Raw genomic sequence first — 209,254 nt, 5'->3', positions numbered from 1 at the left:
AAAAATGCAAATAAATTGGAAAAGGAAAAAAAGGAGTGTTGAGGAGGTACACTGCACTGGTCATACTCAAAAACGTTACACCAACATTTGAATGCAGATAGCAAAATACGTTAAATAAAAATTGCCAGAAGTCTCCAAAACAAATGCACTTCTGAGATTGGGCGAAAACAATGATCTACAAGACGATAAATCGACCAGGCCAAGTAAAATTTCAGTGAAAAGTAACATAAGCAATTACTGAGTAGCTTCTGATGTTTGCATTGACACTATCATGAAACAAAATCTTTCAAAAAAAAGTGTTCTGGCAAATTCTAATTTGACATATGTACTATCAATATCTATTCAATTTTTACAATTTTTTTCAAAATAAGGCCTACAAAGTCTGGCACAACATGATGTGGTTTAAACCCAATAATGTCCTTTATATCATTCGTACCTTGAAAGAGTGGTTCCACTCTTTTAGGGAGGGGTATTCACTTTTTTACTCCAGAGTGATTTTCACTCTTTTGGAGCGATTTCACTCTTTTAGGCTACACTCTAAATAAAACATGACTTAATGTTGAGTAAAAAGGGAACACATAGCTACAAAATGAGTGAATATAGCTCAATGCTGATTGTACTCAAATCAGTGAGTAAAAATGTAATCAATAATAGTTTTACTCAACATTGTTAGTACTTTTTACTGTATTTTTTATTTAGAATGTAGGCCTATATCAAAGGGTTTTTTTTACCATGAAACAAAATCAATTTTTTTTGGCAAATTCTAATTTGATACATGCATGTATAACCTATCAAATTCTGTCCAATTTTTCAAAAGCCAGCAAAGTCGAGCACAACAAAGTGTGTGGTTTAAACCATAACTGTTTTAAAATCATAGTGAAATTGGATAAGAAATGCTGTTGCAGAAATTGTGAAAACATGTTAGATCCTGGATCGAAACATGTTTCTTTCATGACATTTCGTTTTCAAAAAAATGATTAAGATTTTGTGTTGGAGTTTAATATTGAATTCATAATAACCGTGATAAGTTGACAGTGGCATAAAAAATGCATGTAGGCCTAATGATTCAAGTGCAAACTCCTGTTTTTTTGCAACAGATGTTTATATTGGTTTTACATTGATCGTATTCTATACTGAATTTTACAGTAGTGTACGTGTTGGAGCCGTTTTCCGAGCATTTTGATTAATATTAATATAAATTATGCGGAAGGAACAAACAATTTTTTTAAATTATTATTAAAGATGGGTGACCTGATCAACAGCCTCATCTAGTGGCGTAGATTTCTTTTTTTACATGGCGGGGGATTTTTTGAAAGATAGTAAATCCAGCACCAAAATTTGCACTTGGGGGCTAAAATAGCCAAATATTAGGTTAATTTGGTCAGAAACCCACATACAGGCGTCGGGGATGGGTTTTCTAGGGTCTGTGATTTGGACCATCCCCCTGGCAACCCGAGCTATTGGGATCGGATAACGACGTTTCATGCACAGTATTTTTGTGCGACATGAGAGCACATCATACACATCAAATTGCATTCTGAATACGAGGAATGTCCTTCTGATATAAAACTTTTTTTTTTCAAATTCGCGATACAAATTTTATGGCAAATTATTCCAAATTTATATTTTTGACATTAAGGCTCGGATAGCGACATTTTCACGTATTTTTGTGGGACCTGAGAGCATAGACATATCGAATTGCATTTTGAATACGGGGAATGTCCATCTAATGTCTTTTTTTTTAAATTCGCGATATAATACATTCTAATGGCAAATGATTGGTATTTTTGAAATTTAACAGTCCTCGAAGTAAATTGTATAAGTCTAATGATAATTGTACTTAAAGCCCGGGGGGGGGGGCCTCTCCCTGAGAAATGGTATACGGGGATGCTCAAAGGTTTTGAGGTGCATTTTCATCGTTTTTGGTATACCAATGGGGTGGTTTTGAAGTTGTTTCGGGTATATTAATGACCCCTTATTTCTGTGATGGTATTGAGATGGTCTGTTGTAAGTTTTTGGTTATATTGATGATATAATGATGGGTCACCATTACCATGATTACAGTAAAAATGGTATAGAGATGGGTTGGTTTACTGATAGAAGCGAGGTATAGTGATCGGGTGTTTTTTTGCCCTATGCAGGTATAGAGATGGTCAACATTCAGAAGTCTACTTTTAGCACCCCCGTACAAATATTTTCCAAGAGGCCCCCCCCCCCGGGACTTAAAGTGCATGTAGTCGGGATGAAAAGCCGTCCATCATTCATGTTGCGCCGAATTTGAGAGTTACACTGTTTAAATACCTTGGTGTAACCATCACAGATGATGCCAAATCAGTGAAGAAATCAGTGAAGGCGTGATAACTTTAAGGTTGGTCTGAACCCTGGAATTATGGAAACTTTCGGGCCTCATAACTGCTAAATTGTTGGTGTAAAGTATATATTTAAAAGGCAAAGACTTGATAAGTTCATCTGTGAGGTCAAATTTGGGCCAAAATGCTCATTTTTGGCCCAAAATCCCAAAAAACGGTTTTTTGGCCCACTTTTTTTTCGTTCAACGTACAAAAAATAATTCTTGGGCCAATTTTTTTTTTTTTTAGTAATTTTAAAAAACTAGACAAAAATATCTAGGGAGCGTTTTTTTATTTTTTTGAATTTTGACCAACTTCACCAAAAATATTTGAAATTTGGGCGAAAATCGGTCTTTTTATGATTTTTTTGAAAATTCAGCATTTTTTGACCATTTTTGGTGCAAATTTCTCGAAGTTGGTCGAAATTCAAAAAAATGAAAAAACGTTCCCTAGATATTTTTGTCTAGTTTTTAAAAATTAATTTAAAAAAACCGTTTTGGGGATTTTGGGCCAAAATGAGCATTTTGGCCCAAATTTGACCTCACAGATGAACTTATCAAGTCTTTGCCATTCTAAATATGTATACTTTTATATACTTTAGACCAACAATTTAGCAGTTATGAGGCCCGAAAGTTTCCATAATTCCAGGGTTCAGACCAACCTTAAAGACTGGACTGGATTGAACTAGTGGGATTGAACTTTAGTGTATCAAAATGATTGGTATCAATTCTGATCTTTATGGAAACCCCTGTCTCTTCCAAATACAAAATTGGGCACCCTCGAAATGTCCAGAATGTATATAGTGATTTGTTATACAATAATTTTTAATCTACAAATTATTTGGATCTTATTGTTGTTGTGTCAGACTCATCCATTATCAAAGAAAAATGATGATGGGTAGGTCTCAGCTACCAATCATTTTGATACAGATTGTACGATATAAAAGCTGAACTTTTTTTGTTCTACAAAGGACACTATTGGTTTTCAATGGGATTCTTTATAGAACCAAAACGTTTTGTAGCCAAGAAAAAGGTTCGTTATCGTTATAGAACCTTAATCTTGAAGAACCTTTAAGTCTAAGTAGAACAGAAAAAAGGTTCTTTATCCAAGAAAATTATTTTTAAGTATAGGCCTACCAACAAGGGTTAACGCTATACTTTTTACTTTTCTAAACTTTGTGATGAGCCCCTGAATTAACTGATTGGAACGTCCCTATAGGCCTATCTTTGAGGTTCTTATTATATAGGCCTTCCATATAATAATTTACATGAATAGAACCTTATCACTGCTAAGGGTTCTGCATACAGGACAAACAATTCCAAGTTGCATCTTTTTTTCTAAGAGTGTAACTTCTATATTTCCATCAGACCCGGGATCAGACCCCATCTTCAAGACCTTGCTCTTTGCAGCGCTGATTTCCATGCCACGTCGCCTTGCACTGTCATCTAGCCTTCTTGTGAGGTCACTTAGTTCTTCAGATTGTCCTGCCAAGAGGTCAATATCAGCGAATCGCAAGTTTCGCAAATATCGCAAATAGGCATAAGGACTTTCGAATTAATTAATTAATTAATTCAGGGACTCATCACAGAGTTAGCAAAAGTGAAAAGGAGTGCTAACCCTTTTTGGTACTAAAAACATTTTCTTTGCTAAAGAACCTTTTTATATGTCCTACTTAACCCTTTGAGTGTTCTTTTTTAATGAGCTTTATAATGGTTCCTTAAAAGTTCATCAAGTTTCCATTTTCTTTGCTAACTTAGATCTTTTTTTGGTTGTAGTAAAGAACTCCAAACAAATGGGGTTCTTTGTTCTAAGTTTTGAAGTTTTTTGATATTTTCTCCCTGAAGTCCCTACTTAGAACCCTGTTCTGTTAAAGGTTCTTCAAGCGTACGGTTCCACAATGAACCATTTTCTTTGCTAAAGAACTTTTTTGGTTCTAGTACAAAGAACCCCGGGTTCTCAAGTTGTTCTATAAAGTTTGAAAGGTTTTTCTTTGTTTTGTTTCTTGTTTTTTTGTTGTTGTTTTTTTCGTATTTTCTCCCTGAAGTTCCTGATCCACTGTAGTCTACAGTCTAGACCATGTAGACTGAAACGCAGATAAATTTAGCTTCCATGTATGTGGCCTGGATAGAACCTGACACACCAAAATAATGCTCCTTCGCCTCCGAGGAGAAAGATGGAAACGCAATAACCCCCTCTGATTATAAGATTTGTTGAGTAGCCCAAATGCATACTTATCCATTTTGAGGGCGCTATGATACTGGACTGGAAAATAATAATACTCTCATCCCTAACGGCACTGTTGCTTTTAGTGGGCATCGCTTTCTCATCGACATACAGTTTTGTTTTCCATTTAAATTGGGTATGATGTAGATAAGTGTCAACACAATCATGGCGTCCACCATATCGAATCCAAAAAGTCTACGACCGTCAAGTTTTACGGACGGAATAAACTCTGAAAAGGGGATCCGCTCACAGACGATTTTACCATGGGATAAATTTTCAAATTGGTTACATAGTATTTGTGTCGTAACCTTTGATTTGGAACTTGGACAAGCGCTAGAGGTAAGCAAAGTTGCCGTACTTTTGTCAGTCAACTCACAAAATAACAATGAATGATATTGTGATAAACACAATCATGACAATGAGCATTGTGTTATGTACAACATGACAATTGGCTGTTATTGGCACGCCATTGTACACAGGAAAACATTGGATTGGGGTGCTTAGAAGGAAGTCCCCAACCCTAATCCTAACACTAACCCTAACCATGACATCCTCTAGTCTAACCTTTAACCCTAACCCTAATCATAACCCGAACCCAAGCTAACTGGTAACCCTGGCCTAGGACTAGTGTAAACCTCCTTCTAAAATAAATGCCCTGATCCAGTGTTTACCTTGTACACAAGCTTCCAGAGTGAATGGCACTATCTTGTCCATGTTGAGCATACATGTACGTATGCAGCGTAAACATGGAACTGATGGGATTCTGATTGGCAGATGGCATTTAAAAAACAATATAAATAATGATTTATCTAGTAATATTTTAATAATTAATAGCTATTAATTGACTCACGTCATCACAATCAACACCTCATTTGACAATCGATCTGCGTAGCATCGCATCCTATCGTGGGACCTATTTCATGTATTTGGTTAGCCGAGGTAGTCACACCTCCGTCTACTACGATTTCCACTGGCCTTCTCCAGACGAAGGTCTGAGGCTCCTGAGCCTATCTGGTCCAGGGTACACAGTATCGAATTTTATTAACAAAATATCACTTCTTGCCGTTCCTCACATGAAGATAAGACTTAAACAAAACATATTTGGTGCATGTGTGAAAATTTTGGGTACGGTACATTTGAAGACTGGAAAATTACCAAATTTGTGACCATAGCAATCGTCACCATAACAAAAATTAATGTCTTACAGAGATAACACGGTGGCCATGGTAGTGAAGAAATTTCATTTTTTTGCTGTGAAATGCAGATTTAATGTCAAAGAAAAGAGATGCAGGAAGTCTTCATAGTGTTATTTTTAAGGATTAAATCACAAAACTGAACATGTGAGTATTTTTACGAATGCAGGGTGAACCGTTGAAACTGCGACATGAGTTCATGGTTCGGCTGCCTCCGTGTGCCCCGCTTTTTGCAATACTACGGAAGTCATGGCCCTATGGCAAGGAAGGAACCAATAGGGCCATGATGTGCTGGGCTAGTATTTGGTGACCTGATGACAGACACAGAAAACTCATTCAGCTTATTTGCAGAATCTGACTCAGATTCTGATGAGCTACCCGATGAAGATATTGATCCTGATCCTGGCCCTATCTCTTCTAGTCATGCACCTGCATCAAATCAGGGCAAACCAAACACAGCTCGTAAGCATCCCCAACACAAGTTTAAGCTCATGAAAAAAAAAAAAAAAATAGACATCAATTGTGCTGGACTAAAGGGTACAGGGAAAAGAAACCAACTTGCTTCTTTGATCAACCTTGAGCAACCTGATATTGCTATGGGAACTGAGTCCCATGACAGCTCCTTCAGTAGCGCTGATGTATTTCCTGCCAAATACAAAGTCCAACGCAAGGATAGAGATAGAAATAGTGGCGGAGTTTTTGTTGCGTACAAGGATGATATTGTTGCTAGTGAAGTGACCGGAGTTGGGAAGAAGTGTGAGCTATAAACCATGATGAAAGTCAAATCTGGGAAATCACCACTAGTTTACTTTGGAAGCTTCTACAGAGTTTCCAATAAAGACAACTCCAGCCTATTGTAAAGTCTTCATAGTGATCTTGAGAAGCTGGTCAAAGGTTGTACTATCCCTGGAATTATTCTCATGGGTGACTTTAACCTGCCATCAATTGATTGGGAAACCAACACAATCTCTCCAAATCCACAGTATGGCTACCTAGTTAATGAGACAATGCTTGATATGACAAATGACTACTTCTTGGATAAACTTGTGATGGAGTCTACATGAAATACTCTAGATCTGCTGCTTACCAACACGCCAGATAGCTTGTCCAGAGTTAGAGACCCATTCCAGGTATGAGTGATCATGAAGCTGTCACGGCCGATTGTAACATCAACATCACAAGGAATAAGAAAAACCCCAGAACCATCTACTTGCACAATAAAGCTGACAATGAGACCATGGAGAAATATCTTACCTCCTTCAGCACTGACTTCTGTGAGACTTGGAATCAAAAACTGCATCATCAGTCAGTTGGTCTTACTTCAAGCAAGCAGTGAGGAAAATAATGGATAAGAATGTGCCTACTAAGCGTCTCAAAGCTAATGGAGACCTTCCCTGGATGACATCTGAGATCAAACGACTGATGAAGTGGAGGAAGCGGCGGTACACCACCTTATAAGAAATATAAGACTAAGAATAACTGGGATAAGTGCACAAGGCTTCAAACCCTCATCAAGCAAAAGTTGCATGAAGCACATACGGATTACATCAATGGCATATTTGAAGATGCTGACAGTGGTTCCAAGAATCTTTGGAAGTATGTCAAGTCTTTGAAAAGAGATAGTATGGGAATAGCATCCTTGGTCTCCATGAATCAGGTCGTCACTTCTGCTAATTAGAGAAAGCTGAAGTCCTGTCCAGACAGTATAGCTCAGTCTTCACCATGGAAGATACTTCTTCTATACCATCAAAAGGTCCGAGTCCATTTCCGACAATGCCTGACATCACCATTACTGTAGCTGGAGTTGAGCAGCTGTTTGCTTCTCAAAACCCTCGGAAAGCATCAGGACCAGACCAGGTGCCAACGAGAATCTTGAAGGAGCATGCTTCCATCCTTGCACCTGTATTGCAGATCATATTTCAACAATCTCTTGACACTGGTGATATTGGATTGGAGGCAAGCCAATGTAACTGCAGTCTTCAAGAAGGGTGATAGGACCCAGCCAGCCAACTATCTATCTGTCTCCCTAACTTGTGTTGCATGTAAGGTGTTAGAGCACATCATCTCCAGTAACATCAGAGCTCATCTAGATCAGCACAACATGCTGAATGAATTTCAGCATGGGTTTAGGAAACACCATAGTTGGGAAACTCAGCTGATAGTAATACTGGAGAATCGTAAGTAGTGGGATTGACCAGAAACAACAGATTGACTGCCTGATATTGGATTTCTCCGAGGCTTTCGATGTTGTAGCTCATAGAAGACTCACATACAAGTTAGGATTGTATGGTATACAAGGCACTACCAACACTTGGATTGAAAGCTGGTTAACATCTCGCATCCAGGCTGTTGTTGTTGATGGCGAGAAGTCAACGGATGCAACCATGGATTCCGGAGTACCCCAGAGTACTGTGTTAGGACCACTCCTCTTCTTATTGGACATCAATGATATTGCTGATAACATCTCATCCTCCTTCCGATTGTTTGCTGATGATGTCTGCTCTATCGACAAATAAACACCAAGAAGGATGATGCACTTCTTCAAAAGGATCTTGATATCTTGACACAGTGGTCCAATGATTGGCAGATGAAATTTAATCCTGCAAAGTGCTCCCTTCTTTGCATCACAAACAAGAGAAGACACATTGTCAAGTCAATCTACAATATGATGGGGACTGATCTACAACAAGTTGAACACCATCCCCATCCGTACCTGGGTGTGGGACTCTCATCAAAGCTAGACTGGGGTCCACACATAAATAACATCACAGGCAAAGCCTGGAAATCTCTCAACTTCCTATAATGCAACCTCCACAAATGTCCAGAGAATATCAAACAGCAGGCATAATACACTTCTCTAGTAAGACCAATCCTGGAGTATTCGTGTACAGCATGGGATCCCAATCACAAGGAGCACATTTCAGCCGTTGAATCAGTCCGGAAGAAATCGGCCCGCTTTGTGAAAGGGAATTATCAGCGGAAGGCCAGCGTTTCCGGCATGCTTCAGGAGTTGAATTGGCCTTCTCTTCAAGACAGAAGAACAGCAACACGTCTGACCATGCTGCACAAGATCAACTCAGGTGATCTTCCACTCTCCATCCCGAGAAGTTTATATCTGTTGATGATATTCCTGACAGAGCAGAAACCAGTAGCCAAAGACCAAACCAATACATCAACCATGGTGCCAGAACCATGACTCACAAGTATAGCTTCTACCACTGATATTCAAAAGTATCTCATTTTGGAAAATGGATCTCATTTTGAATTGTCTCAAATTGAATATATTTGAGAAGCAATTTGAGATCCAATATGAGATCCAATTTGAGTGACAAATTGAGATTTCCCACCCAATTAGGTTTTATTGGGTGCTAAGTTGCTAACGACTAGAGCTACTTAAAGAATTAGATAGAAATAGGTAGAAGATTATTATCCTCTTCAGCAATAGGATTATTGATTGGTTTAAATGCTATCAAATGAGAAACTTGTTGCACCAAATTGAGGTACATTGTACCTGTGAATACAACCTTCACACACATTTTACACTGTAACTCATAATACAATTTGCCGACTTTATGGCTCATTCGTAGTGTACGGACACATGTATCGGGTACATGGGCCATTTGTACCAGGCATTGATTTAAAGGGTCTATGCAGGCATGGGGTCCATACCAACTTAGCAAGTCAATGACATCATGATACATCAATCATAGACCCTAATGCGGCCCATACACAATCAAGTTGATTGATCAATATTGGGGGACCATGGATGCAGGACTGGATACAAAATAATATTCCTCTTCAATATTATTGAAGAGATTATGTTCATTTGTACAGTTCACAATGGTAGATTTTGTATCCATTCTTGTATCCGGGGTCTTTGATATTGATCAATGAAATTGATCATGTATGGGCAGCATAAAACACCAGGCAAGTCTATGCATCACTATACTTGAGACGATACAAAAAACAACTACCAAAGTTGTTACAATGCCAAATGTTACTGCACAGGCCATCAGCATCAATATGCTGTTTCCCAGTTTTATAGTTCATTTTTAACCATGTTTACATCTTTCTCTTCTTCTTTGTACAGTATTCATATCCAGGCCATGTCAAGCTTACAGAAAAGGAGGTATGTAATCATTAATGTCAGTGTTTTCCAGTAACATGGGAACAGTCTAGGTTTAAATTTCATCAAATAGTAACATGTATGCATGCCAAACACATGAACAATCAGCCTATTTTGGACACATCTCAGCCACTTTAGCCTCCACTAGCCCAACTATAGGGCCTTTTAACCGTTGTATTCACTACAAAACCAGTGACTGCTCTCAACCCAACACCCCCTCTCCCACCTGAGCCATCACTGGGTTTTAACGTTTCGCAGGGGTATGGCATGTCTGATTGAAACAATGTAGGGCTTACCTCCATGGCACAAACTGACTAACACAGACGTTTCACCAACATGAATAGAAGTCTTTCATTTTACTTTCATGATGTAAATGTTTTATAAGGGCTGGAAAATGGGAAGTTGTAGAATAATTAAAACACAACAAGTCAAGCAGAGCTACTGACTATAAATTTGGTAATAGAGCCAGGAATAAGCCTTGATAAACCTCCAGTTATAGTTTTTGATATACCCCCAGTTATGGGCCTTGAGATACCTCTGGATATGGGATTTGATATACCCCCAGTTATGGGCCTTAATTAATAAACCGGTATACCCCCAGTTACTTACCTTGATATACCTCCAGCCCATTTTGAAGCATTTTTGCCACATTTTACATAATGCTTTTTCCTGCTTTTTCAGTATTTGCCTTCAGGATTATACAGATAAGTGTGCTGAGGCTTGTGGATCAACGTCTAGGCGTTGTGCCTGTGCATAGCGCACTATAAATCACTGCGCTTATGTATCAGTATAGGACATACATGTAGTTCAGAAAATTACAATGCGTTAACATTGTTTCACGGTCATGGTGACATGTATAATTAAAGATGCCAATCACTGAATGGCTAATTATTTCATCTAAACTTGCTGTCTTTGTTTGTACCTGGGTACAATGGGTGGGTGGATGGAATTCATTTTGAATAGCCAAATTACATGTTTCTTACATTTTGTATCTTGTTTTCTTTCAGAAAATGAATATATGCTACTTGTCCTTTCCTGATTCAAATTCAGGTGAGCTTACATACTGTAGAAAGTAGAATTTTTCATCTGAATAAATGTTTGCATTTTGCAATATTTTTTTAATTTATTTTTAACCTAAAGGAGCTGTGATCCTAGCATCCTCTTTTTATGACATTTTTCGGTAGATATACACGAAAAAAAGCTTTTTCCCCAAAATTTCAGTTGATTCCGATTTTGTGTTTGTGAGTTATGCATGATTATGTGTATTACACTGCTCCATAGACAATGTGTTCATTGTGTTGTAATTTCCTTCTGGTATACCAGAACGAAATTTTACGTTATCTTTACAAAAACGAATTAATCTGCAAAAAATTCTTTGTACAATAAACATTATGTAGCCAGAGGTTTCCAGTAATATAAAAATCTCAACTTTTTTGAGAAAAGTGGGGGAATGATGCTGTGGATCACAAAATGCCCTTTAAAGTTGTTTTTACCATTATACACATTTTTAAACAGTTCTGCTTTTGAGCAGCTTATTTTAGAAGAGCAGGAAAAGTTTGAAAAATACTGTTACATGAATGCAAAAATTCTGCCTTCACAGTGCATCTTTGAACAATATTTTATTTGGATGTTATGTGTGGGCGGGTGGGTATTATACAGAATGTATTCCATGTTTGATTAATACAGATGGAGATTGAACATGGCATCATCTTGAGTAAAAGTAAATGTAATCACAGTTGTTTAAAATTCTCTTAGATGTGATGTGATGAAGCATAAACAGATACTTGTTGGGTAAAACTCAATTTGTTCATATTTCCTTTTCATTACTTTGGATCAGTTTCACACCCACATAGTATTGAAAGTTGTGGCACACTTAAATTTTTGTTGGTGGTTTTTAGTTTGATTTGTAAATATATTAGGTGGAAAGCCTTTTCTATACATGCCCGACCGAGCTCTTTAGCGTTTTGGGATTTTATAATTTTTTTGCGCTTTCAGGTGATGTAATTTTTTTGGTAAATGTGGATTTGTTTTGGACTACTACAATAAAATGCAAGTGCAGTGAATATAAATGTTGGTGATTTGTTAAGGCCTTTTTGCAACGTCCGTCCGTAGAAGGGTATTTTTGTGTGTGTTTTAAAGGGCTTAATTTAACCGCATGGCATGTGATCATACACTTTCTGTTTTTAATAAATCCAGATTTGCTGAGAATCTTTTCAAGATTCAAGGGAGACATGAATAAAATTACAAATAATGCTGCAATATTTATTCACAGAGTAATTACAGTTGCAGATGAGAGTGAATTTGTGGAACATTGTAATTTGAATCAAACAAAGTATTTAATATCAGGGTTTTAATTTTTAACGTATTGTAATATCATATATGCAAAGAACTGTTACATTAGTCAGAAATAGCACTTAATTGCTGCTTTCTCTCATACATTCCTCATGAATGTTCAGAATTAATGTGCTTTTGTTTTTATTGCGTAGGCATAATCCTTTTTAAAATGCAGACATTTGTTTCTTTTGAAGTGATCTTGAAATGTTACCTGCCGCAGTATATTTGAGCAAAGTACCGTAATACAGAGAAGTATAACATAACTTATTGAAGGCCTCCAAATGGAAGATAAATTGCTGAGTACATTGCCCAAATAAAAGGTGGAGTGAACTTGTTGAGAGATAGTATAAGCTGATTTTGGCATGACTTTGGATGAGTAGGCCTCTGTGGGGTGTGTCAATGTTATGTTAAATTGCTCTTGCAGAAAAGAAGACATTTTAGTAAAACTATACAATTGTCTGCTTGTCACACTCTGTGTAATATGTGTTGGTTTATTGCAGATAAAACTAATTTAATACATGTTGAGATGAGAAAAGTTTTTTTAAAGACAATTTAAAGTGTAGGCTTACATAATTAAAACTAAAAAGGCAAGTCTAACATATAAATTATTTACACTTTGTAAATGGAAATAAGAAATATCAGATCCTTAAAACACAAATCCAGCATTTTGCATGGTTTTGGGGATGTTGGATTCATAATTTTAGAATGTCATTCATTTGACAAGCAGCACATCCATTTATTTTATGTAACAGCACCAAAGGAAAGTGGAAGCATTTAGCAACCATGTGTAAAAAGTAAGTATCAGGGTAAATTAACAATTTCATCAGCCCACCCTTACCACTCATATAAGGTTGGTTGTCAGCAGTTGTATGTAAGCATAGCATGAATAAACTGTTATTGTCACTCTATTCTGACACTATATGCAGTTAAAATTGCAATGAAAGGTATAATCCTGCAATTCTGCATTTTCGGCCATTTTAGTATACATGACCCCTTTTCCCAGGCCAGTTTTGGTATATATGGAAGCATCATTTTCTAACTTTTCCAAAAAACAGCTTCATTGAGCCTTCCGGTTTGCCAAAGACTTTTGGGGAAATTACTTTTGGTATAGTCATAGGTCCATGCACTATTCTCAGCTGCACATCCCTACTCAAACCAAACTTGAATTACCCCTGATTTATTGTGCTTTTTTTTTTTGAAGTTGAAAATAAATTTGCTTTTATTTTTTCACTGAAACCAATTTTAGAATAAAATATCATCAATGTTTACAATCGGTAAATGCCCCTTTAATTAGCCAAACAGAGTCTATATTGTTCATCTTGCCAGATCAGCTTTATTATTAACACACACTTTATTTTCTCTGGATTTGTGTGCTTGAAATTAATTAACAACATGACATAGTACAGTGTGTCGTGCACTGTGTAATGGGCAGTGCGTTAACATCGTCTGACTGCAATACAGAGATGGATAAGCGTAAATAGCAGTCTGCGACAATTTGTTTGGTAAGGAAATGTGGGCATGTGGCAATTCCCTTGAGTCAAATTTAGCACCTTCGTGTACAGTTATTGATGGTAACAAGCTAATTAGGTTCAACCATCCAGCGATGACATTATACCGCCTTCATGTTTGCAATTTTGGGCTCGTTACATTAAGAGAAACAATCTTAGAAATGTCAATATTTAACCATACTTCCCTAAAATTGGCATAATTTTCCTGAATTGATGCAGTATTTTACATAATCACCTTCACAAAATAGCAGAGGTATTTCCTGTCAATTTGGACATTTTCTGTGGGTCATTTTTTAATCCTGAAAACAATGAAGACTATATTAACCCTAACTCCCTTTCTGTTTTTGCCTAAGGGGAATGAAAGAAAGAAGGAAGAAAGAAGAGGAAAGTTGTTTTCTCTGCCCGGTTTTTAAATACCGACCCCCCCCCCTCGGGTGCGGAGGCCAACACATGGGATAGCACGCCACTTGTGTGGCCATTGTCTCACCAATGGTTTCATGCCTAGATGTGTAGTCTTACGGGATTGCATAATCGGATCACATGGGATGCATGGGCTTTCAGTCGCCTCTTGCTGAATTGTTTCCCCGATCTAGTAGCAGTCAGGGTTAGGACCACAGTTTACACCTCTGTCGTATCTGCAAGGCCTCTGGATCGGCATTAAGACCAGCTGTTCATAATTCTACTTCTTTCAGACCTTTTCCACAAATCTTCTTCTAAAATGTGCTCTAACGTACCATAACAAATAATGTAAAAACTTCTAAATATCAGCCCTCACATATAATTAGCTAACTGCAAGTTGAGTGGCCCAATTGGCACACTATTTTTAGGCATTCAAGTGCCTTTGCCTTTCAATGGGAAATAGAGCTACTCATATGAGCCATCTTCCTGTTCTTGTGACGTATCTGCTGTATCTTGGACAAGTAAAGAAATGGTGGTAATCCTGCGACTATCTTGCCTGTGCCCAACCATGCTCTAATAAAATGTACAACAAGGAGCCTATTGACAGTTGATGATTGTAATCTGTGTGACATGCTATTTTCATGCTTGAGTTTTCATCATGTAAAAAGTACACACTGGAAAATGTCAACAAACTCCACAAGTGCACATATTAAAAATGTTCACTTTTTTGTGAGTTTGAGCAGATAATATAAATAATTATTTTTTTATGCAATTTATTAAATAAATCATCTATCTCATTTGTTCAATCTATGAAGACCCTTGAAATTTGCATCTTGCGCAGATATTTGAAGGAGACTTTGAAGTAATGGTAATCACCATGAAGGAGGTCATGCCAATCAGGCATGTTGTACTAATCATCCACAGTGTCTGCATGCATCAGCCAGTAAGTAATTGCATTTTGCATAAGTACTGGATGTAAATAAAAATCAATCTTCCTTCTCTGTGACCCAATTAATTTCTTGTTCCTGTGATATATGATATAAATTCAGCTTCAAGACTAAATTAAAGGACTGCTGATCAAAACGACTTATGAAAATACCCCCTAAAATCCACTTTATGCACTTGTCCCTAGCAAGTGGAGTCTCATTTCAGCTTACAGGAAAATCTAGTTTTAGATTAGATAATGTCATCTACCCCAAAGTTAGCAGACAATGCCTTTGAAAAGATTGCAACTTGGAATTAAAAGCAATCTGAAAGTAACATCTCTGTTTGTTGATTGTGACAGCAGCTTAAATAGCTTGGGGTCCACCTTAATAATCCAACTCGGTTTCATTATAGACTTTAAAGGGCAGACATTTAAAAAGGAAAAGTAAAGCAAATCAATACAACCTTAAAGAGTAATGGACGCCATTATTTGCTTTGATATTACATTGCTATCTGATCGTATTGAATCTTAATTTGCCATCCTTTGAGATGAAAAATAAATTGGCATTTGTAAAGGACTATATTGAAATGATTCAGTTGTGTACAAAGTTTTAAAGCAATCCGGGATTTTGTTTCAACAAAAAGGAAAGATAGGAGATAAGTGTTTTATTTGGGGAAATAATGAAATCAACTGTAACTTGGTCTCATTTTAAAGAGACTACAAAAATTAACTTTACACAATGGATGCACTAGCAACATTGCACATCAGGACCATATCAGAATGATACAGAAGTCAGTTGACAAGACTTTGCAAATTTAGGTTTTTGTCAACAAAATGTACAGAGAAAAAAGAAATCAGACTAATTTTCCTCAAGTGAGACATGCAGAACAGAAGCAAGCAAGACAAGTAGAAGGCAGTTATCAATCAACTTGAAATTGATTGCATTTTAAAGAGTGTAAATTTAATGTGATATTGTCACCATCATCTTACATTTGAGGGACAGAATTTCAACATCAATTGATTCTTGCAACAATCCTTACATGCAATGAGTTCTGTGAATCAAAGATGATTCTCATAAATTCAAAATCCACACAGTAGATGATGTATGTGAGAATCCAATTGATTGATTCTCAGACTGTGATGAAATTCCTAACACTGCATTGGGCTATTCCAGAAATTAATGGCACCCCCTAAAGTTGACATGTAAGTTTGTACCATACATTTTTGGGAATTCCCAGACCAAAATCTTATCCCCAAAAAATGGGAATTCCCATTTTGACAATAAAATGATTAAAAAATTGTGAATTCCCAGTGTCCCTAAAGAAGACAGGCAAATTTTTGCCAAAATTTTTGGGAATTCCCAAGCCTAAAGTAAAAAGTTGCCCTTTTCATGAGAATTCCCATGTCTTCTTTAGCGTTGTGAAAACAAATGGTGAAAATTTTAGGAATCCCATGGCTTCTTTAGAGTGGGGGGGGGGGGGGTGCCTTTAATTTCAGGCTGGAATAGCCCATTATATCTCTGCACAGAAATAAGATGAGAGATTGTAAGCAGCATTCAAAATACTAATAAGGGTGTGGTTCACAGGTCTGTTACCAACAGACTCGCTGACAGGTGGTTGTACTCAAATATTTTTGGTAGGTTAGTGCCGCCACAGATCCTGGAAAGAAATCTGTGGTGCCACCCAGGAAAGCGATCAACGATATAAAATTAAGGCCTATAATAATTGGAAGATAAAAATGCTACATGCTAAATGGATGAATTATCTTCTGTATTATATAGGCCTGCCCTAAATGCTATCTTCAGTAGATAGCAAATAATCCAAAAACATCAAAATATGCCAAACAATTTGCCGAACTCACGTTCTGTTAAATGTTTCAGGACATAAAATGGGGTATCCAGAACTAAAGTGGGGCTTTGTGTTGGAAGTGCTTGGAGATCAAATTTGAAGCTAATGTTGGGGTATTTGGAGGAACATTTAGCCAAAGGTCTCTATCAAACATAATGAGCAGCTTGTCAGGCAAGCTCTTTCTTTTCCTTGATGCAAATACTGATGGGGGGAGATAAAGGAAATGCCTCGCATTTGTGTTTTATCTTTTCCTTTCATTTAAAGGTCTTTAAACAAACACCTATTGTTTTAAGAGAATGACCCTTGTCATTGGCATTTCTTCCACTAGTCATATTATTTTCAGCTTCTTGTCTTTCTGTAATTAATGTCCTACATGACATGTTGAACTTGCAGGGTTTGGTTTTTGCCGGCAAAAACCTGTTTTTGCCAGTTTTTGCCTGGTTTAAACCGGCAAAAATGGCACAAAATGGCAAAAACTCACATATAGTCACTCAAATATTAAAAAGTAACACAGAAAGCTCATAAACAGTAACACAAAACTTTTAATGAATCATTCAACATATTTTTTGTCTCATACTCCTTTTAACGAAAAAGTTTTGAATTTGATAAATGCCACATTTCGGTTAAATGCACTTGAGCAATGACATCGCATGCCTTTAAAATATGTTACTTATAATTATAAAATCTGGCCTTGTTACACTCAGGAAATTATTTTTGTAACTTTTAATAATTAGATTTGAGATGAAAAAAAACTGAACTATAAATCACTTTTTAAGTTTTTGCCATTTTTGCCGGCAAATACTGTTTTTGCCAAGCGGTTAAAACCATGGTTAAAACCGCAGGTTTTTCCTCCTGCGGCAAAAACCTGCGAACCCTGTGTTGAAGTGTTGCATTGTATTCAGTGAATCAATAAATTATGGTTAAATTTGTCACAATGTTCTTATTATTTGAAATTTTCTTATTTGAAATACCTATTAGTAATCTGATAACAAGAAATTTTGACATTTAAGCTAGTACAGTTTATGTGAATGTTAATACACACAGCCTTTCAGCAGTAATCCATTACTGTAACATCTAATGTGTATACAGTCTTATACTTCCTGTGTAAGAACCTGCCTCATCAAGTTCATCACATTCACAAATTCAGCGGCAGGAGTATGTGATGATAATAAAAAAGCATATTATAGATTTTGCTCTAAATATAACTTGGCTTCCTGTTGTAATTACTAAATCAAGCAAAACAGTAAACATGATTATAGAGCTTGTCTTAGCATCTCTAGATACAATACTCCATTCCATGTTGTAAAATGGATACACCAATGAGTTGGCATTATGTATGATTTCCAAGATATGGCCTGTGTTAATGGAAGAGGAAGATTTACACAGCAATCTCCAAATCTAATCTTTCTCATGAATAAAATAACACATTTCAACAAACAACATTGTGCAAGAAATAGGATAAAATTAGAATTCAAAGAACAAAATAACATCCAGGGTGGGTGGGGGAAAATAGTAAAATTGCTTTTTATTTAGACAGGTACATAGGTTAACATGATCAAAACACAGGAGCCTTGACTATTCTGTACACTATAAAATTAAAGCAATTCTCAATCAAAACTCTATGTTTAAGAAGTGAGTGCAGATTTGGCAGCCAACATGTAGTTGAAATGCTTTTTAAAATGTTGACACATGCACAGTTCTTCCTTTGAATTTAACAAAACTCACAATTTAGGCTAAAAATGATGTGATCTTGCACATTTAGGGATGCCTGTCATTATATTAAGTCCAATACTGTGTAAAACTTTAACATTGTAGACTCAGTACACCGGTCGATCTTACCGTTTCCGATGTTGATTAAGATACTTCTTGCATCGATCCCGAGATGCGGAAAAAACCAATAGTCGGTTTGTCCCACATAAATGAATAAATAACAAAAACCCCGATCCCCGGTGGACTCACCCAAAAGGTGACGCCACACCATATGATCGTCCCTTATCCTCCTTGGTCTCCGACTGACACAGACGTGCCTATCGATTGTTCATAGCACTGTGTATCAATTTCTCGACAAAGGCGAGATATATGGTTGTAGTTTCACACCTTAGGTAAAACCAAACCGGTATTGTTCGGCTGAGGATAGTTTTGACGGCATTTTCTGACGAAAAAGTGACAAAAAACGATCCAAAACTTAGCTACATATCGTGCCTCCGTTTGTATACGGGACACACGAGCAATTCAAAATGGCCGCTCGTTGACGCCATTCATTTTGTTTCCCACGTAAAACAACCATTGCAGCCTGTAAGTTACAATAGATGTTTGTACATACACATTGTATTTCATGTACGGTAGGTTATTGTTGCTATGTTAGGGTGATTACTCTATCGTTATGTCTTCATTACCGTCCAATAAAGACGAGTTAATCAGATATTCATACGGTGGGGATTGGTAGGGACCGTCTGACATTTTAGTAATAAAGTTAGCCAGTCCTTACTTTACCACTAACGTTAGCGACCAGCCTCCGTGCTCAGGTTTGCTTACTGGGCTTGAGTCGCGTGTGGGGGGGGGGGTAGTACCCCCCTCCCTTTTCTCCTCGCTTCGCCTCGGCCCTGTCGGGCTTGCCCTTCCCTGGTGACGGAGCGGGACCCACACCCGCTCTGTTTCACCCACAGGGAGTGCTCACGATCTTCTAGATGTCTTTCTTTTGCTTAGGACTCTCCGAGTTCCAGCTTGACGATTGGGATAGGATCCGTCCATCGCCATAAGACGAAGAAGAAATCTACCAAGGGCACTGGTAAGGTCGACACGGTGGATTCTGCTGTGACAGCCCCTATGGGTCATGGCAGGTCTGCTTAAGGGGCTCCGGTCCCCGGACAAGCAGGCGGTTCCTTCGGGACTGCTAAGCGTCCAAAGGCTCAGCAGCCAGCGAAAGCACTGACTATACGTCGGAGCAAAGTAGCAGGCAGCAGAGCGGTAACCACCAGCGAAAACCCTAGCGGGTTTTGCAGCAGGAGGATACCAGTCGACACGGTAGATTCTGCTGTGACAGCCCCTATGGGTCATGGCAGGTCTGCTTAAGGGGGCTCCGGTCCCCGGACAAGCAGGCGGTTCCTTCGGGGACTGCTAGTGCGTCCAAAGGCTCAGCAGCCAGCGAAAAGCACTGACTATACGCCGGAGCAAAGTAGCAGGCAGCAGAGCGGTAACCACCAGCGGAAACCCTAGCGGGTTTTGTAGCAGGAGGATACCAGCCCTCTAGCGAAAATCCTCACGGGTTTTAGCAGGAGGACACCCGCCTGTTGCAGGCATGTCTCACGGGCTCAAACAGCCACAGTAGTAGCCAGCGACGGGCAGCATGCAAGGGTACACCGGCTTGCCTGGGTTGAACCCCTAGCATGCATGGGTTCAGCCGAGACGATACCGCGGCTAACGCTGTGGGTGTAGTCTTAGCAGAACCAACTGGGGTTGTCACACGGCAGCGTTCCATGGCGGGACCGCCGAGTGATACCCTGGGCCCTAGAATAGCTGCTGGCTGTCCACAGGGACTGGCTGGCGATTATTCAGGGGTTGGGCTCGCAGTCTCTCACGGGACAGCGACCCAGGTGCATTCGGTGGCAGCTACAAAGACGGGCTACGGCTTGACTTCAGTGGTAGCCGCTATGCACCCGCCCATAGCTGCCGTGAGTGGTCCGCCACACACAGCGACCTTGGGCTAAGCTCTAGAGGGTACAGTGAGTAGCTTGAACAGCCTAGCTGATCAACAACCCACTTATGTCCTCGAGAGCCAGCGGAGCGTGGGTGATCCATTACCGTCAATGGGTCAATTACCTCTCTCTTGATCGATCACTGTCAAATCAACAGGGCATAGCTCCATTGATTGACGCTGCCTATTCAGGTGGCGAGGTGATTGATCGGGGTATGCACGCTCAGCTACCCGTGGTACTAGGCAAGCTCCCTCAGCCAAGGGACAGCCGGTATAGCGGGTACCCATACACACGGCTTGATCCTTGCGGGGAACGCAGTGAGGCATGGGTACAGTGGTACACAGCCGGGAGCCCTCACGGGCACCTACGCTAGTACGGCGCCGGTACCACGCCAGCACACAGCTTGATCCCCCAATAGGGAACGCAGTGTGGCGAGGGTACAGCGGTCCACAGCTGGGAACCCTCCCGGGTACCCACGCTGATACCGCACCGGTACCGCAGCACCCGCCTTCGTCGCCACAGTCTCTGTGGCAACAAGGGGGGGGGGGAGGCGGTGCTGGTACTGCAGTACCATGGGGTTACCCTGGTGGCGGATCCTTTCAGGGTCAGCTGCCGGCGGGGTATGCCCCGTGGTACCCGCCGCAGGGTGTTTCTTCCACGGCCTAGCACCGTGGCAAGTGTCGCCTAGCGATGGCCACGCAGTACCAACATCAGTTGTTGACCAGGCCAGCCGGCATGGGGCTAACCCAGATCTTGATCAGGGTAGGCCCGTGCTGCTAGCGCTTAGGACGACGGCTGCGAGAGCATGCGGACCCAGTGGTGCCATGGCGGATACCTCAGGGTCTTGCGGGAGTACTCCCTCTTCTGCTGGCAGGTAGTCGGCGAGCCACACAGTGGTTATGCCTTCTTACCCGCTTTCAGATGCCCGTCCTCAGTTACCGTCATCATCGGAGCATGATACGGATACTGTGGGCGAGGGAAAGGAGTCGGAAGCTGAGTCCGGTAGTGACATCACTACAGTCTCCTTCCCCGCTGCCCCGCGAGGGAGCAACAGCACTGATCTTCCTCCGGACACCCCCTAAGGGGGAGTCCATGGAGGAGGACCAGGGATCCTTTCAGTAGGATGCTCAGCTGCTGCTTCCTCACAGGGACGCCTGCACTCTCATTCCCGGCAAACCTCACGGGTAGATATCGTAGGGCTGTCGAGCTCAGTAGAGCTATGACGCCGCGTGCTTGCACGCTTCCTCTGCGATGTAACGCTGGAGGACCACGCAGGACCTACCTGAGGGGATCCGAGAGGGACCCAGATGTCGTCAAGCGTATCACGCCAGACAACATCTGAGCTCTTCCGCGAGGTGAGCCTATTAGCGGTGCTAACAGCTAGCCTCAACGAGAGCTCCATGGGCCTAGCCCATAGGGTGTCCACTCAGCGCCTGGGAGGGGCCTGCCACTCCAATCGCTCAACGCGATGGAAAGGCAGGGTCCTTTTTTCTCTTTGGATGCTTCTGCGCGACGGTGGAGGACCGTGCAAAGAAGCTACCAACGGGAGCACTCTGAAGAGGTCGGAAACTGCCCTTACCATGGGTAGGAGCTCCGACTTCAGCAGGCCGTGCACCACCAACAGTACCCGAGCCCACTACCTCTGCAGCACCCATTTCTGGGAGGCGCAAGGGTAGCACAGGAACAGCTGGCAAGCCCGAAGAAGAGCAAGCGCTCTTCCAAGGGAAGCTAGGCAGAGCATTCCTGGGGGCTCAGCGGTTTTTCCACAGGGGATCTCCCAGTGGACGACCGCTTATGGCTTTCACCCAGAGGTGGGAAACCATCTCTTTGAGCGCCTGGGTATGGTCAGTGGTGAGTGGGGGTTACAGACTGGCAACCCAGTCTCCCCACATTCATCTGCACATTTCAGAGGTCCACAGTAGTGCCGTCAGACGGCCCCCAGCGGCGGGCACTACTGACAGGGATCACACAGCTTCTCACGAAGCGGGCGATTGTCGGTCTACCCCCGTTCTCTGCTTTACGGGTGATCTTGGAGCCATTGGCTCCAAGGAAGACCGGCGACGGGAGCCCCATCCGGAACCGCAGGCTGTTGAACACGTTCTTCAGGCCCAAGAGGTTCAGAATGGGGACTCTCGCCTCGGTGCTAGCCTGCTCCATCAGGGGCATGGGAACAGCATCGCTAGATCTCTCGGACGCCTATCTGCATATGCCAATCGCCTCTCAAGATCGGAGGCATCTGCGCTTCTAGGTACAGGATCAAAATTACCAGTTTTGATACCGCCATCCGCCTGTCCATCTCTCCCAGGGTGTTTAACACTCTTGGTCAGAGCGGTGGCAGCGCACCTGAAGCACAGGGGTGTCAACATCAGTTGCTACCTGGACGTTTGGCTTATATACGGACGCACTCCACTGAAGACTACGGGTCTCATGGGGTTGATAGTCCGTAGGGTGCGGGACCCTGGATTTTTGATCAGCTCAAAAAGTCCAGCGTGGTCCCGGACGCGAGACACCACTATTTGTAGGGGCCCAGATCACCCTCACGGAGGGGTTCGCGGTGCTCTCACCCGAGCGGGTGACGACCATGGTGCGGTGTGCCTGACTCTTGGCCGAGTCTCGGGCAAAACCCGCTGTGGCATGGATGAAGGTGGTAGGCCTAATGGCCAGTATGGTAGACCTCGTACTGTACTGCCGCTTTCTACGTTAGGGCTTACCCAACTACACCTTCTAGCCTGCTTGCAGGCCCAGTCGTCACCCAATATCCCTCGCGGTTCCGTTGTCGGAGATCGCGCGAGAGGAACTCTGGTGGTGGACCCATCAGCCTAATTTGACCCAGGGTGTCAGGTTTCCTGCATCCCCGGTATGTCACGTAGTGACGACCATAGCGTCAAAACGGGGCTGGGGGGTCCACATCCACGGAGACTCCGTCTCGGGCCTATGGGGGCCATAGAGACAGAGTTTCACATCAACCTCCTCGCTTACGAGGAGGTGATCGTGGAATCACATACCGTTGTCCTGACGGATAACACAACCGTGGTAGCCTACCCCAACAGACAAGGGGACTCCGGGCCACCACGATTGAGCCGGCATGCACGACACCTGATAGGGTGGTGCAAGTTCAGGCAGATTACGATGAGAGCGATACACATCGCTGGCGCCACCAGCATCCTCGCGCACAATCTGTCACAAGGAAGGGTGTCGGGACCAGCAGAATGGTCCCTTGCTCCGCAGGTCGCTCAGACGATCTTCAAGGGGATGTACCACCCCTCGAAAGATCTGTTCGCATCTCATCGCAATCATCCACTGCTGGTGTACTGCTCAAGGGTCGCTGTCTTTTTTTTTTACTGCTACGGCGACCTCCGAGATCTACAGCTTCCCTGCAGTCCCTCCGATCTCAGGCTACGTCTGTATGGAGGGTGGTGGCCAAGATCGGGTGGGAAGACTGCATTGTCATTCTGCTAGCGGCAAGGCCGCTGGCACTCCCGAGTACCAGATCTACTCCGGATGCCCGGAGCGGAGGTACCCAGTCTATCACTAGAGCACCTGCAGTTAGCTGCATGGCCCTTACCAGGGAACACGCAGCGGAGGGATACTTTTCATCAGAAGCTGTTTTTCTCATCGCCGGGCTAGACGGAAGTCTACCCTCCGTGCACGTATAGCCAGAGTCTGGCTCCATACTACGCTTGGTGCAATGAGACAAATAGCTCTCCCGCTAGAGCCTCTGTGCTGCTAGTTCCGGAGTTTCTGACAGAAAAGTTCCAAGCAAGACTTCAGCGGGCCACTGGGGCCAGCTATAAGTCAGCTGTCCTCTCCATTCACCGAGGTTTGAGACGGGTCGACTATCATAGCCGATGGTTACCTTATTAGTCTCACGCTCGACGGTATGTTCAACGAGTGTCTACTAAAAGGAAAGTGATCCTCCTAAGGGATCCCAACACAGTCTTAGATTACTTTAAGGGTCACCCTTTTGACCTTCCGTCAAAAGCGACGCTTAAATACGTAACTCTCAAGATGGCTTTCCGGTTTGGCGTTGGCTTCGGGACGGCGGTGCTGAGTTGCACACGGTCTCGAGGTTAGCTTCCGTGTTCACAAACACTGGAGCGACACTGTTTCGGCGCTCTGTTCTCGTGACTACGAACGGGGCGCGGTGCATACCGACATTCGCCCCTCTCCAATCCCCAGGGTTGGGCAAGGTTGCTGAAGCCAAAGATAGGCTGGGGTGTCCGATAAGGCGCTGCAGCACTATTTCTTCCGAACCCACGCCTTGCGAGGGACTCACGACCGCATTCATCACCCTTACAGAGTTTTCGGTCCAGCCGCTGTCGCAATGGCTGGTCCAGGTGTTGGTGGGGTCCGGGGATCGCGAAGGTTTCAAGCGCCCCACGACCCACTCGACACGAGCTATCTCATCATCTTGGGTATACCGTTCGGTTGTCCCTTGAGGAGATCTAGCAGGCGGTGTCCCGGAAGCCACCCTCGCCCTTCTCTACGATACTTCCGTTTACGTTAGTAATCAGAGACGGGGCGGGAGGTTTACCGGGACATTGTTCGGGCGATCATAATACGGTGGTGTACGGGTACCAGGTTTTCAGACTATACAGAATACTCAGCATGGTAAGAACCAGTGTCGCTATTCTTAACCACCAAACTTATTAGTAAGGAGGTTTATGTCTGTGATCGCGTGGTCTTTTTTGTTTCCCGACCGTTGGGGAAAATATTTTCTGACCTCGCGAAAACCATCGTTACCGCTCCCGATCCCTGATCAGATGCTGACCAATCTTGTACCTCCATCCGCCGGTTACTTGCTAGATCGATCTTTCAGATGTTGATGCAAGAAGTATCTTAATCAACATCGGAAGCGGTAAGATCGACCGGTGTACTGAGTCTAGTCCCAAACAAAATGTTTGGTAGACTCATAACCGTGCGATCTTACCTTTCCGATGTTGATTATCCCGGACCCCGGCCACCCCCTCCAAGTTTGGTCCGGTAGGGGATCCCAAGTCGGATAAGGGCGATCATATGGTGTGGCGTCACCTTTTGGGTGAGTCCACCGGGGATCGGGGTTTTGTTATTTATTCATTTATGTGGGACAAAATGACTATTGGTTTTTTCCGCATCTAGGGATCGATGCAAGAAGTATCTTAATCAACATCGGAAAGGTAAGATCGCACCGGTTATGAGTCTACCAAACATTTTTGTTTGGGACTATTTTATGTGTTGCTTAAAATTTAAAATGTTCAAAGACAATTTCACAATTTTATGTAAACTACATTTTGCGTTCCAGTATGTCCAAGTTGTTGATGTTTATATCCAGCGAGTATGTATGTGTTGTTGTTGTTAAATACATTCATTTCAGAAAACCACTGAAGCAGGTGTGAATGTATTTTGTGTGTACCTACATTTGCAGTTGTTTTTTCCAGACAATTTGAGAATTAAAACGGTAGGCTGTGAACTGAAGAGGAGACAGCGGGCTTGAGTGTGTAATGCAATAGGCGAGGTGTGCAGGAAAGTAAATCAGCCTTGTCTAAATTGTTCAGCGGATTGATCTTTATTGAATAATTGTCTCTGGATGTTGCTGCTAGGAAATCTACCATCTCCAAATGTCAGCAATCTTGCACAGGTTTACTTTAATATGCATGGTAGCAAGCTAAATCTATATCACATTCATGATATGTTTGTTTTGTAACATAGATAAATTGAAGAAATAACAACTGATGAAATGAGAATATTTTATTAAGAATCTGTGTTTTATTCAGCTTGGAAGGTTCTTTGTGCTGATGAAATTTGATCAAGTTGAGCTTTGGTTGAATGTTATGCTTAGTTCTTTGCTCTACATTATTGAAATTTTAGTTTTTAGTTGGCATCTTTATGCAGATACAGGAGTGTGAATGGAGTGTGATTTAGTGTGTGAATGGAGCATTAGCTGGGAGGGAATGATGACATGACAGTTGGGATGCAGGTGTCGATGTCTTTGCCATAGCGACCTGTCCACAATCAGATAATTTTTATTATGGTTCTTCTTGTTCAGCGCTGCGTTCTTTATGTAGCAGCGCTATATATCACACACTTTAGCACGTATGTGTCGATGCGATACTCGTATGCGCGATTTGAACCAATCGGAGGTGCATAGCAACAACGGGACTGATCAATTCTAAGCCCTTTGTAGGATTTATTTTGATTAAAATTTGGCATACTTATGATTAATATATTTATTTGAATTAAAGTGTTTAAGAATGAGTAAAACAACTCGGCTGATGTCGCCTGTGTTGGATGAAGCGATAGATGCACGACAGCAGCTAAAAACAATATCTTTATTCTCTAATTAGAATCCACCAAGTAGAAGGATGTTAATTATATCACAATCACAATGATTCGCCAACATCACCACATGCGTACCTTGTTATTTACATAGTCAATAAATAAGAGCCAAGTAAAGTGATGTGGCTGAGATTATTTAATGCATAATACATTGCTGATGCATGGATTTCATATCCTGTCATTGAAGACCCACTTCCATAATTGGCACACATGTGTGACTAATGAGAAAGAATCATGACAGGACCTGTATGTGATTAGCCACCACACCTACAATCTTAGAAACATGTGCATTATTGTTGTATGATTTTGCTATCTACTGCAGATAGCAGTGAAGATTTACTTCCCACATATGTGGTAATTTTGATTGACCACTCTCGTTGCCCATACCAAATTAAAAGATGGTTGATAATTAGATAAATGCTAGAATTATTCTGTTTAAGAATTGCAGGATGATATTTTGTTATGTCTTACCCTAATGCAATTTACATTAGCTGAAATTTTGCAGAGTGAATGTGACTGTTCCCAAAAATATGTATGCACAACGTGCAATGTTTTTAAGTTTCATTCAAATTGTTTGACCTTTTTTCAGGAGTTGTGATCCAAAATGTGAAGCACATAACATCGCTTTTTTTTTTAAATGTTCAAACACTTTTAAGACCTAAATTAGAAATGCCCCTTCTTACCCCATGTTGGAATGCATAATATACTCATCAAATTATTATCATGATATTCTCCCCGCATTGATTTGTGGGGAATGGGGGAGGGGATAGGAACATTGAGGCAACACTATTATAGTCTTAGTTTCATGCGACTCTAATGGTACTTGCAGTATGGTAAGAAGAAGGTGCGAATTAGGACAATGTCAAATACATGTATTCTGAGATTGTAGTACCACTCACTCACCCCTACATTATAAGAGGTAGCTGAGCCTCTGACAAAGAATATAGTCACGAAGGGAACTGAATACACATGTACCACCTCAATAGATACTGTAGCCATATATAGATGTCTTTTACACAGGAAATGCCACCTGAGGTCACCACTTTAAAGTGCACTTCAGCAAGAAATTAAAGATTGTACCATGAGTGAATGAGAAAGAAGAAGCTATTAAGCATCTCACAAAGTCTGCAGGCATCTTGTCTTACAACAAAATCAATTTTTATTTATTTAAATATTTATGTTGACTTTTCAGTCAATTTGAGAGTTTGAGTGGAAATTCTGTAGACTGCTCTGTAAAGCAAGCACTTAAGTGATTTCCTATGCTAGATGTGATCATGCATAATACAGTAGAAATTCATTTTAAGCGCAAACTCTTTTAGCACAACGTTCTGATAACACAAACCGATTTTAAAGTCCCAAGCTTTAGATGATCATTTATACTCCAGATAACTTCTGGTAACAAACTAAAATAATCAGCCTGAGCAACTTTGTTAGTCTATAAACTCATATACATGTAGGATGATGTCAGATTGTCCAATTTTATCTCACATTTTTATATTCAAAATTCCATGGTATATATATCAAAACAATATCAATATATTGTCATAAAATATCTAGTTTTATTTCTGGTATTTCACTATCTTGGTTTCTACAGTGGTGGTGTGCAAGGGCATAGTCTCCATCTGCAAATTGTTTTTCTCTCATGTTATTCAGAGAATAAAGGTGTTGTTTTTAGCTGCTGTCTTGCATCTATTGTCTCATATAACACGGGCCGCTGACGGGCGACAACATATTTTAAGTTTTACGCCCAAGATAAGGATGTTGCCTGTGTTAAATGAGACGATAGATGCATGACAGCAGCTAAAAACAATACCTTTCTTCTTCTCATTCTAAACACTTCAATTCAAATAAGAATATTAGTCATAAGTATACCAAACTTTAATCAAATTAAATCCTACATTTTACAAGGAATTACCTAGAGCTTAGAATCGATCAGTCGTGTTGCTATGCACCTCCGATTGGTTCAGATAGCGTGTACGAGTATCACGTCGATGGGCATGCACTGAACCATTTTTTATCATGTCATATCACACGGCTAAAAACCAATAAGTGTTAAAGAATTTGAAATATTGTTTACATTATCAGACTTCCTGTTCTTCATCAGAGAATGACAGTCAATAATGCTATTTATGATGGAACTTGAATAAGACTTAAGCTCCATGTATACTCCACTTAATGTTTCATCGCAGCCACAAAGAAACTTAAGCCTGATTTGTACGACTTCCGTGAAGAAAATTCTAACCGCGCGATGAATTTCTTGCTATCGCCATGAGTTAAATTTTGTTCAACTTCTTCGCTTAGCTTTGCGATTTGGCCAAGCTGTGTGCTTCTGATTGGCTGTTATGGATGGGTTATCGATGACCTCTCAAATGTAGGAACTACAGGGCCTGTAGGAACGGGCTCTAGCGAAATTTCAAAATTTGCATCGCATGATGCTGAGATGGAAATGAAGTATACAATGGCCTTTAGCAAGCAAATTCTGTCACAGCAAAAATAATAATAAGAGTTACCTGTGTTGTGCTGATGGTTGCATAATGCAACTTTAGATGCAGTTCACTAGCAGCCAAGTTGATTGATCAACTCAGAATACATCATCTCAAGGCCATCTCTGGAGATCTATGCCGTACTTCCTCTACCACTAAAATAGATTGCAAGGTGCTGATTTCATAAACCTCCTGCTGTAATAACTGCCCATTCTTCTTCTTGCGTATGTCAGGAAGAAACAAGATATAAAAGCCAAAACAATAAATTTCATTAAATTTAAATTTCAAGCCCAGTACGCATCAACCAGTCCCTGGTGGCTTCGCCGACTTCAATCAGGCCGGAGATACCATTCGGTGGTCTATGGAGATGACAGGATGAGATGATGTGGTCGGCTGTTTGTTCCTCACTGCCCCTCTCGCATGCTGGGCTTTCCTTTAAGCCCCATTGGAACAGGTTGGCATTGAAGCGCCCAACTCCACTTCTCAGGCGGTTTAATTTTGTCCAAGCAGACCTGGGTAGGTTGAAGCCTGGGATGGTGTCTGTTGGGTCTGTGACAAAGCGCTGGAGTGGTGAGGAAGTCTGAAGCCATTGGTCTTTCCATGTCTTAGCTGTCCAGTCCTTGGCTGTCTGGTTAGGCTGTGTTGTCTTCATCAAGTCTATTGCTTGTTGAGCAAACGGCTTCCTAGATACCAATCTCCTGCTTTCACCCTCACTGTTCCTAGCTCTTGACAGGGTGTCGTGAAGGAGGTGTCTTGGTTCTTCAGACCGGAGTGCTATAGCTACGGAGGCTGCTTTCCTTCTGATGTCTGGTGGAGGGATTCCTGCTAGAACCGGAAGCTGTTCAGTTGGAGTTGGTCGCAGACATCCTGTCACAGCACGCATAGCTTCATTTAGACCTGTGTCTACCTGGTGAGTGTGGTAGCTCCTGCTCCAGACTGGTGCACAGTATTCTGCTGGTGCGTATACCAAGGCCAGGGTTGATGTTCTGAGGGTCTTGGCGCTTGCTCCCCAGCTGGTGCCGGCTAGGTGACGAATCAATGCACATCTTGCTGTGACCTTGTTCCTTAGGTTAACCAAGTGCTGCCGGTAGGTGAGGGCTCTGTCCAGTTTCACTCCTAGGTACGTGGGGCAAGCCTCGAAGTTCAGTCGCTTGGACTTGATGGTTACATTGAGTTCTCGGTTGGCTTCCCTGTTGTTCAGATGGAAGGCAGAGGAGACAGTCTTAGCAACACTCAGCTTGAGCCGCCATTGGTAGAGGTAAGTATCTAGGGTGTCCATGTTCAGGCTGAGCGCTCTCTCAATTGTGTTCCAAGAGTTGCCCGACTTCAGGATTGCCAGGTCATCTGCGTATCCATACTTCTTAGCAATGGTATTGGGCAGGTCATGGATGTAAATGTTGAATAAGAGAGGTGCTAGGACGGAGCCCTGTGGCACACCGTTCCTCAGACTGCGTGGTCTGCTAGCTTGGCCGTCACTGGTCTTAAGAATGAAGTTGCGGTTCGAGATTAGCTGCACGATGAAGGACACCATCCGCCTGTCTGGTATGAGCTTGAGGAGTTTGCATATCAGGCCTCTATGCCACACGGTGTCGTATGCTGCTGTCAGATCTACAAATACAGCACCAGCCTTCTGGTTCCCTTCAAAGCTGTCTTCGATGTCTTGGGTGAGGAGGGTGACCTGGTCCACTGTTGATCTGCCCTGACGAAAACCGCCTGCTCGTGAGGAAGCTGTGGGTCTACAATCGGGTTGATACGGCTATGGATCAGGCGCTCCAGTAGCTTGTAGGGGATGCAGAGTAGAGAGATTGGACGGTAGCTCTTAGGGTCATCCTTTGGCTTATTAGGTTTGGGCAGTGCGATGACAGTTGCCTTGCGCCAAATCTTTGGTATCTTGCATCGGTTCATACAGGATGACAGGAACTTGCATAGCCAGTTGGTTGCAGCAGTGCCAGCATGATGGAGGAATTCTGGGTGGATACTGTCTGGTCCAGGTGCCTTACCTGCTTTGAGTAGTTTCAAAGCATCTTCTACTTCCTGCATGGTGTAATCGCTGCATAGATCGGAGGTGGATGGCATCTTCCAAAGATCGGACACTTCCTTCTTAACCCGCCTGGAGTGATCACGGTCAGGGTTGGTGAAGCGGCCGTTGTTCACAAGTACGCTGGCGATGGCGTTCGCAGTTACTGGACACTTGCCCATGAAGACACTACATGTCATCTGCCTACACACCTAAATAAACCACAGAGGGAGATACTGTCTAGTCTGTACTTATATCAAATACAGTACCCAGTTATAGGGAGATTTATAGTCACCCAAAGATGGATCTTCATTTCCAGAATATTTACCCCAAATTTTAACCCATACCTTTTCAAGATTTTATAAATGTGTATATCACTTTATTATATACATGCACCTTTTCGTGAGTCCTTTCGTCCTGTGCTTTCAGTTTAAATTTTTTTTGAAGTGGCACTAAAATGGGCATGTTATAGTATACACTGGATCACCGTCGCAAAAAATAAAGGAGACAAGTGATACCACCCGGGAATTGAACCCAGGACCACAGATTTACAAGACCTGTACCTTGCACTTGGCCACAGGAGCTTCATGATTAGGCTGGTTGAATTCAAACTTATTTACAAGCGGTCACCATGTTGGGAATTTGTTGAAGGAAATCACCATCACAAAGCTTTAGGACCTACAAATTTGTTTAGTATGATTAGCCTGTATGTAACAAGAAATGTCTTTAAAAAAGACCTCATGACACAAGAAGGGATGGTGAGGTAATGGATATTTTAACCCTAACCATGCCAAATCTAACAAAGGAAAATTACTGCACATGCATGCATCCCAATCACCCCAAGTCATATGGTTTCATTGGCCTGGCCAGTGAATCACCCTTGGCTACCAGTCGGCAACTTCTTTTTTCATTTTTCTCCTTTTTCATTCATTCCTTCCTTTCTGATAGCCAAAACCACTTGGACGGTTTTTACCAAATCACCCACATGTGACATTATTCAGTGAACAAAAAATAATATGAAGATGTGACAAAAGCTATTTTTGCATAAATTGGATGATGACTGAAGAGGTACCATATCTTAGGAAAATTTTAATCCATGTTATCTAACATGTTTTCTACATATAACAAAAACTGCATTATTGTAATTTGTGATACATTCAGGGTAAATACCAATTATCAATGACATATATACATCAAACCTATCATAGCATTTTATACATGTGACAAAGATACAATTCTCGATATGTGTATTCATTGTCAATGTATTGTTACATCCCAGGTATTGTAAAACGCTTTACAATTTTGTTAATTAAACTCCTAAATCAGTTTCAAGTTTCAACAAAACAAGATAAGTTTCAAGTTTCAACAAAAGAAGAAGAAAATTACGGATTCTTAAATGACAGGAGCCTAACCACAGGTTCATATAGGTTTATTTATTTGAAGGAATTTATTAAAATGGTTGTGATGAGGGAAGAGCATTATTTCTTAGAAATGACAGACTGACCTTTAAAAGTCTTTGATCTAAATAAAAATTCCCTCTAAAAGGGAAAGCCAGCCTCGATGCAGAAGTGGTCTTGTAACAGGTTTGAGTGGAAACTTTATGGTAGTAGGCTGTGCTGAAATGTGTTTGAAAATTGTTTAGATTGGGGAAGGGTGATAGGCCTATATAAATTTTATTTATTGCACGGACTTTTAAATTAGTGGTTTATATACACATGTAGAATGTTGATGAAGAACACAAACAACGAACTTGTGAATTTTGATTTGAAATTTATTATCAGTTGTAACACATATGTATTGGTTGTCATAATTATTTACATAGTGGTAAGCTTAAGACTTAATTTACATGCTATAAAAAGCATTGGAACTGTAGTGGTGGAAAGTCTGATAATATAATGAAAGACGCATCATAAGATAAGTTCGATCTGATGTCCGGGAAAGATGTGCGTGCGTTTGATTGTTGATGATGCAGCCCTGTTTTGTTTCATTGGTGGAATTTCAGATGCGAACTTATCTTTTGATTTTTGTTGTTTCAGATGTTTTTAATACTACATTGTCCTTAAAGTTACAAAATAAAACAGATAACATTAAATAGTATGTGTAAAGTGCTTGTTCTAGAAAAGTACTTGAATTTTGTGTTGGATAACAAGAGTTATGTTCATTTAGTACACGAAATAAATAGGTTTGTCTGGTCTGTATTGTTAGAAGTTGATTAATTGATTGACTTAAGTATACTTTTGTGGAAGAAGTTAACTTTACACATATTTAGAGTACGTATTTCTATTAGCTAAAACTAAAAATAATACAGCATATAAGTATATTTTAAGTATACTTTTTGTGGAAGAAGTTAACTTTATACATATTTAGAGTACGTAGTTCTATTAGCTAAAACTAAAAATAATACAGCATATAAGTATATATTAATACTTTGGTAAATCAGATTACAGTTGAACGAGAATTATTGACTTGAAATGTTAAAAATATAATCAATATGATAAATGCGATTATCATTTGAATGTGATATCTTTGGAAGCTGAGGAGTAAAATTATAATACATTCGTAATAATAGGTTTACTTTTACAGTTCTTAAAATACATTATGAGAGGTAGCTTTGAATGGTATTTAAAACAATTTAATATTGCTGTTTTAGTCATGATTAATGAAAGACGATAATAAAATAAGTTCGATGTGATGTCAGGGAAAGAAGTGCGTATGATTGATTGTTGATTCTGCAGCTTTGTTTTGTTTCATTGGTGGAATTGCAGATGCTTAACTTATCTTTTGATCTTTGTCGTTTGAAGTGTTTTTAATACTTGTCCTTAAATTTACAAAATAAAACAGATAACATTAAATAGTATGTGTGAAGTGCTTCTTCCAGAAAAGTACTTGAATTTTGTGTTGGATAACAAGAGTTATGTTCATTTAGTACACTAAATAAATAGGTTTGTCTGGTTTGTATTGTTGGAAGTTGATTAATTGATTGACTTAAGTATACTTTTTTGTGGAAGAAGTTAACTTTACACATATTTAGAGTAACGTATTTCTATTAGCTAAAACTAAAAATAATACAGCATATAAGTATATTTTAAGTATACTTTTTGAGGAAGAAGTTAACTTTATACATATTTAGAGTAACGTATTTCTATCAGCTAATACTAAAAATAATACAGCATATAAGTATATATTAATACTTTGGTAAACCAGATTACAGTTGAACGTAGAATTATTGACTTGAAATGTTAAAATATAATCAATATGATAAATGCGATTATCATATTTTGTATTTGGTGATGAGCATTGTTGAATGTGATATCTTTGGAAGCTGAGGAGTAAAATTATAATACATTGGTAATAATAGGTTTACTTTTACAGTTTTTAAAATACTTTATGAGAGGTAGTTTTGAATGGTATTAAAAACAATATAATATTGTTGTTATAGTCATGATTAATGAAAGACGATAATAAGATAAGTTCGATCTGATGTCAGCAAAAGAAGTGCGTGCGATTGATTGTTGATTCTGCAGCTTTGTTTTGTTTCATTGGTGGAATTGCAGATGCGAACTTATCTTTTGATCTTTGTCGATTGAGATGTTTTTAATACTACAAGTTTGTCCTTAAAGTTACAAAATAAAACAGATAACATTAAATAGTATGTGTGAAGTGCTAATACTACACTAGTTTTGAATATTTACATAATCATGTTTTGAAGGAAATATTTGTTATGTGCATTTATATCCTTTATGTTATAAGTAGGTGACTTTGTTAAACCTGCTACAGATGTAGTGAGGTTGTGTAACAAAGTAGCAGTGACAATAAGTTATATGTATATGAATTTTGTTGAAGTGCCAAAAAAGTGAGTGGAATTTGTTACCTTTTGTTGTTACAATGAATATTTGTTTTGGCAATTTTTGGTCTGAGCATGACGTGTGCTGCCTTTTTTTATTTGACAATCGTCACTTCTACAGCACCACACAGCTGACATTATACATAAAAATATACCTTACATTTTGACAGTATAAACCAGTTTTGATTTCTTAAAAGTTTAACAAAAGTAAGATATATGCAAAAACAAATTTTGATGTATGTCATCAAAGTGTTAGCATTTGATTATACTAGTATTTGTTTCACAAAATTCACATGGCTTATGTTTGTTGTTATTCTACACCAAATGATCTTGTTAACAAGTTCATAGATAATACAGCAATTGTTTTGTATTATGTTCTGTAATGCTTGAAGAAATTGATATATAATTTACAATACTTTGAATAAATATAGAGGTATTGGCAGAACCGTATCAAGGTGTTTGGTACAAAAATAGAGAAGTCATTTAGTATATTTGATATATTATATTAACATCAATGGTCTAAAATGCTTTATACATTTGTCACATACATGAAATCACAGTATGTGCTTACATTTTAAATAGCTTAGATACATGGATCTACTGCCTTGTTACGTATTACACAATAGTGGGAGTAGTTGATCTCTGTACATACATAAGAAAATATTTCATATTCATGGGTAAAAAAGAATACAGAAACTGTAAAAGTGCAGCCATCTGGTACATCAACTTTGAATACCGATATTGTTGTTTATCAGGCAAACTCAACACGCACATGTGGTGAAACGTAAAACCTGTTTGTCTTTCTCACGTGAACTGTCAAACGAGACCTACTTCCAAGAAAAACAGCTTAATCGAATGACGTCGAAGGTTATCAAACCCAAACACATCGCTCAAAACACAATCAGTTCGCTAAGACTAAAATAGTACCATCGCTCACAATATAAAATAAACCCCTTCGTGCTTTTTGACCATCAAAACATCATAAAAGCACAATGATAATCAATATTACGATGACATTGGCATAGGGCCTACTGAAGTATTGGACGGCGAACTTGACATTCACGTGATAACACGTCAATATTAAACAACACGCGTACTAATATTAAAAAATTTTCGGTAATTCGCCAAAATTTCCAGAAGAAATTAAGGGAGTATACATGAATACTTTTGTAAGAGTTGGGAAAAACTTACCTCGGACAAAAACTTGCCTCGAACATCAATTTTTTTAAACCAACCATCAATTCGACGACGTCCAATAACAACAATGCTTACTATAAATTCTTCCCTAACACGTGTAATATTAAAATCTAAACCAAAATAAACAAAAACACCTTCGTACATAAAACATCGTCATTCAACTTTATGATTGTTCCTAATACGTCACAATCGCCATAGCTTCATCGTGCAAGGCTTTCACGTCATCATGGTCATTGGTGATATGCTGTATAACATGGACGATATCCTTACATTTAGGCATAAACGTATAATATTTAAGCCATAAATAATTCAAATATAACTTTGAAATACTCACTCGTTTTGCTCGTTGAAACGGCAAAACATACCTACTTTTCCTAACAAATCCAATTAAAATATTTAAAAAAATTAACCACAAAAAAAAAAAAAAAAAAATCATTCCAATACCACTAAAATATAATCTCTTGAGTAAACTGACCCCAAACCTGAAACAGATCCAGCCCCGAATGGGCTGGCGAAAAACAATTTTAGCAGCAATCTTGATAACAAGAAAATCATATAAATTACTCTACTCTGAAATATGAAGTTGCAAATTTATTAAATAGAAATTAGAAGTTGTTGACAGCTTTTTGAAGTAGATATTAATTTTGCATTCAAGTATTTAGTCATGTGAGATTAATTCTTGCAACTAAGCCCCATCTGTCTGTAATTAAACTGATAAATGTCAGAAGTTTATATCATTTAAATGATTTATTTTATATGTTATTTTCTTCACCTGGGTCTGTATACAATTAATAATGAGTTTGAAGTGCACATATTCTTCACTGCAAAATGACTAGATTTCATGAGTAATTTGTTTTATGTGTATGTTGGTGGAGAGTTATCAGGTGGCAATGATGTCATGAAATACAAAATGATTTTATCTTTGAGTGGTCATTGGATCTATCATTAATGTTGAAAAGGAAACTGTATTTGAATCTATGTCTTTTGCTGCAAAATATATCATAATCTGAATGCATTACCAAGTAAAGCATTTCAGTAAAGCTGCCTCATGTAAGTTTGGACATGCTTACACAACCTGCCATGAAAAAACTATTAGAGAACAAACTAAAGGATTGTTGAAGCCCTATAAATGTTACCATGGTAACCAGTTTTGTACCAAAATCTGTACCAAAACCAGAAGTGGAGCAGGATTACCTATTCATGTGTTTGAGAGTGTGCAAGGGGACTCCCATTTTCTTCAGAGTCAGAGGGGGTTCATGATATGTCAGTGACTGGAGTCAATTTTGTACCCCCCCCATCGTGGACTGAAAAATTTTGTGACCTCCTCTTGATTGTAACTAAAGATTGTGCACATATTTTGACTGTGAATGTAAAGAATCTGCATGTAGCACATGACAATTTTGATTGTCACAAGCCCTTAATAATTTTTTAACCCCCTATTATATTCATGACTCCCTTCCGAAGAAAATGACAGGCTCCTATAAGAAGTGTAATCAACAATGTTAACCTTTTCCCTTTAAAACTCAAGTAGTTGTTTTGTTCATAGGATTTTATATGGGCCTTTGGTAAGAGTAAATTAACTGGGTGCTGAACTGCTTCAGGATTTGTGCAAATTGGTTTGATTTATTGATAACAAAAGTCAGTGACATGCGGTAGCCATTGGAGTTGGAACTTTGTAGCATCCTCATATTAAGTTGTAGTGTTTAGTATAGAAATAGCTAGGAGGGAAATCTATGGCCGGATATTGTCAGGTAGAGGTAGACATACCCCAAGCATTTTATGATGGAAAACCAACTATCTAAACAGGAAGCTCCAGATATGTTATGACAAGATAGAAGTAAAATTATTTTGAGTTGACATGCAAATAGCATGTAGTAGTACAAACATAAAAGGTTGATAGGGACCCATGATGGTGGTGAGCATCCTTTATGCATGCAGCTCTTGAATTAGAAGTAGGCAATTGCATATTGATGTCAGTAGGTTGTCAAAATTCTACAACACCAAGTCAACACCTTGGAACTCAGGCAATTTGCCATAGTGATCTCTGCTTGAGGGTTATACTTTGATCAGCTTGTAATAGGCCGGAAATGTTAGGCTTTTACCACTACGCCGAAAAGTAGACCCACGTTAAGAATGATATTAGTTGACCTGTCTGGTCTATATTTTGTGTGTACAGAAGGTAGGCAAAATATAAAACTTGGATTAATATTCTGTGATGCTTCTGGCGAGATGTCACAAGACAATTTTCAAAATAGAATATTTTGATATTAATCCACGATGTTATAAGGCCTGCCGATTACGAGCTGATCAAAGTATAGTGTAGCTTCACATTCCATTTTACAAGTTGAACATAAAATGTAGAAAGGAATGAACATCCATTGCAGTTGATCATTTTTTTACATGTACATTATACTAATTATTTTTGCTTTTGTTGTTGTTTGTTGCAGGCTGCATGGGAGACACACAGTTTAACTTTCGCATCAGACAGTGCCAGAGCAGAACACAGTCTCACCATAGATCACAAACATATGATAAGAATAGTCCTAATATATTACAGGTAAATTGAAAGAAGGTAGCCATCTTTGTATTATCAAAGAATAATACCTGGTCAGAAGTCTTTTGGCTTGGAATGAGAGAGAGAGGTCCCAGGTGCAATTCCTGTTTACCCAGATACGTAAATTTCATCATTAACCTCTTCATGAGAAATCATACTGCATTTGAAAACAGGACATACTTGTAGTGCATAGACCTGTTCAGTGTAGCTGTGTAGCATGGTACCCCAAGGCTCAAAACAGCAGGACAAAATTGTCCAACATTTGTGGTACGCACATTCTAACAGGCCAGTTCAACACCAATCTGCACCTCAGTATGGGCCAAAATAGTGCTATTTTTGCCATTTACCTGCTGGCAGGTGCATTTGTCTCAATAAAGTCATTTTTAGAACAGGTCAGGAGGGCAGGTTTGCCATTTTGTCAGGCACACCCCTGACCAGAAGGAATAGTACCTGTACAGCAAAAGGCAAACTTCTCATTCTACAAAAATAATTCAAAATACACATTTTCAAAACAAGAAATGAAAATAGACATTTTCTGCAGACTATAAATACATTTTGATGGGATTTCTATGAAGCAAGTATAAGACATATCAGACAGTCTATTCCCAAGTAAGGAGAATCAGAAGCTTAAGTAAAAGAATATATAATATCCATGTTTCAGACAAGGACAGTCATAAAATATCGAGCTGCAGGTTTATGAAATACAGATTGATGATTAAGAAAAAAGCTGAGAGATTTGTCAAATGAAATGGGAGATTTCATCCAATTACATTTTAATTTTGAGAAAAAGGAACCTTGATGCAGTATGAGGTAGACGCAATATCATCCTCTGCCTGGAGAGAAAGCACACACGGTTAACTTATTCTGAATATTAAAGGATGATACACATGATTTGTGAGTAAGGCTATGTTAATATCTTGTGGAATCTATATATGGTTGTCTTCTAGGGGTGTTTGACCTGCAGGCCAGATACAGCCTGTCAATATTAAAAGGTTGTCTGCCATCATACTGTTGTGAATCTGTATTTTGTTCAAGTGAATATGAATTTTGATGAAGCAGAAGGGAAATCACTAACAAATCAATAAAGTAAACAAACTAAAAACAAACAAAGCAAAATGAAGGCTTTTTAATTTTTTCTTTTCTTGTGCCTCAATAATAAATAAATTACAAGTATTCACTCATACATGATATAGGATGTCGGGCTCAGAAACTGTCTTCGAAGTTCAATACTTGTCATATTAGTTCCAAGAAACTTCCTTTAATAAAGACACAAAAAGGGCATCCGTAGATTTCCTGTGAAAGCTGTATATAGTCACCACTAGTGGAATTCAATCATATAATTCAAACTGTCAGATATATGACAGATAACCTGAATGTAAACTCATAGTATTCCCAAGGAAAAACAGCTTCTAGGCAAAATAAGGTTTGCGTGTCTTCACAATGATAGGTTACCAGCATATTATACTTCCATCAGTACCAACCAAAGCATACCTAATAACATTAGACATTGATACAGACATCATACATGTATCAAGAACATCCAGAATACAGAAATATAACCTAAATGTAACCTATGCTTATGGCTGTAGATCTATAATATACGTACATTTGTGGGATTTCTTTGACAGGGCAGGTGATTTGAAACCAATGATTTCCTTATTTTGGGCACATATCAGACTTACTTAAGGGCTCTGTAACCCACTTTTGCACAGTATTTCTTGTGGGACCTGAAAGCACATCAAACACACCAAATTACATTCTGAATATGATGAATGTCCTCCTGATATCAAATAATTTTTTGAAATTTGCGATATAATCCAAATTTTATGCCAAATTATTAAAAATTGACATTTTGACAGTCCTCAAAGTAAACTTTATTAATCTAATGATAACTATCATATGAAAATTATGACCTTTCATATTGAAGATAAACATGAAGTTTCCCAAAAAGCTCCAAAAGACCTACACATTCATACACACCTTTAGACAGAATTTAGACTGTGGGTTCTTTTGAGGTTTTATATAATGTCCTTTGTTTCGTGTGTAAATTCCAAGGGTCTACGGGTGCAGGTGAATACGAGTAGGAGTGTGTTTACTTCATTACTGTCAATTGCTTTCATAGTCAAGAAGCTCCAAGTGGTACATGACTGTCCATGTTTGCCAGTGTTGACACAAATGTGGGGGTGTGCGTCTGCATTTGTATGTAATTTGAGCTTAGTTATTCTAGAATTGTAATAATTAATAGTTGACTTTCTCTTATTATCACCCCTTTCAGAGTGATGTAGCACACTTTTATGGCTTTGTATATTTCCGTCAAGTAAAAGATAAATCATCAAGAAGAGGTTACTTCCAAAAGGTAAGAAGTGCTATTGCAGATGTTCATTTCTCACATCCATCAGGGATTACTCACTGGTTTTGTGACATCTTGTACACTTAGCCAGGGAAGCAAAGAAAACAAATTATGTCTTTTTAAGGTATGTACATGTAGGAGTGTCTAGAAATAACATCATAAACTCACTGATTGGATGATAGAGTGTGCATGAAATAATCCTGATCCAATGTCTGCTGTGTCAAAGATGATGAGAGATTTGTTCAGAGTACAATTTTATGCAAACAAAATGTTATATTGCACAAAAGATTTTGTGACATTGTAGACAATGCAAATGTAACATATTTTTTAACTGTTTTGTGTTTCAGTCAGTAGTACTTCTTTCCAGACTACCATATATCACACTATTTAGCAACCTTGTCAGTATTATAGCCCCAGAATATTTTGATAATGGGGAGCCTACAATAGAAGCAGGTAAGCTTATGATGTATAACAACACTTTCACTAGCAAACAATTTGCATATTATCTGTAGAATTTATGAAACCATCAGCTGCATTTTAGCCATAATAATTTAATTCATCAACTCATACATATGAGCTTGTATCGTAGCAAGGTAAATACAACTGTTCAAGATAAATTTGAAAGGCAAATTTATGCAAACTTTATTGCATGCTATAACAGTTCATTGCTGTTTAAAAACGCTTATTGTTGGTATTGTTGTAGTTGTTTTGTTGTTGTTGTTGTTGTTGTTGTTGTTGTTGTTGTTGTTGTTGTTGTTGTTGTTGTTGTTGTTGTTGTTGTTGTAGTAGTAGTTACAAGCATGCCAGTTATGTATGAAGTACATGAGCAATGAGCATAGAGCTACGATTCTCACAGAACTTTTAGTTGTGTGCCCAACAAAACAACAAAAACAAACGTACATGTAGAGCCAAGTTTTGAAATCATCTAATCAATTACTCATGATGCAGTTAAAGCATTTAATTTAAAGATGCCAGGAGTATTAAAAGAAGTAGCGCACGAAATATGAGTTAAACAATATAATCTAACAGTTAAATGGAAGTTTATATATAGTCCTTATTTGCAGATTAGGTAATAAACAAATAACAGATGTTGGAGATAAAGTGATAAAGATAGCAGATTATGAGACATAATTTGAAACTCCTGAATTTGCCAGGTAGTTATGTGGTGTATGCCAACAACCTAAAGATGCACAATTTCAAAATGACATTATGAGATATGCTGAATATAGTAGCTAAGATGAAATATGAACTTACGCAGTAAAAATTACTTCTAACTACGTATGGAACCAGGTAAAAAACCCTAATTTTTCATCACATCACTTAGAAACATGGGAGTGAAGTATAAAGTATCAACCTGTAAAACTTTTATTTATTGAACACAGTGAAGGTAAAATTGAGCATATATTAGATACACCTTTGTATTATTGCAGCATGTCATGATATAGACCAGTGGCCCTATGATCCAGGTGAGGTATGGTGGGCATGTTGGAATGATATGATCAGTAATCGGTATAAGGGCTTGACTCAACACTGTACCAGCCCTACTTTAGAGCCTTTTTAACCACTAAAACCCAGTGACCACTCCACCAAAAAAAGTGGGTCACTAGGTTTTAGCAGTTCTCGAGGTTTTACATTTTTTTAGGAATTGCCAGGGTCAAAAGGCCCTATCTAGTACGGCTAACACTGTACAGCCTTGTCCTGTGCATGCTGCCATCATGAGCATGGAATGAAATCTTGTTTATCCACATTCACCTTAAATATTTTAAAGTGATGAGCGATAAAGTCTTCTACTAGCTTCTACTGTTTGCTTAGATGGTGGGGGTATTCTCCTGATGAGTAGTCCATTCCACTGGCTGAACTTTATTATATTGCACCCATTACAAAGTGACTGTATTATGAGTAAGGCAATGGTACCAAATTAGTTTGATCTTTCGATCAACCATTGATGCTTGGTCGATCCTTATTATTTACAAAATCAATTAATGAACTATTGTTAATTGTGATTATTACATATGAATCTGTGCATGTAATGACAAATTGACCAATACAAATTTACCATTTTTTCTCATTAATCAGTTGATAATTCATTAATTCCAAGCATCGAAGCAGCATCAACGGTCAATCCAAAGATCAAACCAATTTGGTTCTGGTGTCTAAGAACTTAATGACCAGTGGAACTACCATAAATGGAGTACATGGGCTCCTTTGCCTCAAGAGTAAATTTCACTTACAAATACAGAGCTCCCTACTCTGAAAATCCCAACAAGAAGTCTCTGCCCTTATTTGCTGGTGAAATTTTTACGGAACAACACTTTTATTTTGTGCCTAAAATTCTAGTTATGTCAAGGGAGCCCATATGCACCATTAGGCAAATTTTTATGGTATATCATGATAAAACTGTTGTTCAAAGGTGATTAGTAACTATTGAGAGGCTCAGTCAGGAAAGGATTCTTATTGGAAACTCACCTAATCTTCGGTACTCTTTGCTATCTATCAAGTTATACAGTTACTATAATTTTAAGGGGTATTACACCTCGATAAATTTGTGTCTTTTTGCATTTTTCAAAAACTAATAACATACTGGTAACAACAGTTATGTATTTTATAGAGGCAAGGAATCCAGTTACTATACTGGAATTTCAGCGACCCAAGACAAGCGGTTCGCTATTTATGATGAGAAATAAGGTACCGCTAGGATGTACCTCATTTCCTATCATATATACTGAACCACTTGTCTTTGGTCACTGAAATTTCAGTGTAGTAACTGGATTCCTTGCCCCAATAATATACATAACTTTTGTTACCAGTGTGTTATTACTTTTTGAGAAAAATGCAAAAATAGCCACAAATTTACCACAGGGGTGTAGTACCCCCTTAATAGAGCATAATGATAATATATTTGTGCGTCAAGGGCTTAACGTTGGATAGAAAGGAAGTTGTAGGTGAATATGTTTTGAAACACATCAAAACATGTTTATGTAAAGCTTCCTTCCTTTCCATTATGCATGTGTTTGATAGAGTAGCAGTGCTTCTGATTGTGAGCATAAGGGTCTATTATGGTATTCTTTTGGAATAAATAGCACTAGACATATTCAAGCCAAAAGTGGGAACTACTCACAATGGCTATAATGAAGACTTAATGTGACAGTGATGATAATGTAGACAAATAATAGTATATCAAAGATGCTGTATGGTTGATTATATTTAGACAGCATCACTGATATGTTCTTATATATTTATTAGTCTGTGTTTGCATCATGTGATATGTGTACTACTCTCAGGGGCTTGAGTGATGCATCCCTCTCTACCAACCCACTAAGCCCAGATTAAATCTGCTGTCTTTTATACCTGAGTGAAAACAGATCATAAATACTAAAGAAGGGTTCAAGGTAAAACAAGTTGTGGTCATTTCATATTGCATGACACATACTTCAGGATGTTGAATTGATACAAAATGGTTGCTTTGCATCAAGATAATTACTAATATGAGAAGCTTTGCCAGACCTTTTGAAAATTTGCAATACAAAAACTTGGGTATATAGTTTGGCATGCTGTGAAAAATGCTGATTTTCCTTTTTCAATTACACTGATGACATTTTCTTTGACACATACATAGGAAGGATAATGTTTTGAAAGAAGACATACTTGTTTATAATGAAATGTTATGATATAAACAGCTCACCATGTTTCTCAGAAGTATATATGATTTACCATACATTATTTTACTTCTGCACCCACTAAATAGAATTCTAGGGAAAACAACAAAATGGAATTCTAGGGAAAACAACAAAATGGAATTCTAGGGAAAACAACAAAATGGAATTCTAGGGAAAACAAAACCTACTTTTACATCTGATGAGGATGTTTTGTTTTTAAAAATATTAGAGTAAAAAAGGCTCTTTTTTGAAGTGGAAAAAGTCAAGGTGGTGGAGGATCAGGGTTGTCAATCAGTACATATCTTGTTTTGTTTGTATGTTTTAAATTGTTTCTCCATGTGGAGACACACACTTGTGTCCTGATGAGACCAGGCTCACACAAAATGATCAAGCCTAAAAAGCCTATTATAATAAGCATGCTGGCTTATGTAGAAAGAAAAGAGAAAAACCGATCAATTTGAAGTTGTGAACAACATTTACTTTCAATATATTTGAATGTATTCATGGTACATTGTGACATGTGTCACATAAAGTACTATGTTGTATCTATGAACCTATGTAATTGGTATGAAGCTTTTGTAGTCAAGCAGAGGATAAATAGAACCATATGCAACAGCATAGCCAGCGTTTTAGTGTGAGGAGACAAAGGCAAATTTTTGTCCCCATTTGTCAATTTTTGGTCATTTTAATGACACTTAAGTCTTTGCCCATTTTCATCCCTGAAAATTTCTGGGGGTGGGTGGGCACTTGCCCCGGCTACGCCACTGACCATATGTTTTGCCTACTATAACTGATGCTGTAATGTTTGTATATTTCAGCATGTCATGATATAGACCAATGGCCAGCACCAGTACCAGGGGAGACATTACATTTACCCATCATGGGATGTGTCTTACAACTTAGAATGCCACAGAGACAAGACAAACCAGGGTCTCCAGCCATCAAAAAAACATTTGAGGTAAGGAACAAAGGGCATACAACTGCAACTTTAACAAGTTAACAGTTGGTGTGTACCTGATGTAAGCGATGCAGCAAATTAATGTAAAATGTCCAATATTAGTAGCTTACTGCCAGTATTTGGTGTATCCTGTGTGTAAGAGAATACCAAACAAATCCCAACTCTAATCCTAACCCTAACCCTAATCCTACCCTAACCCTTACCTTAACCCTAACCCTAATTCCTAACCCTAACCCTAACTCTAATCCTATTAGTATTTCATGCTCTCTTACACTAAGGATAAACCCAGTATTGGGGATGATTGCATCTTTTAGAGTAGATCATACAATATATGCAGCAAATTAAAGTGCACTCATGTGTAGAAAATGATGGCAAAACATAGCTGGAAATCAAAAAATAATTACAATGGTATGCTTAAATGCATAGGTGTTCAACCAATTAGCATACATCCTATGTAATAATGCAGGGAGTTGCTTTTATGTGCAATGTATGGTTATTAACTTTTCTGATTGTATTAGTTTATTAATACTTTTGTCCATGTTTGTATGTTGTGTATATAGCCTACAGGGTCTCCCATGACAGTAGTGCCTTGTGTACATGATGTGGAGACATTCAGATGCCTTCAACCAGTCTTACCACATGTGCAGCTTCTATGGGAACTCATTCTAACAGGAGAGGTAATAGCTGATATCGAATATATCAATAATGTTGTTATCTGTAGTCAATCAATCTCTAGTATTAAATTAAATTAGAAATTGCAAAAAACAGTGGCATCAATGGAAATCACTGGGTTCGATTCCTGGGCAGGATCACTTTTTTATTTGTCTCCTTTACTATACTATTTGCAACAACGATGGTGAATAATTATGTTTATTATTAATTAGAATTGTTTCACTAGTATACATGTTAGTGGCCACTGAGGTCCAGTAAACAAGGATATTTGAGATGTCCAGTATTACCTTACAATGTTTCACTGTAATGTTTTATATCTTATGATTTTTCCCTATGCAGCCTTTGGTAGTAATGGCTCCCTCACCATCAATATGTTCCGATACAGTACATGCCTTAGTTAACATGATAAACCCACTAAGGTTCATGCCTGACTATAGGCCATATTTCACCATCCATGACAGTGAATTCAAGGAGTACACAACAAGAACACAAGCACCGTAAGTTAATGACCTAGTTATAAAACACTAAGCTGCAAGACATTAATGAATGAAGCAAACATTGTAAGAAAAAGTTAAGTTTTTTTGGCACTGTCAGGTGGATGACACTCCTATGCCTGTGCTCTACAAAAGTGTGCCGACAACATAATGCATACCTTGTGTATTAATGTGCGCTGACATTATCAATTTGGGCCCTGACATTTGATTATGTGGCGTTGATTATATATTTGATTTGAAGCAGAAAATTAGTGCTGTCATGCATAAGCTATGTGAAATTATGCATAATCCTGAACATACTTCATTTGACTTTTGACAAAACTTTCCGATTCAAATATAAAATATCATGAACTTAGATGTAAGACTTATCTGTCTTTATGTTATATACAACTATTGTAATTCATATGGACTCTCTTCCTAAATTACCCATTTGACTTATAATTTGAGCATAATCATATGCTATAATCAAGTCTGTCATAACAGCCAAGCAACTAATTTGCTAAATATTAATTATTAAGTGCAGAAACTTATAGTTCTGCCCTCTAACATTAACTCATATCGAATTATCATGTGACTGTTCTCAGGTTTAGCCATGGACTGGCAACTCCATATTACTTTTTTATGCTACTGATATTATTCTTTTCACGATAGTTTTGTGTTTATGTTTTATTTTTCAGACCCTCAGTAGTCCTAGGCGTAACAAATCCCTTCTTTGCCAAGACATTACAACATTGGCCCCATGTCATTAGGATAGGAGAAGTCAGTTCCAATGGTAGGTATTCATACACAGTCAATCACTCATCACATTCATCAACACAAAACAAGCATTTCATACTATCAGAGTGCATTTCACTCACACAGTGTAGCTTTAATGAAATAGGTAGTTCCATAAGTCTTTGCGAGTACACCTCAGATGTCATTTGATATCACGCCGATCTGTGCCGATGCGGACATCGTTTAGTGAACATTGTTACTGCGCATTGCAAGTTGATGTGACATCAAATGACGACATCTCAGTTGTACTCCCAAAGGCTTATGGGATTTACCGAAAAGGTCTATATAAAGAGTGATCATAACATGCTTGCCACTCTCTTCTGGTGTAACAAACATATATAAAAATACTACATCAGGTCTTTTGTTCTAACTTCATAATATTAATTTTCCTGGTGCAGCTTAAGAAACAAGACACATCATTTAGATCATCTCCACACAAAATAACCATGCTTAAATTATTATAGCAATTTTTTAAGTTGTCCAAGTCATAGATTTCACTGCATCTGTAACTGCAATGTTGTTTTAGTTTCCAGTGTATTCAACAATCACTTTAAGTAGTAACATTGCTTCATTACATTTTCATAAGTGGTGGCAGGTAATACAGCTAACACATTCTATCAATAGATTGATGCCTACCCAGTAGCAAGGATCAGTATTGAGCTATCACAAAATTCATCAAAAGAAAGAAACATGTGAATTTGCTTCATGATCATCACTTATTTATGCTAATTGTTTTGATGCCAAAATACGCTCAGGACAATATTCTTAACAGGCTTTTGTTCACTTATTCCATTGACTTGTAATGCACAAGAATCTGAAAGTTCCTAATTTCAAAAGATTTTTCTTGAAAAACACAGTTGCTCTGTGGATGTCAACTGATAAACAAATGGTGTGGAACAAAAGCCTGTAGAACTGTACAACTATTATACCTATCAAATACATTGCCACATTAACCCTGCCGTTTGAGTAGACCCATATTTGTCAGTTTTATTTCCTTTGCAGCATTAGTTTCCTTCCTATCACATTGCACTGAGTTCATTGAAATAATGTGCTTCATATGCATTATGTTGAAATATTATGGCTCCCGTTTTATTTTCCCTGCCTAGCATGTACCAATTACTCCTTATCACTGAACAGTTGAATCTAGCAAAAATGTTCAGTAATCCATAGCAAAATACACTAAAGCTAGCATCATTTCAGAATTTTTCCATATGCCATGTTTTTTTTATTTGCTTACAGACAAGTCCAATTCAAAAACCCTGAAGCCTAAGAAACCAGGAAGCCTCAAAACATTAGAATCTAAGCCAGGTATGTAGGCATGTACCCCTTCATCAGCCACTGACCACAGATAGATACAGGCTGATGGAGGTCAACAGCTAATTGGCAGGTGCATAATTTAGAGAGAATGAAATGCAAATTCACTGCATCCTAATCATCATGACTGTGTCATTGTCCTTGCCATCAATGTCTACACTTGCATTGTGCTTGCAATATTGAACATATATGCAATTCATGAGCCATCATTCAAAACTGTATCTCACTTCATGTACCATATACATGTCTTAAAGGATATAACTGAGTAAATTAGACCACTTTGAAGGAGCTGTTACCTGCACCCCTGGTCAGTTTGAGATGTCCGCTAATTGGCAAGGGGATGGTTGCCAGTTTAATCAAGACCTGTTGCATTGTACTGGTCAGTTTGAGATGTCCGCTAATTGGCAAGGGGATGGTTGCCAGTTTTATCAAGACCTGTTGCATTGTACTGGTCAGTTTGAGATGTCCGCTAATTGGCAAGGGGATGGTTGCCAGTTTGATCAAGACCTGTTGCATGGTACTGGTCAGTCTGAGATGTCAGCTAATTGGCAAGTGAAGGGTGCCACTATGATCAAAACCTGTTGCATGGTACTAGGATAAAAATGGGGTTATCAGTTGAAATCTCTTGAAAGTAGATTACTTTTAATCTGGAATGGTGAGAAAGAGAAAGGTTTGGAACTTCTGAGTACATTTTGAAAGTCATTCTCAAAATGTCAGACTTATGATTGTACATTAATTCTTAGTTACACAGCTAAACAATTATTTGATTGTTTTAGAAAATGTGGCCCAAATTATCTTTAAAAATAAAATTTTGCATGTGAGGATATTCATAATTAGACCTTTGCACCATCCATTCCTATAATTTATGTGATATACGTTAAAGTTCCAATGTTTGTTTTATCACAGCACTGCTTTTTTGTTTTTGCTTTATTCACATCCTGCAATATTATTTGTTTTCTTTGAACAGTATTAAAGGTGTTTTGAAGAATTCAATTAACTTCAATAATTTTATATTTTTCCTTATTTACTGGCATGTCACATAGCACACAATGAAAGCAAATGAAATTGGTGAACAAATTGTTTTCATGTATATAGCACTGAGTTACATTATGTATATATAAGAGCTTTGAATTGTTTGAATGTGGCAAATAGCAAATTTCTCCTGGAACATCACTCATAATTGAGCCCAGTATTTACACATATTTTACTTAGTGCTAAGGATGCAGCTTAAATGATGCAGACTAACTTCATCAATTAATTCCATATGTTTTGTAGTTTGGTTCGCTGTTCACTCAACCTAATTTTGAAGTACTCATATATGTGTGGAGATAAGGTAAACAGTATTTTTATGATGTTGTTGCATATCAATATTTTGAACATCAACAACCTGTATACACTGTATGAATAACATGATGAATCCATCAATGCATTTATGAGAGTTTGCTTTGTTTTTTCAGGTGTGTACACACAATACAAGCCTTTCCTTAGCAAAGATAAATCAATCATCAAGAGACTAGTAAAGGTAAGTAAATGTCATAAGAGTTTGTTTGTATGCTGGTCTGCTTGTTTCATCATTTGTATGTCTGGGTTTTTTTGTGTGTGTTCTAATTTATTTTACAGGAAATCATCATGTATTGGAACTGAAAATTTGCTCAATATAGCTTCAAATAGCTTCTTTTCTACCAGTGAATCCAGATCATCAACGGTTGATACCTGGTACTCTGCAAATTCCAACTGGTCCAATTTGTCTTGCATAAAATCAAATTTTTTGACATGGATGAGAAACTCGCTTCTACACGATTCTTTATCTAGGCAACTCCTGCATGTTTTAGCAGTTCATCATCATTCATGGGGAATGTGCCTATGATATAATCACACACTGAAATGAAGTACTTCCTTACTGGCGTAAAGAATTTTTCCACTAGAAGTGAACTCATGACTACATATTATGAAGGCTCTTATATCTTGACATAAATTTAATGTGCATCTGATCTTTGATTCTTTGGATCCTTATATACTGCTCCAAGAAAGTATCCTTACACTTGGAAAAAGTAATCACAATTTCAAAACTGAACTATATTGGGGTAACTTTGTTTTTTTAATAGATGCTATCTAATCACATTTTGACACCCCATTGAATCCAATGTGACTTCAAGAAGCAAAGTTACAAGCATTTGATTACACAAAGGTCCAGTTTTAAAGTGACACACTGGCCTATTCAAAACTCCACGGACTAGACATCTGGTTTGAGAGTGGTAAATGGCTAATTTGTGCATGCCTTTAATTTAAAACAAAAGGAACAAAAGAAAACTTAAACAAAAGAGCTGACAAATAAAATGCAAGTTTTGAAAAGTATAGAGAAGTAAAAACTGAAATAAATACTGCTTTAAATAAGGCTTCATTGAAGAAACTGTGAAGTCTCTTTGTTGCGCTTGTTGGAATCTTTTTGCGCCTTGTATAGGCCAATTTGTGACTTTTAAAACTGGACCTTCGTCTATTCAATTGCTTGTAACTTTACTTCTTGAGGTCATATTGGATTCAATGTGGTGTCATAATGTGCAGGATTAGATAGTGCATCTATTACAAAAACAAATTTACCCCAATATGGTTCAGTTTTTAAATTGTAATTATTTTTCCAAGTGTAAGGATACTTTCTTGGCGCAGTATAGTTACACTCCTTCAGCTGTGGTGAAGTATTGATGATCACTGGCTTCACAAATCTCAGCATAATCCCTTTGAGAAAACCATTCAATTTCTCATGTAACACCTGTACCATCGGTTCATCTTTTTGAAGTTCCAAATTATGATGGGTGCACAATAGGATGTCTGTTTCAGAAATAAACGTTTAAAAAGTTTATTGTAATCATCTGATAGTGTTGCATGAATTTCTTCAGCCTTTGTGGCTGCTTTACTGGCTGACTTTGGTTTGAGGCTGCTTTAGTAGTAGTCTTTAATTTTGAGGTTGCTTTACTGGTTGGCTTTGATTTTGAGGTTGATGTATTGGTTGGCTTTGGTGTCACACCTAGGTTTCATTATCATTGAGGTATAGGACTTTTTATTTTTTAGGAGAAGAGCAGGTAAGGCAACTACTTGATTATATTTCTACATGTTCATACTACATACTCTGAAAATTTTAGAAAATTTGCACGAGTCCGCTTTTTTTTTTAATCACATTTTGTTCCTAAAATGGGGTTATAAGCGCCCTCAACGGGCACTCTCTCCATAGGGTTACATGTAAAGACCAGTTATAAACAAATGGCCCTCAAACAAAACAGAGTCGTGCGAATATCCCCAAATGTTGCATATGATGTAGATTTAACATCTGGAATGTAATGCAAGTGATGTCGTTGCTGCTCTTCTAAATTCATTTTTAAAATGTCCGCACCAGACCAAGGTGAACGTCATCTTGGGGGAAACTATTTTCTTACATGTGGCTGGGACTGGAGCAGCAGTCTTCAGTTCAGCAGCAATCACACTTTTCTTCGTGCAGTTGTACATGTAGTGTTCTGCCTAGGGATAGTGTATGCTCCTACAACGCTACCCTAAAGGCAATGTAGATGCTCGCTTTTCTGCTGCTTGATGGAGATGGTGACAGGGGCAACCTAGAATAAAAACATTTGGATTCTCCTTCCTTACATATGATGCTATGCCCATCATCACCGATGCATTGTCTGCAGAAAAAACAGATGTAATCCTTCCAAGGAATTCTCTTTTATGGCGTTGTCTAAAAGTTTGAAGATATTTACACCTGTTGACCTTTCTTCTGTTGTAGCTATTTCAAGTAACACACCTACAACTTAATTCACATTTTCATCAAAGTACCGAACAATTGGATACAGCTGTTCTTCAGCACCCCTATCCAAACTGCCATCAGTTGACAAGGAAAAGAGTGTTTCTCTCAGTCTCTGTGTGATATCAGCTGAAAAAAGGCAAAACAATGAAGGCAAAACATTAGCTAATCATAGGTAACTAATTGAGGTAAAATAAGACTGAGGTATCACACTGGGAAATTAACATTGGACCAGGGTCACTTTTTTGTTTAATAAAATTCGCATCGTAGTTCTTTGATTTACTTTAACTCCAGTTCCCTATGTTCGATCATCACAAGAGTTGCAACACATAGAAGCACATGGTGTAAGGATTAAAAATAATTGATTTAAAGAAAGTTGAACAGAGCTTTGCCATGTGCGTGGCCTTTCAGAAAAGAACATGCACAAAATATGTCAACATATTCAGCAGGTTACATAATATATTTTCACTAACATTCAAAACCATACAAGTATACAAATATATTTTCATGGCAAGAGTTGATCATGTTGATAGTACTAACAAAGCAAGCCTGTTATTAATCTATCTAAAGTTGTACTGTAAATTTGTTAAAGGTACCAGTTATTTTGTTTGTATACCCTTCTTTTTTCTTTTCTTTTTTTTGATATGTCAATATATGTATGATATTAGGACGATCATAAAATACAATTTATTGCATCAATTTTGACACTCTGCTCATATTTTGTCTTTGTTTATAACAGGGTGTACAGACCAAGAGGCCACAGGAGGTGCAAGATGCCATGTTAAGAAGACATCTACTAGAGTTAACACAAAGTTTTATTATACCATTAGAAAGATATGTAGCTAGTCTCATGCCCTTGCAGAGAAATATCTCCCCATGGAAGGTAAATACTAACAAATTAATGGTATCTGTATTATGAGATAAAGCTTATCAAATGTGTGCTTATGTCAGCATACTTCTGTTATAAATATTTGTTTCAACCGATTCAATAAGAAAATGAGAAGAAATGTCAGTTGCAAAATTGCAAAATTTCACTGGTTTGCTGAATTTATCACATATTTATGAGACCCAATTGTTCTACCACAAGTGCTGTCAAATTACGCATAGCATATTATGTGTCCATGTATTTACAAAAAAATATTCTGATTGTGCTCTGGAAAATGAGGCAGACTAGTGTAGGTAGAGCATAACAATTATTTTATGCACTTCATGGAACTATTGCCCCTCAGTAATTTAGGACTAGACATGACTTTACAAGTTCAGTTGCCATTTCTGCTTCTCAAATTACTCCCAGATTGAGATGCAATCACTTTTTTCACATTATTGTAGCTGGCAATGTCTTACTATACTGCCAGTCACCGCCAGATTGGTAGTAGGTCCCTGTATGCGAGAGAGTATTCCAATTTTGACACCTTCATTATGCTGTGATTCCAAGGACGGAGTGCATGTTTCAAGGCTACGCAATCTAAAACATGTAATGAAATGAACTTGAAATGACAAGCAGCATAGATGTTACTTTGATATAATCAGTTGCAAGGTTTCATGAACCATAGCGTATACGCACCCGACGTCAAGCGTGTGCATAGGAAATTGTGGAAAATAATACCCGCTTGACGATTAGCAGTATAAGGAATTCTGCAAAAAAATTTAAAATACTTCCAACATAATATGTTCTGCTTTGACCATTGACCATGTTACTTGTATGTGTATAATAGTTATTCATATGGTTGGTCTATGTGAGAAAAAGACTAGCTGAAGGCTAAAAGGGAGTGAGGATAAAGATCAAAAAAGTGAACACCACTCCATAAAATCAAGTGAATATTATATTATCAGCCTTGTAACCAAGTGAAAAAGGTTTTTATCCATCTCAACTGCCTCATTGGCTATTATTCTCTAAATTTGTGTTTACAAATTGTTTTCCAGCACCCACCAAGGTTAAAGCCTTTTGAACCTGAAGAGTTCCTGAAGACATTAGAGCACTCTGGACCTCAGCTTACATCAGGCCTCAAGGGAGACTGGGTTGGTTTGTACAGGTATGGCGGCTGGTGTACTTATTCTTTACCATAAAACTTGCGGTGTGCCTGTTTATGGTCTATTGTTCATTTGTAACCCCATGTAACTTGGAATGCATTTTAAAAATTGGGATGCATAAAGAATGGCTATATATTTTTGGTCAGTTCATTAAAATCAAACAAACTTCAAAGATCAGTATGTGTTATTGCAGACAGACACACTTACACCAGCCTATGTAGGACCAATGTATCATGGTATTATTTCTAAATCTAATAAATCAAGCCTGCCCCTCAAAGAGTATCACTTGCGGATCTCTTAATTAAAAGTTAAGTAAGGGCCATGCAGAGAAGATATCTTACTCTCCCCACAATGCATTTCTTCCATTTCAATTTTCTGTACTGATTTGCTATCTAGTGCAACATGGGTCGATAGTGACAAAAAGTACCTCAATGAACAGAGCACATCCAGATCTTGCAAAATATGTTAATTTCTTGACTATCGACCCATGCTTAGCCAGTCTATTCTCAACATGAAAACAAAAGGAATCTGTTCAGAGTAATAAGAGTGTCATTTGCTGTAATAAGAGTGATTTATCATGTTGCAACGGATTCTGGGAAGGGTAAGATATCTTCTCTGAAAGGCATGCCCTGCCACATTCAGTTGTATCAATTGTTTGTGACATACGCTGTACAGGCACTAAACTTGTTATGCATGTAAGGTGTGGCTTCATATTGAAAAGGTAATGTGAAATGATGAAGTGTTATCCTTGATGTTCCACCCAACAATCAAAGAACAGAATTTATCTGTCTATGAAGAATCTTAGCTGAGTGGTTTGACTGAGTCAGACCTGAAAAAACTGATGTAAATAGTTTTACTCGTTGTGACAAGTTTGTTATGTGAAAGCTAAAATTTTGTTGCTTGCTCTTATTATATATTAAACAGTGGCCTAGTGGTACAGGTTCTGACTCATAATCGGAAGGTTGCGGGTTCGAACCCTGGTGGTGGTGGTGCTATCGTGTTGTTCCCTTAGGCAAGGCTATATTGTGTTGTTCCCTTAGGCAAGGATATTAACCTCTATTGTCTCTCTTCACCCAGATGTGTAAATGGGTACCTTCTTATGCTGGGAAGGTAACAGACTTGTTGTGCTGTAGGAGTGTCATACCCCCACACATTTACAGAGAAGTCTAGCACCAAGTCACTTCGAAAGAGAGATGGGCTTCAAATTATAAAACAGGCATGAACCTTTTCCCTTTTACTTCTTATTTACAGGCGATTCTTTCGCTCAGCCAACTTTGAAGGATGGTTTCGGCAACGGCAGCAGGAGGTGAATCACAAGCTGACAGCGTTGCACTTAGAAGCACTTTGCAATGCTGACTTACTTGAGTGGAGTCAGGACAAACAGGAGGTGGAGGTAGTTGATTTGGTGCTCAAACTCAGGGAGAAAATGGTACGTGAATTTGGGATACATCTGTTGCATGCTTGCCCTTGTTTAAAATGTAATAGTAAATGGCTGATTTTGGAAATATGTATGAATGTTATTTATTTTCGGTTTTAGACAAGAAAAATATATTTTAATTTGTTTCTTTATCCAAACCCTGATTGGTTTTTTTAATCATTATTGTGTTGCAAATTATGTAAAATCATTTTGTGTGTGTCTGCTTAATAGGTGCATTATCGCACCAGAGAAAACTGTTGGTGGGGACTCAACATGGTCCCAAAAAGTTCATAAGAACAGAAAAGACTACTGCAAAAGTGGGCCAAAATAAGGAAACAATTGTTATCACGCTAGTGAAACATGAATGACACTCTCCACATATGTATATATATTAAGTGTTGTTACATCTCTCACTTCTCACTGCAATAAAGTGTCCAGCTCACCTTGTATGTGTAAACCCAGTACTGTGTTTGTTTGCTTCATCATAGGCTAGAATTATGGAAGATGATATCCCAGTTGATGAAGACATGTTAGCACAGCTAAGTTCAACCATAAATAGCATCCTGTGCAGTCTGCCAGGCCACCTGCAAGCAATGTTTCAACAAGGTCCTCACTCACTCATCTTCCCTTTCAGTTATTTCTGCATGCTACACAAAACATCCATAACTGTGATATAGGCAGGAAAAGGCTTTAACTAAGTGCTACAAAGTTGTATAGTGATGCTGCAAATTTGATCATTTGAGGCTAGAAATCTCATCAGAAAGGACATGCCAGAGTAGAATCAGAATGGATTTTATTTATGAAAAGTTATATTTGAGATATTATTGTAATGGTAACATATTGTCATGTGACCTTGATTTGGAGACAGTTTATTTGTAATTTTGTTAAATTACACTTGCATAAGTAACAAACTGGTTCAACTTAACTCATTATTAAAGCAATTCTATTCTAAATTGGTTGTACTTTCTTATGTTTTGCCAAGATGAATTAAGAAAGCATCCTGCCTATGCCACAACTTTCACAGTTTCTCCAATCAATTCTATGATATTTTGAGGTTTTGCTAGAAGCTAATATCATAAGCTAATCAAAATTACAATGTGATGGTGAAGCATCAGACTAGAATCAAGATGCTCCATCAGCTTAAAATGCTTACCTAGTCTGCAAATTTATGTTCTCCAATCAATATATGCACTATAATAGGCCTATAAATAGTGACACTATCAGTGTACACACCTATGGAAATGACAGTAAGATGGATTTGGCTTGCAGATCAAGAAAGCCTTTCCAACCCTAATAATTACATTATCATCATTGCACTTTACAGAAATTTGTTGATAAGACACACCCTACAGAAATTGGTTAATAAGACACACCCTTGTAAACCATTTATTATCTGTGTAGTGCCATAATTAGCCTTTATCTAGAGTATGGGTAAACTGTTGGGACAATAAACAGTCTGTTCCTTGTCCAGGAAAATTTTAAGCTAGCTCGATTATTCCACGAGAACAGAAATATCCTCATCTTACTATTGCCTTGCACAATATTTTCTACAGATCACAGACAGGTTCCCTTATCATGCAATATTGGAAGCTCTACAACATCCACAGACTTGGGCTACATAGGGAACTACATGTACCTGCACATTGCATTTATCTTTCATATTACACCTATGAATGTTTTCCATTGTCACATCATGCATGTGTTGGTGATGAGGTTCTACGTAGAATTAACTAATGTTGAAAGTGCCACCATATCAAATCAGAACCTTGACATGTACTAAGATTGAGCCCTAATACTCACATTCACATTCAAGAAAAGTGTATGTGAACTCCTTGACTTCAACTGTTATTTCATCTTAAACCTGTATCTCCTAAAATGTTTGAGGCAATTATTTACAGGTGTAAATTATATTTCTACTATTTTTTTTTATATACCCTGGCCTGGTTTTGATGGATTGTTTATTTTTCAGACCATCCAATTTGGCCATTATTATTGTTAAGCTTAAGATTTGACATGCTACTTTTAGCATTCTCGGCAATTTCCTTGGATAAGTGACAGGGGACATTTGGTTGTCACAGTTTGCATGCTATTTGATGGTGTGAGGAGACATTTGATTTAAATAGCCACGTTTTTATCTCAACATGATGCATGCTTTTATGGTTCTAGTTCTCAGTATACATGTAGTAACAATTATCATACCATTATAAGCGTTGCTATGGATTATAAGATAGATCACAGGACACATTAGGTTGTTGTATATAATTTTATAGTTTTGCTAGAACAATGTTTTACTTGTGGGTATAAAAATAGAGCTTCAGAAAAAGTGAAACTGCTTCAGCTTAATTCAACCAAAATTTTACAATCTTGTATCCTGTTTACAGTGCAATACAAGAAAACCCTTTCTGCCCAATTTTATTTATCACATCTTGGAGCCATATTAGTGGTAATCACATTGAACTCTACCTAATCTTACAACAAGTTTCATCTTGGTCTTCCAGCATTAAAATTGTTTGGTGATTTTCTCTCTTTAGAATGAACTTGTAAGAAAACCGTGAAATTAACCACCATCTCTGTTACAATGTTTGTTTATTTCTATAGGTTAATATAGGAACAGATGGACTGCCAGTAAAGCCAGAAGTGATACAGAGACTGCGTACACACATAGAATCCATCATCAGCACATTACCTGAGGATTTACAGAGTGTGCTCAAGAGTCATTGATGTATGGGTTGTTATGGCAACCAGTTATATGGAAGCTTGCAGAAGTTAACATGGTTTTTCCATTTCAATGAAATCCATGCTGAAAGATGGAAATTTGAGCATTATTGTTCACTAACAACCACAATGACTTGATTGAACTCAAAAGGCAATTTCCAGTCTTCATTGAAACATAACATGAATAGTATGCCTTAGTGACTACTACGACAATTGCTTGTACAGAACAATGGCACATGTTTACCTTTTTAGCGTAAACAGAGAAGTGGAGTTCTGATTGGCTGATTGAATTACGTCATGGAAAAGCTTAAGAAACATCAACACCTCATTTGCTAACCAGCATGTGATCAAGACATAATTCTGTTCTGTTTGCCGGTGTTTGCCTTCTATGGTAGCAACTGTAGCACTGATATCCATATAGCTTTTAAACCACTCCTTTTATGGGATTGGCCGGCATTCTTGGATGTTGTTCTCGTTGCCAAAAGATGTTAACATGACATTTCACATTGGACTAAAATATGTATAGTTGTACCACAAATGTTACATTTCTATCAACACTTTTCCAAGAGACCTGCCATTTGATAGTCAACTTGTACAAAGGATTTTTACAAAGCAGCTGCTTTTATCTCGGAGAACTACTTAATAAACCGTAAGGTATATAAAATATATTACAAGGTAAAGCAAGCATCAAATAGAAGTATCATTCATTTTACTCTGAACAATTTTCAGTAGCATAACATTTGGGAAAGAAAGAAAAAATTAACTGGGGTTAATTTATTCTTCCATTTTTCTCATGCACAATGCATGAGTGTAATCAGCTATGTTTCTCACTGACAAGAGTGCAAGCCCAAGCTCTCCAAGGTATTCAGTAGATATCATGTTTGTGATATAATTATAAAAAGATTTGTTACTGTCAAAGTTAAAATTTGAAAATGTTCACCTACTTAATTACTTATGATTAGTCACCACATTATTTTACCCACATCTCTCAATTTGGTGATGTTGTTTCTTCACATCAAATGTAGGTCACTCATACAATCTGATTCATGTTCACTCCATGGAGGTTAGACTAGGAGAGATCAGACTCTGCCACATGTACCTTTTTTCTCATTGAGGCTTAAATAGTGTACCTCTACATTATTTTCCCCTGCACTTGCCAAAGTTTGTATGGAAGTGAGTGCATGTCTGTGATATGCATGTTATATGATACATTGATTATGTGTGCTGCATGTGCAAACCATGCCATCTATTTCCAGAGTAGCATACAGTCCATGCACACCTTGGTGGCATTCTGTTAATCACACAACCTTGCGGTGAAAGTTTCCAGATTCTTCCATGGACCAGAAGATTACTTGTATTGTCCACTGATTAACCCAGACTCAAGAAGAAATATCACTAACAAACTAATTTGACCTATTTTGGTCGTCATGCATGACAATCTAAAATGGTTTGATTTCCAGTGATTTGATTTTCACAGGGCTATATGGAGTCAGAGCTCTCCTAGTTCTACCGCTTGGGTCACACAGTATGATTGGCTCAGATGCAAGTGAAATCATTACATGGACCAAACAAGCGAATATCTGTCAGTACTTGATGAAAGATTTTAAGCAGCATATGATGAGCAGTGTTGAAGGAAGAATCTGATGTGATGCTAATAGGGTAGGACTATTATATTCTGGAATTGTTTCAATCATTTGTTGAGCATTTTGTTTGTTTCTGTCGTAAACAAGTCCTTCATTACATGTGATGAGAGGCTAAAGTCTGATTTACACCCCAAAATATTTGTTGCGCACCAAAAAGCATTCATTAGCATATTACAGTTACAAAATGGTGACATACTTGAATATTTGCAAGGTTTTTTTTATCATGAATGAAATGTCAGGATTATGGTATTTCACCTGTCTCAGTTTGTTGTAATGCTTTTTGTCACTTTTCAAATTTTGACATCCCAAAAAGTATGTGGTAAGGCGATGAAAAAAAACCCTGTTCTACGGGCGGACGGACCTGTCAAGTAGGGTCGGTTGGTCGGGTGTGTCTTTTTTTTTCTTTCTGAAGGCTAAAATTACCTAAATATCACCAAAATCTGAAAGAAAAAAAAGATTTGTTACAATCATATTTTCTAAAAATGTTCAGCAAATATGAATAAATTTTGCCCCCAAATGGCTGATTTTACATGATTTTAACTTAATTAAACAAAATTCTTCAAAACACAAATTCTGTGTCAGTCGGGCCTGTAGAACAGGGTTTTTGGGGTTTTTTTGCCACCTAAAGAATATTTTAATAACCTTACAGAGTATAAACTGGGCCTAACTGTGCTGTGGGATCTTAATGTTGCCAAAAAGGAAGCTTTGTTGTTATTTGTTCATAATTGCATATGACAACTTTTGCTTTTGGAGAAAAATCAAATTTGCCAAGTGTAAGTATGACTAAATGTGTAGAAATGCCAAGATTACAAGATGTAGGTCAGTGCATCACATCATGAACTCTTTGTTAAACAGTTGTGACAAATCCAGGTTTGAGTGACTTATTTGGCCCTTTAATTGGACATTGTTTTATGACCTTTTTGATATGCTGTAAAGGTGATTATTTTCACAAAAGTTTAGTTTGTGCAAATTTCACCAATCCAGCCACAACTGTGAAATTAAAGAAACATGGAATGTTCAATTATGCATTGTATGTATGAGGCAGGATTGAGTACCTGTGAAATTAATCAATCACTAAAATGTTCCTTTTGCTTCAAACAGTGAAAATATTTTTATGTGAAAATACTGGCTTATACAGTATGCCCACTTATTTATTGGTTTTAATAACTCTGAAGTGTTTAAATTTAAAACAACACTAAAATATATTTGTGAAAATTTGCTGTGGATTTGTGAAGCAATTCAGAGTTCACAATCTTAGAATGGCAGAATATCATACAACACTGAATTTATTACGAGTATGGATCAAATGAGGGGGGTGGTAATAGTTTTTTGAAAATTGTAAACTAATATTTGCTATTGATAATTTTGTACTATGTATAAGAACAACACTTTGACTTTGCTATACTACATGTAGATGTAATTATCTTTGAATATGATTGTATTATGAACCAGTGCTACGCAACTCTAAAAAAAGTTTGTAGAAGTTATTAAAATGATGGGCTCTGAATGCTACTCAGATGCTATGGATATAGGACAATGACAGGGGTACCAAGCCTGATCCAGAACTATAAGCTAATTTCAACAATTTGAATTATGTGCTTATTGGCAGCACATTACACAGGATGTCCCAGAAAATGCAGGCCCCAACAAATGTGTTGATTTTTTGACATGTGTTTTCAACAATGACTCAGTGTTTACATAATGTGAAAGGCACATGTTTGAGCTATCATTTGGAAATCAAATCAAATCAGAGCTCATTTAATAAAACATTTGGATCAGATACAGAGGGAAAACACAACAACAGAAATTTTCTTTTATAATGTATATTTTCTACCCAACTTCTAGCACTACCAAGGAAAGTAACTTCACAGAAGAAGAAGCAAGGTTATCAGTTTAATGAAGAGCTGTGTCACCAAAACTGAATTTCCATCAAACAGAGAAGATGACATCCACATTATGCAAACGCTGAATGACTGTTGAAAACACATATTAAGATAGCATTGCATTTGTCAAGGGCATTTTTAGACACCCTGTATATCCTGACTAAAAATGAATCAATCATGTCAAAGATATCAGAACTGAGGAACAGTGCCAAACATTTTGTTAAATTCTATAGACAACAATAAATATGGAGACTCCTTTATCTTGTGGAGTAATATTGTATTATTATATATATAATTATTTTTTCTGCATATTGTGAGACAACTAGTTTGCTGCAGGTGTTTTCAGTATATGTAATTAGTGTATCTCATTGTTTGTCACTTTGTGCCTGATATTTGTCAAATTGTCAAACATTCCTTGTCCTGCCATAGTTTGGTTTAATAAATACTTGAGTTACTAACTATGATGATCCATATGCAGGTCCATATGTGACATTGTAGTAGTGACAGCATTTTTGTCAAGTCTTTAAGTAGATGCACTCGTAGTTCACTGCATATTTGCAGCTAGGATTTCTAAAGTCAACTCATTTAGTATGAATAGTAGCTACTGGATCCTGTGCAAGTAACAAGGTTAGATGCCAGTATGTAGTCCCAATGTTTTTCCTGGCATTGCATTTTTGGTTGTTGACTCTTTGTCAAATGATAACCAGTGTGTATGTTGCAACAGAAAAATAACCCCAAATTGATCAAATTTCAAATTTGATGATAGGATAGATATTATTAGGAGTAGAACTATACAGCATAGATAAGATTGCTATATTTGCGTCCATCTCACACTGTCCATATTTTTCTCATCTCTTCTTTGAACAAATGCGTGAAAGCACAAATACTTATCAATGTATTGTGAAAATGTTGATCACTACTTTATCAATTGCTAACAAACCCTGTAAATCATTATAAGAAGTCATAATGAATGTTTTCATGAATACTTTTGTAGAATTATTTGTTTTGTCCTGTAATTTTATTTTTAATTCAGGTTATAAATCTTGCCAATTTAGTTCCAATTATGTTTATATGTAATATTTATCATTTACGTTTTATTATGTACAAATTATTTGTCAAAAGAGTAGTTAATTGTTTATCTTAACATTGATACAAAAACAACTTAGAACTTTCCTTGCCAGCAAGGGAAAAATTGTTTTTATGGACAATCATTGCAAGTGACAAGTGTTAGGAATAATATCAAGCGTTCAATCAAAAACTGATATATCCATTTTTCAATTTGAGATGTAGGCAATTATAACTTGTCAAATATAAAGAGCATGGTAAGAAAATATGTGCTGTTTTTGATCCTAGTTTTAAAAATATATGATGAGCTTTGTTTCAAACCCACTTACATCCACTTGAGCAATTTTAAGAAAACATCAAAAAATCATCAAAAAAATCTATGATATAAGGGGGTTTGCAACAAAAGCAGTTTTTGGCGGGATGCTAATCTTACCCAAGCATCACGCCCAAAACTGCTTTTGTTGTAGACCCCCTTATATTAGTGACTTTTTTGGTGATTTTGTGATGTTTCTCAAAAATGCTCAAGTGGATGTAAGGGGTTTTGAAACAAGTCTCTTCATATATTGGATTTTTAAAGCAGTGTGTCAGTTAACAGTTAGCTTTATTATAGGGCAGATGGTGGTGGCCTTAATGCAGAAAGTTTAAAAATGGCATTCATTGGTTTTTGCATCTGAACTCTTTCAGATAAAAACAACTTGAATAAAAATTCCATTGTTACAGGTAATACTATCATGAGATAAAATTTCAAGGTAAAATTTGATGTAAGCTGGATATAAAGTTTGTTTGGCTTATATAAGGTGGAAAAAATAACTCATAACACTGTGTATTGATATAGAATGGCGTGCACGCTGTTGGCCGCAGTGCTTACGCTAGTTGTGCGTTGCGTAATGTGTGACTAGTGCACGCTTATGTGAATTTATGCGAGCGTGTGTTGGGACTTTATTGACATGCACAGTAACAAAAACCAAATAATTTCCACCTTATAGGTGAGGTCTAACACAATGTAATTCTTTTAAGGTAGCACAGAAACATGTCCTTTTGACAACTTTTTAACATTCTATAAAAATATATTTTTTGTTCTAAAAATATCTGAAACTTAGAGGGGTTCGGTGAGAGAATTGACCTTGAACTTGTAGTTCTGTAGGGCATGTGATTCTTGCTTATGGCTGAAAAAGTACCAGATATCTTTTCCCAATATATCAATGTATAAGATCTGAAGAATTGCAAGATCTGCTGAGTTGAAAGTGCATTATATGAATTTCTTTTATAATAACAACCATGCATTGCTTTGCACACTGCCACTGTAATTTGGAAAAAAAAGCCCTACAGTTGGTCCTAAAAAGTGAGTTTTCATTTAGCAGCATCTTGGGAACCCTTTGCTCTGCCCTGTGCATTCATTCATATTCTCATATTATTGAATTTACACCAATAGGTTAAAAAAATCATTGTTACATACTCTGATATACTTAAGCCAAAGCCACAATCTTGGAAAAAAGTATGTGGAACACTTGGCACACTCTGTCAAAATTCTGTGCAGGATTTCTTATGATCATGGAAATGAAGTATATTGTGCCTGGGAACAAACATGACATCTACAACAATGATTTACCCTTCCCCTCTCCCCTCTCCCCATCAATCAGTGTTGGAACACATTGGGAAACCGCTGATGACATTGGCATTTCTCAACATTGAACGGGGGAGAGAGGGTGACAGTTTCCGTTTTTTACACGCAAGCGTTCCAAGACTTATTTCCAAGATTGCAGGTAATGTGGAATTGTGGTATATACAGGTCAGGACAACAACAATAAAGGCCTAAAACCTATTAAAGTCAAATAGGCAGTAAAGCAATTCATAACTATGCAACCAAGTATCTTGGACCTGTAGGCCCATTTTTAACATGCCATGTCCTTTATAATTTCACTTTGGCCCAAGTAATCAAATTGTGTCACAATTATTTCTTGTTGCAATACTGGGAACTCTCTTTGTGATGTTGTACATGTGTACTTATATTGTATTCTTAAATGGATGAATAATTGTATTTATTTTGGTATTGAATACCATGTGTATCAGATTAAATTTATGGGCATTTTGTGATTCTAGCATCCTCGTTTTAGAAAAAGATTATTTCAAAAATATCAGTTGATTCGAGAATTGAATTTGCGAGTTGCACATAATTGTTTATATTACAGTGCTCCAAAGAACTGAATCTACAAGAAAGGTTATGCACACAAACATTATGTTATCCTAAATTTTTGATGGTGTAACAATTTATAATAAGTTGATGAGGCTGTGGATCATGAAGTGCCCCTTTTAAGCCATAGTATTTATTTTGGGCATTTTGGCAGGCATACAATTGTTGTTCTTGTCCATTTTGTATTACCTCATTTCAAAGCATCTGTGTCAAAGCCCAACAAGTGTTGATTTGTCAATTTTGACCACATTGTACATTGATAGATTCTTGTCAATTGCATGGATATGTACCAAAATCTTGAATTAGTGAAATGTTTTTAAATTACAGATGTAAGTTTGGTTCAAACAAAGTAACTTTGTGCATAAAAAAAGAATAAAAATATATCTGAAATCTTTGTTTGTGATGAATTTTGCTGTGAACATTGTGAAAGCTACTACTATCATATTTTTGCTATTATTCAAAGTGTAAAAACCTAATTGAGAAAATAAGCTATGTATAATGTAAAAAGAGCATTTATATCATCAACAGTATGAATCTCTTATATCTTTTCCATATGAATCCATTTTTCAACCAGTCCAGTTTGCTATCCCATTTACATTTTCCTCACTCATACTGTGCAGCTTGTATGATGACACTGTGCCTCGATGCATACAAATAAAATATCCTATTTTGCAAAGTATGAGACTTGCTTGTTTACTTATTAGATGTTGAATTGGTGAGAAATGAGATATTATGGTGGCAAATAGTATTTACACAAAGCCTTGTTTAGGGCTAGACCCTTGACCCAACCCCTATGAAATATATTGACCCTCCCCATGCACCCCGGCCAGGAAAGCTGGTGAATGCTCTTCTGTCCGAAAGGAGCTTAGAAAAGGTGCTTCCACCAATGGCCATTAAATTTAGTAACTTAAGGTGGTACTACACCCCCTGATAAATGTTGTGAGTAATTTTGCATTTTTCTCAAATAATACACACTGGTAACAAAAGTTGTGTATATTATAGGGGCAAGGAATCCAATTACTTCACTGAAATGTCAGTGATTCAAGACAAGTGGTTCATCATATATGTTAAGAAATGAGCTACATTCTAGAGCTACCTCTTTTCTCATCATAAATAATGTACTGCTTGTTTTGAGTCACTGAAATTCCAGTGTAGTAAAGTTTCCTTACCCCTATAATATACATAACGTTTGTTACCAGTGTATTATATGTTTTGAGAAAAATGCAAAAATAGTCACAAATTTATCAAGGGGTGTAGTACCACCTTAAAGCTATGCTTTCCTTCCAATTTTAAATTTAAACGCTGAATGCTAGTTATAATTGTCATGAAGGGTTTCTGTCCATTTTCTGCTGACATAAGGTAAAGTGAAAGAAACCCTTCTGGTTATTTTTTCCGTTTAAAATCCAGTTCTGTAGGAGGACATAAAGTCATAATTCATGATAATTCTTTATGTGGAACTTTGCTCTGTTGACCTACAAACACATCAAATTTGGCTGAAATCGGACAAACTGTTTCCATAATACATCAAATTATATTTTCTTTGTATCTTATTGTTTTCATCTATAATCAATATAGTTAATGAGCTAAAAGACACATTCAGTGATCACAGCCCAAGTGCAAAAAAAATTGTTTATAAATTGCTTAAAGTGAAGGATAAGTCATTCAAATTGTCATTTGGTACTTTTGAAGTGACAAATTTGGCAAAAAATAAGAAAACAGCAGTACTAACCAAGTTGAAGCCCATCTTATTGTTTTCATCTATAATCAATATAGTTAATGAGCTAAAAGACACATTCAGTGATCACAGCCCAAGTGCAAAAAAAAATTGTTTATAAATTGCTTAAAAGTGAAGGATAAGTCATTCAAATTGTCATTTGGTACTTTTGAAGTGACAAATTTGGCAAAAAATAAGAAAACAGCAGTACTAACCAAGTTGAAGCCCCATTCAAATACATGTAGCTAATTTAGATACTGTCAGTATATCTTACAGATTCGTGTAAAATTCGCTTTCGGCTGAACCACTCACAGGATAAATGTTGGCACATCTATGACAATGACAAATGTACCAAAATCTGAATTTTGATGATTTTTTCGATCGTCCGGATGAGCAAATCACTGAATGGGGCTTTAATATGTAGGCCTAATTTTTGCCAATATTTTGCTAAAAGTCAATGCATAAATGGGCGGTTTCCCCCTCCCGCGAAAAAATCATGCACATGGAGCGGAAATGACAGTTTAGGGCCTATATATCAAGCTTTGGATCTCCATCATAGAATCCGTGGCATTTATCTTGTTTGTCACCTTTATTTGTCTCAATATTTGCTTGCAGATACCGCTATTAATAGGTCATGCTCCCCTCCGCTCTTTCATATTTCAATATAACCTCTCAAAAGACCTGTAGGCTTATAATACTTATTAATAGGCCTACGTATATAGGGGTTTTAGGGTTGTAAAATGACACAACCAGAACAATTGCTCCGTAAAAGGGGTTACCCTGCAATGATTAGGTATGCATGGCAGGGTCTTTTGAGAGGAGAAGTGTGAAAGCGATTGCTTCGACCGATGTCCGTATTAAACAAAATGGAAGTTGTTACCCTAAATAATGAAAGATTAAACTAAATGCTAACACGCACAAGTGACATGAATCATAAAGTTTCCACATAAACTTGACGAACTGATTCCGGTCCGGGGAATGTTCGCAGTCCTGCTAAGCTAACAACGGCTAAATTTATGGAAATTCATGACACAAATGTGCCAAAACTCAGTCAAATTCTTTGCGATGTGATTGATAGTCCGAGTCCAACCTGGTTTTTGTTTATTTGTTTGTTTGTTTTATTTCTTCTTTAACCTGGGACACTCAATCAGTTGAAAACACAATTGATCATCTGTTCTTCCTTGAGGCCCAACAGGGTTTCTGGCTCATACCTTCATCTGGTTCAGTTTATGAGCTTTAATAAATTAAGCTAAAAAGAAACTATACTAACCGGACCCGGGACAACTTTAACGTGACCTAAATTATAATTGTCTTGGGGAAATCCAGATCGGGAAGATGAGATATTGACGGATAAGATATCTGCCGGGAATGTCTATCAATGTCCGTATTTCGGTCAAGCGTATAGGGTACTGAATGGGGGAACTGAAGAGGGTATTTTTGCAGTGGACCCTATACTGTAACGCTGCAACTTGAAAATTAACGTTGCTGTCGGCAACGACGAGGCTGGCGATGAACTGATTTTTGACCAATGAAATGGATTGTTTTCCTTAAGTATAAGAAACCATCTCATTGGTTACCAGTTAAATTGCAGATCAGTTGAATCTCCTTCAATTGGGGTATCGCTGTGAAAGGTCAGCGTTGGCCTACGATCTTAGTCTCCAGGCTTGGCAATGTCATCTTCACTTAGCTCGATCCCTTATAGGACTCCCGGGATAGGACTAATTGATGTCTTTCAACAAAGAAATTGTGGAACACACATACTCCATTATCCATAAGCCTATATAGGTGATGGAATCATGTCAACATGGTCAATTGATCAGGCAGTTGGACAGATTCAAACCATTCGAGCTCATTCGGAAGCCACGGAACACAAGAAGATGTCAAAATGACTTCACCCTATATAGCCAGGTCAAGATACAGGATTAAGAAGGGATGTAACAAAAGGCTGATGCTAACTTCATTTATCGTCATCAATTCCAGGAAGACACGAGGGAGACGATCATCACGAAGGAAACATAAAGAATGGAGTAAATGATTGAAAAGTACTATCAAGTGTAAATACCAACATTGACAAGAAGGGCTGAACCCATAAGAAAACATAGGCCTAGGTGACTTTAGGCAATCATGTTTCATAAAACTGATGAGCGTAGAAAGATGAAGAAGTAATCTTGAGAAAGGAAGAATGAGATACAAGAAGGTTGGCAAACAGATGAAGAGAAACAGAAAAGAGTAATGAATTCATGGGCATATTGGTACAGATTTTGAATGGGGATGCCACTGCCAACTATTATGAAGAAAATGCCCGGCGACACAAAGAGTGAGTAGGCCTAATCATGGTAATATTGGATTGAGGAGAGGAATAAGAGGGAAGTCCATTCTAGGAGGTACCGGTACCCGAGGAATCGAAAAGGTTTGCAAATACAGAGTCAAACACGCCAATTTTTACACCATCTGCATAGGTTTTCTGAGATAGGATAAAGGAATGTGGTACAATTATTTATTTCTAATTTTTATTTAGTCATCGCCTGACGATTTAAAAAATGAACACGTCATAATTTTTGGGTTGTCAAACACACATCTACTATACAGTCTGCAAAATAATTAAGGTATCTGTTATTTTTACCCCTGTAGATCCTCAACAATGGCAGATATGTCATAATTAGAACCAGAAGCCAATAGCTGCATCTCTTAGCTCAGATTTAAGACCACATTTTGTAAAATTGGTCACGAAATAAGGAAGATGCAAATTCAAACCTTGCAGTTTTGCTCCATTACATGCTATAGAGGCGTGCTTTCCAGTGATGGAAGTGCAACTTTTGATTTCGTTACTTCCTTGGGTTTTAGACCGGGTTTTAGATCACGGTTTCTTCAATTCTCAACCAATTTCAACAAATGGGGTCTTAAATCAGAGCTAAACGGTACAGGTATTGGCTGCTGGTTTTTCGCAAATGCATAACTTTGAGAGGAGATTATGCATAGGCATATACCGGGGTTTTTTTAATAGAGAGAATGTATTTTGAGCTTCCAAAAAGGCTTTCTTAGGGAACAAACCAAAAGATCGACGACGTCCTTTAAACGTAACTGGTTTCGTTTCTCAGCCGACCCCCTCCCTCCCTGCCAGAAACGTAATAATAAAATGTTGAAAATGTTGACATAATAATAATAATGACACAATTTTTCAGACCAATGTTTTTGTACAAACGTAATCGAGTATTTTTACCCCCTCCCCCCTAAACGAAACCAGTTACGTTTATAGGACGTCATCGATCTTTTGGTTTGTTCCCTTAAAAGTTTGTATTTTACACTATGTTGCCCCATGATTTGGGTGAAATGGGCCCAACTGGGACAATGTGCGCGCATCATAGCGCGAAAATGTTTTTGTATTTTGGTCCATGATCGGGATGAATTTTGGTGCATGAAAACGGGTTCTTTGCCCCTTTTCTTTTCTTTTGCCTTCCCGATTTTCTCTTTCATTTTTTGTCAAAGGGTAGGCCTACACTTTTCTCTTTCATGTTTTGTCAGGGGTACTCTGCCCCCCCTGGTTAAGCCACTGCATGCAGGGCTACATGATGTCGTAAGTAGCTAGACATTCTGAAGAGGATTGGAGTTGACTGGGGAGACAGGAGATATGGATAAGCCAACGGTACTACATGGGACAACAAATGGCAAAGGTAAAAGTGGCCTACGGAGTTTCAAACCCAAGCGTAGTCATGGCAGGGAGAGGAGTGCGTCAAGGATGTCAACTGTCACCGGTGCTCTTCCCATTATCATGATTATGTGGAACAAGCAACACAGTTCAATTATATTGAGGTCAATTAAAATATTTGACATTAATTGTATTTTTGAAAGACCCCAGCTAGCTCATATAAAACAAGAACTCATCGGCTACAAAATACTGTTATCAACTTAAACAAGGTTCCATAATTAAGAAGCTATTTGCCTGTGTACCTCCTCCCTTTGTTATTAGGTTAAAAGAAAACGGAATGGTGTATGATCAGAGATTTTAGGATCTCTGGTCTAATGCAGCTAGGGCTATCCAATCAAGATCTGGGTCACTTGCCGAAGTGGGCGAAAATAATTCCTTGTTTTCAGACTTCGATCTTGGGGGTATGGTGTTCTACATGGAAGATCCGTGAAAAGATTGGATTTGTCATTTGTACTTGGGTAGATAAACGTGCATGCTCAAAACAGTCATACAAACTCGAATTTTTGAAGTCTAGATCAGTCTATACTTTTAAGAGTGTATCTCCACCATTCCATATCTTACCCTCCCATATTCACAATCCGGTGTTCGGTGGCAAATATTTTTAAATCGGTTTTCAAAATGAAACCCATGACACAAGAAGGGCAATGTTTCTTTCGACCACGATTCTAATATGCATCAGTTTCTTTCTCAGTGCCCGAGGGAACCCTATATGAATTGAATTCATGGCAGCTGACGTTTTGCCCGAGAGGGGTGTGCCTTGGGTGGGTTTGATACAGTCCCCCAAGAAACGAGTCACTAAGACAAAATGATGACCCAGTTTTGAGCATTGGGGACCGCAAATTGTTTGGTTAATATCACGGGTTTCCCGAGTTACGCAAACAAGTTTCCAACAACAATGGCAATCATACCGTAAATCTGTAAAATAAAATAAACGAATATTACGAGAAAAAGGACGATGACAGATATCAGCTCACGTCGGAAATGCTTGTCATGCGCCAATCTTGGCGCAGTACTTGAACTTCTGACACAACTGTCCGTGTGTACTGTACACTTGACTTTGATGTGTTCTTCATTTTCTTGTCTTTTGGTGCATCAGCAGGACCACTATGTCCTCCATTTCATCTCTCTCGTTACCCCCGTCTTTTCCCCACCTCTGTGGCCCCTCACTGTCCTCCAGTAAAACATGTAAAACGTCTTATCTCGACCATCCAGAAAAAAAACCCAGCACAACCAACTGCATCAGCATAGGCCTGTATAATTTTGAGAAATAGCACACAGTCGCCCGATTTTCGGAAAAGGCCGTCTATCGTTTCCTAAATTTGTGACGCGATTCCAATGAATGTCAAAATTTCCCTGTTTGAAAGAAAAATCTGGGTAAATATCACACCACGTCACCTTGACAACATGCCCACATTAAATTGATAATGAAAGGATCTATCACTGACAATCGTCACGTTGAATGTTGCTAACAATAATCATTATTGCCAGAACTCAACAGCATGACATACACCAGATCATAGTCCTCTGTTGAGACTTGCGTGTTTATAATAACTTCCTCTTCAATTTCCATGATATTTGTAAGATAATCAAATTCTGATCCATTAATCAGGTGCTTGTCTTCAGTAGTAGACAAATCGACGAGTTCTTTATTCTCATCATTCTTATCTTGTCCTCGAAAGTTACGGCTTGTCCGGGATCGCTTGGCCACGTTATCGTTCTTTCCCTAATTAACTTCACCAGAAATGGAGAAAAATATCTATATAAAAGTAGTTGCGTGTGCTACATTTCTTCTGAATTTGACCTGTCTTCATTGTCAAGAATCTTGGAGTTCGTTACCATCGATAGATTTTGATGCATACAATTACGAAGGTTATGGCTTTGGTGATTTATCCTGCTCGTCCTGTATCTGTATTCCGTCTATTGATATGAGAGAAATGGACATATTCTGCTTTGTGATTGATATTCCACATTGGTTTACGGATGACACCACAGTGTTTCATCTTCCAGGCCAATTTAAGTATCTGTCATTGTTTGAAACAAGGACAAATGTCGCAGTGGATCTTCCACCGTACGCTTTCCGACGTTTTAAAAACGACAGCTTGGACAAAGTACACTTTCATGGCGTGTCATTTGGAATCACAGATGAACGAGCTTTTCGTGAATTCCCGTTGAAATATTTATTGATAGACTCGATAACTATGATGCAAGGTGGGAACAGTTTCACGTCATTATTTACAGCCATAAATGCTTTGAAGCGAACTTTGATGGAGTTACACATTGTAGATATCCACACATTGAATGAGCTTACGCAGACTGTCGACTTGCCACCTATTGAAGATTTCACTGCTTTAACCACCTTGGTATTAGATAGGGTACCATTGAAAACAATAAAAGAAAATACATTCAACAACTTGCCATCATTAAAGCATTTATCATTAACTGGGTGTCCATTAGTATCTGTATCTTCAGATGCGTTTGTCAATGTTCCTGAATTGACTGTCCTGCAGATAGCGTCGAGTCAACTCACTCAACTACCTAGCTTTTTGTACAAGAAACACCTCGCAAACTTAGAGGTGTTGTCTCTTAAAGATTCTTTTATTGGCGACGTGGAAAACTTCGAATTTCTTGAAACATTCTCGACAAGTGGCATTCGTTTTCTTGACCTTCGTAAGAATGGTATCAAGGAAATTAGCCCGTATGCTGTGGCTAATCTAAATTCATCGTTGACGCGGAATTTAGAAGCGCTCTATTTATGGGACAACGAATTCCATTGCGACTGTGATCTTCTGCCATTTGTACAGTGGTTACAATCTGTCAATGTCAGGATAGACGTTAAATTCGAATCAAGTCTAACCAAGATTGAGGAAATATTTGCTCGAGATCCACATTGCATACCGGGGAAACTTTGTACAGATATCCACAAGGAAAGTCGTCTCCAAAACAGCATTCCACATTGCGCAAGTCCGCAAGATCAGGACGGAGTTTCCTTACTGTCAATGAAACAAATGAGCTGTAAACAAAATAAACCTCGGTTCAGTCAATTATCACATATGCAAAACAATGGTTTCAACTCTTTCCAGTTTCGTGCGGTTGTTATACTCAGTCTTGCTGCATTCTTGGTGTTCTCAATACTTCTTGCAATAATGGTCAAACCCGTCAAGTCTTGGAAACGTTTTGTCACTATTTTCAGAGGAAATTCATTTCAATTGGATGCGTACGTTTTCCATCATAACGTCAAATTCGTCACCGAGAAGCTCATCCCTCGTTTGGAGGAGCAACCAAAGAATTTGAAATTTACTGTGAAGATTTGTGATTTGCAAATAGGGACAGATTTAGCCAAATCAGATATGTTTCGGACAAGTCGCGTGGCGCTTTTCTTGATTGACAGTGAATTTGTGAATAGTGATAGATGTATGCTGCAGCTCAATGTTGCTTGCTCTCATCTTCTGGATGCTAATCGACAAGAAAATCAGAAACAAAATGGAATCATTCTTCTCTTTCTGGACAGTACTTCTCTAGCTGTTAAGCCGGAAACGCTCACGTGCCTTGGAAGTAAGCTTGAATGTCTTTCTTGGAATGAAGATATTGACGACGACAGTGTTGAGGAAGAGCGAAAATGCCGACAGTTTGAAGCGTTGTTGCATAAGATGACTGGTTCATATCAGAAAACCAAGGAAATCCATCATGTGCAAGTATAGCGTTTTAAACCAAATAGGATTTATTAATTCGGACCAAGTTTTTTTTTCTCTAGCTGTTAAGCCGGAAACGCTCACGTGTCTTGGAAGTAACCTTGAATGTCTTTCTTGGAATGAAGATATTGACGACGACAGTGTTGAGGAAGAGCGAAAATGGCGACAGTTTGAAGCGTTGTTGCATAAGATGACTGGTTCATATCAGAAAACCAAGGAAATCTATCATGTTCAAGTATAGCGTTTTAAACCAAATAGGATTTATTAATTGGGACCATGGTTTTTTTTTAGGCAGAAGGGTTAAACTAACTCGTTATTTGCAAGTCACGTCAATGAGGCAATGACGAAGAGCAACAACTGACATTTTTTAGATGAATGAATGTTTGATTTTTCTGCTGACAGGTTTGCGTGCGTCCAAATATCTATTATAATTAACCTCCTTGGCGAGGTCTGATAGCACAGGGAGAGCATTCCACATGTGGGCTATACTCAGCTGTAGATGGCACAAAAGATCTTCTGATGGCTTACAATGTTTCATCATAGCATCTCGATTCTGCAAGATCGATTAATTGCTGAAACACTGCAGAACACCTACGATGTATGAAACTTAAAATAAGTTAAATTAAATAAGAACGTTTTAGAACTGATGTTGCCGTTTTAGAGCTGATTTTGCCTAGGTTTCGAAATGTTAATGTTATAAAACTACCAATTTGGTAACATTTTAAGTTCACAGCATTTGAGTGTAGGCCTCCTTGTCATGCTTATTGCAACGTGACATGATTATAAAGCTAAACATTCGTGAAGTGTGTGATTTACTTCCAACTCCCCATTGATCGAAACATTTAGGCCTATACATTGCCTGATTTGTTATGTGCAGTATTCTTTTTGAAAAACGAAAACTCAACAACCAAATAAAATACATTATTATGTTTTAAGGGTTATTAGGAGTTAATAATGATAATATTGGATGGCTTATTTCGCATGATACCATAACATATCGGATTCGTCATACAAATATCGAACTCGCCGTTGGCTCGTCCGATATTTTTATGACTCATCCGATATGTTATGGTATCATGCTCAGCCATCCAATATTATATCATACTTGGTACTTACCATGTGAAGGTTTAATTTTTTTAATGCACATTAAAGATCCTTCTTCTGCCGAGGGGTTCAAATAAAGGTCTTTCACTTATTAGCCATGCAACATTGGCCTTGACAACGTAAGGAAACATGGCTTCAGGAAGTCATTTAGCAATTAGGTGCATTTAGTGTAAACCCTGGATATTACAGATGTGACACATGATAAGGCATCATAGAAAAAAACCCAAAAAAACCCAAAAAAAACCGTTTGGGTTTCACAGGATAGTAAGTGTCATGTTTGAAACAAAACAGAAGCCAACATTTGGAATATACCGTAAAACCTCGTCTACAACAAGTATATAGAGTGCTTCTGATGAAAGCTAAATTAAACCAGGTGCCATTATGGAGTTTGAGCAAATAAATTACAGATCCAAGCATTTACAAACAAGTATTATTTTAGGACCAATCTATTGTATTGCCATATTTACGCACGTATCGTATTAATTTAGCTTTCATATTCACATTTTTTAACTAAACTTTATCATGATCTATGCTCTTCACTTATTCAAAATAATCTCATTTTAGCCTGTTCAGATTTGAAAGTCACAGGATATTTTTTAATTTCTCTGTATCATATTAGCATAAATTTGTCTCAAATATGATGATGTAGGCAACTGAGATATTACACATGCCAACTTATTTGCGGACCTCTTGACAAAACCTTTTATGATTATCTTCTTAAGGGAACTGGAATGAACGTTTTGAGTGTTTTGACAGCATTTTTTGTGGGACATGAGAGTACATCAGAGCTATCAAATTGCATTCTGAATACGAAGAATGTCTTTCTGATATCAAATAATTTTCATTTTATGAAATTCACGATATAATACAAATTTTATGACAAATTATTAAACTTTGATATTTTTCACGTTTTGGAGATATTGAAGTCCTTTGATAAATTTAATGATATAGTCTTTAAGTTTATGTAGCTGGGAGGAAAAGCCGACGATCAATTGAAAATTTTGACCTTTCATATTGAAGATATGGATTTTTTCCCCAAAAGACCTAATTTTTTTTGGTGTTTTGGGAAAAATCCATATCTTCAATACGAAAGGTCAAAATTTTCAATTGATCGTCGGCTTTTCATCCCACCTACAAACACTTTAGGTAGAAATCATCAGATTTATAAAGTTTACTTCGAGTACTGTTAAATATCAAAAATATCCATTTTTAATGATTTGCCATAAAATGTGTATTACATTGTGAATTTCAAAAAATCTAAATTGTTTGATATCAGAAGGCCATTCTTCGTATTCAGAATGCATTTCGATATGTCTGATGTGCTCTAATGTCCCACAATAAATACTGTCCAAACGTTCATACCCCTTCCCTTAATTGAAGGATTTTGAAATTGCAAAGTGCACCTTATAGACAACTGACCAGGAAGCATGCAGAGTGTCGTGATAGATACTTTACTGCAGTGAAATATACCCTGCAAAGTTGTATCTCAAGGTGTTTATTAAAGTTACTAACCAAAATGAACTGCTCCTGAAATGAATAATACTTTGAAACAGGCTGGGTAATTATGTATTAAAGAGTTTTTTAATTTGTTAAAACCAATTAAGAAACTTTTTTCTTGCTGACAGTTTCGTTGGTGACCCACTGACCTTTTCAAAGCTTACTGTTATGATCCAACAGCTGATGACTAGTTGAAGTAACTTCTGCAATTCAAGTCATGTTCATGATCCACTGTTGGAGACTGCAAGTAAGACTAATATCACTACCGGAAGTGACAAAACTCCCTGCCAGTCATCAGCTGGATCATCACAATAACAGGCAGGTTTGAAAAAGTCAATGGTTCACTGACGAAACTGTCAGCAAGAAAATAGTAAGTTTCTTCAATTGGTTTTGACAAATTAAAAAAACATAAGGCTTAAAAAATCTGTCATGTCAGACAAAAATAAAACAATTCAGCAGTCCAACTTAAAGTACAAAAACTGTTAGGTGGTATATTTATTGCAAGTTTTCTTCATAATCTCACACAGTTAACCATGTCAAACCTTGTCTAACAGTTAGTTTGGATAACTTAATTATTATTAAAAAATAGCTAACTTAAACAAGACTTATTATTACAAAATGGAAGCCATTTGTGTGATAAATTTACACGATTCAAACGGTAATAAAATAAGCTTTGGGTTACTTTCTTGTACAAAATAAGCATGCTCAATTAGGACAATATTTGCAAGCATAGTGTAGACTTATACATCAAAGGATGCTTGTCAATCATGATACTAAACTAGTTAACACATGCCTGCTTATACAGTCCTACGTGAAACAAAGAATGCAGAAATGAACCAAACTGAACTCAACTGCCACAATAAAAGAATAAAATCTTAACAACTGGTTCAAACCACTAAAATTTGAGACAAAAATAGTTACTTACCATTAAAATGTATGTAATGTTCCTTGCAATATATGTGTGAATATGTAAATAAACTAACAAAAACTATGTTTGTGTTGAATAATGAATAATTTACGAATGACATTACTATAATGTCAAGAGGTGCTTTTTGAATTTTTGTTTGAAATGTGGTTAAGAGTCATAATGTGTAAATATCTTGCTTTTGCAGCATACACTGTATTCTAGAGCACCATAGTGGACTTGATTATCTCAACAGAAGGTTACATAAAGTGTATGGATTATCAATTTTAAAACCAAATGATTTCTACAAAATAAATAGACAATCTATCATAAATGATATAAAATGATGATAGAAAAGTTTCCCCAGTGAAAGTTGGATCTAGTCTATGTTTTGCATAATTTATAAAATGGTTAAATCTGTGTTTTCTTGAAACAATTGGTTTCTTACTTGAAAATGAAGTGGAACACATTGGATATCAAATAATTTGATTAAATTAAGATGCCTATCTAATTTAAAAGCTGACTTCAAGATAATTAAGACTTGCTATTATGAAATAAATTGTATTAATTATGTAAGTTGATATAGTTATCACACAATAACTAAGGAGGCATATTAGTGATGAGAGTGCTTAACCCTTCAATTGGCCAGTTCATTTCTATAATAATATGGAGCATGCATGTATGGTTCCACTTCAGCAGCTGTCCTCGAGAGTCAACCTCCAGTCAGTCCATCACAGGAACTAAGCACTATCAGCAGTAGCCTCATAAGCCATAATATGCTATCAGAAAGGAGTCATTTCATATATTGATAACGAGACAACTTGAATGGTTTCATCTGACCTCATGGGGTCATCTAGCCCAATAAATCTTGATCATCATCTTCAAGTTATCTTCACAAGATCAAATAAATCCTTTCTGACTGCACTTGACAAGGCTTTGCACATAAATAAATGAAAAACTACAACTTCCATAAAAAGACCCCTAATGTCATAATTTGTACAAGGATCCAACTTTACATACAAAAAGAAAAATCAAACTATTACAAAGACATCTACAAAATAAATGATAAAAGTGAGAAAAAAATGCACATACATTTACATGATGATTACCCCTACCTCTGTAAGGCAGCGGTAGCAGGTGTAGTACTGGGTGATTCCAGTTCAAATCCATACACCCTATGGAGGATGTGACCTTAATCCCCCACACAGGAAGTGTCATTTTCAAATAGGGTTGCCTGAATGGGTGACTCGATTTGATGTCTACACCCCCTGGTGAGAGATTAAGGTCATGTCTTTCATAAGGGGTGTATGGATTTCAACTGGAATAACCAATTATCATTTTGTTCTTGTCATTATCACAACTACAAAAACAAAATTGTTGAATACTACAGAAAGAATAGTTATGAGCACCAAAATACCATGAAAGTTGATTTTTTAAAAATTGTTCCAAACAATAAGTTTATTGTAAGAAAAAATGATAACTAAATATGATACAAAAACTACTGTGCACTCTGACTAATAAAAGCATTTCTTTGGTTGCTATTATGTGATTAACACACTAATGGAAAATGGTTGCAATCATAAAGTCACGGGTGCTACACTCCTATCATTGTTTGAACAAACAATGAAAGTGCTTTTGATTTTAGATAGCTTTCAAATGCAACAAATTGGCAGAAATTGGCAATTTCCTTATTAAAGAAAAGCTCAAAATCAGCATACGATGGCGCTGCCCAATTGCTGAACAAGGTCTACGTGTTACCTGAAGACAGTATAGTATAATGCAACAGTGTCATGCAGTTGATACATGACTTCACAGTTGCTCTCACCACCATTTTCCACCATTGTATCAAATTCTGCAAGGAAGTATTGGTTTTATTTGATACTAGTTCTATGTCAAATCTGATTAGCAGTGACAAATAATTACATGTGATATACAAAAATATTCTAGACCTATGTCTTTTTTTCCCTTAGATTCGCTAGTAACTTAAAAATAATTCTCATCACTTGAAAAAAATACTGACACAAAATCCCAATTGTTACCAATGAATAACTTAATCATAAGCATATCCATAATAAAATAGCTGTCATTCTAACAATGCCATATACAAAGCTTTTTTTTTACTATATCAAAAGCAAATCAACGTTGAATTTTGAATAGAATGTCGCAGGATGAGCACTGTAAAAAATAATGATTCTACACTGGTTATCACAGAACTTCAGCACATTTTGGCCATTGTAACATGCGCTCTGCATAAAGTTGGGTTGTGATTGAATTGTGGCGATCCATCAGCCAATTTGCTGAACAACATTACCCAGTTCTTCTTACTCAATAAGCATCATCAAGTGCCAAATTTCTTGGTAAACAGTGTAAAAATAGCTGTCCTTAACAATTACATCATAAATATAGAGAAAATATATGTATAAAATACCAATGGTGCACTTTTTTTTTCAATCACAAAAACATTTGTTGTTAGTAGTCTTACATTGTTGCTACACAATATGTTTCTTACTGTACATTAAAACAAGGACATGTTTATCTTTCCCCTTTTTTGGAATTAAAAATCAACAACACTGAGTACACACTGATGTTAGGCATGGCTAATGCAGATGGAACAATGAATCAACTCATTTGGCCTAACTTAAATGTGTGCACTCAATGTTTTATGTATTAATATGGGAAGTTACTCTACACAGCACATCTATTAAATCATTAAATATGGGACTTGCATAAAGTGTCAACCCAAGTTTACAATTTTGCCAAAAAAGCACATTTTGACAACCTTAAATTTGGCACATATCTAAAAAAGTCCTTTGCACAAATATATAAAGTGCACCAACTAGCAACGTTTTGTTAATATAATCAATCTTTAAAAATATTTAATCTTACGCTTTTTGTTGTCTTTTTCTCTTTTTTTCAGGGGAGGGGAAGAATTGGGATTGGAGGGAAGGTTAAAAATAAACTACAAAAATGTACATGTGTTTTCACAATATTTATACATGGTGACCACCTGGGAAAGAAGAACACAAATAAAGTGAGTTTTCATCAGTTTCAATAAATACAAGAGAGGGGTGGATGGATCAGCACATGGCCTTTGTTAGCAGAAATAAAGCTGCATATTGGAGCAGAGTGATAATATAAAAATACTTCAACATGATTAGCTACCAGGATGATTAAAAACACACACACCAAATAAAGATGACATTGAAATTTTGGTTTCCCCAAGTATACCACACCTAACCTGTAGGCATATTTGTTTATCACCAAGTTTAAGCAATTAACGAGTACTGTTTTGTTCCATCCAGCATGAACTAGTTACATTCATTGTGGAAGTTATATTAAATAATTGTTATTAACAATAGAAAAGGCAGTGTATGAAAGCATTATAAACCCTCACCACACCACCTCAAAAATGCAAATTTAAAGCTTTTTTTTTCTCTTGAAGTAATGGCATGCAATCAAATCGCTGTTGCTGATGGCATGATAGTTGTCTGTACTTTGTAACAACAATGACAAGGAATAGTCAAGTTTGTGTCCAACTTATCACAGTCAAGGAAGGGAGACAGAATGGGGACAGATCGAGGGTTTAAATCATCCATCAACTATGACTGATTGATTGATAGTCATTTGCATAATGTTACAATATTGAGTCACTGTTTGGGTGGAGCTTATTGGGCAATTGCCACTCTCTCAAAATTTGCAATTCATTCATCCTTAATCAATTATAACATTATACAGCTGAAAACCCAAATGACATGGAATTTCATTTCCCCCATTGATATCTCAAATTCAACAAACTGTTTAAGCTGACTACTTTCATATTATTCACAGTAAGGTTGGTATGATATAAGAAATATTATGCTTTCCAACAAGAGAGGGCAGTAGTATAATTACCTTTCATCTGTTCAACTTAATATGAAATATTATATCACTCATACATAAATTCTACGCAGGTCATCATTGGTTTAATTAGCATTTTGATATTTTGACCATCAACCTCCGTCGTTTGATAGTTTGTACCACCTAAACAACACTTGGGTAATGAGGCTCAGTGCTTTGATCAGGCAGAGTATGCATGTCGTGTACATACAGGGAATAGACTGCTCCTTAGTGTGAATATTACCTCATGACTAGCTTATTAAATTGCGGGTAAATTTGATTAAATAAAAAGCCACAGCAGAACTTGGTATTGTTATATAATAGAAAAATATTCTTTAAGTTATATAGAATTTATGTATGAGTAATATAAAGCAAATATTAACTGCCTTAAATTCTGCAATGGTCAAATTATAATTACTTGGTAAAAGGTTTATTGTTCCTGAAAATCCATCTTTCACCTTGTGATTATATTTCGACCATAAAATTCATAGAAAATGATCAGACTTAAACAAGATCTCCTTTGAAGAGCACATTTCTGCACAACCATCATAAGTGTCATTACATATGTATCACAAACACAGAAAAGCATTACCTGCTTATGTGACCATGGATATTTCAATGCTCATTGATTTTAATTTGAACTTGCTCCTGCTGCCCTCTAGTGATGAGGTAACTGCTATATACGTGTACATGCAACAATGTTCACCTCATCAGCCTTGCCAACTAGATAGGGGCTCATGTCATTGGTGGCAGTTAAAGCTGCCAATAAGCTGCTTGATAACAAAGTACACAATTAAAGTAATCCAGGAAATGATTTATTAAGCCGATTTACTATGATAATCCATGACAAACACATAGGCAGGTAAATGAACATTTCTCATGAAGATGACGCACCCATGTTGTACCAGGAACCAGGTACCAGGAACCCATATGAAATACCCCATTACATAAACACACAATTTCCTATTTTCCCAATACACAGAGAAATGTCTTTATATTGAATTACCAAGTATTACTGATGAATGAATCCATTATAACCACTGTCAAAGCCATGAGTCAATGCCCCATCATAAAATCTAGTGTTTCCACAATTTTTGACAAACAATGGAGATGTTTTTCACTTGATAGTTATGAAATAACTATCTCAGTTTACTAAGCTAAAAACATTTAGGTGAGTGTATCTATTTATGTTTCAAGCTACAGACTTAACAGTTGAAATATTAGGTTTCTCTCAGATAAGTTGTCATCATTATACATCTTGCTCACTACAGTGCTTGGTCCACGAATACTCAAATTCAAACAGTGAAATAACACAATTTCATTTGCAAAACTGATGTCTCTGGGTTATCCATATGACAGGCTTTAGTTTTATCCAATTCATGTTAAGTTAAATTAATGGAAATATTAATAGAAAGAAGATTAAATATTGTTCCAATTCAGCAAAATTCACACAGTTATTATTATAATAAGAAGGGGTAATTTTATGCCGCAGCAGAAACACTGGAGCTGACAGATTCAGATTGCGGAGGTTATGATTATTTATTATATATAAAAGGCCACAATGCTGTCAAGAATTTGAATATCCCAGTACCAATTTAATAAGCAAAGTGAAAACACTGATTATACTTGGGCATGCAAGAAACTCCAGGATTTTATACCAACTACCAGAGAAATACACACCAGTCTGTCACTGCATGGTAACAAGTGGTAGCTCCTCTAATGACAATGGAGCTACAGCTTTTTACCATACAGCAAACAATTTTTCCAAGAGACAAAAGCTTGCAGTAGCAGATGACCCACTACAGGTCACAATGTTTATTTCCTGTTATGGTAAAAGTAGATAATCTGCTGATACAATGTCAACAGATGCTATGTTTTACCATAACAAAAAGTGTTTAATGAAGCTTGCAGGAAACCCATTTGCAGAAGATGCATTTTTGCCAAGGCTGCCAGCTGAAAATCGCCAGGTGAGGTCGGCCCACTGGAGTGCTGTGGTGACCATGGTGATGGGTGGGGTTCAAAGGTCAAGAGGGCAAAGGTCGCATGCCCGTGGTGCTAAGTGTGACTATAATACCCCATGCAGTCCTTCTTGGTATATGAGGTCACTAAAAGAAAGGGGAAAGAAAAAGAAAAAATGCTAGGTCTAGTTCTAACTACTATTTACTAGGTTGTAGGTGTGTGTTGTGACTATAAATCTTGGATAACCTATGTATCTAAACAACTGAAACAGAGTGATTGACAAGGGTCAAAATTGGTAAAGGTGAAGGTGTCATCATTTTGTCAAGGATAGTAAATCAAATCATGCTATATCAACTCTTAATGTCTCATGCATGCTGATGATGTGGATCTTATCCACTAATCTGACAGGATAATCTTGCTATTCAGGGAAGCACAGCAAGATTACTTTGACCCTTGCCAATGTGACACAAGCTATGTAACTACTGTATACTATAAATATAATAAATGAAACAGGTCGGAAAATGATATTGTGTATGGATTGACTATGACTGCATGTGTAGAGGAGGAAGAGGTAGAAAATATTGAGTGGAACATCTAAAAGCATTGGAGAGTGTATGTTCATCAGCTGTCTATACGTCTAATGATACAGTGTAGAAGCAGTGGATATGTGATTTCTTGTATTCTTAGTTGTGTAGTGTTGATTGCTACCAGAGTTCCTCCGACAGTGTGTTTCATATCATAACCAAGTCTTAACATTTACAAAATGCATAGATGGAAGTTTACAATTACAGAAAGAATTATGACAATGTACAGAAAGATCAGTGGTCAATAACATATTGACCTTTTCAGTAAATCCCATAATTCCATGCGGTTAGACCCGAGATGTGACCATTTGATGTCACGTCGACGCGAACATTGTTTAGCAAACATCGTTACTGCGCATTCCAAGTCAGTGTGACGTCAAATGACGACATCTCCGGTCTAACTGAAAGGAATTATGGGATTTACCAAAAGGACAATTAAGACTAGAATGTAGTGACAGAGCTGATGTCCAGCTCGCATTAGTCCCTTGTTGTTCTTGACCACTAGCATGAGCAGTTAGTAAGATTGTGATAACAGTAGCACAGCACACAGTACAAGAACACTAAGTCAAATACAACATCTCTCATATTGCCCTCATACTAATGATTGGTAGATAATTATTTTATATTTCAAAGCTAAAATGTTGATGTTCAAAATTTAATTACCAACATCAGTTTCAAAAGCCCTATCATTTGACTCCACACTAATGTAGCCAATATTGTTTTAAACCTCTCATCATTTTGTACTGCTAAAAAGATATAAGCTAAACTTGAGTTAATTATGTTCCCTATTTTAAGCAATGGTCCGGTACAGTGCCACCTACCCCTTACCCAAACTAGAAGATCAAAACTTATCTTACAGCAGGGTTGTAATAAACAATTGTAAACCCTTCCTCATCCAATTCTATTGTCACCGGCCCATTGTTTAAATATATGTAACTTGATTATCTAGCACTGTAATGAATTGCATCAGACAAGACTCATGTCTAGTCATCATTTTCTACCTACTCATAAAACTTAGTGCCTTTTAAAATCAAAATCTGTAGAAGATCATTCTCACTTGTTTGTACGTTTGTCACATTTTTGGCACAGACTTGACATTTCAGTTCAAATTCAGTACTGATACTTCATCTAGTACAGCTGCTAAGCTGAATCATTGTGCACTTTGTGATAAAAGCATGAGGGTGTCCACACATGAAGTACACGGTCCAAAGTTTATTTTTAGATGTGGCGGTATTTCAGATTTGACCCCTAGTGACTTTAGAGGTCACAAATGGTCACACTTCGATAAAAATTTGAAAATGCTCCAATCTTGTCGACAGATACACCAAATTTCACAAATGTATAGTTTGTGCCATCTACACCCTATTATTACAGAGTTATTCTACAAAAACTTCATTTGGGAGTAAAAATGACACATTTAGGTTGTACAGGGGTAAAAATTTCAACTTGCACCGATTTTGACAAAAATTGTGGCAAATTGTTTGTTGTAAAGAATGCATTTTAGATGATAAGTACTATACTGTTTCTTGAATCTTATGTCAAGACATACAATTTGCTACAAATTTTACCAAAATTGAAGAAGTTGAAATTTTTACTCCTGTACAACCAAAAATGTGCTATTTTACCCAAAACTATATATTACTGAAATCCTTGTGATCAGATGAATAATTTGGTGTATCTGTCGACAAGATTTGAGTATTTTCGAATTTGTACCCCTGTATGACATTTTGTGATCTCTGGCGGTGACTAGGGGTCAAATCCAAAATGCCTCCACATCTTAAAATAAACTTTGGACAATGTACTCCATGTGTGGAAACTTCCATGCTTTTATCAATAAGTGCACAACTGTACTAAATTTGGGAGTTTAGCAGCTAAACTGAAGAAGTTGAGGTACAACCAATTGGGGTATATCGCCAATCATACTTTTATCAACATACCAACAAGCATTGCATCCATCTTGAAAAATTAAGAAATTATTCTTATTTATTAGTTCTTTTACATCGCATATTATCTACACAAATTGTGTTAAATAGCACAAATAACAATAAGACACTAACACAAGTTTAAATCAAAATAGGCACAAAAATAAAAGTGAGCAGGCTGATCATTTTGACAAAAATATTATATACACATATACATTCTAACTGAAGTATGATTAATTTATAAGTATATACAAATAAATATTATTTTATAAATTCATACAATAACATGCTGATCTTGATGATAATGAAGATGATATTCATGATGCACTTCTGACAAAAAACTACTGCTCCCAATATCAATCAAAGTTTCAATAATCAAAGTCTTTTTTTGGTTCCCTGCTGTTTTAAGATCCCACAACCACATAGCAACCATTTAGGTATTGGTCAATAGTTCCATAATTTTTTATTTCAGCACTAGTGAAAATGGACACATTATTTTGTTATAAAGTATGCACTATGTGTAATAGTTTTGTCATAGAAAGAGTGCTGAAAAAAAAATTACACATTAAGAATAAAATTTATTAAGAGATTTGCTCTCTGCCGTTAATGGATCTGAAGTTTTTTTGGCTCAAACATTTAGCATGTCTACTGTCAGATTGCTCAATGATAACAACTGGGAGCAAAGTTTTATTGTTTCAAAATTCAAATTACTGTTAATGATGTTATCAACATGTGTCTTAATCAAAGGCACAAAGACATACAAATTAAGCACACCAATTTACGCTCAACACACCCTCAAATGATCAGCCCTAACTAAGAAAAACACACAAGAAAATCAATAATACAGCTGTGACTGAGTTGTACACAAAATTTGTTAGTGATTAAAACATACAACATGTAGTGATAAAGACTGGAGCAAATGCTTTTCAGTAAGTAAAGAACAATTTAGGACAAACAAGACTAGCAATATAATTAGTGAGTTATTATGATTCTGCCATTAAAGGTTTCCATTTAAGACATGTTGTCATGGACTGAACAATGATCATTATTCACCTTTTTGGTAAATCTCATAAGCCTTTGTTAAACCCAAAGATGTACGCATCGGTGTGACATATATAGGGTTCAGTCACAAAGGCTTATGGAATTTACACAAAAGGTGAATGAGACAAGCATGGTGAGTGCTATCTTAAATGGAAACCTTTCTTAGCACCTGTGTTTAAATTCATTGAAAGGAACCTTTGAAATTGAATATACAAGCTGTATCAAAATGATTGGTACTTATCAGTTTTGATGGTTATTGAAAAGCCTGCTTCCAAATGCAACATTGGATCCTCTTGAAATTACCACAATTTATTGTTATATGACTGTTAATGACATAAATCAACAAATTATGCGGATCCTATATTGTATTTTGATGTGGCAGTCAAGTCCATAATCACTGAAAACTGATGGGTACCAATCATTTTATACAGCCTGTATTAAAAGGTAATTTAATTTCTACTCCAACCTGACTCGACTCAAATCCACTTTTATAAGCCTCTTCAATGAAAGTACACAACGGTGCAACAAACAGCAAAAAATGTTAACATTAAATTATGAAACATGTAAAAGAAATAGAAAAATATTATTTGGGCTCCACCTCTTTACACTTCCGATAATACTCTGCTTTTGTTTGAATCGATAGTAGTAGATCACCCATTTCTTTGTTGAGGGCTTCTATTTCATCTGACAGGTCGTTTAGCGTATTCTCGTTGATAACAAATTTGTCCTCCATACCTAATGATAAAGTGACATAGAATGATATATGCACATTGTTATTACAACCCATTTTCACATTTCAATTTGCTTGCAACAATTGCATCAGATTCTACTTTTCAGATAATTTTCAAGCAGGGTCCACTTCTTTACAATCTCGATAGTGTTTCGCCTTTCTTTGTATCGACAGTAGCAGTGTTTTCATCTCTTGGTTGAGGGCGTTTATCTCGTCCGACAGGTCATTTAGTGTGTTCTCGTTGGATACAAATTTCTCTTGCAAACCTAATGATAAAGTAACATAGAATGACAGTCAGATCATGGTTCAATATTCCTATATACCACAATATTGTCTTCAGCATATTAACACCTATAGGTCTTCCTCTCCAAAGTTCTTGGTGCAACATTATAACAACAAAATAGTTCTTACCCGTTTGACGAAACTTTAAAAACACATATAGAGTGTGATCGGAAATTAGGTAACATTTGGCCAAAAATTAAAATTGTTATAAATTTGTGCATTTTGTGCATAATAATTATCTCAAAACACCATATTTTACTAATCCAAAAGAAAAAGTAAAATTTTGCTGTACGTTCTGCGTAAACGGGGTCCGTAAAGTTTGGTCAACAAAATTACACTGTGAGGGACGGACATCACAGTACAAATTTAAAAATAAAGCTTTAAATAACAAGAAGAGTTCCTGTAGCTTATTTTGTTTTGCAAATTAACAACAATACATTTACTATCAATAATACTAATTTAGATGAATAAAAAATGTGTCCCTGGTAAGGAAGGGGGTCGTTGAAGTTGATATTATCAAATTTTGTCCGTCCCTCACAAAATTAATCGTAAAAAGTTTTTTCTTGTAAAAGTTCTTGAATAAATTACAATGACACATACCCCATCTATTGACATTGATGCCCAGGTATCCTGATATAAAGTTACAAAAATGAGAAACATTTCATTCCAGAGTTACATAACCTTAATTACAAAAGTGTGAGGGACGGACATGCTTTTTTACCAAATTGAATGAAAACCAGCATGTCCGTCCCTCACACCCAACTTGTCCGTCCCTCACAATCATTTGCTGATGGTATTTACACACACTAAAAATAATCAAAGCAATATTGTATTAGTTAAAATAATACTGTAAGAGGCCAAGGGACAGATTTTGAGGCAATTTGAAAAAATTCCATCAATTTCAAAATGGCGTCACATTTTGTCCGTCCCTCACACAGAAAATGTCCGTCCCTAACGTAAAGTTTATGTTCCGTTTAAAGAACCACTAGAAGTAAATTTCAGCAGTTTCTTGTATTGATATGGTAGAGACAACATTCAAATTACATATTATATGTTACAAGTGTAATTAAGACCAAAAGTTTCAATAGAAAAAAGAAAGATGTAACTATTGCCATGGTTTATCAAATCTATTGATTTCCGTCCCTCACAAGCCAAAATGCGACATTACGACAAAAGTACACGTAACACCTTGAATTCATTTGGCATAGATATTCACCTTATTAAGAGTCAAATATCCATTCAAGTTTAATTGAATGAAAATATTCCTTAACTTCTCAGTGCATCTATTTATCTATTGATTTCCGTCCCTCACGTGAGGGACGGATTCCGATCACACTCTATAATATTTTGAATTTGGTAGTATAAATAGTTCTTATTCCTTTTAAAAATAAAGTATGCCTTATAAATCCATAAACTCAATTTTTTATTCAAAATAAGTATGTATGATAAATCCAGAAACTTGAAAAAATATAGTAAGCATGATATTTCCACTCAGACTGTATAATAGCAATGCAGGTACTTACTTAGTTAACATTTCCTGATGTAACCTTAATCAATCAATGGCAATTGATAAATCAATCAATTAATCATTCATCAAATTGATATTCTTCTTCCAAAATTTCTTATAATGTCACATTCTAAGATACAATTAAACAGACTTTTGAAGATGCTCATCAGGAATGTTCATTATAATCCAAGACAGAATTAAAACTTTGCATCTGACATTACATATCAATCAAACTCGGACACGATTTGTTTATGACTTGTTATGATGATTGAATTTCTGAATACCATGGTAAAACATCATGCCCTATGGTAAATGTTACATCTTCAAACATCTGAAAAGTTAGGTCGTAGTAATGGGAAACTTTCTTTCCTGAAGGCACCATGTCAACAATTCCTAGAACAGTTGCTTTTTGCCTTGTAAAAGTACCGTAATTTTTCATAATTTTGTGAGATTCCTTTTCTTCAATGAAGGCACCAGATGAATCGGCCTTCCTTTTATACACTGCTAAACCAATCAAGGGTCATGGGAAACTATACCCCTAATGGCTTTTGTAATACTCAGTTAGATTATGGCTTCACATCTCCAGCCTGTCAACCTATCACTACTCATACATACCCTTCAACTCGTCTAATTTATTTTTGGCATCCTCTTCAAAGTCGATCACATCATCCCTGAGTTTCTCAGCCTTAGCACGGGCAGCTGATGCCTCTGCTGATCTGTTCATTAGTTGGTCAGATGTCTGGTTAAATTTCGCTAAGAGCTCTTCTGCAGCCTGAAATAATGATGAATTTATTACATAAACATTATTTGGTTTATAAAAACAAGTACATCAAATACCCCTTGGACCTTGATCCTAAATTATAAAAAATATATCTATATTTTTGGGTCATAACAGCCATTTCTAGTCCAACTTTTAATGAAATCAGGTAATACACTTATACTTCCGCATTCTAGACATTCATTCTTGGGATTCTCAACTCTTAAACCACCCAATCATTGTTCACCTGTTAACCTGATGACAGGCGGTCATGATCAAGTTAAAATAGCATACTTCATCATGGCCTAGCTAAACTATCACTTTATACATGAATTTAAAAGTTGACCCTGTGCACCATACCTGTTCAGCACCATCAGCCTCCTCTTCTGCCATATTTGCAAAGTCCCCTGCTTGTTTCACATTTTCTTTATTATCAGTAAACAATCTCTGTACATCATTCAGTTTGTCATCCATGCCATCAACCTTCTGCAGTGTTCCATTGGCTTTCTCCAAGGCAGCACTTGCTTCTGATTCAATCTATTGGTAAATTACAAAGCAACAAATTTAAATAAGTAGATAGATTTCTCGACAGGAATTCATAATAAGTTACAGTATTTCTATGAGTACACCCCATTGGTTATTGATGATGAAGTCATTGACACAAAGCTTGACCAATCATACAGGGACCAGCTGCACAGGGACTGTGATATCAGATGGCATATTTGTAGAAATACTTAGCAACAAAGTTAGTTGTCCATAAAGAGTTTTATTGCAGCTGTGAGACCTCACTTGGTTTCATAATTCAAGGTTGTAGTCATATGTGTTATTATGTCATGGAATAGCAGTAAACCAGTAAACAAAATAGGATTCTTTTTTGGCTAACAATGTATACAAATAGGCAAATTCCACAATTCACCCTAAATACGAAAGAAAATAGCTTTAACTCGTATATCAACTTTGGACTCCACATCAAAAAGTACTTAAATATGAGCAATCATAAAAGGTAGTGGTTTTCACCACTCCCTGTCCTATACTATGAAGTATATTGTTCTATATTGTCATATTGTCGAGTTATTGAATCACCCTTTTCACTAAGGCCTAAGAAAAATGGTTTGATTGGCGTAACATAAAAAAATATTAGGGAAGGTCAGTCGGCAATTTTTGTTGGTTTTTTATTTTTACACACATTTTAAGCTGTAAATTGCATAAATAATTTCAATTTAATATAAGGAAAAAAGTCTAGGGTCGGGCCTATTTTTAGGGTCGGTCGGGTTAAGCCAATCAAACAATTTTTTTAGGCCTAAGCCGACCCATTTAGTAGTTTATCACATTGGTTGGTGGATGGTGTGCCCCTTCATTACCTACCTGTACTAAGTCATCTTGTGTCTCTTCAATAGCCTCATTAGCTGCCTTGACTGCTTCATCAGCAGAGTCTTGAGCTGCTTCTGCCTCCTCCAATGCCTGAATCACATTTTCTGCTGAAGCCAACACTTCATCAGCAAACTCTCTGCAATGAAATAGTACATAATTCAAGCTTGACTCATGCAATGTTTACTGCTTTACATAATTGATCAAAATCAGCCTACTGGCCACCTGTGAGAAAAGCCCAATTTTAAGTCCCAAACATTAAATTTAACTTGTTCGAATTAGCCTACATGTACATATAAGGAGCAATTAACCATCCATTATCCCAAAAAGATGTCAATTATGTCCTTTAGAGCAGCAGTATAGTTATCAAATGAATATGTGAATATGACTATATAAACCAATTGTTTTCAACAATAATCTTACTATTATTAGAGAATATTTGGTTCAATTTTTGAGACCTCTTATTGTTTACATATGTTCTTAGCACAATACACTATGGCACAGAAATAATAAAGTAATAATAATTCTGTAATAAAGTATATACTTGGCTCTATCAGCTCTTTCTTTGAGTGCTAGTACAGCTTTTAGATCATCTGCTGTGTCATTCAAAATCTGGTCAATGTTCTCCAAGCTTGCTACAGTTTCCTCAATCTCTTTTGCCAGTTCTGAAAGAAAACATTTTTTTCTAAATTAGTACATTCTTCTTAATTATGTGTCTGAAGGAATTAAACAAGGGGGGGGGATGAATACTAACAGAAATCAAATATCTTGTAATGGGACAGTAACTCTTGGGATAGTAATGTACATGTAGTATTGTTTTTTCTACAGTGAGGTATGCATGTTACATTAAAAGAGCTAGGCAGTTTTATCTACATTAAAGCAGGTGCACCACACTTACAAAGCTAGGCAGGAAAGTGTCACAAAAAGTGGACCATTATGACACCCTAGTTGATAAAGAGAGCCTCTCTTCCTTATACAGAGAACGGTACTGCTAATTTCTTGCATTTACGGCCCTAGCTACTATGGGCTATTTGTGGGAAAGAGATAAGTAAGTGACCGCTTATAGGTTCGAATTTCAACCAGCCTAATCATGAAGCTCCTGGTTAAGGCACAGGTCTCGTAAACCTGAGGTCCTGGGTTCAATTCCCAGGCGGGATCACTTTTTCTACTTGTCTCCTTTATTATTTGCGACGGCGAAACTGGTAAAAAATCATGTTTATTTATATAATTCCCGTCGTCCATGCCACTGTTTTTCCGAATACTGCTAATGCTGTTTAAAGCATGGTTTGCAGGTTAGTGGTGAACGAGTGAAGAGGCATGATCAAATGTTTTTATCAAAAAATTAATACCTTTCAGCACTCTAGAATGGAAATATGTGGTAAACTTAGTCAAATACTGAGGAAAGTATGAAGTCTTTTATTTCAAAAGCATCCATGATTGTGCTTATTGCATGTAGCGAGTATCACAACACTCAGTTTCCTTACCTTGAATTTCCTCCTCTGATAGTGAAATTTCAATGGCCTTGGTAGCTGCTACAATTCTTTCAATATCACTTGACTAGCACTCTCCCCTGAGAGGAAATCAGTGATAGCATTGATCAAGTCAGTGAGATTGGTTTGGGCTCCTTCAGCTTCTAATTTGGCTTGCAGAGCAGCATCATAGGCCATCTGAGCTGCATCCAAGGCCTCACCGGTATCCTCTCGCACTCCTTGCATCTGTGGCACCAAGAAAGAAAAATCACTGGGTCAAATACTTGTGCATTGTTATGTCATGTTCAATTCTTTCATACTGAAATGTGATGCATGTGCGTGCATGCAGGCTTTTCATGTTCAATCCCAGCCTGCAACCATTCCTATATTGGACATCATTCGGAAAACTTGTATGATTCATAACCTTATGCAAGGCCTCTCTGCCTTATGATTATGTTAGACAAAAGAACTAACTTAATCACATTTGATTGTGTGTTCTAATGGAATTCACTTCATGAGCACATCAAATCCACCAAGGATGGTTTTAAAAAGGTACTTAAAACACACTTAATGTGTACTGCCTATACAAATAATTGGCTTTGTGTTTGTACATTAGGCCCCATATATTTAATTGTTTTAGTATTGTTTTCATCATTGTATATCCGGATGTTTTATAATTTTGTTTTTCTTTAATTACTTTTGTATTGCGCCTTGTTTTGATGGTGTGTGCAGGTTTTAAATCAAGTTAAGTGAAGTGAAGTGAAGTTAACCTGACAACAATCTGGAGAGATGATGTATGTCACATCCTGGTACTGAATGTGATGCAATCAAGGCAATCGAGTACTATGTTGAAAATTGAAATTTGATGTAGCCCACAAGGAAACTCATTTTGGTGGATTGCACACACGTCTACATACCTCAGTTAAGACACCATCAGCATCTGTTTCTTTTGTCTTGAGTAACTCATCAGCTTCTTTGGCTCTGTCAAGAGCTTGTTCAGCTATAGGTCTAGCTCCCATACATCCTAAACCACCACAGTAACCACATCCAGCTCCTCCACATGAACCACAGCTGTCTCCTGGTGCACCACACACCTGAACAAATCATAAACATAATAACATTATCCGTCTTAATGACTTCTATCAATTTTGAAATGCTAACACTTAAATATTTTAAAAATACATTATACTATAGCCAAAATAATAAATTCTCGATCATGAGAGCCCACTTGGGTACGCAGTTATTTGCGCCGAGCGTACTACGCAAAGACCTGCGCTTACGGCGCAAACACAGCTTTTGAGAATTGGCCAATCACAAGGTCGTTGCTAGGCAAGGTCAAGGTTCGGTCATGCGATCGTGTTATTCTATGAAAAGTACGCTGACGCAGAAGGTACATCCTCTCATGGTCGAGAATTTGTTATTTTGGCTATAATACAAATTCAATTCTATTTTAATAGTGGGGTTCTTAAGGATTAAAAGTTTAACATAACATTTTAAAAATAAGTATCAAGGCTTTCATGATGGGAATCCATAACAAGCAACAGAGTTCACTGTGAGATTGAAAAGGTTGTCCAGCTATCATCAAGTGCAACTCTGACTTCACCAGGATTGAGTATGTATTTTATACACAGACTGAGTTCCACTGAAGTCAATTATCATACAACACCATAAGATGATCTATTCTTAATTGATTCCATCGAAAATGGATAGAAATTAGAATCTGTCCCCTACACATTAGCATAACTGTGCATGTATAACTTTGTGAAAGTAGCTGCTTATCAGGTGCTATTATTTCTGTATAAAGGAAAGGACACCCACCTGCTCATTGAGTCCAGCCAATCTTGCTTCAAGTCCAGTCAGCTGATTATCAACATCTTCCAATCTTGTCTCATATTGCTGTTGCTCATTTGCAAGTTCACCTTCCTTTTGGGCAATAAGATCTTCTACTAGCTGCCTCACCTCAGCTGATTTGGCAATGGTGTCACCAGAGTCATCTACTCTGCCTTGAGCTACCTGAGATCGATTCTGGCTTTCCAAGATGCTCTTGAATGCACCTAGTAGATGAAAATACATATTGATGTTAAAAATACTTCTTGTTTCTTTCTCTGTAGATTTGCATGGTGAATTTCAGTTAGTTTTCTTTGTTTTGAAGCTAATTTTTACCAAATCTCTCTCTCTCTAAAGGAATCATAATTACTCTATTATTAATTTTATAGGAGATATTAAATGCAAGGAAAAAATGTTGGATTTAAGTAACAAGGATCTGGTGTTGAATATGTAAGGTAAAAAACAAAATCTCACTAAAAATATAATCTGCATGTCATCATATGTGAGAAAGTAAATTATTAATAGCATATCAAAATGGCCATTCATCCACACAAAACAATAACCTTACATTTATATGCAAGATTTACTTAACTTCAGCATTTTGTTTACTAACCTTCCACATTTGATGATTCAATATCAATACTCTGTGCTTTGAAGTTCTCTAAGTCTTCTTGCAAATCACGATGTTCACCTTCAAGGCTGTCTAACTCTCTGTTAGCACGGAATGTTCTCACCTGGGTCCTACCTAGGTCAGCATCAATGTCATCAAGTTGCTTGCTGTATTCATCTAGAAGAGCTCTGTTGGTGTAAATGCAATTCATTAATAGGTTTCAACTCTTCAGGTTGCATATTCTGACATTTTCCAAAAGCTGGATGACACAACATTTTCATGATACATGAAATAATAATGATAATGATAAATAATAGGGGCCTAATAACCATTTTTCCTGAAGCACATTATAAGAGCTCATAATACTGACAATCAATATTGGCCAAATGGGTTGACAACTTAAAATCTAATTGTGTCAATGTCAAAGCTGTAATTACCCACATATGCCACCTGTTCTATACATTAACCAACTCATAAATAGACAGGTCTTATAACATCATGGATTTATATAGAATAGTGTGCTTGTTGTTGAAAGTGGCACCTATGCCTGACTGGTGTACACTTTTGATAATTAATGCGAGCGTAATTTGGGACTTTATTGATGTGCATTTTCAACAAGCGACTACTTTCACCTATTACTAGTTGATGGGGATTTCCCATTATTACCTACTTACCTGATGCTATCATATTCTCCCATGAGGTCACTCACTTCCTCTTCAGTAACTGAAGGATCTTTAACTAGACCTTGTGCAATTTTTAGCTTTTCTTCCAACCGTTTGAACTCTTCATCATATGCAGCTGATGCACCAGTGTGCTTCAAGTTCTTAGCTTTGTCAATCAAGTAGTCTGTTTGGTCTGATGACAAAAGGGGAAAAACACCACTTTATCTGTTGAGTCTCTTTGTTCACATAGTTTATAATCACATAATTTGCTTCACATAATGATCTATTGGATGCAACATCATCGTTTCACATACAGTTTAATACCATGTTATACAATGTTACTTCACTTACTTGAAATAATTTTCCTCTACAGGGTATTTTTCATGAGGAAGACACTTGAAAGTTATACTTTTTTGTGTGAAATTAACATGTCACATGTCAGTCTTTCAAATAACAGTATTTAACATGGTATTAAACTGATAGCTCTGTATGTGAAAATGATTTTATTTAACATGGTATTTTAATGTAGCTATAAGTTTTAACTTATAGCTCTGTATGTGGGGAGACTGATGAGTTGAGGATTGACTTCTTTAACATCTCTATAATTGAAGACTGAATTAAAAAGAGTAGTTTGCGTCTGACGTCATGCAATTGGCTGCTGAAATGCTCAGTACAGCATTTTTAGTCTGGTTGACAAAACGTCATATGCAAACTAGTCTTTTTAATTCGGTCTTTAATTATAAGACATGTGTCCTCTGAAAAAAGTTCATAGTTGTTAATTAACCCAATAATGAATGAGATGCACATCATGCCATTCACTAAGACATTATGTACAGTGTTGCATCTATAATCAAATACTTACTCTGCAAGTCCATAAGAATAGCATCCCAATTGTCAAAACACTCTCCGCATGGTTCACAGTATGGTAGTTCTCCCCTGGTACCTCGAGCACACATATCACATCTTCTACCAGTAATACCCTGTCTGCATACACATTGGCCATCTCTCTCACATTGAAGGGTCTCAGAACCATCAGGGTCACAGTCACATTCTGAAAGAGTGTCATATAAAAATCATATTCAATTAATTCACATGAATCACAAGAAATATTGTACATATTCATGAAACATTCAAATAATAAATCAATGAGAACAGTCACAACAGTTACAAGTAACTTGAAATCATGTTACAGGTAACAATACATTTATCAATTTCAAGCATGAACCAAAGAATGAAAACTGTTCATTTTACCGCAATAAAAACACTTTCCCATCCATTCCTATGTATTTTGACAAATTTCCTGACAAATGTCAAGACTTCCAGGCATAATAAAGTTGCTGAATTCCCTAACCTTCCCATGCATACACAAATTTTACTTACACAGTTAGTTGACACTGAATTATGTTGATGCCACCCACACTAAGTAAAACAGTAAAAGGCTCTTTTTTTTCGCAAGCAAGGAGCCAAGTTCATACATCAATTACTGTTTAATAGGTGGCCGCACCAGGAATTATAACAACTCATCAGGGAAACTTCGTCAACATAAATATAAATATATCAAAAATAACTTTCTTCAGTATGTACAACTGATGGCTATGTACTTACGTTTGCATTCTACCAATGGGTCACCATAATGAAGAGCCTCACAGTCACAACATGTCCTACCACCAAACTTGGGACGGCACTGACACTGACCAGTAAACTGAAATATCAACAGATAGAATGGCATAAATTAGTTGCTGAACATGTGAATAATAACAAACTGCAAAGACGTACTATTTATTTTCCAAACATAATATAACTAGTTCAAAATTAGCAAACTGAGTGAGCAAGTAATGGTGAAAGATGAAGAATACAGTAATCAGCTAATTAATTAATATAATAAAGATATGAATAATAAAATCAAAACAACAAAAACAATACTTGAAAAACAGTACAAACATGATGATGAAAAAAAGGAAAGACAGCCCCATCTTTATAAGATATCTCAAATTGATCCCTGTTCATTCAGCCAAAACAAAAAATGAATAAACTGTAAAAATAAAGAGGCTAAAGGTTTCTTTACAAATGCATCTAACCATATTTAATATAATATTTTGATCAAGAAATGCTTCTAACCATGCTGATAAACACATCTACTGATTATACAATGGATAAAAACCCCAGCTTGGAAATACACGTATCTGCAGGTGCATTCTAGCCAATACGCAGCGCTACACCTCACCCTGCAAAGCCATCAATCTTATTCCTATTTCTGACAAGTTTCTTACCTCATTACATTGAGCTGATACAGCACCAAATGGACAACAACCACATGCCTCACATCCTGTTCCACTAGCCAGCTTCCAATGATTTACAGTACATTCATTACAGGTCTGTCCAATAACATTGGGTAGGCATGGACATTGGCCTGTGTTAGGGTCACATACACCACAGTTGTTGTACAGATCACATACCCTATTATCTGTACCCAGCAGGTTACAACCGCAAGCTATAAGAATCAACAAAAGAATAATGTTATTTTCCTTCTTTGATAAGGTTTTTTAAATATCATTTCTACCAATAGGACCTACAAGAAGAAGCCCCATCAGAGAGTTCTTCTGGGGTGAATCAGTGACAAGGTTATCTTTGAATTTGACTAGTGCTAATTGATGTTTTAATGTTATTGCATCAATTAGCATCTGTCAAATTCAGAGACAACTTTGTCACTGATTAATTTGATAACCAGGTAGGTTTGGTTCACCCAAGAAGAACTGCTCTGGCGGGGCTCCCGCTTTAAGTCCAGTTTTGTATTCAGTATTGGTGTCTAAATCTCCTGTTCCTGTTTATCCACTACAATAGGCTCCAGTATTCTCCTTGCTTCTTTTTATTCTTATATCCCTTCATTTTGTTGTTGTTGTCTTAGCAGTTTCACCTGCCTGGTTGTTAGACTGCTTGAACAGTGGCTTATTTTGAGATGAATAACTCCTGCTCATAACTTACATCTGCAACTCCTCTGCATGGCATCGCCATAATATCCTGGTTTACATTCTTCACAGTTGTACCCTCCTGTGTTATACAAGCATTGTAAACACCTGCCATTTCCAGCATCACAGTTGCCAGGAGAGGATGGATCTATGTTACCATTACAGTTACATAACTCACAGAAGCCATAAGGTACCGTTGGGTTGCCAAAGTAATTATTGTCGCAGCCATCACAGCGGATTCCTAGGATAAGATGACAATAATTCAATTATTTCACTTGTTTAAATTGATTCAGCATACTTAATGACAGGTTGTATCAAGTTTCATGTTGGAGGGCGCTACCCGGTCATTACGTCACATTGCAAGACTGCACGATGGGGGCATTCTGCTGACAAATGCTGTAGTAGCAACAGCTGAAAATTACAGAGTAGTATATTTGTATTGAGATCAAGATTTTAAGCTTTCTATATACTTAAGTATTGTTGTATAGCCAAGGCTGTATGTACCAAAGACAGACTGGGAGAGCTAGATTTCAAAAAAGCTTCCATTGTGGGAGGAGACTGCCAGAATTATACTGCTTGAGCTTAAGAATAAGCACATAAAGTACCAAACTATAATATTGAGACTTGTTTAGCAACAAACAATATTACTGAGCAATGATACAGATACTCCATCAGAAAAGAAATAAAAGATAGTCATGTAAATTTACGAACAGGTAATACTTTCAACATAAGAGGTCTACATTGGTAATCAAGACACTGCATATCTTAATGTGATTGAGGTGATCTGTAAGCATTGCAACTTACCTGTATAACCTGGCTGACAGTTACAGAATACAGTCTGTGTTGCAGTATCAAGTTGACATGTGTCAGCATATTGGAAGTTACTTCCTGCACCTCCTGGACACATACATGGTTCACATGGGAGGCCGCTGCTACCACTGACTGGATCAAGGGCTGGATCACCATAGAAACCATCCACACAACTGTAACAAAATTCAGCATTGTAAATTGTAGTTAATTCAATGATCAACTGAAATTAACAAAGGATACTATTATATACCTGATCAATTTAATGTTACTCTTGTGACATCACTCGCTCAAGGAAAGAGTACTATAGTTTTCAGCAGAGAACATCAGCGGTCTGCCAATTTGGAGCAGTTTATGGCGTATACGTAAGTGTGGTTCTGATTGGCTAATTGAATCATGTCGTCACATCAGCATCTCATTCGCTGGTCAAGCTGTGTAGCAACGTGTGACTTAGTTCTTTTTACACGATAATTAGACGGAGCAGACAAACACCGCTGAAGTAATTTGCTGAAAGGTATACATCTAAAGCCAGTCTCAAGCAAATATTACCATTGTGAAGCACAATCTGTTATTTATTGTTCATTTGTTGATTAGTAATTCTCCAAATATAGGATGAAGTACATGTTTATAATAACATACACTATAACAACATTTCTATAACTTTATGCTTACATATCACAATAGTCTCCACCTGTGAAATCACGACAATCAATGCAAATTCCTGTTTGAGAATGGCATCTTTCAGCATGTCCATTGCATCGGCATCTTCTGCAGTTGGGGAAGTTCCAGAATCCACTCTGGCATTCATCGCATCCACGTCCATAAGCATTTACTATGCACTGACATCGTCCAGTTTGAGGGTCACAGAAAGGACTTAAGGAACCTTCTGGATGGCAGTTACAAGCTGTGGATTTAAGATGCAAAATCAAATATATCATGAGACTTTAACAAGGCTAATATACAACATAGGGGCAATGATAATAGAATCTCTGATATTATACATACCAATACATACATACAATGTACATATTTAAAGTGCAATGTCTACAAGACCATAGTGCATTACAATAAAAAGAAAATTAACATAGAAATATCAACATCAGACCAATCCCTGTGATTCTTGTCAAATGCCATCAATGCACCCTTGAAATCTGCTAAGGCTGATAGATGTTGGTGCTTCTCAACATCTGAAAATTTGAACTGGTACATTGATCCTTATAGTGGTCCTCGTTGAAACAAATATATACTGATTTATATACTGTATACTTACGTGAACATCCATTTGGTCCAAATCCATATGTTCCTGGTGCGCATTGGTCACATCTTCTGCCAATCACATTTTCTTTGCATTGGCACTGTCCACCAAACTCATCACAGATGGCACTAAGGGAACCAGTAGGATCACAGGCACAGTCTGCAAACAAAGAAACAAAGACCAACCAAAGTGTTTACATTTCTGATTTTCTGAATGTGAGTCCTTGGAATCAACTTTGTTTTAACAGAAATGAAAGGCACCCCCTTATACGTTAGGCAACTACCTTCCGAGGTCATTATTCAGTATCAGTATGTCTGGTTTTAAGCTTAAGAGGGCTTAAGCTTAAGAGAAACCGGATGGTCTCTTTATTTTACTCACCAAGAGCTCCATCATGACCAATTGCTGATATACTGAAGATAAGCTCCTCACAAACTTCTGCGACTGGGGAACGGACTGCCATTTCAAATGCCTCAGCACACCTGTAGTATTCCCACTGCTCGCGACGGTAATCTTTGATGCTATCTGAGCCTTGGAACATCTCAAAGCTTGTGGCACGTGGTATCAATACAATCTGTATTCAAAGAACAGCCTGGTGTTATTCATCTTACTTAATATTTACTTGATTATTTCCTATTATTTCATTTCTTGCTTTCTTGAATGCTTTCAAGAAACACAATTAATAATTTGAACTTCAAACTATTTAATTTTTGTCCCTTCTCAATATTCAAGCATCAGATTATTATTGCACTTGCATAATAAAAAAGACACATAACGTGAGCATAATTTGCAACCAAAAAAATATTGACCTACATGTCAAATCACTTATTGACAACTATTTCCAAACAGCTGATCCTGCTAATACTGAAGATTCTTCTACCTGTGCATATGGGACTACAAAGAATATACTGGCATATTTCTTCCGATATCTACAAATTATAATTTCCAACTTCCGAATGATTTTGCTTGATCACAACACATCACATGCAATTGGTGCATATACTTACAGAATCTAGAAGAATAGATGCTTCTGGTTGTGGTCCTTCATTGCTATACCTGTTAAAATCTACTGTGATGGTATATGTTTTGCCTCGTTCAAGACAGATAGGAGCTGATAATGTACGACTCCTGAAAAATAAATGAAAACATTCAAATAAGTCTCCAGTCAGTATTGCATTGTTATATTTCTATGGTTAACAACATGATATTATCTATCAAAAAACAGAATATCATGACAATGGCTGCACCATTTCATATGCAGTAATGCCAAGTGTATTGAGTATTATTATTTATATCAGGCTTTTGAGCGATACAATAAAACTGTATATTGTACAATATTTGCAAAATACCCGGATGCAATACAATATTTTTTTAATATTGTACGCGATACGCGTACGCGTTACCATGGTGACAGCACCAACACGCGTCATGATACAACAGCACAACAATACAGAAACCGTAACGGCTCACATGAGTTTTCGTACTGTATAAACAAGTAAAATCACAAACTTAATTCGTGACAATTCTGGATGATGATAACCTTAGGAAATATAATCCACATCTCGGCATACAAATAAACCTATATAATATACTTATTCCTAAATTGTCTTTGGAGAGTAAAGAGCAGAAAACAAGAAGGTCAAAAGGTAAGCTTACATTACAAATACACATTGGTTAAACCCGGTGGCTAGGTAAGCTTAAATTCATTTTTCCGCATAGCAAAAGCCTGATATAAATAATAATAATAATATTGAATGGCTTATTTTAGGTGTGATACAAGAATATATTGCACTCGATTGCACTCGTCTTCGACTCCTGCAATATTTTTCTATCTCGTGCAATATATTCTTGTATCACACTAAAATAAGCCATTCAATTTTATATAAATACAGCTTGACAGGTATCATGTCACTGTGCAGAGAGATGCTTCATCAGGAGTGTCATAAACTGTCTCTCCTCTTTGACAGATCATCCAGATTACATTGAAAACAAGTGGAATCTTGATGGGAATGAACAGTTTTTTGAGACCATTTTATTTTCAGGTTCTGTCACAATTAGCTTACTTTGTTTCCCTTATGCAGTGTACAAGGTTGTATATACTAAATTAGAGTCTTCCTGATGGGAATTTCAATCATCTTATAAAAAAATTGGCATCTCAATAACTGAACAAGGAAAGTCACATCATACATCTATACAATAATCAGGGTGAGCTATATTTACAACTGCAAAAGGATTTTGACAGACCCTGTAGGGATGTAATATTGAAGCCAGCCACATACCTGCTACCTGATGGCAGTGAAGTAGCCAACAGATCGTCTTGTGGAATTGTGTTGCCACATACACTCTGTGTTGGAATCTCAGGATCTGGTCTTGTTACTGTAATTCTAACATCATTCCATGACCCAGGCAACTATGGAAAAATCATTCACATATTTTTTTTTAATGAAGAGAATTGGGGAATTCTTGTTATTTCTTTCACTTTTCTGACCAAAAATATTGCAGTCTCCTCAAGTTCACCAAAAGAAATTGCATTCCCCCTTTTACACAAATTTTGTGTTCCCTCTTTTCCCATGGAAAGAAATGTATGTCAGGGTGCAATTTCGTCAACTTTGTGTGAATCAAAACTGATTCTCACCAACTCATCTTGCAAGAATCAGGAGAATCATCTTAACTTACTGTGTGTGGAATAGGTATGATTTTAGCAGAATCAATTTTGATTGTTGCAAACAAAGTTTAAGAGGAATGTTATGAGAATTGATTCCCATTGGATTTACAGCCTTTGCTGTATATTGCCCTCTTTCCCTAAAATATCTTTATTTCGAATTTTTTGTTCCATTCTTCCACAGGAAACAAAATGTGTTCCAATTTTTCTGGGAAAAATCTGTTCCCCCAAAATTCCAGCATTCCCCAGGCATAAATATTGTTTGGGCTCTTAATGCTGTAACTGTTACAAGTATATAAACACATGTATTGCCAAACTTTTTGAATTCAATCATGAGGACACGGTCAATTAAAAACAGGAAATAATCACCAAGTGCTACTTCTTCTAATATTGGCATCATTGTTTTTAAGACATTATAATACTCTCATTTCAGTAGTTGCTATTTTTCGCAATTTTCTTCCTATAACTATCTTTAATGTTAAGGATATCTTTTGATATCACATAACTAAATGGTAATATTAATAGAATTAACATCACTGATAAATAACAAGACATTATGTCTAGCCAAAGAACCTATTATGTTTATAATTAGAAGGGCAAACTGATGAAGTTACACATCCTCTTTATCAGCAACTAAAATATCATTGACACAACTCATATTTAAAGGAGCATACACATGTACACCTCCTTTTCTTTACAAATACTCCCCTCATTGAAATCAGCAGCCAAAAGCCACACCCCTTCCTACAGACCCAGGGAAGAGGTTTGTGCATTTGAGTTCCATAATTAGATATGACATTTGCATTACAAATGCATACTTGATTGGTTAGAAGGGAGAGATCATCCAAATATTAATTATGACAAAGTGAAAAGATATAGTCTCAGTCTGGTTCAATATACACATCGGGTCAGGTTAAGAAAACAAACTTTGAAAGGACTTGAAATTGTATTAATAAACATTGCCTCCACAATCATACTGGATCACACACTATAATCGAACACACAAAACTTATTACAATCACAACAAATATCATTTTAAGACTCGTCACATTTTTGGCATTGTTTTGTTATTAAACAGCTGACTTTGTGACTAATTGTATACAATAATCTTATAGGCTGATATAGATGGGTATTAACAGTGAACTTGGCCAACATTATTAAAGCCCCTGAAGGGCCCCTGATGAGAAATACATATATACATGCCTTGTCCATTTAAATTTAAAATGGGATCTAGCTCTGACCAGGTGCCAAACTATAGTTGGCCAAGTGAATATAATCATCTCAATGCAACATAAAATCAACTGGTCTGCCCAGTGAGCATAAATATCATTTTCTGGTAACTGAGGAGATTTGAACACATGGCTTTGTACAGAAATTTTCAGCAGCGTATTATCTTCAAATCTACATACCTTCAAGTTCACCCACACACATTTTACTTGTATAAATTGTAGCCTCAAGAAAGTGGAACTCCCTTAAACTGATTCTTCTAGTTTTCTTTAAATTATGTTGACAAATTGCCAATATTCCCTTATAATGAAGCTAACTGCCAAACTAAATCCATATCCCATTGATTATAACCACTGTTGGCACCCTTTTGCTGTATTCAATGAATAGTGCAAATATCAGTCACTTACCAAAGGTTCATATCTCAAGACAACATCATATTCTCCTGACATAATGACATCATTGATATCAAATTGTATACTGCCACCTTCTTGTACCCTGATGAAGCCAGGTCCTGTCCATGAAATATAGTCATTATCTCTTGCTCTAGGCTCCTCCTCAATAAGCTGAAACATACATCAAGTGAAATTAGTTTGTATTAGTCAATTGTGTAATTTGTTTTTAAAATGCTGTTCAGTATATTGCTGTCGTAATGTGAATGTGTAATGCCCACATCATATGGAATTTTGAAATTGTACATTGTACATAACAGACAATCCAATAACATGTTCTCATATAATCTGATGTGGAATATGCTAAAATTAAGATTGAATCACTGCACCCAAACTTGGCGTCAACACAGTGATAAAAAGTCCAATAACAAGGAGCTACTGGAGATAACTTTCTTGTGTGATGGTTTGTCTATTTTCTGTGGGATATCATCATCACCTGCTGAGCCAAGGGGCAAAACTTCTTCCATAAATTCAATTTTGCAACAACCAAACAATTCTCTTGAAAGGGGTGTATTTGTACAACCATAAGTAAGACACACAAAATAACTTTCCTTTACAAGATCTCTAATTTTTAAACGAGGAACAATAAACACTACATTCTCAGGTCCCTACCAAATTACTGTTGTCACCATTTCTATACTTACTTTTAAACAAGATAAGTGTGTACTAAATTGTCTGTTACCAGGCATGTTGATATCAAACTAAGATATTAAGGAAACATACATGCAATCTGAAATAAACTATAAAACAAAATAACTTACATCAATTGTTACAAAATCTGAATATTCTGCTTCATATGTGAAGTAGTCCATGAACATGGTGAAGTAACCTGATTGCACTCTATCACACCGTCTTCCTTCAATCGCCCCACGGCAAAAAAGCACTGGCCAGATTGGCGAGTACAGCTGTTGTTATAAGCACCGCCTGGGTCACAATCACAGTATTTACAACCATATACATCCTCACTAAGTCCATAGTAGCCCTCCTGTAAAACATAACATATTATTCAAATTTAGTCGCAGGCTTGGTTCAACTTTGACATTCCTGGTTCAAAGTGTCACTTGAAGTACTTCCTAACAATTGCTCCACCACAACATAAACTAAGTCCAGATGACCATTCAATTTTGACACTTGAATCGTCATGTTATTCATATTTGACCCAATCACCTTTGGTATCACATGATACATCACATAGATATGTTCTCTATGATTACAAAAATAAATATCAATAACTTCTGCAAATTGTACTATGGAATGCAGCTTTCTTTGAATGTTGATCATAAGTTTCTGTAACTTCATACTCATTCACAATTATATCCAAAATACTCTTGATTTATTGACTCCTTTTCTGGCAGTTGAGTGCAATAAGGCCACCAATAAAAAGTTAAGTCTTGATGTGAAAAAATGTAGCACAGGCCTTTTCATAGAACTTGGCAATGACTTGAAATCCATGTTAACAATGCCATCTTCCAATCCAGACAATTGTTAAGAAGCATTTTCCCTGTTTTTATGTTAAGAAACAAATAAACTTCAACTTTGGCCAAACAATGGGTTTCCAAAATACAACAGGTGTTTAAGCATTCTTAATTCCTGCACAATTTCAACAATTGTGATGATGAAATACTAAGATGTAGGAGCCAAGAATTATATCTCTTCATGGTATTAGTTTCCTGATGCATGCTCCAAATCTCATTCACAAAACATCACACTCATATATCCTTGCATCCAATAGCTTTGTAGTGGAGCAGTGTACAAAGACAGCAAGCAAATCTGCAGCTTAACCTACCATATGCAAACAGCTATACATCATCCATAACAACACACTCCAAATCATTGATACGGATGCAGTGCTAGCTCTCTCCCAAGCTAGCATCCCGTACCAAGATAGCAGCTCATTAGATTGTAACAATTAAAAGAGTTCCTCCTCCCAAGATGCAAGCAAGTATGTGTTCCCATTGGTTCTCAGTGCTAAACTGATTGTCCCAGCTCAATTCCCTTGGTGCCCAACCATTTTCCCTCTGAACCAGACTTAAGATCTCACTCAATGATTTGTGCATTGGTCTATGCAGCTGTCATTGTGTAGATGTATTCTCTTCTACAAACCATTGTTGGGTGAGGTTATTGTTCAAGTCAGTTCTGTCATCTACAGATGGGGTGTGAGTGAACACCTAATACCATCCTGATTTACTGCTAATTTATTGGACCATCTGAACTCTTCCACTTTAATTGGAAATGGGTTTGTTTATTTTGCTACTGCACCAGTGTTTTTACCACCTGTACATGGTGAGTTTAGTATTAAAGATAAATAGCCCTAGAAAATTAAGAATCAGTTGCTACTGATGAGAATGATACACTAAGTTAAGAAAACATATAACAAGTGCTCCTTCTTGTGTACACAGATTTAAATCTGATTATTGAATGTGTTTGAGTTGCACCATCATTTTCACAACAGAATTCATTATTCTTATGATTTTTTAACAGCATCACACATAGTACCGTACCATAAATGGCAATGCAGTTTTAAATAATATAAAAAAACAAATAAATTAACAAATGGCCAAAAAAGAGAGAAACTAATATTTAAACTGTCAATGTACTCACATAGCATCTATCACAGTTACGTCCTGTCACAAATCGTTTACAGATGCAGTTGCCTGTACCCTTATCACATCCTCTGTTGCCTTCTGTTCCAAGAGTATCACATGTACATGCTACAATAAGAAATACACAGAAATAATGCAACAGTTATGCAATGGTATAAATGACTTGCCCAAGATTATCAGACAAAGGTTGCAGATACCAACTTGTGAAAGAGCCTAATATGCAACAAGAATATAACAAGATGAAGTCAAAGTCAACAGATCTTGATTCATTCTAGATGCGATTCAGCTTGCCATAAAATTATAGGGGAAATTGATGTGAATTGTCATAGCAAACAACATAATTTCTGGACAACAGTTGTTTTGATCAACAGGTGATCAGAATTCAGCATTGATAAAAATGTGCAGGTTGATGAAATTGAAGGAATGTATATTAAATACAAACCATTTCAAACATTCATGGAAGAGGCCCTATGTGTGTCTATCATACAAATATGTGGGCGGATGGTTCAACAATATAATTCTGATATTCTCTTTTTTCAAACATTTACACCTCTATGGGAAATATTACTCTTTGAATGTGCAAGTTAATATCAGTTCCTGGTACATGCATTTTCATGTAGGACTGATGTCATGTAAATGCTGTTTTAACATTTGTAGACTTGCCTCAATCTACCTTTAATTTGCAAACATTTCAATCCGATAGTAAGAAACTCCCTCAGGATGTTTATAACAGACCTGTCTAGCTGCCCTAATACTCTACAACAATACAAAACATGCCTCTAACTATGTCAAAACTATGTCTTTCAGGTCACCAAATCAAAACTACAAGATTGACATCTTCTAAACTCTGTTCACTTTAAGGTAAATCTCCATCTAATGATTGGCACAATAGGCTTTAAAATCTGTAACACTGAGGTTACTGCACTTTGGAGAACAAATAACATATTGTCAATATTGTTCAACTTAAACATTTTCTATCTAGAATAGGTTTCTTTTTCATTATTCATTTTGTAGGAAAATCTTTGTAATGTGGACAAACAAACAAACAAACAAAAAGCGCAGTGATTTATAGTGCGCTACACACAGGCACAACGCCTAGACGTTGATCCACAAGCCTCAGCACACTTTACAGGTTGTCGCTGACCACTACGGCCCCACATCATTCCATAAACCATTTAACAACAAATCAGGGACTTTGCTGCTACAAGAGCGCACACCCTAGACATTCCACAAATAACCATCGCAACCAGGATCAGCTCCCCGAGTTTTGTACGGGTTACAACGAGACAATTAGCAGTAAGTTCCTTGTCCAGGGGAATTGCAAGCTAACTCAATTTTCCACGAGAGCATACTAGGCACTGCCAGGGTTCGAACCCGAAACCTCTCGCACCATAGTCGAACGCCTTAACGATTGAGCTAGCTTAACTTAAACATTTTCTATCAAAAACAGGTTTCTTTTTCAATATTCATTTTGTAGGAAAGTATTTGTAATGTGGACAAACAAACAGACAAACAATAAATAAATAAATGTATGCTGTCACCAAATGGGTATTAGTATGGATATTAGTATATCCTATGGATGTGTGTATTAGAGTGGCTGTGTAGCCAAGTTCCTGTTACATATAACTTTGGCAAAGCAGATTTTGAGAGCGACACAGATTCCCAAATTGCTTCTTTTTTGTGATAAGATCCATGCAGCAGACCTAAATGACTCTTGCCTTTGATAACAGATTGAAATGTAAGTAAAACGTAGCACACAACAAAGACCAATAGGAAACCAGGTTCCCTTTTACTTCCTTTAAAAGCGTCATTAAGTCTTGGCCTGGCATTTATGGCGTGGGAATTTTTCTTATCAAACTGTCACCCTCAATTGACTCTGTGTTAATTAAACTAAAAATATAACAGTACTACGTAAACTTTAATCTTTATCTTTTCATATCATTGTCATATACACAAATATTAGGCCTATTTATCCACAATAAATAACTGGTTTTGTTACATTCTAGCTTGACATTCTAGAGCAATAGAGATCCATGACAAAATCATTGCATACAAAGATAATATAATGAGACATTTCTGATTATCTTACGTTCACATCCTTCTGGGTTGTCATCTCTTAGATTCCAGTAACCATCTACACAGGTGTCACATCTCTGGCTTCCGACAAATCGCTTACAGATACATCTTCCTGCTACAAGATCACTGGCAGGATCTGTACGGCTTTCACATTCACCACCATTCTCTGAACCATATGGGTCACAATCACAAGCTATTGGGAAAAAAACACATAACAATCATCAAACTGAGAAAAATGAATGAAATGTGATCTTTTACAACTTTTACAACTTTAAAATTGATGCAGATAATGAAAATCTGAAACACCTGCAATTTACTACAAGTATTTTCAAATGCCTTTTACAACCAGAGATGTAAGTGACAAAACAATTGCCATCCTGTAAATGGTTGAAAACAAGATTTACACATCTTTCACATATACATACATTTCCTGAAACAAGACCCCAATCCCTGAAATCTGAAAAATCTCTGTAAAATGAATTTGATTTAACGAATATGAGCTTCATTTAAGAGGGTTTTTTCTGTCAATATGTCATGATGAGAGTGAGCAAATCAAGCAAGGGCATGAAACTTCTCTATGACCGACATGGAAGTACTCAACTTGGGACCTACAAGGCATTCAAGTTATACACACTAAGAAATTATTATTAATCCCAATCCAAACCCTAATCCTAAGGTATTGATTGAACCTGATACTTGTCCTCATGGACAGAGCAGGTGAGATTCCAGGTGTAATTTGCTCATTACTCCTAAAAGCAAATCCAAATTTAATCATTTCTTTCAGATATTTTGCATCTAAACCTAGGAAGGAGGATGGAGTATACTTATGAAAGTGTTTACTTTTCATGAGGTAAGCTGTTTTCTATAGAATGGGTTACATTGTCACATACTGTTTTAACAAATTTACAGCAAACTTAAAATATTTTTCAAACAATTTCATTAGCTGTTGGTGACTTCATTTGTGCAATCTTTTAAACCATCACACATTTACAGCATGTGAGCAATAGTCTCACCACAAATGCCACCAAGATGTTATCCATAATGCCTTTAGTATGTGATGCTGTCCCAGGAAATCAACATCATCACAAAAATATGCCTAGCATTGACACAAAGTCTCATGATTTGATGTATGCCAATGTCTACAGGCAGTATGTGTACAATGTTTCATTTCCTCAGCCAAGAAAGCTTCACATTCCAAAGCATTAAAGTTACTAAGTTAAATCAAAAGAATTGTAAGTTTATAACAAGGAGACATTAAGTGCCCCATCTTTTTGTTTACATAGAATTTAATTTGACACTTGTCAGGAAGTCAAGTAATATGCTTGGCACATCTCAGGAATTCTTCATCCAATCACAAAAATGAATAAATAAATACATATATCTTTAATGGAAATCCATCATCAACAAGATTCAACTCTATCAAGTCAACACTTATCATATAAAACTTGTGATATATTATATTAGCTCTGGGAATAGCTCAGCACAGCCAGCATGATCAGAATAATCCTATAGTATCAGCAGATGGAGTGTAACCGATATAAATATCCTAGGTTTATACAGGAGAATGTTTGGATTCCAATTCAATCATCCTCTGACATTACGGCAAATTTATTACTTCCCAATGGTAAATTAAAGTACCTGTGCTACATTATTAAAGGAGTATTTTGTGATCCTAGCATCCTCTCTTTATGACATTTTTCAGTAGATGTCAACGAAAAAAGCTTATTCCCAAAATTTTAGTTGATTCTGATTTTGTTTTGGCGAGTTATGCATGATTATGTGTATTACACTGCTCCATGGGCTAGTGTTGTAATTTTGTTCTGGTGCACCAGAACGTAATTCAAATTTGACAATATTTTTGCTAAACAAATTAATCTGCAAGAAATGTTTTGCACATAAACATTATGTAGCTAGAGGCTTCCAGTGGTATAAAAATCTCAATTTTTTTTTAGAGGAGTCGGGGGGTGAGGCTGTGGATCACAAAATGCCCTTTTTAACAGTTGCAATGTTTGCTATCTCTTTCCAAATGCCATACTTTCTCCCTTCATCTAAAATATTGTACTATAAAATTTACATACAATCTATTAAGAAAAGCGAATCACGGTTTCCTGGTCATTATTAAAATCAAACAAAACATTACTTCCTTTCATGAATTATGTGCATTTGTAGATTACAATATCCAATGCATTTTGATTGAAGCACCGGAAAATACTGGAGGAAAAGTGTAGCCGTCATATCAGCCAAGATAGCAAAATTCTAAACAAGTTTGGTTTGTCAATTTATTTGATATAGTTTGAGATTTTCATATTATCAAATTAATATATTAATGACATCCCAAAGTTAGAGATGACATCCCAAAGTTAGAGTTTCAAGATTCTGCATTATAAAACTGAAACCTACTCTTACCAAGGTATGTCATCGATATATAGATTTGTCAGCTCTTCAGATGATCCATATACAAAACGAAACAACATTTGTGAATGTGTTTTTCACCTCATATTATTTTCTCTATGTCAGTTCACCTTATATACTTGCATGGGTTCATCTTTAGAAAAATAACCCACAGATAAGCATTACTACAGTGTGTCTCATCTCATAAGTAATGCCATGTTGGATTTCGCAGTGGCAGATTTGAATCGCGCATGCTACCTAATCCCGCAGGGCGTATAAACATATGCATAGAAAGGCGACTTGTCCATACGCTGGCAATGCAACCACGTAAACGCACCGATTCGAATCTGCCACTGCAAAATCCAACATGATGATACTCTCAACTAGAGACGAGACACACTATAGACAAGTCCCTATGGCCAAAAAATGAACTTTTCATAACAATGTTTGATACTTATGAGTATGTTATGAAAACCATACTTGAGAAGCATGACAGGGGACTTAGTGTCATTTTCTACATCAACAAAGATGGACTTAGTGAGAGAGAGACTCACAATACAGAATCTTGCGCTTGTTTATGCACAAGTGTTAAATTCACATCTGTGAATTTGGCAGAACAAAAATTCATAACTCCATTACAGGTGAATCTTTGCTATCATTTCAAGCCATGAGATTCCATTGTTGGTCAAAACAGACCCGAAATGTGGTCTGGGGAACTCAGAGAAACAGTTCAGCTGGACAGCAAATCGTTTGACCAAAAGCAACAAAATAGAACATTTATACCTACCAACACAAATACTTGCATCCCGTATATCTAAGGCTGGATTTGCATAGAAGAATGGTTTACACTGCTCACAATTCCTGCCCATGGTGTTATGCTGACAATCGTCACAAACGCCTCCGCTCACTCCTCCTGTTAACTGCCATACCGAGGGATCAAAGTGGCATGTATATGAATGGTCGTTGCAATTACACACTGAAATCAAAACAAGAGGAATATTAATATGTGAGTTAACTTCATGTTTGAAATAATCAATCTTAAACCTGATGTCAAATGATTAAACTGTGAATCCATGTAATAAATAAGATCTTAACGTTGATACATCCACCACCAATGATCTTGAACAAAATATTGAGCATTTATCTCTGCTTTTCAACATTTAGATGCTGCAACTTGATTGACAATTGCTGAAAATTATTCAGTAACATAAGTGGTTGCAGAGGTTTCATTTCTGTCATCTAGGCCTAGTCCATATCACACACCAATTTCAATTCTTCACTAAAGATCAAAATACTTTTCACATTTTTTGTACTGTAGGATATTCACATGTGACCTTATCAATTGTACCCTCCTGAAATATTACTGAATGCAAGCATTACCATGGGATCTCTAGCATTATCGAGACCCCTCTCTCTAGAGAACATTTTTCAGGTAAACTTATATGCCACTTGAATCTGCTCAGTCCTCTTTTGTTCACATTCTCTGTTCATGTTATACCACATTTAATGCAACATAATGCGAGGAGGGAAAAAATCATGTTTTTAGAGCCGATTTCATAACTTAAATAGAGCAGAATATGAGAACCACAGTTGTGAGAACTTTCCATGGATTCTTGGCTAACAATAGTCCTGCTTGATCCCCAGCATGATAAGCCTTGACCGAGCCCTGGCTAGACTTAAGATTTTGCTCTCTTTTAACTTCTCTCTCATGTTCCAGGGTTTAAGGATATGGATTAGCTATGTTCACTTTTAAGTTTACTCACAAACTAAAGAAGCTGTAAAAAGCACTACAACAAGAGAGAGACCTCAATTGTAAAGTCATTCTCTTGTAAAAAATATTTGTTTTGGTCGCAACAGAGTCTGGTACAGCACTTCTGTCATACACTATCTTGGTTATTTTGAGAATGGTGCATACTCATGCAATATAGTGCAGCTCGTGGGTGGTACCTTATTGTAAAACCTAGCTTTTTTTACTTTGTTGGCAGCACTCACAAGGACAAACAAAATTTCTTTGTTTGGTTTTGTGACATTAAAATGAGACTTTGAGATGAGAACTGCATATTTTAATCAATTACCAGCATATACTGTATTCGTTTCACCAACTGACCAGCCCCTAGCGCCCACCAAGTGACTTTACAAAAAATCAAACTGTGATATTAATTTATTAATTTATATGACACACTGATGACGTTGGATGAATATTTTGGGCCTTTTTTACGCATTCTAGGCCTAAACAATGTAAAAATTCAGCTGTTAATGGAACGGATACAGTACACTGACTAAACCATACTTGCAAGCAGAATGATTAAAAACTGATAAATTTCCGATGTCACTAAACAGGACCTTTATTGACCGAATGAAAAAATCATTGACATTGGTTGTTTTCTCCTTTCCAAAGCCTTAGGAAACTTGTAGGATAGAGAGAGGCTATAGAGCAAGGAGGCGGCACATCTTGCACCCAATGGGACCAAAGTAGTATAAGATGAGGAAATCCGGTGTATTAAAACCTGCAATGCCCATGGTAGCATAAGGCTAGGAGTGTTCATTGTTTGACAGGTGCATCAGTTACTGTTTGACAGACAAAAGATACAATATGATGACAGGTGACTCTTGTTTGCCTGGCAACTATTCTACATCTTTGTCAAGTAACCTTTCTCACTTTTTGTCCTAGAGAGAGGGGGACTACCAATATTATTTCAAATTGATCAAGTGGGTATCTCAATCTGGTTGGAAGATGATATCCACATAGTTCCAACATTTTAGCTGCATACTACTCTCAGCTTCCAGATAAGAATGCACCTCTCTTGCTCTGAACGAAGCCCGCCCTGTTAATGAGCAACATAGGCGGGGCTTTGTGTTCCCCTTGCGACTCGGCATGAGCGCTGAACGCAGCTTTGGCATTTGCTGACCCAATCAGATTACCGACCTGTTATGATTGTGGGATGATTGAATTGGCCAATCAGGACCCACTTCCTACATCTGTGTTGATGCTGTGTATGCGCACCACAGACAAGAGGTAAGATCTTCTCTAAAAGCTAGTTTACACTACCATTTTTGTGGAAATTGGTGGAAATGAATAAACAAAGAACCATTAAACTGACAAAGATACTGAATCCTTTGATTTATCTTGAAAATACATGATAGCCATTGAGAGTAAAAAGCCTTTTTATATGTTTCACTTCATACCATAATGTAATAATGAACTTTTTCACCTTTTCAGAGTCTGTGCTGAGCAGCAATGTAGCTTGTGAATGTGATACCATCACAGTGTTTACAATCCTCCGGTCACCTGACCACAACACAACGCAACTGAAGATGCTGTGATGGTATCGCTGCATGTAGCTATACTACTGCTCAACAGACTCTGAAAAGGTAACATTTTAGCTAATGTAGAAATGACCGAGTCCAATATCAGTCTACATGCTGATAATAATGAACCTGTTCAATTTTTGATTGAATCAACTTCTCATAGTCCAGAAGCTTGCGGCATTGTTTGTTAGATATGAGCAAGATGCACCAAAAGTTGAGATTTTGTAGCACTTACTTTTACACTCATCTAGAGCTGATGCTCCTGAAGTTGGCCAGGGTCTCCATGGTCGATCATTGTAGAATGGTTTGCACTGTTCACAGTTGTTACCTTCAGTGTTGTGGTTACATTCACACTTGCGAACACCTGTCATAAGAGGGATCCACAAGGATATGGCACGGATTAGGATTTGTTGATGCAGGGTGAAAACAATTTGATACAGGGATTGTATCAAAGGGTGTGAGAAGCTGAGAAAAAGTGAAGCAAATTAGAGCATGGATTTCAGTTTTGCCTTCTTTGTCAAGGAAGAGAGAAATAGAGTTGTCCTTGTTATATGGGATGCAAGTTTTATTTACACTGAGTTCATAAGGTTGCAGAGGTTTCTTGCAAACATGTTTTTGTTTCAAAACATTCAAATAAGCAGCAGGCTGGGCATATTATTTTGTTTCTTTCTTGCTGTTTGGTGGAAAAAGGTGTAAGGGTGTAAAAATGGGTTGTAAATATTTGATACTATGCCTTGCAAAACAGGTGTGTTGCAAACAATTTAATTTAATCTAAGTGGTAAAAGTGTTTATTGGGTCACTGTGATTGGGTGGATCTTATACATATAAAGAGTACATATCTGGCAAGCATAATCACTGAGGAAAGGTGTCTAGAGCTAAAGTGAAGCACTCACATCACATGGATATATGTATCACACTCTGTTACAAGATGGATGCAAAAGAGAACATCTCATGGATATATAAATAGATATACAAATGTACAACTGCAACCTCACTACTTGGTTATTATATCTCAATTCAAGGGTGTGTGTGGGGGGGGGGGTGATACAAATCCAAATTTTCGCACTTTCTAGCACAACTAACTGTGTCTAAATCACAACTAGACAAATTACACCCATATCCACCATGATTAAAAACATACCACCAATGCGCATATACGACACACAAAGTTCAAATTATTTATAAAACACACAAACGTTCATGCAGCTAGCATATTCACGCATGATATTGTGACAATAAATCTGCATGATTAATATGATTTAATTGATGTAGGACTACACCAATCAGTGATGACACAATTTCCTGAAGTTGATATAGAAGAGCATGAAAAATAAATATTGGCAGATGGTGATGGTATGGTGTCATATTCATACAAATATATAGATATATATATATTTAGAAGCTATAGTTACATCTACTGGTTCATGTGTTCACACGGAGGTTAAACGGATCGTTTTTCGTAATTACTAGTGTATCTCTGATATGTGACACCGCATTCGATGGAATGTTGTTACTATGACCTAACAACCATGAGCCAAGCCAATTATCACCATAGTAGTGTGTGTGATCGTTTACTTGTATCTCTGTAGCAGAGTTGAATGATACTACATATCACAAGCTTTGCCGTGGTCAACTTGTGAGGGGTAAAAAGCTACATGATACAAATGTAGATGCAATAATTGGCATGGGTCTTCAATTTCTAAAGTTGTCTTATGTGTATCTTGGCACTACAAAGGTGCTGTGATGATGTTGTCTATACAATTTTTCATCTTGGCGAGTCGGTGTTGTCAGTCCCCATTTCACTGGGTGCGCTTCAAATCGAGAATGTTTCCTCAAAGCGCTGGCATACACATGCACACGTTTACAGACGTCGCATAGATGCACATGAGAAACAGCTGCCTCAACATGCTGACGTCACTGGCTTGCCAAGGTGAAAAATAGCATACCAATTAATCTTAGTCATTCAAATCACACACTAGTTATATTCAGTATGTGCAGGACACTGTGAAGGAATTGAACCATGTTTTAATTGATTCTGTGTGACAAGATACATATTTACAATCATTCTAGAAAAGAATGTACATAAACACATGTAAACAACCACTATGTATGTTCAACAGAGAACAAAGTTCATGATGTCTTCTCATCAGCTATAAATAACAGTTTGGAATGCTGTCATTTGAAACAGACTGGAACCACCCAAATTCCATAAGAAGCCGACACTTATTAACTTTCATTGAACAAGCCGCAATATCTGGGTAGGATGGATTAAATAGTTATATTACAACTTCACACCAAGTTCACATCTTGTCCGAGGATGCAAGAGCGATGAAATCCCAATGAACTTTTGCATGCATATCATTTCAACATTTCAACCACTCCCACCTGTATTTGACTTGGAGAAAGGTGTGGCTTATGATATATACATCAGGATTGTCTTATCACAACTAATATCTATGCAATCATTGTCTAATGTCTCATATAATAAACCTGCAAATTTCATTGCAGATGGCTTGAATGCCGGCAATTACACATTAAGTGTGAAGGCTTTCAAAATATGATGCACAACAACTAAGAACATGATGTCACTGAAAGTTTTTTTAAATCCTGAAGTGAACCTTTACACCTATTAAGTATACATGACATTGAAAGGATGCTAGGATTGGATCTTTGATCTGACAAAAATTTGCTGGAACCTGAGATATTCCGAGAGGCTCCAAATATCATTATCAGTTCACAATGCCCCTATCACACACTGTACATCTAACTAGTGAGGGTGCTATTGTAGTACATGTAGATGATCAGTGGGGCTTCACCATGGTGATACGCTCTTTAGCATGTTTAGGTACCACTCAATGTGAAAGCTTTTCTTTCCATATTACATTACTCTTAAGGGGGTACTACACCCCTAGCAAATTTTGTGCCTATTTTTGCATTTTTCTCAAAAATTATAGCACATTGGTGACAGGTAAGATATGTATATTATAGGGGCAAAGACTACAACTATTGCACTGAAAATTCAGCAACTCAAGGCAAGTAGTTATTGTTTTATTGATCAAATATTGGTTTTCCCTCATTTTTGACTGTAACTCCACAACTGTTGTCTGTGCTGAAATAAAATTTCCAGTACAGTAGTTGTAGTCCTTGCCCTATAATATACATATCTTACTTGTCACCAATGCGCTTATAATTTTTGAGAAAAATGCAAAAATAGGCACAAAATTGGGCAGGGGTGTAGTACCCCTTAAATTCCCAGTTTAAAATATGCATACAATAATTGAAAGAATACAGCTAATATTGCTTCTAAATCAATTTTGAATGAATGGATTTCAATGGATTTACTTACAGTGGGTGTACTGTATTCTATTTGACTTACAAGATTGTGAATTCATGTATAGTGTGTCTCATCTCAAGTTTTGAGTGTAAATACCATGTTGGATATCTCAGTACCAGTTTTGAATCGCGCGCTAATCCTGTGGATGTAAACACACGCGTAAAAGGGGCAATGTGCCCATGCGCATCACATGCTGAGATGACTTGAGATGAGACACAGTTTAGTTTCCTGGGCAATGTTGAGTGGTTTCTACAGGTCCTACTAGAGACCTTTTGCACAGTGTGCATGTTCTGATCATTGCATAAAAAAGTACCTCAAACAGAGCTAGTCAATAATGGCTATAAATGCAAAAAGATTTTGCCAGTAAAGTATACAATTTCTTCTGTGTATTTACGTGTACACCAACCATTACCAAAAGCCAGATTTTCCAAAGACTTGTATGCATCTGAAGTGCCAATACCTATCGCATGTCTCCAAACCGGTATCAATTTTATGGATTCAACGGCTTACATTTTGGCACTTCTGTCATATCCCAAGCCTGTGTGAAACCAAGAAATTGATTCCAAAAGCTAAGAAGAACCCTGTCTTCCCCACACTAAAATGATTCTGATTAAGCTCTCCATCACTATGTAAAAACTATTTCCATATTATGAACATAGTGTTAGCTTTTTTCAATGACACAAGGTTAGCTTATCCCGCTAAAATTGGCCGTCTAGTCTACCACACAGTTACCATTTCATTCAAAGACATTTAGAAATTACTTGGCATCAAAATGAATACAGAATGTGACAGATGCTCTACTTGTTGTCTACAGATCTTGTTCATTCTTGATGTGAAGAATGATCTGTACTTGAAGAGAAAGAACCTCACACATGATGCATCATTTAGTCACCAAACATTCCTATGATCTGCCTTTGAACTACACCAAGGCTGGACCTATTCTTTATTACTTATGAATCAGGGCTCTTCCTAATTTTTGCTCAATGAGGATTTCAGATTTTTAGACATCAATGCCATTATTAAAGTCTGGATAATATCACTCAACAATGCTCTCAGGAAAGAATGTCACATCATCATGATAATAGAATCCATAATTCTGTTTATGGAAAGAGGATGTTTACTGATCGTTATTAATTCAAATCAAAGACAAGTCTGAAAACAGCATGTCGATATATAGAAGAATTACAGATCTGGTCAGATTGACAGTGCAAATGTATGTAGGTAGTAAGTGTAGTGCAGTTTGTGTAGTTATTATTAATTTTGTAGTACAGTGCTTTGGCAAGAAGGCAAATGAAAAAGTAAAGGAGACTTTTGTACACGGAGTTCAAAGAAAATTAACATCAGTTTCACTTCACTCGTGACATGAAATGCTCATCTGGTTTAAGGGATGGTTTTCAGCTAAATTAATTAAACTGTTTGGAACTCAAAAGTTCATGAAACACATCATATCTCATTCTTACTTTTAAAAACACATCACTTTAAACAGATGAGCATTTCATTTTATTCTAGAGTTAAATTGATAGATGATGATGAATTAATCTGAATGTTTCAGGTAGTACTTGTGCTACAGCTAGGACTTCCAACACCTAATGGCAGTAGATGCCACCATGTTGTAAGAACCTCGTACCAGATGATATCCACATGATAAATGGACATCATTTGAACTTTAGATTTCCCCAATTTGAGATGTTCTAGGTTTGACATTAGTTCCATTATACATCCACTGTCATTGTTTCAACTGTGGTGTTGATAGTCCAAAAATCAAAGGCTGTGAAACTTTTGCAAGCAAAGCATTGCTATTTGAGCAGCTTTAATTTACAACATAAATGCTGCCATGACTGCTAAAACAAGCATTATGATGCTGCTTTTTTAGAAAAAAATTTTGCAATACATTTGGCTGCAATTCAGCAAGCTTTTTGTAGGACATGGAAATGGTGATTCATTCTGTGCTAGGTGACTACTGTCTTTAATATCTACTTTTTTTCATTTTGAACTATAAATTCTTATGGGACATTCAGATTTGGCATTCAAAAGTAGCTTGGAAATGCAACTGAATCTAGCACAACTGCAAGCTGTACATTGCATGTTTCCCTGTTTGTGCATTACACATTGTAGGTTTCACATCCAGAAGGGTTGCTGTTGCACTGACTAGATTATTCTATGTGTATGATCCAGTTTGTTACAGTTTAATTGGGAGGTTTAGTGGAAACTTTCTACTTTTGGTGCATTACAGTGGAGCTACGGTTCAGACATGTTTATAGCATTAATTTTCAAAATTACTCTTTTCTTCCACCTTAATTTCCTTCCTTATTATTTCTTTAAAAAAAATGAAATGAATGAACTTTAAAAACCAGTATTTCAGAAGTTGCACAGAGATGTGTTACTGTTGTTAAAGAAAATAGACAATTTCTTGTTGCAAAGTGAAATTAGAGTAAGAATGATCTTGATAGGATTTTGATAGCCTTTTGGGAAGTCTGGGCGAGCTATAGAATCATGCCAATGATGTCTTTAATTAAACACATGGGGTTGTTTTGTTATGTCTGAACACAGCAGCAATGTGAATATTGGTTACATGCTGCGTGGGACTCATTTGAAGGAGGTATGGTGGATACTTGTGTCGTACAGTCTCAGATTGCAGGGAAACAAGTCTCAGTTCCTTTCACTATATTATTTTGATTTTAACATCTCTTATTCAATTTACTTGTATTCTTTTGAATTCCTTCTGTAACTTTAATATATGATATCAAATAGAACTTTAGTATTCATGAATATTTATAACATAACAATACTGAATGAAATTTGAGTCCATGTTTTGAAAGATAAATTATGGAATTCCACAAACAGTGAAAATACACAAACAATGTATCCTGGACTTCACATATAAACCTTTGTCAGGGCTCAAAATACAAATGGGCTGAGGGCAATTTGCCCTCAAATTTTACAAAATAGCATAAATATTTGTCGAAAGTCCACACAAGGGCTGTTTTTCACAGAATCTGCTCAATTAACATATATGCAAGGATCATAAAAAATGATGCAAGCCCAAGAAATTATGATTTAAATGACTTTCCGTTCCTCACATATTAATTTGTGTTTCAAATTGTCTTTCATCCTGCCAGGGTGGAGCATATAGGTCAACCCCCGGGTCAACCCCTTTCTTCAATATTTATATGCAACCATGACTAGATGAGATTACCCCTGTACCAACTGTGAACTTAGATAGTGCAGAGGTAGAACTCTGGACTAGTAATTGTGAAGCCTGGGGTTCAATCACCACAGAGTCCCGATTTTTTTCTCTCTCAAAATACATTTAATCACAAAGTATTATGAGCCTTGACTGACCTATGTCATGACAGAAACTGATTTGCTGGTCAAAGAGACTGATGACAACCCCCTCCTATTAAAGTGGATCATGGGGAATATACAATGGTGGCTTTTGATTTGGATGGCTTGACCTGTTTCTACTGATATATATAATAATGTACATTCAATGATCCTATGGCACACCCATGCATCAACTTTGATAAATAAGAATTTTTGCCAGGTTGTTATGCTTTCACACATCAGCAATACCCTAAAATTACTTGTTACTTTGTCCCCCAACCGAATAAGATGATCAATCGTTTTAATAATCAATTTGTAAGATGAATGGTATAATATTCGGTTTTATTCAATAAAATGTTTTACCTATAGTTATTATTTTGAATTAAACAAAGCAAAACAATGTCAAAAGCAGAATTAAGTGTTTCACATAAAAATATTTCAGTTCGATCAATTCCAGGAGAAATTTGTCTGACAACCCAAAAAGTTCCCACTTCCTGAAAATCAGGAGTTGTTCATGCAAACCGAGTTTGCCTAGATATGTTACTAATAGATGCATCTGTGTGAAAGCTAACATACCTTTTCAAAATGTCTGTATTCTACTTCGTAAGGTATAGGGTCTTGTTTTATATCGCATATAAGAATAAATATATCAAAACAGGAAATAGGTACACATTTACTGGTTAGCATTTATATGATGGGAAATTTAATTTATCTGGATGGTAAAGGTAAAGGCAACCATATTGGAAAGATTCAGTGGAATTATTGTTAAATAGAGGGCTGATTTTCTTACAGTTCACACCATGGTTCAAAATCAGAGTTTGTTACATGTTGACAATATGATGAAAAGTTCATCATAAAGTACATTAATTGATTGGCACACTCATGGAAATTGGTATTAATCAGTAATCTTTATGTTCTATCCACCACACACAATGGCAGAAGGTAGAAAATAGGCAAAGAACCTCAAAACTCTGGTCTCAGAAGTAGGTAGGTAGAAACTATGCACAGGAAAATTAGTGTCAAGTTTTCCACATTTTAAGATTAGACCTACTGATATTATAAAATACTATTATATATATGCTACTGACACATGAATGTATATATTTTTGTTGGGGATACACTATAGAGAACTTACAATGCTGTCTTCTCCATATCCATACTAATACACGGAGGAGTTAAAAAGTAAAGAAACAGATATTGAACATGTTTAGTAAACAGAAATATAAAATCAACATACAATGCAATTAGGAAATACCAGGCGTGTGAGATGCTGAAACTGTTTACAGCATCCTATGATCACCACCCTTACTGCTTGAGAGGGAGGTGCAAAATACCACAATTATTCTGAATTTTGGCATTGATGCACCATTTCTCTCAAAACAATCATTCCCACACACGATAAATTAATTTAAACGATTCAGAACATTAATATCCATGATTTGGGATATATAACAAAAATCACCATCATTAATTTACTGTAAACATCATATATGCTGCAAAATATTTGTCACTTGCTTTCCAAAAGCAATTGACATTGAAGCAGCATCTATAAGCAAAAAAGCATATCATAAAACTTACCATGGGAGAATTAAATTGTATAGCTACACAAACAAAAAACATTATAATTAAAATACATTTGAATACCATAAACAAACAAATGTTAATGAAATTTGCCAATTGTGTAAACCTGAAACAAAAACATACCAAGTATTAGACAAGAGAAGATGACCAGCTTATAAAATCATGTGAAGCATGTTAATATTGTCATGTCACAAACCATGCATCATGATCCTGACATCCTGAAACTATGAATGGCAATTCATCATTACAATTTGGGAATGACTACATGACCTTTGTATCTTTTTACCTACACACCAGATACAGTACAACTTTTAGAATGTCAAAGGTCATGCAATCAATGTCAAATTATAATGACCCTTCTAATGATACCTATCATCTGCAGTTCAATTAATAGATTGACATGAAATTATAAACTGCATCACTGTGACTGCATAATGGATTCAGATGGAATCATCATGTAGCAAGTAAAATAAATCTTGTGTAAGTGTTGACATTTCATGACATTTGTGCCAACCCTCCTGTGCAGGCAATTATGACCTATTTTAATGTCTGGGGTAAGATGAGGGTCAGTAGCAGTCAATCAAGATGTTCAGTCCAGTGTTTAAAATGTCACTTGTGAGGAGATGGCTGCCAACATGCCAGATCTGTCATTGGGAATCAATGCAAATACATCCTACATAAACTCTGGTAAACTGTGGCAAGGTTGAAGACCAAGCCTGGAATAGGAATGACCTGACTAGATTGGTATCAGAATGTCTGGATGGTGAAGTCATTGGATAGTTTATAACTACAGTTAATTATCCTGCTATCTCAGTAAACCACAACTGAAGTTATGACAACTTTGCTAACATCTGGCACTTGTAGTTATACTGTGTTTTTAGTCCAATTGTTAAATGTACCCGGCAATATGCATTCTTTTGTCTAACCATCCCTGGTTTAACAACAAGTAGAACTTTATTTCTAGAAGGTTTACTGTTTAGAGTATGATATTTTTGTAACACAAATATTTTCAATATTTAGAAAGAAAAATGTCTACTGTTTAACAATTTTGTTCAAAGCTGCAAAAATCAATTGTTAAAGAGTTACTGTATCACAGAAAAACATCACCACACACAATTTTTAGATGTACAAAGCACAACTCCTTTCTATGTCTCCAGAAATATGGACTAGTGTATAAACTTTATTAGCCTAAAATAACAAATACTGTAGTGAAGTATATGTGCCTAACTCCCTGTCTAAGTACTCTAGCTCATATAGTTATTAAACCTTAAAAGCTAATTTGCTTGTTTCCTCAGCATATACAAGCTTAATGCTTGGGCGTTTAGATCCCTGGTAAATTCTTTAAATCTTTTGGTGCCTTTTTTCTATGGCTTTTAATTCTCATCCTATCTACTAGCAATTAAGGAAAGTGTGAATCAATTTAGCTGTATGTGAAAGGAAATCAAGCCTGGTTAACTAATGCTAGTTGGGTTCCGATCTTTCACATGTGGACCAGATGGTGACCTCTTACCTCAACCTTGTGACTGGTCAATACACCTTGTGTGTTTGCATAACATTTGACTGAATGTTCACCAAAAATGAAAGTTTGTTTGGCTTTTATTGGCGAAAATTTCATTTCATTTTTAGAATATTAACCTAATAATAAGGCCATATTTCATAGTAGCAGTCGCAGTGTGTGATTCAAAAATCGGTAGTTACAATCGCAAGCCGCATGCATTCGCTGCACGCATCTGAGCATCAAAGTTGCCTTGTGAAGTCAACTGGATTGGTAGTTGATGCTTGAGCATGCTAGTGTTTTATCAATTAGATATTGCTATGGAAGCTTATGGAAGTGACGCTACACTCCTGGTGAAAACGTTAATTTCTTTCTTTTTATTCAATGTTTTTATAAACTATTGCATCTGATATTTCGAATACTGCTCTTTATCAACACTACATGTAGGTTACATCCTGTAAAATTTTTTTAGTAACACATTCCAACTGAAATGGTTACGTAGCCGTAGGGTATTGCAATAATGTTATGTAACCACTTAGATAGTCAACTGATCTATAAATACCCAGTACCCACCCACATCCCATCAATCCATCTCCTCTCATTGCTACACAACTGTCTCAGACATACCTGAAAACAAGGTCTCAAGTGACCTACAACTTAACCACACTTAATTTGCATCATAAGAAATCCAAAAGGAATATGTGTAGGCCTACACAATTTTAGAATGGAAATACCAAGGAATAGGCTTTGTGATACGTGAGATTTGAAATGTTGAATTGATTCAACATGCAAAGCTTAAGTCATGTAAAATTTGGACTGAAAGGATTTATGGTTTGAAAGTGCAGGCCCTTTTAAAAGTACCTAAAAGTGTTCCTTTCATGATAAACACTGACTCCCTCTGGCCATGAACTCCAGTTGAGGTTTTGCTGATATTTCCTATGCTACAGTATCAGTTTCAAAACATAAATAATTCTCTATGCATGGGAAATTTTGATTTCAAGCTTCTGTTTACTTTTAATAAACTATCCCCAAACATAACACTGTGGAGGGTTCATCTTCAAGTAGATCATACAATGCATGATGTTCATCAAGCTCAAAGCCACACACTACAATCTACAGTTACAGTTATTCAAATAGGTCTGTGAAGGGGTATCTTGGTTTCAATTCTATTTTTTCTCAAAATGACACAAAACTATAAAATCTGGCCAAATAGTGAAAGCCTGCAACAATCTCTGATGCATTCTATGACCTAGCATCCAGAGATGTATCGTTCGAGTCCGGACTCGGACTCGAGTCCGGACTCGAGTCCACTTTTTGTTGGACTCGGACTTGGCTCGGACTCGGACACAAAAAGACTTCGGCTCGGCTCGGACTCGGACACAAAGGACTCGGACTCAAGGCGAGTCCGGTCCGAAGTCCAGTCAATGTCCAAATCTATGTAAAATTGAAATGATTATCTAAAAATGTAAAAATAGATCTCAAATTTGTTGACTTTACTTATTTGGCCATTTTCCAAATTAATTGGGGCTGTCAAATCTGTGACCTGTTATTATTCCTACATATCCACCAAATTATTTAGATTTATCTGTCACTTAGCAGAATCATATTTTTGTTATCATTTAAAATGAAATAATTGATAATTAATCAAATGCATTTGATTTAATTTTATTAAATATTTGGACTGTATAAAAATTTATACAATGTAAGACTTCTTTCATGGAACTTTCCAATCCATTAAGCTCTTGAAAGAGAAACATGCACACTGGACCATACATCTCAGCTCCCACTCTGTAGGGATATAGTTTGCATGTGCTCAGTAAGTGAGTACACATGACATTTGTGTGGGCCAATTTTGAAAATATGTTTAGAATTATAAAGGTGAATTTCTGTTATTATTATTATTATTATAATGATGATGATGTTAATTTTCTATAATGTATTTGAATATATTGCAATTCATTTACATGTAATACTGCACACAGCGTATAGGTATGCCAGGCAAACCTATCTGCTAGTCAGCCAAATTCGCCTAGAACACAATACATATTTACATAAAAATTAAAAAGAACAGGTAGGTCAAGGAAACCTACATAAATACTAGTATGTTGTCTATACTTCACTTGACCCAAATATATGAGTGTTTATGGCGATGAGACACTCGCACATGGAATTTTAGAGGGATTTTGACCCGGATTTTGATAGCAGTTCCACATAGAAAAGCAGCTATCATCATGAGACTAAGATCTAGAAACACCACTGAAATCCCAGACAAACTAGTACCTAGACCAGTGACTTTGACTCGCGTAGTGAAGCCGACACTGCTTAGCAACGACTTGAACAAGGACGCATACCCGGACGCAAGCAAGCAGATAATGTTCTCGTCTACAGAACATGTTGCATTGGACGCAGCGGACCGTGATAACGGCGCAGTAACCACGCAACCGAGCCGCCAGAATATACGCAATTATCTCAGCGCCTAGTAACCCCGTCAATATCACCTTGGATACGGGGCTTCACCTCCCGCTGTGGTAAGGCATGGGCAGTCATAGGTCTAGGTGGTACAAAATGTATGTCTATGACCGAAATACTGTTTTGTTTAGCTGAATCTTTTTGATGAAAGTCAATCTTTGACAAGATGTAACTTTGCTACGGAAAGTGCTATGAGAAAACGGTTTTCAGTTTTGACTTTCTTTACTCAAGGGCTTTAATTTGATATATAAAATGATGCAGTTTGATGGCAAATTTGAATTCACCTGGCATACCTACAGCCTTGTCCCTAGCGCAATTAAGTTAACTGTGAGTTAAAATGTAGTGTGCTACACACACACACACAAAATACCCCCACATGCCTGCTGTCTGATACAGGTACTAGGTGGTCTGATACATTTAGTTTTTACCTTCAGGAGTATAACCTGATGGACATGGCTTTTGAAGAAAGTGTGGACAGTTGGTTGGTTGAGTCAACAGTGTTGGGTGGGGTTTGGTAGAGTGGTGTGTGGTGTGATGCAGTGAGTGACCTTCTCATCACATTAACAATTTTATCATCAAAATGCCATAAAATTATGCGGAAACTTTAAAATTGACCTTTTTCAGCAAATTTGTATTGTAAATTTTTCAAATAAGAAATAAAATATAAAATTTTGCTCCATTTTTGCAAATAATGACCCATTTTTTCAAAATGTTGTACCAATTACCCCTTTTTCATTTTGTTATACCCAAACTAAACAATGCCAATAGGTAGATACCTGTCACATTAAAGTTGAATGAACACCACCACCACCGGGCATGGACTCTCACCCGAGTCCGGACTCGAGCGGACTCGAGTCCGGACTCAGGTCTTATTTTTGTTGGACTCGGACTTGGCTCGGACTCGGCACCCCTGGACTTGGACTCGAGTCCGGACTCGGACACAAAAGGACTCGGACTTGGCTCGGACTCGGATACAAAAGGACTCGGCTCGGCTCGGACTCGGACAAGCTGGACTCGGGTACAAGTCTGCTAGCATCATTATCACAAACAATAAGGGATCTATTGTGCTTGGTATAACCTCACATGACCTGTCCAATCAGCTTGCCTGATTGCTTTCACCCTCCAGTGGTCCAGGGTATAGGCCTAGTAGGGATGAGTTTCGAATATGCCACTCTAAGAAATCCCCTCTTCTGGCCTGCAGCTATCTTGGTTCCAAAATGCTAGGAGTCGCATACAAGCCGGTATCATTCACTACCAAATTAGATTAAGTCTTCAATTGATTTTCCTTGATCTGGAATCCCCCATTTCTTTGAGGTCATCTTAGTAAATGCTGCTAGACAATAGACAAGATCACTGTAACATGGTGAAATCTGAAAACATCATCATGATAAAACCTATGTACATTCTGTAAATGTTGTATTGACAGCTGAGGTAAAAGAGACAGGGACCATCTCAACAAACATTTCTTTGCACTGTGTCATTCACCTTCTGAAACTCCACATGCACTAACTTTTGATAGCCTGCCTGCCTACTCAATGCCAAATGCAAATTTATAAAGGAGAATAAGCTTATTGTATTAAATCCTGGCTGTACTGTAGCCTACTACCATATCCAAATTAAGATCTCTGTAGTAATACATGTACAAACTTCATACTTTGTAGAGTTTTTCCCCTGTACAGTTTTCATCTGATCTGTGATATAAAATGCAGGAGAACATTGCGGTTAACCACTTACAAATAAACATTAAACTACATTTTCTGAGCCACACATCAAACCAACACAAGTGAATTACAATGTAATTTACACAATTTTGAATTGTGTTGTTTGTCCCAAATGCTACCAGTCAGTTGCTGTCTCAATGTGCTAAACCTATGTGCCCAATAGCCTGAAATGCAATTCCTAAAAGACGAAAAAATATACAGACCATCCACCAACAGGCCAGCATCATCTGTTAATGAGGGCCAATCATTCCATGAAGCACGCAAATGAAAATGCTACACCCATTCTGCGCTTGTTACTGCATATTTTTTCAAAGCAGTCCTGACATCTTTCACATAAATATACTTAGGCTAGAGCTGATAATAAACCCTAATACATCTCCTTGATAAGCACTAATGACGTTTATGTGATATGTTAGATACAGGCGTTCGAAAGATCGGCCCTCATGAATATGCGGTAATTCTCAACATGGGGACTTTGCCTGTTGGGGAATGGTCTGTATATTTTTCCATCTATGGCAATTCCATTTCAAATTTTCTGCGACACATAAATCAAACAAACACCACTGAATCACTTTGGAATTTACAAAATTTTAGATTGTGTTGTCCCAAATGCTTTAGTTCCATTCACTGTGATTTTTTTGCAAAGGAAACTTTCTTATTTTAGAACTGCTTATTAAAAGACTTCATTGATTCCAGATGTATAGAAGTCAATGACCTTTAAAACATGAATATGGTCATTTCTCTATACAGGTTAAAGGTTACCCTTAGCCTCACTTACCTAAACAAAGAAACCACACAATAACTGATGGACATTTCATTGCAAGCTTCATAGTGAATTACTCAAAAACCTCAATACCAAATTCAATATTATTTTTGGATAATTTGTGGTCTTTGTGTGTTGACTGCAAACTTTGAACTTAGGATGCCTCTTTGAGGTTTAAAATTAAGGTAAACAGCAAAAACAAACATTAATTATAAATGACCACTTGACCAAATGGAATATTGTTCCCTGAACAAAATGGTAAACTGTCACAAGAACCTATTTGAAATAATACCGATAGTATCTCACCGGATAGTTGTTGTAATATGGCTCTTCATATCCCATATATTATCATGTACAGGGTGCATTGTGTCAAAGAAATTTTGACACTTTGCTGTCAAAATTGATGCATCAAACACTGACATTTGCTCTGGATTTCCCAACCATTTCACATAGTAAAATTCATTGCATACTTTTTGTTCTTTTTTAAAAGCATTCCTAGGATACTATATAATAATAATTTCGAAACCAGGATATCGTTAATACATTAATACTGTAATGATTGGATTCAATTACAGAATTAGGAATTAACAGAACTTAATAAAAAAAAGTATAAGTACCACAAAATGACAAAATGGTCCATTTTTCTCTAGAGATTTCTTGACAGGCTGAATTAATTGTATACACGATCTTATCTACCCTAACTAAGCATTTGATGAAATCTTACAAGGGAGTGACAATTTATTTAGAAACCTATACCAAGGGACTAAGCCAGCTAATATGAGGAAGCTGGACATGTTGTTCTTTCCTGAAGGGCTATACATGTATCTGCAGGCTTGATAGCATGGAGTGATAACTGCATCACTTGCTCCATATAAACTTGCTACGAACTGTGTGAACTTATTCTAACCTTTTACTCAAACCATAAATTTGACTTCACTCTGGATGGGATGATCTACAAAATATATTATTTGTGTTCTTTTTTATACTTCCTCCAAATGTCAGGGCAGTAATTTCATGTGAATGTCAACAGTTTTTAAAAGAACAACTGATCAACTACAACCTATGTCAATCTAGTGAAAATAAATCAAGGATATATCAGGCAGAGTTCAGGACCTCCATTTTACCTTTTTTTCAAAGTGAGAAAGTAGCTGTAAGCTATGACTCTTTATTAATAGGCACAGAATGAACTAGGTTTATAAAGCTTTTGTAAAAGTGAAATGTTATTTTGTTTCTTTTGTCCAAAATCTGGGTCATCTTGACTAGGTCAATAAGATGTTAAGAAGTCTTAAGCTTGTCTTGAGGAACTGTTTTGCTATCAAATTTAATCCCTGATTTTACCGCTCAAGTTACACACTATTAACATGCATAATATATGCACCGGCTCTTTTACCTGCATTCTTTTTCCAAGATCAATAGTATTAAATGAACCCATCATCCATCAGCATCGGTCTTTCTAAAGATTTGAAAGAAGCATGTAGGCAATAATAATGGTTCAACTAACGTGTTTGTAGACAGATCTGGCCATGGCAGTATCAGAAGTTACTTGATTGTTACAACTGGTAAAATATCATGTTCAATATATTTTTGATAATAACATTGGGAGCATTTTTGAACTATTTTCTTGATGATGACAAACTTATGCACATGATTAGAAAAGCTGGGATAAGATAAAGCAATAAATATGCACAGGTAATAAGCCAACCAAAGAATGTCTCAGATCTACAGCGCACATCCGTTTTGTTGTGTGCATTTGTCGAACTTATGTTTTCCCCACATTTTTTAAACAAAAATATTGTAAAAAGTTAAGTATGTGTAAAACATTTGTTGAAAAAATTGTGTGATTAACTTCAAATTAGTGAAAATACTTCATATGTGTATAAGAAGTAAGTTTTGAAAGTTCGAACTTATTTTGACTTGAGTTTTGGGAAAAAATCGCATTCCGCATGGATTAAAAATTTTTCACAAGCTCTGAGACATACTTTGTTTTGCCTAATAAGCAACTGTATACAACACCTGATCATACATAGATTGGTTTCAAAATGATGAAACGGTATTAAGCATTTTAACTCATATGTCTAACCCCAACACAGCTTTTAGTGTTTGAGAGTACTCTTACCCAATGTCACTAATTTGGGCTTCATAAACTTTATTTGTAGTTTTGTATTGGGGTTTGTTTAATGCTTAATGCCCATTCGTGATTTTTGATAACCCAGCCAGATGTATGTAATAGACCATGAAATCTTGCTTTTTTATTTTCAGAAACCAAGTTCATGTTCCACACATACTGACCCCAGGGATGATACAGTTACTTTTTTTCCATTCTGAAATGAATTTGGCACTTTGGTAACCACAATAGTCTTTGCAGACACTCCAGAAGATCTCCATCTTGCTAAAATAAAGCGGCATTGATCAAACATTTCTTGTTATCCTTATTGGCTTCAAATTCCTAGAAAGCTATAAGAGACAATATGCTGGCATCACTGTGTTTTCCTGTAGTTCCTGAAACAAAACAAACTAATACACTCATAGTACTTAGCAACATATTCTTTCAGAACACACAAAAAAGTTAAGTTTTAAAGTTTACTAGTACAATGACAAATATACATACCATTGGCCGGTTCTTTTCATCATTATCCTCATAACCATCATCTATACATCTGGATGCATGACCATAACAATGGCAGCTACCACGTACTACCATATCATAGATGGCATAATAGTACTTTTCACGTATACTAGGGCGGTTGTCTAGCTCTATGTCTCCAAGTGTGTGAAGTTCTGTCATGTTTATTCGCAGGTTGGTGATCTTGATCATGTTTTGTACCTCTTCACTATACGGGTCTTTGATCCTAATATGAGGGGGCAGCACGCGGAACACAACCTGTTAAAGGTGATAAAGAATAGTCATGAGTGAGCTCAAGTGCAGAACACATTTAAAACACCCAACAACTATTTGTAATTGTATGCATGTCCATCAACACACACCACCACCCCTTCCCCCACAAACACACCCACACCACTACATATTGAGAAGCAGACAATGCAATTCAGACAGGTAAGCTGCTGGGGACTTTTTTCACATTTTCAGTCAAATTCACATGCTGAGACTTCTTCAATCAACCAAATTATTATCCTGTTGAAATTTGACAACTGTTCATCCAAACAAATATAGAATTGCACTGTGACCGTGGTGACATGAAACCACCTGATGAAACACAAGCAGGTCACAGATTTAAGCAGGTTAAGCTTTGGGTCTTGCATATCTTGACCAATTTCTAAGGTGTCAAAAAGGGCGTAGCCACCTGTGCTTTGAGGCTACCCCCAACCGTACCTCCAATGTCCCAACTAAACACTCTTTCAAAGTACATTACATTTATGAGGATATATAGAAGGAGAGTTTTCATTTAGGCATTTACAAAAAAATTAAATACAAAAAAAAAAAACATATTCTCTGTATAATAACCGATAACATATATCAACACTTGGCAATATTTTGAATTTCAACCTCTCATATGCTATAAACAGATAATTTATCCTGCAAATATACAGATTCACTGCATGTTATTATTAAGTTTTATCATAAACACACAAAAAAGAATGTTATCAGTACCAGTAGGAGTTACTTTGAGAAGTACTTCTAGCTATACCATAAGTGGATAACTATCTGCCACTGCAACAACTCATCCAATTCCCACCTCAACCTACACCACCTAACACACCTTTCACTGACCACACTAACTTCTCAACCATCAAAACAGTTAATGGTGTTCAACAGTTATATGGGCTCAAGTTCAAGCTCCACAGCTGACCCTTGTCAGTTAAATCACCTGTGATTTTTACCGCCCATCCATACTGTCCTTACTGTCATTTTCCATTCCTTGGGTGTGTCCCATTGTTCTATATGATACTGGACTTCTATTTGCTTGCATTTTCATCATTTTCATCATGTTAAGGGATCCAAAATGAGCGTTTATTGCGTTTCGACAGTATTTTTTGTGGGGCATGAGAGCACCTCAGACCTATCGAATTGCATTCTGAATACTGAAGCATGTCTTTCTGATATCAAATAATTTTCATTTTTTAAAATCACAATATAATACAAATTTTATGACAAATTATAAAAATTTGATATTTTTCAAATTTTGATATATAACAGTCCTCGAAGTAAATTATATAAATCTAATGATATATTCTTAAAGTGTATGTAGCAGGGAGGAAAAGCCGACGGTCAATTGAAAATTTTGACCTTTCATATTGAAGATATGGATTTTTTTCCCAAAAGACCTAATTTTTTTTGTGTTTTGGGAAAAAAATCCATATCTTCAATACTTAAAGGTCAAAATTTTCAATTGATCGTCGGCTTTTCATCCCACCTACATACACTTTAAGTATAAATCATCAGATTTATAAAGTTTACTTCAAGTACTGTTAAATATCAAAAATATCAATTTTTAATGATTTGCCATAAAATGTGTATTAAATTGCGAATTTTAAAAAATCAAAATTATTTGATATCAGAATGACATTCTTCATATTCAGAATGCAATTCGATATGTCTGATGTGCTCTAATGTCCCAAAATAAATACTGTCCAAACGTTCATACCCCAGCCCTTAAGGGATCTAAAATGAGCGTTTATTGGGTTTCGACAGTATTTTTGTGGGACATGAGAGCACCTCAGACCTATCGATTGCATTCTGAATACTGAAGCATGTCTTTCTGATACCAAATAATTTTCATTTTTGAAAATCACAATATAATACAAATTTTATGACAAATTATAAAAATTGATATTTTTCAAATTTTTGATATATAACAGTCCTCGAAGTAAATTATATAAATCTAATGATATACTCTTAAAGTGTATGTAGCAGGGAGAAAAAGCCGACGGTCAATTGAAAATTTTGACCTTTCATATTGAAGATATGGATTTTTTTTCCCAAAAAGACCTATTTTTTTTGGTGTTTTGGGAAAAAAAAATCCATATCTTTCGTCAAAATTTTCAATTGATCGTCGGCTTTTTATCCCACCTACATACACTTTAAGTATAAATCATCAGATTTATAAAGTTTACTTCAAGTACTGGTAAATATCAAAATATCAATTTTAATGATTTGCCATAAAATGTGTATTAAATTGCAAATTTCAAAAATCAAAATTATTTGATATCAGAATGACATTCTTCGTATTCAGAATGCAATTCGATATGTCTGATGTGCTCTAATGTCCCAAAATAAATACTGTCCAAACGCTCATACCCCAGCCCTTAATGTCTTTATCTTGCCAAATTTTAATTTTAATTTTAGTCACTAGTGATTGTTAGCACAATTTTGACAAGTTTGTATTTCTTGTTTTATGTTGTTTTGTGTTCATGCATTGTATAGTAAAGCGACCATCACAAAATACAACACTAAAACCAGTTCAAGATTATACCGTCATTTTTTTCCTTCAATATGTTCGTTATTTCTGGTTTACCTACATGTAGTCGCATGCCCTTGTACTAACATGTACATGTATCTAGTGCATCCAGCATTCCAGCTTCAAAAAATAAAATCTAAAACAGAGGTTTTACACCCACCAATTATCGTAAGTTTGCTGCAAAGTCAAAAACTGTGCAAGCCTGTGTAATTTAGGCAAGTGATTTTAGGGATTTACACCAGTCCAGGTGGTAGGTGTACAAAAATATACATCCTCTAAGTAAATTGCATACCCCATGTCAAAAGGTATAGTCCATGTCAGTGATATGGCTCTGAAGTTCAAGCCTGGGTTAGTCTCTGTCAGTTTTGAAAACAGTACAGAACAAACTACATTAATGCAATTTGGCAATGCTTTCAGGGGGGAGTGTTTGTGTGTTAATACCATGGGGAATAATCAAATATGAACATCTTTGTTTCTTTTAGTCTTCCACAAATGTGAAGAATTTGATGATCATACAAGGTAACATCTCACTTCATTTTTTGGAAGTAAATTTGCTTATGGGTCTAGCAGACTACAGATTCCTTTTGCCTTACCTCTCCTTCTGTTGATGGTTCAACTGCAGAATAACGGCTCTCACAGATCACATCATCAATATCCCTCAGCGGACCTGTGGGTACTCCCGGAAAGGCCTCCTCACAGTCATACGCAAAGTACCTGTAGACACTCCACGTCCTACCAAAATCATTGGAGCGCTCGACGAGCATGGTTCGTGGACGGAATGTCTTGAATGTCATAATAAGATGTGTAAAATGAAAGATAGCTTCCAGATCAAACTGAATATAGACATCCTGCACACCATTGGCAGATTGCCACCACATCTTCTTATTATCTGCACTGAAACTTGTGACAACATTTTCAATACGGTGGCTCTTTGTATTCGAATATTTATCGAATTCTGTGCGAGAGTCACATTGATAACATTTCTGTGTGTCTTGTAAATGACTAACTATACAGAAGCGTTCTTGGTTTTCCATACCACATGTTGATGATGCTGTTAGTCTGTCTTCTCTACCAATAAGTAAATCTCCTGTGTTACAGCTCCCTTCTGCACATGGCTGTGATAATACCAAACTCACTGTAAACAACAATAAACACAACATCTTATTAGATATTATAGTTATTAATTTAACCAGAAATATGCAAAATGTATTCACTATGTCTCTCTTTTGTCATGTGATGCTAAATGTCATGAGTGATCTAGTTTCACACAGGTAGGTCTATTTTTTGTATTGATCTAAATAAATTCAAGTGGATCACATTGATTTTCTATACTTGTATGGCACTTACGGAGATGTATATTTATTTTTGTATTATTATGTAACTTTTACCAAAGGTCCTATAATTTGGTGCACAATTCAGTTTAAAACACTATTTCATGATGTTATTTATTGTTATCATTTTTGTAGTTTTTTTGTAGCAAACAAAACCAAAAAAGGTAAAAAAGTGAAATTGGGTCTTCACTCTTCATCATGTTTTCAAAATTCTAGAGCTCATTTGACTCAAAAATAAATCATATGTGAATACATTTCTTGCAATTAAATACAATTGACTGAATAATGAGTGTATCCGGATATGTTTGTTTGGACAAACTGATCAAAGATGAGTAGCTGGCTCCAATGCATTCTTGGCTTTAAAAATATCGTTTTTGAGGCATTTTACTAAATTAACGAAGCATGCATTGCTTGTTTTCATAAATCGGTGCATTGACAAAAACAATTTTAACATAAAACCCAGTTTGGTCTTACAGTGTTCAACTTCTAATGTATACACTAAATAATCATCTGTATATAATATATTACTAGATTCCTATGCCTGTCGACCCTAGAGGTACGCTACTGCCCAGCCACTTTGTGGCTACTCTATAGAGTACCACTGTTGCAGTACCAATCAAGTACAATTATGTTCTGTTCATGTGTGTACACTAGAGAACCCACACAGGTACTCTAGAGTACCAATGAAGTAGCTGGCCTGCAGTGTACCTCTGGGCGGCAGGAAAAGGAATCTGGAGGTGTAAAATGCCATCATCATAAAGCCACACTTCCCAGTACAAGGATTCAACTCAAGTTGTTCTCCTTACAAGTGGACAATAATGGTAGGTGGTGCTGGTGGGTGCTTTTGTTGATACGCTAGACGCCACACATGTGCGACACAGTAGGGAAGCTTAAGTCGTATGTGCTCCCCTTAGAAATTTTGAAAAATTGAGTTGAAATGGAGTTATTTGGGGCAAAATTTTAAGATGTAATTTGGATGAAATGGGCACTCTTCCATGCACATCAAGAATTAAACAGGTCTACTTCCTCTCCTGTTTAATTGTGTTTATGTACAATTAAGAAATCCTACTTTAAAGATGTTCAAAGTTATGAACAATGACTACAAAAACAAGCCTCATCTGCCACTTGCGATAGTTCAGGTATTATTATTGGTTCACGTTTGCTCTTGCAATACTCAATTCTTTTCTGTTTTCCTTCTTGTTTTCTTCTTTTCCAGTCTCTTTTCCTTTTTTCTTATGTCATTTTTTGACAATTTTAGGGGGTACGATGAAATCCTTTGACCCCCCATCTATGGGCTTGATAAGCAATAATCACATTATTTTCTATGCTACTCACATTCATGTGCATAATAACAGGATGCAGACATTTATGAATAGGAAGCCAAAGTGTCTAGTTGAATGTCATTGCACTATCAAACATTAAACTGCTCTCTGAAGAGCCAACTTGTGTCAAAATAATACAAGGGGCAACAGCATTTATCATGAAAAATTGTACTTCTTTTTTTCAGCAACAAATCCTGTCTTAGTTCATGCCTCAAACATAATCTTCTGGCAATTCTAATGTATCTTTGATTCCTGATTTAAAACCTGGACAACAAGTTTTCTACAATAAAGTTGAAGAAAAATACTCCCCCAAAACATAATTATTGACAAATACTCCTCTAGTGTCCCATAAGCAATTTGCCAACTGTATCAGCAGCAAGTAACACATTCACACATTATGAGCTCTAGGCTCCACCATTATCTGTCAAACTCCAAAATCAGATGTGACAGAAACAGACAAAGTTAAAGCATCTACCATTCTAGTCTTCAATTGAACTTGAGACCAAACTCAGTAAGGTGTATACTATAAATATATTTAGTGTGTGCAGTCAACACAAACTATTGGGCTATTCCAGAAAATAAGTGCACACCCCCTATTAGAGGAGTAACTTTTCAATCAATGAAATGTCTGGATTTCCAGGTCTGCTTTCTGAAAAAGACGGGAATTCCAGTTACAAATGTCACTTGAAAAAGCCTGGAAATACAATTAAATGTAGGAAAAATCGCGGAAATGTCCAAAATGAGCTCTTAAATTGAGGATTTCTGATTTTGAATTATTTTTCTGCTGGATTTTTTCGCCTTTGGACACTTTAAAAGTCTGGATTTCCAACAGTCACGACTGAACAAAAAGTCCGGATATCCGAACTCCTCTATAGGGGGTGTGCATCTATTTTCTGGAATAGCCCATTTTGAAATCTAAACCTACATCTATCTATGAAAGTGAAACATCACAACATTTTGCAGGATCCAGTGAGGATATAATTTAGGGTTTTGCTTGGATTTCCATTTAGCATAGCTTTTGTGGTTCTTCTGGAATATATCTAATAAGTTGTATTCATTCTGCGTGTTTACACTGGGCACTCTGTATTTTTACCCGGTATTACCTGGTAACCCACAATCCGATTCAGAAAACAACCAGCACGTTTCTACTGATGCTTAAAATAAGGGTTGTGGTGTGTACCGGAAGTACTGAAAATGTTTTCCTGACCCCCAAGCTGCTTTTAAGATCACGATGTGATACATAAAATGTACATAAAAGAAGTTCAACACCCAGCAACCGTTAACCGTTGTGTTTCCACTGACAGAAATACCGGGTGTCACACCACATCGTCTACCTCATGAGGTGGATCACGGTTGCCGGGTGTCCACACCGCATCACTCTGAACCGATCTGTTTCCACTGAGCACATTAACCGGTAACACTCTAAACTAAACCACATTACCCGCCAACCGTTCCCCAGTAGAAACACGCAGAATGATGTGGTTAAAAAAAGATAGTATTCAATACATTTCATGATGGTAACTTTTACAGGTGGTCTGCTGTTATTTTTTAGTTTGATTTTTGTTTATTTCTTGTTTGTTTGCTTACTTGTTTAGTTGTCACTTCTTTAACCCACATGATTTTTTTCACTTAAATTTTTTTTTAAAGATAGCAGTGAAGTGCACAATACCCTTCATTTTAATCATGCTTACTGATTTTGATGACAAAGTTGATTAAAAGTAGGATTTATTATTTTGACAGGTCTTTTTGTTAGCAGGCATTTATGGATTTCCACATGAGCCAACACAAGCCATGCATTGATTGTTACAACTAAATTCATAACTATCATAAAATAGTAAGACTGATATTGAAGTTTCCGGAAAAGCAGCGTGTGACTTTATCTCAGGCAATATAAAAGTGCTGCAAAAACCCCAATTTGTAGAAATCTTCTTGACTTGTTGCAGGGGGGAATATTTAAATGCTTGATGATATTACAATTATCCTCTGACCGATTAATTATAATTAGGCCTGCACTTGAAATACACAATTTATTGTGTGTATGTGGTTGAAGCATGGTTGAAGAGAAGAGTGTGCTAGTATTTTGTTGAATTGTGTCAATAATTGAAAACACATTGTATCCACAGAGGGCAAAGTTGCAATTTATATTCACTTCATACTCTTCTTTTAAAAGATATCAAAGATACATGCATGTAGTTCACATGTCAGGCATAAATATGATAAGACCAATGCATGTTTTAATGATTATTTTTCACTGTGTAATTTTATGCTTATCATTTTTATTGATGAGATTTATCATGATCATTCAAAAGTCAATTAAATAAATAAGTTCTGGTAACAGATCAAAAAGAATGGTACTCACTCAAAATATTTTATATATTATTCAAGAGTGTCCTTAAAATACAGAATATAGGTACTACCCACATAGATGATAGACCCTACATGTATGGCTCAGCCCACACAATCAGCTGTCTAATAATATTATCTATACAGGTTAATTTCATTTTCAAATGAACCTGTTTACACCTACAGAATCCTGACACAGTAAAACTTGCTTTTTGACACATATGACTGGACTTTTGTTGTGGAGGATCAAGTTCAGTGCTTTTAGTCTCATAAACCTACAAACAAATTGAAAATGTTTACAAGCTATAGGCAAACTTGGGTATGCACAGGTATTTGCGTCAAGCATACAACACAAAGACTGGCACTTACAGCGCAAACGCAGCTTTTGAGAATTGACCAATCACACACGGTCATTGCTAGGCAATGTCCAGGCTCGGTCATGTAGATCACATTATTCTACAAAGTACACTGACGCAGATTCGCAGAAGGTACATCTTCTCATGATCTTGACTTGTCACAATTTGTATTTAATGCTCAGGCAATGTACCAGTTAATCGTAATTTATAGCCTGTCACATTAATTTTGTTTCCCAAAATCATAATAATGATCCAATTCTTCCAGAATAAATCTGTAACATTGATAGGCTTGCTAAGTTGCTATTGCTAAGTAATAGGCCCACATTTCCTAAAGAACTTTAACCCATTATTGTAGGGCTGCTAAGAATACGCAATTGTGTTATTTGCAGTGCAATTTGCGCATTTTGACTCAAAATGAGTTTTTGACATTTTGGAAAAAATCTTAAAAAAATTTTTTTGTGTGTTTTTTCATTTTTTTTTCACGGATCTGGAGAGTCCTTTTCAAGACCTAGAGTGAAGTACAGTACTGCAATCATTCATGGTTGATTTGAAAAATTTGGAAAAAAAGTTACCAAAAAATTACAAGTTTGTATCCAAATGGGACCACTTTGTAACTTGAGTTCACTTCAAAATCTATTTAAGATATAGGCTTGTGTACAAAATCATTGCAATTTTATATCTTAAATAGATTATGCAGTGAACACAAGTTACAAATTGGTCCCATTTGGATACAAACAAGTAATCTTTTGGTAACTTTTTTCCAAATTTTCTAAAATCAACCACAAATGATTACATTACTTCGCTCTAGGTCAAGGGACTCTCCAAATCTGCAATTTTTTTTAAAACACATATTTTGATGTTAGGTCCAAATCCACAAAAAAAAATAGAAATCGCAAAAATTTGCATTTTTGGCGGGAAATCACAGATTTTTGTGTTTTTTGGAAAATCAGGGTGCATTTTTTTGGACTCCAAAATTGTGTATTCTGCGCAGCCCTACATTATTGTCTGCGTCTTGTTATTTTGCTGTAAATTTATTTATTTTCATGACTTGATCTGTTGAGCTGGTAACGTTGAAACTTTCTACATACATGTTATCAATTAAACTATAACATTAAACTAACATCATACATGTAAGTAACATTGCTAATTATAATCAAGTGGTCTAATTTTAATTTGGTTGTGATACAAACAAGAATTTGTCTTTAAAAAGACAAAGTTCACAGATCAGGTGTATAGTACTCTACTTTGGTCTTTCAATACTATTATACTAACCCACATATACGAACCTGCTCTGCACTGATTTAACAATAAATAAGTGATTTGAGGCATAAATGATACTTGCATCTTGACTCTGGAAAATAATTTTCAAAAAACCTCATTTTGCATAAATTAGGTTTTTAAGCCACCTACCATGCCAAATTTACATCAAAATGTCCACTGTATCAGCCCATCAGATGCTATTTCCCATTTGACACCCCATTCCTTTTTAAGAGAAGTACTATTTGGAAGCAAATCACCTAGAATGTGTTTTAGGAACACTGCATGTTGGTAACATCTCAAATTATTTTGTTGAATAATTTTCTATACAGATGCTAGATGCCTTATCACTAAAGTAAACACATTACACTACATGGTCTTGCTAGTTTTTGTCAGGGATATCTCATATCCCAGTTTTTATGAACACCAATTATTATTTTGTAACAGAAAATATAACATTGGATATGTTTATACACACATTGCTTGGTTATTACAAGAGTCAATAAACAATAAATTAACTAACAGTGTTCAATTAACTATAGAGAATGGACTTAATTTTGTACGCTGTAATTATATTCTGAAGTAAATCGCCTATGGCAGCTTGCTGAATAGGTTTCTATACAGATGATGCCTTATCACTAAATAAATAAAATTATAGCTAATTATACTGACCATGGTGACCTGCTTAACCAATCAGTTATGTATATTGTCAGCATGTGATTGCTATAAGCCAATTGCAAACATGTTTAATAAAAAAGGCTTAAAATTTCCTACTCTGAGTAGTCTCTCTGAAGATTAAATGTGCTAAATTGTCCTTGTCATGGGGAGCAGGATTAGATAAAGGCATACAAACGAGGGTATGAGATATTAGGAATTATTTCCTAGTCTCTTAACCACAGGGTTGGTGGGTTACAATAGCAATTCAAGACACATGGTATGTAAGGGATAAACTGTACATATGAGATGTGGGTGCAAATGGTTTTAATGTTCACTGGCGTGAACAAAAATCTTGAATGTCTGCTTTGCACAATGGTAGAAATCCCTATAGATAATATTTATTTACTGAACTCAGTACCAAGCAAGTTCATGTGCAATTATTGCTGTGTATACACAGTGTGTGTGTGGCCAAGTTTAAGGTCAAGAGTCAAGAATGTAGCCATTGCTTGACATGCCATATTACAAGTAAGGCAGGACAAGGATGATGCAGCTTTCCCTACTCAATACAGGTTTCCTATTCTTGAATAAACTGGGCAGGGGGATCTAATCATGCATATGCATCCAGGGGCCCACTTGTATTACAAGTTGTACATCACCCATGTACCAAAAAACAAAAAAAACCTAGCTAAAATGCAGTGTGGGCACGATCCCGGGGGCACGATACTGGAGTATCTTGTTTAGGATATCAAAAACAGTAAAAATGGGGTAAAAATGAAAAATACTTGCTTTATGTACTTTTTTTAAGTCTTTGCAAACAGTGATATAGAACTTGAAATACAAGTAACCCCTGGGATATGAATGGGTGCTAAATAAATAACCCTAAAATTATTTAAAATCTCTGTTAACAGATCACCTTGAGAAACCCAGAGATGATCATAAAGAAATAAAAACAACACTCTTTCTTCAGACTTCTGCAGAACTTCTTTCTTCCTGATGTACAATTTAAAATAATCCTCGTAAATTGCTGTCAAGATATACAGCAAACTTGATATATCCTTTTCCTGGACTTGTGAAAAGTTGCAATTTGGATTCCCCATCCAGGAATCCCATTTGAATCCCACCAGAGTCCTGTTATTAATATTTGAGGCTTCAATACCAAAGATCCAAACCCGCCTTATCAATCGGCTTTGGAATGCATCAATACTACTTTCCAACTTTTTATATACCATGGTACCAAACAATTTAATCCATTAAATTAGAACCTATACAAATCCAAATCATTGCCACTATTTCCTAACTGTTGTATCTAAAGTAAGCTCTAAGTTCAAGTTCCTACATAAAAGTAAACCAATTCTTTTATGCTACTCTACTATAAGTGCAATTTAAATATAATCATATAGATTCAATTTTACGCCAGATAGATGCCACAAGCAGTTCTGTGATTGAAGCGTGTGCATGGATCGCAAGCCCGAAAAGCCTGAAGAATAGTTTCAGTGCCGCCTCTTATTTACAGTGGGCATTTGTGCCCTACTATAGTAACATTTGACACTGCAATCAATAGGACAATTGTAGAAAACTATACAAAAGTGGCAAAGGTGTAATACCCACTTAAGTTTTGTTCTTTCTTTTCTTTGCCCACAGGCGATAGTTTTGGTCAGACACTTAGCCATGTCCACAGGAGAGGCAAACACTTGGAGGAAACTAAAAGGATCAGAAACTTTGAACGCGAAAGGTTCAGTAAATGGGTTTGCTTCAGTAATGGGTTTGCTTGTGTGGACATATTTTTGATTTAGAGGTTTGACACTCCAAGGGAAACCTGGATGTTTCACACATCTCAACCCCTCCCCAAGATATTTAAATGGTTTTGAATCAGACTTAGAGGCAACTTGGTGGTTTGGGTTTGCGCAGCACATTCAGGGGTTTCACTCTTGAGGTTCACTGAATGATTGCGTAAATAGTAATAATCAATTCACATATCTACACCCAAAACAAATGTTGGCCGCTTATAAGGGGGTGGTTCAGGTGTTTCAGCTGGAGAAACCACTATAACTCAAGAGTGACTGAGAATTTCACTAAGTACTTTTCAAACCCTTGGAAGGTTCATACCCATCTGAGCATGGCTATACTTCCAGTTTACTTCCACTGCATAGGAAATGCAGCACTATTAGGAAATGCAGTATTGAGAACTACAGTGGGTAGAATTAGCAACAAAAATAACCACAGGCAGCTCGCCTTCCCGGCCATTTGGTTTCTGTATGTGTGCTTTTTTTGCGCATAAGTAGAGGATTTCTTATTGCCCTCTCAATTTTTACCTATTACAACTGTGGGAGAGAAGTCACAGACCGGTATTAATAGGTTTTACAATTTTTCTTGTGGTAATGGCATTTGGCACAAGATGGTATTATATATCTCATTGATAATTCTCATCAGTTTTGTAATATGCAGTGCTGCTGCCTGCAGTAATGAGATTGATAGTAGCTTCATATAAAGCTATGTGTGGAAAATTATAATAAATTGAAATGATCGTATCAGTTAAGTCTGGACTTACTTCCCAGACGGAATCATGTTAGAGGAAAAGGGCTGTTGGCTGAACTCTAAATTTCCATGTATCACAGAAGCATACAGGCCTATATATTTTTGAAATTGATGTTGAATTTGCAATCATCTTTTTAGCACCCAATACCATGCAATATGTTAACATGGTTAAAAAGAGTCTGACTTATAATAGTTGGAAAATGTAATGAAATGGTCAAGAATGTTTGTTGAGTGTTGCGATCATTAATTACTCATGGTAATTATACAAGCCTAGATCAAGATGTGGCCAATATACTGCATTATATAATACTTGTGATTAAGAATAATATTCACAACTTTATAATATTTGTGCATAAAATGAATGCTGCAATTTATCTGAGACTCTAGTAGTATGACCTCTTACCCCCATTTTCTTAGTTATGAATGAATAAACTTCTTTGAAATTCCTCCAATAGAAACCAAGAAACTTGAGGCAATTTACAAAAAATTGCGGAGGTGGCGGCTCCTTTGGACTAAAATCCTTTATAGGGATAAGGATTTTATTAGGCTGTATGGCCTGCAGGGTTCAAAATAATACCCCATTCCAAAGTTTCAAGATTTCATACTCTATAGATAGAGATCACACGGTTCATGTTGGTGTGCAAAATTTTAAACATGCTGCCTTCATTGAATATGTAAGTGAACTAATTATAGCCTTATTAGCTGAGAATTTTCTAATTGGAGCTCACACCTACCTGTGTGCCTAGTTTCATTTCAATGAAATTCCAAATTAGTTATATAGGCCATCACTAATAGCTGTCTTCATTGGTGATAGTGATACTACTAGTACGCGGGACGATTACTCTTAAAAGTAAAAACTTCCCTAATGTTCACTTTAGCGTACTCCAAATATTAAACATGTTAAATGGTGTAGGCAAACCTGTTCAATATATTTAGATTTGGATGAGAGTCATATATCTAAGGGGATGCTCTGTAAATCAACTACATTGTGAAAGGTTTTCAAAAACAATTTGTGTTGTAACTTTTGATAATTGCGATACATTTTAATGCTAGAGCCATTGAAACTCACTGCTGAAATTATTTTGCTGTGACTTAACTTGCATTTTTGCCCAATTTATTGCTAATGGGTGTGTTTAAGTTAGAAATGTCTTCCTGGACACTAATTATGGAAGGGTACTAATTAATACATTGAATAAACTACACATATTTATATAGGAATTGCTCAATAAAGATTTTTTTTCTAGCTTACATTGACAGGGTAGTCACTAGTCATTGCAAATCATAACTGAAGTTTAGACTAGAAAATAATGGTACAACATTTTGCCATTTGCACTCACATTTGCAATCAACAAACATTCCACATAATTTGTATCAAGCCAATTTCATGACCTACCCATTTGTAATAAGTTCAATTTCAGTTCATATCATGTTGTATGCTTAGTAGCATAATCATAATATGCTGTGGTATGTATCTGGGAATGAGCCTTTATCCAAATTGTTATGACAGGTCTTTGTTCAGGTTCACCTGTACTGCATTTCAATGGCCATATATCAGTTAGCCTAAAGGAGCCTGCCAATAACATACATGGGTTAAAACAATTTGAAATGCACCTGCATATAATAAGTGACCGACTAATTATGCTAATGGAGTGGTTTAATTTTGTATGCATAACAAAATTAAAGCAAGGGCTATGCATACATTATTTCCCACTCACAGAACTTGTACTTATATTAGTGATAATGATGTATGTAGAACAATCTTGGTTCCACAATCCACACCATAGACCCTGAGAATCTTTTTCCAAGGTCTGTGTGGTTCTACCACACGGCCCTGCACTTCTTAGATCGCCTTGATAAGAGTTTGAAGCCCTGTCGTCAACAGAGGGCAGTAAACTCGAGGTAAAGAATATCCCATCTCGCGCTAATGAGCTGGGCAGTAACCGTAGAAAAAGCTCGTTTCTGGCGAAAATTGACAAGTAACTTGCACAAATTTCTAGATACAGTTACTATATGGTCGTGCGATGTATTCAAACCATTTGTTAACCATTTCTTTTTTAGGGAGCAATAATTATTTATCATGAATATTATTGTCATGTTGATGACATCATAGTTACTCGCATTTTATTCATTTTTAAATTTTGAAACATTTAACGCTCAAAAGTCACACAAAATCAATCACATATATTTTTCTTTATTTCACCAGAGTGTCCTTGCCAAGATTCTAGCATCAGACCATGCGCTTTCTCAAGATACAGCCTTCATAAGTGTTAGGTCACTTCTGTACAATTCTTATAATTTGTTTCATGCATACAAATAGCGATGCACGTTTTTGTTATGTTTTTGATAGGTTTTCATGTCCGATTTTAACGATAAAACATTATTCCCTATAGAAAAACAATATGGCAAAACATAAAACAGTTTGTAACAGTCTCCATGAACTTAACCATCTATGTTTGGATTGTGATGTAATTAACGTGTGTAATGAGATTTTCTCTTTCTGAATCTGATTTGTAAAATATTATTTTTCATCACAATTTCCCATCAAATTCATACATTTCTGGGTCAAAAGTCAGGTAAAATACTTTGTGGTTCTGAAATTTGGTTTAGAAATAACGCTAATAAAATCATTTGGGTTGATCAAGCAGTTGCTTTTTATGATTTTCAAGGCAATATGCATAAATGATGAATCTGCATGTACAAAATTTTTCACTTCAGTAAGCTCGTCTTTTGACCAACGTTCATTATTGATCACGGGTTATATTGTATGCAATATTGACATCAAAGAACCACATGTGTATGAGCTTGTGCATTGAATTGAATTACACAATGGTTATTCAGGTTATTGATCGCTAGATGGAAGCGAACATGATACATATTAGGGCCTACGTAGGATTCCGTGCCTGTGCGGGGATTTGAACCCTAGCGACCAGAACTATGAACACTTTGAAGTGTTAGCACCTTGCAGGGCCGTGACCAAAGCACTAACATTCTAAAACAAAAGCACTGATGGTGCATTATCCATGTTTAAATTGAGCATTTCAGAAATTGCTCTGAACAAGGGATTGCAGACCCCATATTATGTCACAGGCCAGTATTCAGGTGAGACAAAAAAAACCAAAATAGGAGCTTGACAACATGGTCCAAAGGCCAAAGGTCTATCCACGAAAATGTAAATGGCTACTTACTCCAGAGAATCCAGCATGACTGCTATGATCAAATTTATGCAGTCGCCATGATATATAAAATAACCACACCCATGATGATGTTGATTGGAAACCTAACTTTGTCTGATAAAATAAATGCATAACCTGAAACATACCATTCTTTCAAGCCTCAAAATTATAAAGACAGGCACTTATGACAAATATAATAATTTCAATGATTCAGTTTATCTCCGATGATGATATTGCAGCGTCCTGCGCTGATGATAGAATAATAATACATGTATGAACAAACTGTGTAGCTTCTTATTTAGCAATCATATACAAAATACTGCATAGCAAATAACCAACTGAACTTGGAAAATATGATGGAAAATCTTACGACTTGATAAGCATGAATAAAAGTTAATCACATAAGAATTTACAGCACACTTGATAAGTTCCCCCCTTTTGTTATTTGAAATTTGGATAAATCAACTTTTTTAAGTTGGTGTCAAAACTGATACCGTAGTCAAAATGCAAAATGCTTTGTAAGTTTCCAATGCAATTGACTTGAAAAGGACAATTAGAGAGTAAAATTCTTTTAATCTGTCAATCATCTTGTTAATCAAATATTAATCCTCAACCAGGTGTTTGGAAACCTGAATAAATGCTGCAAAGTCTATACACTTTTTAGACCTGTATGGAAAGTCTCTTGAGCTTGCAAAAACATTGACATTGTGCTATGAACTTGACTGCTAACTTTCCCCTTTCCTATTGAGGTTAAATATGTGTGTATTTGGAACCAATAAAAGAACTCTTTATGTTAAATCTTTCAGTTATGCTAAACCCAGACCTTAGATACACAAATTCTTTTGGCAATATTGCTTGCATGAATTTCACCATACTAACATATATTGGGGTTGGTTGTATGGGAGAAATAATTACTATGCTTATCAAATACTAATACATCATCAAGCATTTTAGAAAACGCAAAATCCTTTACATAAGGTCCATAAACACTGCATTGTATTGTACGGTACCACACATAATATACTGCCGAATATGATTTTAATAACACCTCTAATTTGTTGCTATTTTCTCCATGCTTTATTTTCATGGGTTGTGTTGTCATTCCTAAAACACATTTCAAGTTAATTGTAACAGCCTATAACCAAAATTAAGACAAACTTTCAATGACCTAAGTCATCAGAGGCATGCGCATATTTTTTGGGGGGCTTTGGGGGCACCAGCCCCCGGGGTAAAAGCAGGGGGCGGCCAAATCGAAGGGGCAGCGGAAGAGAAGGGGCGGCAAAAAGAATTAGTAAAGAAAAAGGGCAGAAAAATTTTGATAAGTATAAAAAATTTGGAAAAAATTGTACTATACATAGGCCCCGGCAAAAAACGCAATTTTTTGAAGTAAAAAACGAGATCCAAAATTTTAAAAAGCGAGAAAAGCGAGATTTTCCCCCGAAAAATGGCATAAGAAGCTTTAAAAACGCCCGAAAATACGAAAATCAAAATAAATAAATAAATAAATAAATAAATGTTGCCTGCCCTCTATTGTTCAGATTAGGTCAGTTTTGATTGTATGTAAACAGACTGCCGATGCCGGCGTGAGTTGAAGAAAAAGTGACCAAAATTTGACCTTGAATTATGTTTTATAGTCAAAATATGCCAGTAATTCAATAAATATAATGATATTTGGCCTAAACTTGAACTCATTTACAATGAAATGTCATTTTTTATCAAGTAAAGCCATGGCTTTTGCACTTGCAATGTGGTTGCAATGCTGTTGAATTCTGCACACTTTTCCGATGGAGAAGTTCATTTCGTGGAATTCGGTGAACTTTTATGGCATAAAGCAACATTTTTATTGTAAGTATACTGCTTGGGAACTTTCTTAAAAAGCGAGATAATTGGTTAATAGCGAGAATCGCGGTGTGAAAAGCGAGATCTCGTTTTTTGCCGGGCCTTAACTATACATCAAAATGTGTTGCTTTTAGGGCACTAGCGCTTATAATCCTTTTTTTTTTTTGCTCTTCACTTTTTCAAAAATTGGGTCAACCTTTTCAGGGTGCTTATATTGGTAAGCCAAGCCTGTTAAAAGTCTTCTCTACGCAGACCCCTCCCCCTCCTTCCTTTCAACTTTGGGATCTCTTTTGGTGATGCGAAAGGAGGATTTGGGATTCAACATTGATCTGGGGAGAAGGGAAGCATTTCAACACTTTTGCAGACTGCAGTTAGATTTTTAAGTTCGTACAGAAATTTGTTGATAATAGGTTGAATGTATTCATTTGTTGGAGACAATCTTCATGTAAATCTGCACTTTCCTTTGATAAAGATGCAACTGATAAGATTGAGATTCATTGGTGTGGGAGTTTAACATCATTTAATGTATTCAATACAATGGATAACAAAAACTGTTACCATGCGGCACCCCTTTAAATTGTACTAAACTATTGCTGTCAATTTAAAACTGAAATTAAATTAGTAAAACATACGGTGGTACACTAGATCTTATCTTCTTGGTTTAGGTCCAATTTTTGTGATGTGATCAAGCAAAATGAGTCGGATGTCGGGAATATTGATTTTGAGATATAACCAATAGTAAATTCAATTTTCCTTTGTACTTTATTGTCCTGGCAACTCTAAAATTGCCATAATATATATCTGGAACCGTAAGTCTAATTTATTTATGATAGTTTTTTAGCAAAAATAAAGCTCTGAGAATGGCTTATGTAATGAAATTATAAACTGAATTTGGATTCTGATAGACATCAGACTCAATTTGCTTGATCGCATCATATTTAGCATACACTGCCTTTCATTTCAATAAGTGCACAGTATTTTGTGACTACCATACTGGACTTTGTTTGCTATTTTTGCATTCTTTAAGTATGACTTAAAATCATGGTCAATATTTATTTGGGTAAATCTCTCATGGCAACCAAAAGGTGTGTTAAGAAAACATTGCTTCAGGATTCAACCATAACTTACTCCTCCACAATCGTACATACAAAGTCTTGCAATTGGATTGAATGTTCTTATCTCAGCTGCCTACTAAATGTTGAATAACCTATGAATGACCTCCCCAAGCTTGATCTGAAACCCCTTCCTCAAACCAATTTTAAGCCTTCAACAACTTCAACATTGGTGCAATGCATACATTTTTGAAACTTTTCTGTTCATTGTCATGACTAAGGTTTATAGCAAAGTACACATAGGCATATTGACTTGTGTATTATTTTGCAATGCTTTGCTAAAAATTTTAATTTTTCCATGACTTTTGTGATTTTACTGTGCATTCTTAGGTGTCATAATACATATCCCAACTTTATTGAAATATAATAGCGACTCTTTGGGTTTTGCTTTTTTAGCATTTTTTTTCAATAGCAATTCTACAATTCAATCACCTCAATACTAATTTAGCTCAGGTAAAAGCATTTTCCCTTCCAATTCAATTTGAAAAGTTTTATGCCATTGCTAATTCTTTATTTTTTCTCTTTACAGCATGATTCTGGGCAAAATTTCTCTCTTTCAGTTTCATAGTATCAGATGATCAGATCAATTTGTTAGCTCATCAATAGGCATTGATGTAGGCCATATCTGCAGTGTTGTCTGGCCACAGATACCCCAATTGTCATTACTCTTTTCCTGGTCTGGTAGGCATCCTGTCTTTCAATGAAACAGAAAATAGGCTAACCAGATGAAATCAAAGGAACACAGAAAAATAGTGGTCAGGGGTGCAGCAACCAAGGCAACAAGAAAGTCAGTGAAAGGTCCATAATCTTGACTATTAAAATCGGCTGAGGATATATTTACAAAAAAATAAATAAATACATAAATAAATAAAAATCACAGCTTCCACCCAGGACCTCAACAATGTAGGCCTATAATATGTTGAAATGTTGAAAATGATACACTGACCCAGGTATTTTCTAATTTAATTAAAATCTATGTTGATAGTTTAACAATGCCAACAAAACGGTGCACAAATGAATACAAATACACCTACTTCCACTATTTGACCTTAGTTTGAGAGGCAATTACCTAGCAACAAAGCAGCAACAATAAGGCACCATAATTACTGGTAGTTGTTAGATAGTTGGGATTGATGAAACCAACAGTTGAAAGTCTCTGACCTGTGAACGCCAACCACATCCATTGGTTTGTTATGATTCTATTCAGTCCAATGGTCATTTGTCTCGGTTTGTTTCTTGACTTGAGCTTCACTCAAGGCTTTATGGACATAATGAATGCGGTTATTTCCTGCCAATTTACGACTGGCAATTGACGAAAGTGTATAAATCGTTCAATCATTTGTAACAAGAAAAAAATAGTAGCAAATAGTGGAACTAAGGGTTTTAGCCATGGAGTCCCAAATAAAACGGGTCTTCCTGTAGTAGAAAATGACTTTTTAACTTTTTAGGTAGATTAATTGTAATTAATTTAAATGTTGGTTCAATTGTCATTACATGTACTTATAATTGAATACCTGAGTGGAAGAAGGGCCCCAACTCCATCAAAACTGTTTTTGAGATATTAAGAAAAAACTTAATATTTGGAAAAGTTTTATAGGCAGAATGTGTTCATCTTCAGAGGACATTTAATACATGAATATACAATATTACATACATTCGAAATTATGGATGATGTTTCCATGGCAACGGTACAGGTCTTAATACGAGCTGGAGTTGGGTCCTTCTTCCACTAATATACTGCAAGTGCCAGTTCCGTAAGCAGATGTATTACATGTATAAATAGCTACAGACATTTGGTAATTATCCATTAATTGCACAAGTAGAAGCATGTAATATGTTAGCAAGAAAGATTATTATAGTGAAAAGCAGATTTCATGGATGAACAAAATTCCTCTTTAACCCAATATTTGTGGAAGAAGGGCCCAACTCCATGGAGTTGGGCCTTTCTTCCTGAAAACCATGATTAAGTGTACGTGAAAGACTATTTAGAGAGTGGATTTTGGCTCATCTTTCACACACAAGGAAGAACAATCTGCTGGCAACAAAATGCTGGGTCTAACTCATTTTTGTAAAAAATTGGAGTTGGGCCCTTCTTCCACTCAGGTATTCAATTTGTAAATTTCATTTAAAGTCTATATTTTATCCATGTTTTTAATAAGTACTGACAAAGATATTCTATATTCTGAACTTGAAAGAAATCTATTTGTGCTCCCATGAGTATTCTGTCCCCCTCCCCCAGTTCCAGCAATCATGTGAATTTCAATACACTCTCACTTTCTGTGTATTTCTACTGCGGGTCTGTTGCTTTACCGTGCCGTGCAGTGTCATGAAAATGGGAATGAGGCTATGGATCACAAAATGCCCCTTTAAAATCTCAAATTCTTCTGGGCCAATTTCTCCAAGAGCAATGGCCGGGCGCATTGTCATCATCATTGTCATCATCATCATACCGTATTGTTTGTAATAAACGCTCCCCCTCTAATAAACGCCCCCCTCCAATTTTTCTGTGAAAAATTGACAAAAATGCGACCATTTCCATGACATATCGTGCATTGTCGTGTAGGTAAGCTTAAAACTTCCATCAGTCATGTCAGTCACGATCGCTAAATTGATGGACAAAACCTATTATGACTCAACTCCCATCCATTTCATTGCCTAATTATGGTAGAATTTCACTAATTCCATGCACTTACAGGTGTAATTTTGTTGCATTTCCCACGAAAATATCATTTTCCGTGGGCGGCGCCGCCATCATGTATAGTCGTAAATCCCTCCTTTTAATAGGAGCACCATCGGGAAATTGAACACGATTTTTAAGCTTTTTTAACTGACAATTCACTTCCAATAAACGCCCCCCTTTTCGGGGCGTTTATTACAAACAATACGGTAGTTATTTTTTCTCTTATATTTTTAAAAATTAAATTAAATTCATAGAAATATGATAAATGAATCTATAAATTAAAACATTTGAATCCCTACCTCTGACTCAACCAAATTAAACCTCTTTGCATACAGTCAGGTAGCTAATCCACTGCCATAGTATTAAATCTGCTTCATTGGATGGTCAGGTAACCATGCATGCATACAACCCTGCATGACTGCAACCTGGTGACCCCTGGGTCAGCCCCTTAAGGTATAAGCTTACTGCATGCTGGTATCTACCAAGTTCAAAGCCAGCTCAAAATCAACTTGTCTCATATTTAAGAACAACTTTTGATGATATTATACAGTTTTATGTGGAAAATAGGTTAGCTATTTTAACTTTTGTAAAATAAAATTTAAGTTAAAATCTCTTTGGCTCTTTTACTAATTTTCCTTTTCAAATATTTAAAAGTAACTCCAACTAATTCTTGCCATTTTTTTCGGTCGCAAACCTACTCAAAACTAAGACTGTTGATATTTACATTTGGGAGCCATTTTCATTTGTAAACACTTACAAAATTTGCTAATAAACGAACGTGAAAATTATGAAAAAAACAAAAACATATTGTTTAAATATTTTTTTGGCCAGAAAAACTATTGTCGTAAAAAAAATAATCAACACTGGTTGATAAACAAAGGCTGGTTTGAAATTATCAAAGAAAGGTGGACACAATTTAAAATTCAGTATTTTCACAAAATTGGCCCAACATTTTCTAATGAATGGAGATTCCTATCCTAAAGGTAAATTCAATGCATATTCATACTCCACTTTAAAAGCAGGTGGTGTATGACGTGCAGTCCCTAAATTCAGTAAATTTTCATCGTCAACCGTGTAACTGAATGGGATTATTTTGAAATTTTAAAACGCTTGAAATATCACAAACAAATAGGCCTATGTTGATAAATAATATAAATACAAGTTAAAACCGTTGGGGTTCGATAATGAACCCCACAAAACAAACCGAGTATATGGAAAATGCCATACGGCCGGGCGGTTTCACGAGTTGCCGGCTCGATCATGTCATCCGCAGCCTGACTTTAAGGTGGTATTGGAGGCATTTTCTAGAAATTAGGAAATGCTTTGAGCAGATTAATTGAGTAGGGTAAAGCACACTGATCAATATGCCTTTTGTTTAAAGCAAATCAGACATACGGTTTCCATAATACATCAAATTATATTTTCTTTGTATCTTATTGTTTTTATCAATAATCAATATTGTTATAAAAATCATGAGCTAAAAGGACTGTGAAGGCTCATATGTAATTTTTACCAATATTTTGCTAAAAATCAATGCATTTAAGGGCTGGGGTATGAACGCTTGGACAGTATTTATTTTGGGACATTAGAGCACATCAGACATATCGAATTGCATTCTGAATACGAAGAATGTCATTCTGATATCAAATAATTTTGATTTTTTGAAATTGCAATTTAATACACATTTTATGGCAAATCATTAAAATTGATATTTTTGATATTTAACAGTACTTGAAGTAAACTTTATAAATCTGATGATTTAAACACCAAAAAAAATTAGGTCTTTTTGGGAAAAAAATCCATATCTTCAATATGAAATGTCAAAATTTTCAATTGACCGTCTGCTTTTCCTCCCAGCCACATACACTTTAAGAATATATCATTAGATTTATATAATTTACTTCGAGGACTGTTATATATCAAAAATTTGAAAAATATCAAATTTTTATAATTTGTCATATAATTTGTATTATATTGTGATTTTTAAAAATGAAAATTATTTGATATCAGAAAGACATTCTTCGTATTCAGAATGCAATTCGATAGGTCTGAGTTGCTTTCATGTCCCACAAAAAATACTGTCTAAACGCATAATAAACGCTCATTTTGGATCCCTTAATGTTCATGGTAATTTTATTTTGCATACTTATTACTGTTGCCCTGAGTGAAACTTGATCAAAGTGTTTCTAATATGTTCTAATGTATTATATAGTGAAGCCGCCCCCTAATTTACATATTTGCATAATTAATGAGCTAATTTGCATAAATGAGAAAAATACAAAATTAGTCACAAAATTGATCAACACAAATGATAAAATTTTACAATATTTTTGCCAGCTGAAGCAATCTGTTAGAAATATTTTAATATTTAATACATATTTTAACGCAAACATTACGTAGCCAGGGGCCGTCAGGATGAGGCTGGATCACCTTATCTTTAAAATGTGTGGAAATATGCACCTTATCACATTTGACTATTTACTTGTGAGTTGAACTAATTTGTTTAATTGTAATCACTTTATTTGACTTCATACAGAATTTACACCTCCAAAAAGATAAGTCACTGATACATCATGGACTGTAGCCTGTCATGACATTTTTAATAAATGTGCATGTTTTCAGTTTTAGCTTTTTAAGCTACAATTCAAAGAACACATTGTGTCTCCATGAACATTCCTTCAGGGGACATACAAATAAGAGAGAAGAATTCTAATAAGATTTGATCAGAATTAAAATTTCATGTTGTCAAATCAATAATTTATATTGTAGGCCCCTAGTTTCCAATGGCATCAAAAACAAATTATGTTCTAGTGACCACCCCTATTTTTGGTAAATGGTTGAGTCTTATTAATGCAAAGGGATTCCCTGTAGCCACAAGAGCCACAACTTTTGAGTCACATAATGTACATTGAATAAACCACCAATAAAATATTATTTATTCAATTTCTTACTGGTCCTGGTGAGTAAACACTACCTCCATTTGCTATGCATAAATACAGGCTTGAATGGCTTGAAGGACTGACACAGTGACACCACCCTTAACATTTTGCAAGGGAAGAAGGTAGCCATTGAATGGTATGGTGAGATTTCATTTAGTTTTCACTTTAGTTTTCACCTTCCACAGTTACTTATGATACATGTAGATCCTGGTTGGATCTAAAACATTTACTTATTTTTACATGTTCCTAACAACTTACAAGAGATGCACCACATACAAGGAAAAATGCTCCAAAATTCCTTGTGTAGCCCTCCAAAATGTTAATTTGTACCCCTCCTGATAGGAGAATCTTATAACTAACTTAAAGCCATATTGTAACATTTCCATAAAAGATGTATTAGTACATGTATTTCTTTTCCATAAAATGTTAGCTGTCAGATATGCCTCCTTTTAATTTTGAGCCGAACAACTGAGGTAAATCAAAGAAAATGGGAATTTACTACCAGCGCCAATGCCTGTCACTCCGTCTGTTGTGCTACGGCACGATCCTTTGATGTGTCCCGCACAACATGTATGTACTGTGACTCTGTGTTATGAATATCGTGTATGCTTTCCAATAATGTTTCCATTGTAATAATCTCAGATTTTGACAAAACTACTGTCAGCGTATGTTAGTTTAATGAAGTACATTACAATCATTTAAAAAACAGAATTTTGGAAAATACTGGGGCATCCTCCTGAGCAAATGTTACAATATGGCTTTAAGCAAGATCTGGGCAGAAATTTCTTAGTTTATCAGCTAACATATTGTTGTGTAGAGGCCTACATTGTATATTCACATAGCATTCGTATTTCATATTTTGCAGAAACTTTTTATAAACAATAATCTCAAATATAATCTTTATAAAATTTATTTACATACGCCTCGCAACAAATTCAGTGAATTAGAAACTAGGCAAAGTGGGAAACTTACAGACCTGTATCTCCAAGATGACCTGACACTACACAGTAGGCCCCATACAACTAAATTAACACTGACATAGGGTTCATAAGTTATCATATGACTACTGGATGAATACTATTGGATTCACTTTGTTGTGTTTTGTCATTATAAATAGACCATATATGTTTCCATTCACAAATAAGTTTCAGTAATTGAAGTTGGTGGTTCACTCTCCCTAAAACAATATATATACGGTATCTAAACTTTTGGGCTTTTGTGTTTGGGCTTGGCGCTGAACATATTATAAAATAATCCATAGATCATAGAAATGAATGGTGAAGGGGAGTGTCTACAGATTATTGAATTCATCTGGAGTAGCCTTTAATAAAGGCTTCCATGTATTAAACAAATGGGAATAATTTTTAAGTGCAACAGGTTTGATATATTTCTTACTTCTAAAACTTACCCACCACTGAACCACTGTGTTTTAAGGAACTGGCTCAGATTGATTGAATTCAAAGGGATTATATCTATTCAATGGGCCATTCTATATTTTGCTACATGTACATATATACATTGTACAAGGTAGCTTGGGCATTAGGTCCAGTCTAGCATGAGCACTGACACTATATTTAGGCCAGCCCTGCCTCCAGAATGTTGTAGAAAATGGCAAGGGAAGACCAGATGATCCCCTTCTAGCCGACAGATAGTCATGACCTTGCCAACCTCATCCCTGCTTGATTCTCCATGACGTAGGTATTAACTACAACCAGGGAGTTGTCTGTCCAGCATTGCATTCCATGGGCCGCTCAGAGCATTCTTGGGTTACCCAGCTCTGGGTCAAGTTTATCTTACAAGTATGAACAAGAGATAAATCTTGTGAAGTACAACGGTTCACATTTCAACGTATGTGATGGTAGATTTGGCTACAGTCAGTTTTGACTTGACTTGCTTGACTGGCAACAAGGGTGGGTGCACATGTATGACAGCATGCTAAAACACATGCCACAAGAGAATAGTAACAAGTAGGATAAATAAACTCACTGCTGTAGATATAGTAACTCAATATGTAAACAACAAAAATACAATCAATTTCCTCAAATAGATGATCCAAACTGGTGTTGCACCTTTAGGGCTTCAGATGCACTGTTGCATAATGTCGGACCATAATGTAGCACTCCAGCAGCACACCTCCTGCACTCAGTGTCCAAGGGTGTCTTTGAAAAAGGACTAAAATCCAAACAAAATCCAAGTTATAATATGAAAAGTTCTCAAACAAATGCAATTAGAACTAATGTTAACATACGGTTTACCTCAATGACAGTTTTGTGCTGTCTAATCTTGCCTTTCAAGAAAATTTCACTAATTTTGTTCATAAAATGTCCACACAGGGTACATGTACCTGGGTACATTAAAATTTGTTATTCATTTTTATGCTCCACTAGTAAACCAGAATTAGCTGCCTGAGTAAACCCATGCATAGCAGAATGTTACAGCAACATCCTCAAATTACAGATAGAGTGACATGATCAAATTTCCAATCCCAATCATGCAATCTGTGACAAGGGCAAGACATTTACACATTAAAACTTTTTGAAATAAGAGGAATTCTTTAGTTCAAGCTGAAGAACCAAATGAGATTATCTTGGGAGATAGCATTTGGCCTGACCTATGACCCCGATGACTAACAGGATTTCTGTACTATGGGTGGGCAATCAGACGAGTTAAATGCACTAGAAGATGCGAAGTGTAAAATGCCTCACTTGATTATCTCTAGAGGACAATATGTTAGCACACACTGGCCACATTCTTATTTGTCATATCTGTCAGGAATGTGACAAATTGAGGTGTTACTATCTTGAACTTGAACAACCAGACTTGTGTGTTATGGATCAAGTTTACAAGGAATTTGTTTGTGTGCTATGAATGATGTCTGTAGATTGGAGCAAATGTTAACTACTAACTTTTTGCTAATTGCAGACAGCAAATGATTTATTACCTTGGATACTTGCTTTCTTGATACGATCAACAAAATAGGCCTACATTATACTTTAGCATTGTCCATAATAAAACAAACACACACAACTTTGAAAGTATCTTCTTCCTACTCCTTTGTCTTAAATGTTCCATAAATTCAGCTCCATAAATGCACAACTGGCACCCAAAATTCACACCAAACTCATGACTAATTGTCTTTATCTGATAACTAACACCACAGACAAGCATTTACATTTTCGAAACTAATTGGGTCTTGTCCTAGACATATTCTCGCAGGCTATTTTTGTTGTTTATTACCAATCAGGGTAAGTGTGTATTACCGGTATCTAACGCTACCACCTGCATTCCATATGGCGTGTGATAGAATCCATAACAAACTAAACCGGACTTTAATGTCTAAAATCCACATAAATGTGAGACCTTCATAAACATAGTACCTAAGGCCAAATAGGTCTATTTGTATTCTATTTGTAAACACCTTAGGACGGTTTTAATATCAACATTCTTAATGCTAAAATAGATCAAATTTTAGCTGCAAATACGAAAATATTACTTCAGTACCTAGATGTAGATACCAAATTCAGCACACCTATGTACAGAATAGGATTGAGTTTCAAATACCAACATCTCAGATGCTTTAGCAGTACTGAGTTCCTAATTAAAATCTGTAGATCGTTATCACTAGCACAGATCAAATGCCTCAAAATATGATTAAAATTGATTTTAGAAGTTTGGAAAGAACAAATGAATATAGTAAAATGAATTTAGTAAGAGGTTTTGATTTTATACCCTTAACCCGATTTATAGACTTTTTCTGGCAACCTTTTGGTAATGTTTTCAAGAAAATGAATTTAGTAAGCCAATTTTGATTTTACTTTTGATACTCTCAGTTTTATGAGCTAAAATGGTCTAGTTTCAATGGTAAAGTTCATTTACCATCATTCAACAAGCCTATAGCTCATAATATGACTGCAAGTTGGTGTGCTAGTTAAATCAACATATTGGAACTGGAAGAGGTGTAAGAGCTGACAGATGAACATGTTTCATAAATGACACAATATGAAACCAAAGAAACTCAATGTATTCATTGGTATTGAGTATCTTTGATGAAACATACAGTTGGACTGTTGGCCACACCCCTTTTTTCATTTGGAAGATTTGTTCCTTATATCCTGATTTGTAAAGATGCCAATTTGTTTTGAGACATTCTGTTGATGTTTTGGAACCAGTCATAAATTATTTTTGGCAGCTAAGTCATTAGAACATGTATACATACACATCTCTAATTGGCAAAGTAGACATTCCCCACAGGCGAAACAGGCTTTCCCAATTCTGTGGTAACCCTGTCAGTGACTAACCACCTGGACTAACCTAGTATGTTTATCAAGCTTAAATGGGAACATGTTCAACCAAACTGGTGAGTCATCTACACACAGAAATAAACTCCTGGTGAATATATTAAACAAAAACACCTACATTGTAGGCCCCCTATTTGGTAGGGTATGAAAATAACGCAATGTGAAATTATGTTTTATAAAATATGCCAATATGAGCAAGGCATCTACTGTAGACGCTACATCTCACAGACAGAACTTGGAAGATCAGTTTGAAGCATTGATACCAGTTTATATTAAATTATTCTGTTCAATAAATAAGCAGATTCCAAAGCAACTCTGGCACTGACCTACATGAATATTTATAATGAATTTGTCATAACACTACTCTCAGCCCTTCCATGCTGCTGAATTATCTTGAACTACTCCTAGAATTACCCCAGGCTCTTGACCTACTAATAACTATCTACATGATCTGCAGATTATGTTATAGGCACGAACATCAACACAACCTTAAGATTTGTTTTATGAAGAGTCAATAATTTGAACTAGTAACTTTTTTTTTATTTGCCATAATCATACAGGCATGATCAGGGACTCAATTTTGTCACTTTGTTTAAAACCAATTATGAATTTTTGCAAACCTCATCTGGTGAAAGAAGAGGGAATCATTTCATTAAACTTCTGTTTGCAGAAATGCATGATTTTTAGAGAAAATGTTTGTTTCTTGCAAACCCATTTGAGGAGAACCATCACAAAAATTGATTCTCTGATTCTTGCCAAATTTGAAACCTTGATGACCTCTAGTACATCAACAAAAATACCTCAAGACCCGGATAATCTTCATGTAGACTAGGTTTGAATAGCAGAACAGTTTTACCCTAGGGACGCACTCATTAGATATTATCGGGGGCTAGGGAGTTTGGGTCAGGCAGAAATTTTTTTTTTTTGGCACTTGGCAAGCAATGTAAATTTTTTTTTTTTCGCTGGCTTTGGAGGCAAAATTTTTTTACTGCCGCCAGTAGCGGTTGTATTTTTCAATATTAATGTATACCTTTATACAGAGCTGGGTAGGGGAAAAATTTTTTTTTTTTCATTGAAGCAAAATTTTTTTTTTTTACTCATCAGTGAGGCAAAATTTATTTTTTTTACTCATCAGTGAGGCAAAACTTTTTTTCAAAAAACTCCCTAGCCCCCGATAATATCTAATGGTGCGCCCCTACTATGACCTAACCATTATGATGCTGGGTGTCTGTGGATGCCAATTGAACAGCTAAGGGGTGTCTTGACCCAATTATTGAATCATGTAGCTAGTAATACATGTAGGTTAATGTTGTGTAGTACCATCCCTGGCTGGGAGGAGTAGTGTGTTCTAATGTCTTTAACATTTTTAAATGTTAAAAGTCTTGTTTAGAAATAGAATGCTGATAATGAAGATACTACAAACAATGAAAGCGGTTCAAAATCAAAATCAATCAAAATGTTGTAGTTCATTTATCGATGTACATAGTACATGTACATGTGTGTGATTGCAAAAAGGTTACCAAAACATCTGAAGTATACTTCTTTAAACTAAGAGTTTCACTCACTTTTTTATAGTTTTAGTGCCACAGTTCTAAAGATCCTTTTCATTTTAACACAACTTTGAGTACATCTGAAAGTTAACTTCCTGATGTGTTATGTAAGAAAATATTTTGCTTTAATTATCATACTGGATGCTGAAAAGAATCCACTAGCCTGATCACAAGTGACCAGCTTTAATAATGTTGTATATCTCGAGAGAGAGATGGATCACAGACTGTGGATGGATCCAATAGTTAAAGGCCTTAAAATATTCCTTGACAAGGGATGAGTGAACCCTCAGTGGCCCAGCACTTTAGGTCACAAGTCACAACTCTAGAGAAACCATGACTAACACATTGGTATGCTGCTATGCCATTACATTAAGAGCAAAATCAAAACAAGAATACATTACTTGGTGATCTTTGGGTTTTAGGTAACCCAGTAACTTTGGTTTGTTTGACTGTATTTATGCTTTCACCTTGTTTGCCCTCAGGTACCCAAGATTCTATCTCTCTGCCAGTGTAATATGCATGAAGCTTGAGAACAATCAAAGGATTATAATCTAATATTTTGTGCAATGTAGTGAAACAATGTAAAGTAAAAATTATTTGATCAATTTATGGAAACGGAAGCTTGCAACCTTGCACCTGAACTATTACAACCTGTCTTGAGGCAGTAATAAATACTTTGGTCACAATTTGGGATTGAGGGTAGGTGCCCCTTTTATCAAGCCATAAACTAGTCAAAGTAATAACAAATTACATACATTGCACTAAAATAATCCAACTTCTACTTTTTCTCAGGATGTGTTGTTATTGTGCCAGTGTCATATACTTATTTGCCTTTACAGTTACTGTATTACATTTTGTCTGTCTAGTAAATGCACATTTACCCATCTTTTACATTGATTGATCCTGCTACTTTGAAGTTAACCCATAGTATGGGCCACTCCATGTCCATTTTAAGACTCTAAATCACACAATTGTATATTCTTCGACCTCCACCTTCAGTCCTATCACACTCACCTATATGATCTGAATTTGATCAACAGTCTTCTTACAAAACCATATTTGCACAACTTTGTGCCTTAGTTTACTTACCTTGGCAGGCAAACAATACTGCGCACACACTCGTCCAATATCCCATATTGAAATCCTGTGAATGAAATCAAAATTATTCTAATAATATCCAAAAGTTTCTAAGGGAAGAATGGTGGACAGTGGTATGTGCAAGTTATATATCATGGCAAGGCCTGATATTACCTACAGTTAAATTTCAAGCTAAGTTTCCAAACAAAGTGATCTCTCTCTCCCTCTAGGAACTGCAATCTTGTCAAATTTTATGAATGACTCTACTCTAGCATACACAGATTTCCAGGTGTCTTCTGAGGCAACTCAACAACTTCTAGTACACTTCCTTTTGAGGGTTTATTATGATTTCTTGCAAGCTGTTTTGCTGCCAAACAAAAAGTGTTCCTCCCAAATTGCAATTTTATAGATCATAATAGATGATGTTAGAGTCCACAACAATTCAGATAAATTTCCTAACCTTTTCTTAGTACTGGCGAAAGTCGGGAAGGTAGGCTCGCCTGGAGGTGTCTGCAGAAGGAAAGAAAAGAGAAAAAAGCAATGAGAAATCTATTGATCAAATATGTGAATTGTACTGGAAACTTGACCTCAATATGGGGGCAATTCATTTCATATTGGGATTCAATGGAATCAAAAAGTGAGCCCACACAAAATTAAAATATTGGGTGAACAAAGATATTCAAGTATATTATTAAGTAACTGCTACCAGCAACACAACAAACAACTTAGAAGAGACAATTCCTTGGCAACAATATATACTGTCTGGCTATGTGCGGTTTGATAATTAACTTTGAGGATCAGATTCCATTGTTGCTTTTATTATCATGCCATGCTAAACTATCTTTTACACCCACACTGCAACCTCAATGTTGTGTTCTGCAGTTCGCTTGCACTTGCTATAGTTAGTTACTATAATAAGAATAAAATTGATTTTATTTGGCTGAAGCATGACCAAGGTGCAGGAAGCCTGCAGTGCTACCATTGGATCAATGAATCTTTTTATCAGTACTAAATTGTTGATTGATTTCAGTGTCCAACAATTGCACTTATCTTGAATTGACATTCTTTATGGCATCAGTGACCAATGCATAGTTTAGCCCAAACCTAAAATAATTGGCCGTGATCATGTCAGTATAAAGTGAATATTTTGTTTTGGGACTAAATTATTCAGAATAAACATACATGTACCAGTCCATGTACTACCGGTACTACAATCAAACATAGTGCTGGTTATCAACTTCATTGTTCAGCTACATTCATTCCAATAAGCACCCATGCCCCAATAAGCGCCCACCTGGGGTATTTTCAATTTGCTAAAGGGTGCCATTAATGTTGAAGTGACAGATAGACGTCGATACAGTGAAATAGCTGGGATTAGAAGTCCTTTGTAAACTTGCATTACATTTTCTGCATCAAAAAAGCTACTAGAACGTCTCAGGACCCTTTTATAAAAATGTACATAAATTTGTTTCTAATAAATGCCTGTTAGGAAAAAATTAGGCAAACCATGTAAAAAATAAGCACCCACCAAGAATGACTTTGTTAAGCACCCTGGGCGCTTATTGGAATGAATACGGTAGCTTTGTTGTAACCATCTACAGATTTCCGACAAGAATCACCAACATGAAACATTTAATTACCTGTTCAAATTGACTGCCTCACCAGTAATTATTCATTTATTGACCTAGAGCCAATGACTAAAATAATTGAGTGCAATCATATAATTCTACATTCCATGAATAGATGCACTGAACATAGATGCATGAATTTATAAAACCCCTGCAGAAGTTATGATTACTTGACTTCCAATTACTTCCTCAACTTCCGATGTTGAATTCTCTATGTGGGATGCGCGGTATAGGAAACTATATCTATGAGCTTTGTAAGTAAACCTAGGAAGGAAAAGAGCTAGCACCGCAGACACATTAACTCTTCATACAATAACAGACACCCGCAGTTTTCTTAATGTCATAGCTTGGCTAGGTGACAAACTGTCATGAACCTGAATGAATTGTCAAACAGGTCAGGCATTGCTGTGAATTCAAGAATCAATACAAACTTTGTGCTTGGAGTCATCTGTGCTTGCTTGATTTAAGGACAATTATTTTCTTCAAAACTAAATGCAACCTTGAATTTTAACTTTTGGTACAAGATACAAATTTATATACATGTAATAATTTCAAGTTCAATACCATTTTTAAAGTTCAATACAATGAGTCCACATGTTGACCCCATGATGTTGACTTGCATAGTTTGAGGATCAGTAGTGACTTTAGTTTAGTATGTTTTGATTGACTGATTTCTGCATACCCAGGTAAAGCATCCCTACAGTAACCTGATGCAAGGGGCTATAGGCCTATACTAGTCTTGGACAATCATGGGCAAAAGAAGCTTTTCACTAGCATACAAAGCCCTGAGCAGTTACTTAGTTTCAGATTCAACACTATGGAAAAACCACTATGCACTGATGTCATCATTACCAGAATTGCCTAGACTTGATAATCATAATGCAAGCATTGCAGTAATGCAGTTCATGTATATCAAACAGAATCAAGAAGATGAAATAAAATAAGATTTAGTGACATTTCATACTTGACTTCCAATTTTAAGTTAACTGTAACACCCAACCCTGCTTTTTGTTGGAAGTTAAAAAGAAACAAAAAAGGAGAGAAGATGAACAAAAAAGTCACTTGGCACCTATGCACCCCCAGCATGCCAAGCACACGATCACCGACTGCTACTTAGCCACACAGGTTACGCTGGCCTGGGCAGCCATTCTGTGAGCATTGATATAGCACTTAGGGTGATTGCGTCATCGCAGACCCTGGGATTCACACACAGTGGTTTTCATCATGGTATTTATGGGTGTTAGGGTTAACATGAATAAAAAAATAATAACTCATGAAATGTACTGGCAAAGCCTCAATAAACATTTTTGTATTGAAATATTACACTGAAACCCTGCTGACCCTGGCAGAAAACCCAAAATCCTGTAGTAATTTAGCAATACAACCACATCAAAGTGCAAATTGTGATGCCATTGTCCTGCCGTTTTAATGAACTTCTACTAATTTGGTTTTAAGTCAGGATTTTAAATTTAAATCTGAAGCACCACTTCTGTTCTCGAATGTGCATGCATAAACATGTGGCCGTATGTTTGGTGTGTGCTGTTGTACAGATTTCATGCTGTTCCCTAAGGCTACTAGATTTAATTATAACCCTTACAGAATGGGCGATTCCAATTCATTAATAATTATTTATAAAAAAAAAAGCAAGCTGAGAGTACTGTGACTGGTCATGTTTCCCCAGGGCAATACCCTACATTGTCAAGGCCTATACCATGTAAATGCAGGATTTGTAATCAGCAGGAGAAAAGTGCAGGGCCACCATTTTCCCTGGAAGGAACCACTCAAGGACTACACTTTATGGTATTCACATTACACAAATTTGGTTTTAACACAATTGTTATAAAACTCATTTGTCAATGCTTTAGGCACTCACTGAATAATTAATGATGTCCAGTGCTACCATTCCAATATCTGTGATAGTATTGCACAAGTTGTGTACCAATACATAATTTGCAGATTTCTAGAGATGCATAAAGTCTTCTTAATGTATCAATAATTCACTAACTAGTATACGACAAGATCCTTTCGCAATCTGCAAATTTGCACATTACATTTACAGCATAAATACATCATTGGCTAATGTTCATCACATTCTGAACACTGAACATCAGTACATCACATGACCCAGATCAGATGTGACCTACAATTAAGTTCTTTGACTGGCAATATCAGGGAGAGTGGACGGGCAGTGTGAAAGAATCTTGCCGATTATCATTATTAGCAAGGCATTAAAATCGTGATTAATCAATCATTTTCATGCGAATGCATAAAATTCAGTCTACATGTAAGCGAGAAACAAAAAAAAAATTAATTCTGAGTTCTTAAAAAGTTGAATGCCTCATGGCTGGCCCACAACTTAGTTTTGGCAATCCTTTTATTACACACCAGAATAAATAAATGGAAATTTGGATGATCACGACGGGCAAAGTGGCCAAAAAAGTTGCTGAAATGACACATCGATGAATTGTTAGCAAACTTTGCTTTGAAGATAAGTCATCAAAATAAATTGTGGTAAACAAAGAATTGTTTAATATGCTTGAAAATTGGCAACGATTGAGTTACTGAAGTACGATAGTTATAGTTTCACACTCTATTTTCTATCCACATCGTGTCATTGTGGATAGTATTAGTACGGTAGGTCTATAGGCCTACAACTAGATTTCTCGATCAATACAAAAATAGGCAGTCTTTACTGAAAAGATACAGTTGACTCATTAAAATACCTTTCATCTAGATTTCAACATTAACAGAATAAATAAAACTAAATAACATCCGTTGCCAAAAATGTCAACGTGACCGACAGACCAAAAAAAACCCCGATAGGAACGTACTCTAGCATCGAACACATCGTGTGCAAATTCAAAGCTATAGAGTTCTTCTCGAGTAAAATTTAACAAGCGGATTCTAACACTAACACTTAAAAGGGCATTTTGTGATCCACAGCCTCACCCCCCCCCACTTTTTACAGAAAAAGTTGAGATTTTTATACCACACTGGAAACCTCTGGCTACATAAATACACCGGTACCAAAAAAAAAAAATTCTTTGTTTGGCAAAAATATTGTGTAATTTGAACGAAATTACAACAGTGGCCTATGGAGCAGTGCAATATACATAACTGAAACTCGCAAGTTACGCAAAATCGGAATCAACCGAAATTTTGGGAATAATAAAAATAAGCTTTTTTCGTGGACATCTACTAAAAATGTCATAAAAAGAGGATGAATCACGAAATCCTCAAGTTGAATATTTCAGAAAATGTATACATTTGTACCTGGGACTTCTGTTTAAATTAAAGTTGCTTCAAATCTTCCGAATGTCTAACATAGTAACATTCAACCACCCCACACTCACAGCTTCATTTTGTACAGGCCACCGCTCTGCAATAGCTGATGATGTGCCCGGCATTTGGGCACTCACGTATTTGGCTTGCATAGCAATGTACAGATGAGATACTTGTGCAAGGTGCATTCGGAACTTTCATAATATTCTACTTACCAAATGCGAAGCGCATTAATCCTTAGCAACACCCAGGACGAATCAAGATATTCCTTATTTACGATGCCTTCCTCGCAATATCAGGGAAAATTCCCCGAACATGCAAAATTTAGGCAAAAATTCGCCACAAAATTCACCAGTACCGCATCGGCTATGGCCACCGGAAACATTCACACAATTGGACAATTCCAAACTTTTGTAGGGGTGTGATTGCCTTGATTGAAAGTATTTCGGAGGGGTGAGATCTTTCTTCATAAAATAAAAACCTCAGCGCATGATGGCAGTACCCCCTGTTTTAAGGTAGATAGCACTCATAGCAGGTAGTTTAGATAGTTTTATGTCAATCTAAACAACCGCTACCGAGGTATGAGAGATCCCAACAAAGTACATGAAGAAAAATACAATAGCCTACAATAAAAAGAGCTCTTTGTCATAGTAACAGTGGTAGGCCTACTTCGCAAATTATAATAAACATTTAAAAGTAGGCCTATTTAATTATAAAGAATATACTATTCCAATAATGCAATAGTACAGAATATCCCGGCAGAATATAAAAAGAAGCACACTTTAAATTAGGAAAGAAAAAGAAAGTTACCTGGTATTTAAGTTAACTTTGCCTCCAGAACTTGGATAAATTTAATACAAATATTTTTTAGCACAGTTATGTTTTTTGAGTTTAAAAGTTCCAACATTTTCATGTTATTTGGATGAGGTGAGGTAGCAGTAGCAGGCCTGTCAGAGAGAACATGGAATTTTCGCAAGATAGTTTTCACTGAACAATAATATTTTCAACAAACATTTTATAAAGTATTTTAATCAATGTGGGAGCCATTTTTAGAGAGAGAAGGAACATCCGGGAAAATTACATAGCAGCAAAGACCGGAGTAAAAACAACATGATTTAGGCTAAAGAACTTGGTGTAAATCAATTCAATTTTATTTATAGGCCTAGTAGGCCTACCCCGGGGCCTACCCTTTTATTTTAAGAATTTAGGAGATTGGTATAGAAATAGTGGCGTGCCCAAAGAGGGAGGGGTTGGGGAGGAGCAGATTCACCTCTGAGAAGTCTTGCGGGAGGGGAGGAGGAGGAAGAGGGAGGAGGGATATGGAGAATGAGAGAGAGCTGGAGGAAGGGAGAAATAAAAAGATATAATAAAGACAAGTAGAGAAATAGAAATATAAGGAAAATGATGGGAATGAGAGAGGGAGGGTGAGAGGGGACAATGAGAGCGAGGGAGTGATAAAGTGTAGGCCTAGGAAAGAATAAGTACAGAGAAGGGAAAAGAAAGGAATGATGAATACATTTAATAATAATTAGGCCTATATAATAACTAAACACATAACAGCACTGGCAGCCATTCGATAATGTCAATGCCTTTATTCGTTACGTAATTAAAACGCCCAGTCAGATGTATTTCACACAGTCTACCAAACACAACTCACCCAATTTCGCAAACTGGACGTTGAATGTACACTCTCATGAATATTGATTGGCAACATTTTTCAATATGTCAGCGCTCTAATCGGAAACAATAGAACAATATACCATGCAGAGCGTTGATGTCAGCCCTCTAATCGGAAACAATAGAACAATGGACCCTGCAGAGCGTTGCCCCAGACCATCAGAGTCTATGCCAAGACCCAACTAACCTTTAACCTAACTTGACCCAAAACCAGGGCAATAAAAATGGAAAAAACAAAACAAAACAAAAACACCATTGCCAACAGGGAATTAGGGGAGACATTAAAGGGGTAACCCTATTGGTTTTGGATATGGATTGTCTTTAAAATTACATAATAATATCAAATATCGCCCCCTTTATGCTGCTTTGTGAAAAAACGAGAGCATTTTCGACGTAAATGTGAATAAATAGCCAAATTTGCAATCCAATACCTTGGTATACGTGAATTGCATTCTGGGTAGGCAAGCAACAACAACCATTTCCGTTCGTATGACGAATTTAATGCTGACATGCTGTACAATCAATGCCCGGCCCGTATTGAACGAAAAATATTTGTTTTTTTGCGTACCGTTTCAGAAAAAAGGAAACAAAATATATTTCCCTTGCAATATGTACATTTCAAATGAATATAAAAAAGTTTGGGTTAAAAATGGAGAGGGAAAAAAAACATTCCGACACCGGATTTTGAACCGATTACCTCTGGGGCAGAAACATGAAGCGCGCGCTAACCGACTGAGCTAATCGGCCCGCTGCCTCCATCGTGGAAATTTTATAATTAAATACGCCACACCGTCTAGACGCGTCTCCTCAGCAGCTAGTGTGGTTCGCTTTTCTCCCAGAATGTGTATGACGCGAAACCAAAGTAGCTGTTGAGGCGACTGATATTACGAGCTATTTCGTTCATAATTCCCGGCCCAGAAATCAAAGTATTTACCATTGTTTACAAACTGGTATACCTGTAAAAGCCGCTGTGTTTCATGATTTCTCCGGAAATACATCGACTTGGAGCGTCTAATTTCAGGATAGTAATGAGAAAAATAGTATTTATTATGTGATACTAAAACCTCATCAACAATGAAAAAAATCGGGGGGATGATGCTGTCGATCGGGTTACGGACCTTTAAGGGGGTAGGCCTACTAAACCCCTCGATAAATGTGTGTCTATTTTTACATTTTTCTCAAAACCTAATAACATAATGGTAAGGGACCGTTCATAAATACTTTGGTGGGGGGACTGGGCAAAGTGTGGGGGACACAAAAAGTTTTGAGTTGCAGAATGGGGGGACCAAAAAGTTTTGGTTACTAAAGGAGGGGGTCAAAAAGTTTTTAACAAGAAAAGAACAAGAGCATACAAAATTTTTGCGCGCTACGCGCGCATATGTACCAATAAAGCCCTTTTTTACCCCGATTATGGCTCAAAATAGTGCAAAATAGACCTACATTTTTGGGCACGCTACGCGCTCATTTCCAGTATCCCATTAAAGCCTTTTTGGAATCTCAAAGACTTTACATGTATGTATTCTACAGTCACTATAAGAAAAGGGTATATGTATGTATCCCACTGATAAAATGATGCAACCAGCATTTTTTTTGTCTTTGACCCAAAATTTATATTTTGCCTCCTGACCAAGGGCTGTGCAATAATTATTTACCCGGGGGTAAAATTTCAAACGGCTCGCCAAAAATCGCTTGCCCCCCCCTCTCGGCCCGCCAAAATTGCTTGCCCCCCCTCTCGGCCCGCCAAAAATTCTTTGCCCCCCCCTTGAACATGCCAAATTTTTGGGATCCCAATTTGCAAACCTTAAATGGTCTATATATGTATGTTGCGAGCGCAGCGAGCAGGAAAATTTGCATATTTAAGCGTTTCCGTACATTGTTTTCCTAAGCCTTTTAGAGCGTTTTATTATTAAAAAGCGCCCCAAGAATGTCTGCCAAAATCGCTTGCCCCCCCCCTCTCGGCTTGCCAAAATTGCTTGCCCCCCCTTTCGGCTCGCCAAAATTTCTTGCCCCCCCCCAATTTTACCCTCCCCAGGGCTCATAATTATTGCACAGCCCCCAAGATCAGAAAGCTGGCTATGCCCCTGATAAAACAGTCTTAAGGTTAGCTGAGAGTTTTTCATGCGCTTGATTTCAGAGGGCGTAAGTTCATAACAGAAACAGCCATGCAGAAAATGAACAAGCGTACCGGGACGTAGGCCTATTTACAATAGAATATCGATCCACGGTCAAGACATGAAAAGGCTATGAAACTTGGCTTAGCTCGTGTCCGGAGCTCGGATGCCGGGGGGGTGGTGCCACAAGCCGTTTTCGGCAAATTATTTTCACAAGGATTTTATAAATTTATAAATTGATTGGGGTCACTTCGTCAAGCTACGCCCTGGAAAATGTGTTGATTTTGAATTTATAGCCTTGATATCTTTGATGAAATCAATGCTGCTATTCCCCTGATTACAATGTAGGCCTAAGGGTAGGCAACAACAACAATATCAAAAAGCAATTATTTGTAAATCGAATTTGGGATGAAAATCAACAGACAAATTTCTGAATTATATAAAGTGAAAAACAATCAATCACGATTCACTGCACTCAGCGAATTAATCAAATAAAACTAAAAAGAAAGGAGCAAGAAAGAATAAAGAAATAGTGAAAAGAGAAAGAGAGAGAAAGAAAATGAACGAAAAAGAAAGAAAGAAAGAAAGAAATGAAAAAAAAAAGAAATGAAAAAAGAAAGGGAGAAAGAAAAGAGAAAAGAAAGGAAGTAAAAATGAGAAAAGAGAAAAAAAAAGAAAATTCAGCCACACGGAGACTCGAACCCACAAAAATATTTCATATTAGATTCCCAGTCCAACGCCCTATCCACTCGGCCATAGATCCGCTTATGCAATTGACAGTTCTCAAAGCGGATGATATAACTATAATTGGATGCAATTACATATGATTACAATCGCGTCCGCATTATGGCTCTTAGAATAAACACGCATGTCGGCGCTGAAATTTTTAACGAACTGATGGAGGAAAACCTCGTTTTTTGCAAAACTAGCTTCAATTTGGAGTGAAAATCAAATGGAATAGCAATTGGCAGAATGTTGAGAAATAATGTAGGTATTCAGATGTCTAAATTAACGTCTCGTAATCAAGATATCGATAATTTCACAAACCAGCTTTTTCTCAAGCAAATTCTCCAAAATTGTCCCCCAAAACGGGCTTTTAAAATTTAATCGGTACTGTATTTGATTCTTCCCCATGGCAACATTATTTCTTTGATCGATTTGTAATACAATACGAAAAAGAAGAAAGCAATCGCTCGGTGTGGATTTATACGGAGCGCACATTTGAAAAAAACCTCATGGAACGTGTTTTTGATCTTGTGAACATGGTGGGTAAAAATGCTTTAAACGAAGGATTTTCAAATTTATTCTAATAATTTGTATATAACACACACAAAAATGTTAAGCTACATCCAATGCACCAACATTTCACTCGCTGCGATATTTGATTACTGAGAAAACTCTGTTTTAGAGAACAACTTTATACGTCTTTTATACGTTTTTTATACGTCTCTTTGTGTAACCTTAAGTATTAAATTGAGTATGTGCCCAGATGTTGCTCTCAATTTCCAGTGGCATAGCGACGGGGGGAAGGTGGGGGCATGTGCCCTGGGCGCCACTCTTAGGAGGCGCCAAATTGACCAATTCAGCATTGATTCTGTGCCCCTCTAAGCGATGAAAGTCAAATTTTTCGTGCGCTTCGCGCGCATAAAAGGTCAAAGTCATTTGAAAGATCAATTTAAGACCAATATTCAACTTCATTATAACCAAAATTAATTAATGGTAGGCCCTTTGTGCTCCGGGCGCAATAATTATTTCAAGAATCGGGAGCAACACCCATCCTTAGACCTGGGTGCCACAAGCCCTAGCTACGCCACTGTCAATTTCCCTTTTTTGTGTTACTTTTATTTATTTAATTATTGGTTATAAGAATAAAACATGTATTTTCAAAAAATTAGAATGCATAAATTTAAATTAAACTTCATACAAGTCACAGCATGTGAAAAACAGCTTCAACTTTCATGTTTTTTGGAAACAGGCCTATTATAAATAAATGTATGAACAAACATGCAGGCCTATAATTGTGACTGAGTTTGCACAAATGGAGTAGCCCCCTCCCCAGACCTTTTTTAACCTCATGGGGGGGGGTCCAAAAAGTTTTGTATGTCTAAAGAGGGGGGTCAAAAAAGTGTTATGGTTCTCTGGAGGGGGGTCAAAAAAGTTTTGACTCAAAAATTTCCAAGTGCCCAGCCCCCCCCCACCAAAGTATTTATGAACGGTCCCTAACAAAGGTTATGTATATTATATAGGGGCAAGGAATCCAGTTACTACACTGGAATTTCAGTGACCCAAGACAGGCGGTTCGTTATAATTATATGATAAGAAATAAGGTACAGCTAGGATGTACCTCATTTTTTATCACATAGGCCTATACTTAACCGCTTGTCTTGAGTCACTGAAGTTTCAGTGTAGTAATTGGATTCCTTGCCCGAATAATATACATAACTTTTGTTACCAGTGTGTTATTATTTTTTGAGAAAAATGCAAAAATGTTCACAAATTTACAACAGGGGTGTAGTACCCCCTTAATTTCACCTGAAATAATGTTAAATGTTAAAGCAAAGTATGGTTAAAGTGATATTTCAAATCACTGTTAATGTTTAAATGTCTTAACGATATATCACCACAGTACCTTATGGGTTGTTTTACAATCAGGGTACACAGATTGTCTCACTGGGGGTGAAAAATGAAGTATCTAGTTTTTCCTCAATTCATTTGTTTTTGTGTTGTAGATGGGTCAAATAGGAAATCTGTCAAAATTTTAGGCATCAAGTGTTCAGAGTTTCAAGTTATGCCAGAAACATGTTTTTGATACACACGTTTCTGTATACCCAATTTTTCGGAGAGGACACATTTTGACGGAAACCTGACGTCCAACTTTCAAACATGTGATACATGGAAACTAAGTGTAAGTGGACTAAGTGTTTATTATGAGTTTGTAGGATATAGGCCTATATAAGTGTTTTTCAAGAAAATAAAATTTTAGTCTTGGGTCAATTTTAACTATGGATTACGAGCTTGTATTCGGAGAGGACATTTTTTGACGGAATTTTCAACATAAATTTGAAGAAATGGTACAATTAATGAAACAGTCGCAATCTTACATGGTTCTCAATTTTGAACAATCATGTTTCAAACATTACTTCTGAACTGTCAAAATATGTTTTTATGGTATTGCTGGCAGTGATATATCATTTGCAAAGTTCACAAAGGTCAAATGAGACGGCTATTTTGTCCCAAAATCATACAGAAATGTATATTTTCATCATTTGCTAAGCATTTCAAACAGTTTCTTTGTGGCTGTAGGTGGAACTAATAGGGGCCAATAATTAGGCATGGCAACTTTTAATTATTAGTTAATCTAATATTTGAAACCGGGCATAATATGGTGCTCAACCCAAATGTACCCTGATTGTAAAACAACCCTTATCAACAGGTTTTCTTATGTACATGAAAAACATAATGTGGTGCGTCCAATTTATTGGCTCTACCGCCTTGCACAAATGGTTGTGACACTGGGTACTTTAAATCATCTTTTTCATACAGTGGGGTTGAGGTTTGGAATAAACTGAGTAATGATGTAAGAAGTTCTATAAATGTGCAGACTTTCAAGCAAAGATTCAAGTCTTTAAAAAAAATTGAGCATGTACTTGTTAATGATGTATTTCTATTCTACTTTGAAAATTGTATATATTTCTGTATTTAATTTTGTATCTAATAGTTGTATATTTTATATAAATTGCATGTTGAAAATTGTTGCCTTTTAATGTTATGTAAATGTATTGCAGGGCCCCATGTAAGACCAGCTATCGGCTGAATTGGGCTACCCTGGATAAATATGAATAAAATAAATAAATAAATAAATAAATAAATGTTAATAACGAAATAGTTACTTTATCTTGCTTCATTTCATCGAAATTGTTGTTTTTGTTGGAGAAAGCTTACACATAATTTTGGAAATTTGAAAATTTTTCTAAAATTTTATACCAAAAAAACAACATTCCGAGTGCACAAGCTATTTTCCCGACTGTTTTCTTCTGGGTAAGAACTTTTTCTTACATGTAACAGACTTTTTTTTATTGCAGGTTTATGATAAATAGGTCATCATTATACAAAATGCATGCATGGACCTATTTGTCAAAGAATTCTTACCCAGAAGAAAAAAGCTTTTGCACTCAAATGTACTTTTTAGGTATTTTTTAGAATTTTTTTAAATATCCAAAATTATGTAAAAGGTTTCTCCTTCCTAATAAAAATGGTCATTTTGATGAGAATGATAGGTCCAATTTTGGGGCGAAATCAATTTCCCCCTATTCCATTTTGGGGTTTGGGGGAAGGGTGTTAGGCTAGTTGGACTTGGGTGGGTTTGTATTATGTAGTAAGGTTTGGGATGGGTTAGAGTTTGTGTACGGGTAGGAAATACATTTAAAAAAAACTTGTACAAATACTTAAAAAAACGACTTTTCGGTTCATATCGGTTTTACATAGACGGTTTATCGGTTTTTACAACTTGATACCGTTTATGCATAGGAAAGAGAGACTCAAATGGAGATATTTATTCAGAATATCTGAGGAAAATAGGCTAGACATACTGGCGGTCACAGGGGAAGGCTAAATTATTTGAACTTTGAAAATTTTTCATAATTAAATTCCTTAAATTTGAGTAACAAATACCCCTTCCTTGGCTAGAATCATAGAACTTTTCGGCGTAGTGATAAAAACCTGACAATTCTCGCCGATTACAAGCTGATCAAAGTATAGCCAGGATTTATTATTTCTTTTTTTTTTTTAGGGGAGAGGGTGCTGATTTTTTTTCAAGATTTGGACATTTTTGGACCAAAAAGGCATAAAAAACCTCTTTTTTTTTTTTTGTTATTCTCGTTATTGTGACTTTTTGGGTCAAAAAAAGGGGACTTTTGGAACCTTTGGCATTTTCTTTCCGCATTTTTTGCTACGGGCCTGCCTCTGGCAAATTTTTCATCTCTTCACACTTTTTCATGTCATTAGGGGGCTTATTAATTTTTTCGGGTCTGTTTAAAAAAAAAAAAACACGTTAAAAATGGGTCTCCATTGAAAATTTTTACGCCTGGCGCGGAAAAAAACCCTACTAAAATTAGTACTATTTTGGCTTTAAACTCGCTCCGTGTCAACTACAACTACAAAGCAATAAAAGTATTGACCTACGAGGTTCATTCAAATAGTTCTGCCTCCAACCTCCAATCTATGTGATAAATCCCCTCCTCCAAAAAGGGAATGGTCCATACAATCGTCCCCCTAATGTTGACGCCTAGTGTGGGTTTCTGATCAAGTTAACCTCATAATTGACCACTTTAGACCAGGGTCGGATTTACTTTCAGATGAATTCCATTTATATGGAAAATATAAAACACAAGTAACACAAACAAATACGGATGTTTTCCAATAATAGAGTTTATTGTTATAAATCTTTATATCATTATACTTCATCAACAAATCTGATTAAGAATGATTACAGTGCTGCATATAGTTGGCAACGTTTTGGTATTACAAGCCACAGCTAATACATTAATGTTTGTATAACAGTCAGTATTGTCTATATTACAGTAAAATGTCAGTATGCTTAACAGAATGTTAGCCAAAACAATGAACAATTATTCTTTTCGAACTTAAATATTTTAGGCTAGTATAAACTTAAGTTTGATTAAGCTAACTTGATGTTGACACCAGAAGCTTCATACCTTATGCAATTTGATGATGACAAGTATTTGGTGTTAGTTTGATGCATTTTAGTTTGAAATTTATGTTTCAAAGCTATCAATTCCGTTTTCACTGAAAATGTTTTGAAACAAGATAACCATTATCAAAATATAACTCTCCTTATATAACCTGAATTTCTTTTCTTAAAATATAGCTGACAGAATGTGACTAAGTTTAAAAATACTTAACAGTATGCTTCAAAATATCAAACTCTGCAGCAAATTGTATTTCATGCAGTACATAATTAGAGGATAAATATCAGCTAAGGCCTTAAAACATTTAAAAAAAAAGGAAGTAAAATCAAATACAAGCCACGTGGCTGGTAATGAGCTGAATATTATACACTGTGGTATGTCACATAGTACCAAATTATACAAGTTATGTCAAAATTATTGGTACCCATTAGTTTTGATGTTAGTCTACTTCTTATACAACCTCTTATAAAACATTATTGTACTTTTTTGATGTTGCAGTCTTGTCCATAATCACTAGATGCAACGTTCCCGGAACCACCACTACGTGGCAGCACACGACGAAAGCTTTGATGGAACACCTTAATTATTTTCATATGGAAAAACCAAGTAATGGAGATGCCGAGATATCTATGATGTAGCCACAATTTTGACATTGTAGCACATGGAATGCCTTAGAATGGTTTCAAAAGGGTTGGAATCGCTGATAAATATATGAAACAGCATAGATCTGGGCCAAAAAAAGTGCATTTATTCGACAGATCTAATAGACCTGTGATGTCTGTGTGACGTCACAAGTATATACATGTACCAGCTATAGCCCCCTTCATCTGGCCAGATGCCACCAACGGGCAACGGCATCTATCTCTAGTTCCGAAAAACTCTGGATACTGCATGGGTAACAATCATTTTCATAGTCTGTACAAGTTCATGCAAATAATTATCTATTAAATGCCTGAATAGAGCATGGATAATATGCATGTAAAATGATCTACTAGTTCAAAGGTTTCTCACCAAAGATACACAGAATTTGTCTCTGAAAAGACTATGGTTTGGCATCAACATGGCCATTTATTCTGGTTCTCAATTTGCCCACCAGCATTTCAACAAGCCTGGATTGCACAATCGTTAGAGTCTTGTTTAATAACCGATTTACCTATGGGTGAGATGTTACTAACCAGGTTCACCAGGGCTAGAAACTAGGGTAAAATTAGTTTGAATATTACCAACTCTCAATTTTTAGTGGGGAAGTGCCAAATTCAAGCCATGTGATTTACCAATAAATTTAAAACATTGAGCCATTTCCAAATAGCTCCCAAATAAAGGACACTGTGAAATAGTCTTAATATAGTCAGCTGTCTGTGTCATTTATTCCATGTCTATTTCTAAAGCCTCAGCAATTTTTCGGCTATGGTATTGATCATCCAGTATTGCTGGTGTGAGATTCACATGCCTAGTGTTGACCACATCATATGTCCACTTGGGATACACTCGTTTGTACAGATTCATTAAGATGGTGTCTTGAGACTTCAATTTGCCATCAAATATACACTTCATGTGTCCATGGGTACCTGTAGCATCAAAAATAGACAACAATTAGCATTATTCTAAAATATATAGAAAAGAGAACTGGGGAAATAATTCAAATTCAGATTCCACACATGTTCTATGCATAACACTGAGGTGGTTCTGCAAGCGGTAAATCAATATCATGAATATCTATGTTGTCTAACTTCAAACTCCCTGCCAAACTAAAATTGAAATAGTTATTGTACATTACTGTATACATTCTTCTTTGTACACTGATATTTTTAGAAAGAAACTTGACATACATTCTCTTAGACAAATATTTCCTAAGTTTAAACAAGCACCTTTACAAGTTTTGCTACCTTGAGTGCATCAATCATTAGGAAACCAGTACAAATACATAAACCTACAAACAGCATAATATAGCTGGTACAGTAAAACCTCATTATAACGAAATCTGATACAAGAAAAACCCTGTTATAAAGAAGTATTTTTCCAGAACCAAGATACAAAATTCTTTTGTTATTGATTGTTTTTACAACCCTGATATAACGAAATTTGGGTATAAAGAACTAATTTCTCTGTCCCTGACAACTTCGTTATAATGAGTTTCCACTGTACATCATATCAAATTTTGTTATAAAATCTTTTTGCATTTACAGAGAATATGTCACATTGCTGTATAAATAAAAACCTGTTATGTACATTCTGCCACTACATTCTGCTTTGCCTACAATAAGTTGCATTAAGAATGATATATTTACCTAGAGGTTCTTTAATGTGTCCTCTCCTGCCCCACTTGGTGTGTAACTCCACTGGTTTGAACCACATAATATCCTCTGAAATGGTACCACAAATCAAAGTTAAAACTAGTAGTCAATGTTATATAGTAATGTCATAATCAAAACTCTGGCAATGATTATTTTGTACAGTTCCCTAAATGTTTAATTACTTCATATCAGCTGACTTTTTCTCAGCTGACTTTTTCTCGGTGCTTTTAACCAAGCACTTAGGAATCTCATTTTCAAATCGGTTACAAATGCTCTCTACATTTACAAGTTTTGGTCTTGAAGCAAATTGTTTTGGAATTTGCAGTATTTGTGTTACTTTCATGAAATGTAGAAATGTTATGTGTGCAAGCAAAAATACTCTTTCACCAAGATCTTGGAACTATGTACAGCTGTCAATGCATGTAAGAAAAGGGAAAAACAGTATGCTATAAAACACTGTTAGGTCTCACCTCTGTTGAAAAACATGTATCGTACAATGGCCTGCTTGTTGATGATCTTCAAAGGGTGTCCACTGAGTACAACCTTCTTTGCTACTATTCTATCAGGATGGACTCCATGTAGAGTGCCTGTAGCTATGAGACTATGGGAACCTGTCATGAGACAAATATCAGATGAAATCTGGTCAGTTTAAGAAGGAATAATGATGCAAAATTATGATTCAAACAAAGCGCTAACACAGACTACTGCTTCAAAATGTGAAAATTTAACATAGAGATGTTCAAAGTTTTAGTGTTTCCAGTAAGTTTGAGCTCCATTAAAAAGGTAGAGGAATGACACTTAAAAATAGGTACAAATCAATATCACCTGACTATTTATTTCATCTTCACTAAGACAAACATATCCAAGTTAGTAAACTTGACAATACTAGTAGGGGTAGATATATAGGTCTATGTGCAAGATTAACATTCTATTCTTTGTTTCTCCTAGGCATAGCCTTGAATCACACATGCTATAGTGGGAATTCCAATTGAATGAACGTAATTTTCAATAGTGTGACGATTTTTGCATACACACTTCGCTGATGTACGCCAGCGTGTGCGACTGTGCGTGAGTAATGAGGAAGTGAATCCAACCATGCCAATGCACTTGTGATTGGTTAGCATTGTATCCAAGGTTGTGCGTTCGTGTTGTAGTTTGAAATACGCTATATACGATCGCGGTTGGATCGAGTACAGCTGTTGAAAGCTGTGTTCATTTAATTGGAATTCCTACTATAGTCTTATCTAACACAGCATATACACACTTGCACTGGGATGTTTTGCTGTCACTTGCATTGTAACTGCATGAAAGCACTAACAACACTACAAAACTCAAGGTGAAACAAGTGTATAATAATTCCTGTTGCTATATGTTGTTTGCAGTACTTACCATCTTGTTGCTCCTTAAACATTAATACAGTGGCTGGTGGAAACAATATGGGAGCATACACACTGGCTACTGTCATGGTCTCCTTGGGTAGGAACCTATCATACTGAAAGATCAAATTAAAAACATCACAATTAGGATTTGTTTCAATCCTATATTTCAAAGCAATGTGGATTTATAGAGACATAGTGTAAGAACCATTCACCAGGTATGTGAATCATTGCTCACCCACCACAGGACTGGCAACATCTATATATAATATTTGCTTCTAACAAATGATGTTGATGATAGAACATTTCATATCTTATTAATTTTTAATAAGAGGCTTTGCGAGTATTTTTCACACATACATAAAGCCATCTTTGTAATTCCAATGAAATAACTGAATTGTTCACAAATTCACCTGGACATTTAGAACCATACCATGCCAATACATCTTCAATGTTGAAAACAATGTAGAATTACATTTCTACCCTTGCTACAGTTTGATCAGCTCGTAACTGGCGGGCCATATAACATCACAGATTAATATCAATATGTTTTATTTGGAGAATTGTCTTGTGACATCTCACCAGAAGTATTACAAATTATTAATTGAAGTCCTGTACTTTGTCTAATTTCTTTAACACCCAAAATATAGACCAGGCAGATCAACTATATCGCTCTTTACGTAGGTCTACTTTACAGCGTAGTAGTAACAGCCTAATAATGCTCGCTGATTACGAGCTGATCAAAGTATATATTTGTACTTGCTAATGAAACTTACCTTGTGTTTATCTCCAAGAGAATGCTGTGAAAATACTGGACAAGCTGTGAACCTTCTGTACCCAACCTGGAAGAGTAGTCTTTCCTGTGCATCAAGAAAACAATGGGCTTCACTATGTATTTTCTAAAGGTAGCATGTATTCATTACGCTATAAAGCACTTGATATCAATGCTAGCAGAACATGTATGTCCATCTCATGTAAACCAAAACATTGCGAGCCAAATGAATTTACACCTATCCATCTATACAGTGGATTGGCTGAAGTCTGGTAATTTACCACATTAAATTACAAAGCTTTTTGTAATTTATTCAAAAATGCTATCAAGCTAATAATGATTCATGTTATGAATATCCCAAAAGGAGTGACAAAATATATTACAAAGCTTCTGCCATAACAGAATGTGGGATTAGCCCAGTGATGTGATGGCGCTGTGTCTAATGGCCAGCATTAAAATCGCTTCCTATATTCTATATGTTCATCTAAAATGACCCATTATGCAATTGGTGCTGCATGCATGGCACCAACTTATTACTTGTCATAATTGGGATGTTTCACCAGATACTACAATGGGTCTTAGCCATATATGATAAGGGTTACAAAATGTTACAAAAACCTTTATTATGTAATACCAAATATTTGAACGGAACCAGTGCATATACATAAGATCACTGCACTTTACAGCAGACCACTGTGGCCTTAGACATCCTAAATTATTTTAGAATCACTCACGGATGCAGCTCCTTGAGTGTATCAACTTGTTGACTAGAATGATAAACATGAAATACATCATATTCTTACCTTTGACTTAATGGGCTCTGGGTTCACATGGTATCTCTTGATAGCAAAATGTAAAACTGACATCTGAAACAAAAACAAAAAGATGCTCAATAAAGACCGATAAAAATATTGGCCAGCCCATCCATTATGACACGATATTGGATAGGCAAAAGACAAAATCCTATCTTTTATTCTCATTCAGTTTTTAATGTAATTTTTGCTAGATAAACTGAACTTTTTCAGAAAAAAATAAAGTTACTTTTGTGAGGACATCCCGCTGTTTTAAATGAACGAAACCATCACTTAACATCTAAGCCGCCGAATCGCATTCTTAGTTCTCGTGACGTGTATTACGCGAACGCATTATCGCTAGCGATCATTGAGGAGCAACAAGCGTGTCATTGCTATGTGGCGGCGCGCCTCTGACTAATATCACTATCAACTATTGTGAGATATTATACACCAGAAAACCAATCAAATTACGTGAATTCTTTACAAGACGCACCCATTGAATAAGAATGTCCATTCAATTACCTTAGAATATTGTTTTAATTCAATATTTGACAAAGTAGCGAGAAATTAAATGTTGCAACATATGGTCAGACCCAACAAGTTTTCAACTTCTACTTGACAAATTTGATGATAAACAATCAATTCTTTATAAATGTGGGCATTTCCCACCATATTTATATAAAAAGCTGTCGAACGCAGGGTACCATAAACTTTGTATGGATCCATCCATTAGTTCAAAAGGCATCATAATCATTGTTTCACTTTATCATCGGATGTGCTCTGGCGATGTTCATATTATTCGACCAACCATATAAGTACAGAATAATAATTTAGGTGCAAGTGTTGTCAGATAAAATAGCAATTAGATGCGAGGATTTGTGTTGAACCATAAATATAATTTTGTGAATGCAAGTTTATGCTTATAAATATTATTTTGTTGCCTTTAAAAAAAAATTTTATGTTTGTTATTTATTTACTATTTCGTTTTTATTTATTTTGTATTTATCTATCTATTTATTTGGGGTGAAGGTCTGCGAAATTTTTTGGGTTATATATCCTTAATACAATATCAAATGTGCTCGAGAAAGGAAACGTAGGGCTTTACAGGGATGACTGAATTGGGATAATATATGGCAAATCACTATCAGAAATCGAAAAAATTAAAAAAACGTTTGTGCTCAACCTTTCCCAAGGAATTCAACTTGAGAATCACAGCGGAAGCAAACCAACATGTTGTGAACTTTCTGGAAGTAACTTTAAACTTACAGCAAAATACATTCCAGCCATACAGGAAACCCGGAGACACTCCTGTGTACATAGACATTCAATCCAACCACCTCTGCATCACCTATTCTTGCCATTTGCAATGCCCTCTTAATGCAATCCTGATTACCCGGTCTATCTATATCACAAGTTCGATATACAGTCGTTTGGTGATGTTAGAGTCCCACTCTGAAAATGGGTAAGAAGAAAGCACTCACACCGGAGCTGAAGCAAGCTACTTTGAAGATGAATCCATGTGAGGTCGACCCCAATATCGCAATATTTATCAACAGGTTGAGAAAGCACTCAATATAAGCAATTCATCTGTCCACAGAGTAATCCGAGAAGGAAGAAGAAATATGTGAATAGTTCACACAAGATGTAATTTGTTGACGTGTCCATCAGTTTCACCGTCACTGTCAGCTACCAACCCTGACAAAGCTGCATGATGCACTGGTCGAAGAGAGCTCTGATTAAATTAAATTTGGAAAGACTACAATGTACCCTTTTGGGCCTTCTGAGATATATGGGTTTTAAATTAAAGAGAGTCAGTGATAATAGGTAGATGTTTTATTCTTTATTTTCAATATAATACTCGGGGGACTCGGTCCCTAACCTATGAACATAACCTGAAAAGAACCACTATCACTTTCTGTGAGAATATGGGCACATAACTTACATTGCATGAGGGGCCAATATGACGGACAAACAATTTATTTGTGTGGGATGTGTGCCATAATTTACAGGTAACAATGATATTTAGATTCAAATAAATGCAATATTGATCTTTGTATGCAGCACTCAAGGTTCATACTGGCTGCAGACAAACTATACGACAAACACCAGATCTAAGCGATGCATTGACAGCACACAACAAACCAGAACGATGCAACTCAGTCATCTGGAAAGGGTCACAGACTCATCGTACTGCATACTGGAACAGAAGGTGGCTTCGTACCGGTTGTTGGGTTAGTCTTCTGATCGAAGAAGGACAGGGACTACCATCACGAGATGAATGGCAAACACTTCCTGGAGTGCTTTGAGGAGAATCTACTACCCTCTCTCATGGAGCCCAGTGTTATTATCAAAATGATGCAACTCAATCCACCGTCTGGAATGGGTCAAAGGCTCATCGTACTGCATACTGGAACAGAAGAAGGTGGCTTCGTACCGGATGATGGGTTAGTCTTCCGATCGAAGAAGGACAGGGACTACCATCACGAGATGAATGGCAAACACTTCCTGGAGTGCTTTGAGGACAAGCTTCTACCCTCTCTCGAGGAGCCCAGTGTTATTATTGTAGATAATGTGTCATACCGCAATATCAAGATAGAAGGCACCAGTGCGCCAACATCAGAAAGCACAAAGAAAGTTATGCAGGATTGGCCGACTGAACAGAAAATACCTTGGGATACAGGCTTGCTTAAGGTAAATTGAAAATATTGTATCTTTGTACCTGAAGATAATTATTTACAAAAGCATACTGTAGCAAATGTCATTGTCGTTTCTGCTAGTGACGGACCCAGGTCAGGGCACACCCCATGAAATTGCTTAAATATGGCATTCATTTGAAAAGGCGGTTCTTCTTTTTCTTCTTTCAATATAGTACAGTCCGCACATAGCGTATATTCGTACTTTTCCCCTCATCTGGATCACAATTTATAAAAAAAATTCTGTTTTGACTTCTGCTTTGGACACTTGTATACTTTTTGTATTAAGTTTTTTATTTTGACATTTTTTTTCAATTTATGAGGGGGCACTCCACCGAGTACCACAACAGGGTGCGATGATCTGATAAAACTGGATATGATATAAGGTAATAAGAGATTTATACCAACTTATTTGTAGCGTGTTCTATCTCGGAGGTGGGACACCATTTGGGCTCACCTCAAAAAGTGGTGCACCGGAGGCAAGGGTTCCGTATAGTTTGCATACTGTGTTTGCCTCCGCATGTTGAGTCAGGGCGTAAGCCTATGCTTGACTTGTGGGGGTAACATGTTGTCCATGGAGTTGATGTATAATGTATATTTTGGTAATTTCATATTATATAGGCAGAGTTGAGCTGGTAAAAAAGCATAAACTACCTCCCAAATATGAGACAGACAGACAGGTTGGCACAACTTCATGGGCAGGTTGTTCTCAGATCTCCAGTCAGACGCTCAACGCAATTGAGTTTATCTGGGCCCAGGTAAAGGATAACGTAGCAGAGCACATCACAAACTTCAACATCAATGATGTTCAGAAACTGTACGAGGAGGCTTTGGCAAAGGCAAGTGTGGCTACATATGTTTATATGATAAAGGGCTATATATAAAATCTGAGATTGTCCAAAAATATTAGCATTGAAAGGTAGCATTTGGTGAAAAACAATTCTTACAATACATGCAAATAAATGTTGCCCAATCATATCTGAACGTTTCATTGTTTCATAAACGTTTACCAAAATAGAGTGCTGAAAGACTCCTGATTTTGATTAATTCAGTTGTAAAAGACCTTTAAACTTCTCATTCCTCACATCCTGTTTTTTTGTCAGGCGTTTTCAACCAGAAAGCCGAGAAAAACCTTCATTGTGACCTTTTGCAGCTCTCAAAGAAACCAAGAAACCGGTACGCCGTCAGCTCCCAACGATCCATCATCTCCAAATGCCAGGGGAACATACCGACCCAAAATGGACGATGTGCCCCCAACAATTTTGGGCGCCGCAACTTGAGACATAGACATGAAACATAGACATGTTTGGTGTTTAACACCAAGTTGACCAAGAAGCATGAAAGAAGGCTGTACACCACATCATAGGAGTGGAGCAACAGTCCAGACGGTGTGATGAAAGATCTGTTGGAGCCTATTATCATCAGCCTCAACAGTGAGGATGAGAATGAGGAGGATGAGATCTTCTTTGTTGAAGATGACAAGGACGATGCTGATCAGTGGCATAGCTAGGGGTTGTGGCGCCAGGGCCAAGGATACATAATGGCGCCCGCCCCCAATTTTTGAAACAATTGCATGCGAAAATGTGCAAAAATAGGGTCATTGGTTATAATGAAGTTGAATATTGGTCTGAAATTGATCTTTCAAATAATTTTGTGCTAAAATGCATGTGAAGCTTGCGAAAATTTTGACTTTCACTTGTGGCCCCCCCCCCCGTAGCGCCGCCACTGATTGCCCCAACTTTATATTCAATTTTATCCATGTCCAGAACCCCAATAAATAAAATACTAACACTTTCTTCAAGCAAAAGATTCTCTGACATAGCAGACACATAGCAACAATTGAAATATTTATATATATAATCTCTACGAAGGGCAGAAAGTTAATGTATTTATGGAGCCGTTGTGGTGTTTTAAGTTTTTGAGTCCTCTCAGTAAAAAGTAATATTTGATTTTAATTTAATATTATCATACCTTTTGTTCATGTGGAAGCATGCCAAAGATAACTAGTGGTATTCTTGCATCATGGTCACCTGAAAGAATATTGACAAAACATGCATCATCTGAAATATGGTGTATATCAGTCATAATAATATAATTAATTGGCATCATAATATGAGTATATATCTTTAATTGTGTAAATATTTTGTAGAATTTCACAATCAGCATCATAGCCTTGTGTTCATTATAGTTGCACAATCAAACACTGCAATTTATAAACCATGTGTTGTTACAAAGTCTTGTAGGTAATAACTACTGCATGTGAACCTGAGTAGCATTCTTCTAGAATGCTATCTACAGGTGTGGTAAATTCATTCAGCATTCTCTGTTACTTGATCCATCCTCTATGCTATCAGGTGACAGACAAGCTTGTGGTTTGAAGTTGGTATGTAGTTTTCTAGGAATGTGATCCAAGTTGTTTCAAATCACTACTTACCCACAACACTCTTAGGGACATTTGCTATGAGTAGTGTTGCATACCAAAACCATAGTGAGAAGTGCGGTGTTGTTTCTGTTGCATAGTTTCCTAGAAATTTGATCCATTTTTTTTTCTAAAATTAGTTCTGTTTGATTACTTACCTATAAAGCTCTTGGGGACATTTGCTATGTGTAGTGTTACATACCAACCAGGCTGCAATGTAGAAAGATTTATAAATACATGCATAAACATAACACCTTATTTCAATAATATACAGCTAAAAAATCAACCATTTATTTGAGCATATACACAAGTTAACAGTCCAAACCTGAAAGCTACTATCCAAGCCATAGAATTCAGAATACAAATGAAACATATATTATATATTCTATTATTAGAGATGTTTAAATAACATTCATTGGCTATCAGAGCAGAGCCATGTATATTATAGTGCATTCAGTTTATGCAGTGGTTTAACCCTCAATATTCAGAGGAGACTAAACCCAATAGATATATCTTTCACTGATCAACATTTCCTACCTCAGCAGTGCTTTGCCTTTCTTCTGCCAGCACCCTTTTCTTTGTGCGATTGAAATTCTCAAACTGGAAAATGCGGGCATAGTCAAGAGGCAAATTCTCCTTAGGATCCCATGGTGATGTTCGGAAACTTTTCAACCCTCGATACCTGAAAACATGGAGAATATATTGAAATGAAAATAAGACTCTGGTCTAATACTAGAATGGCAGCATCTTATATATTCATGGTAGTCTCATACATGGCACATTTTCTGGTACCACTTACGTACTAATTATGATTAAAGGCATGTGACCAAAATGACACGCTCATCTCCTAATTTTTCCTCATTTTGGTATCAGAAGCAAGCTCATATTTTTCTCCTTACCCATTTCCGTCAGAGATTTGGGACATTGTTATAATAGATGTTTTTGCTTCTCATATTACTGGAGTAATACAACTCACAATGTTGAAACAGATTGTTTTAATGGCCTCAATGTACGATAGAAAACACAACATGAAAAATCTGACCACCCCCTTTAAGAATTGTCCACATACGGCCAGTCAGAGTGGAGCATGACCCAGTGTTTTTGCACTCAAATATTGTGACCATTTTTTTAGCAGATACATATAGAGGAATTGTATGGGTTCTATAAAGAAGATCCCAAGGCCTTAAGACCTACCTGGCAAATCTTTTCCTTGCTGAAATATCTGTTGGGGTGTCAATTTCATCTGGAAACATTTCATTCATTCTTTCTGCTCTGTATTTCTCCAACCTATTTCAAAGAAAATCGTTAAGTCTATATTTACTATAGTATTCTGCAAAAAGTTAATATACTTTGTATTCGGCAAAGTCCTTGAGCAGCCTCACGTGGGGTTCTGATTGGCTAATTGAATCACAGCATCATCACATCATTTGCCAAATAAGCTGCTTAGTATCACAGCACCTAGTTCATTTTAAGCGATTATCTTGAAGAGCAGTACGGCAGTGCTAAAGGACCTTGCTGAACACTAAAACCATGATGATACTTTTGAACAGTGAATAAATTGGATAGTAAAATTAGTGTAGCTCAATGATTCTCTGAGTGAAGCTTGGTTTGTCTGTTGCATGAATTATTCTCTTCTCAATCCAGTGATAATTAAATACCATGATATTTGAATACTTCAAAGTGCATCAGTTCAAAGCCTGTTGGCAGTATCAGCAGAGCACAATGTGCCTCTGAAGACCATCGTGAGATACACATCATCTGCACCTCATAATATCCAACATATTTAAAATGATTTATTTCCTATCATCTTTCAGATTCATTAAGGTTTTATTGTACTGGCTAGCCAATGGATTCAATGGAGAAATCAGAATCAGGAATAAATGTAGAACCACAAATTGGGTCTATGGATCAAGTTGAATTTTGAATGTCTCATCATCATGATTAACCAAATCCATAGTCCTATATGGGCATTTGTATGGAAAAAGACTAACACTTTCTTCCCACATCTATCTAATTTACTATTTTTGGGACTTCACTAAATCTACTTTTTGCATATCATGAAAAAAAAAATGAAACAGCGTTGCAAATGGTTTGACTTGTGTCACTGACAGACACACTGTTCTACACTTAGTAAATTACAGGCTGTATAAAAATGATTGGTACATCTGTTTTAATGGTTATTGAAAAGCCAGCTTCTTCCAAATTCTTGAAATGACCTTAGTTACATGACTGTTGCATTTTGATGTGGCAGTCATGTCATTTTGATACAGTTTGTATACTCACATGGCTGTCTCCTGTTCTTCATCATAGTTGTCATCCCAATGTACAGTTTTGCCTTCTGTGATACTGATCTGAGGCAAAACACCAACATTCAACTTATTAAATATGCTACATGTATTAGAATCATGTTATGTGCTTTTCAAATTAACAAATATTTGGGTCTTTGTTAGATTCTTATAAATATCAAAAGGGGTTCATGTTTCTAAGTATATAAAATGTACTATTGTGAGAGAAAAGATACAAAAAAAAAAACAAATAAAAAACAAAACAAAAAAAACACTCTGATGCTGATAACAAAAAATGCTCAAGCACTCATCAATTGCCATCAATCATCAACCTTAACAGCCGATGATGAGGCTGCAGGAATAAACGAATAATGCTGTCTATTTCTTCTGAAATTTGATTTCACTGACCATTTTGCCAGGAAGACTGAAAAATCATTGCAATCTCTTACAAATTCTGTTATAGAGTTCTTGTAAGTGCATCAGTTCAAAGCCATTGGGCAGTATCAGCAATGCAAAATATGCCTCTGAAGACCATCGTGAGATAAACATCATTTGCACCTAAAAATATCAACTTAACTCATTCACATATATATGCTTCAATCATTAGCTTACATAATTTACATTCTTGTTATATTTTTATAGTAATGGTAAATTTTGCTACACTTACTGTTTCATATTCCATGTCATCAGTTTCAGCTATGCTAGCCTTCTCTTCATCACTTTCCTCCTCATCACTTCCTCCTTCCATACCATCTGCCTCCTCATCCTCATCCTCATCCTGAAATACAATTGGTATAACAAATATGATACTACAAATGTGGCAAACACATGGACAATCAGTTGAATCATGTGCAACATACTGTTCTTACTAGTTGTACAGACCAGTTTAGGCTGAATATCTGGTTTGTAACTAATTTGTGAAACTGTTAAATTTATATTCAGGAATATAAAGCATGTTTTTATTCATCCTTGTTTCTGTGTTTACATAAAAAAAACACATAAGGGTTTTTCCTCCTTCATATTTCGACCATCAGTTCAACACTGACAACTATAATACCATACAACCCTGACAGTAGTTGGTACTACTTCTGTTGGTACATGTCCATAATTGAATGAGGTGCATCAGTTCAGATGCCAATAGGCAATGTCAGCAGTGCAGTATATGCATATGAAGACCATCGTGAGAAAAACATCATTTGCACCTCCTCCCTCCATTGTCCCCACATAGATTTTTTGTTTCCAACAGCTTTGTTCCAGTGAACCTGTTAGTAACGTTTCCTTTGCTTGCAACTCACATGTGCTATTATGACATTACTACAAATTACTTATGAAGTGATGAAATGTCTTCCATGGCATCAATGTATCTTAAACATGTTTGATTTATAGTTTCCTCTCATAGCAGACATAACAAATGAAATAAACAATGACATACAGAATCGTCGTCCTCGTCTTCTTCATCTCCACTGTCCACAATCCAAGCAGCTTGATATTCAGATGTCCCCTTTGGCACTCGTTTAGTTATCTTCTGGGTTTGCTCTTGTAAAGCAGCTGCGTAAACAAAACACATACAAAGCCCAGAGCAAAATAAATATTACTTAAAATACGTTTTGACTGCAGACTAACTATTCACCAACAAAACAAAACGTAAGTAGCATGTTAAATTACGCATTCTAAAGGCGTATACACATACTGCATGCAATTTGCTGGTGGAATTTATTTTTGAGATGGCTGAGCAAAGGGTCAATACAGGAGCTGTATCAGTACTTTTGCCTAATGGCACTATCAGCATTGCATATGCCTATGAAGACCATCGTGAGATAAGCATCATTTACAACTCCCAGTTTTGAGACTTCACACAGTTGTGATATCAAATGATAACAAATGATGTTGTTGATTACCTTCAGCTTCAGCAAGTTCTTCTTCAGTTGGCCAAGTCTGTTCTCCTTCCATTGGGTCTGGTATGGCTTCACTATCCAAAGACTCTTGCTTTGATGGATCAGCTACTCCAAGCACCTTGGCACCTTCTTCCATGCTGTTTGCTTCCTCAGTATCCTGATTTCATGACACACAAAGAATATTAGACTTATATTTCAAACTTTAGGATTTCTTTTCCTTTGATTGTATGGAATCAATTCATCAGCTGAATACAAAGAAATAAATGACACATAACTAAAGGTACTTAAAAATAATTAGGGCTTACATAAGAAATTCATATCAATTTAAGTTATCATATAAATCATGTGATACAATTGTTTTAACTTCTCTATAAATTTGGACAAAATTTGGAAACTGGGATTATTATCCGACATTTCCAGAATTTCGGACTTTTGCAAAGTTTTAAGAGGTTGGATTATTATCGGACATGGAACCACATTGGGACAATTACACAATGTGTTTTTTCACTTGCATCTTTTCCCTTTTACAAACCGTTCAGAAACAAAACACAATACAGATTATCTTCCCCTTTTGGTCAGATTTAAACCCTCAGCTTAAACGTGCAAAAATAAACCAAATGACACAGGCAACAGTTCATGTGACAATTGCAAAGGCTCTTGCAAAGTGGCATTCCACTTCTTCTTTTCATAGCCGAAAGAGGTGCATCAGTTGAAGTGCCAATAGGCAATGTCAGCAGTGCAGTATATGCATATGAAGACCATCGTGAGATAAACATCATTTGCACCTCCTCTATTCACTATTCCTAAAGGATATTTACATTGTTTTTAAACAGGTTTGTTTGTGTAACTCCATTACTAAAACGTTCTCTGCTTGTACTTAATGTTAGAAAGTGAACAAGTCTTTTCCTGGACTTTGATCTAATACATGTTTAAATTCAAATTAAAATTGCTGATAATATACTAACAATGCATGGGAACTGAACCAATGGTAGCTTCTTAGTGGGATACAATAGATTAGTCGCGGTCCTAGCCGATTTGTGCTCCTTTGTCACTAAACAACTGTCTGGCGACAACCTCATAGTACGTCTTTCCTGATTGGCTAAATTAACTCAGTAAAATATTGGGTTGCCAAATAAGGCAAGTTGGTGGACAGCCATGTGGTGATATAAATCCCCGTATTAATCAACACAATGTATGTGAATACGCGTTGTGAGTCGCTGACATGAAAGGCGATATCAGACAATTCTATCCTCAGTGGCTGCAAGCTAGCATACATTTTGCGTTTGCGGTATCTACAAAGTACGATGTTCGAGTCACTTATACAAGTCACGCCCTAATTCATCAGCCATAGCAAATTGGAAAACATTTTTATTTGGAAATTCATTAACCAATCAGCAATCATCATTTCGGGGTTGTCGCTAGACGGTTTGTTTAGTGACGGAGTAATACAAACTGGCTGGGACCGAGACAAGCAATAAATATACTTGTAACAATTGACACCCAGTCATCCAGTCAACTTACATAAGGAAGTCCTAAATGACAACCGGCAGAGCACCAGCAGAAAATATGTCATATTCCCTTCCTTTTTATATATAATACTGTTAATTACTTACCACTGCCATAGAATCTCCTTTCCCTTTCTTTCGTGACCCTTTTGAGTTCAAGGGACAGGGGTCAGGAGGCATGTCGATTTGCTGTAACTGGTAATCCCCCAAGCCAGGTAGATGCACCAGACTATTTACTGATAATGCACAACCCCTCACAAAACCAGATACTTTCAAGGTGCCTACAGTGTTCTGTAAATGAGAACAAAAGTAACAGTATTAGGTACATAATTCATCTACACCAGTCAGATTTCATTCATCTACAAAACAATTGTACAACAAGTTTAATAACTTTACAGTTTTTGTGACAGAAGAACAGCAGTTTTTTCCATATTGAGAGCGTCCAGAGCGCAAACATGGAAGTGGTGTTGATTGGCTGAATCAATCGTCTGACAAACAGAGCAACAGACCGATAATCTGATTGGTTGATTATGCTTCAAAACAATGGTTGGCGACATTGAAGGGAACACAAAGCTCTGCGTATGTCGCTCATTAACAGGGAGCTTGTGTCAATTTGAGCAAGTGACTGCCGTTCTTCTCTGGCACCATGTGTAGTTATTCATAATTACATTTTTATGAACTACAATTCACACAAATGCTTCTCTTTCTTAAAACTTTAAAAATAAAGTTGCAGCTAGACATAACTAGACTCGATCCTGGTTGAATATTGTCTTGCTAAGTGTTCAAAATGAAAGATTCAAATTCAAATCTAAATTAACCAAATAACTGACACAATGAAAATGTAAATTGTGATGTTATCAAGCAAAATTAGTAGGGATTTTGAGATATAGCCAATAATAGTATTTCTTTCGTATTTTATTATTCTGATCAACATTAAAATGGCCATATTCTGGAACAGTAAATCAAATTATGATGCGGTGTTGAGCAAAATAAAGTTCTGAAAATGGCTCATTAACAAAATCAAAAACTGAATTTTGATTTTGATCAACATCAGATTCATTTAGTTTGATTGCATCACAATTTTATATCTCTACATTTGAATACTATCAGGACAGAAGTGGTTATGTTATACACCATTTTTTATTCAATATTGATGGTCCTACGATGGAGTCTCAGAAGACTCAGAGAGGAAGGGTGCTTACTACATTTTCTAAAATGAATGTTAAAACTACAAGGAACCATTTTTTTTCAATAGATCAACTTTTGCAAACATACATCTTGTTCTGATGGTTGGAATGTGACATTCCTTGCCATTAAGTGAGGCCTAGTATCCCTCCATCTCACTACATTCAGCTTTTGTTCTCCTAAGTGTCTCAATAACATCACACCCTCCTGGGCATTGTCTAATGGATACAACTTCTGTTCTGGAAATCTGTGAATATGAAGTAGAAACACAAATTACAAGTATCAGCCAACTCATATCCCCCTGCACGGTTTTATATGCCTAATTGCCTATCCTATATAACAAACAAAACAAACCTTTTTGTACCAAAGGTGCATGCTAACCATCAACACTTGCCAAAGCATACCCATTTGGATTTTTTTCAAGTGACACTTACTGTCTCAGCACCTTTCCAATGCACCTGTACAACTAAATTCTGTCAACTGTCTAAATAAATGTACTAAACTCCTCAACAAAAGTTTGGAAAGTTTTTTCAAGCATCTGTATCTCAAATTTTTTGTGACATTTATATTGTGTTGCATATCAATGGGTAGCTACAATACTCCCCTTTACAATGACACCCCATTTGAAACAATAACATTTTTCACGGCTGAGTACACGCCTTGTGAATGTAGTGGGGTCTCAAACAGAATTTGCCAAATTGAGCATTATTCTGTGCAGCAAGCTGCAATCCATATTTTCACAATCTGGGACCTAATGCAATCCTCCAAGATAACACCGCTCGCCCCACAGAGTCACGGTAGTCAACGACTACCTACAGAATATGGGAGTAGAGCCAAAATGGCCTGCCATCAGGCCAGACCCAGGGGCCAGACCTCAACCCGATTGAACACTTGTGAGACCAACTTGATCGTGCTGTACGTGCCAGAGAAGCCCACATGCAACCATCTGGCTATGGATTATGATGAATTTGACTTCATATACACAGTATTTTGAGTGCTTGTGTGAAAATTCCCATTTTTTACTTTCATTTCATTACATCATTTTACTATGCACATCCCCTCAGTGACCGACTTAAGCACACAGGCTCTAATAAGTATAACAGTAATAAGGACCGAATACAGACAATAAATCAGCCATATACAGTTTTTTTGTTTTGACGTTTTGAGTTTTCAAATGCTTCACAAATTTTCAAAGCAATCGGCAATAAATTTCTAGCTTTACATTGGTTCGCTTTAAGTTCGGAAGTGACGTCAATGCTTTTTTTGTTGCACCACAAGCGTGCCAACAAAATGCCCGTGTATGCATGCGTGTTCACTCTGTGTGATTAACTTTACATCCACAATTCAATACTGTGGCCAGCAAAATATGCACATATGCCACTACTGAACTTGAGGTGAACCAAACTATCGCTTAATTTCAGATATACTTACCTTCTTTCTAGTATTTTTTGTATTTGTTTTTTCTGTTCACTCCTTTTCTTAATTGGAATTTCACTTAAACCCTGAAAGTTAAAATTAACATGAAAATATACAAGGATTGGTTTTGATGATTCTAATTATATGTCAAAATCTATACCAATACTCACTCACAGTATATGTAGGACTTTATGATATCTGAATCAGTAACTTTATTATGCTACCTTTTACTTTTGCTAGAAGTTTACTTTTCACAAGCACTTGACTATCATCATTGTTATATGAATGGAAAAAGCAATGATTTCTGTTTATGTATGGATTAACGTGTTGCTCCTTGGAAGAGGATTTTATGTGATGGCCAACAACATGGCCCAAAACAAGTGAAAATTGCAGAGTGATCTAGTATTTTTTCATGTCCAATATGATGCTTTGTATATTGCCTCCAGGTAAAATCTCAGAATGACTTGCAAGTTGCAACTGTGATTGTATTCACCTGTTGCTTTGTCAGTTTCACTTTTTATAAATGAAAAAAGGACCTGTTCAACAAATAGGTTGAGTCTTCTGAATGTTAAATGGCCTAACCTAGGAAGCATGATTCCTTTGAAACATGGATTACAAACACACCTTAGCATTTGCAAACTGGGATGCATATATTACTGTTGTTGAATATCAGCAGATCATGTGGGCAGCCAATCAGCAGATTGTAAATAAACCAATTTTTGAATAAGAATCTAGCTTCCTATAGTTTACGACTGATTAAAAACTACACATACCTGTATAACCAGTGTTGTTGCTGGTAGACCTTGAGCAAACAGACAAGTAAGGCATGTCTCTCCCCAACCATCAATTCCTTCTGTCGGTGACACCACACACAGTAGAGAATCTGCAACTTTTGCAGCATCCAAGATCGCCGACAGATTGTTTGGTGGGCACAGAAAGGTAAAGCGCTTGTTAAATCTTGGCACACTGTTGTTAAGACAAAACAAACAATCATGACATTTTTTAGGGCTTGATCACAATATTATGAGCTGTTCGTTTATGATATTTATCAATGGTATCAAGTTTGAGACTTACAATTTGAGTGAAATCCACAATGACTGTGTTTAACTAAATCTACACAGGTTGACATGTTACAACATCATCAACAACTTACCTAACATCAAAGATGAGTTCATTATTGGTAGGATATACAACTAGGTTATCATCACACTCCAGCAAATGCTTTACTATGTGACTAGGTGTACATTCTTCATACAGACCCAATACTACCTACAGGTGTAAAAATACACAAACAGCACTCAAACTATTAGAACAAATGAACCCAAGATTGGAGAGAGGAACAAGTAAGCGGAGATATCTTTTCATTTTTGGGGCATATTATTGTACAATGTATTGTGTCTCCAGCACCTTAGTAAAAGTTCATTTGGCTTCACTCAATTTACTGGTTTCTTTTTGTTAGTTAGGAAACAAAATGGGATTTGACCTTTGTTGTCATATTTCCCCAGTAACAAAACATTCTACATGTAGACAGTGCAAACTATTCATTTTCTTGTTTATATTTACCGATATCAACCGATTTGAGCTGAGTTTGGATGAAATCAGAGCACTTTTTAGTTTCTGTCCCCTGTAGACAGTAACATTTGGCTTTTGACCTTTGTTGAGAGAATTTGCAACATCTTGCTACTGAGTCATGTTAAACATCAAGCGTGTGGATCGGATTCCAAATGAAACCATCTACAACCTGACCAACACCACTCCACTGGTTGCCAAAGTCAAGATTCATCAACTCAAATTTTTCGGCCATATGCTGCGTCTTGAAGATGGCGAGCCTGTGAAAGAATATGCGCTTTATATTCCACCACATGGGAAGAGGAAACCGGGACGGCCGCACTGGCCCGCACATACTATATGTCCAGCACCTCCTGGGAGATACTGAAGGGATGCTGCAGCCAAACAAAATTGTTTCGCTTGCCCAAGATCGCATTAGTTGGAGAAAGCTTGTAGTCGCCTGCTCCGCAGCCGACTGATGATAATGATGATGATGAGAGAAATATACTTTGATATGGTTTTAAACCCAAATTTGACTTGTGTGTTACCCTTTAATGTCAAATTTGAAGGCTTTTGACTACTTTTTTGAAAGTACATAAATGATTCAGAATCAATACCCCCAAAAACTGACCAAGAACCCTCTCAAACTGTTTTATGGCTCCCTGAGGAGACCTTATAAATGTTGTTAGAGGCTTTTTAGTAGGCTGGAGTCCTAACTAGAAGAAAATGAACAAAAGTTTATAACTTGCAATCAATCAAGGGATGTGGGGATTTCAATATCAAGCATGTAGGTACTGGGCAAGTTAGGAATGGTAATAACTAAATTTTCAACATTTCTGACTTTGGTCTAAGTTGTTCATCATGTCACGAACACTATTTGGGCACACAAGTCCTCTAACATATTCTTGTATTTAATGCTTCACATGTTGGCAATTGGAATGTTAAAAAGAAACATAACTGGTATGGTTGTGTGTTTCATCCATGCAAGCTACATACCACAAGATGTGGAGCTGTGTCTCTCCCTCCTACACAACGCCTCTTGGAAAGGATCTCATCTCTTCTCTTTTGTCTTCTCTGATGAGCCTAGAAATAAAAGCGGTGAGCAATGATCATCATTAATTTAATATCAGTTTAATTTCCTCACGTATTTTAATTTGTTCATGTATCTGTCCTGTTAAAGAGAGCAAGTCCACAATGTCTGCTATCAATTTGCAATTAATATCTATTCGGCGAAAAATATATGGCCACAGAGCACACATCTCCAACCAACCAGTTGTGGCATCCCCATATGTCTAACAGCTTCAGACAGGTGTCCGGAAGACGACCAGAAACACCAAGATTAGGCCTAAAAAATTGTTTGATTGGCGTAACATGAAAAAAAATTAGGGTAGGTTTTAAAAAAAAAAAAAATACACACATTTTAAGCTGAAAATCACTAATTTTTTCTCTTTTTTTAAATTTTAATCTTTTTTGATTTTTTTATTCATTTTTGCAAAAAAATAAGAAAAAAAGTCTAGGGTCGGGCCTATTTTTTAGGGTCGGTCGGATTACGCCAATCAAACAATTTTTTTAGGCCTTGGTGGTTCATCCTGAACATGGTTTATGTGGGAAGAAAAGTGGGATGAGGTGTTGATTAGAACATCCTTCTTTCCAAATAACACTATCTTAGAAATAATGAACATACAATATACTTTGTCAATCTGAAGAAATCTTTTAAGCTCTCCATTTCATTTAAAAAAACAAATTCTAGGAATTCTAAATGCACCGTAAACAAACAAAACCGTATTTAAGGGGGTACTACACCCCTGGCCAATTTTGTGCCTATTTTTGCATTTTTTCTCAAAAATTATAGCGCATTGGTGACAGGTAAGATATGTATATTATAGGGGCAAGGACTACAACTACTGTACTGAAAATTCAGCAACTCAAAGCAAGTAGTTATTGATTTATTGATCAAATATTGGTTTTCCCTCATTTTTTACTGTAACTCCACAACTGTTGTCTGTGCTGAAATAAAATTTCCAGTGCAGTAGTTGTAGTCCTTGCCCCTATAATATACATATCTTACTTGTCACCAATGGCAATGCGCTATTATTTTTGAGAAAAATGCAAAAATAGGCACAAAATTGGGCAGGGTGTAGTACCCCCTTAAATTGGATTACAAATCATAATTATTTTCTTTCAACAACTACTGCAAAAACATGTATACTTGGGCAGGGGTACTTAAACAACAGATCAAAGATACATACTTGATGTCTTCTGTTGATTTTGTTAAGTTCTTTTCTTGCTCGTTTACTCAAGGATTTTGCATTCACCCGACCTGTATAAATAAGAAAAAAAAATAAGGCTGTTGATATTACACTGTTTAAACATTTGGGAGCCATTTAAAAATTTAGAAAATAGCCTAATAAATATGACATACAATGTATAATAAAAAAATAAGGGTCCCACACTAGCTGAAATTTCTAAGTGTGGTCTGATGAGAGTTTTGTTGGCCATGCCCATGTTGGCACAAGCGGCTAGGGGACGCAGGGGTAACCTTGTCAATCAAATACTTCATCTATTGTGTCCAACACTTAATCTGATAAGTGATCGATGTATATCGATAAAAATAGGAAGGTACCTCGTAGGCTGGATTCAGCAGCAGGATGTCATGACTTAATTTATTTTTATTACAATTAAAAAAAACCCAGAAATAATAATAATAATAAAATGATGATTATTATATACTATAATAATACATGATTTTTTTTTAATTAAAGAAAAACATTTTTTATCATAGGCCTATTAATTAAACATGTTAAATATACCATTTCGTAACATCTTGTAGGCCTGGTTATGTCCCGCACACTGACAGAATGAATATTTTAAACTTGTTATATAACTTGAGAATCTCAGACGAAAATACCTAGGCCTACATCTCAGTTGAAAACGTTTATTTGGTTTTAAAAAAAAGCAGGATATTAAATCTTATGTGTTTTCAAATTTATAGAAATAGTAAGATTTCTTCTTTTTAGTACGGTAATACGTATTTATTTATTCTCATATATTTAGTGTAGCAATATTATTATTGTTATTATTTTATATATTGTTTTATTCAATTTTGAATTATGTTCAACTATCATGGTCTTTCAACTTTCACATTAAAATGTAGATTATGTGGTATCTTTATACTATACATGTAGGCTATAAATAAATGACCAATGATTTAACATAACTTTAAACATAAAGTTTGAAAGTTTACAATTTTAATATTTTATATTATTATGATGATGATGATGATGATGATGATGATGATGATGATGATGATGATGATGATGATGGCGATGACGATGACGATGATGATGGATGATGATGCTTGTAGCCAAAATTATTATTTTTAATATAGTAGACCCATTCCATGTCAACTCAGGGATGTGCACCGCAGCACCTCTTCAATTTTTTCTTTTTCTGTGTGGTGGTAGATATTTGATGAGAAAGTAAAATCCGAAAATTTGAGCTTCATACTCCATTTACGTTTTCCGTGGCATCAATTTGAAATTTAGGGGTCAGCATAAAAAATGTGTCGCAACGAGAAAGACGACGTTTCGAGGTCCATAAATGTATAAAGGGAACCCTTGACAACTTTGAAAAGTATGTATCATGGGGTACTTGTTTGTGTAGAATTCAAATCTGGCATCAGAAAACTTGTAACTCCTTTACTTTCAAAGATATAGGGCCCTCAGAAATGCAACCGTCCAACAGGACCAACTTTGGGGTCAGAACTCAAAAGTAAAATAATTTTATTGTCCATTTTTGCCAGTCAGAGCCCTTTGGTAGGACATTACTCTTATCAATATTGAGCCTATTAGAATACTTTTAGCTGAGAAATTACCATACAAAACCCCAATTTTACATTTTTGGTAGTTTTGACCCCCTGAAAACCAATGTCAGACATTTTGCCCACCATCAACTTCAGGTATGTTAAAGATATGTCCTTAGACAACATTTCTGAGAGATATTCGCTTGGGGTCTTGATGGCTTCAACACATCACTTAGGTTTGCCTATTCCATAGAGTTGTACATTTATGATTCCAAATGTCATGTATAATGACTTGTAACACAGCTCTACGCTGACCCAAAAATTTCAATGTTGATGCCATGGAAAACTAAATGGAGTATGAAGCTCAAATTTTCGATTTTACTTTTCATCAATATCTACCACCACACAGAAAAAGAAAAAATTGAAGAGGTGCTGGGTGCACATCCCTGAGTTGACATGGAATGGGTCAGTATATGTTTTGTGATATATGAAATAAAAAATGAATGAATTATTTTAACATTGTGATAACTATTCATTGTTATCATTATTAATTTTTTATTTCATTTCAAATTGTAATATTTTATATATTTATAATTAGCTTTTATTCCATGCAAGTTTATGCGCACGAGTTAAACTTGGTCAATTTCGCACAGTGGTGCTCTACCATGCAGTCGATTTACCGTTGGTGGGATAATTGCCTATCGATTGGATTGATCATGGATAAGCGTATCGGTGATGTCACTGGCTTTAAACTTTGGCGGACAATAGAATAACCATTGATTGACAAGGTTACCCCTGCGCGAGGGGGTTACTCAAGTTTGGTTTTGGTAGGGACGTGCCGCTGAGATTTTGGAAGTAGACCCATAAATATACCAATTTTCAAGAAATTTGGACCCATTGACATACCAAAAGTCAAAATTTTCGGCCGAATTTACCCAAAATTGTCTTAGTTTTTACAAATTTTCCCAAAATTTTGGTAACATTTTGACAATTTTGGCTAGATTAAGGAAAAATTGGGCTGTTTTCCGAAAAAATTGAGAAAATTTTGAAAAAGGACCCATTCATATACCAAAATAGGCTTTGAAAAAGGGGTCATTGATATACCAGAAGGCTGAAAATGCTACCCATGTTTGCGGTGCACGTCCCGTATGGTCATTTGTACTGAGTACCCCCCTGGGCCCCTCGTCACCTAGGCCTAGCAGCTTGTATGTTGGCTGTAGACTTTTGGAACTACTTCTGGAGTAGACTCATCGCTTGCCAGTCCTATATACATCGTACCTATGTATATTGAGGACTGGCTTACGACATTTTGGATGTCAATGGGAAATACACACTTAACGATTTGCGCCGGTTAAAAAAAAAAAAAAAAATCTTTAAAATTTCATCAATGTATATAAAAGTGGTACCAACCGTATTGTGCTTGCTAATTTAAGACTCGGTTGAAACAAAATTAAGGATCGAAAGCATTTTAGTGTCCAAAAAGGCAAAATTATCGTCAAAATTCTGCGAAATCGGCACCCTTGCGAAGGGTTCAGAATTGAATCGGGAGCGAAAATATCCGATCTTTGCGATCAAAAACACAAAATTACAACTTTAAACATACTATTGGCAAAAGACATTATTACCAAACAATATAGAATAGAAAATTTGACATCATTTTCTCAAAATATTGAAAAAATTTGTTCACTAGACATCGAAAAAGTACGCAATCCAATTCCCGTTCAAACGCGTGCCGTGGGAAACTGAAAGTGCATAATCGTGACTATTCTGGAGTGTACACCCCCCCCCCATTTTTTATCATTTAGTGCTCACATTAAACAGAAATCGACAGAACCTCTGATGTGATGCAGATCCAGCGGTTAGCAGTACGCTTAATTATTTGCAAATGGAAATCTGCAATTTAACATTAGTTCAAGCACGGCGCAGAATTCAGCAGGTATGCTTGTTGTACTTAACTTGCACGCTTGCGATGTCAAGTTGTAGTCGATACCTCCTTCATGTCCCTTAGGCTTGTATCCAACTAATTTGTAAATATAATCACTAACCTTTATGCTGAGTATCAATCTGACTTTTACTACGATGTCTTCCTGTCTTGTGTGATTTGTTTTTCTGTTTAAATGGTCCAGCTCTGTGCCCCTGATTGTCGGCTGCCATCTTTAAAACTCACGTGTATGCGGATATTGGACATACTTTGACAAAAGAGGGCAGTAGACCGATAGACTAGAAAATTCAGGCCTGATAAAATTCAAATTCAGAATTTTCAGGCCTGTTTTAAAATAGGCCAATCAAATTAAGAAAAATAGTGCTTAACCCACCACTAAATTGTAAACAGAAACCATTACTCACCATTCATTTCAGAAAAGTAATTTTTTAAAAAATACCAAAAGTCCCCAAAAGTCCAAGTAGAGTAGAGTTGAGGTTGACAACAGAAAAAGTTTGAAGTAAAAAAATGCGCCCAAAGCGTGCGTAAAAAAATATGCCATATTGGAGCTAAAGTGATGAAATATGGTGCAAAAGTGGAATAAATATGTGAAGTTAAAAAAAAAAATTTGCACTTTGGGAGCTATACAATGCCCAAATATGAGGTTAATTTGGTCAAAAACCCACATACAGATTACAGGCGTCAACATTGGGGGGGGGATGATTGTATGGACCCCCTGGCACAATATTGGGGGGGGGGATTAATCGAACTGGTCTCAAATTGTTCCTTTGGGATTGTTTTGAATGTTTTATGGCGTAGATTTCTTTTTGACATTGGGATGAGGTTGGAAAAAAGGTATAGTGAATCCGGTACCTTTTGGCGACAGAATAAGTTTGTAGTAAAAATGCGCCCAAAGAGTGCAAAAAAATTTGCCATAATGAGCTAAAGTGATGAAATATGGTGCAAAAGTGGAATAAATTCGTGCAAAGCGCGAAAAAATTTGCACTTTGGGGGCTACAATGCCCAAATACATACAGGCGTCAACATTGGGGGATGATTGTATGGACCACCCCTGGCAAAATATTGGGGGTGATTTATCCCCACGGGATCTCGCCTATGGTTTTGTAACATCACAAAATAGGTCAAGGTCAACAGGGCTTAATAGAATTTGATCTGCTTTGCCATGTTACCAAGGTAACAAATCACCTGAGGTATGACAAACTATTCTTTTTTTTTAAATGTTTCTACAAGAGCTTGCAAGTGAGCAATATGAAACCATTTTATTTATTTATTTATTTATTTATTTATTTATTTATTTATTTATTTATTTATTTATTTATTTATTTATTTATTTATTTATTTATTTATTTATTTATTTATTTATTTATTTATTTATTTATTTATTTATTTATTTATTTATTTATTTATTTATTTATTTATTTATTTATTTATTTATTTATTTATTTATTTATTTATTTATTTATTTATTTATTTATTTATTTATTTATTTATTTATTTATTTATTTATAGAATTTCTTCTCGCCCCCATACACTGCTTATCACGTGCAGATATATAGGTAATGTGCTTCGTCCGTGATTCGGAAGTCACGTAAAGCCGTTGGTCCCATGTACAGGAAGAGTCAAACCCAGTGCACGTTAAATGTCAGAGCTATTCGAAAAGAGAAGGGGGACCATCCCCGGTTCTGATATATGCAATCAATCCTAGGTTCCAGGCCGGGGTTCCAGGATCGTGCATAGGTAAACTGTGCACGTATTAAAAGCCATTTGAGGTAAGCACGTATAAGGAAGGAAGGAAGAGCTCCAAGAGCATGTATTCAAAGAACAAAAATTTTGAGTAAAATGAGAATTCAAAAATTCAATTTTTGACTCCCTGGTGAAATCCAAATTTTGACATTTGACATTTTCCCCATAACTCAAGAAATGTATATCGGAGATAGGTCAAACTATACTTTTTCTGAATCCTTATGACATAATACCGGTAGGCCTACCCCCATACAACAATTGACCAAATTTGAAATTTGAATAAGCGACCATTTTCGACCTGATTTTGGATTTATGCAAATTAGGCACTGTTCCACTACTTGGGACTTTTGGGGACTTTTAATATGTTCTTTTAAAATATACTTTTCTGAAATGAATGGTGATAAAATGGTTTATGTTTATACTGGTGATTTTTTAATTTGATTGGCCTATGTTCTACTCCAGCAGGCTACTACTTCCATGCTCCAAGCTAGTCCAGCGCCACCTGTTAGGCACCTGTCGATATTTATAATTGATTGATTGATTTTTAATCTAGAAACACTCCTAAACTTAGAAACCGACGACAACAACTATGGCGACTGATGTGGAAGATGTGTGCAGAAGACTTCAGGTATAATTGTGCAGTTCTTCAGTAAAGTAAATTGTAATAATTACTCATTTCAGTCATTTGAATTATAAAAGTGTTCCTCTACGGAATATTTTTACTATTAGTGTTTTAGATGTCTCAGACTTTACACACAGATCGAAGTGTGCCATTAAGGTTATCACTTGGCATAGCTTGTATTTTTTGTAGTGTTCTTTCCACGACTTCTTGGATCTTGGATGCTATACCTCCAAATACTCCCTGCAGAAGTTTTAACTGGAGGTGTGATTGAGAGGTCTATTTTTGGAGTCGGGGTCCTACGTGCTACATTCAGCCAGGGCAGACTTGAAAGCTGAATTTGTTTGATGAGTAATGGTGGATGCAGGCAAGTTGTTCCACTCTCTGGTCGTTCGTGGGAAAAATGAGTTGATGAAAGCGTCGGTGTTGGTCTGGTAAATTTGGTATTGGTTGTCGTGTCCTCTTCTGGTCCGTTCTGTGAACTTCTGTCTTTGGGGCGATGTATTTGGTGTGGTCAATGTCCATGATGCCATTCAGGATCCTGTGGAAGCAGGAGATTCTGTTTCTTCTGCGACGTTCTTGAAGTGGCAGCCAGTCTAAAGATCTTTTCAGTGCGGTCTCTCCCATAAGTACTGGTAACAAATCTAGCTGCAGCATTCTGGACTTTTCAAGATCAGTGATGTTTTTGACAGTGACTGTCAATTCATGCATTGACATCTCCAATGACAGAGGTTTGAGGCTGACTGGCTGAGACAAGAATACCAGGTTTGAGGCGTGAGGCCTACATCATACACAGGGCCCTGTGCCAGAGCACACAGAAACCACAATTGTCTGACTGTCCCATTCCCCTGGAACCAATGTTGTGGGGACTGAAGAAAATTGCTTTCGTCAACATTGAATTTTAAATATGCTTGCAAGTAAATTTCACCTTAGTTCAGTTCAGTTCAGTTTATTTCATCCATTCAAAATACATGTTAACATAAATTAATACAGAATAATATTTTCTTTTATAAAATAGTGCAGAACATTTTAATTTATATGACAAAAGCATGAGAAACAGAGGATGAGGATGCCAC

At 36.5% G+C, this 209,254-nt stretch overlaps 4 protein-coding genes and 5 non-coding genes across 11 annotated transcripts; 2 read left to right on the top strand and 7 right to left on the bottom strand.

The window, feature by feature from the left end:
* Nucleotides 1-4,703: 4,703 nt before the first annotated feature.
* On the top strand, nucleotides 4,704-62,589 carry LOC140149137 (protein DENND6A-like). 3 transcript variants are annotated; one of them, XM_072171320.1, is made up of 17 exons: nucleotides 4,704-4,910; nucleotides 9,855-9,893; nucleotides 10,898-10,940; nucleotides 38,902-39,011; nucleotides 41,284-41,364; nucleotides 41,706-41,811; nucleotides 42,789-42,824; nucleotides 45,833-45,972; nucleotides 46,533-46,649; nucleotides 46,984-47,141; nucleotides 47,816-47,910; nucleotides 49,152-49,220; nucleotides 50,684-50,748; nucleotides 53,756-53,899; nucleotides 54,940-55,049; nucleotides 56,299-56,476; nucleotides 59,063-62,589. In XM_072171320.1, the coding sequence occupies exons 1-17, from the start codon at nucleotides 4,737-4,739 to the stop codon at nucleotides 59,183-59,185; spliced, it is 1,788 nt and encodes a 595-aa protein (XP_072027421.1). In that variant the 5' UTR covers nucleotides 4,704-4,736; the 3' UTR covers nucleotides 59,186-62,589. The 3 variants fall into 3 exon arrangements, with proteins under 3 accessions (XP_072027421.1, XP_072027422.1, XP_072027423.1); XM_072171321.1 differs by lacking the exon at nucleotides 42,789-42,824; XM_072171322.1 differs by lacking the exon at nucleotides 49,152-49,220.
* A 10,189-nt stretch (nucleotides 62,590-72,778) lies between these two features.
* Nucleotides 72,779-75,355, top strand: LOC140149136 (uncharacterized). The gene has a single exon (XM_072171319.1). The coding sequence runs from the start codon at nucleotides 73,124-73,126 to the stop codon at nucleotides 75,077-75,079; it is 1,956 nt and encodes a 651-aa protein (XP_072027420.1). The 5' UTR covers nucleotides 72,779-73,123; the 3' UTR covers nucleotides 75,080-75,355.
* A 2,781-nt stretch (nucleotides 75,356-78,136) lies between these two features.
* On the bottom strand, nucleotides 78,137-170,793 carry LOC140149314 (laminin subunit beta-1-like). The gene is given in 34 exon segments (XM_072171580.1): nucleotides 78,137-84,556; nucleotides 88,556-88,692; nucleotides 91,092-91,248; nucleotides 91,594-91,770; nucleotides 92,599-92,740; nucleotides 93,146-93,266; nucleotides 94,086-94,157; nucleotides 94,160-94,316; nucleotides 94,988-95,164; nucleotides 95,889-96,124; nucleotides 96,511-96,695; nucleotides 97,182-97,362; nucleotides 98,032-98,220; nucleotides 98,775-98,871; nucleotides 99,440-99,660; nucleotides 100,152-100,376; nucleotides 100,940-101,118; nucleotides 101,615-101,846; nucleotides 102,213-102,356; nucleotides 102,576-102,768; nucleotides 103,202-103,322; nucleotides 104,474-104,604; nucleotides 106,491-106,646; nucleotides 107,294-107,410; nucleotides 107,413-107,517; nucleotides 109,134-109,243; nucleotides 111,225-111,404; nucleotides 114,390-114,578; nucleotides 117,147-117,396; nucleotides 134,207-134,479; nucleotides 137,609-138,150; nucleotides 165,497-165,551; nucleotides 165,945-165,994; nucleotides 170,610-170,793. Coding segments are annotated over 32 exon segments (5,445 nt in total). The 5' UTR covers nucleotides 165,543-165,551; nucleotides 165,945-165,994; nucleotides 170,610-170,793; the 3' UTR covers nucleotides 78,137-84,553.
* An 8,796-nt stretch (nucleotides 170,794-179,589) lies between these two features.
* LOC140149135 (pre-rRNA-processing protein TSR1 homolog) lies at nucleotides 179,590-206,063 on the bottom strand. The gene is made up of 22 exons (XM_072171317.1): nucleotides 205,920-206,063; nucleotides 202,322-202,392; nucleotides 201,069-201,155; nucleotides 199,678-199,793; nucleotides 199,298-199,490; nucleotides 198,540-198,610; nucleotides 197,199-197,355; nucleotides 196,032-196,214; nucleotides 194,422-194,575; nucleotides 193,956-194,071; nucleotides 193,191-193,301; nucleotides 192,522-192,589; nucleotides 191,433-191,525; nucleotides 190,776-190,920; nucleotides 190,397-190,448; nucleotides 189,791-189,849; nucleotides 185,136-185,198; nucleotides 184,337-184,420; nucleotides 183,574-183,676; nucleotides 182,655-182,795; nucleotides 182,179-182,253; nucleotides 179,590-181,458 (listed from the first exon to the last, which is right to left on the bottom strand). The coding sequence occupies exons 1-22, from the start codon at nucleotides 206,026-206,028 to the stop codon at nucleotides 181,256-181,258; spliced, it is 2,454 nt and encodes an 817-aa protein (XP_072027418.1). The 5' UTR covers nucleotides 206,029-206,063; the 3' UTR covers nucleotides 179,590-181,255.
* LOC140149403 (small nucleolar RNA SNORD35) lies at nucleotides 191,915-192,001 on the bottom strand. Its single transcript, XR_011858639.1, has one exon. It is a non-coding gene; the product is annotated as a small nucleolar RNA SNORD35 (small nucleolar RNA).
* On the bottom strand, nucleotides 192,994-193,080 carry LOC140149405 (small nucleolar RNA SNORD35). Its single transcript, XR_011858641.1, has one exon. It is a non-coding gene; the product is annotated as a small nucleolar RNA SNORD35 (small nucleolar RNA).
* LOC140149407 (small nucleolar RNA SNORD35) lies at nucleotides 193,637-193,724 on the bottom strand. The gene has a single exon (XR_011858642.1). It is a non-coding gene; the product is annotated as a small nucleolar RNA SNORD35 (small nucleolar RNA).
* LOC140149409 (small nucleolar RNA SNORD35) lies at nucleotides 194,272-194,356 on the bottom strand. Its single transcript, XR_011858644.1, has one exon. It is a non-coding gene; the product is annotated as a small nucleolar RNA SNORD35 (small nucleolar RNA).
* On the bottom strand, nucleotides 195,115-195,202 carry LOC140149408 (small nucleolar RNA SNORD35). The gene has a single exon (XR_011858643.1). It is a non-coding gene; the product is annotated as a small nucleolar RNA SNORD35 (small nucleolar RNA).
* Nucleotides 206,064-209,254: the final 3,191 nt, after the last annotated feature.

Source organism: Amphiura filiformis, chromosome 3 (genome assembly GCF_039555335.1).
Source record: "Amphiura filiformis chromosome 3, Afil_fr2py, whole genome shotgun sequence".
Taxonomy (NCBI): domain Eukaryota; kingdom Metazoa; phylum Echinodermata; class Ophiuroidea; order Amphilepidida; family Amphiuridae; genus Amphiura; species Amphiura filiformis.
This window is presented reverse-complemented; position numbering and strand designations above follow the sequence as displayed.

Excerpts from the sequence above, each read along its gene's own strand:
- LOC140149137 (XM_072171320.1), top strand. The coding sequence starts at position 4,737 with ATGGCGTCCACCATATCGAATCCAAAAAGTCTACGACCGTCAAGTTTT. Across the intron at positions 10,941-38,901 it reads CTTTCCTGATTCAAATTCAG|GCTGCATGGGAGACACACAG; the intron begins GTGAGCTTACAT and ends TGTTTGTTGCAG. Across the intron at positions 47,911-49,151 it reads AGGAGAAGTCAGTTCCAATG|ACAAGTCCAATTCAAAAACC; the intron begins GTAGGTATTCAT and ends ATTTGCTTACAG.
- LOC140149136 (XM_072171319.1), top strand. The coding sequence starts at position 73,124 with ATGGAGAAAAATATCTATATAAAAGTAGTTGCGTGTGCTACATTTCTT.
- LOC140149135 (XM_072171317.1), bottom strand. The coding sequence starts at position 206,028 with ATGGCAGCCGACAATCAGGGGCACAGAGCTGGACCATTTAAACAGAAA. Across the intron at positions 202,393-205,919 it reads GATTGATACTCAGCATAAAG|GTCGGGTGAATGCAAAATCC; the intron begins GTTAGTGATTAT and ends TTATTTATACAG. Across the intron at positions 190,921-191,432 it reads GCAAGGAAAAGATTTGCCAG|GTATCGAGGGTTGAAAAGTT; the intron begins GTAGGTCTTAAG and ends CCATGTTTTCAG.